The sequence below is a fragment of the Balaenoptera ricei genome, chromosome 1 (assembly GCF_028023285.1).
Source record: "Balaenoptera ricei isolate mBalRic1 chromosome 1, mBalRic1.hap2, whole genome shotgun sequence".
NCBI lineage: Eukaryota > Metazoa > Chordata > Mammalia > Artiodactyla > Balaenopteridae > Balaenoptera > Balaenoptera ricei.
In genome coordinates this window covers 37,535,670-37,787,731 of record NC_082639.1, presented here as the reverse complement: position 1 = coordinate 37,787,731, position 252,062 = coordinate 37,535,670, and the positions used below count along the sequence as shown (strand labels likewise).

General features: G+C 43.0%; 9 protein-coding genes and 2 pseudogenes across 17 annotated transcripts; 6 read left to right on the top strand and 5 right to left on the bottom strand.

The window, feature by feature from the left end:
* Window positions 1-8,965: 8,965 nt before the first annotated feature.
* AKR1A1 (aldo-keto reductase family 1 member A1) lies at window positions 8,966-18,947 on the bottom strand. Of its 3 annotated transcripts, XM_059921525.1 has the most exons (9): window positions 18,566-18,938; window positions 13,833-13,922; window positions 11,989-12,108; window positions 11,666-11,817; window positions 10,874-11,069; window positions 10,344-10,543; window positions 9,993-10,065; window positions 9,760-9,846; window positions 8,966-9,131 (listed from the first exon to the last, which is right to left on the bottom strand). In XM_059921525.1, exons 1-9 carry the CDS (start codon window positions 18,755-18,757, stop codon window positions 9,066-9,068), a joined length of 1,176 nt encoding a protein of 391 aa, XP_059777508.1. In that variant the 5' UTR covers window positions 18,758-18,938; the 3' UTR covers window positions 8,966-9,065. The 3 variants fall into 3 exon arrangements, 2 of the variants coding, with proteins under 2 accessions (XP_059777508.1, XP_059777518.1); XR_009503014.1 differs by lacking the exon at window positions 9,993-10,065 and having other exon boundaries at window positions 18,566-18,946; XM_059921535.1 differs by lacking the exons at window positions 9,760-9,846; window positions 9,993-10,065 and having other exon boundaries at window positions 18,566-18,947.
* Window positions 18,948-55,588: 36,641 nt separating this feature from the next.
* Window positions 55,589-67,215, top strand: PRDX1 (peroxiredoxin 1). Its single transcript, XM_059921586.1, has 6 exons — window positions 55,589-55,697; window positions 57,646-57,762; window positions 60,362-60,515; window positions 61,032-61,154; window positions 61,477-61,607; window positions 66,860-67,215. Exons 2-6 carry the CDS (start codon window positions 57,657-57,659, stop codon window positions 66,943-66,945), a joined length of 600 nt encoding a protein of 199 aa, XP_059777569.1. The 5' UTR covers window positions 55,589-55,697; window positions 57,646-57,656; the 3' UTR covers window positions 66,946-67,215.
* A 729-nt stretch (window positions 67,216-67,944) lies between these two features.
* MMACHC (metabolism of cobalamin associated C) lies at window positions 67,945-72,343 on the bottom strand. 3 transcript variants are annotated; one of them, XM_059921575.1, is made up of 5 exons: window positions 72,225-72,282; window positions 71,507-71,672; window positions 70,237-70,431; window positions 69,353-69,505; window positions 67,945-68,740 (listed from the first exon to the last, which is right to left on the bottom strand). In XM_059921575.1, the coding sequence occupies exons 3-5, from the start codon at window positions 70,339-70,341 to the stop codon at window positions 68,327-68,329; spliced, it is 672 nt and encodes a 223-aa protein (XP_059777558.1). In that variant the 5' UTR covers window positions 70,342-70,431; window positions 71,507-71,672; window positions 72,225-72,282; the 3' UTR covers window positions 67,945-68,326. The 3 variants fall into 3 exon arrangements, with proteins under 3 accessions (XP_059777558.1, XP_059777537.1, XP_059777547.1); XM_059921554.1 differs by lacking the exon at window positions 71,507-71,672 and having other exon boundaries at window positions 72,225-72,343; XM_059921564.1 differs by lacking the exons at window positions 71,507-71,672; window positions 72,225-72,282 and adding an exon at window positions 71,944-72,218.
* A 234-nt stretch (window positions 72,344-72,577) lies between these two features.
* CCDC163 (CCDC163 homolog) lies at window positions 72,578-76,044 on the top strand. 3 transcript variants are annotated; one of them, XR_009497701.1, is made up of 10 exons: window positions 72,578-72,768; window positions 72,927-73,102; window positions 73,202-73,235; window positions 73,420-73,610; window positions 73,722-73,803; window positions 73,967-74,153; window positions 74,267-74,334; window positions 74,615-74,682; window positions 75,396-75,474; window positions 75,769-75,816. XR_009497701.1 is itself a non-coding variant. In XM_059898069.1 (9 exons), exons 2-9 carry the CDS (start codon window positions 73,025-73,027, stop codon window positions 75,880-75,882), a joined length of 822 nt encoding a protein of 273 aa, XP_059754052.1. In that variant the 5' UTR covers window positions 72,578-72,768; window positions 72,927-73,024; the 3' UTR covers window positions 75,883-76,044. The 3 variants fall into 3 exon arrangements, 2 of the variants coding, with proteins under 2 accessions (XP_059754052.1, XP_059754061.1); XM_059898069.1 differs by lacking the exon at window positions 75,396-75,474 and having other exon boundaries at window positions 75,769-76,044; XM_059898078.1 differs by lacking the exon at window positions 75,396-75,474 and having other exon boundaries at window positions 72,661-72,713; window positions 72,973-73,102; window positions 75,769-76,044.
* Window positions 76,045-78,717: 2,673 nt separating this feature from the next.
* TESK2 (testis associated actin remodelling kinase 2) lies at window positions 78,718-209,521 on the top strand. 2 transcript variants are annotated; one of them, XM_059921487.1, is made up of 11 exons: window positions 78,718-79,045; window positions 109,086-109,397; window positions 139,360-139,481; window positions 169,750-169,798; window positions 195,668-195,814; window positions 205,672-205,754; window positions 205,981-206,065; window positions 206,323-206,406; window positions 206,620-206,706; window positions 207,420-207,537; window positions 207,855-209,521. In XM_059921487.1, exons 2-11 carry the CDS (start codon window positions 109,176-109,178, stop codon window positions 208,574-208,576), a joined length of 1,719 nt encoding a protein of 572 aa, XP_059777470.1. In that variant the 5' UTR covers window positions 78,718-79,045; window positions 109,086-109,175; the 3' UTR covers window positions 208,577-209,521. The 2 variants fall into 2 exon arrangements, with proteins under 2 accessions (XP_059777470.1, XP_059777478.1); XM_059921495.1 differs by lacking the exon at window positions 195,668-195,814.
* On the top strand, window positions 143,142-143,875 carry LOC132347080 (large ribosomal subunit protein uL30-like; annotated as a pseudogene).
* LOC132349563 (BCL2/adenovirus E1B 19 kDa protein-interacting protein 3-like) lies at window positions 154,573-155,182 on the bottom strand (annotated as a pseudogene).
* LOC132349557 (solute carrier family 25 member 3-like) lies at window positions 172,768-174,006 on the top strand. Its single transcript, XM_059898050.1, is given in 2 exon segments — window positions 172,768-173,536; window positions 173,539-174,006. Coding segments are annotated over 2 exon segments (1,083 nt in total). The 5' UTR covers window positions 172,768-172,806; the 3' UTR covers window positions 173,892-174,006.
* On the bottom strand, window positions 209,422-213,063 carry TOE1 (target of EGR1, exonuclease). 2 transcript variants are annotated; one of them, XM_059921511.1, is made up of 8 exons: window positions 212,850-213,063; window positions 211,968-212,110; window positions 211,841-211,881; window positions 211,599-211,653; window positions 211,312-211,470; window positions 210,787-211,046; window positions 210,426-210,585; window positions 209,422-210,346 (listed from the first exon to the last, which is right to left on the bottom strand). In XM_059921511.1, the coding sequence occupies exons 1-8, from the start codon at window positions 212,899-212,901 to the stop codon at window positions 209,726-209,728; spliced, it is 1,491 nt and encodes a 496-aa protein (XP_059777494.1). In that variant the 5' UTR covers window positions 212,902-213,063; the 3' UTR covers window positions 209,422-209,725. The 2 variants fall into 2 exon arrangements, with proteins under 2 accessions (XP_059777494.1, XP_059777487.1); XM_059921504.1 differs by having other exon boundaries at window positions 211,599-211,695; window positions 212,850-213,062.
* Window positions 212,891-220,748, top strand: MUTYH (mutY DNA glycosylase). The gene is given in 17 exon segments (XM_059921499.1): window positions 212,891-213,179; window positions 216,176-216,302; window positions 216,850-216,998; window positions 217,090-217,129; window positions 217,244-217,317; window positions 217,450-217,491; window positions 217,573-217,644; window positions 217,722-217,835; window positions 217,921-218,018; window positions 218,101-218,245; window positions 218,330-218,393; window positions 218,569-218,760; window positions 218,865-219,001; window positions 219,087-219,239; window positions 219,416-219,457; window positions 220,554-220,646; window positions 220,648-220,748. Coding segments are annotated over 16 exon segments (1,575 nt in total). The 5' UTR covers window positions 212,891-213,179; window positions 216,176-216,181; the 3' UTR covers window positions 220,687-220,748.
* Window positions 220,749-221,293: 545 nt separating this feature from the next.
* On the bottom strand, window positions 221,294-222,967 carry HPDL (4-hydroxyphenylpyruvate dioxygenase like). The gene has a single exon (XM_059898036.1). The coding sequence runs from the start codon at window positions 222,655-222,657 to the stop codon at window positions 221,542-221,544; it is 1,116 nt and encodes a 371-aa protein (XP_059754019.1). The 5' UTR covers window positions 222,658-222,967; the 3' UTR covers window positions 221,294-221,541.
* Between the last annotated feature and the right edge of the window lie 29,095 nt (window positions 222,968-252,062).

Below are 252,062 nucleotides of genomic sequence, written 5' to 3'. Positions count from 1 at the left end.
CCAAGCTACGGTTTATAGTTTGTCCACCATGTCCCGGGCACTGTGCTTGGACATTCTAAAGCTATTAGCTGTCTTACTTAATCTTAACAACAACGCTACTAGTGACAACGGTGTTATCCGTCCCATTTGGTAGAAATAGAAACCACGGTTCAAAGAAGGTATGACTGGGCTTCCCTGGTGGCGCAGTGGTTGAGAATCTGCCTGCCAATGCAGGGGACACGGGTTCGAGCCCTGGTCTGGGAAGATCCCACATGCCACGGAGCAACTGGGCCCGTGAGCCACAACTACTGAGCCTGCGCATCTGGAGCTTGTGCTCCGCAACAAGAGAGGCCGCGATAGTGAGAGGCCCGCGCACCGCGATGAAGAGCGGCCCCCGCTTGCCGCAACTAGAGAAAGCCCTTGCACAGAAACGAAGACCCAACACAGCCAAAAATAAATAAATAAATAAATAAATAAATAAATAAATAAATAAATAATAAAAATAAAGGAATTCCTTTAAAAAAAAAAAAAAAAAAGAAGGTATGACTAGCTCAGAAGGTTGCAAGACAAGTCATTTATGGGAAGCAGTGTGCCTCATTTCCTGCAACTTGCTGAGTGGCAGATAACTGCACTTCCTCACATCTGGAGCATAAACCATTGCCTTCCACCATGGCCTTGCCTACAAAGGTCAGAACAGGAATTTTATTTCCGTCCAGGTTCAGACATACTGAGAAAGATTCTTGGGGAGGATTCTTATTCCATTCTGTCAAGACTCAGGCAGTTTGAAATCTTTAGGGATAAAGACCTGGACCTGCGGGCTTCCCTGGTGGCACAGTTAAGAATCCGCCTGCCAATGCAGGGGACACAGGTTCGATCCCTGGTCCGGGAAGATCCCGCAAGCCATGGAGCAACTAAGCCCCTGCGCCACAGCTACTGAGCCTGCGCTCTAGAGCCCGCGTGCCACAACTACTGAAGCCTGCGTGCCTAGAGCCTGTGCTCCACAACAAGAGAAGCCACCACAATGAGAAGCCCGTGCAATGCAATGAAGAGTAGCCCCCGCTTGCCGCAACTAGAGAAAGCCCGTGTGCAGCAACGCAGCCAAAAATAAATAAGTACATAAATAAGTTAATTTAAAAAAATAAAAAGAAGCAGTTAGACCTTCTAAATCATCTTCCCCAGGGCAATGGAAAACTGGAAGTTTATTTTTTGGAGAGGGTAAAACAAAAAGGAGGTTGAACTGAGAGAAAGTTGAGGGTAGAAGAAGTATATGGAAAAGACAGGGATTAAATGAATGATTACACACAAAACACTGAGATCTTGTGATAGACTCCTAGTTGTCTTCCAATATCGATTTTTCTCTCCTATAGTAGTAATAGAACCCTGATTTTTATTTATTTATGCATTTATTTTAGTGCATAACCCCCAGAATAAAAACCAAAATTGTCAAGGTCCCCTGGAACTAGAAGTGCTCACATGATGACACTCTGGTCAATGGAAAGTGAACAAAAGCAATGTGTGCATCTTCCACATAGCAACATCAAAGGGAAGGGGCTTCTCTTTTCAGAAGATGAGGTGGTGAACTAACTTGGACCAAGTCAATCAGGGCGATGCACCAGGAATGACAAATCAGTAAGATGCCTAGGTTCCTAGCATCACGGAGCCACCATACAAGCTCTGGGCTGCTTACTCCAAAAATGTTATATAAGAGTGAAATAAACTTCTTAGATATATCCATCATATATCAAGCAACAACTATAAGAATTGCGGAAGAAACAGAGATAAGTCAACAATTGTAGCTGAAATTGTTAACTCATGTCACTCAGAAACAAGGCGACAAAAAAGTAAGCAGAGATGGAGAAGACATGACTAATATTATTAATATGCTCTAGTGACTAAATATATAGAAATCTATGCCCAAAAAACAGCAAATACGCATTACATTCAAACATCATAGATCACTTACAGAAATGGACCAGTATTAGGCCACAAAGAAAGCCTCAATACATTCTAAAGAATCATTATCATTTTCATATAGACCATCTTCTCTAACCACAAAGCTTTATTGCACTGAAAATTAACATTTTTATATTGTATAAATAAATAGCCCTTGGGTTAAAAAATCATGAAGGAAGTTAAATACTTACAGCTGAATGACAATAAATACACCACATGTTAAAATTCATAGGACAAAAAAAAATTCATAGGACACAGATAAAGCTGTATTTTGATGAATTATAGCTTTCAAAAAATTTTATCAGGAAACAAATAGAATAATTGCTCAAAGAATTCAACTCATGAAGTTAGAAAAAGAGCAAGAGAGAAATCTCAAACAAGAGGGGAAGGGCATAAGGAAGATAGGGCAGAAATCAAGAGAGAAATAAAAGATTAACTAGAAACTGGTTCTTTGAAAAAATAAAAATATATATAGAGAAAAATATAGATAGCAAATGCAAAAAAGAAAATGCAGAAGAAATAACTACAGAAACCATAGACACAATGGAAAGATAATTGTATTAAGAATAATTATATGCTGGGACTTCCCTGCTGGTGCAGTGGATAAGACTCTGTGCTCCCAATGCAGGGGGCCTGGGGTTCGATCCCTGGTCAGTGAACTAGATTCCACATACATGCCGCAACTAAGACCCAGTGCAAACGAATAAATAAATAAATATTGAAAAAAAATAATTATATGCTAATAAATTTGAAAACCTAATGGAGTGATCCTAGAAATAAACAAAGTGTCAAAATTGGCACATGAAAAAACAGACCTTAAGTAGATCAATAAATAATAAACATTTGAAAATGGTAGTCAGACATCCCACCATTCCCCCCAAATGCCCAGATGGTTTTATAGGTGAGGTTAACACATTTTCAAGAAACATTTCCATACGTAGAAAAAAAGCAAAAACTTTTCTAGGATAATAATAGAACTCTGATTTTTATTAATAAGATTTAGGGAAGACTTTTAGTTAAAGATGGTAGGTTGAACACATACATTTATGTATAGCAAAAAAAAAAAAAGAAAAGTTAATGTAGCCTTTTTTTTTTTAAAAGAAATTCACGTTCTTATTGATTGATTGATTGATTGCTGTGTTGGGTCTTCATCTCTGTGCGAGGGCTTTCTCTAGTTGTGGCAAGCAGGGACCACTCTTCATCGCGGTGCGCGGGCCTCTCACTATCGCGGCCTCTCTTGTTGCGGAGCACAGGCTCCAGACGCGCAGGCTCAGTAATTGTGGCTCACGGGCCCAGTTGCTCCGTGGCATGTGGGATCTTCCCAGACCAGGGCTCGAACCCGTGTTCCCTGCATTGGCAGGCAGATTCTCAACCACTGCGCCACCAGGGAAGCCCCAAGTCTTTTTTTTTTTTTGATTTATTTGATTTATTTGATGTTTGGCTGTGTTGGGTCTTTGTTGCGGCGCGCAGGCTTTCTCTAGCTTCGGCGAGCTGGGGCTATTCTTCCTTGCGGTACGCGGGCTTCTCATTGCAGTGGCTTCTCTTGTTGCAGAGCACGGGCTCTAGGCATGCAGGCTTCAGTAGTTGCGGCATGCGGGCTCAGTAGTTGTGGCACACGGGCTCTAGAGTGCAGGCTCAGTAGTTGTGGTGCGTGGGCTTAGTTGCTCCATGGCATGTGGGATCTTCCTGGACCAGGGCTCGAACCCATGTTCCCTACATTGGCAGGCAGATTCTTAACCACTGCACCACCAGGGAAGTCGCAATGTAGTCTTTTTTATTTTTTTATTTTTTTAAGCCGTACAGTACAGCATGTGGGATCTTAGTTCCCTGACCAAGGATTGAACCCATGCCCCTGCAGAGGAAGCACAGAGTGTTAACCCCTGGAACTCCAGGGAATTCCCAAAGGTAATGTAGTCTTGATTCCAGAAATAGGAAAATATAAAAAATAAAACTGTAAGCCCCTTTCACTTATGAATGTCACTGCATACATCATAAATAAAATATTAGCTAACTGTACTAATTAAGACAGGGTAGGGACTTTCCTGGTGGCCCAGTGGGTAAGACGCCACACTTCCAAGGCAGGGGGCCCAGTTTGCACCCCTGGTCAGGGAACTAGATCCCACATGCACGCAGTAACTAAGAAGTTTGCATGTCGCAGCTAAGAATCCCAAATGCTGCAACTAAGACCCGGTGCAGCCAAAATAAATAAATTAATTAATTAATTAATAACAATTTTTTTTTTAAATTAAGAAAAAAAAAAGACAGGGTAAATTTTGCTGCAGTAGCAAGTAAACCCAAAACTTCAATGGTTTCATTCAATAAGATTCAGTTTCCACTCTTACTATATTTTCATATCAGGTCAGCTGGAGGCTTTGTTCTGTGTCATCCTCATTCTGGGTCTCAAGCTGATGGAACAGCGACCATAAATAATATAGAGTATTGCTTGTCACTGTTTCAGAGGGTAAGAGTGAATATGTTGGAACTCACACTTGCTCTTAAAACTTTCACCCAGAACCAACACACAATCACTTTTTTTTTCCATTGGCCAGCACAAGTCATGTTAATGTCTCTGGAATACTAGAGTAAAGCTTTAATGAAAAAAATGACACCCTGGATCTCCACAAATAGAAGTATCATCTACCTCTGTTGTGGCAGAATTGAATGGCTCTTGACCTCATGATCATAGCTCAAGGTGATGTTTACACTGTTGTCAACACAAGTTATTAAACTATAAAGTCAATTAGAAAGAAACATCCCTAAAATTAAAGAAACAATCTTGGTTCTCCACTCCATTGAAAGAGAAACAACTGTTTAATTAATTCAGGTAGATCCTGGATGTAGGGAAATGAAACAGAATGAGATTTAAATGTAAATTAAATGTGGATTAATTATCCTGGCAAAAATATATGCTCTCCATGTATTCATTATACTAGCTCAGGCTTGCTTGTCATGTTATATAAAACCTATTAAAACCTCAAAAGGCCGGGCTTCGCTGGTGGCGCAGCGGTTGAGAATCTGCCTGCCAATGCAGGGGACACGGGTTCGAGCCCTGGTCTGGGAAGATCCCACATGCCGCAGAGCAACTAGGCCCGTGAGCCACAACTACTGAGCCTGCGCGTCTGGAGCCTGTGCTCCGCAACAAGAGAGGCCGGCGACAGTGAGAGGCCCGCGCACCGCGATGAAGAGTGGCCCCCACTTGCCGCAACTACAGAAAGCCCTCGCACAGAAACGAAGACCCAACACAGCCAAAAATAAATAAATAAAGGAGTTCCTTTAAAAAAAAAAAAAAAAACCTCAAAAGGCCAAAGGCCCAAGAGGTAGTGAAACAAAACAAAGACACATCTGGACAGGCATATTTATAGCTTTATGAATATACAGATGTCAAAGTGCAGATGATCCTCAAAGAGGAAAATCAACAGAACTTGTCATTAACATTCTAGAAGTCAACATCTCAAACCAATGAAGTGATTTTCAATGTTTTAATTCTTTGGACAAATATCAGGACTCCTTCATAGATCACATTTTCCTGGACAAACACTGTGACCTCTTTCATATGTATGTTATCAGTCCCCTTTCACCAAGTATTCTTTTTTGGTTTGCCAGACTTCTTTTTTTTTTTAGTATAGTTGATTTACAATGGTGTGCCAATCTCTGCTGTACAGCAAATGACTCAGTTATACACACATATACATTCTTTTTTTTACATTCTCTTCCATTATGGTTTATCACAGGACACTGAACATAGTTCCCTGTGCTATACAGTAGGACCTTGTTTATGTTAGTTTGCCAGACTTTGACTACAAGGTTCATATTCTCTCTCCTACAGAATGTCACAAGGTCTCATTTTTCCTACTTGACTGTGAGATATCCCCTCCTCCCTGCAGACCGCAGGGCAGTTTCTGAAAGGGGTCTTAGATTGTACTTGTGTATAAAAAATTTTGATGTAAGGAACTGGAGTGTGGTGGTGCTAGCCTCTGGCTGGTAAGCACTCCCTTCCTCTATAATGTAGTCTTATAAAGGCAAATCTCATTTTAAAATCTGAGTTGGTGGTCTTTTACTCAAAACAATCATATAAAGAATCCTTTTTGCAAAAACACTTAAGGACTTCATAGTTTTCCCAAAGGCCTTCCTTAATACTTTGATAAGCCAAATATCCTCTTTTGAAGTCTAGTGTCTTCATCTTTGGTTTTCTTTCCCAATTAACTGTCAGATCCTCACTTTTCGATAGCTTTGGGTATGATGTGTTAAGTTTCCAACATCACTTCCATTGCTTCATAAAGTACTGTTAACTTTTGCAAGATTTGCAATTTCACTTTTCAGTGGATGTGCACTGTACCGCCCAGTGATTTAGACAAAGATGTCAATAGAGAAATGCTAATGTTAAGCAGGGTGAGATGTTTGAGTTAAGAATAATTTCTAAGTAGTCAACTTATTAGTGAATAATTTGATGTTATGACAACTTTCACTTCCTGATATAAGCTGAATTGTGTCCTCCCTCCTCAAAATCATATACTTAAGTACTAACCCCTAGTACCTCAGAATGTAACTGTATATGGAGACAGGGTCTTCAGTTAAAATAAGATCATTAGGATGGGCCCTAATCCAATATGACAGCCTTGTAAGAAATTTGGGCACAGGGAATTCCCTAGCAGTCCAGTGGTTAGGACTCCACGCTTTCACTGCTGGGGCCCAGGTTCAATCCCTGGTCAGGGAACTAAGATCCTGCAAGCAATGTGGTGCAGCCAAAAAACAAAACAAAAGAAAGAAACAAAAAAAGAAATTTGGACACAGATGTGCACAGAGGGAAGACAATGTAAAGACACAGGGAGAAGATGTCCATCTACAAGCCAAGGAGAGAGGCCTGGAACAAACCCTTCCCTTACACCACTCAGAAGGAACCAATCCTGCTGATGCTTTGATCTCAGATTTCTAATTTCTAGAACTGTAAGAAAACAAATTTCTGTTGTTTATATCACCCACTCTGTGGTAGTGTTATGGCAGCCCCAACAAACTAATACATTTCAAACTCATGCTACCTCATAACTGTGGAAAGTTGGATCGTGAAAGGGTATAAGGGAGCTATGGAATCATATAGCAAGCCACCTGGGGAGGGTGAGATCAGGAAAGATGTCCCAGAGGAAGTGACAGCTAAACTGAATGTTTAAGTAATAGATGTTCATCCAACAGTAGGCTAACAGGTGGATTGTTCCAGGTAGAAAGGACCAGACACAAAAGACTAACTTCTCGGGTTGGTAGTTGCAAACTATTACATTTAGAATGGATAAACAACAAGGTCCTAATGTATAGCACAGGGAACTATATTAAATATCCTGTGATAAACCATAATGGAAAAGAATATTTAAAAAAATAGTATGTGTATAACTGAGTCACTTGGCTGTACAGCAGAGACTGGCACAACATTGTAAATCAACTATATTTCAATAAAATAAAATAAAATAAAATAAAAAGACTAACTTCCAACATGCCTCCCTACAACCACTTTTTATCCCACTAATCCATTTTCCCCACTGCACCAGCACTGTATTTCTAAAACACAAATCATGCCATGTTATTCCTGCTCAAAACTCTTATATGGCTTCCTGCTTCATTCAGGATTAAAAAGCCTAAAGTCTTGGACTTCCCTGGTGGCGCAGTGGTTAAGAATCCACCTGCCAATACAGGGCACATGGGTTTGATTCCTGGTCCGGGAAGATCCCACATGTCACGGAGCAACTAACCCCGTGCGCCACAACTACTGAGCCTGCGCTCTAGAGCCCACAAGCCATAGCTACGGAAGCCCACGCGCCTAGAGCCCGTGCTCCACAACGAAAAGCCACCGCAATGAGAAGCCCGCGCACCGCAACGAAGAATAGACCCCGCTCGCTGACAAGCCCGCACAGCAACATAGACCCAACGCAGCCATAAATAAATAAATAAATAAATGTATTAAATAAATAAAATTAAAACCCTAAAGTCTTAACCCAGTCTCCTAGGCCTTACATCACCAGGTGCCTACCTTATTCCAGCATTATTTCATGCCATTCCACCCCTGCTCACTTTGTCACAAAGACTTCTTTCTTTAGGTTTTTACAACTTCTTTCAGTTTCAAGGCTATCCAATTTGCATGGAACACTATTACCACTCTCACCTCTTTTAACTAATTATTCCCTACTCATCCTTCAGATCTCAGCTGATTAAATCAGTAAGCTTCTCACTCTGCGCTTTTTCATAGCACTTCTTCCAACTGCAATTAAACTAATTACGCAATTACTTAGTCTGTCTCAAGTAAACTGTAGGGACCTATGTGTCTTGATTATAGCTATATCCCCAGGGTCTCACATAGTGCCTAAGTACTCCATAAATATTTTCTGAATGAAGAGCAATGGTTCAACTAGAAAACTAAAATGAATTTTGTGTGACCGGAGGTTAGAGGGATTTTCCAAAAACCCTGCTAAAAACCCAAAATCTCAGTCTCTGGTGGGACCACAAAATATATAAGATAGGACCTTAGGTACAGTGACAAACTTTGGTGCTGACTCTGCCTCCTTCAGGTAGCCTATGCACACTGACTATAGAGTCTGAGAGAAAAAGACCCTGTCCCCAGCTTTCCTGATTTTCCAAGCTGGGACTCCCAAACTTCAGAATGTAAGTTTTGTTGGCTCTTTATATTCTTAAATCTAGGCACTGACTAGATGGGTGGGCGGGATGCAGGAACTCAAGACCCATGCCCAGAAGTGTAAAGAAACCACAGGATTCTCGCTCCCCTGATCTCAGTCCGTAAGTGACCAATTTTTGGCATTCTCACTAAAACTACACTGGGATGGCATGTAGTGCTAAGAGATGCCTCTAGGTGGCGCGACGCCACTAATATACCTTATAATTTATGAAGGCGGACATGGAATTCAGCTACACACTGGTTTCTCCAGAATCAAGAAAGATAAGGGAGTTCGGACTCATGGCAGGTCACACCCAGCATCCCTAAAAGAAACTGTTTCCATATCAGGTCTGACCAGACAAATAAGACAAACAAGTATCATGGATGGATACTCCAATGGCTTTATTAACTCATTCTTTCTGGGGATGGCAGGATGTTATAGCTGGAGAGATGAAAAGGAAGCCAGGAAGCTGTGGTCTCAATATGGGTCATTGAAGGGGTACAGAGGGTGACCTGCATCTCTTGGGACCCTCTTCCCATCCACCTGGAAAGAGAGACAGATGACTCCATTAGTAGGAGCTGACATTCCAAAGACCCAGGACATCTTTTCCCAAGAATCTTACTCAACAGCCTTACCTGTGTACAGCACTATGACAGATGGCAGTGACTTAGGCTAGGGCCTCAGAGAATGCCACAGTACCAAGAGCATTCCAGCACCAAACCCACAGCCTGGTACGTGGCTGACCCTGCCCCTAAGAGTTTGCAGTCTCAGCTGGGATAAGGAACACTTTATTTCCCTATGTGCAACAGGGAAACCTCTAACAAGGTTGAGAATGTCCCATTTATATCATTTACTGAGTAATTGTTATGTGTCAGGAACTGGGATCTTTTTACACATAGGAAGCTGAAGGTTGGAGAAGTTAAATAACTTGTTCTAGGTTACAAGGTATCGAGATGCAGGACTGGAACTCACAGGCTACATGCCTTATCCCTCACCCAGACTACTTCCCGGAGCTCAGCAAAGAAAAAAGAGCCCATTGTGTCCAGGACAGCAATCCTACCAACAACAGCATCCTGCCAAGCCTGTGGCCAGCAAGGTTGAGGCCAGACTTAGGCCAGAATCCTGCCTCAAATCTCATATTCCCTGACTCTGGTGGGTGATACACACTCACCATAAGCATGGGCACGATGAATCGCAAATTTTTATTCAGGGCATCCAGCTGCTTCATCTCCTCCAGGCTAAAAGTGAAGTCAAACACCTGGGGATGGGAGCGGGGGGTCAGGAAAGCCAGTTTTGCGAGTGGAAGTTGGGGTTCCAGAATAATGCCTTCTTAGCCAAACAGAGTCAGGGCCAGACTGTGTCCCAGTGGACTAAAGAAGACAGGACAGACACATCACCAAGTACCTGGATGTTCTGAAGGATATGGGAAGGTGTGACACTCTTGGGGATGCAGCTCACTTTCCGCTGGACCTGCCACCTGAGTGGGGGATTGAGGTATAGATGAGGAATCTATACTGGAGTCAGTACACATAAGCACTTTTTTTTTTTTTTGGTCCTCCATGCAGCCTTCTCTGAGCTCCTGGAACCCCTGAGCCTCACTGGAATAGGGAACATGCCTCAGAGTGGCCTCTCCCCAGATGACATGGCAGGATTCTCAGCCTCATCCAGGCATTTGGATAAGGAACCCCTCAACCCTTGCCTCCCACCCCAGAAGCCTTCTCCCTAACCTGACTGTCTTTCCCAAAGATTGCGTACCTGAGCAAGATCTGAGCTGGAGAGCGGCCATGCTCTTCAGCCAGTGCCAGGACCACTGGCTCCTCAAGCAGGACAGGCTCAGCAGGATCACGCCAAGCACGATCAGAGGAGCCCAGAGGGCTATAAGCAGTCACCTCCAGGCCGCGTGCTTGGCAGTGGGCAATCAGCTCATTCTGAGCCAGGTATGGGTGGCATTCCACCTGGGCCAAGAAACAACCTATCATCATGAGGTGGCCATAGCCAGCTTGCTGGCCCCACCCAGACATGCACATCCTGACCAACCCTGCATCGCTGACCCCCCGCTTCCCCTCAACCTGCTTTTCTCACTCTCTAGACAGTTTTCCACTATTTCATTCTCTTCCCACACTTCAATGCCCTTCCTTAAGCAGAGGATTTCTGCACCGCACTTCTGACAACTTTCTAGCCGTCTCTCTGAAGTAGACCTATCATCTGCTCACTCATGCTCATTTACATACACACACACACACACACACACTGCCCCCAAACCAACTGATCTTTGCTGTGTTCACCTGCAGGACAGCTGGGCGCACAGAGGCCACACTGAGCACATCATCGATCTGCCGACTGCTGAAGTTGGACAGGCCCAGTGCCCGCACCAGCCCCTTAGCCACCAGTGCCTCCAGAGCCTTCCAGGTCTCCTTGTAGTGGGTGGAGTCATAGCGTATAGTCCCATCAGCATTCTTAGGAAAGGGGTTGTCTCCCCGCCTGAGTGAAAGACAGTCCCCAAGGTGTGGGCACAAACGCCAGGCTCCTGCTTACCTGCCCGTCTAGCCATGCTACATCCCATAATCCAAGCCCAGAAAGGGTAAAGGGCCAAGAATGAGAAACAAGCATGGTTTTTCACCTTTCCAGGTCATAACCCAAGTGTTAACTCTATATGGAATGCCCATCCCCCCCCTTCTTCTTCCTAGACACATTATATCTCCTCTCCTCTGGAAAGTCTTCCTTAACTCCTTTCACCTCGGGGAGTTGCATGCCCCTGCAGCCTTCTTCAAGCACAGAGCACAGAGCTGATGGTCGGCTCCTCTCACACCCTCTGTGGGAGCTTACTCTACTGCAACCCCAGGGCCTAGGTCAGCAGAAGCTAGTACATTTCCCGAATGTACAAAGGCAGCAGGAGGGACCACCCATGTACACCCTAGGATACACACCATGTGAGGCTGCACCCCTTTTTTGTAGCTAAACTGTAGCAGAAAAGGCCGAGTGTTCCCCTCCTGTTCTGCTACTGTGATTTACAAAAAGTTACTAACATGACTCCGCCAACCCCCAATTCCCTGGATGAAGACCCTGGCAAGGCTCACTCAAAGGCATAAGGCCAGTGCATCAGGTACAGGTCCAAATACTCCAGCTGGAGGTCAGCGAGTGTCTTCCGGAGGGCAGGCTCCACATCCTCGGGGTGGTGCTTCGTGTTCCACAGCTTGGAAGTCACAAACAGCTCCTCCCGAGGCACCAACTAGTACAGGGGGCAGGGTCCATAGTTAGAAGAGCCAAGGGCACCCAATCTCACCCACCCTCACCTCTGGGAGAGGAATTAGAAGGAAGCTGATGCCAGATCCCTCTCGCCAGGCCTCAGCCCCAGCCTCTGAGTTTTCTCACCCCACCCCTCTGTAGCCCCAGTCCTCACCTTGCCAGGTCCCACATTCTCCTTCAGGGCCTCCCCAATCTCAGTCTCGTTGCCGTAGATAGCAGCACAGTCAATGTGGCGGTAGCCTATACTCAAGGCATACTTAATAACTGCTTTTACCTGCCAGGTGAGAAAAGCAGAAGTTTTAGCTCTGTTGGTCTGGACCAGAAACTGCCCTCCTGAGAGTCACTGATGCGGGGAGGGGGCAGGAATTTACCACTGCAGTCATCCATGCAGTGGAAATGAGAAGATGGCTCTAGTCTCGGGGACCAGAAGTCTCTTCAGAGTCCCCAAACCCTTTGTCCCCACCCCACTAACCTCCAAGGTTCCTTCCAAGCAATTTCAGCAGGGCCCAGCTAAAACAAACAATGTGTTCTCAGCTAGATGCTCAGAAGGTGGATGGATACATTGACAGAGGACAGAAGGCAGAAGTGTAGTCATGGAGACAGGTCCCCAGCCCTGGGGAGCTGGTTAGGGAAACATGATACACAGGTAAATAGTTCCCAGGGCAAGGCCACGTGGAGAGAGACCCTTGGGAAGCCATGTAGACCAAGAGAGCTCAGGCGAGCAGAAGAGGTGAGGGGGCAGAAAATGAAGGAAGGCAGAGAAGTGAGATGGAAGCTGGGCTCAGAGTCCCCCACCAGAAGAGAAGAAAGCAGACACCAAGGAGGAGGACAGGTCAGTCAATTTGTTAAAAACCAGACTAACATGGCATTAGGAGCAGAACTAAGGGTGCCAGGCCCCTGCCACTCAAGATCCCCATTTATGTGTAGCTCTTACAATCCAGACATATGCCTCTCACACCTGACCCTACTCCTGCTGCTCCATACCCTTCCCCATCCCCTCCATCCCTGCCCCCAATCTTGGCCCTGGCTCTGGCTGTCACCAACTGCCTTCATCTAGCTCCTGGACTCGTCCCAGTCCATGTAAGTGCCTGCCTACAGAACCAGGCTCCTAGGCAGCTGTAGGAAGGAAAGCAAAGGGAAAAAAGGCAGAGTTCATCCAGCCACACCACAAATCCCAGCCTAAATTCCAGAGAGAAGAGGCCATTCTCCTTGCCAGAGTCCCTCCCAAACTTCTCTAAACTCTGACTCAGATTCCAAGCACAGGGAACAAGCCCTGAGGAGATGCTCTACCCCAGGTGTAAGCTGAATCTCTCCCTGTGTCAATCTAGGAAAACAGGTCTCCGCTCCCAGGCTCCCTGGGCTGGAAGGGTCTACACCAGGGGTTGCTAAACTCTAGCAGTTTTCTTTTGTTTTTTTTCGGCCGTTGAGCTAAGAATGATTTTTATATTTTTAAATAGTTACATAAGTACATAATCACCTCCATTTTGCAAGTTGTCTAACAAAATCTAAATTATTAACCACCTCGTTCTTTAAGAAAAAGTTTGCTGACCTTCAGTCTAAACAGTTGACCTAGTTATTCTTTAAACCCTGATACCTGCTGTGTGCCTACCTCTGGCCTCAAGGAACCCAGCGTGGAACAGGAGACATGATCACAGCACAGGGTGATAAGTGGCATATTAGGGGTCAGCACAGGGTCAGGCACAGAGGGGTCCCATGTCTTCACAGCAGTGCAGATCCAGTCAGGGAAAGGGCTCCTTCCTACACTCTAGGCCGTGCTGGGCCCCTCAACCACTCCTCTGAATCAGCTGTGGAAGCCAAGTGCTCACTGCTGGTCCCTTCTTCCCTTGTTTCTTCCCACTGCCCTCCAGGCTCATCCCACCTGAGGTGAAGCATAGTGGGGGGGGGACTGCTAGAAAAAACACAGACACCCTCTCCCGAATAGTGCCTTTTCCCGAGCAGAGGAGCAAGAAGCCCCCCTCCTAATCTCCCATCCCTCACCTGGCCAGGCTCACTCTTCCAGGTGCCCAGTCCAATCAGGGGCATCTTCTGTCCAGTGTGCAGGAGGATACAGGAAGCCGCCATTGTCCCCTGAAACACAGATGGGAAGAGAATGGTGTGGGGTCAGTGCTGCTGCTTGGGCCCACTGATCAAGACTCCTGTAAAGCAGGAAGTGGGCACAGGGGTGATAGGAGAAAAAACACAGAGTCATGTGTATATGCCTGTGAGCAGAGGCAGCTGAGACAAGGTGCCTGGAACCAAGCAAAGCCAGTAACTCCTGGACAAAAACTAACGGGACCACCAGCCTGGCTGCCCTTCCTTCCATCAGGCTAAAGCTCTGGTTAAAGAGCTCTAAAACCTAAAAACAAAAGCGAGGTGGCTTCCCAGAAGTACCCAGCCTTAACTACATGAGGTCTCAAACCAGTGTAAGACAGGCAAAGGCCTTTACGAGAAAAAGTGAGACCAGGTGACAGAACTGGCTCAGGAAAGGGTCCCTTTTCAAAGGATGAAATGAATGTTCCCAGGAGGTTGTCAGAACTACAAAGACTCTGAGTCCCTCTTACAGAGGTCTGATTGGCCATGCTACTAGGCCTGAGTGCAGTCTTACAAGGAAAGTATACTATTTTTTAGATGAAAAAAACAGGCTCAGAGAGGTGAAATTATTTGCCCCAAATCAACAGCTAAGTGGCAGAGCCAACTATTCAAGGAGGAGCTGATGGAAAAGGCGGGAAAAGGCAAGTAAACACAGACCTATAAAATACATGTGCATGTACACTGTGCTACAGAAAAGCAAGTGACTTCTGTAGGGCAAGAACCAGGGAATAATGACACTGGCTTTTAAGAATGAGTTGGGACAGTCCCAAGAGCCAAGGGTAAGAGTCTTTCCAGGAAGAGGAACTAGACACAGGACTTCAATACAGCAGAAAGCAGTAAATTACAGATACATGAAAATTTCCAACTGATCGAAGCAGGTGGGTGATTGGAGCAACCCTGTTTGGAGAGATATGAAAATCAGAAGTCTCCAAATGGGGAACTTCCCTGGTGGCGCAGTGGTTAAGAATCCTCCTGCCAATGCAGGGTACAAGGTTTCGATCCCTGGCCCAGGAAGATCCCACATGCCACGGAGCAACTAAGCCCATGCACCACAACTACTAAGCCTGCATTCTAGAGCCCGCGAGCCACAACTACTTGAAGCCCGCATGCCTAGAGCCCATGCTCCGCAACAAGAGAAGCCACCGCAATGAGAAGCCCGCGCACCGCAAGCAGGAGTAGCCCCCGTTCGCCGCAACTAGAGAAAAGCCCGTGCGCAGCGACAAAAACCCAACTCAGCCAAAAATAAATAAATAAGTAAATAAACTTATTAAAAAAAAAAGAATATTATGGTAGAGCAGGTAATTGGACAAGTTGTAACTATAACCAACACACCAAAATTGTCTTTCCTAATACTTCTGACTCAGGAAGAATTTTATAGTCTAGCATAACCTTATGGAGACCACCCTTTCTGCTAAAACAAAAATAAACAAAAATGTTCAACCCGGGCAGCAAACCACGGACCACTGAAGGCAATACTCTTCATTACCAAACTTCCCAGGGGCACTAACCTGCCCAGGGATCAGGCAAACATGTCTGGACTTCACAGGAGGAACTAGCCTGCTAGCTGCTACCAGGGTCTGTGGCTGGTTTCCTGGGCTTGATCTTCAACCTATGACCTGTTGACCTCTCCCAGATTTACCAGAACACAAGGGATGGCTCTGAAATTACACCTGGGCTGAGAGTGTGAACAAAAACCTGGCCTCAGGGGAAAAGGAAGAAGAAACCTCATGCTTGCCTCTCCCTTTCTTTTGCTTGTGAAACTGAAAACCAAAAAGGCTAAGGCTTGAGGTGGCAGACTGGTCCCAAGACGTGCAGGTGCCCTGTGCCTATTCAGCAGTTCCCCCCTGAAGACTGGAGTGCTCAGCCTGCCACTGAAGACTGGTCTACAGCTCCCACTGCTCAGGCCACTGAGTGGGTAGGAACAACCACTGAGTGGGTAGGAACAACCACTGAGTGGTCTTAAGCTGTTCTTCCACAAACTCTTAAAATGGAAATAGGTTGACGGAAAATAAACAGTTTCTAAAAAAAAAAAAAAAGGCTAAGGCTTGGAGGGGCAGGGATCATAGAGGTAGAAACGGCAAACACAGATCTGCAAAGAACAAGAGCTCCAAAGGACAGAACAGAAGGCAGAAGACAGATGTTTTCCTATAGGACAGGAAGTCATCCTCTACCAGCTCCTGACTTCCTCATCTTCTGCCTGGTGCAACAGCCTTTCAGCCAGCCCAACATTAAAAGGCTCTGAGCTTGTCAGCATCTGCCTAGCTGGACTTCTGGCAGAATTCAGAAACCCTCATGTTATCTTGGGAGAGGTTCTAGATGGAAAAGAGAGAAAAGCTGGGTGTGTGGGGAGAGGGGGGTGAGGGTAGTATCAGGATTCAGGTTTTATTATTCCCAGGTCAGTGCCTAGGTTCCTTCTCTCTGGGGCTCAGTCTTCCTTTCTCAGAGGAGGGCTCTAGAGCTGCCTTGATACAGGAAACTTGAAAACACAGGAAGAAGAGGAAGCAGTATTCACGTGAGTGTTCCCTGGCTGGATGGGCCTTTCCTCTCTGCTCCCCATAAATACTGATGTCCCTCAGGGTTCTATCCTCAATCCCTTCTCACTCCCTAGTCAAGCTCAAGTCTTCAGTGATCACCTTAATCACTAATTCTTCCCACCCCAGTTCTATATATTCACCTCCCTCTGGACATCTCCACCTGTATATCTTATGGGTAAGTGAGACTCAACATGTCCAAAAGTATACTTATCAAATCCAGCAACACAGCACAGATTTCAAGCTCCGGGGTGGCGCAGACCTGGGCTTGAATCTCAGCTCCCCCATTCTAAAGAGATTTTAAGCACTCTGCACAGTGCCTGACCATGTTCTTCTTTCTGTATACTCTATCTCACCAGGGACTCAAGGCCCTGGATGACAAGTGTTAAAGCAAACCAGACAACTTGTCTACAGTATAATCCATGGGGGTCTTAAAAAAGCCATCTAATGTATTTCAGTTTGTTTGAGGCATTTCTGACTATTATCAGATTAGGGTTTCGACAGGTGATGGGAGGCGGGGAGTTTATCTTCTTCTGGTTTCGAAGAAGCCAGGACGGAAAGCCACCTTAAATATGTAGCAGTGGCCCATTTGGTCTATCTGGCTGCATGAAAAAATCCTGTAAATACTTGTAAATATTACGAAAGACACTGCTCTAAACTGTAATGTAAAACCTAAGATTGCAATAACACTTCCTGGACTTCTTGATGTATGTGAAAAGTATACTTCCTAAATCTTTATCCAGCCCATCCCTGTCCAACTCCAGGGCCACTGCTCTAGCCGTGACCACCCCTCCCAGAACCAGGGATCTCTCTGCTTCCAGTGTGTCCCTCTCCCCACAAAGCAGTCCCCAAATCTGACCATGTGATTCCCAGGATCTCTTCCAGTAGATCTCTCCTACCCTCGGGATAATGTCCAGAACTCCCTGGTAATACCCTTTATAACCTGGCTCCCACCTCCCCCATCTCTCCACCTCTTCATTTCAGACTCCATATTCCAGACTTTGCAGAACCAACCACCATATTTGACTCCAGGCCTCTACACACTTTCCTTCCCCAAGTCCCACCCTTGCCTGGCTAACTGCAGGTCACCCTTGAGCTAGCAGTTTAAATTTCTGGCTCCTCCCATGTCCTGACAGTTGTGCACATCACTGCATTTGTTTGTTCATTTTCCCTCACAAATCTTGGTACTCCTTGAGGTCAGGGCCTGTCATCCACCTAAACCTGTAGCTGCTAGAGTGCCTGCTCCCTCCCCCCACCCCACACACAGCGGCAAATGGGGGAGATCTTGTCAGCAGGAGGGGCATTTGATAAAGTCACTGCCTCCATCACCTTCTTCCTTTACTTCTTGGATAACCTGGAAAAAATCATCTCTGGAAAATAACAAAGCATTTTACCATCATCTTCGGTAAAAAGAAAAAAAAAAAAAAAATCCTAGTGACTCCAGGAAGGATGATACTCGGATTGCTCTTGTATTACAGATAAGAAAACTGAGACCTTGGGAAAAGTAACAGGACTGATCAGAATCATCAAGACTCTTCTAAGGGAGGTCCTGCAGCCCAGAGTATGGACAGGCTGAAGGGAGAGTTAATTTATACTAACCCCATCCGGTGAAGGTTCAGATTCCAGTCTCACTTTAACAGAGCACTGGATCAACAGAAAAACATGCCCTGGCTTTCCCAAACCCAAGGCAGGTGCCTAAGCAAGCGAACCCACGCCCCTCCTGCCACTTATGAGAAGCGTCTCTGCAATTCCACATTAACGCCGGAGTTCCTGAAAAAATCGTGTTCGTGGGTAAACAAAAGGAAGATGGCAACCAAAACTTACTGACAGTATGTGCCGGGAGCTTTAAGAGCTTTATCTCACTTAACTCTTGTTACATACAGTCCTGATGTAGGAACTGATTTTACCGCTGAGAAAACTGAGATCCAGAGAAACTGAGAACTTATCCAAGATCACTCAGCGAATAAGAGGAAGCTCAAATCAGAAACCAAGTCGGGCCGCCTCCTCAGCATTTGCTCTTCGCTCTAACCCGGGGGCGGACACATCTGTAGTGAAGATTCGAGGCCATCTCCGCTACGACAAAGATGGGGCAGCAGAAGAGAAACTCACCTCGGCACGAGCACAGGACGTTAACAGGGATGTATGGCTTTTCAGCTCAGTCCTGTGCCCTGCTAGCGACCCAATGGGCCTCAGCTTCCGGGATTGGTGGGCAGCAAGAAACTGGCCTGAGACTGGAGACAGGGACTTAAGTCTGGCGGTGATGAGGAAGCTCCTCCCAGAGGAGGGGCTGGGGCCGGGCATTCAACATCACGCGCAGTGGTGGACCCCGCCCCTGTCCCCAGAAACAAGCTGGGGAGTGGATGCCTGAGCTGGGAGGCTGCACCATCCCTTCCTCAGGATGCTGGTGGGTGGATTGGCGGAGTTTGGGCACACTCCACAGCGCGAATTTGGAGAACTCCCGGGTGAGTGAAGCCTGCGCCAACTGCCAACTAAGCGGCCCCGGAGGCGGGGCCAGGGGGCGCCTCTGCCTGGCCCATATTGCACCGCGCGCCGCCGCCAGGCCGCTCTGGGCAACTTCTGCTCGTTCTGCTGCCAGAGGGAGGAGAGCTCGGCTGCCACGTGGCGGCTTCTTCTGCAGTCGGCTCCCCCTAAGGACTACAGGCACCGCTCTGATCTATTCTCTTCCTTAGAGCCGGGTTGGCCAAGTTCCCTGAAAACACCTAAGCTGGTCCCATTATTTGGTCAGGCAAACTGAGGTCCAGAGAAGAGCCGCAACACAGAGGTTGACAGTAACAGGGAAGACCTTGGGACTACAGGCTTCAAGAGGTAAAAGTTAGTGCTCTCTGTATCCGGACTGTGGACCCTGGCAGCGCATTTATGTTTTATGTATATTTAGGCTTTATAAACATTAATTTATTGAGTCTTCACAACAATCCTGGAAGGGGAATGTTCTTTTTTATTTTATTTACTGCAAGCCTTTTTATTGAAGTATAACATACTGGTAAATGGAATATTGCCTGCCATATCAGGAAACAAAGGATGTAACAGTCATCAGCGATTGAAGCCGTGCAGCCACCACTGAGGGTGAGCTGGTGAGCCCTAAGGGAATTTAGGAAGGAAACAAAGAATACCTGCCATCTAGCAGCCATCAGACTGCAGCCACTCCCTAAGGTGAGCCCTGATTTCAAGATAGGAAAACACTGGATACTGGCCCCAGATAGCTAAGGTGCATAGCAAAGGCATGATTTCAGTGAGCCCAGACTCTTTCTTGCATCTTCCCATGCATAGAAAAGCGCTAAATTCCTTAATTTGGGATTTCTGGTTTTCTTTAATTAACAGTAATCTTAGGGGGCTTCCCTGGTGGCGCAGTGGTTGAGAGTCTGCCTGCCAATGCAGGGGACACGGGTTCGATCCCTGGTCGGGGAGGATCCCACATGCAGCGGAGCAACTAAGCCCGTGAGCCACAGCTACTGAGCCTGCGCGTCTGGAGCCCGTGCTCCGCAACGGGAGAGGCCGCGACAGTGAGAGGCCCGCGCACCGCTATGAAGAGTGGCCCCCGCTCGCCGCAACTGGAGAAAGCTCTCGCACAGAAACGAAGACCCAACACAGTCAAAATTAAATTAAAAAAAAAAAATTCTATGAGAACAAAGTTTTTTTAAAAAAAAAAAAAAAACAGTAATCTTAACAGTAATCTCCAACTACCTGCCCTTTGTTGCAAAACTCCTATATATCCTAGCTCCCCCCTCGCCTCCTTGGAGCAGTTCTCTCAGTGTTACTTGAGAAGCTGCCTTCTGGGCTTGAAATCCTAAAAATTGCCACCAAATAAAACATAACTCTCAACTTTTAGTTTGTGAATATTTTTTTTAATCGACAATACAGACAGAACAATGCACAAATCTTTTTTTTTTTTTTAAATTATGTATGTATGTATGTATTTATTTATTTATTTATTTATGGCTGTGTTGGGTCTTCGTTTCTGTGTGAGGGCTTTCTCTAGTTGTGGCAAGCGGGGGCCACTCTTCATCGCGGTGCGCGGGCCTCTCACTATCGTGGCCTCTTTTGTTGCGGAGCACAGATTCCAGATGCGCAGGCTCAGTAATTGTGGCTCACGGGCCTAGTTGCTCCGCGGCATGTGGGATCTTCCCAGACCAGGGCTCGAACCCGTGTCCCCTGCATTGGCAGGCAGATTCTCAACCACTGCGCCACCAGGGAAGCCCCAATGCACAAATCTTAAACGTACAACTCTGTGATTTTTTTTTTCAACATAACCACCGTCCAGATGAATATACAGTGTTACCAGCAGACTTGAAGCCTCCTGTGAGGAAGGTATTCAGTTCCATTTTACAGATTGTGCAGACTCAGCAAGGTTTACCTTGCTCAGAGTCACACAGCTATTAAGTTACAGTTTTGTTTTTGGTTTTTTTGGTTTTTTCTTTGGCTGCGTTGGGTCTTCGTTGCTGCATGCGGGCTTTCTCTAGTTGCGGCGAGCGGGGGCTACTCTTCGTTGAGGTGCACAGGCTTCTCATTGCGGTGGCTTTCCTTGTTGTGGAGCACAGGCTCTAGGCGTACGGGCTCAGTAGTTGTGGCTCGTGGGCTCTAGAGCGCGGGCTCAGTAGTTGTGGCACACGGCCTTAGTTGCTCTGCGGCATGTGGGATCTTCCTAGACCAGGGATTGAACCCGTGTCCCCTGCATTGGCAGGCGGATCTTAACCACTGTGCCACCAGGGAAGTCCCAAGTTACCGTTCTGAGATTTGAAATCCCGTTTGCCATTTGGGCTGAGATGTGTCTTGAATTTATGTTTTCCTTGGTGGAAGTGGGCAAGAAGTGGATTTGTCCTGGTATAGCTCTGCCTTTTTCTCCCCTCAGCTCCTCCCCAACCCATCTGTACTCCCCCAGTGCCACTCTTCCGCATCTGTTTTTACACCCAGATTACTACCCACTGTCTCCCAAGTAGGAGTGGTATCCTGATGGACTAAATGTCCGACATTTCACACCATCTATCCTCATAAAGACACTCAGATTCCAGCTTATGTGATTGTTACCGAGTCCAGGCTTGCTCTGCTCGCCGCACGACAGGCCAATGAATCGGAGGCGAGGTGTTGAAGCAAGGAATACCACTTTATTCGGAAAGCCAGCAGACGGAGAAGGTGGCAGACTAGTGTCTCTGAAAAACCGTCCTATCTGGGTCTGGATGCCAGTTTCTTTTATAGAATCAGAGAGGGAGAGGCAGTGAGGAAGTAAAGCAAAAGGGCCATCAGTCTTGAAAAACATCTCCTGGAATGACCAACCTCCGTGAGGGGATGTGTTAGTTTCTTTTTTCTTGGAGCCATTCACAGGTGGGCATGGTTACCTGAGGCAGGCCATTATATATGATTATAATAACAAAAGCAACGAAAAGCAAAGGTTAAAGTCAATGAAACAGATCAGACATGGAGTCCGATTTAGCTCTTCCCTGTTATATGATCAGAATTTAGAATCTCTCAAGTTCATCTTAGCCCAGCAAAGACCATTATAAGCAGGTAAGGCAGGGGGTCCCCAGAGAAAGAGAACTGTTACCAGAAAAACTGGGTTCATCTCTTGGTGGGTGTCAAGCCAAAAGACACAACCAAGCCAAAGATCAGGAGAAGGGAGAATTTATTATTGAAACCTAGCAGGACCCTGTAGGATTCCCGGGTACAAAGCCTTTCTGTGTCCCCCATTTCTTGTTTGTAGGAAATAGGCTTCATTCAGCCTCCATGACCTTCTCTAAGTTCCAAAGGGCAGGTTCAAACAGTTGCTAATCAGAGAAGAGAGGGAATGCAGAAACAACAGAGTAACAATCAAGAAATACTAATGCAGCCTTGGGGCAGGGTCCTGGTTCCTCCTCAAGGAATATACTATAACAATATTTTTGAGATCTTCTGCAGGAACTAAGGCCCCCACCCAGGGAGAGGATATCAACCTCAGGCTGAGCACAAGATTCCTGGAGCACCGCCTTGTTACCTCACCACCAACCAATCAGAAGAAAGCCAGACACCCTGCAGCCCTCACCCCAAATTTTGCCTATAAAAAGCTTTCCCCAAAAACCATCGGGAAGTTCGGGGTTTTTGAGCATGAGCCACCCATTCTCCTTGCTTGGTCTTGCAATAGACCTTTCTCTGCTTCAAAGTTTGATGTTTAGGTTTATTTGGCCTCAGTGTGCATGGGGTACATGAACTTTTGTTCAGTAACATTATTGCAACAAGTAAAGAGAGCAACAGGGATCTTTCCCAAAGCAGATTCTCCCCGACAGCAAAAATGGGAACGTTTAAGCTAAGGGCACATGCATATTCATGAAAGGGCTTGGGTGGTCGACAGAGCCCAAGCTTTAGTTGATTGAAGTCACAAAAGTCAGAAAATCTCGACATCAGCATCCCTTACGTTCTAACTGATCTGGTGGTTGAGTGATTAAGGCTAATCTTTTTTTTGTAAAACAGAACTGGGAGTCTTATCTTTGCTGTTGTTACTCCTCTTGCCTGATAACAGTTTGTTCTTGCATAATTTTGTTACCTTAAGATCACTAATTACTGAGACCTGTTCAAGGACAAGCACTGTGGCCAGGCTTAGATCACAAAATGGCTTAGGCCAAAAATGACCCTCCCACAATCCACAATCTTCTGCCCCATCTAATGGACTCCCTCCTTTTTTTTTTTTTTTTTTTGAGACTGACTTCTTAAAAGGCTACAATCAAGTGGTGCCTTGCAACTGATGAACTGTTGAGTCATTTTTGTAACCCAGCCCCCTCCTTCCCCAGATCTGAGCCTTTTGCTGTTAGTTCTGGCCACTGGGATTGTTGCATGCAAGGCACAACCCTAGCCTTCCAAGAGTTTTCAGAGCAGTAGTCATCAAGTTGGTGGTATATTGTCTTCTAAAACAGATCGGCATGAGAATGCACCATCCCTTTTACAGTCTTCCTCCTCCGTTTTAAAAAAGACAAACCTTTCAGCCAGCTCCTAGGATGCATTGCCTGCGTGTTCATTGAGGCTACTAAACAAAGGAACTTTTGGAAATAGTGATGACTCTAATGACTGGATCATAAACCCTTATGCAAGTCATTTCCAAATCTTTGTTTTGAAAACTATTGGTAAAAGCTGGTAGACCATTAAAAATAATTTTGGGTGATAGATTTTGTGATTTTTGGAGTATAACTTGGAAAGAGTTAAAACAGCTAAGTGACATTGCTTTAGAAATATTTCTATTTTCATCCACTTATTTATGTGAACAAGTTATCTCAATGCTTGTATCTATAAAAATGAAAAATAAGAATGGAATTGAGGGACTTCCCTGGTGGTGCAGTGGTTAAGAATCAGCTAGCCAATGCAGGGGACACAGGTTCAAGCCCTGGTCCTGGAAGATCCCACATGCCGCGGAGCAACTAAGCCAGTGCGCTACAACTACTGAGCCTGTGCTCTAGAGCCCCTGTGCCACAACTACTCAGCCCACGTGCCACAACTACTGAAGTCCGCACGCCTAAAGCCCGTGCTCCACAACAAGAGAAGCCACCGCAATGAGAAGCGTGCGCACTGCAACGAAGAGTAGCCCCCGTTCATCACAACTAGAGAAAGCCACGCACAGCAATGAAGACCCAACCCAGCCGAAAATAAATAAATCTATATAAAAAAAAGAATGGAATTGATGTTGAACTCTGTTCATTCTGAAAATAAGTAATATTCATCCACAGGTACAAGAATTAAATGGAGAAAAGAAAAAAAGAACAAAGCCCCAGTCCATCTCATTTTTATGTTTAATAAGTATCAAAACTTGTACTGTATGTTACTTTGATAACTGTGTAATAATAGGTGTAATTTTTAGAAACATGATCACAGAACTTAAAATTATATAAATTATATGTTTTGACTGCAGAGAAGGATGATAACTTAAAATTTTCACACATAAGAATATGCTATATTGGGCTTCCCTGGTGGCTCAGTGGTTGAGAATCTGCCTGCCAATGCAGGGGACATGGGTTCGAGCCCTGGTCTGGGAAGATCCCACATGCCGCGGAGCAAATGGGCCCGTGAGCCACAATTACTGAGCCTGCGCGTTTGGAGCTTGTGCTCCGCAACAAGAGAGGCCACGATAGAGGCCCGTGCACCGCGATGAAGAGCGGCCCCCACTTGCCGCAACTAGAGAAAGCCCTCGCACAGAAACGAAGACCCAACACAGCCATAAAATAAAAATAAATAAATAAAAATAAATTAAAAAAAAAAAAGAATATGCTATATTAAGACAATATTCTCGAGGTGAGGTGTGGGAGCATTCTTTGATGTTCTGATTTAACCTCAGTCTTGGCCTCAGCTCTGTCCCTGCATCTCCATAGTGGACACTTCACATGTCCTACTCGCCCTCTTGGAGCTGGACTACTGCCTAAATAAAATCTGTTATCTGAAGGGAAGATGGGGAAGACGCTTCTCTGAAAATTTCCCCAGCAGCTGGTGTTCCCTTCCACCAAAACAAGAAAAGCTTCTGCATATTCCTCAGTTTTTTGTGAACACCCAGTAGAGTTTATGGAGGAAAAGTCTGCAGAAGTTCATAGGTCTTCACATAGAGGGAAACTATACTTAATGAGCCTTATCTAGATGAGGCTAGCCTGATCTAGATGATAGAATTTTTTTAAATTAATTAATTAATTTATTTTTTGGCTGCATTGGGTCTTTGTTACTGCATGTGGGCTTTCTCTAGTTGCTGCAAGCAGGGGCTACTCTTCGTTGCAGTGCGCAGGCTTTCTCATTGTGGTGGCTTCTCTTGTTGTGGAGCATGGGCTCTAGGTGCGAGAGCTCAGTAGTTGTGGCTCGTGGGCTCTAGAGCGCAGGCTCAGTAGTTGTGGCCCACTGGCTTAGTTGCTCTGCAGCATATGGGATTTCCCAGACCAGGGATCGAACCCATGTCCCCTGCATTGGCAGGCAGATTCTTAACCACTGCACCACCAGGGAAGTCCCGGCAGGCGGATTCTTAACTACTGTGCCACCAGGGAAGTCCCTAGATGATAGGATTCTTGACCTCCAGTCTACGCCTGAAATATCCTAATGTGATGCGACTTTGGAGGTTCTCCAAGGAGAGGTGAGTGGACTGTGCATACAGGAAAAAATTCATTGTTGTGGCTAGAGGGTGGAATGTGGAAGATTGTATTTTCTGGAAAAGGTCACAGCAGTATTTCTGGTTCATCTGACAGAAAATTGATACTCCCCTTTAAGAGATAGGGTATATTTCCCCTCTCCTTGAAACTGGGAAGGACCTGTGACTGTTCAATGAAGATAGTATGGTTAGACTGTATGATTTCAGGCTAGTCTAACAAAGGCAATGCAATTTCCACTTGGCCATCCATTCCTCTCTTGAGACATCTACCTTTGAAACCCAGTCATCATGCTAGGAAGTATCCCAAACTAGCCAACATGGAGATCCCATATGGCAAAGTCTGTGTGCAGAGTACCTAATATTCTAGTTTATAGCCATTATCAACCAGTAGACCTGTGAGGGAACAAGAACTCATATGAGTCTAGCACCTAGATTTCATGTCATCTAGTTGAAGCTCCAGATATCATGGATGAAAGACAAACTATCACTGCTGTGCCTTATCTAAATTCATGACTCACAGAACTTTTGAGCATGATAAATGGTCATTTCACATGGCTTAGTTAGGGGATAATTTGTGACTCAGTTGAAGTAATAAGGATAAACTCCTTTAGAAGCTTAATGCAGAAACTTAGTGTGTAGAAAATTTTTTCAGCTTTATTGAAATATAATTGGCATACAACATTGTGAATAATATGTTTGTTTGTTACACTTATATACAGTGGACCCTTGAACAACAAGGTTTATACGTGGATTTTCTTCAGTAAATGCATACTACAGTACGACACAATCCAAGATTGACTGAATCTGTAGATGCAGAATCACAGACAGGGAGGGCCAATTGTGAAGTTATAAGCATATTTTTGACTGCACGAGGGTCAGTGCCCTAACCCCTGTATTGTTTGAGGATCAACTGTATTTCAAAATGATTACCATCACAGCATTAGCTAACACCTCTGTCCTGTTATATAATTACCATTTCTTTCTTTGTGGTGAGAACATTTAAGATCTATTCTTTTAGCCACCTTCAAGTATATAATACAGTATTATTTGCTGTAACCACCATGATGTACATTAGATCCCTAGAACTTGTTACTCTTACAACTAGATATTTGTACCCTTTGACCAATGTCTTCTCATTTCCCCCACACCCCAGGCCCCTGGTAACCACTCCTTTACCCTCTCTTTCTCTGAACTTGGCTTTTTAAGATTCCACATGTAAGTGATATCATACCATACGGTATTTGTCTTTCTCTGCAGACAGTGTTATTTCACTTAATGTAATGCCCTCAAGGTCCATCCATGTTGCAAATTGCAGGATTTTCTTCTTTCTTCATGGCTGGATAATAAAGTCCAGATATCATGGATGAAAGACAAACTATCACTGCTGTGCCTTATCTAAATTCATGACTCACAGAACTTTTGATATGTGGATAATATCTGGATAATAAAGTGATATCTGGATAATAAAGTATGTGTGTGATATGATATTATGGTATGATATAATTATGATATAATTATTATGATAAAGTGTGTGTGTGATATGATATTATCCAGATATCCATGATATCTGGATAATAAAGTGTGTGTGTGTGTGTGTGTGTGTGTGTGTGTATCTTTATCCATTCATTTGCTGATGGCACATGTTTTTCCATGTCTTGGCTGTTGTGAATGGTGCTGCAATGAACATGAAGATGCAGATATCTCTGCAAATGAATTGACAGCAATGTATAAAACTTCTCACATTTATGTATTAAGTGTTTAATTTAGTATAAGTAAATAGTACATTCAGTCAATTGAAAATTTCATTGTAAAAAAAGTTTTTCAAAAAAAAAAAAAGTTTTTCTTAAAATTTTTTTTTTTTAAAGAGTTTTTTGATGTGGACCATTTTTAAACTCTTTATTGGATTTGTTACAATATTGCTTCTGTTTTATGTTTTGGTTTTTTGGCCATGAGGCATGGGGATCTTAGCTCCCTGACCAGGGATCGAACCCATACCACCTACATTGGAAGGAAGTCTTAACCACTGGACCACCATGGAGGTCCCTTAAAATATTTATTTTATTTATTATTTTTTAATTAATTAATTAATTAATTAATTTTTGGCTGCGTTGGGTCTTCGTTGCTACGTGCGGGCTTTCTCTAGTTGTGGCGAGCAGGGGCTACTCTTTGTTGCGGCGCGCGGGCTTCTCATTGCGGTGGCTTCTCTTGCTGCACTTGTTGTGGAGCACCGGCTCTAGGCACGCAGGCTTCAGTAGCTGTGGCCTGCAGACTCAGTAGTTGTGGTGCATGGGCTTGGCTGCTCCGCGGCATGTGGGATCTTCCCGGACCAGGGCTTGAACCCATGGCCCCTGCCTTGGCAGGCAGATTCTTAACCACTGTGCCACCAGGGAAGTCCTATTTTATTTATTTATTTTAAAAAAATTTTATTTTATTATTTATTTATTTATTTATTGGTTGTGTTGGGTCTTCGTTGATGTGCGTGGCTTTCTCTAGTAGTGGCGAGCGGGGGCTACTCTTCGTTGCGGTGCGTGGGCTTCTCATTGAGGTGGCTTCTCTTGCTGTGGAACACGGGCTCTAAGCACGTGGGCTTCAGTAGTTGTGGAACGCAGGCTCAGTAGTTGTGGCTCACGGGCTCTAGAGCGCAGACTCAGTAGTTGTGGCGCACGGGCTTAGTTGATCCGTGGCATGTGGGATCTTCCCGGACCAGGGCTCGAACCCGTGTCCCCTGCATTGGCAGGCAGATTCTTAACCACTGTGCCACCAGGGAAGCCCCACATTCTGTCTGTTGAGTGTGTTTCTCCCAGGGTCTGTCCTAGGACAGCAGCTCACACTCATCATGGAGCAGACACAAATTTTAGAAATATTTAGGAGTAGAATTGGCAGCACTCAGTGATCCACTAGTTGTAGGAGTTTAAAAAAAACAAAACATAGAGAACAGACTTGTAGTTGCCAAGGTGGGGTTGGGGGGAGGGAGAGAGATGGACTGGGAGTTCGGGGTTGGTAGATGCAAACTATTACATTTATAATGGATAAACTACAGGGTCCTAATGCATAGCACAGGGAACTATATTCAATATCCTGTGATGAACCATAATGGAAAAGAATATAAAAAAGAAATGTCTCTGTGTATAACTGAGTCACTTTGCTGTACAGCAGAGACTGGCACACCATTGTAAATCAACTATACTTCGATTAAAAAAAACAAAAACACTGGAATGACTCTTAGGTTTCCAGCTTGAGTACATGTGAGGATGGTGAATGGTTTCCTAAGCACACCATTTTTTCTCTCACCTTGGGTCTTTGCATATGCTGTTCCTACCTAGGACACACTTTCCTTCAAATATCCTCTACTCCCAAAACATCTTTATGGAGAAGCCTTCCCTACTGGCTCAGACTGAGTTAGGTACTCCTCTTCTGTATTCCCAAAGCCTCTAGTACTGACCCGTAGATAAGTTAAGACTGTGTTGCTCTTAACAGAAAACCTAATTTAAGCTGGCTTTGACAATAGAGGAAATTTATGGACTCACATAAACAGGCTTCAAGGTTGGTTTGATTCAGCAGCTCAACAATGTCATCAGGATCCCAGTTTCTTTCTATTTCTTCTCTCTGCTTTCCAATCTCGCATATTCATCCTGAAGTTGACCACTTTATGGTGGCAAAATGATTATGACACTTATCGCCTTCATATCAGCTACCACATTCTCCAGAGCAATAACTTCTGGGAGCTTTCTCAAATGAGTGAGGGGCACTCCTTCCCTAAGACCATCAGAAACTCTCTCTAGCCTTCCAAAATCCAAACTGAGTCAGAAGATAAGAATGCAATGGCATGAAAGAAAAAGAGTCAGTTTCAAAAAAGTGCTAAATAGAAATTCTGGAACTGGAATGTTATACAGCAGTGAAAAGGAACAACATGAATAAATTTCTCAAACTTACTGTTGAGTGAAATAAAGCAGACATGAAAGAGTACATATACTGTATAATTCCATATTTATGAAGTATAAAACCAGTAAAAACTAATCTATGGGGACTTCCCTGGTGGTGCAGTGGTTAAGAATCTGCCTGCTAATGCAGGGGACACGGGTTTGAGCCCTGGTCTGAGAAGATCCCACATGCCGCGGAGCAACTAGGCCCGTGAGCCACAACTACTGAGCCTGCGCGTCTGGAGCCTGTGCTCCGCAACAAGAGAGGCCGCGATAGTGAGAGGCCCGCGCGCTGCGATGAAGAGTGGCCCCCGCTTGCTGCAACTAGAGAAAGCCCTCGCACAGAAACGAAGACCCAACATAGCAATCAATCAATCGATCAATAAATAAATCTAAAAATATTTTTTTAAAAAAAGAATCTGCCTGCCAATGCAGGGGACACAGGTTCAAGCCCTGGTCTGGGAAGATCCCACATGCCATGGAGCAACTAAGCCCGTGCACCACAACTACCGAGCCTCCGTTCTAGAGCCTGCAAGCCACAACTACTGAGCCCACGCACCACAACTACTGAAGCCTGGGCGCTCTAGGGCCCGTGTTCCGCAACAAGAGAAGCCACTGCAATGAGAAGCCCGCACACTGCAATGAAGAGTAGCCCCCACTCCCCGCAACTAGAGAAAACCTGTGCGCAGCAATGAAGGCCCAACGCAGCCAAAAATAAGTTAATTAATTAATTTTTAGAAAATTAAAAAAAAAACTAATCTATGTTGTCAGAAGTCAGGATAGTGATTACCCTTGGAGATGTAGAGACTGGAAATGGGCAAGAGGCGAAGCTTGTAGGGTGATATTAATGATCTATTTCTTGATTTAATTATTAAGGATATGATAAATTTGTGAAAATTTATCAAGTTATACACTTAATATGTACACTTTTCCATTATGTTATACTCCAATTAAAAAGTTAGAAAATACTTTCAAATTAAAAAAAAAAAAGAAAAACCTATATGTATAAGGAAAGAGATTGGATGGAAACACACCAAAATAATTGCAATAGTTGCATTTGATTAGTGGATGTATAGGTTATTTTGTTTTTCTTCTGTATTTATCAAGTTTTTGAAACATAGCTCTTTTATTGAATCTAGTTGAGTATCTCTCCAGACTCACTTGGACCTACCTGCTTCCAGCCTCTCCACTCTGTGGAGAGCTATTCACTACTGTGAACTGACCCACCTCCTAATGCAGTAGTCTGCCTCAGCTTCCCCAAGTGTGTGGACCAGACTTCTGTATTTTCTCTATTGCACCTGCTATAGCAGGAGCTGCAGCAGCTATGACACTCAGGTCCGACTTAACCAGGCCCACAGGGAATCTGGCCACTTAACACCACTTCCAGAGTAAGCTGAAGCCCTTGCTATAATTGGGATCAATCTCCCAAGACTGCACTGAGGAGCCAGGAAACAACCTGGAAGTACAGGGGAGTTAATATGTCATACGGTATAAGGAAATTGACCAATGAGAGATAGAAGCAAAGAGCCAACAGATAGTTTTCTCTTCCTCTCCCCAGTAAACGGTTCCTAGACACCATATCGTCATTTTATATGGTTTCTCAGACCTATATAACTGAGCAATTAGCTGTATCTTCTTATAAAGCTGTGGCTATCTGTGAGGCACTTCACCTTTTGTTTTCTTTCCCTTCCTTTCTGTTTTTCCCTCATTCTTGTCCTGAATATTGTTTGTAGAACCTCACAATAAAGCCTTAGCATGTAAATTTTGCTCTGAGCTCTGGTTTTCTAGGTAAAGAGGCTAGTATAAAACTATATTACCTTTATAATGAGAGGAGGGAGGGAGAGAAAAAAAAAAAGATTAAAAAGAGGTACCAGGTACTTCCCTGGTGTCACAGTGGTTAAGAATCCACCTGCCAATGCAGGGGACACAGGTTCAGTCCCTGGTCCAGGAAGATCCCACAAGCTGCGGAACAACTAGGCCTGTGCTCCACAGCTACTGAGCCTGCGCTCTAGAGCCTGCGTGCCACAACTACTGAAGCCCGCGTGCCTAGAGTCCGTGCTCCTCAACAAGAGAGGCCATCACAATGAGAAGCCCATACACCACAGCAAACAGTGGCCCCCACTCACCACAACTAGAGAAAGCCCGCGCACAGCAATGAAGACCCAATGCATCCAATAAATAAATAAATTAACAAATAAATTTATAAAAAGTAAGTGAGTAACGTTAGGGAAACTAAAACAAATAAGAACAACTACCATTTTATTGAGCATATGCTATCTGCCATACTCTTTATATTCATGCTTTCTAATCTCCACAGCAGAAACTTTTAGATTCGGTTGACATGAAGGTCATTGGTGACTTTTTGGAGAGCTGGCTCAGTGGAATGGTTAATCCTGAGCCTGATGACCTGGATTTAGGAGTGAAGAGGAGACAGAGATGTGGAGAATCAGAGGGCAGACTTCTCAAGAATATAGTAAAGGGAAGGAAAGTGATGGGTTAGTGGCTTGAGAGAAAAGCAGATGGAGGAAGAGTTTTTCACTATGTGGGGAATTTGAACGTGAACATGTGCTAAGGGGAAGGGTCCAGTGGAAGAAACTGGAGCTAAGAAAAGGGAGAGAATAATGGAGGGAATCATGCTTTCAGCTAACATTTACTGGGCATTTACTAAGCACTAGTATCTTAGTCTGTTCGGGCTGCTTTGGATACCACAGACTGGGTGGTTTATAAACAGCAGAAATTTATTGCTAACCATTCTGGAGGCTGGAAGTCTGAGGTCAGGGTGCCAGCATGATCAGCTAAGGGCCCTCTTCTAGGTCACAGACTCATTGTATCCTCACAGGGCAGAAGGGGCAAGGGATCTCTCCGGAGGAGCCTCTTTTATAAGGCACTAATCCCATTCATGATGGTTCCACCCTCATGACTTATACACCTCCCAAATGCCACATGTACTAATACCATCAACTTGGGTAGTAGGATTTCAACATATTAATGGTGGGGGGGGGGTGTGCAGAGAGGCAAACATTCAGACCATAGCACCTAGTCCTTTTTCTAGGTGCAAAAAAGGACACAAAAATGGATCAGCCTTGTCCTCGGGCTATAACATTCACAGTCCAGAGGGGCTAAAGTAGAAGAGGTGGAATGCAGACCCAGAGATGGGTGCACAGAGGCAGCTTCCTGGGTTGCAGGGGGAAGAGGCTCAAACAGATGAAAAGCTGGAAAGTAATAGGTGTCTCCTAGGAAGGAGGAGGGCATGTCCCCCTCTGGACTACTAGGTGGGAGGGACAAGTTCTCAGCCTTGCTTCACTGAGCATTTCAGCATTTGAGAGAAGTTTCTAGAATCTGAGAGGAATGTGGTCAGGTCAGAGGGATGAGGAAATGTCCTCTTCCCAAGTTTCTGAGTCTATACCGGTGTTTTATTTGCTGGCACTTCCTGCTTACTTTGGGTTGGGCTATCTGAGAATTCAAGAACAAAGTTCAAGTTCTCAGAGGACCCGTGTGCAAATCAAGGCAATAAATGGGCCACTCTGGAAGCTTACAGCCAGGAGAAGCAGGGGCCTATGTACTTTACCTAGATGAAAGGAATCTGAGACAAGAAGGTGAGGAGAGGTCCATACCCTCCAGCCTGCCCCTCAGCAGGGCCTCTCAAACCCTTGGATCCAAACCCCTTGTCAGTGTCAGTCAAAATTCCCGGAAAGAGAGGGAGACCTTAAATCTAGACTCACCTCCAGGTGCTCACGGCTGAGTGTCTTTTCATTCAGTAGTCATTCATTCAACTAATACCTACTGAACCCTTACTGTGTGCTAGGTATTCTGCTAAGGCGCTGGAGGTACCTTAAACAAGATCTTGCCTTCATGAGCTGACCCTCTAGTGACATAATAGTAGAGGGCAGGAGCACATTTAAGGAAAATCTGAATTCTTTCCAATCCATGAATGTCCCTAAAGGGCAGAATTATTTCTAAACCCTGGACAGCTCAGAACCAGCCTTCAGTGTAGGATCTTCTAGCAAATGGATGATACCAACTTGACGAGACCCGACTAATTTTCCCCAAGAGTGAGAATCCCTGCCTGGGGAGCTATTGGGAGAGTCCATGGGTTTGTGCATGGAGGCGTCGCTCTCTTTCTCAGCCCCTTGGATCCTGTGGTCCAATTCAAGAGCCTGCTGAGGGCCAGCAAGGCTGGCACCAGGCCCTGAGAACTATGCCATGCAGTCTGCTTCTTCATCATTCCAGATCCAAGCTCCAATCCCCTCATTTCCCCAGCATGTCATTGCATCTGTGCATGATTCCGCTGTACCATATTTCATTGTGAGCTAAGATTGTGTGCTCTATCCTGTGTTACCCATAGAACTGGGACCATCTCTTTGAGGCCAGAGACTGGTTTAGGAAACATGCGTTAGCTACTTTTTTTTTTTTTTTAATATTTATTTATTTAGGCTGCGCTGGGTCTTTAGTTCCCCCTGCAATGGGAGCCTAGAATCTTACCCACTGGACCACCAGGGAAGTCCCTTTTTTTTTTTTTAATTAAAAAATTTTTTAAAAACATTTGGCCGCACCACACGGCATGCGGGATCTTAGTTCCCTGACCAGGGAACCCGGGCCCTGGCAGTGAAAGAGCCTAGTCCTAACCACTGGACCACCAGGGTGTTCCTAGCTACCATTTTTAATAGCAAAACAATAGCTAGTATTTATTGGGCTCTTTCTATATGCATCAGGCACTGTATTGAATATTTCATAGAAATTACCTTACTTAATCTCCACAACAACCCTATAAGTAGAGACCATTATCCCCCTTTTGCAGTTGAGAAGAGGCTAAATGACTTATGCAGGGTCAGAGAGTAATGGAACTACTACAACCTACATCTGTGACTCCAAAGTCCTTGCTTTTTCCAGGACACCCCTTTGCCTTTCCTAGTGGGTTATTGATGTCTGTGACCCTGAGGCCAAGAATGACGTTTGGCTCATACTAAGGGCTCAGTGAATAAACGTCTGAAAATTGTTTTCACATATGGTCCACGCACTCAAAGGAGTAACAAACTGGTAGGGATTAGTAGTGACTAGAGTCAGGCCTTTGTAGGTCAGTGGTTCTCCAGACTACCACCTATGGGAGGTACACACCCCTAGGCGCTTCTACAGGTACCATCAGCTGGAAATAGAAGTGGGCACAGAATTTCCCAACAATTATTCTGTCTTACTTGTTGTAGGAGATTTGTGTGATGCATCAACCTGCCTGTTCTAACACTGCTGTGGAGGTCAGTAACTCACAGTATCAATCATGTACTATGATGTTTCTTTGCTTTGCTGCTCCAGGGCTTTCTCCACGCTATGAAAGGCTGCTCGGCTGTGTGCACCTGCAATCTGGAAGTGTGAGGGAGTTAAGGTTTCCAGGGGAAACCCTCAAAAAATGGAAGGACAGGGATCCTGTCCTTGTCCCTGTAAATGCTCCAGCCTCCCCAACCTCCACTGGGACAATTCTGATGAGTGGTTTTCGTAGTTTTTCATATGATTCCCTAGGTGGATTGATTCCAGTTGCCCATAGTATTAAGCAGTTACTGTATTGGCTTTTTCCCCTTTTCTGTCTCATGTCCCCACACCCTTCTAATTCCTAGGGTCATCTCCCAAATAAATGACCAATACCTAAGCCCTAGTCTCAGGGTCTGACTTTAGAGGGACCCCAACTAAGATACTTGCCATTTAGGTATTGTGTTTCTTTAAAAAAAAATTGGTATATTTCCTTTATAAAACTAGTACGTATTTTCATTGCAACTTTTGAAAATATAAAAACAAGTAGGGCTTCCCTGGTGGCACAGTGGTTAAGAATCCGCCTGCCAATGCAGGGGACACGGGTCCGAGCCCTGGTCCGGGAAGATCCCACATTCCACGGAGCAACTAAGCCCATGCACCACAACTACTGAGCCTGCGCTCTAGAGCCTGTGAGCCACAACTACTGAGCCCACAAGCCGCAACTACTGAAGCCCGCACGCCTAGAGCCTGTGCTCCGCAACAAGAGAGGCCACCGCAATGAGAAGCCCGTGCACCGCAAAGAACAGTAGCCCCCACTCGCCGCAACTAGAGAAAGCCCGCGCGCAGCAACGACCCAACGCAGCCAAAAATAAATAAATTAATTAAATAAATTAAAAAACAACAACAACAAAAAAACAAGTGAATAGGCCAACTACCTAAAGACAACCACTATTACCTTTTAGCGTATGAGAAATTATTTCTTTTGTGTTTATGGTTTTAACTGTGTTATTATAATCTAAACTACTAAAATAATGATTCTGTTTATTAGTTTGTGATTTAATCATAGAAATTCTGTTTATTTTCTGTGATGCCTGTGAATATGGGAAAAAATAGATTTAAAAAAAAATTCTGTAATAGTGGGATCAAGGGTGTTTGGAAAGTGAGTCATAGGACATAAATTAGAAAAGTTTGAAAGCTATTACTGTAGAGATGGCATTTTCCCATGATGTTTGTATCATTTTAACAGGCAGAAATGGAGGGAGAGAACGTTCTCAGAACATTAATTTAGCAAAGGCGTGTTGACAAGAAAAACCAAGGTATTCTTAGCCAGAGGGCCACTTCAGCTGGAGAGTAGGTTCATGTAGAACACTGATTGCTTAGCCAAGAAGTTTGGATTTTGCAGAGGCAGTAAATGTTTCTAAGCAGGAAAGAAAAAAAAAATTAGAGAAACACATTGGGAAGGTTAATTGGGTAAAACATAAAAAAATAGATGCAGGACTTCCCTAGTGGTCCAGTGGTTAAGCCTCTGCACTTCCACTGCAGGGGGCACGGGTTCGAGCCCTGGTCCGGGAAGATCCCACATGCCGTGGAGCAACTAAGCCCGTGCGCCACAATGACTGAGCCTGCACTCTAGAGCCCGCGAGCCACAACTACTGAGCCCACATGCCAAAACTACTGAAGCCCACGTGCCTATATCCTGTGCTCCGCAACTAGAGAGACCACTGCAATGAGAAGCCCATGCACTGAAATGGAGTAGCCCCCACTCACCGCAACTAGAGAAAGTCCACGCGCAGCAACGAAGACCCAATGCAGCCAAAAATAAATAAATAAATAAATAAATTAGTTTAAAAAAAAAAAAAGATGAATGATGCCTGCCTGCCTCCAAAGTCAAAGGGAAGAAGAACTCCTGAGTCCACCAGGATAACAAACTCCTGCTAAAACTCTAACAAACTATAATCTGTCATAGTATACCTAGGGAGACAACTTAATTAACATCATTCTAATGACAATGACTAAAGGAATTGAAATGCTATAAATTACTATGGAAGGGAGGGAGTCATTGGGTAAGGCACCTCTGATGGAGGAATGATGGGCTTGAGAGCCCATTAGGCTTTCCTTAACTCAGAGTGAATTAGTCCTTAGAACCATTTTATTGCCTTTTCCCTAATTCCATATACATCAAAGCAAAGTTCTTAGTAACGTTTTGCTTTCTATATTTCTTAATGCCAAGAAGAGAGTGTTCTGGAGGGCAGGCAGGAACATACCCATTCTTGAAAAGCAGTCTTTCCATGGTGAATTAATATATTGATTTTCTAATTTATATATCAGGTTTTTTTTTTTTTTGGCCATGCCATGAGCCATGGCATGAGGGATCTTCATTCCCCCGACCAGGGATCAAACCCACACCCCCTGTGGTGGAAGTGCGGAGTCTTAACCACTGGACTGCCAAGGAATTCCCTATATCAGTCCTTTTTGAGCTTGTAAATGATAGTAAGCTCCCCTGAGTTAGGATTCCCTAACAAAAGTTTAGTTGAGGCTTAGGCCCTGGGCTGCAGTGATCAAGTAAGGTCTTGCCCAGGCATCAGGCCTGCATCCTTGGCTGCTGTGTGAGGAATAGTTAGGAAGCTCTAAGAGTAAACCATACTTGAGGTGACAGTGACTTAGAAAAGGGTGAAGATAATAAGGTGGTGAAAAGCAGTCAGATTCAGGATCCATTTTGAAGCGAGAGCTGACAGGATGGATTAGATAAGGAGTATGAGGGAGAGAGGAATAAAGGATGACCCCTGGTATTTTGACCTGAGCAACTGGGCAAATGTTGGTGTCCTTTCCTAAATGGGGAAAACTGAGAAAGCCGTATGTGAGTGGTAGGGAGAAAAGAGTTCTTTTTGGACAAGTTGAATTTAAAATGTCTATAAGGCATAAAAGAGGGGAGCCAAATAGGCTTTTAAGTATATGAGTGCAGAGCCCAGCAGTCCCATTTATATGGACTGTATAAATGATGTCTGAGGTCCTGAACCTGGAGGAGCTCACCTAGGGAATGAATGAGACATAAGAGAAATGAAGACCAAAGACTTTGTTCTGGACGACCCTGCAAAACTCAGAAGTCAGAAAAAGGACCCAGGAAAAGAACAACCAATAAAACAAAAGAAAAATCAGGAGAGTGAAAAATCCCAGAAGCCAAGTAGAGACAGCTTTTCAGGGAGAGAATGATCAACCAGGACAAATGCTGCCGAGAGCTCATGTAAGATGAGAAACAAGGCTTGCCTATTGGATTTGGCATAATGGCAGCCATTGGAGATCTTGACAATAGAGGCTTCATTTAAGTGGTATAGACAAAGCTTGTTTAGAGTGAATTGAAAGAATTGGAGGTGGGGACTTCCCTGGTGGTGCAGTGGTTAAGAATCCGCCTGCCAATGCAGGTGACATGTGTTCGAGCCCTGGTCCGGGAAGATCCCACATGCTGCAGAGCAACTAAGCCCGTGCGCCACAACTACTGAAGACTGTGCGCCTAGAGCCCATGCTCCACAACAAGAGAAGCCACCGCAATGAGAGGCCTGTGCACCGCAACGAAGAGTAGTCCCTGCTCGCCACAACTAGAGAAAGCCCGTGCACAGCAACGAAGACCCAACACAGCCAAAAATGAATTTAAAAATTAATTTTAAAAATATTTTAAAAAAAAAGAATTGGAGGTGAAAAAGTGGACAAAGTGCACATAAGCAACCTGTTTAGGAATTTTGCTATAGTGAAGTGGGATGGTAGTTGGATGTGTAATGAAGTCAAAAGTGGAATTTTGGGGATTCCCTGGTGGCGCAGTGGTTGAGAATCCGCCTGCCAATGCAGGGGACACGGGTTCGAGCCCTGGTCTGGGAAGATCCCACATGCTGCGGAGCAACTGGGCCTGTGAGCCACAATTACTGAGCCTGCGTGTCTGGAGCCTGTGCTCCGCAACAAGAGAGGCCGCGATAGTGAGAGGCCCGCGCACCGCGATGAAGAGTGGCCCCCACTTGCCACAACTAGAGAAAGCCCTCGCACAGAAACGAAGACACAACACAGCCATAAATAAATAAATTAATTTTTTTAAAAAAATGGGATTTTTTTTTCTGCCTGAATTGGCAGATACATTAGTATAGTAGATTATGTGCTGATCCAGCAGAGTGAGGAAAATTGACAATTCAGGAGAAAGAGAAAATAATTGCAGGGGCAACATCCTTGAGTAGGCAAGAGAGCATAGACTGTCTGCCTCAGATTGGAGGGCAGACTGATAGATACTTTTTTGTTTTGGCCACGCTGCACGGCTTGTGGGATCTTAGTTCCCCGACCGGGGATTTAACCTGGGCCCTCAGCAGTGAAAGCATGGAGTCCTAACTACCGGACTGCCAGGGAATTCCCCTGACAAATACTTTTTAAAGTGATTGATGCCTCCTGATCTCCAGTATCTCATTTAATCCTCACGGTAATCCAGCATGTTGGTATTATCATCCTTATTAAATTAAATTAAATTAAATTAATTAATTAATTTTGTCTGCGTTGGGTCTTCGCTGCGAGCAGGCTTTCTCTAGTTGCAGTGAGCAGGGGCTACTCTTTGTTGCGATGCTCAGGCTTCTCATTGTGGTGGTTTCTCTTGTTGTGGCGCACGGGCTCTAGGTGCCCGGGGTCCAGTAGTTGCAGCACGCGGGCTCAGTAGTTGTGGTGCAGTGGCTTAGTTGCTCCAGGGCGTGTGGGACGTTCCCGGACCCGGGATCGAACCAGTATCCCCTGCACTGGCAGGTGGATTCTTAACCACTGCACCACCAGGCAAGTCCTATCATTCTTATTTTAAAGTAGGGTAAATTGAGTGTCAGAGAGGCTTAGCAACTTGCTTAAAATGATAGAGTAGTGAAGACGGGATTAAGAATTTTGGCTAGGGAATTCCCTGGCAGTCCACTGGTAGGACTCCGTGCTTTCATTGCTGGGGCCCCAGGTTCGATCCCTGGTTGGGGAACTAACATCCCGCAAGCCGCCTGGTGTGACCAAAAAAAAAAAATGTGGCTAATTTCAAAGAGAGTGTCTGTTTCACCAAGATCAGCAACGGTTGTTGAATCAGTGAATGAGAATGTGCACACAAGTGTACCACTCAAGAAGCTGGATAGTAGCTGTGTACACAGCTGTGTCCTGCTGTGTCTGGAATGTCAGGCTGGGGAACTGGAAATCTCACAGACCTGAACCTCCAACCTTGAGGCTGCCCAACTAGATGGATTGTGAATCAACCAGGACAGGTGTTGTTTAGATGCAATTGTGTTTAAATCCTTGCTGTACCCCTTAGTAGCTGTGTGACCTTGGGCACATTTCCTCATGTGTGAAATAGAGATTTTAATATCTACCTTGCTGATATGTTTTGGAATTAAATGAAACAGTGGATGTAAATTGCCTCACAGTACACATAGTAGGGATTTAGTGAATAGTTGTGATTGATTATTGTTTATATTCAGAGTAGACATGTTTGCAAGCTAGGCAGGGGTGACAACAGTCCCCTCCCCACCCAGCTGCTGAAACTGCTCCCCAGACCTAAGAGAGATAGCAGGACTCCTAAATGGAAGAGGATTCTGCAGAAGGGTTGCACTCTCTTCTCTCTCTCTGTCTCTCTGACACACACCTGTGTGCACACACATTTATGTAGAGCTCTAGCTGTATTTGTATCAGGGCAGGATTCACAGTCACAAAGATCAATGCTGCAGTAAAGTGGTGGGAAGGAGGCTGCAGGCAACTGAAACCATTGATCTGGGGCTGGAAAAGGGAGGGGAAGAGGAGGGAGTGCTGTGAGCAGGCCTGGCAAGGCAAGGGCAGAACCACGGCAGGAAGCAGACGGCCTGTCATATGGCAGTGCGGATTTCCCCTGTCAACTTCACTTCCCAATTTTACATCCTTCCACTGCACATGTGTCCCGCAGAGCCCGCCCCATGCTAAAAGTGGGTAGAAGTGATTGATTTATTTATTCAACTGACAAACGCTTAATGATACCTACCACATGCCAGGAATTTTCTGGAAGGATTAATAGTTGTTGGTCAGGGAGCTAAACGGAGCTAGGGAAGAGCAGTCAGGGCAGAGGAACTAATGTGTTAAGTTGTGGAGGAATGAAGTAGGATGTTACATTCCAGGAACTACATGTGGTTTGATAAAAAGAGAGCATAGAGTTCCAGGGAGAAAAGTGGTAGATGAAACTGGAGAGGTAGGATGAGTCCAGTTCATAAAGAGCCTTAGTTACCACATTAAAATGTCTGGGTTAACTGACTAACCATTTGGAAAAAAATAAAGGTTAGACTCCTATGTTGTACTAGACACAAAAGTAAATTTCAGGAGGTTTAAAGGTTTGAATATGGAATTCCCTGGCGTTCCAGTGGTTAGGACTCAGCACTTTCATGCTTTCACTGCAGGGGCCCTTGTTCAATCCCTGGTCAGGGAACTAAGATCCTGCAAGCCGCGCAGTGCAGCCAAATAAATAAACAAACAAATAAATAAAGGTTTGAATATCAAATAAATAAATTTTTAAAATGCTAGAAGAAGAAATAGAATATTTGTACAATCTTGGGGTGAAGAAGGGCTTCCTTAACTTTAAAGCAAAAGTTAGAAAGTATAAAGGAAAATATTGACAGTTTTCACAGATAAAAGTGAAAATTGTGCAGCAAAAGACAACATAAACAAGATTAAAAGACAAATGACACAGTAGGAAAAGAGTCTGCGATATTTAATGGTTGAAGGGTTCAAATATTACTTTGTAAAGAACTGCTGGAAAATCAGTTTTATAAATTTATTTATTTATTTATTTATCTGTGGTTGAGTTGGGTCTTTGTTGCTGCACGCGGGCTTTCTCTAGTTGCGCACTCAGGGGCTACTCTTCGTTACGGTGCGAGGGCTTCTCATTGTGGTGGCTCCTCCTTGTGGAGCACGGGCTCTAGGCGTGCGGCTTCAGTAGTTGTGGCATGCAGGCTCTAGAGCGCAGGTACAGTAGTTGTGGCACACGGGCTTAGTTGCTCCACGGCATGTGGGATCTTCCCGACTAGGGCTCAAACCCATGTCCCCTGCATTGGCAGGCGGATTCTTAACCACTGCACCTCCAGGGAAGCCCCGAAAATCAATTTTAAAAAGACAAATATTTCGATAAAAATAGGCAAAAAATTCTTAACATGTGGTTCTCAATATAAGAAAGAAAAATGGGGGCTTCCTTGGTGGCGCAGTGGTTAAGAATCCGCCTGCCAATGCAGGGGACACGGGTTCGAGCCCAGATCTGGGAAGATCTCGCATGCCGCGGAGCAACTAAGCCCATGCGCCCCAACTACTGTGCCTGCGCTCTAGAGCCCACGTGCCACAACTACTGAAGCCTGCACACCTAGAGCCCGTGCTCCACAACAAGAGAAGCCACCCTAATGAGAAGCCCGTGCACCGCAACGAAGAGTAGCCTCCGCTCGCTGCAACTAGAGAAAGCCTGTGCACAGCAACAAAGACCCAATGCAACCAAGAATAAATAATAAATAAATAATTTTTTTAAAAAAAGGTTATTCAAACACACTAACAATGAAAAAAATACAAATCACTTTCCCTGTCAGATTGATAAAATTAAAAAGATCAAGCCCCAGTGTTGGGGACAGTGTAAAAAAAGAGACCTACCCATACACTGTTGATGGGAGTGCAAAATAGTATAATCTTTCTATAGGGTAATTTGGTAATATGTATTAAAATTTTTAATGTGCATCCCTTCCGACTTTCCTTCTGAACCAGGAGTTTTAAGGAATTTAGTCAAAGGAAATAATAAAAAAAGTGACACGGTTGTTTATTGTGTTGTTTAGAGGAAAGCAAATTTACCCGAATGTTCATAAGAAGGGAATTGGCAAAACAAATTATTGTGCATCCACACAATAAAAGTGATACAGGGCTTCCCTGATGGTGCAGTTAAGAATCCGCCTGCCAATGCAGGGGACACGGGTTCGAGACTTGGTCTGGGAAGACCCCACATGCCACGGAGCAACTAAGCCCGTGCGCCACAACTACTGAGCCTGCACTCTAGAGTTCGTGCTCCACTACAAGAGAAGCCACCTCAATGAGAAGCCCACGCACCGCAGCAAAGAGTAGCCCCCGCTCACCGCAACTAGAGAAAAACCCGCACGCAGCAACAAAGACCCAACGCAGCCAAAAAAAAGCGATACAGCCACAGGAAAAAGTAGATCTGTAACTGTTGTAGTAGAAAAGTGTCCAGGATATGTTGTTAAATGGAGGAAAAAACAGAAAACAAAAAGGAGGTTATCGAAGGCAGGTTGGGCACTAGCTGTGCTCAGTTCGTTCAGATTCAAAGATCAAAGTCCTAGGGCCTCAAAAGGCCAGGGTGCCACCACCTGCTTCTGGATCAAGGTTGTGCAAGGTAAGGGAGGAGGCTGGCCATGAGCTCGGGGTGGGGATGGGCATTTCTTCTCCAGCTCTGCCACAGCCATGACAAAGCCTAGGAGCCAGATACTTGCATTGGAGCCTGCATTTCCTTCTCCAGGCAGAATATGGATGAGGGTTAAAACTCTGGGTACATTCTGGTGCCCTTCATTAGGCAAGAAGGTGACTTCTCTGAGCTCCGCTAGTGCTGGACTTTGGGAATCTGATTTCCTTTTTCTCGGGAATGTAGCAGATAAGCCTTGCTATAAGGCTGTCCTTTTAGTCATAGACCAACTATAGCCAAGCTGCTTAGTTGTGTTCTATTAGAGGAGAGGTATTCGAGTCCATTTCTGAGATAAGAGGATCATAAGATTTCAGGGTCCTCAGAAATAAAACAGTAGGCACTCAATAAATACTAATTAAGCTTCACATAAGCCTGGATTTCCAGTAAGATACTAGGAAGCAAAATAGTTTCATTAGATGAAATATTTCAGGATCTGAACATTGGACAAACCAAGCTATTATTATGTAAATGACCAATTAGTAGCTAATTAGAACTCTGGAACTCCCTGGCCAGGCCCCATCTGGAGACCCTCTTGAAATTGATGTAGTAAATCCAGCTTATAACACTTACTGATCAAAACATTCTCCAGTGAAAATCCCCACATTGGCCTTTCCCATCTAAGGTATTAGGGGCCCAATTCTTATACACTTAGAAAAAGAGCCTGCAGTTTTTTTTCTGGAAAGGAGGAGGACAGAAGTCACAGCGCAATTCTCAGGCCCAGGTTAATTCCATACAAGTAAATCTCCCTCCTGCCTGAAGAAAACAAAACAGGAATTCGAAAAGACATATGCACACCGATATTCATCGCAGCGTTATTTACAATAGTCAAGATATGGAAGCAACCTGAGTGTCCATTGATAGATGAATGGATAAAGAAGATGTGGTAGGGGCTTCCCTGGTGGTGCAGTGGTTGAGAGTCTGCCTGCTAATGCAGGGGACGCGGGTTCGAGCCCTGGTCTGGGAGGATCCCACGTGCCGCGGAGCAACTAGGCCCGTGAGCCACAACTACTGAGCCTCCGCATCTGGAGCCTGCGCTCCGCAACAAGAGGGGCCGCAATGGTGAGAGGCCCGTGCACCGCGATGAAGAGTGGCCCCCGCTTGCCGCAACTAGAGAAGGCCCTAGCACAGAAACGAAGACCCAACATAGTAATCAATCAATCAATAAATAAATAAATCTTTAAAAAAAAAAGATGTGGTATATATATCGTGATATATGTGGTATATATTCAATATATCATGATACATATGAGCCATAAAAATGAAATCTTGCAATTTGCAGGAACATGGATGGATCTAGAGGGTATTATGCTAAGTGAAATAAGTCAGACAGAGAAAGACAAATACTGTATGATCTTACTTATATGTGAAATCTAAAAAATAAAACAGGGACTTCTCTGGTGGTCCACTGGTTGGGACTCTGCGCTTCCACTGCAGGTTCGATCTCTGGTCGGGAAAATAAGATCCCACGTGCCTGTGCAACACGGCCAAAAAATAAAGTAAAATAAAATAAAAGTAAAATAAAATAAAGTGAAATAAAATAAAATAAACAGATAAACAAAATGAAAACAGACTCATAGATACAGAGAACAACTGGTTTCCAGAAGGGAAGTGGGGGATGAAATAGGTGAGGAGGATTAAGAGGTACAAAGCTCCAATTAGAAAATAAATAAGCCACAGGGATGTAATATGAAGCATAAGGAATATGGTCAATAATATTGTAATAATTTTGTATGGGGACAGATGGTTACTAGACATCGTGGTAGCCATTTCATAATATATGCAAATGTCAAATCACTATGTAGTACATCTGAAACTAACATAATATTTTTAATTAATTAATTAATTAGTTAATTATTTTGGCTGCATTGGGTCTTCATTGCTGCATGCGGGCTTTCTCTAGTTGTGGCGAGCAGGGGCTGCTCTTCATTGCAGTGCACAGGGTTCTCATTGCGGTGGCTTCTTTTGTTGCGGAGCACGGGCTCTAGGCACGTGGGTTTCAGTAGTTGTGGTGCACAAACTTAGTTGCTCTGCAGCATGTGGGATCTTCCCAGACCAGGGCTCAAACCCATGTCCCCTGCATTGGCAGGCGGATTCTTAACCACTGCACCACTAGGGAAGTCCGCTAACATAATGCTGTATATCAATGATATTTCAATTTTTTGAAAAAATATTTATTTATTTATTTGGCTGCACCAGATCTTAGTTGCGGCATGCAGGATCTTTGTTGCTGCATGCGGGATCTTCATTGCGGCATGCAAGATCTTTAGTTACAGCATGTGGGCTGTTAGTTGCGGCATACAGGATCTAGTACCCTGACCAGGGATGGAACCTGGGCCCCCTGCATTGGGAGCGTGGAATCTTAGCCACTGGACCACCAGGGATGTCCCTCAATTAAAATAAATAAATAAATAAATAAATAAATAAATAAATAAATAAATAAAAGTAAAGCTCTATCCTGTCAGTTTTCCAGGCCATCCTCCAGACCAGAGTGGCTATGGTTGGCTTAGTTTTAATGGAGCTGATTCATAATCCTCTCTGCCCCCAGGGAACTCAGAAAGTAATACTAAATACTTAGGAAGGCTGTTTTTTATTTTATATTTGATCTTGCTAGCCTATGGTGGAGGGGAGCAGGACCCTCAGTTCTTAACAATGGGGAAATTGAGACATTGACTAATTCAGCAAGTACCCATTCAGCAGTTTCTCTGCTCCTGACATGAATAAGGAACTTGTCATGAGTGTCCTCATGACACTCAAAGATAAGATCACCAAATGTGTGGCTAGCCACCTGAGAGCAATTCCCCTCTACCTGAGGCATTCATGCATACTCCACATTCACTGAGCACCAGCTGCTTACAGACCATGTGCTGGATGCTGGAGATGCAGAGGTGAAGATGTGGCCCTGCGCTCAAGGAATGGCAGTCCAATGCATTGCTTCTCAATCTGTTATCTCTTCAATGCTATGAAGTACTTACTACCACCATAACCTTAACTCACTAAGATCATGGTCCATTGGGGGAAGAGAAAAAAAATTAATAATTACAGAACGATGTGATAAGTGCTAGCTGTGATAGAAATAAGCACAAAGTATGGTGGAAATACAGAGGGGGGAACACTGAAAATCAGTTTGAGAATGGAGAGGTTGTCAGGAAAGGTATCCCAGAATGCTGACACTTTATCCTAATTTTGAGAGACAAGCAGGAGTCAGGCAAAGAAGAGTCAGCAAACAGGATGTGGGAGATCAGTAACATCATGATATACTTAAGGATTGCACACAGTCCTTTATGGTTCGAGCAGCTTGCAGTGTATGTGAGGGAGGAGAGACAAGGTGGAGAGCCTGTGTGTCAAGATATGGAACATTACGCTGAACGCTTGCTAAGCTAAATACTGTGGGGAGATATCAGCAAGGGGGTTGGAAATCATATCACATAAGGAGCAGTTAGGGAAGTGGGGCTACTTAAATTGAAGAACTGAGAAGACAGGAGAGAAGAGTTTTGAAGAGTTTTTGAATGTGTTACTTCAGAATTAGAAAGGGCCAATTTTATCCTGGCTTGGTAAACCATGCATGATGAGCAGGTTAGCTAGACAATTAGGTCGGTGGCCCAAACTGTTCAACCATTTGGGATGGCCCTGCCTCCTATCCAGCTCTGGTCTTAGATTAGAGTTCTCAGATTCCGGTGCGCTTGTCAGACCTGCTGTTCCTCTGGGGAAGGTGGTAGGAAAGACTGTGGAGATGCCTCTAGTTGCAGAATTATGGCTTGTAGAGGGTCAAGGGAACATGACTAATGGCTCCAGGAAAGGCGAGATCCCAGCTTGTGGTTAGAGGTGTGGTTGAGGCTAGGAATGAATCAGTGAAGACTTGCCCAGAGGTAAAGCTCTCCTTTTCCATTTGTGTGCTTTCTCAGAGACTTTTATCCTTCGTCTCCCATCTGTCAGTGGCAGAGTAGGCCTCAGAAGAACAAGCCAAAGAGTCATTACAATGGGTGTGACTCTTTCTGGTCCCAACATCATCGCTCTCCTAATTGCAGTGCTTCTGATGAGTGAGCCCCTCTTTTCTGGAAGATTTGGCCAAGATGTCTAGGAGTAAAATATGAATGCATGAAAGAAGTAAAAGATTTTTTTCCCTGCTTCCAGGCAGAGAATACCCTACCAGCCAGGACAAATGGGCCAGAAGGTTAGATAGGCTGGGAGTCCTCAGGTCATTTATCTGACTTTCTCTAGCTGAGAGGTTCTCAACCTGAGGCAATTTTGTCCCCCAGGGGACATTTGGCAATGTGTTGGAGGGGGTGCCACTGGCATCTCGAGGGGAGGATATTACTAAACATCCAATTATGCACAGGACAGCCCCTCCCTCCAACAACTAATTATCAGACTCAAAATGTTGATGGCACTGAGGTTGAGCAATAACTGATAAATGCTTATGTTTATAAAGATTTGGTTGTGGGGAGGATGAAGGTTTGAGCATTAGTACCTAAGGCATGAGGTGGCTAGAGGTAAAAACCAAGTTTAATTCTGTAAACATAAGGTGCAAGTCCACTGCTAGTCTAGCTTACAGCTATACCATTGTTGATCCAGCTTGGGCACTTCCTTCCCCTTTACTGTTCTGGTCTGGATGTATCTGTGCATTCATTCCAGCTCTCCTAAAATTGGAGGGGAAGGAAGATGGAAGAAGAGAAGGAAAATCAACACTTTAGTTAGATGTGGAGGGGTGAAAACTTGAGCCTAAAATCAAGAGTTTGATATTCTAAACACATGCCTCATTTAACTACGAACAGCAGCTTAGTATAAAACAGGACAATGGGGCTTCCCTGGTGGCACAGTGGTTAAGAATCCGCCTGCCAATGCAGGGGACACGGGTTTGAGCCCTCCTCTGGGAAGATCCCACATGTCATGGAGCAACTAAGCCCATGCGCCACAACTACTGAGCCTGTGCTCTAGAGCCTGCGAGCCACAACTGCTGAAACCCGCACGCCTAGAGCCGGTGCTCCGCAACAAGAGAAGCCACCGCAATGAGAAGCCCGTGCACTGCAAGGAAGAGAAGCCCCCGCTCGCCGCAACTAGAGAAAGCCCGCGCGTAGCAACGAAGACCCAACGCAGCTTAAAAAAAAAATATCAGGACAATGATGGAAGAATAACAAATACCAAATCATACTTGAATTTAAGGTTTGGAATCTGATTGAAAATGTAGAATTGGGCAGTTTAATAAAACAAATTGCCACCTCTAGCCAGAGTAGGAAAAAAACATAACTTAGTCTCTTTTTCTAGCATTTCAATATCCTTACACAGCCACAGTCAGAATCCTAAGTTTCTCCTTTCAAATTCATCAAGGTCAGTTATCTATCTAATACCCTTCCTTTCTTCCTTCCTTTCTTCCTTCCCCTTCGTTCCATCCTTCCATCCTTCCTTCCTTCCGACAGATTCTCAATTTTGTTAGGACTGGTAGTATGCCCAATTAATAGACACAATTTCCAGCCTCCCTTACAGCTAGGAGCAGCCATGTGACATACTTAGGCAAATGCTATGTAAACTGAGGGTTTCTGGGAATGCTTTGCCTCCCCATTATAGTTCCCACATACTTCTGGCTGCCTTTTTCCTTCTCCCTGCCTGGAATATAGGTATGAGGTTGGAAGTAGAGCAGACATTTTGGGACTATAAGGTAGTTGTAAGAATAAAAGCTGCATGCTAGGGATTTGGGAAGAGAAAGTTAAAACTCTGGGCTCCTGATAGCAGCCTTGGACTGCCTACTTGTTAAATGGGAAAAATTAATCCCCTATTTGGTTGAGCTTGTTATTTGAGTTTAATCTGTTAGTTACAGCTGTATTCAATTCTAACAGACATCATCCTTGATAACAGTGTTTCGGTTGGTATCTGTAGGCCTTTGTGTGCCCCAAGTATAATTTTATAAATTGAATTCTTTGTAAATTAAAGGATTCAAGTGTTCTTTGAGAACTGTTAAATGTAATGTTTTTCTTTCAGTGATGACTTAAAAAATTAATATAATCCTATTTTGAATCATCTGGATGCGCTCATAACTGAATGCTGCCCTGGGATTTTTATTTCCATGATTGCATTTGTTGTTACAATAACATTAAAGCATTCAGCTTTAATAGTTTATAGGTTTAACTTTAATGGTTTATAGGTTTAACATTAATGGTTTATAATTTTATGACAGGCTGCTATTAGGTTAGCAAGTTCTAATGTTAATATGATCATTGCTCTAGGACATCTGCTTTATACCCACGTTGAATTGTCTTACCTGTTGCATCTAGTTAGTTATGAAGAAAGTGTGTCAGTTAACTGTGTCTACCACAGCAAATCAGTGCAGTGATATAACTACCACTTTAAGCTAAGTGAGGGCCAGATGATGTCAAAAAACACTGTATGAACCAAAGTTTCATGGCTAGATTGAACAGATAAAGGTTGTGGGAGAACTGAGTCATCAACACAAGGTGTTGGCAAGTATAAGTATGCAGAACCCAGGGGGTGATGAACTGTAACAGTATTAGGACCATATTCATGAAGGGTATTGCTTGAATGAAACTCACCTTGCATATTGCAACTGGCAATAATTCATCAGCAGCAAGTGTAGTAGTGATTAACAAGGAAAACATTTTCAGGAAGCAGTATTTTATTTCCTCTTTTGAAACAGTATTTTAAATTATATTCAGTGTTGCATCCCGGGGTAACCTATCAAAATATTAAGTACCCACTGAAAGCCCTCAGCAACCAGCAACTTAGTAATGGATTTTTTTTTTTTTAATTTAAAGGATTTTAGAGAAAACTCGGTAGTAAATCTCACAGGTGGCAGCTTATATATCTACAAGTTGACTCACTTCTTAACTCATTCCTTTTTTGTTTACTTTTTTGTTACCCTTTCCCAAGTGCAATAAACTTCAGTGCTGATGGTGGAGATCAAAGGAAATTATTCTGGGTAGAAACAGTCCATCTTCATGAGTGACCCTTTGCCCACAAACTGCTGTTTTGTTTTTGGTTTTGGTTTTTTGTTTATTTGTTTTTGTTTGTTTTGTTTTTTTGGGGTTTTTTGAGTTGCCTTTAATTGTTTTTGTCCCTCCTCTTACCCTCATAGAAAATCTTTGAGGTTCTGGTCTTGGCTCACCTCTTTCCACTTTCTCAGGGATTTCATTTATTCCTACAGTTTCAATTATCCTTGATATTACAACTGATGTCAAAAAATATAATTCATTAATTTATTTGACAAATACCTAGGGACTGGACTTCCCTGGTGGCGCAGTGGTTAAGAATCCGCCTGCCGATGCAGGAGACACGGGTTCGAGTCCTGGTCTGGGAAGATCCCACATGCCGCGGAGCAACCAAGCCCGTGCACCACAACTACTGAGCCTGCACTCTAGAGCCCAACGAGCCACAACTACCGAGCCCACGTGCCACAACTACTAAAGCCCACGCGCCTAGAGCCCGTGCTCTGCAAAAAGAGAAGCCACCACAATGAGAAGCCCGCGCACCGCAATGGAGAGTAGCCCCCGCTCACCGCAACTAGAGAAAGCCCGTGCGCAGCAACGAAGACCCAATGCAGCCAAAACAAAACAAAACAAAAACCTAGGGACTTCCCTAGTGGTCCAGCAGGTGAGACTCTTTGCTCCCAATGCAGGGGGGTTGCGGAACTAGATCCCGCATGCATGCCACAGCTAAGAAGCCCGCATGCTGCAACTAAGAAGCTTGCATGCTTCAACTAAGAAGCCCACATGCCACAACTAAAAGATCCTGCATGCCGCAACTAAAGATCCCTCATGCCGCAACTAAAAGAAAAACCAAAAATCAAAAACCAAATATCTACTGTACCTATCATGTGCCAGGAACCATGCTGATAAGTATTAGGGTAATAACTTGATGAACAGGATAGGCAGGGTCCCTGCCTTCCCACAGGCTTACACTCAAGTTTCCACATTTCCAACTTTCTTCCTGCCTATCTCCTGCTGGAATCTCAAATTCAGCATGTCCCAAAGTGGACTTATTATCTCCTCCAAAATCTGTTTCATTACATTTCTGTGAATTGCACCATCTTCATCCAATTCCCCTGGGATTCATCCTTGACTCCTTCCTCTCTTTCAATTCTCATAACTGATGCCCAGATCTTACAAACTCTGCCATCTGATCCCATCTCTCCACACTTGGCACTACTGCCTTCACTCAGGCTCTTGACCTCTTTCCCCCAGTCATGGCAGTAGCTTCCTTCTTGGTCTCCTTATCCTATATCTTCTTGCTCCCCTAAATCTATTTTCACTGCAGCTGCCAGAATGATAAATAATACAACCTGATGTCATTTTCCTATTCAAAACTCGTACTTTCTTTCTGTACTTCCATATTCAATTTTGCCCCCTGGGATAAAATTCAAACTCCTCAGCCAAGCTTATGGGGTACATCACAACCAATCTGTGTTCTTTGCCTCTACATTCTAGTCTTTGGCATTTACATTCTGCTAATATTCAACTTTTTGTACTTCCCCAAACATATTATATTGTTTTCCACTTCTTTTGCTGTTTTCTCTGCCTGGAGCTCTTTCCACACTTTTCTTCTCCTTAGCTAACTCTTTAGTGATCCTTCAAAACACCTCAGTAGTTGGTATTTTATTCATCTTTGCATGTCTGGTACCTAGCAGAGAATAGGCCTCCTGTAAATAGAAGAACAATAAATATATAACTAAACCTCTGTGCTGCTGATTTTCAAATCTACATCTCCAACAGTGACCTCTGGATACCTCTACCTGGATGTCTTGTGAGCATCTCAATGATGTTTTCCTCAAACCAAACTGATTATCTTCTCCTTTAAGAGAGGAGTCAGTAATAAGTTAGACTCCAGAGTCAGCCTGGCCAAACCACGATAAGGCACAACTCCATTATAGTCTATGTAAAAAAATTTTTTAATATTTATTTATTTATTTTATTTATTTATTTTGGCTGTGCCAGCTCTTAGTTGCGGCATGTGGGATCTTCGTTGTGGCATGCGGGATCTTTAGTTGCGGCATGTGGACTTCTTAGTTGCATAGTGCACGTGGGATCTAGTTCCCCGACCAGGGATCGAAACTGGGCCTCCTGCATTGGGAGCTCAGAGTCTTACCCAATGGACCACCAGGGAAGTCCCAATCTATGTAAATGTGACACCTGCATAGTGTGCAACATGATGGCTCTGCTGCCTGGGATGGCATCTGGCTCCAAAACCTACTGAAGCCGAATCCGGCCTCTGTACCCCAACACCAAATTAAAGCTCGGAGACAGAATTTTGGGTGAAATAGAAAAGAATAGCTTTATTGCTTTGCCAGGCAAAGGAGGCCACAGTGGGCTAATGCCCTCAAAACCATGTGTCCCAACTTGGAGAGGGTAGTGAGAAGTTTTATAGTAATGGTTCACCGAGGGCATGATCAGCTTGTGGACATTCTTCTGATTGGTTGGTGGTGAGGTAAGCAGGAGTCAGCATCATCAACCTTCAAGTTCCAACTGGTCTGGGGTCTATGTGCCTGTGGGCAGCATACCATTGTTAAACTTCTCCCACCTGGAGGGGGTTTCAGAATCTGCAAAACTCAAAGACATTGTTGTGTGTATCCTTTGAGGGGGAACCAGGACCTTGCCCCAAGGCTGCATTATTGTTTCTCTTGATTGTTTGTTTCTCCCTTGTCGAATCCCCTCCCTTCCCTAATTAAAAACTGCTTGAATCTGCCCATTGGAACTCAGGGAAGGTCATGGAGGCTGAATGAAGGCTATTTCCTGTAATCAAAGGAATGGGGGACACAGAAAGGCTTTGTGTCCAGAAGCCCCACAGGGCCCTGCTTGGTATCACTATTAGTTGTTACTTTAGATAATTAAATTCTTTGGGCATCAGGCATCTCATCTATAAAATAGGTAGTATTTTAGCAGTATTATAGCAGTATTTATCTGCTCGATAAATGTTCATTTTTTAAAAAAATTTTATTTATTTATTTATTTTTGGCTGCGTTGGGTCTTCATTGCTGCGCGTGGGGCTTTCTCTAGTTGCAGTGAGCAGGGGCTACTCTTCGTTGTGGAGCGCGGGCCTCTCATTGCGGTGGCTTCTCTTGTTGCAGAGCACAGGCTCTAGGCGAGCGGGCTCTAGAGCACAGGCTCAGTAGTTGTGGCTCACGGACTTAGTTGCTCTGTGGCATGTGGGATCTTCCTGGACCAGGGCTCGAACCCGTGTCCCCTGCATTGGCAGGTGGATTCTTAACCACTGCGCCACCAGGGAAGCCCTCATCACTATTTTTAACCTCAAAACTTCTCCTCCTCCAGTGTTTCCTACATCACTGGTTAATGACATTACTCACATGGCACCAAGATATGAAACCAAGGAATCAGATTGAACTTCCTCTTTCATCTCACCCTAAATGCAATCAATCCAAAAGCCTGTAGAAATATTCTTTCTCTCCTTCTTCCCTTTCTGCTGCCAATGTCATTTTACAGTTCTGAGACTTCTCTAATCTGGACCATTGCAGTAGCCTCCCAGTTGGTCTCTTTGCCTGTTGTCTCCTAGTCATTACATTGATCACACAGCTGCTAGAATCATCTTCCTAAAATGTGGTTCAAGTAGGTTAACTCCACATCTCAAAAATCTGCAATACACTCCAAAATTAATGAAGCACGTCTCCTAGGCCAGTTAGTGTGCCAAGTTCTGGTACTACAAATATAAATAAAACAGATAAAATCCTTTCCTTGGTGAACAAGGGAGGACAAAGGTCCTGTAGAAGGATAAAGTTCCCCTGCCCCCATTTCCAAAATCTTTACTGTTCTCTGAGGAAACAGATTCTACGATCACTTAATCAGACAAGTGTTCAACAGATTTCTTCTCTTGTCATAATTGTTCTGCTATTTTGTTTTTTTATATTCCCACGAGGATTGGATGTTAATATTTCCCTGGGCCAGGATAACTCTTTTGGTTCTTAAATGAGACAAATAAGCTCAAGTGCCCAGCCCAGGGCCTGGCACATGGTAGATACAATAAATGGTAATTTTCTTCTGGCTGAAGTAGGACTGTGTGTTGTTGGTTTAACCTGCTCACAGCAATAACCATCCACTATTAAGCTCTGAATGTCTGTCTCCCCTGAGTCCTCAAGAAGAAGATGAGTAATGGCCAAATAATTGTTCAGTCTCAGGCAGAGAAGGAAAAAAAAAAATCACTACTGTTGCATGGTAGGATGATAAATGCCAAAAAATTTTGAGATGCTCAGCCAGCATGACACAGCACTTCCCTATTTCTTTTCCTGCTATAATGTCCAAGGGAGTTAGAAGGATAGTGGGGGTTGGGGGCAGAATGGGGACACAATACTATTTATTAAACACTCCTATTTTATATCAGGTGCTACGTTGTGACGTGGGGACACAGAGATGGTTGTGACCCAAACCCTACCCTCCAGAAAGTCAGTCTAACAAGGAGAGATAGACATATAAACAAGTAAAATAGCTTAAAAGTTTTCTTTTTGCTATACAGTCTATTGTTTGGGCAGAAAGGAGGGAACGGTCAATTCTGAGGATGAGTGAAAGAATTTCACTCAGCTGAAAAGACTGAGACTGAGACTCAGCTGAAGCAGAGTCTTCAAACACGTTTTCTGTAGGTCAAATAAGAGAGAATGGGTTCCTCATGCTTGAACAAAAGCCTTAAGTCTTAAAACAGCTACACTCTGCTCTGGGTGTTACAATATAGGAGCAAGGAAGAGTTACAGTAGTAACAATGGCTAACATTTCTAGTGTATAATAAGAACTAGGTACTGTGCTAAATAAACTACAGAGATGATTTCAACAAAGAATAGTATTCCCATTTTACAGACGAGAAAAGTAAGGTTAATGGATTAAGACTCTTTTATGAAGGCCACACATAAAATAACAATGAAGAGTTTTAACTCAGGAATACAGAGCCCCAGTTTTTATGACCCACAAATCAAGAGGGGTGAGTGAGTGAGTGACAAAATCAGATTTCAGAAAGATTCCCTCCAGCCGCCGTGGAATGGATGGAATGGGAACTCATGGATAGCAGATAGAGAGCAGCAACCCTGTTAATCAGAACAATAAAAGGGAGGCTCTCTAAGCAATGAGGGTTACTGAGGATCAGCACTAGAGCAGAGGCTGCGGGAATCGGTGTAGGGGGTTAATATTTGAGAAATATTTGAAGAGATAGTTCTTAGGGCTTGGTTAGACGTGGTCTTCCGTGGGCAGCAGCTAGAACCCTTACTCTAGTTCAGGCCTTAAGAGCAAGGCGGAGGCGTTCGGGTTTGGAAGTGATCAAAAGAACGCCTCAAGCCTCGGCGGCGCGGGGGGGGATTGGTAGTCCGCGAAGCCGCCCCCAGCGAGGTAAAGCGCTGAGTCATACTGGCTGGGCGCGTTGGGTCGGGGCGGTGCTCGGGCCAGATTCCCGCCCCCCCACCCCGTTCCCTCTCCCCCGCTCGCACCCCTGGCTCGCCCTGACTCTCGCGAGAGCCTTACAGGATATAAAGGCTAGCGCCCCGCGCACGCTTTGTGTGTGTGCTTCCTGACTGTCTTTTGTGGCTTGTTAGGAGTGGTGAGTATATGGGCAGCGCGGCCTCCGCGGACCGCAGCGCCCCACGCCCCGCTCGTCGTCTTTTCCTCCTCCTCCTCCTCGGGGCCTGCTCAGCTCAACTGGGGTTCTCTGACGGAGAAGGTGGCCGGGCGAGGTGGCCCTCATGTTGGACCCCTTTGTGGGTGCGGAAACGTGGTTGAAACCCGAGGCTAACGGCGGTTTGAGTATCCTCTTTCCCCGGCAACCAAAGCAGAGGGCGCTGATTGGCTTGCCGTGGCTTGGTGGTGATGGGGTTTCCTGCGGGTGGGGTGGGGTGGGGGGGCAGGTTCGGGAAGCTTCTAGAGTGGATCTGCAAACTGCTTAGGAACTGAGGATACTTGTCCGTCTGTCGTGTATTAGGGGGAAATGCTGTTCTCGGTCCTGAGCTGTGACTAGCAGTGGAGCTTCAGATATTAAGATTCCGTTCTACGTCTTTAGTTCTCTATCTGCAGAATGGGGTTTGTGGTGATCCTAAATGCCCTCGGTGAAGACTGCGCACTCTTCTGCTGGTGCTTTCTTAAGTGCTAGGGTGGGGGTGATGATGGGAGTGGCAGGGAGGGTACCTGAAGTGAGTTTCTGGGGAGTGGCTTCCTCCAGGGAAGTTAAAGGGGAGATTTCCTGAAGGGGACACACCGACTGGAAGTCCAGCAGCTTCCCACCCCCCCACCATTGGTTGTGCTTTAGTGGTCATGGGGGCCCCCTGGAAAATCAGGTTTGGACAAGAAAGCCATTTATGTTAGGGTCACATCCTGTGTTTGGTTGCCAAGTTGCTTTGTGCCTTGCTGGTTGGTTTTTTGGTTTGCTATTAAAGGTGTTAAGCGGTAAAAAGTTTGTGACAATCGATGCTTACAACGTTTCTTTTGGTTGTGGTATTATGAACCAAGAACTGTGGGACTTGAAAAGTTAGTTTCTTGGCACTTTCAAACTGATGACTTACTGGGTTAAATCTTAACTTATTATCTTGGTCTTGACCTGGGTGAATCCAGTGTAACATTACTCTTTGGCAATAAATTGACTCTTGTTCTACTTATTACTGCCCCAGGATCTTGGCCCCGAGGTAAGAAACCCACTTTTGAAAGGACTTCTGGTCCTTAAACACAACACCTAGAATTTTGAAATAGAGCCGATGCCATAAATCTTGGTCTTGCGCCTTGAAAAAGTTGGATTGGCTTTAGGGTATGTGCTGTCTTGGGCAAATCTACCTGGAGAAAGGTCAAAGTGTGCTTACCACATTCTGAAGGCAGATGGAGGTGCAGTCCAGGGAAAGGGCAGCATGGCAGCTTCTGGGAGTCAGGTGCTCAGTGTTTATGGCATTGTGCATTTGGGTCCAGGTTTGAGAGTTTCCATCTCTTTCTCTCTCTGCATGTGTGTAATGAAAGTACAGAAGAAAATGTAATTGTACAAATGATGGTTCAGGAACAGTAAGAGTTTACTCCAATTGATAAAGAAATTTCCATTTTAAAATGAAAACGTAACATTGTAAATCAGCTCTACTCCAATAAAAGGTAAAAAAATAAAAACAAAAATTAACTTCAAATGCACAATACAAAAAAAATGAAAACAGAGCTGAGATTCAGAGATGTGTAATATTTTTGTTTGAAAAGTTGGAAAGCTTGGTTCATGCTTCTTACTATTATAAAAGTTAATGTAGGGACTTCCCCGGTGGTCCAATGGTTAAGACTCCGCACTCCCAATGCAGGGGGCCCAGGTTTGATCCCTGGTCAGGGAACTAGATCCCGCATACCGCAACTAAAGATCCTGCACTCTGCAACGAAGACCCGGCACAGCCAAATAAGTATAAATAAAAGTTATTGTATATTCAGCATCACTGGACACTTTCTACAGCTAAGTCTCTAAGTAGATGAAAGTTGCTGGTTATCTAGAAAGGTAAGGCTTGTTTCTAATTGACTTCCTCTTTTATCTTTTCCAGCTGATCGCAATATGTCTTCAGGAAATGCCAAAATTGGGCACCATGCCCCCCAGTTCAAAGCAACTGCTGTAATGCCAGATGGTCAGTTCAAAGATATCAGCCTATCTGACTACAAAGGTAAGAGTAGTTAGGTTCATTAATATGGAATTATGTTACAGTCTAGGGATGGCTTGTTCATTTTCTGTATCTTTTGTTATATTTGATTGTAAAATGATTTTTATATCTCCTGTGTCTTTAGGGTAAGAGGCTTTGTCTTCCTATTGAAGTGGTGATTATCATCAGTGAACATAGGGTAGATATCCTAAGGCCAAACTGCTTCTGGAGAAAGCACATGCTTCATTAAGTCTGGACATATATCTTTATTATCTTTCCAGTATCGCTCCTCAATTATATTATTGGAGATATTCTCATTATCGTGTTATAAAAGGCCTTCAACAATTTAAAGTCTCAGACCTCAAGTCTTTGGAGCTGTGAGACTGTATATTCAGTTCAGTTTAAAAAATATGTGTGTTGGGCTTCCCTGGTGGCGCAGTGGTTGAGAATCTGCCTGCCAATGCAGGGGACACGGGTTCGAGCCCTGGTCTGGGAAGATCCCACATGCCGCGGAGCAACTAGGCCCGTGAGCCACAACTACTGAGCCTGCGTGTCTGGAGCCTGTGCTCTGCAACAAGAGAGGCTGCGATAGTGAGAGACCCGCGCACCGAGAGAAAAGCCCTTGCACAGAAACAAAGACCCAACACAGCCAAAAATAAATAAATAAATAATTAAAAAAAAAAAAGAAATATGTGTGTCATGATTGCTGTATTAGGCAAAGGGCTTAGGCACATTCCCTTGACTCTTTTGCCCCCAGAGAAAAATTGATGTCACAATTAGAATAACTCTCCTTTCTGCTAAATAGTTTCAAGTAGACACCTAGCAAGTTCTAATGAGGCTCTTTTTACTTTGCAGTTTTGGAGCAGCAGGGTCTTCTGGGACAATTGAAAATACAAATTCCTTAGAATGCAAACCTGAAACTCAGGTGTCCAGTATACCTTTCTTGGTGGTGTAGCAGTCGGTTCCTAGAGTCAGCTTTTGGGTAGAACCTGTGACTAGGTTTCTTAACAAATTACACATATTGGTTGGAATGAGAGCAGTTAAGTGGGGCCCTATGGAGAGAAGCTCCTCCTGGCAAACAAGGTAGGTAGCGCACCATAGGGAGGTGACCCTGGCCCAAGGGCAAAGGCATGAGGTTTAGGAAGAGCTATTCTGTGCCCTCCAGGGCTTGACCTGCTGGAGCTTGTTAGGCAAAGCTCCTGAGGAAGGTTGTTTAGGTGAGTGTGTTTATAGTGATTTTGGCTTTCAAAGTGAATGTCAAAAGGACCTGCTTGTTTTTGACTTTCAAACATTGTTGCTATCTGGAAATAAGTGAATATTTGGAATTGTTCCAAATAGCTCAGCCCATTAGGTATGGTGAGAAGGTGCCCTCAGGTTGAAGATCTAGAATACTTCAATTGGTAATCAGAATGAGTTTCATAAAATTGCAACTAGAAATTGTGTTACCTACCAGGAGAATTTTTAGAACTTTTGCCTTATAAATTTTTTCTTTGCTTGTCCTATCAGGCTTGTTTGAAACATGTTTGTGGTTATTCAGGTGATCACTTAAACCTTAGCCATCAGAGACTTCCCTGGTGGTCCAGTGGTTGAATCCCCCTTCCAGTGCAAGGGACGTGGGTTCAATCCCCAGTTGGGGAACTAAGATGCCACATGCTGCGGGCATGCTGCGGGTCAACCTAAGCCCGCGCGCCACAACTACAGAGCCTGCACACTGCAACTAGAGTGAAGCCCGTGCACACTGCAAGGAAGATCCCTCGTGCCGCAAGGAAGCCACAAGGAAGACCCAATGCAGCCTAAATAAATAAATAAACAAATCTTACCCGTCACGTTACTGTGGTTCGTTGTGGAAGAATTGCAGAGGTTCTGACTTTCTCTTGTTGGTCTTATTGCCTTGCATTAGAGAATGCAGCAATTCAGCTCTTTCTGGGCACTGATTATATAAGCACTGGCATTAGACCGTCCAGTAGATAATTGCATCTTTGCTTTTTTTCTTCACTGGAGAACTTGGTGTTTGTGCTGATTTTAACTATCCAAAGAAGATCAAAATTAGATGGAACAGTGTTTATCTGTAGTTGGCAGCTAACATGGAGGCAGGAAAATAAAGCATGGAAACTGGAACTTTTTCTTGTGGAAGAGGTTCTGACAGTAGCTGTAAGGAGTCTTTGTTGAGCATCTTGGCATTTTAACAAATGGACTGCCATCAACTTAAAAAGCCTTCTTTTTTCCATAGGAAAATGTCTTCAGGTTTACATTCTCTATAAAGCAAGGAAGTCTGTTTCTTTTTTTTTTTTAATACATTTATTTACTTATTTATGGCTGCGTTGGGTTTTTGTTGCTGCACGCGGGCTTTCTCTAGTTGCAGCGAGTGGGGACTACTCTTTGTTGCGGTGCACGGGCTTCTCATTGCGGTGGCTTCTCTTGTTGCCGAGCACGGGCTCTAGGCGTGCGGGCTTGAGTAGTTGTGGAACATGGGCTTAGTTGCTCTGCGGCATGTGGGATCTTCCCAGATCAGGGTTCAAACCCGTGTCCCCTGCATTGGCAGGTGGATTCTTAACCACTGCACCACCAGGGAAGTCCCAGGAAGTCTGTTTCAAAGGCTAACTTGGGTTTTTTTTTCCCCCAGGAAAATATGTTGTGTTCTTCTTTTACCCTCTTGACTTCACCTTTGTGTGCCCCACGGAGATCATTGCTTTCAGTGATAGGGCAGAAGAATTTAAGAAACTCAACTGCCAAGTGATTGGTGCTTCTGTGGATTCTCACTTCTGTCACCTGGCATGGTAAACATCTTGGTCCATTTGGCATGGAGATTTTTTTTTTTAATTACTACTATTATTATTATTTTTTGGCCGCACTGTGTGGCATGTGGGTCTTAATTCCCCGACCAGGGATGGAACCTGTGCCCCCTGCAGTGGAAGCGCAGAGTCTTAACCACTGTACCACCAGGGAAGTCCAGGCATATGGACTTTTAAATTAAGCAGCAACTGGGACTGGGAGGCTTTGGCAATAGACTTTCTCAAGTATTGATTTCTGGCTCCTCATAGAAGGAGTACAAATGCTCTGACTTCTCTTGTTCTTACTGCCTGGCAGCAGAGGAAAAGCAGCTTGGATTACAGCTGAGTGTACCCTGGTGACCTTAACTGTCCTCAGCCAGTTATTTTACTGCTGGAAAAAGTTTGAAGTTTTTTGGGGAGTTAGATTAGGAATGTTGGACAGGAGAAGGAATAGTTATAGTTAATGCTTTTGCTACACAAGCGTTCGAATGAATGTGATTGTATGTGTGCTTTTTGCTGTAGGATCAACACACCCAAGAAACAAGGAGGACTGGGACCCATGAACATTCCCTTGATATCAGACCCCAAGCACATCATTGCTCAGGACTATGGGGTCTTAAAGGCCGATGAAGGCATCTCATTCAGGTATATACCTGCTGGGGGGCTGACAGTCATCAGGAAAATTATCTGATTGGCTGAGGACCTTTTATTTGAAAGGTAGAGCCCTGATCTGTGGAGACTTTTCTCATTTCATTTTTTTTCCTGTTGTATTGAGAAATAATTGATAGACATCACTGTAAGTTTAAGGTGTATGGCATGATGGTTTCATTTCATTTTTTTATGCAGGGCCTAAGGGGAAGGCCAGTGCAAGTGTGGGAGACCAGCCTATTTCCATTTCTTCTCTATTCTAAGAAAGCAATTTCTAAAACTGTACCGTTTCTCTCAAACCTTTAATACTTTTTTCCAGGGGCCTTTTTATTATTGATGATAAAGGTATCCTTAGACAGATCACCATAAATGACCTTCCTGTTGGCCGTTCTGTGGATGAGACACTGAGACTAGTTCAGGCCTTCCAGTTTACTGACAAACATGGGGAAGGTAAGTCAGTCTCCCTGGTGACAGGACAGCAGAGTGGGAAAGATGGTAGGAACAAAGTCTACCAGACAAGAAAAGGGTGATTATGTCTCTTCAAGAAGTTGCCATCTCTGGATTATAGTGGGTTGTGGGGGTGGGGCAATGGAAAAGCCCAGGGAGGAGAATATAAAGGCTTCTTGTTCCAACCGTGTATTCCCAGCTTCTGCCCTGATCATTTAGTATCACTCACTGCTACAGATTCAACTTATTAAAAGAGTATAGGAGGATCCCATAGGTATGTTAAGGGCAAAACAAAAGGCTGGGAATCACACCTAGACATGAACCATGCCGCTCTTGACAAGTGTTTATTGGGGGGAGAACTTAATCCCTGTAGACCATATTTGTTTCATTGGGGTTTTAAAAAATAAAGGTAGGAACTTCCCTGGCGGTCCAGTGGTTAACACTTCGCCTTCCAGTGCAGGGCATGTGGGTTCGATCCCTGGTTGGGGAGCTAAGATCCCACGTGCCTTGTGGCCAAAAAAACCAAAACAAAAAACAGAAGGAATGTTATAACAAATTCAATAAAGACTTAAAAAATAGTCCACATCAAACAAAAAAATCTTTAAAAAGGTAATGTCCAACCAGTTTTGGAAAATGGAAATGAAAATAGGACTAAGATAACTTATCCAAAGACAGTAGGTAGAAACAGTTAATACATTTTTATCTTTTAAAAATCCATTGTGTTGGCGCAGTGTGGTTATATTTGTAAGACTTATAATCAACAAATACCAAACTATATATATGCTCAATATAAAAATTTTTTTAAGGAAGGAGGGGTTAGGGCTGAAGGGTTTGAGATGAAATACCAAGGTTCTTCGTTAGAAGTTTCAGGATGAAAGATGATGTTTTTGTGAGTCTGAACATGACCGAGTAGATTCAATTTACGGTTTTTATCTAGCATTTGCTAGAGTGCAGGTCCTTCTTACTGCTCTAGCCCCTCTCTCCTTATATATTCTCTCATTGCAGTGTTTTGATAAAGTCCTGAACTACGTGCTCCCAGCCTTTGAGTTTATAAGGCTTTAGCTTTTGACAGCTCCCCACCTCCGCCCAGTGTAGTTGTTGCTTGGAATGAGATAACCTTATCCCAACTGGGTTGAGTTTTAAGAACTTAGCTCCTCAGACTGCTGCAGGTGCTGGGTATGTAGGGGAAGGGGATCTTGAACCCCACCCCCACCCCAGCTTAATATAATTGAGGGTAAGATGGTTGTGATCTAGTGCTACTGATATCAAGTGCACAGGTGGACTTGAACAAATTTCTTGTCTTATTACATCTCATTTTCTTTCTCTAGAAAAGAAGTAGTTCCGACTAGCTCTCTAAGGCTCATTTCAGCTCTGATCTTGTGAGTCAAAGGAGGTGGAAGTTAAGAGTCTGGATTAGTGGTGTTTGTTTGGGGGACCTAAAAGTGCTAGCTTGACTAGAGTGGAAGGCTAATAGGTAATGGGAATCAGAAGGCACCATTTGCAGAAGCCTGTGTGGGCTTTACTCTGGATTAAAGGAGCAGACAGCTGCTGAGACTGCCCCCTGGTGGAGAATGAAGTTCAGTACAAAGATGGAAGGAGCTGTGGAGTGGCCAAGTCGGCCCTTTACTGGACTTTGGTAGGACCTTGCATAGACTCTTGAACCCAAGCTTTCATGACTCTGTGAAGCTTGCTTCTTCACACTATTGTTCTCTGCTGCTTCCCATCCCATTAGAACAGGCACAGCTTTCTGTGCACAGCCTTTTATGGCTTATAATATGATAGTTCCTGTTTGAGAGCATGTAAATACCAACCAAGCAGTCTATATGAGGTGCTGTCATGTGTTGTTTATTTGACAAATAACCCTGCATTCCTATTTTTAAAATTGAGATGTAATTGACATATAACATTATATTAGTTTCAGGTGTACAACATAATGACCTTATATTTGTATATCCTATGTTCCTATTTTTACCTAAAATTTTTTTTGATCTTGAATTTTATACTTTTTTGGGGGGAGGGGTCTTTAAGTGAACTACATTACATTTTAGCAGAGAGAAGGGTGGAACTGACAAATACCACAGAGAAATTTTTTACTGAAAAAATCCTACGTTCCTATTTTTAAGGACAAATAAACCAATATTTAAACACAGCATATATTCATAGTTAATGGTGGAACTGGGATCCAAATTCAAAGCCCTCCTTTTCTTAAGTAATTTAAAATGCTGAAAAGTTATTGTTTAGGGCCTTCTGTGTTGGCGAGAGTTGTGGTACTTCGGCTGCACTTGAAAGCTGGTAAATGTGGGACTCAGCCAGTTCTTCTGGGCTCCATATTGATTCTGAAAAACCAGCACTGTTGGGTATGAGTGAAACATCCAAGTGTGGATCTTTCTGTCCTGTCATTAATTATTGGTACAGTCTTAAGTGCCAAGAGGCTTTAGTGCCAAGGAGACTAAATTGTCAAGGTCCTTCTTTCTGGTTCATTATTCCTCCTATCTTTGTATCATTTGTATTCCTGGACAGAAGAATCTTTGGTTTCCCTGCTGGCAAACTACGGAGTGGCTCTGGGTCTGGTCTCTGCTTTTATGTTGCTTTTTATTCTTGGAAGCTTGTTTATGCTTAGGACCTGTGTTCTAATCCTTTGGTGCCACTAAAGCTAATGACTGTGTAACAATCAAATGGAGATTTTGTAAAGCAGCTGGGTTTGCCATTTAGTGCTTGTTCCATCCATACCTTGTTCCCAGACTGCTGTTTGCAGTGTCTGACATCTGAGGCTGTGATATCCTTGGACTGAAAGGGGCTTCCCCTCTTTCACCTGAGCAAGTGAGATTTTTGCTGCTCCATTACTGGACTTTGGTGACTACATGCTTCCTAGAAGACTAAACAGCAAATAGAGTGGAAAATCAGAGATTGGTTCCCTTGCCTCACTTTCCTCAGGTTTGCCCAAGGAGCATTGCTAACTCAGGATCGTTGGAAAGGTTGAAAGGTTATGCTTTTCTGCATAAAGTATGCGAAAGATTCAAACTTGGACCTTTTGCTTACCAAGGTATAGCAGACAGTTACTTAGTGAAACAAGCAGGACCTTCTGTGGAGATCCTGCCCCTTATTTCAGGCATTCTTGTTTGGCAGAGTTAAGGAACACTGAGAAGGCAAACTGCTTGCTGCTTTCAGATCTCTGAAGGGCTGCTAGAGGGAAGAAGCAGCTTAGTGTTAGGGTTTACACAGTCCTAGCTTTGTAATTTTTTAGCTTATATTTTTCTTGGGTATGGGGGCAAGTCACTGAAGTTTTTTTTTAATCAATTTTTATTGTGGTTATATATAATTTACCTTTTTAAGTGCATAATTCAGTGGCATTCATTACATTCAATGTGTTGTACATCTGTCACCACTGTTTCTCTTTTTCATCATCCCAAACAGGCAGTAGTAACCGTGAAGCAATAACTTACCATTCCCCTTTCCCTCCAGCCTTTGGTAACTTCTACTTTCTGTGACTATGAATTTGCCTATTCTAGGTATTTCATGTGAGTGAAATCATACAGTATTTATCCATTTGTGTTTGGTTTCTTTCACCTAGCATAATGTTTTCAAGGTTTATCCAGGCTGTAGTATGTATCAGAACATTATTCTTTTTAAAGGCTGAATAATATTCCGACACACACACACACACACACACACACACAAACACACACACACAGTTTTGTCTATCCATCCGTTAACAGGTTGTTTCCACCTTTTGGCTATTGTGAATAATATTGCTAAAATATTGGTGAACTGGTGTCTGAATCCTTGTTTCCAGTTACTTTGGGGCTATATATAGGAGTAGAATTGCTGGGTCACATGGTAATTCTATGTTTAGATTCTTGAGGAACTGCTAAACTTTTCCACAGCACGTGCACCATTTTACATTCCCACCAGCAATACCAAGGGTTCTTTACATCCTTCCCAACATTTACTTTCCTTTTTTTTTTTTTTTAAACTATAGCCATCCTAGGGGATGTGAAGTGGTATCTCATTGTAGTTTTGACTAGTGATGGCATATTTTCATGTGTTTATTTGACCATTTGTATATCTTTGGAGATATGTCTTTTTTCAAGTCCTTCGCCTTTTTTTTTTTTTTTTTTTTTTTTAAATTTATTTATTATTTATTTCTGGCTGTGTTGGGTCTTCGTTTCTGTGCGAGGGCTTTCTCCAGTTGCGGCAAGCGGGGGCCACTCTTCATCGCGGTGCGCGGGCCTCTCACTATCGCGGCCTCTCTTGTTGCGGAGCACAGGCTCCAGACGCGCAGGCTCAGTAGTTGTGGCTCACGGGCCCAGTTGCTCCGCGGCATGTGGGATCTTCCCGGACCAGGGCTCGAACCCGTGTCCCCTGCATTGGCAGGCAGATTCTCAACTACTGCGCCACCAGGGAAGCCCTCCTTCGCCCATTTTTGAATTGGGTTGTCTGTTGAGCTGTGGGAGTTCTGGATTTCAATTTTGGCTATTAATCCTTTATCAGATATGATTTATAAATATTTTTTCCCATTCTGTGGGTTGTCTTCACTCGCTTGATAATGTCCTTTAATCTACAAAAGTCCTTAATGTCGATCAAGTCCAATTTACCTTATGTTTTTTACTGTTGTTTGTGTTTTCAGTATCATATCTAAGAATACATTTCCCAATCCAAGGTCATGAAGTTTGACCACCCTGTGTTTTTTTCAGAGTTTATGGTTTTAGCTCTTATATATAGGCTGTTGATCCATTTTCGAGTAAATTTTTTGTGTATGGTATGAATAGATGTCCAATTTCATTGTTTTACATGTGGAAATCCAGCTGTTCCAGCACAATCTGTTTAAGAGCATTTAAGCTTATTTTTCAAAAGGTGCATTTTTGAAGCATACATAAAATTACAGAGAACATATGAGTACCCATTTACCTACTACCTACTGTTAACAAAATAGTAATATTTTGCTGTACATGCTTTAGACAGATTATTTTTAGAACAAAGCATAAAGTTGAAGCTGTTACTTAATTTCTTTAAATTTCAGTTACCCTGTGAACAAATTAGGTATCATAGTAATTAGGTCTGCGGTGAGGATTAAATTACATATTTATAGTTCTGTACTAAAAGGCTGAATGATCTCAGACTGCAGGGTAGGCTTCCTGGTGCCTGAATGTTGAAGCTCTTTAGGGCTCAGATTTGGTTTTGAGGCATCCAATTGTCCTTGGGAGGGTGGAGCTCACCACTGATCAGGTTATTAATTAGTACCCTATCTCTTGCAGTGTGCCCAGCTGGCTGGAAGCCTGGCAGTGATACCATCAAGCCTGATGTCCAGAAGAGCAAAGAATATTTCTCTAAGCAGAAGTGAGCACTGGGCCATTTTAGGGCCAGGCTGCAGTAGGTGGCCATGAGAACAAAACCTCTTTTGTACTATTGTCATGCTTAAAACACAAGACCTTACACTCAGCCCAGATGTGCTGTGGGACAGGACAGGCCTTTCCTGCAGGGGTTGGGGAGGCCAGCCTTTCTTCCTCTGGAGGGAATGGCCTGAGCTATATTATGGGGCAGGCAAACTGACGTGTATAGTAGTAGGGTATCACTTTTGGTCTTTTGTAGTTTTATTAAACTTGAGCTGAGACCTTGTTGATTCTTCATTTTAGGGGGACATTAGCCTTTGAGTGTAAGAGGAATTTACTTTTTGCTTTCCCTCTTTAGGGGAAAATGAGGTGTGAGAGTGCCTCAGAATCAGGAAATTATATTGAGGGGAAATGCAAGTAGATACAGAGAATGGACCTCGAAGCAAGGTGTTTCCTTTCACCATATCTGGAGAAGAGCAAGGCCTACTGCAGTACTGGCCAAGGCACTGCAATTTATGCTATAGGCTGGATTGCAGGTTAAGAGCCCAATGAGATTACTGACATTTACTTTTAACACTACTGGGAGGGCTGTATGAAAACCTGAAGCTTGGCCTCTTCTGATAAATGCCTGGTACTGGTTCTGTAAAAAGATCAGAGTTAGAGGCTTCAGTACCTTTGGAACTAAAAGGGGGAGGGGGAGACAAACACAGCGCTGGTGTTCATAGGGTAGGCTTTCTGTGTCAAAAGCACAGTGCTGAGCATCTCTTGGCTTCCCTGGGTTTCTATCCTTGATTTAAGGGTAGTTCTTATCCTCATATCATTGTCCTGAGGGAGGGTTGTCAGTGGGGCAAAGGTGGATTCCTCCTGGGCTCTTGAGGCTAGGGCAGATTCAGGACTGAGAATCCTTCTGCATATCATGTGGTGCCCTTCTAGACACCTTCCAGACACGGCTACCCCAGCCTACCTACCCCCTCCAGTATTCAGACAAGCAAGAACTATGAGCAGCAGTATAGGATTCCTGGGGCCTTTAATAATAGCTTATTATATGCCAGGCACTATTTCGTATTTATTCAGTCTCCATAATAACTCTCTGAGGCAGGTACCTTTATGTAGGGGATAGTTGCTTCTTAAGCCCTGTAACAAGTAGCATCTTGAAGCACTGCAGAGAAATGGTAACAGGTAATAATCCCATATTCCAAGGCAGGTGGCAAGTCTGGATCTGCTTTGGTCTTTTGACCAAACTTCTTTAAGCCTTGTTATCTTCATTTAAGATCTCTACTATAATTCTTTATCAAAAATGATCATCTTGTACCCAGTAAAATCTTATCTAGCCAAATAAGTCCCAGCAGGTGCCACTGTCATAAATGAGGATCCCACAGGGGAGGGAGGGTATCAAGGGCCAGGGGATGCAGGTGGTGAGACCCTGGGGCTGAGCCAGCCTCTGCTGGGATTCTGAGGCTTCCTGGGTATGAATGTGGTAAAGTGAAGCTCTTGGGATGTAGAGCTAGGCTCCTCTGAGGTCTGGGCCAAGCCCAATAAGGCCAAGCGTTGGGCAGGGGGAGTGGAAAAGTAGGCCTTCTGCTCTTCTGAGTAGCGCTCCTGAGGTGGCACAGCATCGCGGTAAGTCCAGTCACGCCAATGGAAGTTGAAGCGTTCAAGCAGGGTGATCCGGTCAGCTCTTGCAGGTACACAGTCGAGGGGCTTGGTGGGTGGCAGATCCGGCACCTCTATTCCTCGCAGCAGCACTGCCCCTCGGATGGCAAACCAGCCCCCAAATCTGGGATGTATGCACACACCTGATATGTGCTGGGGAGCGGGTAAAAAAAAAAAGTCATGGAGGTCGTCTTGGCACCAAATCCAGCTACCAGCAATGCAAGCTAGGTTTGTTCACTTACTCATTCTCATTTCTCATTCTGAGCCCACATGTGAGCCTCTGTCAGTCTTTGACTGGACTCCTCTATTCCCTCTCCTGGACAACTTTTTTCATGAAGTCACTGACCACAAGGAAAGGTTCCTTAAGCTGAACTTTAGCTTCCCAGTCTCACCACTGGTCTAATCACAGCTCTGCCCCCTCCATTCTGTCACAAAGACTGAGCAAACAGACTAGTTCTCTGACGTCATGTGTCCCTAGGAACCAGACACCTGACCATGGTGCACCTTTGTCCTGCATTGTACCCGTCAATTCCTTTACCCAGGGGAGGTGGAAGAATGACACCTGCAATGTTTTTTTTTTTCTTTTGGCTGTGCCTCGTGGTTTGCAGGATTCTTAGTTCCCCAACCAGGTAATGAACCTGGGCCACAGCAGTGAAACCCCGGAATCCTAAACACTAGGCCACCAGGGAACTCCTAGGACTTGAAATCTTGAGGGATTTTCCTTTCCTTTTCTTTCTCAGCCCCTATTCATATTTGCCCTCTGACCTGGGTTCCCCAGGGGTCAGACTCCACATCCTGTCGTTGGTAGTAATAAGCTGCCCCTGCCACATGGGCTGCTGTCTGGGCCAGAATCTTGGGGCGCCGGTTCGGGTGTACCTCATAGTCAGCGATGACTTCTACTTGCATCTCTGGGAGGCTCTGTGATAGAGAACAAGATGCAAGCTTTTAGCACAAGAGGAATCATGACCATGTCCAACAGAGCCTTAAGTTGTGTCAACGCGGCCTTGTCCTCAGAAGTCATGTTTAAAGGGGAAACATGACCTTAAACTTGGAGTGGGGTTGTGGGCTCCAGCATGAAGAAAACGATATTGTGTCTAGGAGGGCCCATGTTTGAAGGGAAATACACAAAGTCTTGTTCAGAAACCTTTATGAGGGGTGACTTGGCTCTGCCCTCCAAAGGCCCAATGTGGAGGAAGACATGGCCCAGCTTTGGGGAGACCCAGTGTATGTGTACGTGTGTATGTATACATGTAAAGTGTGTAGTGGGGGAGTATTCTGTCCTCAAGACCCCAAAGACAGCATAAAGCTTTCAGGTCTAGGGCAAAGACAGGTGAGAGATGCATGGGGAATGTTGGGCTTATTCCCATTTCACTTGGAGGCCAAAGGAAATCTGATCATATAGTTGTCCATCAGTGAAGGGTGAGTGAGACTGATTTCAGACCTGGGGGGTTGCTAGAGGAGGTGGCCAAGCCTGGGGTGAGAAGGCAGAATGGGGAGAGATCATGTTGTCAAGGCTGGCTTTAGGATACCCTTCTGCCCGCGAAGTGGCTCCTAGCCCTAGGCAGGTCTAGATCCTGCACTAAGCTTCGAGGAGCTGGAAGCAGATGCAGGTTTTGAAGCTGGGGAAGGCTACAGCCAGCCTTGCTCACCTGTCTAACACGGCCCAGGTGGTAGGCCACACACTGGTCCACAGGGTCAGTCAGTGGTTGGAGGTGGCAGCTCTGCAGGAAGGGCTTGAGGGCCCGGTCAAACATGGCAGGTGTGCTGAGTACCAGGAAGGCCAGGGTAGGTCCTGGCAGGGGCAGGTGGAAGGCTGGAGGCAGGAGTGCATTGTACCATGCCACCTGGAACAGAGAGAAAATTCAGGCCACACAAGAGAACCAACTTAGGCCTTAGCCAGGCCCATACCTTAGCTTCGCATTCAAGGCTTCATGCATCTTGCCCAGCCTCCATCTTAATGAAATTCTACTGATGTATGATGTGTGTTTATGGGGACGCATCTGAATCTGACAGGGAGTTACAATAGAGACAAAGAATTCATAAACAACTAAGAACAAAAAAAAAATTGATTATATTGTGATTAGTGCAATAACAGGGCCAGTGAAGGCCCTCTGAAATTAGAAAAGGCTTTTTGGAAGCTGAGTCTTGAAGGCTAGGAAGGAAACTTACAGGCTGACATGGAGAGGGAGAATCTGGTGTGTGTTTTAAATAGGTCCCAGCATAAACAAAGAGGTAAAAAGTGCAAGGCATAGTTGGAGAATAGCAAATTGTCTAGTTTGACAGAAGTGAAGCACCTGTAGAGGGGAGCAGAGGGAGAGAAGGCTGGAGAGATCAGTAGGAGTAAGACTGTGGCTGGCCTTGAATACTACCAATTTGAGGAATATGGGTCTAATTTGGTGACAATGAGGGGCTAGCCATTGAAGATTGAAGGAGTGTAAACTGACATGATCAGTTTTAGATCAGTCTGGCTGCAGTGTGGAGGATGGAATGGAGGCAAAGTGACAGCAAGGAGGTTACTGCAGAAATTCAAATGAGAAATAGTGGCCTGGACCAAGAGCATAGATGGGTTGAATGGAAGGGAATGGATCTGGGATAGTTAGGAGACAGATTGCTAAAGGTCTCAGTGGCTGATTGTATGTGGAGCTAGGGAGGTGAGAGAAGGAGGAGCTTAGGATGACTGGCAGGGCTGTATATGGCACTGTTCAATACCATAGCTCCCCCTATCCAGGCCTACCTGATTGCACCAGCTACGCATCCCCACTCTCCCCCATACCTGGCCATCCACCACTACTACTTCAACATCTTTACTCAAGCTCTTCCTGATATTTGGGATGTACATAACCTTCCAATCTCTCTTTTCATATATAGTTCAACTCCATTTTTTCCAGGGAAGCCTCTCTGAGGCTAGATCCAACCTACCTCTTCCTCTATAATCCTTTCCCAGCACTGCTGTGTGCCACTCAGTGGAAGGGGTGGACGTGGGCTGCCTCTTAAGCATCAAGCAAAAGGCTCAAGCTGAGTTGATTTAGCTTTGTTTCCAAGCACAGGGCTCAGTGCAGGGGGCACTGGATATGGGGAAATGGACCTATGTGAACAAGGGTAGGTGGTGATGCCAGACTTCTGTGTCAGGCAAGTGTATAGCTTCTATACCCAGCCCAGCACTGGTGATTGGCAACATCATGAATGTAACCTTTTATTGGTAGATGGAACAACCCAGCCAATTGTTTGGTTGTTCAACACCATGAATGCCCTTCGCTAATCAGATGACCTAAATTCTAGCCATGCAAACATTCCAGACCTTGCCCTCCTCCCAACTCCTTCGGGAAGCTTCCAAAATGACTCTGGTCCCACAGTACCTTTCTTCCTGTAAATTACGTAGGTGACAAAGCCACAGGGTTACTGGATCATATGGTGTCTCCTATTCATCAATCCGGCATTGTATGAGGGTAAAAGGACAAACCTGCAACAGTTCTCTACCCGTTTAACCCAAGCGCCCGTTGAGACCCTGTCCCGATACGTCAAACGAACACGGGGCCAGAAGAGCTCGGGAAAGTTCAGAGGACTCCAGGGCCTCACGCCGGTGGCACCGAAGCCAACCATACGCTTCGCCCTAGCACCACAGTAGGGATAAACCAACCTGGAAGGGGTAAACCTCGAAGCCAAAAGGGCACAACGTGTCCTCAATCTTCTGCTTCAGCTCTGCGACTTGCGGCTCCATAGCGCACGCTACACGCTGAGCCTGCTGGGGAATGGAGTCTCAAGGTAACTCGGGACGTTAAGCTTTGAGGCAGCTTGGACTCCATTTCCCAAGAACTACTGGGATCGGCAGAGGGACTTCGTTGGCTCTGCGCGATGCATCCTGGGACACGTAGTTCATTCGGTCCTTAGAGACAGCCACTATAGAAGCAGAAAGACTCGGTTTCCCGGCAGGCTTCACGGTGGTGGGTAGAGAGAGACTGCGCGTGTTGTTTCCAGGGAAACGTAGTTCGGTAGCCTGCATCGCCAGCTGTCTCCAGCAGAGGTGAACTCAGTTTCCCAAGTGGCGCTGCGGAGGCCAGTGCGAAGTCGGGCTTTCCCGGCCTACCGTAAGGTTTGAACCGGGCGGCGGCAGTAGTCGCTGGCACAGGTTCGGTGTGATGGCGCAAGTGTCGTGCGTCTGGAAAGGTCTCGACCAAGATTCGGTACCTTTTAACTCCCACCTGATATCTGCATATCAGGGCCTCCCTCTTTTCCTCCAGTTCCCCAAGGACGCTGCTCCCCTGACTAGTCCCAGAGACGCAGTTTTGGTCTGATACTGCATCCTTACCTTTAGTATTGCATCCCCCACTCACCTCTTTAGATCTGACGTTGTGGTCTTTCCTGGGCTGTGCCTTGGGTGTCCACAGTTGGGAGAACAAGGGCACAAGATGCCAGGGAGCCAGACCCCTGCCGCAGGCTATGAGTAGGAGCCTGAGCTGGTCTGAGCAGCTCGACGCGCTTCTCAACGCTACTGACGGAAATGTGGCCAGGATTAAGGTGAGGGGGCGCCTGAGTCCCCCGCCCTCTGGTTTAGGGGATGTGGGTTAAGGGACTGCAAGACAGAACTCATTGGCCTGTGCATTTGTTCTTTTGTAGCAAAGGCTGTATCCCCTTGGAGTCTCCACCGCGGGTATTGTCCCTTTTTCTACCTATCCCTCAGCCTTTTCTCTTTCCAGAATCTGCCTTTTTCCAGTGCCTATGCCGTCCACTATTCCTTCCAAATTCCAGCTTTTTCTTTTCCTGAACAAACATTTTGCCCCCCCGCCCCCCCCCCCCCAATAGGCTCTGCACTTGTCCCTTCCTTATTCCCTCAGCAGGAGACCTGACTGGGACCTGGATTTCCCCTCATTACTTGCCTCCCCAGTCCGGAGTCCAAGCTCAACAGCCTTGGGCTCTAGAGACTCCCATTGTCCCAGAGAGACTAAGTTGGGCTGAGGCCCGTAGTGCATCTTCTCTCTGGGATGAAGTTACTATTCTTCGATCCCAGCTTCGATCCCAGGCTCAGGTGAGGCATGGAATCCTAGGTGAGTATGTTTGGGGTTTGCGTGAGATGAGGATACCAGGGGTTGGGGGAGCCCCTTACACAATAGCTCATGTGGTTTTTCTGGCTGGGTAGGTGACTGAAGCACTAAGGCAGGCTGTGCAGGGCCTGCTGGAAGAGCGAGTGCAGCAGAAGTACCAGATCTCTGCGCTAGAAGGTATCTGATCAGTTCTTTTCCTCATATACACAGCCTCATATGTGTGAACACATTTTGTTGCACTCCTGTTGTGTGTGTGCTTGTGTCTTGATTTGTAAGTGGAGTCTCTAGGCTCATGTGTGAAGTTCTTAGAGGGGCTGATCCCCAACTTGTCCCACTACAGCATCACTAAGGTTGCTGCAGGGGGGCCCAGAGCAAAGGGTCCTTCTCCTGGAGCAACGCCTGGAGGGGCTGAGAAGGGAACTGCAGGGTCTTCGAAGCCAGGTACAGCAACAGGCCCGAGCCCAAATACAAACAGGACCACAGAAGTGCAGTGCTACCAGTGGCCTTCACCAAGAGCTGCAGAATGAGTAAGTGATGGGCAAAACCTCGCCTTCTTCAGGCCTCTGAACTCCTGGTACTCTGGTAGCCTCCTCTGGGCTTGTTAATTGGCTTTAGAATGACACTGCTGTCATCCCTGCAGTCCACAACTGCTGTGGGAGGAGTCAGAGATTCTTCGGGAGGAACTGAAGTTGCTGCGGGACCAGCTGAGTGAGTAAAAGATTGGGGGTGGGTATGAAGTCACCTGTTCCCTTTTCTGGAAAGCCTTCTTGCTTTCCTAATAAATGACCCTAGCTCTGACTGCTTGAGCTTCCTAGAAATCTGGCCAAATATTTTGTCTTACCTCTCATGGTGTGAGTCTAGTCTCCCCAGTCAGCTTGGAAACTTCTCAACAGCTGGACCAGAATGCTTCTGTCCTAGTTTTCAGTGCCAGAGAAGGGGAAGGAAGGAAGTTGGAGAACATCCCCCTTACATTTTCTCTTATCCGCAGGCCAGCACCAGGAGCTGCTGCTGAAACAGATGACTGAGGGGCGGCAAGCTCAGGCCCACAGCTGGAAGGTAGGACCAGGATCGGACCTATCTGTTCACATCTCCCTTTAGAGGCCCCTTCCTTTCTATGTCTATCCTGTTTTGCAGGCGGGCCAGGATACCCTCTCCTATCCCTATCTCTTTCCTTCTCTTCCCTGTGCTGACTCCACCTGCCTCCAAAGCTCTTCTTCCCAAGCCCTCTGCTCCAGGCCATGAGAAACTATCTTTGTCCACATGAGGGTTCCAAGTGTGCTGAAGAGGCTAATTGTGGGGAGGGGGAGCTGCTCCTGGAGAGGGAGAGGTTTGGTCCTACCTGGGCCCATGGTCTGGCAGATGTTGGATCAGCTGGAAAGTGGCCAGGAGGGCAAAAGTCACACCCTGGAGGCTGCCAGGACAGGTCCAGGATGCCCGGTGGGAGCACGACCTCCTCAGGTCAGGGAGTATGGGTGCTTGTGGTAGTGGAAGGGATTTGTCTCACAGAGACCAGGCACTAGGGACCAAAGTTCAGCTATCTTAGATTTGAAATGGGCTGGTAGGGGTGGTATGATAGGGGTTGCAGCCCATACGGGCAGTACTGGGCATTCTTTACTTGACACAGAGTCACCGAGGTATTTCTATATATTTGGAGGATAAAGGGGGAGGGGACTGGAGTCCTAGCCTCAGGAAGGAGGACAGTTCTGTGCTGGGAGGGCCCCCTTGACCCACCATCACCATCTCTGCCTCTGATTCTTTCCCCTTTGCAGGACTTCCATTCACGTCCTCCAGTCTAAGCTGCCCTTGGCTGCCACCTTCGCCATGTCTCTTTCTTCATCTGGCTCTGAAGTCAGTCTTCCAGACAGTAACAGTAGTTGGGAACTTTTAAGGTAGCTAGGTGGGGGTAAGGCATGGATCTGGGGGAAGCTGAATCTGAATGGTGCCTGGATGCCAGCTGCCTAATTGTTTGACATTGGGTAGAATGGAGTCTCTGCCTCTTTCTTTGTGAATCCATCAAACTCTGTTGCTCCTTATCCCAAGTCAGGCCTTTATGTCCCTCCCCATCAGGGCCCACAGCCTAGGTCTGTATGTATCACAGTGCTTGCTGATGATTTGTTCTCTCTTCCCTTTCTTTCCTCTTAGATCTCCAGAGGCATACCCTTTCTAACCTGGAGCCCAGCAGCTTTCAGCTCCAGGCCCAGAGCCCTATACTTTAAGGGCCCCAAGATGCTCCTGAGTGACTGTAAGGACTTGTAAGGGCAGTAGAATGATGTCTTCTTTGCTCACCTTCCCCTCCAAGGTCCTGTTTCTGGGTCCCCTTCCCCTCCCCTCTTGATCTAGCTGGTGTTTGCCCTCCCTACTGAGGCTTGTCACTGCCTGTCCATCCTTACCCACAAGCAATAAAATGGTTTAATTCTCCATGATGTGTTTTCTGTGAATCAGCACCCACATGGGATAGACTCAGCTGTACCTTTCCTTCTTCCTGTGACTTGACTGCTTCCTGCCACCTCTCTCTCTGAAATCCAAGTTCATAGACATTTATAACTGTATCTTCTGAGTGCAAGCCCTGTGCTCAGTGAATGTTGGAAGGAAGAGCTCCCATTCTGGTGGGTAGAATCAGGTAGGACAATGCTCTGGGGCAGTACTGCTATGGGGATGCAGAGGAGGGCAAGATACTCTGGTGGGCCCTTGACCTGGTAAATAGAAGGGTTCCTCCTTTTTTTTTCAGCTTCTGCCTCTTGAGGCTCACTCTAGCCCATCCACATTTCTTCATCCTCAGCAGTCCAGGCTGCATTTCTGCAGCAGTCTCCTCCTTAGTCTCTCTTCTTTCAGTCTCTATCTCTAGTCCAATGGCGTTCAGGACTTTTTAACTGTGACCTCCAGTAAGAAATACAGTTTACACTGTAGCCTAGTAAATATAAATTTATGTATTTATTAACTGAAACAAATTTTATGATTCAATACTATTCTTACTAAGAGTTATGCACTCTGACATTTCCTATTATATTTTTTAAAATGCTTTGTGGCTATTGGTTCTGATCCTTCCACCACTTGGTTGCTCTCTGGAAGTATACCTTCCTAGGTAGACTAAGGGAAGCTTTACTTTTTCCTTACCTGGGCTTTGTATTCTAGACAGTGCAGTCCAGGATTTTCCTAGAAGTAGCAGCATGTCACTGAGGTCTCATTAGGTCTCTTCCAGTGCTAAATACAGCCCAAAAAATAATGTCATTTATCCACCAAGTGGATGTTTATTGAGCATAATACATACCAGTCCTGGTATATATTTGTCCTAAGCTAAGATGTGCGGTGGACTCCCATCTCTTAGCTCAGTCTAGCTGGGAAGAGGAGACAGTTATCTGAAATAAAAACATAATAAAAGGCTGGGGTGAGTAGGGCAGGAACTACTTCCTGTTTTGGGGTACATTCAAGGCCCTGGCCTAATCAGCAGACAGGTCATGAAGGGTGGGCCTTTGACACCTGAATAGCTATAAGGCAATCCTCATGTTTTCTTCCCCCTCAGCATTAGGGAGATTGATGAGAATGGAATGGTAGAGATGAGACCTGGGTCAAACAGAACCTGTTCAAAAAAACAAAACCCAAAAGTTCCCATCAAGGCTCATCTTCCTGCTGAAGCAGGTACAAGGAACCCCTGTCTTTTACATCTTTTACTGGGCAGGTGATATATCTGGCATAATGGCACTATTTAATCTACTTGCTACCAGTGCTCTACTTATTTATCAACTACTTTGCATCAATGTCTGTGGAAGACAGGTTTGCAAGGGTGCCAGGGCTCCAACAGAAACATTAAATAGCAATGTGGAACAATGGTATTTGAACTGTCACCAGGTGGCAGCACATGATTTGTTGCCAGGAGAATGATACAGAAAAGGCTTTGGGCCAAGGGGACTGGGCGATGGTGACTTCTTTTCTCCCTTTAGAGATCCTGTGAGCTATCAGTCTTCCTAAAACAGTGTCCTGTAAAGGCTACTCTCCTGCTAAAGAACCTCTTATAATTCTCACAGCATACAAAAGAAAGGACAAGTTTGGCATTTAAGCTGAACCCACATTTAACCTCTTCTCTCTCCATTCTATCTCTTACCACACATCTTTCTTAAACTTTGCCACCAAAAATGCACACCACCTATACTCCAACTGTTCAAATCCCACTCATCTGTCAAGACCCTTCCAACAGGAGGCAAGTCTAAAGGTGGCAGAAAGGAGGTCTCTAACCCCAGGGAGCGTGGGTGCAGGAAGGCCATACTCCACTGTTTGCCTGCTCTTGCCCTGCAAGCTTCAATCTGCTCAGGCAAGAGATCATCAAGGCTCATGCCTTGATGGCATGAGGTCCAGGCGTATGGAAAGCATGAGGAAATATGTGCCTGTTGAACAGCTGAATAGCATTCTTATTCCCTACCCTGTTTTCAAGCCAGCTCAAGTGTTAACCTCCTGGAAGAAGGCATCATCAAATCGAATCTCTTAGTTTAGATGTATTGCTCGCTCAGCATTTATACCCATTGCTCTTAATATCTCAAGTCGCTAATAATTGTTTATTTCAGTTTTCCCTCCACACTATAGTGAAATCCTGTCCGACTCTGCGTTCATACGGCTTTTGCCTACTCAAGTCCTTATTCAGCTATATCTTCACCAAGCCAAAAGCCGCGCCAGTAGAATCCATTTTCTGTTGCCTTTATCAATTACCAAGCGCTTATATGTTTGGCATTTTGGTTGGCCCATTTTGTGTTTACTGTCCCGCCCTCTGAGAGGCTCCTGGGCTCGGGTTTTCCCCAGGTGTATTCCCTCCTCCTTGGTTCCGCCCTTGGTTCCGCCTTTCCCGCACACTGCCTCTTCTGTTTTTACTTCTACTTCCTTCCTATTGGTTCCCTTCGTCCTCCAGAGTTGGCGCTTTGGGCTGATGATTGGCTTTTCTGAACGCCCATTGTGGCCACCCTCATACCACGTGGCCTTCCTAGTGCTAATTGGGCAATTCCACAAGCTCGTTTTTCCAGGATTAACGATTGATTGGCTGCTCTGAGGGAGGGCTTGAGAAGGGGGCGTGACCGTTGAAACCCCGCCCCTAGCTTCCCTGCCCGCCTGGGCAGGAGTTTCAGTCGCTCGCGGCCGGGCAGCCCAGGGCGCTTCCAGCTGCGCTCTTTGGCTCGCCGGCCGGATCATTCTCCTGGCCTCGCCGAACAGGCGGGGGGAGCGGCCCCGACTGCGGGGTCATGGCAGTAGCCTCCTCGTCCTCCGCCGCCGCTGGCCCAGCCGAGTCGCCGGCTTCTGCGCGAGGGAGCCCTACCGCCTCCGCAGGCTAAGAGCCGCTGCCGCCTCCGAGCTGTGAGGGCTACTATGCTCCCTCTTTGCCTCCGCCTCCCCCTCCCGCCCGCGCAGGCATCCCTCTGGCTGCTCAGTCCCGCCTCAGGTAACGCCAAGAGAGCGCGTGGGGCACTAATCCGGGGCACCCCGGCCCGCGTGCGCGGCTGCCACCCGCCTGGGCTTCGGAGCATTGGTGCTTCGGTCTTTTAGCACTGGCAAGACTCCTCGCTTCCCGGAGCCTTCTCTCAGCGGCTGGGGACACTCCTCGACCCCTTCCCCTACTCTTTTCACTTCCCTCAGGGTCCCGGGACGGCTCCTCCCCCCCCGCCCCGCGCCTTCTCCCTCCCCACCTTAGAGGCCCGGAACCCGTAGAAGTTCCTTCATATCTGGGACCAGGTCCCCGACTCCTCTCAGGCACTTTCCCCACTTCAGAGACTCAGGACTCCTTCATTCCCTTGGAGAACTCCCGTTTCTGAGACCTCCAGCTCCACCCTGACAGCTCGCTCAGAGATCTGGACTCCTTCACTTTTCTCAAACGTAACACCCTCGAAAACACCCACTTCTACCCTCGAAAGATACTTCCCTCCCCTCAGACACTACTGGCTCCTTTTTTTCACTCCTCCCCTGTCATCCCTCCTCTCCGCATCTTTCCTTTTCCCTCCTCTGCCTTTTACCCTTCACTTTGAACACTCTGGACTAAGTCAGTATTCAGATTTAGCTAGAAGTGAAACCGGGTTTGTCGAATTTAAAAACTTTTCAATGTATCCCTCTGAAAAAAACTTTGCTAAATAATTTGGACTTTATTCTGTAGGTATGGGGAGCCATTGAAGCTTTTAAGCAGGAGTTTGGTATGGTTGATTATCTCTGGTGAAAATATGGAGGAAGAATTCAAAGTGAAGAGCGTGGAGGCAGAAAGCCTAGGTAGGCAGGAAAGTAGTGTGCTAATCCAGGTCAGAGGGGAATAGTGGTAGGAAAATGAAGAGAATGGCATGCAGTTCCATGAGGTTTCAAAATAGAGTTGAGAGAATTAGGGGATTTCTAACTTGGCTGATGGGATGGATTGGTAGTGTTAATTGAAATAGGGAACATAAAGAAGCAATTTTGAGGGAAGGTAATGAATGTGGTTTTGGACAAGTTTAGTTTGAGATGTTTTTCAGGTATCATTGTGGGTAGATGGAAATTTGGGTCTGAAAATTGGGAGAAAGTTTGGAACTGAATACATATATTTGATAGTCAACCAAGAGTATATGGGGGATATTTGAAGCCTTAGTATGGGATGGTAATACTGAAAGAAGAGAAGAAAAGGGCTGTGGACCAGAAGGAATATCATTGTTTGAAGGGTAATAGACACTGAGAAAGAGAGGTTAAAACAGTGGGACAAGAATTAGAACAGAATGGCATTATGATAGAAGCCAAAGGAAGAAAGGGTTTTAAGAAGGGAGAGGGCGACCATCAGTGTATGATGTGGTGTATGACCAGTAGAATGAGAATTCGGAAGAAACCACTGAATTTAGTAATTAGGAGATCACTTGCTTTCTTTGAAAGACACTTTAGATAGCGTGATGGTAGGAATGATGGCAGTAGTCAGATCGTGATGGATTGAGGAGCAAATGTGAGACAGTGAGTGAAATTACTCTTTCAACAACTGTGGTTGTGAAGGAGAGCTGATAGTAGTGAAACACCTTTGTTGAGGTTATGCTATATGCCAGGTATAAAGATGCGTTATAGATCACAACAGCCTTGTTTATGTATCAGTATCCCTCTTTTACAGTTGGGAAGGCTATAGGCAAGAATTTGAAAAAGGTCTGTTTAGCTCTGAAACCTGTGTTCTTTCCACTATGGCACATGTGTGTTTTTCTTTTTAGTATGGTAGGTTGAGGGGAAATTTTATTTAGGAGATATGTTGGGCATTTCATTCTTTGACACCAAAAGGATAGACATCGAGATGGATAATAATGTGGTAGGAGGGAAAGAAGGTGAGAGAGTTTAAAAGATGGTTTTATTTTGTTGATGTGATCAGTTATCTGTGTGGAGACGTCAATTATCTTTGGAGACTGAAGGAACTATGGTGAGTTTCTGGCTTGAGTATTATGGCCATGGAAATCTTCAATGGAAAATGAAAGAGGAATAGATTAAGGATTCTTTTTTTAATTAATTAATTAATTTTTATTTTTGGCTGCATTGGGTCTTCGTTGCTGCACGCGGGCTTTCTCTAGTTGCGGTGAGCGGGGGCTACTTTTCATTGCAGTGTGCAGGCTTCTCATTGTGGTGTCTTCTTGTTGCGGAGCACGGGCTCTAGGCGTGCAGGCTCAGTAGTTGTGGCTCGCAGGCTCAGTAGTTGTGGTGCACAGGCTTAGTTGCTCCGTGGCATGTGGGATTTTCCCGGACCAGGGCTCGAACCTGTGTCCCCTGCACTGGTGGGCGTATTCTTAACCACTGCGCCACCAGGGAGGGAAGTCCCTGGATTAAGGATTAAATAAAAAAGTTTGCTGACACATTAAACCCAGTTAAAATTAGAAATATATATTTATAGTGGGGCCCAGGAGCATGCATTTGCCACTTCTCCAGCAGCCTAAGAGCAAGAGGGCAAAAAAGATGATTGGGTTGATCCAGAATTGGAATTTACAAGAAAGAAAGGTAAAATGGAGAGTAACTTCACATTGCTAGTGATAGTGTGGGAGGTATGATGGTATGATGCACTTTGAGCGTCAGAGCTGGGGCTGTGAGAAATAAAACCTTCATTGGGGCTGGTGTACTTGGAGAATAAGGAGACAGAAATGTGGTTGAAGACTAGGTTTTGTAAGAAAAACAGAATGAGAAAGCTGAGAGTTCAGTATAAATATAGTTTCAAGGTAAAACAAAAAACAGTGTAGGGACTTCCTTGGTGGCGCAGTGGTTAAGAATCCGCCCACCAGTGCAGGGGACACGGGTTCGAGCCCTGGTCTGGGAAGATCCCACATGCTGCGGAGCAACTAAGCCTGTGTGCCACAACTACTGAGCCTGCTCTCTAGAGCCTGTGAGCCACAACTACTGAAGCCCGCATGCCAAGAGCCCATGCTCTGCAACACGAGAAACCACCGCAGTGAGAAGACTGCGCACCACAGTGGAGTAGCCCCCACTTGCTGCAACTAGAGAAAGCCCACACACAGCAACGAAGACCCAACGCAGCCAAAATGAATGAATGAATGAATAAATAAATAAATAAATAAACTTAAAAAAAAAAAACCAGAGTGTAACTGTCTCAGTGCTGTTGAAGGGGAATAGAGGTATAGATTATTGAAGTAGTGGGAGGTTAAGGGGCTATAAAGGATATTGATATGTCATCAATATGGATGTCGTAGTTGCCCACTATGAAGCGGGAAATGGAACAGAGAAGATATTGGGTCCTATATGTGGGGCTGCTCAGAACTAAGGGACCCAGAATTGAGTTGGACATTCCTTGGCACTTGTTCAAAAGCAGTACTAGGTGGTACAGATATTTGTGTGTGAATTAATGTCGAGATCCTCAAATACTTGATGCCGTGGATGTATGATGTATTATTCTCTCAAACAGATGTCTATTTGGGATGGTCTCAAACACAGATCTTTTGTGATTTGGAATATGATAGGCCTGTTTAGTTCTGTTTAAAAGTGTATGTGCTGAGAAGCTAGACTAGGGAATCTCCAACCCAGTATCTCCAATGACATTTTGTACTTAACGTTATTTGTAAAAAGTAAATTACACATTTACATATTTTCATGTACTCATTCCCTGGCTTATTTAGAGTAGGAAGCTGAGTTGCTTTAATGATTTTTTTTCTCTATGTGAAAGTGTTTATATATATAATCTTCGTGTTGTACATTTCCTCTTTCTGCAAAATGAATGTTGTGTTGGAATTTTAAATCTATGATAAGGGCTTTTATGAGAATTTTGTCTCCTTCTGGTAAATGAAGCCCAAGTATTACATTGTATAGTGTGGGTGATGGTGAATGTTTTGGGCCAACAATGAGTATTATACTGTTTTCCAAGTCATCATATGGAGATGACTTCAATGTGGTCTCCCTGGTGTTATTTCTGCTGAGCACTTGGAGTGGTTGTTTCAGAGAAAGGCTTACTTGTGATAATTTTTAAATCTTACATTCCTGAAAATTTCAGAAAGGCAGTGTGATATAAGGAAAAAAATGCAAGTCCTAACTGTCATCAACCCTGTTATGATTAGCTATATGATTGTAGGCAAATTTTTTATCCTCTGAGCGTTAGTTTTTTTAAATTTAATTTTTGAATAGGTAATACATTCAAATGGTTAAATAAATAGTTGCATATTTATATATTTTATATAAACAGTGAAAGTCTCACTCCTATGCCTATTCCTCATCCACGCAGTTCCATGTCCCTTGCCCAACCACTTTTACTGGTTTCTTTACACTCTTTTAGACTTTCTTTAGGTAAACACTTACAATTATGAATGTATTTTTCCTACTTTTCATGCAAAAGTTAGTCCATAATCCCCACTGTTCTGCACCTTCAACCCATTACCCCCAAAATGCTTTTTCACTTAATGTATCTTGGAGATCTTTCCAAATCAGTACATAGAGAGTTTCTGCTTTTTTTCAAAAAATCTGCACAGTATTTCATTGAATGAATGTATCATAATTTAACTAGTTCCTTATTGTTGTACATGTGTGTTGCTTCTACTCTTTTGATATTATAGGCAATTCTGTAATGGAGACCCTTGAACATGTGTCATTTTACATGTGTGCAAGGATATTTGTGGGATCACTTTATAGAAAGTGGGATTTCTAAGTCAAAGGATATATGCATTTATAACTGAAATATGTTGCCAAATTGCTTCCCTTTGGGGTTGCTCCAAAATGTGCGTTGCCTGTTCCCTCACCAACATTAGCTGTATCATAGCTAATACTTACATGGTACTTACTGTGTACCAGATACTGTTCTAAGTGCTTTATATACATTACTTCATTTTATCTTAATAACATCCCTTTGAGGTAGGTACTGTTATTATCTCCGTTTTTCAGATTAATAATTTGAGGAATAGAGACTTTAAGTGATTTGCCCAAATCACACAGTTACTGTGGCAGAAATTCAAACCAAGTATTCTGGCTTCAGGATTGGTGTTACTAAGATTATGTTTTACTGTTATCAAACTTGAATTTTTGCCAGTCTGATAGAGAAAAATGATACCTCAGAGTAGTTTTAAGTTTTAAAATATTACGTTAAGATTAAGGATCTTTTTATATTGTCTGATCACTCATGTTTCCTTTTCTGTAAACTACGTGTTTAAATTCTTTACCTGTTTTTCTTTTGAGTCATAGGTCTCTTTCCTATTGATTTCTAAGTTTCTCTCTCTTTTTATATATGATATAAATATATATATTTATGTATTGATATATATGTATTTATATATGTATATATATCATATATACATGTGATAAGATAAATTTTTTATGTCTGGGGTATGTATTGCAAATATTTTCCTTTGACATTTGTCTTCTGACTTCTTTTATTCCCATGCAGAACTTTTAGATTTTTATGTAGACAGACTTATCAATCTTGTCTTCTATGGCTTTTGGATTTTGAGTCATAGTTAGAAAGACCTTCTTCATCTCAATCATTAGTTTTTTAATCTATCCAGTGGGAACAAGAAAATAGAATTATTGTGAAGGTCAAAGTGCTTTGTGAACTGTAAACTGTAAATCATTATACAGATGAAATGTGTTACTTATTAATTTGTCTTCTGAACAAATTGTATAGAGGTTGTCATCTCTTCTCCTGCATTAAATGGAATAGGATGACAAATTTTTGTTTTCTGCAGTGTGGGAAACTAGGGTGGTATTGATCTTGTGGTCAGTGTTTTTCTTGGACAGTTTGCATGGGATCTTTTTCAAAAGTAGGCACAGTGGAAATCCTGAAGTATTTTTACATACTTTAGTCTTTGTTGTTCTTTGTATTAGGTATAATTGGAATCTGACTAAAACTTCTCAAAAATTGTTTTGCTTTCACATTAGCTATGGTTGACAAATTTGCACATTATTTACTTTGGGTATTGTATTCCTACTGATCGGTAGGAATTTGTAATTTGGGAGAACCCCTCACTTTTGTGTGTGTGTGTAAGATTATTAAATTAATGCATGTTCATTAAGGAGGAATTGGGGACTAGAGATGATTTTAAATTATTCAAATCTCCCCAAGATTCAGAGTTAATAGCCAATGTTAACATTTTGGACTCTCAGGATTCTTTTTGTGTATGTGTTTGTATTGTCATTACCAACTCTCTAGGGTTTGGCATAGTGCCTGGCCCTTAGTAGGTGCTAAATAAATATTTGTTGACTGAGTGAATGAAAGAATGAATATGTTTTTACACAGGAAGTATGGAATCTCAATGTCTTATTTATTTTCATTTTTTTATCCACTGTAGATTTTGATTCATATAGTAGTATTAAAATTTGTGTGCCATAATTCACTTGGAGGTGAGTAAGTTCAAGTCTAACCCTCACGGAGCTCAGAGTCCAGTGAAAGAGACAGATAAGCAACAATTAAAATACTGTGTGATAACTATAATAACAGAGCTTTGTGGAAGGCATTATCAAAACACAGAAAAAAGAGATTGAGTGGTCAGAGAACACTTCCCATATGAGATGATCACTGGAGAGCCATGTAGAAGAGGTCAAGAAGAACATGCCAGGGAGAAGGAATATTCCTTCTAGGTACTGAAGTATGAGCAGGACTCTACAAGTAGTTCTCTATGTTTGGAGCAGATTGTGTCTGTGGGTAGAGGAATAGAGATAGATGAGGCTGGAGATGTGGGCAGGAGCCAGATAAGAAAGAGCCTTTGTATAACACATGAAAAGTTCTCAAAAGTTTACTTATTTTGAAGAATAGATTGGGAGAGGTGTGAGAGTGAAGGTAGGAAGACCAAGAAGACGTTAATTAAGCACAACAGCTGGAATGAGATGAACATCACTTAAGCCAAGTTAGGAGGGGAAAGCTACGCTTGAAAGGAGGGTTAAGTCTGAGGGATAATGATTAGGCCAGTTTTAGTAGAGCAAAGTCTTTGAATGCCAAGCTAAGGAATTTTATATGCAACAAATGTCATTGAATTTTTTTTTAATTTTTTAATTTTAATTTTTGGCTGCATTGGGTTTTCGTTGCTGCATATGGGCTTTCTCTAGTTGCGGCGAGCGGGGCCGACTCTTCGTTGCGGTGCGTGGGCTTCTCATTGTGGTGGCTTCCCTTGTTGCGGAGCACGGGCTCCAGGCACACGGGCTCAGTAGTTGTGGTGCATGGGCTTAGTTGCTCCGCAGCATGTGGGATCTCCCCAGATCAGGGATTGAGCCCGTGTCTCCTGCATTGGCAGGCGGATTCTTAATCATTGTGCCACCAGGGAAGCTGCCATTGAATTTTTTTTAACTGTTATGTGTGTTATGTGAATTGTTACAGGTTGCAGTTTGCTTCCTTCCCACTAGTCTGAAATGATGTTGAAATCTTTCATGCTTATGAAATAGTAGAGATATTATCAAAGACAATTGTATTTAAACAGAAGTGAAATTTCAGACTGGAATATGACCCTTTATTTGAAAAGTATATATGTGTATATATATTAAAGAACTATGAAAATAGGCATTGTTTGAAAATACCTTTTACAATAGTTATGTACTCTTTCCTTTGGATTCTTAAGACCAGATAACTCTCTGGCATGGTAAGGCTCTGGTCTTGTTGAAGCTTTACAAAAAGTATAAGGAAATCACATTAAAAGTCCTCTTAAAGCTCCATAGTTACATTAGAGAATACATTTTTAACTGGAATTGGAATTTTTTTCCTGAATTTAAATCAGAAAGAAAACATTTTAAGGAAGCAAACCCCTTCCAGAAAGTTAAAGAAATGCCAGGGAGTATGCTGTAGTTAATATGAATTTGGTCAAATTACTACAGCTCAGCTTTTGTATTTGTATTTCTGTATATTAATAATTAAATGCTTTAAGAGACTCATGTTCATTATACATTGATTGTTAAATTATGTTCAGTTTGCTATATTTATTGTCAATATAACATTACAGAAAGTTTAGAATAAGAGTAAAGAATAAGTCATAAATTTTCTACCCAAAATAACATTATCACTTTGGTATAATTCCTTTATTTTTTCCAGTGCATACTTTTATATAATTATCATCATTGATTATTCAATTTTTGTATTTTTGCCCCTCCCTCTTCCCACTTAACATATAAATTTCATCTCATGTAGTCTAAGCTATTGTAGTGGGAGGGATGAAAGGGTGATTTTTAGTTGTTCTAAGCTTTTAATCTTCATTTTTTAAACAAAAGTAATGCAAGATCATTGTAAAAAAACTGAACAGAAATGTATTCCATAAAAAAATGAGTCTTGGGACTTCCCTGGTGGCACAGTGGTTAAGAATCCACCTGCCAATGCAGGGGACATGGGTTTGAGCCCTGGTCCGGAAAGATCCCACATGCTGGGGAGCAACTAAGCCCATGCGCCACAACTACTGAGCCTGCGCTCTAGAGCCCACGAACTACAACTACTGAGCCCACATGCCACAACTACTGAAGCCCGCGTGCCTAGAGCCTGTGCTCCACAAGAGAAGCCACTGCAATGGGAAGCCCACGCACTGCAAGGAAGAGTAGCCCCCGCTTGCTGCAACTAGAGAAAACCCGCATGCAGCAATGAAGACCCAACACAGCCAAAAATAAATTAAAAAAAAAAAAAAAAAGAGTCTTTCTTATAATCACCTCTTCCACCAAGATAAAGTTTAATATATGCATTCCTTTAAATTGTTTTTTTAGATATATACTGTTTACTATTATATTAAAAAATAAAAATAAGATTGCACTATACATTCTATTTTGCTAATAGTGACACTGTCAAGTGACGATACCAATATCTTGGTATCGTCACTTGACAGTGAAACTTGGACATCTCTCCATGTTAGTATATATAGAATTTACCTCATTCTTTTAATGACTACATAATACATTATTTGGATGTACTCCAGTTTATTTAACCTACCCTATTGATGGACATTTGGATTGTCTCCAGTTTTTTTCTGTTACTGACAACATGTAAGTTAATACATTCTTGTACATTTATCTTATGTCTGCTTATAGTAACTCACTTTTAATGGCTATAAAATATTCCCTTTAGTGGAAATAATACATTTGAGAGAGAAATAAGGTTGAAAAATGTTTTTTGGTGAATATTTTTTGACAATACTTCATGTTATAAATTTTGTTTTGCCTTTTATCAGATTCCTCCTTTGACCTTTGTAATGTAAACTATAGAAGAGCCTGCCCTAACCCCAGGAATCTAACTTTCTTTTTCTCTTGATTGCTTTCTTTCCCAGCCTCTGAAATAGACTTCTAACCACTTTATCAGAAGAGGTGAGTTGCCTATTTGACCTAGGTGGTCTTCTTAAAATCAAATAGGAAAATTTATCAAAATAAAGATTATCCTGGAAATTTATTTATCTATCTATTTTTTTTTTCACACACACACACTGTATTTTATTTTTACAAGAGATAAATAGACTGACACCAAGCATTGTACATGGATGACCACAACAAAAGCAACAATGATTGCAATTACCAAACATGAAACACACTCATACTATGTCATAATATTGACATTCAGTCCACTAATCCTCCACTCTAACAGCTCCTTTACTTTGCAGTGAAAATTGATTTGTATATTCTTTGCCTCTGAGTCCTTGTGGGATTTTTTTTTTTTAATTCAGCCAGAAAGTCACAAAAATTATACTCATCCTCATCAGTTCACTCAGTCCCATGTAATTAATTTTTTTTTTATCTTGATCTTTTGTTAGCACTTTTATGAGTTCATCAGTTTTTCATTAGAGTTCTGAAAATGCTTATTCATTCAGTTCAGCAGTACAGTCAGTTACCAGAAACCTGTACTTGTCAGAGTCTTTTCCATGAATTTCTTGAAGATGAAACCCTTTTATAGGAACATATTTGCAAAAGCATCAGAGTACACCCAGAACTGTCTGTAAATGACAAAAGACTTAAAAATGACCACAGTTAAAGATTTGATGAAAGTTCATAATAATGCAGTTGACAAGAAAATTAGTTATTTCTGAGATATACATTTTAAAGTAATAACTAGGATTATTACTTATAACATTATACCAGAACATATAAGATTTTTAGAAATTTCATGTAACGTCTGAAACACTTATATTAACATATTTCCATACAAATACAAATATAAGATTTTTAGAAATTTCATGTAATGTCTGAAACATTTATATTAACATATTTCCATACAAATAACCCAATGAAGGTTTAGTATTAGTTGTTCTGTTTGTTTGTTTTTTTATACTGCAGGTTCTTATTAGGCATCAATTTTATACACATCAGTGTATACATGTCAATCCCAATCGCCCAATTCAGCACACCACCATCCCCACCCCACCACAGTTTTCCCCCCTTGGTGTCCATATGTCCGTTCTCTACATCTGTGTCTCAACTTCTGCCCTGCAAACCGGCTCATCTGTACCATTTTCCTAGGTTCCACATACATGCATTAATATACGATATTTGTTTTTCTCTTTCTGACTTACTTCACTCTGTATGACAGTCTCTAGATCCATCCACTTCTCAACAAATGACTCAATTTCGTTCCTTTTTATGGCTGAGTAATATTCCATTGTATATATGTACCACAACTTCTTTATTCATTCGTCTGTTGATGGGCATTTAGGTTGCTTCCATGACCTGGCTATTGTAAATAGTGCTGCAATGAACATTTGGGTGCATGTGTCTTTTTGAATTACGGTTTTCTCTGGGTATATGCCCAGTAGTGGGATTGCTATCTATTTATTTTATTTATTTATTTTTGGCTGCGTTGGGTCTTCGTTGCTGTGCGTGGGCATTCTCTAGTTGTGGCAAATGGGGGCTACTCTTTGTTGAGGTGTGTGGGCTTCTCATTGCGGTGGCTTCTCTTGCTGTGGCACACAGGCTCTAGGAATGCGGGCTTCAGTACTTGCGGCCCACGGGCTCTAGAGTGCAGGCTCAGTAGTTGTGGCACACGGGCTTAGTTGTTCCATGGCGTGTGGGATCTTCCCGGACCAGGGATCGAACCCGTGTCCCCTGCCTTGGCAGGTGGATTCTTAACCACTGGACCAGTAGGGAAGTCCTATCCTGGAAATTCATAATCCTCTTAGTACTTTAGCATCTCAGCTTATTTGAATGGGTCTAATATCAATCGGTTGATCTTGTGTCAAGCTTCATGTTCCAGCATAAAAAGTTTTAGATACATTTAGTGTACTTAGAAGATCAGAAGCTATGTTTTTTATATCCAGATTATGGGAAATAATAATCCTACTCAATTCTGTCCTAGTTAGATCATATATGTAATATTGTGTACATTTTTTTGCTATTGTGTTTTAGAGGAGCTTTGACAGTTTGGAGGGCAATTAAGGCTAAACTTTAAAGAAGATAACCAGGGAGCTCTTGATGCCATGTTTCATGGGAAACTTGAAAGACTTGTGTATATTTGCCCTGGAGAAAACTTGGTAACTGAACAGGTATCATAAAGAAGAAAACCAGACTTAATTTGTTGTATACTTGCAGCATCCAGAACTAGGATTAAGGTTGGGCTGGGGAAGAGAGAGAAAAGGGAACTCATTTTTATTGAATGCTTACTGTGTGTTATGCACCCTGCCTTTTGCTTCATTTATGCATTTTTATCCTTTAATTCTTTAGTGTGTTGTCATTAATTCTCATTATAACTCAGTGAGATACAGTTAATATTTACCTCTATTTTATAAATGAGGGGAGAAGTTAAGTAACATGCCCAAGGTGATTCAGCTACTTAGCTGGAATCAGAATTTTTTAAACTTGTCTTGTTTAATTTATTTTGGTCACATACGTATGTTTTAAATAATATGTAACAGTGTTATTTTAGAAAAAATTTTTTTTCTGCTCTCATTTCATGAAATTTTATCTGTCTTTACATGCTTTTTCAATCTCAGTATCTTTGCCATCACTAGATCTTTTCTGAATTATCTAGCACAGTTTGCCATGGTATATCATCTGCTCTTCCCTCTAAGCTCTTTTATTTTTTTATTGTAGCAAGTTTTTTTTTTAGTAGATCTTGAGATTTTTAACTTAATTGTGATGCTATTTATTTATTTATGGCTATGTTGGGTCTTCATTGCTGTGCGTGGGCTTTCTCTAGTTGTCGCAAGTGGGGGCTACTCTTCATTGCAGTGCACGGGCTTGTCATTGCTGGGGCTTATCTTGTTGCGGATCATGGGCTCTAGGCGTGCGGGCTTCAGTAGATGTGGCACGAGGGCTTCAGTAGTTGTGGCAGGTGGGCTCCAGTAGTTGTGGCTCGCGGGCTCTAGAGCGCAGGCTCAATAGTTGTGGTGCATGGGCTTTGTTGCTCCATGGCATGTGGGATCTTCCTGGACCAGGGATCGAACCCGTGTCCTCTGCATTGGCAGGTGGATTCTTAACCACTGTGCCACCAGGGAAGTCCTCTAAGCTGTTTCAGAAAGAGTATTTTTTGAATATGTATATGCTACTTATTAGAAATTTTATTCCAAGCAACAAGTACTCATTCACACAACATAAGACCATTTGGTTTTTTCATTTCTGTCGTTGGTGTTTGTGAGCTCTATGCTGTATTCATTTGCTGGATTCTTTTTTTAAAATTAATTAATTAATTAATTTTTTGGCTGCATTGGGTCTTCGTTGCTGCATGCGGGCTTTCTCTAGTTGTGGTGAGCGGGGGCTACAATTCGTTGCTGTGCGCGGGCTTCTCATTGCAGTGGCTTCTCTTGTTGAGGAGCACGGGCTCTAGGTGTGTGGACTTCAGTCGCTGTGGCACATGGGCTCAGTAGTTGTGGCTCACGGGCTCTAGAGTGCAGGCTCAGTAGTTGTGGCACACGGGCTTAGTTGCTCCATGGCATGTGGGATCTTCCCAGACCAGGGCTCGAACCCGTGTCCCCTGCATTGGTAGGTGGATTCTTAACCACTGCGCCACCAGGGAAGCCCTGGATTCTTTTTTTTTTAAACCTCTTTCTTGGAGTTATAATTGCTTTACAATGGTGTGTTAGTTTCTGCTTTATAACAAAGTGAATCAGCTATACATATACATATATCCCCATATCTCTTCCCTCTTGCGTCTCCCTCCCTCCCACCCTCCCTATCCCACCCCTGTAAGTGGTCACAAAGCCCCAAGCTGATCTCCCTGTGCTATGTGGCTGCTTCCCACTAGCTATCGGTTTTACATTTGGTAGTGTATATATGTCCATGCCACTCTCTTACTTTGTCCCATCTTACCCTTCCCCCTCCCCGTGTTCTCAAGTCCATTCTCTAGTAGGTCTGCGTCTTTATTCCTGTCCTGCCCCTAGGTTTTTCATGACCATTGTTTTTTTTTTTTAGATTCCATATATATGTGTTAGCATATGGTATTTGATTTTCTCTTTCTGACTTACTTCACTCTGTATGACAGACTCTAGGTCCATTCACCTGATTACAAATAACTCAATTTCGTTTCTTTTTATGGCTGAGTAGTATTCCATTGTATATATGTGCCACATCTTCTTTATCCATTCATCTGTCGATGTTCACTTAGGTTGCTTCCGTGTCCTGGCTATTGAAAATAGAGCTGCAGTGAACATTGTGGTACATGACTCTTTTTGAATTATGGTTTTCTCAGGGTATATGCCCAGTAGTGGGATTGCTGGGTCATATGGTAGTTCTATTTTTAGTTTTTCAAGGAACCTCCATACTGTTCTCCATAGTGGCTGTATCAATTTACATTCCCACCAACAGTGTAAGAGGGTTCCCTTTTCTCCACACCCTCTCCAGCCTTTATTGTTTGTAGATTTTTTTTTAATTTTTTTTATTTTTAATTTTTTTTTTAGTAATCTTTTTATTTATTTATTTTTATATTTATTTTTGGCTGTGTTGGGTCTTCGTTTCTGTGCGAGGGCTTTCTCCAGTTGTGGCAAGCGGGGGCCACTCCTCATCGCGGTGCGCGGGCCTCTCACTATCGCGGCCTCTCCTGTGGCGGAGCACGGGCTCCAGACGCGCAGGCTCAGTAGCTGTGGCTCACGGGCCTAGTTGCTCCGCGGCATGTGGGATCTTCCCAGACCAGGGCTCGAACCCGTGTCCCCTGCATTAGCAGGCAGATTCTCAACCACTGCGCCACCAGGGAAGCCCCATATTGTTTGTAGATTTTTTGATGATGGCCATTCTTACTGGTGTGAGATGATATCTCATTGTAGTTTTTTTTTTTTTTAAACTTTTTTAAAAAATTAATTAATTAATTAATTTATTTTTGGCTGTGTTGGGTCTTCGTTTCTGTGCCAGGGCTTTCTCTAGTTGCGGCGAGCGGGGGCCACTCTTCATCGCAGTGCACGGGCCTCTCACTATTGTGGCCTCTCTTGTTGCGGAGCACAGGCTCCAGACGCGCAGGCTCAGTAATTGTGGCTCATGGGCCCAGTTGTTCTGTGGCATGTGGGATCTTCCCAGACCAGGGCTCGAACCCGTGTCCCCTGCATTGGCAGGCGGATTCTCAACCACTGCACCACCAGGGAAGCCCCTCATTGTAGTTTTAATTTGCATTTCTCTAATGATTAATGATGTTGAGCATTTTTTCATGTGTTTGTTGGTAATCTGTATATCTTCTTTGGAGAAATGTCTATTTAGGTCTTCTGCCCATTTTTGGATTGGGTTGTTTGTTCTTTTGATATTGAGCTGCATGAGCTGCCTGTAAATTTTGGAGATCAGTCCTTTGTCAATTGCTTCATTTGCAAATATTTTCTCCCATTCTGAGGGTTGTCTTTTTGTCTTGTTTATGGTTTCCTTTGCTGTGCAAAAGCTTTTAAGTTTCATTAGGTCCCATTTGTTTATTTTTGTTTTTATTTCCATTTCTCTAGGAGGTGGGTCAAAAAGGATCTTGCTGTGATTTATGTCATAGAGTGTTCTGCCTATGTTTTCCTCTAAGAGTTTGATAGTGTCTGGCCTTACATTTAGGTCTTTAATCCATTTTGAGTTTATTTTTGTGTATGGTGTTAGGGAGTGTTCTAATTTCATTCTTTTACATGTAGCTGTCCAGTTTTCGCAGCGCCACTTATTGAAGAGGCTGTCTTTTCTCCACTGTATATTCTTGCCTCCTTTATCAAAAATAAGGTGACCATATGTGCATGGGTTTATCTCTGGGCTTTCTATCCTGTTCATTGATCTGTATTTCTGTTTTTGTGCCAGTACCATACTGTCTTGATTACTGTAGCTTTGTAGTATAGTCTGAAGGCCAGAAGCCTCATTCCTCCAGCTCCATTTTTCTTTCTCAAGATTGCTTTGGCTATTCAGAGTCTTTTGTGTTTCCATACAAATTGTGAAATTTTTTGTTCTAGTTCTGTGAAAAATGCCAGTGGTAGTTTGATAGGGATTGCATTGAATCTGTAGATTGCTTTGGGTAGTAGAGTCATTTTCACAATGTTGATTCTTCCAATCCAAGAACATGGTATATCTCTCCATCTATTTGTATCATCTTTAATTTCTTTCATCAGTGTCTTATAATTTTCTGCATACAGGTCTTTTGTCTCCTTAGGTAGGTTTATTCCTAGATATTTTATTCTTTTTGTTGCAATAGTAAATGGGAGTGTTTTCTTAATTTCACTTTCAGATTTTTCATCATTAGTGTATAGGAATGCAAGAGATTTCTGTGCATTAATTTTGTATCCTGCTACTTTACCAAATTAATTGATTAGCTCTAGTAGTTTTCTGGTAGCATCCTTAGGATTCTCTATGTATAGTATCATGTCATCTGCAAACAGTGACAGCTTTACTTCTTCTTTTCCGATTTGGATTCCTTTTCTTTTTCTTCTCTGATTGCTGTGGCTAACACTTCCAAAACTATGTTGAATAATAGTGGTGAGAGTGGGCAACCTTGTCTTGTTCCTGATCTTAGTGGAAATGGTTTCAGTTTTTCAGGATTCTTTTTTTTAATTGACAAAAAGTTTATCATCTTTTGTTTCTGAAGCCTTTTTTGTTATTATTATGAGAAAAATGTAACAAACACCCATTTACCCATATAACAATTGTATATAACAATTAACATTTTGTAAAATTTACTACATCTTTTTTTTCTGATATATTTTAACACAAGTACAGACATGATATTTCACTTCTATTTCTGTGTGCATCTCCAAAAGTAAGTCTTATACAATCTTAATATCATTTTCACACTTAAATTAATAGCACTTTCTATTATCAGCTAATAGTAGTCCTTATTAAAATTTCCCCAGCTCTCTTTTATAACTAGTTTGTTCAAATCAAGATCCAATAAAGTATCATTTTTGTATTTAGTTGTTAAAATTCTTAATTCTCCTTCAGAGTCAGAATTTGAATATAGTACTGTGCTTTCTCTATGCTTTCCTTTCCTTGGAAAGAAGAAGCTTTGTAACGATCAGATCTTTTCCATAATAGAACAGGCATGGAGGAATTAGTGAGCTCTTTGTTCCTGGTGTTGTTTCAGTAGTCTGAGTTAACTCTGGCCTCTGTAGTGTCCAATCCAGTGGACACTTTTCTTCATATTATTTGGTGGATTTGTGACATCTGATATGTTTGTCGTTCCCACCTTTTTTAAAAAAATAAATTTATTTATTTATTATTGGCTGCATTTGGTCTTAATTGCTGTGTGCAGGCTTTTCTCTAGTTGTGGCGAGTTGGGGGCTACTCTTTGTTGTGGTGCATGGGCTTCCAACTGTGGTGGCTTCTCTTGTTGCGGAGCACGGGCTCTAGGCACACGGGCTTCAGTAGCTGTGGCTTGCGGGCTCTAGAGTGCAGGCTCAGTAGTTGTGGCTCACGGGCTTAGCTGCTCCGCGGCATGTGGGATCTTCCCGGACCAGGGCTTGAACCCGTGTCCCCTGCATTGGCAGGTGGATCCTTAACCACTGCAACACCAGGGAAGCCCTGTCTTTCCCACCTTTGACCTGTGTGACTTACTTCCTCTTGGTTTTATTCTTACCTGTATTGTTTCTTTTTGTCTTTTATATGTTGATGTTCCCTTGGCCTCTTTTTTTTTTTTTTAAATAAATAAATAATTTGGCTGCATTGCATCTTCGTTGCTGCATGCAGGCTTTCTCTAGTTGTGGCACATGGGTCCTAGGGAGCACAGGCTTCAGTAGTTGCGGCACATGGGCTCAGTAGTTTAGGCGTGTGGGCTCTAGGGCTCGCAGGCTTCAGTACTTGTGGCATGTGGGCTCAGTAGTTGTGGCTCACAGACTCTAGAGCACAGGCTCAGTAGTCGTGGCGCATGAGCTTAGTTACTCCGCGGTGTGTGGGATCTTCCTGGACCAGGGCTCAAACCCGTGTCCCCTGCATTGGCAGGTGGATTCTTAACCACTGCACCACCAGGGAAGTCTGCATGTATCTTTCTGAATTAGAGTTTTGTCTGCATGTATGCCAAGGAGTGGGATTGCTGGATCATATGGCAACTCTATTTTTAGTTTTTAAAGAAACCTACATACTGTTTTCCATAGTGGCTGCACCAATTTACATTCCCATCAACAGTGTAGGAGGGTTCCCTTTTATCCACACCCTCTTCATCACTTTTTATTTGTAGACTTTTTAATCATGGCCATTCTGACCAGTGTTTTGCATTTCTCTAATAATTAACAGTGTTGAGCACCTTTTCATTTGCCCATTGGCCATCTGTATGTCTTCTTTGGAGAAATGTCTATTTAAGTCTTCTGCCCATTTTTTTTTTTAAAATAAATTTATTTATTTATTTTTGGGTGTGTTGGGTCTTCGTGTCTGTGTGAGGGCTTTCTCTAGTTGCGGCGAGCGGGGGCCACTCTTCATCGCGGTGCGCGGGCCTCTCTTGTTGCGGAGCACAGCCTCCAGACGCACAGGCTCAGTAGTTGTGGCTCACGGGCCTAGTTGCTCCGCGGCATGTGGAATCTTCCCAGACAAGGGCTCGAACCTGTGTCCCCTGCATTGGCAGGCAGATTCTCAACCACTGCGCCACCAGGGAAGCCCTTCTGCCCAGTTTTTGATTGGGTTGTTTTTTTTGTTATTGAGTTGTATGAGCTGTTTGTATATTTTGGAAATTAAGCCCTCATTGGTCGCATCGTATGCAGATATTTTCTCCCAATCTGTAGGTTGTCTTTTCATTTTGTTTATGGTTTCCTTTTGCTGTGCAAAAGCTTGTAAGTTTGATTAAGTCCCATTTGTTTATTTTCGCTTTTATTTCTATTGCCTTGGGAAACTGACCTAAGAAAATAGTGGTACAATTTATGTCAGAGAATGTTTTGCCTATGTTCTCTTCTAGGAGGTTTATGGTGTCATGGCTTATATTTAAGTCTTTAAACCATTTTGAGTTTATTTTTGTGTATGGTGTGAGAGAGTGTTCTAACTTCACTGATTTCTATGCAGCTGTCCAACTTTTCCTAACATCACTTGCTGAAGAGACTGTCTTTTCTCCATTGTATATTCTTGCCTCCTTTGTCAAAGATTAATTGACTGTAGGTGTGTGGGTTTATTTCTGGGCTTTCTATTCTGTTCCATTAATCATATGTCTGTTTTTGTGCCAATACCACACTGTTTTGATTACTGTAGCTTTGTACTATTGTCTGAAGTCTGGGAGGGTTATGCCTACTGCTTTGTTTTTTTTCCCTCAGGATTGCTTTGGCAATTCTGGGTCTTTTATGCTTCCATATAAATTTTAGGATTATTTGTTCTAGTTATGTGAAAAATGTCATGGGTAATGATAGGGATCACATTAAATCTGTAGATTGCTTTGGGTTTTTCCTCACCTTTTAAAAATTTTTTATTTATTCTTTTTACTTTTCAATTTTTTTTGCTGCACCACGAGGCTTGTGGATCTTAGTTCCCCAACCAGGGATTGATCCTGGGCCACGGCAGTGAAAGCCCCGAGTCCTAACCACTGCACCGCCAGGGAATTCCCATTTTGTTCACCTTTCTAAAGTCACTTCTTTGGGACTTCCCTGGTGGTCCAGCAGTTAAGACTCTGTGCTCCCAATGCAGGGGGCCTGGGTTCGATCCCTGGTCAGGGAACTAGATCCTGCATGCTGCAACTAAGCTGCAACTAAAAAAAAAAGATCCCACATGCCACAACTAAGACCCGGCACAGCCAAATAAATAAATATTAAAAAAAGAAAACAAACTTGTAATGCCCTGTACCTAGTGGGAACCCAATTAACATTTGATTTTTTAACAGAGGGGATTCTGGAATTGGCCAAAAGTTTGGACTAGTTAACCTCTAAATGCCTTTTCAACTTTCAACCTAAGTTTCTGTTTTATGTCATGACCTAGGGCCTGGTGGATTGTAGTTACAACAGCATATAATATGCATATCCAAAAGAGAAAATAACAGTTTTAAGAACTGGCTTTTGATCTGTCTGGCACTAATGTATGCCATTGTGTATACTCATGGCTAATTAAATAGGGGATGCCAGTTTTTATGTTAGATTGCTTTTGGTTTGAATGGAAACTGCAACTCATTATTTCACAACAGGATGGCAAGTTCAGCAGTGTTGCTTTTATTTTTAATTAGGCAGTCATCCTGAAATGTGTCTGTATTTGCTATGTTGGTCCATAGAAAGGACAGCAGCTGAGCAGACTGTGATGTACATTTGCCATGTGGTTGGTCATGATATACAGCTAATGTACTTATCAGTATTCCTGTTCAGGAAAATGGCCAGTTTTCTGGGCTACATCTTACCCGTAATGAATCCTTGTTTTATTTTGAATTAGAAAGGGGATTTTTATGATGATAGAAAGAAAACAAAGTATGATTAGGATATTAGGATATTATGTTTGCATTCTTTTTTTACTCTTTATACCCAGGGTATAAAAGTCCACTGAACTCTCAGAAATCCTTTTTACTCACTTGTGGGACTTCATTACCAACTCTGTACACACATGATTCCATATTTGGATGGATGTTGAAGATTATGGTTGCTGGCTGACACTTTACCATATCCTGTTACCTGTTGGTTGATAGCTGTTCAGTGCGTTACAGGATTTTATTTGCATCTACGTTGTTGTGAAGTTTCATATGCTTCATTCCTGTGGAATGAAAGTGTAAGAAACAACTAATACTGTACATTAGAATGGAAAAGAAGGGCTGATTGGGGGTTGGCATATCTTTCCTGTCAGCTTGGCATCCATTCTTTAAATAGTCTGTTTAAACCAATGCTAATTTATTTATTTATTTAGTTTTTGGCTGCGTTGGGTCTTTGTTGCTGTGCGCGGGCCTTCTCTAGTTGCAGCGAGTGGGGGCTACTCTTCGTTGCAGTGTGCGGGCTTCTCATTGCGGTGGCTTCTCTTGTTGTGGAGCACGGGCTCTAGGCGTGCGGGCTTCAGTAGTTGCAGCATGTGGGCTCTGTAGTTGTGGCTCGCGGGCTCTAGAGTGCAGGCTCAGTAGTTGTGGCGCACAGGCTTAGTTGCGGCATGTGGGATCTTCCTGGACCAGGGCTTGAACCCGTGTCCCCTGCATTGGCGGATGGATTCTTAACCACTGTGCCACCAGGGAAGCCCAATGCTAATTTTTTGATCTATAGAATGTGATGAAGAGACTAAAGGCTTTTGCTTCAGAGGCTGGTGGAGCTATCATCTGTATGCTCTTTAGTCTCTGTTGTTAAATTAGGGAGGAGAATAGTAGTAGCTTTGTACCTAGCTAGTAAGCTGTAATTTTTCACAGAAATTTAGCTGTTTTTCTGGAGGAGACATGTCATAGTGGGAAGTATTTGGATTTGGAACTCTTGATTTGAATCCAGAGTCTGTCACTAGTTGTTTGAGTTTGTTTGAGTTTAATCTCTCAGTGTTTTAATTTCTTTCTCTTTAAATTGGAGATGATAACACCTACCTTGCAGAGTTGTCATAAAGGTTATCAAGAACGCAAAACCATTTGGTAGAATGCGTGGCCTATGGTAAATGGTGGCTGCAGTTGTTATTATTTCCAGAAGCATTTCAGATGGGCATATGGTCTACTTGGGAGTCCTAAAAAAGTTTCTTGATTCTCTGGAAAATGATTTGTGGAATTCCTACTTTGAAAAGATAAAATATATAATATTGGTTATAAGATATTTAGTTCACTAACTTTTTTATTGATAGCTTTTCAAATTTCTCCAATCAAAGCTTTTAATTGTACTTTCTTTGGGAAAAATAAATCAATCCCAGTGTAAGAGAAAATTAGCCTTTGAAAAGACAAACCTTCCTATGCAGAAAAGAAAGGAAAAAAGTTTTGAACTTTCCAGTTTATAAATATTGAAATTGAGAACACAATTACCAAAAAATTATTTGTGTCCTTGTAAGCAACATAATTTTGGCATTTTTGAAAGACTACTGAAGGCTGTTTCCTGGTTTAAGAACAAAACTGATTAAGCTTTTCTGACACAGTGCTTCTTAACGGGGGCACTATTGGCATTTAGGGCAAGACAGTTCTTTGTTGTGCAGGACTGTTCTGTGCATTGTAGGACATTTAGCTTCCCTGGCCCCTGCCCACTAAAATGCCAGTAGTGCCCACCCCACACCCCCACCATTGTGACAATAGCTCCTCCCTGACAAGAACCTCCTTCCGCCTAAATCTTCACATGACCCTAATTGAGAACCACTGGGACTCTCGCTGGGATATTTTTAGGGAAGCAGCTCACAGTATCATCAGTTTCCATTTAGGAATTCCAAGTTTTTACAAGCTTAAAATTCTTGATCAACAATGTGTAGTCTCTTGAATCAAATAGCCTCTTTACAGCGAGAGTAATTGTAGTTGTTTTTTTGTTCCACCCAAAATGTATACTTTAAAGGGCACTATTTGTATCAAAAGGTAATATTCCATAAGTGAGACCAAGAGAGGTAATCCAGAGTCTGAAAACAGCATAAAATCTCACAAGTTTCACAGAATGTATTGTCCGATTTTAAAATTAGTTATTTTCAGATTTAAAAAAAAGTAGGGTATGGTTTTAGAGTGTGTTCATACACACCTTTGCTGCCTCTTATGGCTAATTAAAATTTATCAGATTAAATTGAAAGCTATTTGTAACTTGGTTGGTTTCATTTAAAATGTGGTCATTCAGTATGCTGGCCAAGGGAGCAGAAGGCATGGTTTGGAAGTTTTCCCATGCTCAGCACTTTTCCAAAATGAATTAATAAAGTTCTTACTCCCATAAGGGGACTGTACTTTTTATCCCTCAACTGTCTAGTAATTAGTATTGCTTTAGCATATAATAGGGGCTCTACAACTAAATATCAGTGTTTGTCATGAGTGCTTTTATATTTTAAGTTTGTGGACTTGAATAAGTAAGGTTATCCAAAAATTCTCCCAATGCTTTTGAGTTTTTAGGCTAAGATATAAATATTCCTTGGACCAAAAACTATAGTCGAACTATTGCAGAATAGAAGTTTGAGAATCTTGAGACTTGGCTTGCACAGTGGGATGCTATTTATTTGCCAAATTGTTTTCAGTTTTTTTGGGCTGAGCATACTGCATGGCTGTTGTATTGGCAATAGACTTAAAAAAAAAGAAAACAACTGTTAGAATTCTTTTTTTATTAGGAAAATTAAATATAGAAAAGAGTACAATATAAAACCACCCAGAATTAACAAATATTAATTAGTGAAAAAAATAACAAAATTAGCAAACATACCATTTTGTGTTTGTTATAGGTTTGTTTTTTAATAAAAGGAAACAAAACATTATTGTTATAGTTGAAGTCCCCTTTATTTCCCTTCCTTATCTCATTTTTCTTCTTTCCCACCAAGGCAACTACTACAATGAATTTAGTGGCTGGCTTTCTAGTTCATGCTTTTATCTTTTTTTATTTCTGGCTGCGCCTTGCGGCATGTGGGATCTTAGTTCCCTGATGAGGGATCCAACCCGAGCCCCCTGCATTGGAAGCACGGAGTCTTTTTTTTTGATGTGTTATTTTATTTATTTATTTTTGGATGATTGGGTCTTCGTTGCTGCCCGTGGGCTTTCTCTAGTTGCGGTGAGCGGGGGCTACTCTTGGTTGTGGTGCACGGGGGCTACTCTTGGTTGTGGTGCACGGGCTTCTCATTGCAGTGGCTTCTCTTGTTGCGGAGCACGGGCTCTAGGCACGCGGGCTTCGGTAGTTGTGGCAAGCGGGCTGTAGAGCGCAGGCTCAGTAGTTGTGGCTCACGGGCTTAGTTGCTCTGCGGCATGTGGGATCTTCCCAGACCAGGGCTTGAACCCGTGTCCCCTGAATTGGCAGGCGGATTCTTAACCACTGCACCGCCAGGGAAGTCCCCCTAGTTCATGCTTTTAGACATTTACTATAAATATATATCTTTATATAATAATCATAATAAGCAGCAGTACTTGAATGCTTACTATTTGCCAGGCACTGTTCATTTAATCAATACCCTATGGTGATTGTAAGCATTAAATGAGTTAGTACATATAAAATGTTATAATGTAGGTACTAATTTATTTCCATTTTATAGATGGGGAACTGGAGATGCAGAGAGGTTCTGAAATAACTTGACCAGGTTCACATAGCTGCAAGTTACAGAGCAAGGATTTGAATCCAGATTTGTTCTGGAGGCTATACCTTTAATCAGTATGCTGTCCTGCCTCTCTGTATGTTATTGTATATGTTTAAAAAATACATTTTTTTATTAAAATGGTATCATCCTGTAGGATGGTCCTACAGTTTTTTTGGTAACTTCTTAAAAATTGCTTTGAATTCAGTTTAAAAAAAAATTATTTATTTATTTAGGGCTGCATCGGGTCTTAGTTGCGGCACTCGGGATCTTTCGTTGTGGCTCACAGGCTTCTCTCTAGTTGTGGCGCACGGGCTCAGTAGCTGTGGCTCGCAGGCTCTAGAGCGCAGCAGGCTCAGTAGTTGTGGCGCACAGGCTTAGTTGCCCTGCGGCACGTGGGATCTTCCCGGACCAGGGCTCGAACCCGTGTCCCCTGCTTTGGCAGGCGGATTCTTAACTGCTGTGCCACCAGGGAAACCCCACATCATCTTTTTTTAAAAATTTTTATTGGAGTATAATTGATTTACAGTGTTGTGTTAGTTTCTGCTGTACAATAAAGTGAATCAGTTATACATATACATATATCCACTCTTTTTTTAGATTCTTTTCCCATATAGGTCATTACAGAGTATTGAGTAGAGCTCCCTGTGCTATACAGTAGGTCCTTATTAGTTATCTGTTTTATATGTAGTAGTGTGCCTATGTTAATCCAAATCTCCCAATTTATCCCTCTCCCTCTTTACCCCCTGGTAACCATAAGGTTGTTTTCTACATCTGTGACTCTATTTCTGTTTTGTAGATAAGTTCATTTGTACCTTTTTTTAGATTCCACATTATACCACATTGTCTTTATCCATTCATTTGTTGATGGACACTTAGGCTGCTTCCATGTCTTGGCTGTTGTAAATAGTGCTGCAATGAACATTGGGGTGTATGTATCCTTTTTTTTTCTTTTTCAGATTTTATTGAAATGTAGTTGATTTACAATGTCATGTTAGTTTCAGGTATACAGCACAGTGATTCAGTTATACATATACATATATATATATATATATATATATATATATGTATATATTCTTTTTCAGATTCTTTTCCCTTATAGGTTATTAAAAAATATTGAGTATAGTTCCTTGTGCTACACAGTAGGTCCTTGTTTGTTATCTATTTTATATGTAGCAGTGTGTATCTGTTAATGCCAAGCTCCTAATTTATCCCTCCCCCCCTTCCCCTTTGGTAACCATGAGTTTGTTTTCTATGTCTGTGGGTCTATTTCTGTTTTGTAAATAAGTTCATTTGTATCTCTCTCTTTTTTCTTTTTAGATTCCACATATAAGTGATGTCATATGATATTTGTCTTTGTCTGGCTTACTTCACTTAGTATGGTAATCTCTGGGTCCATCCATGTTACTGCAAATGGCATTATTTCATTCTTTTTTTATGGCTGAGTAATATTCCATTGTATATATGTACCACATCTTCTTTATCCATTCCTCTGTCAGTGGACATTTAGGTTGCTTCCATGTCCTGGCTATTGTAAATAGTGCTGCAATGAACGTTGGGATGCATGTATCTTTTCGAATTATAGTTTTCTCTGGATATATGCCCAGGAGCGGGATTGCAGGATCATGTGGTAGTTCTATTTTTAGTTTTTTAAGGAAACTCCATACTGTTCTCCATAGTGGTTCTACCAATTTACATTCCCCCCAACAGTGTAGGAGGGTTTTCTTTTCTCCTCAACTTCTCCAGCATTTATTGTTTGTAGACTTTTTAATGATGGCCATTCTGATTGGTGTGAGGTGATACCTCACTGTAGTTTTGATTTGCATTTCTCTAATAATTAGCGATATTGAGCATCTTTTCATGAGCCTGTTGGCTGTCTGTATGTCTTCTTTGGAGAAATGTCTGTTTAGGTCTTCTGCCCACTTTTTTTTTTTTTTTTTTTTTCTTCTGCCCACTTTTTGATTGGGTTGTTTACTTTTTTGATATTGAGTTGCATGAGCTGTTTGTATATTTTGGAGATTAATCCCTTGGTTTGGTTGCTTTATTTTACAAATATTTTTGTACACTAAGTTGGTTGCTTTATTTTACATTTTCTCCCATTCTGTATTTTTCTAAAGTTTCTTTTTCTTTTCTATCTCTGTCCAAATTGTAATTGGCCTGGCCTTCCTCTGCACTCAAGTCCTGATCCTCTTTTATATGCACATGACTAGCTTAACTCCTTACAACTCTCATAGTGGAAAAACACTGAACTAAGTAATAATGAAATGGAAAAAGCTTGAGCTTTGGTGCTGGGTGTACCTTTGTTCCAGTTCTGGTTCTACCAGCTCTGTTTCCTTAGACAAGTTACTTAACCTCCTGAGCCTACATTTGTTTTTCTGTAAAATGGGGACCATACCTGCCTTGGTAGTATATTTTGAGGATTAAATGAGAAAGTGCCCGTGAAATTCTTGGTGTTTTTTTTTTTTAAAGCTATTAATATTCCCCTTCCCTGCTGTAGGGGATCTTCATCTCTTAGTGTACATAAGAATCACTGGGAAACTTGGTAAAATTTCCAGGCCTCACTCCAAGAGATTCTGATTTAGTAGGTCAAGGTTGAGACCCAAGAATCTGAGTTTTAAATAAAGTCCTTGGGTAATTTTGAAGCAGATGATCAACAGACACACTTTTAGAAGTGCATTATCCTTGGTTCTAAGTCTAGCTTTGCTAGTAGATACCTTATAGCTATGGGCACATTATTTACGCTTTCTGGTCCTTGTGTTTCCTAAAATATAAAATGAACTTCATGGTGTCTACTGGCTGTAAAATTTTAAAAATGTTGGTCTTATAATGCTAAATTTTTGATCTGGTGATCTGTTGCCACTTTTTGGCAGAAGTTCAATAGAGGTACTTAAATGTTTCATTCTTTTTTTCTTTTTTTTGGCCATGTCCGGTCTTAGTTGCGGCACGTGGGATCTTTTTTTTGTTGTGGCATGCGGGCTCTTAGTTGCGGCGTGCAGACTTCTCTCTAGTTGTGGCATGCGGGTTCTCTCTCTAGTTGTGGCGCGTGGGCTCCAGCGTGCATGGGCTCTGTACTTTGCAGCATGCGGGCTCTCTTGTTGAAGCCTCAGTACTTGTGGCACATGGGCTTAGTTGCCCTGTGTCACGTGGGACCTTAGTTCTCCGACCAGGGATTGAACCCGTGTCCCCTGCACTGGAAGGCGAATTCTTTACCACTGGACCATGAGGAAAGTCGCAAATGTTTCATTCTTTAGGAACTTGGATTATTCTTCCTTCTGTGAAGACTGGTGACACTAGCTAAGCAAAAATAATTTGTTTTAAAGATACAGTGATATCTCATGGAACCTTAAGCCAGGATGCAGTTAGGCCTCAGGAATCAGGGATTAGAGCACATTAGGAAAATCAAGAAGTTCTTGATTATCTGTGCCTTTTTTTCCTCTGCAAATTTGCCTCAATCCCTTGGCTTTTTCTGCCTTCAAGCCTGCGTGGTAGAAAATCGCCATGGCCAACAGCTCCTGAGTTTACATGGTTTCCATTTTAGAAAGCAACCAGACTGAGGCTGGAATATCTTAATTCCAATTCCAAATTGCCCGGAAAGGAAATGTGATTGGTCCATATTGGGTAGAACGCTACCAACTTTGGCTACAGCAGGGTCATATTGTAAGTATGGCCCTGTAAGCCCTGCTGCTAATTCTCCATGATTGGAGGTGATAGAGGTAGTCTGGGTTGGGTATTCATCACATTTATGGAAGTGTTTCACTAATTGTAGAATCACAATGTTGTATTTTGCATAGGACTCTTATAATTGATTCTTTTTTAAAAATCTTTTTCAATACTAATTTTATTTTATTTTTATTAAAAAAATTTTTTTATTTAAAAAATATTTTATTTATTTATTTATTTGGTTGCACTGGGTCTTAGTTGTGGCAGGTGGGCTCCTTAGTTGGGGCTCATGGACTCCTTAGTTGCTGCTCGCCGGCTCCTTAGTTGTGGCTTGCTGGCTTCTTAGTTGTGGCATGCATGTGGGATCTAGTTCCCTGACCAGGGATTGAACCTGGGGTCCCTGCATTGGGAGCGCGGAGTCTTAACCACTGTGCCACCAGGGAAGTCCCAAAATTTTTATTTTATATTGGAGTATAGTTGATTAACGATGTTGTGTTAGTTTCAGGTGTACAGCAGAGTGATTCATTTATACATATACATATACATATACATGTATCTATTCTTTTTCAAATTCTTTTCCCATTTAGGTGATTACAGATTATTGAGCAGAGTTCCCTGTGCTACACAGTAGGTCCTCATTAGTTATCTGTTTTATATATGGAAGTGTGCATGTGTCAATCCCAGTCTCCCAATTTATCCTCCCCCCATATTCCTGGGAACTATAAGTTTGTTTTCTACATGTGTGACTCTATTTCTGTTTTGTAAGTAAGTTCATTTGTACCATTTTTTTTTAGATTCCACATGTATGCGATATCATATGATACTTGTCTTTCTCTGTCTGACTTACTTCACTCAGTATGACAATCTCTAGATCCATCCATGTTGCTGCAAATGGCATTATTTTGTTCATTTTTATGGCTGAGTAATATTCCATTGTATATATGTACCACATCTTCTTTATCCATTCTTCTGTTGGTGGACATTAAGGTTGCTTTCATGTTCAGGCTATTGTAAATAGTGCTGCAATGAACATTGGGGTGCAGGTATTGTTTCAAATTATGGTTTTCTCTGGATATATGCCCAGGAGCAGGATTGCTGGATCATATGGTAGCTCTATTTTTAGTATTTTAAGGAATCTCCATACTGTTCTCCATAGTGGGTGTACCAATTTACATTCCCACCAACAGTGTAGGAGGGTTCCCTTTTCTCCACACCCTCTCCAGCATTTATTGTTTGTAGATTTTTTGATGATGGCCATTCTGACTGGTGTGAGGTGATATCTCATTGTAGTTTTGATTTGCGTTTCTCTAATAATTAGCAGTGTTGAGCGTCTTTTCATGTGCCTGTTGGCCATCTGTGTGTCTTCTTTGGAGAAATATCTATTTAGGTCTTCTGCCCATTTTTTGATTGGGTTGTTTGTTTTTTTGATATTGAACTGCATGATATGTTTGTAAATTTTGGAGATCAGTTGCATCATTTGCAAATATTTTCTCCCATTTTGTGGGTTGTCTTTTTGTTTTGTTTATGGCGTCCTTTGCTATGCAAAAGCTTTTGAGTTTAATTAGGTCCCAGTTGTTTATTTTTGTTTTTATTTCCATTACTCTAGAAGACAGATCGAAAAAGATATTGCGATTTATGTGAAAGAGTGTTCTGCCTGTATTCTCCTCTAACAGTTTTTTTTTTTTAATATTTGTTTGTTTGTTTGTTTAGGCTGTGTCAGGTCTTTGCTGGGGCATGTGGGAACTTTAGTTGCAGCATACGGACTTCTTAGTTGCGGCATGCACGCGGGATCTAGTCTGTTCAGGGATATGTCTATTCAGGGATTGAACCTGGGCCCCCTGCATTGGGAGCGTGGAGTCTTACCCACTGGAGCACCAGGGAAGTCCCCTCTAAGAGTTTTATAGATGCTGGGAAAACTGGACAACTACATGTAAAAAAAAATTAAATTAGAACATCTTTTTAACACCGTACACAAAAATAAACTTAAAATGGATTAAAGGGACTTCCCTGGTGGTCCAGTGGTAAAGAATCCACCTTACAATGAAGGGGGCGCGGGTTCGATCCCTGGTCAGGGAACTAGGATCCCACATGCTGCGGGACAACTAAGCCCCGCACGCCACAACTACTGAGCTCGTGCCTCAACTAGAGAAGAGAAAACCCACATGCCACAACTAGAGAGAAGCCTGAGTGCTGCAATGAAAGATCCCGCATGCCTCAACGACGATTCCGCGTGCCACAACTAAGACCTGACACAGCCAAAAATAAATAAATAAATAATAAATAAATCTTTTTAAAAAATGGATTAAAGACCTAAGTATAATTGATTCTTGTGGAAAAAGTAGATGTAAGGGGAGACAGGCTAAAAGAAAAAGTGGGCTTTTGTTTTTATTCTTAGGTACCAGATGGGATGGAGCCTTCTGTAGTCACTTCTGCTGGACTGGGTTGTTTAATCAAGAGTGGAATTTTAAATTGCTTTTGGATATAGTTTTCTTCTTTTAAAATTATACAATTTTATAGTATAAAATATTTGTCATCCTTGTTTTATATATTTGGACTTAATGACTTTTCAAATGAAGAGAAAATTATATGAGGCTGTGAAGGGCATTGGCAGGAGCACAGGCTTTTGAATCAGACAATCTGGCATGTTAACTTTATCTGTACCATTTGGTGACTGTATGATTGCTTGACCTCTCTGTGAAATGAACATAATAATCCTTATATCACGGATTATTTGAGAATCAAATGACATGACATATGCATAACTCTTACAGTATATTTCCTAGATAATAGGTACTCAACGAATAATAGATATATCACGACTTTTTGAAGGTAAAAGCATAAAGTGTTTTTTAGATCTGAAAATCAGGAGCTAGAATATGAAAGAGGAAATATTTTTACATTGATAGTGTACTGTATGCCTGTATTTATTATTCATTAATGGTTTTAATGAAATATCATTTTAATCTCTTATTTAGTGACAAGCCAGAAGAGAAGTAAAACTCAACAGAAATTTACTATGTGTGGAATTCATTCCTAAAAGAAGAAAAAAAGTGATTATTGAGACTATGGATCGGAGCAAACGGAATTCAATTGCAGGATTTCCTCCACGTGTGGAGCGTCTTGAAGATTTTGAAGGAGGTGGTGGAGGGGACGGGAGCATGACCCAGGTGGGAAGAGTTTGGCCCTCTTCATATCGAGCTCTTATAAGTGCCTTTTCCAGACTGACGCGTTTAGATGACTTCACCTGTGAAAAAATAGGGTCTGGCTTCTTCTCTGAAGTGTTCAAGGTGAGTGATGCATCAGTTTTTCTCATATTGTCTTGTTGATGGTCAGTTTCACTGCAGAGTTGACAGTTGTGTTTAATTAAGACATAGGCTTTGCCTTGTCAGGGTGCTGTGGATCTTGAGCAGTGTTACAAACTGTCCTCTTGAGCTATCTATTAACTTGTAAGATATTTTATTTATTTTAATTATAAAAATACTACATGCTGATCAAAAATTAAAATAATATAGGAGCCTCTTCCACTCTCCCAGAATTCTTCATCATCCCAAATGGAAACTTTGTACCCATTAAAAAATAACTCCCTCCACTACCCTTAGCCCCTGTTAATGTCTGTTCTACCTTCTGTCTCTATGAATATGTCTATTCTAGGTATCTCATATTAATGGAATTATACAATATTTGTCCTTTTATGCCTGGCTTATTTCACTTAGCATAATATCCTCAAGATTCATCCATGTTGAAGCATATATCAGAATTACATTTCTTTGGAATTCTCTGGCGGTCCAGTGATTAGGACTTGGTGCTGTCACTGCCGGGGCTCTGGTTTGATCCCTGGTCCGGGAACTAAGATCCTGCAAGCCACATGGCAAGGCAAAAAAAAAAAAAAAAAAGAATTTCATTTCTTTTTATGTCTGAATAATATCCCATTGTATGTATATACCACATTTTCTTTATCCGTTCACCTGCTGATGGACATTTGGGTTGTTTCCTCCTTTTGATTATTGTAAATAATGCTGCTATGAACACTGATGAACAAGTAACTGAGTCCCTGCTTTCAGTTCTTTTGGATATTTACCTATAAGTGAAACTGATGGGTCATATAGTAATTCTGTGGTTAGCTTTTTAAAGAAATTGTGGTAAAATACACATAACATAAAATTCACTATCTTAACCATTATTAAGTGTACAGTTTTAAGTATATTCACATTGTTGTGCAACCAATCTTCAGAACTTTTTCATCTTGCAAAACTGAAACTCTGTACCTACTAAATAATTCTTCCCTTCCCTCTCCCCGCAGCTCCTGGCAACAACCATTCTACTTTCTGTTTCTATGAGTTTGACTACTCTGGATACCCTATATAAATGAAATCATGTAGTTTTTGTCTTTTTGTGATTACCTTATTTCACTTAGTCTCTGTTTTACTTTTTAAGGAACCACCATAATATTTTCTGTAGAGTTGTACCATTTTACATTCCCACCAGCAACGTACAGTGGTTCTCATTTCTCCATAGTCTTACTAACACTTGTTCGTTCTTTCTTTCTTTCTTCCTGATATTAGCAATTCTGGTGGGTATGGAGTGATATCTCATGTGGCTTTTTTTTTTTTTTTTTAAAGGGAGTGAATTTTTTAAAAAAATTTATTTGTTTATTTTTATGTTTATTTTTGGCTGTGTTGGGTCTTCGTTTCTGTGCAAGGGCTTTCTCTAGTTGTGGCAAGCAGGGGCTACTCTTCATCGTGGTGCGCGGGCCTCTCACTATTGCGGCCTCTCGTTGCGGAGCACAGGCTCCAGACGCGCAGGCTCGGTAGTTGTGGCTCACGGGCCTAGTTGCTCCGCAGCATGTGGGATCTTCCCAGACCAGGGCTCGAACCTGTGTCTCCTGCATTGGCAGGCAGATTCTCAACCACTGCGCCACCAGGGAAGCCCTCTCGTGTGGCTTTTTTTTTTTTTTTAATTTATTTCTTTTATTTCTTTTTATTTTTAGCTGTGTTGGGTCTTCGTTGCTGCACGCGGGCTTCCTCTAGTTGCGGCAAGTGGGGCTACTCTTCGTTGTGGTGCACAGGTTTCTCATTGCAGTGGCTTCTCTTGTTGTGGAGCATAGGCTCTAGGCGCTCAGGCTTCAGTAGTTGTGGCACATGGGCTCAGTAGTTGTGGATCACGGGCTCTAGAGCGCAGGCTCAGTAGCTGTGGCTCACGGGCTTAGTTGCTCCGTGGCATGTGGGATCTTCCCAGACCAGGGCTCGAACCTGTGTCCCCTGCATTGGCAGGCAGATTCTTAACCACTGCGCCACCAGGGAAGTCCCTCTCATGTGGCTTTGATTTGCATTTCTCTAATGACTAGTGATGTTGAGCGTCTTTGCATTGGCCTTTTGTGTATCTTCTTTGGAAAAATATCTATTCAAGTCTTTTGTCCATTTTTGAGTTCGATTTTATTTATATGTAAGGGTCATATCCTTTATCAGATATATGATTTGAAAATATTTTCTCCTATTTTGTGGGTTGTCTTTTTACTCTCTTATAGTGTCCTTTGATGCACACAAGTTTTTAATTCTGATTACGTCTAGTTTACCTATTTTTTCTTTTGTTGCCTGTGCTTTTGGTGTCATGCCCCAAAATAACTTCCAAATCCAATATCATTATTTTCCCCAGTGATTTCTTCTAAGAGTTTTTTAGTTTTAGCTCTTACATTTATGTCTTTGATCCATTTAAGTTAATTTTTGTATGTGGTGAAAAGAAAGGTCTAACTTCATTCATTCAGTGGTGCTGAGTTTTCCCAGCACCATTTGTTGAAAAAAACTGTTCTTTCCCCATTGAATGGTCTTGGTACCCTGTTGAAAATCAATTGATCATATGTGCCAGTGTTGATAACGCTTTTATTTTATTTTATTTTAAAAAATATTTATTTAGGGACTTCCCTGGTGGCACAGTGGTTAAGAATCCGCCTGCCAATGCAGGGGACATGGGTTCGATTCCTGGTCCGGGAAGATCCCACATGCCACAGAGCAACTAAGCTCGTGCACCACAACTACTGAGCCTGGGCTCTAGAGCCTGCGAGCCACAACTACTGAGCCCATGTGCCACAACTACTGAAGCCCACACACCTAGAGCCCGTGCTCTGCAACAAGAGAAGCCACCACAATGAAAAGCCTGTGCACCACAACGAAGAGTAGCCCCCGCTCGCCGCAATGAGAGAAAAGCCCACGCACACAACGAAGACCCAACGCAGCCAAAAATAAAATAAATAAAAAATAAAATAAATAAATTTATTAAAAAAAAAAAAGTCATTGCCATACCCAAGGTCATCTAGGTTTTCTTCTGTGTTATCTTCTAGGAGTTTTACAGTTTTGCATTTTATATTTAGGTCTGTGATCCATTTTGAGTTAATTTTTATGAAGGTGTAAAGTCTATGTCTAGATTCATTTTTTTGCATGTGAATCTCTAGTTCTTCCAGCCCCATTTCCTGAAAAGACTATTTTTGCTCCGTTTTATTGCCTTTGCTTCTTTGTCAAAGATCAGTTGACTCTATTTATGTGGATTTCTAGGCTCTCTATTCTATTCCATTCATCTGTTTGTTTATTCTTTCATCAATACAACAAAGTCTTGATTACTGTAGCTTTATAATATGTATTGAGGTCAAGTATTTGTTCTTCTTTAACACTGAGTTGGCTATTCTGGGTTTTTTGCCTCTCTATATACACTTTAGAATCAGTTTGTTGATATGTACAAGATAACTTGCTGGGATTTTGGGACTGCATTGAGTCTATAGATTAAATGGGGAAAAACTAACATTTTGACAATATTGAGTCTTATCCATGAACATGGAATACCTCTCCATGTATGTAGTTCTTCTTTGTTATCTTTCATCAGAGTTTTGTAGTTTTCTTCATACAGATCTTATACATATTTTGTTAGATTTACACCTAAATATTTTATTTTGGGGGTTGCTAATGTAAATAGTAATTTGTAATTTTAAATTCTACTTATTCATCGCTGGTATATAGGAATGTAATTGGGCTTTTTTGTACTAACCTTGTATCTTGCAATCTTACTATAATTGCTTATTAGTTTCAGGAGGTTTTTAAAAAACTAATTAATTAATTAATTTATTTGGCTGCCTCAGGTCTTAGTTGTGGCATGTGGGATCTTCGTTGTGGCATGTGGAATCTTTCATTGCAGCACACAGGCTTCTCTCTAGTTGTGGTGCTCAGGCTCCAGAGAACAGAGGCTCAGTAGTTGTGGTGCACGGGCTTAGGTGTCCCACGGCATGTGGAATCTTAGTTCCCTGACCAGGGATCGAACCTGTGTCCCCTCATTGGAAGGTGGATTCTTAACCACTGGACCACAGGGAAGTCCCTATGTGCTGTCATCATTTCTAGTGTAATTTGGTTTGATTTCCTTTTTTTTTTTTAAACATCTTTATTGGAGTATAATTGCTTTGCAATGGTATGTTACTTTCTGCTTTATAACAAAGTGAATCAGCTATACATATACGTATATCCCCATATCTCCTCCCTCTTGTGTCTCCTTCCCACCTGATTTCCTTTTTAATCTAAGAATTATATAAAATGAGATTTTAAAATTTCCACACAGTAAGTTTTCTTTTGGTAATTGTTTGATATTTAATTTCTAATTTTAGTGCATCATGATCAGAGAAAATGGCTTATATGATGTCTGGCTTTGGAGTATAATTTAGATTTTGTTTTGGTGTAATGCATGATCAGATTTTTTTGAATGCTACAAATGTGTTTGAAACAAATATGAATTTCTATTTGTTTGCATAAAGTTCTATATACCTCTGTTAGATTAAGCTTTTGTATTGTGTTATTCAGATGTTATATGGCCTTCTTTATTTTAGTCTAATCTATTTCTTTGAAAAAGTTCTATTAATAGTTCCTAATGTGTTTATAGATTTCTCCTTGGATTTCTCTCAGCGTGTTATTTATTTACAGGCCATTTTGTGAAGTAGATATTAATAGAAATTCATGATTATTATTGGATTGTATGCTATAGATGGATTGTATATTTTATAAATGCTATTTTTTTATTTTTATCCCACCTTACGCTTTTAGCTTTGATTTCTACTTTATCTGATATCAATATTGTGTACCTTCTTCCTCACTGTATGCATTTGTCTGTTGTTTTGGTTATTATTTCCCAGTATGTCTTTTTCCATCTCTATTTTTATTCTGTCTGTGATAGTACATTTTTTTTTAAAACAATTTAAATTTATTTATTTATTTATTTATGGCTGTGTTGGGTCTTCATTTCTGTGCGAGGGCTTTCTCTAGTTGCGGCAAGCGGGGGCCACTCTTCATCGCGGTGCACGGGCCTCTCACCATCGCGGCCTCTCCTGTTGCAGAGCACAGGCTCCAGATGCGCAGGCTCAGTCGTTGTGGCTCACGGGCCCAGTTGCTCCGCGGCATGTGGGATCTTCCCAGACCAGGGCTTGAACCCGTGTCCCCTGCATTGGCAGGTGGATTCTCAACCACTGCACCACCAGGGAAGCCCTGATAGTACATTTTTAATGTGTGTCCTGTGAAACAGTTTTATATTTAGTTTTTTTGATCCAAAATTAAATTTGCCCATAAAGAGAGAGATTATAATCTGTTTACATTTATTGTGATTGCTTCTGTCTTTATACTGAGTAAACTCTTAAATGGTAATTTAATGAGTATAGAATTTAGGACAGTAGTTATTTTCCTCAGCACTTTGAAATTACTCTTCCCCTTTTTCTTCTTCTTTTTGTAGTTCACCTCTATTGTTGCTGATAAGTTAATTCTTAGTCTGGTTGTTACCCTTTTTATTTTTCATTTATTTATGTATTTTTTTAAAAGACTATGGTTTCTTTTTTCTTTGTTTTTTTTTTTGGCTGCAGTGGGTCTTCATTACTGCACACGGGCTTTCTCTAGTTGCGGCGAGTGGGGCCTACTCTTTGTCGTTGTGTGTGGGCTTCTCATTGCAGTGGCTTCTCTTGTTACGGAGCATGGGCACTAGGCACACAGGCCTCAGTAGTCGTGGCACATGGGCTCAGTAGTTGTGGCTCACGGGCTCTAGAGCACAGGCTCAGTAGTTGTGGCGCACGGGCTTAGTTGCTCCATGGCATGTGGGATCTTCCTGGACCAGGGATCGAACCCATGTCCCCTGCATTGGCAGGCGGATTCTTTTTTTTTTTTTTTTTTTAATAGCTACTTTATTTATTTATTTATTTTTGGCTGTGCTGGGTCTTCGTTTCGTGCAAGGGCTTTCTCTAGTTGTGGCAAGCGGGGGGCCACTCTTCATCGCGGTGTGCGGGCCTCTCACTATTGCGGCCCCTCCCGTTGTGGGGCACAGGCTCCAGACGCGCAGGCTCAGCAGTTGTGGCTCACAGGCCCAGTTGCTCCGTGGCATGTGGGATCTTCCCAGACCAGGGCTCGAACCCATGTCCCCTGCATTAGCAGGCAGATTCTCAACCACTGCGCCACCAGGGAAGCCCTGGCAGGCGAATTCTTAACCACTGCGCCACCAGGGAAGTCCCAGGGATTTTTTTTTTTTTAATCTCTTTTTATCTCTGTGCACTGCTGTATCCTCAGTGCCTAGAATTCTATTTGGTACATAGTACCCATTTTTCTACAAGGTTATTTTTCTTGTATATTACTGATTTGTGGGACTCCTTTATGTCTGTGCTATGAATTATAGATATTTTCCAAGATTGTAGTGCTTTTTAAGCTAGTTTTTAACAATTTTTCAATGTAGAAATAGTTCATTTTGTTTTTTACTGTCATGACTTCTGTTTCTTTTATTATTTAGAAAGGCTGTCTGCACTCCTTTGTTATAAATAACATAATTTTTTTCTTATCACTTTTATGGTATTACTACTTATGTTTAAATATTTGATCCATCTTTTATTTTTTAAGATGTGTACTCAGTTCTGCCAGCAACATTTAGTGTATATCAATATTTAATATTTTTCTCACTGATTGGAAATGACACCTTTATTCTATACTGAATTTTCATAAGTATTTTGGTCTCTTTCTAGACTTTATTCTATTGCATTGAACTGTCTATTCATATACCAGCATTGCAGCTTTATTTTAATATCTGGTTAGTCTAGTTCTCCATCATTATTATTCCTTTTCAGAATTTTCTTGGCATTTCCTCCTTATTTTTAATGTGAGTTTTAGAATGAGTTTGCCAGTTTCTAAAAATATACTATTGCCATTTTTATTGAGATTTGAGTAAATTTATAGATTAATTTACAGAGAATTTTATCTTTATGATATTGAGTCTTTTTATATAAGCACATGGAGTGCCTTTTCATCTGTTCAGGTATTTTGTGTCCCTTTGTAGACATTAAAAAGTTAAAAAAAAGGGCTTCCCTGGTGGCGCAGTGGTTAAGAATCCGCCTGCCAATGCAGGGGACACGGGTTCGAGCCCTGCTCCAGGAAGATCCCGCATGCTGCGGAGCAACTAAGCCCGTACGCCACAACCCCTGAGCCTGTGCTCTAGGGCCCGTGAGCCACAACTACTGAGACTGCAAGCCACAACTACTGAAGCCCGCGTGCCTAGAGCCCCTGGTCTGCAACAAGAGAAGCCACCGCAATGAGAAGCCTGTACACAGCAACAAAGAGTAGCCCCCGCTCGCCGCAACTAGAGAAAGCCCACGCGCAGCAATGAAGACCCAACACAGCCAAAAATAAATAAATAAAATAAACAAATTTATATAAAAAAAAAAAAAGTTAAAAAAATCTTCCACATTTCTTGTGATGTTTAGTATTAGTTTTTTCTTTTTTCTGTTGCAGTTGTAATTGGGAACTCTACTTCCATCATATCTTCTGTTTGTTGTTTGCATATGAGGACTATTAATTTTTTACATATTAATTTTTGGTGCATCTAGTATGCTGAGTTTTTTAATGTTTGCAATAGATTTTCAGTTGATTCACTTTGATTTTCCAGACATACAGTCATATCTGTGAGATAAATTTATTTCCCATTTTTATATCTCACTTATCTTTTTCTCAATAAATTGCATTGATTAATACTTCCTAAAATGTTAAATAATAGTGATATTTGACATCTTTGTGTTGTTCCTGACTTTAATGGGAATACTTGTAGTGTTTCCTAATTAAACATGATATGGTTTGGGGGCTGAAGTAGATATCTCTTTTTCTATTGGATCTTCAAAATCTTAACATAAAATCTCCTGTTTTGTGAATAATTATTTTTATGCAGTATGGATGTGGAATTTTTGCCGTATGTCTTTTCAAAGCCTGTAGTATGATTGTTAATTTTATGTGTCAACTTGACTGGGTCGGGGGTGCCTAGATATATGGTCAAATTTTATTCTGGGTGTGTCTGTGAGAGAAAGTTTTGGATAAGATTATCATTTGAATTGGTAGCCTGAGTAAAGCAGATTGCCCTCCCTAATGTGGGTTGCCCTCATCCAATCATTTGAAGGCCCAAGTAGAACAAAAAGGCTGACCTTCCTATGATTAGAGGGAACTCCTCCCTGACTACTTTAGCTGGGATATCCGTATTTTCCTGCCTTTGGATTGGAACTGAAATATTGGCTCTTCTTGGGCCTTGAGCCTGCCAGCTTTTGGACTGGAACTTACACCATCAGCTCTCCTGGTTCTCAGGCCTTCAGACTCAGACTGAAATTACCAGTGGCTTTCCTGGGTCTCCAGCTTACTGACTGGAGCTCTTGAGACTTCTCAGTCTATAACTGTGTGAGCCAGTTCCTTATAATAAATCTCTCTGTCTCTGTATATATCCTGTTGGTTCTGTTTCTCTGAAGAACTCTGATACATATGGTGATACATGTATTTTTCTCTTTTGCTCTCTTAGTAAAGTGAATTATATTAGTAGTAGCCTAATAGTGAGTTATCTTTGCATTCCTGGTGTATTATTCTTTAATGAGTTGCTAACTTCTTTTTTTTTTTCTTTAATTATTTTCTTTATTTATTTTTGGCTGCGTTGGGTCTTTGCTGCTGTGCGTGGGCCCTCTCTAGCTGCAGCGAGTGGGGCCTCTCCTCGCCGCGGTGCACGGGCCTCTCACTGCAGTGGCCTCTGCCGTTGCGGAGCAGTGGCTCCAGGTGCGCGGGCTTCAGCAGTTGTGGCACGCGGGCTCTAGAGCACAGGCTCAGTAGTTGTGGAGCACGGGCTTAGTTGCTCCGCAGCATGTGGGATCTTCCTGGACCAGGGATCGAACCTGTGTCCCCTGCATTGGCAGGTAGTTTCTTATCCACTGCGCCACCAGGGAAGCCCCAGTGTGTTTATTTTTAAGGTTCATGATGAATTTAGCTAGTTTGCTCTCTTAGGAAATAATTAAGACTGATGAACTAGGGCAGTGGTTCTCAACTGGGGTCAGTTTTGCCCTACTAAGAGATATTTTGCAATGTCTGGAGATATTTTTGGTTGTCACAACTGGGCAGGGGCTGCTACTGGCATCTAGTGGGTAGAGGCCAGTGATGCCATTAACATTCTACAATGCACAGGATAGCCCTCCACAACAAAGAATTGTCTGGCCCAAAATGTTAACAGTGCTGAGGTTATAAATCCCTGGCCTAAAAGCACTAAAAAGATGAAAGTATAACATCTGTTACTGAATTTAGGAAAAATATACTTTTAGAAACAAAACAGTTTGGATTTACATTTAAAACCATTTGTGAGCTTCAAAGAGTTTCCTTTGATTGTTAATCTTTTCTTTTTCACGTTTTTAAAAACTATAAAACAGATTAGGGTAATTTCATTGTTTCTAGGAAAATGACTTAGAATATTTTGGATGTTAGTGAAACCTATTTAGGGAAGAACTGAGGTATGTGTAAGAAGAGATGACATGAGTGTTTGTGTGTACATTTGTAAAGTAAGAGAAAAGAATGTAAAACCAAATGGCACAATGGCCCTAATCTCTTACCTTCTGGTAAGTGGAAAATATATTCAGCTGTAGTGTAGCAGTGGCTGACAACCTGTTCAGTGTTTTAAATTAAGAGTGCTTCTGGTAGGATACAGTAGAAGGCTCTTAATTTCTTTTTTTTTAAAATTAATTAATTAATTTCTTTATTTTTTTGGCTGTGTTGGGTCTTTGTTTCTACGCGCGGGCTTTCTTTTTGGTTGCGGCGAGCTGGGGCTACTCTTAGTTGCAGTGTGCGGGCTCTCATTGTGGTGGCTTCTCTTGTGAAGCACGGGCTCTAGGCGTGTGGGCTTCGGTAGTTGTGGCACACGGGCTTCAGTAGTTGTGGCTCGCGGGCTCTAGAGCATAGGCTCAGTAGTTGTGGCGCACGGGCTTTGTTGCTCCGCGGCATGTTGGGATCTTCCCGGGCCAGGGCTCGAACCCGTGTCCCCTGCATTGGCAGGCGGATTCTCAACCACTGCGCCACCAGGGAAGCCCTTAATTTCTTTTTATACTAGTCCTTGTTTTGTTTGGGAATATAATTGGAAGGAAGATTTCTAGGAAGATGACTTTTCCAGTCTCTTGAGATAACTAAAGTACCCCATGAGATACTAAAACACGGAATTATTTTAGTATGTATTGTGAAACCTATAAAACCTGGAATCCCATTCTAGAACAAAGTATCAATGTGATTTCTTTTCTTTTTAATAAGGGCTTTACTGAGAGATAATTCATATACCGTAAAATTCTCCTTTTTTAAATACATAATTCAGTGGTTTTTAGTATATTTACAAGGTTGTACATCCCTCACCACTGTCTAATTTAAAAATATTTTTATCATCCTAAACAGAAATCCTGTACTTATTAATAGTCACTGCCCATTCCTGCCTTCCCCCATCTCCAGGCAACCACTAGTACTCTACTTCATGTCTCTATAGACTTGCTTCTTCTGGACATTTCATATAAATGGAATCATACAATATGTGACCCTTATGACTGACTTCTTTTACTCAGCATAATATTTTTAACATTGATCCATGTTACAGCATGTATCACTATTTCAGTACTTTTTATGGCCCAGTAATATTACAATGTATGGATAATACCACATTTTGTTTATATAGTCATTTGTTGATAGATATTTGGATTGTTCCCATCTTTTGGTTATTGTGAATGGTGCAGCTATGAATATTTGTGTACAAGTATTTGTTTGAGTACTTGTTTTCAGTTATTTTGAGTATATACCTAGAAGTGGAATTACTGGGTCATATAGTAATTTCATTGTACTTTTTGAGGTACTACCAGACTATTCTCCACTGTGGCTGTTTCATTTTACATTCCTATCAGCAATGTATAAGGGTTCCAGTTTCTGTAAAACTCACCAACATTTGTTATTCTATCTCTTTATTATTTAAAAATTTTTTTATTATTATAACTACCCTAGTGCATGTGAAGTAGTATCTCGTGGGTTTTTTTTTTTTAGATAATAATTGATTTACAATATTATATTAGTTTCAGGTATACAACATAGTGATTCAAAAGTTTTATAGGTTATACTCCATGTATAGTTATTATAAAAATTGACTATATTCCCTGTGCTGTACAATATATCCTTGTAACTTATTTTTATACATAGTAGATTGTACCTCTTAATCTCCTACCCCTATATTGCCCCTTTCCCTTTCCCTTTCTCCATTGGTAACCACTAGTTTGTTCTCTATATCTGTGTTTGTTTCTTTTTTGTTATATTCACTAATTTTATTTTTTTTAGATTCCACATACAAGTGATAACACATAGTATTTGTCTTTTTCTGACTTATTTCACTAAACGTGATATCCTCCAGGTTTATCCATGTTGTTGCAAATGGTAAATTTCATTGTTTTTTATGGATGAGTAGTAATCCATTGTATATGTATATATACCACATCTTCTTTATCCATTTGTCTGTTGATGGACACTTAGGTTGCTTCCATATCTTGGCTATTGTAAATAATGCTGCTATGAACATGGGAGTGCATGTATTCTACCACTTGTTGGTAGCATTGTTTGCAAATATTTTCTCCCAGTCCATAGGTTGTCTTTTTGTTTTGTTTATGGTTTCCTTTGCTGTGCAAAAGCTTTTACATTTGATTAGGCCCCATTTGTTTATTTTTGCTTTTATTTCTATCACCTTGGGAGACTGACTTAAGAAAACATTGGTATGATTTATGTCAGAGAATGTTTTGCATATGTTCTCTTCTAGTAGTTTTATGGTATCATGTTTTATATTTAAGTCTGTAAGCTATTTTGAGTTTATTTTTGTGTATGGTGTGAGGAAGTGTTCTAATTTTATTGATTTACCTGCGGCTGTCCAGCTTTCCCAATACTACTTGCTGAAGAGACTGTCTTTTCTCCGTTGTATATTCTTCCCTCTTTTTTTTTTTTTTTTTTTTAATTTGGCCAGGCCCACAGCTTGTGGGATCTTAGTTCCCCCACCAGGGATTGAACACGGGCCCTGGCAGTGAAAGTGCCCGAGTCCTAACCACTGGACCACCAGGGAATTCCCTATTCTTCCCTCCTTTGACAAATATTAATTGACCATAGGTGTGAGAGAAATAAACCCATTATTTCTCTGCTCTCTATTCTGTTCTGTTGATCCATATGTCTGTTTTTGTGCCTTTGCCGATTTTCTTTTTAACTTCTTTTGTTTTTGGCCATGCCGTGCGGCACTCGGGATCTTAGTTCCCTGACCAGGGATTGAACCCATGCCCCCTGTAGTGGAAGCACGGCATCCTAACCACTGGACCGCCAGGGAATTCCCTGCCCCCCTTTTTTTTTTTAAAGAGAACTTTATTTATTTATTTATTATTTTTTGGCTGCGTTGGGTCTTCGTTGCTGTGCACGGGCTTTCTCTAGTTGTGGCAAGTGAGGGCTACTCTTCATTGCCGTGCGTGGGCTTCTCATTGCAGTGGCTTCTCTTGTTGCAGAGCACGGGCTCTAGGTGCGCAGGCTTCAGTAGTTGCAGCACATGGGCTCCATAGTTGTGTCTCACGGGCTCTAGAGCGCAGGCTCAGTAGTTGTGGTGCACAGGCTTAGTTGCTCTGTGGCATGTGAGATCTTCCCGGACCAGGGCTCGAACCCGTGTCCCCTGCATTGGCAGGCAGATTCTTAACCACTGTGCCACCAAGGAAATCCCCTGCCCATTTTTAAGTTGGGTTGTTTTTGTTGAGTCGTAGGAGTTCTTTATGTAGTGTCCTTTGATGCAGAAAAGTTCTTAATTTTGTTGAGATTCAATTTTTAGTTTTCCTTTTGTTGCCTGTGCTTTTGATGTCATATCCATGAAATTGTTGCCAAATTCAATGTCATGAAGATTTTCCCTAATGTTTTCTTCTAAGAATTCTGTAGTTTTAGCTCTTAAGTTTTGGTGCTGTTGTAAATGGAATTGTCTTCTTTTCTTCTCTTTTCTTTCTCTCTTTCTTTCTTCCTTCCTCCCTCCCTCCCTCCCTACCTTCCTTCCTTCCTGGGTCTTAGAAAAAGGAATATTTTTTTAAAACAAAAGTGACTACAGTGAAAGGGGTTTTAAAAAGAAAACTAAGAAAGTGGTGTTTTGCTTGGGAGGATTCTTATACTCATGCAATGAGGACTCTTTCTTTAACTTCAACAGTGGAAGTGTTGGAAGCATGCAGTGGCTGAGATCAAACTAAGAATGCCAATGTCAGGCCAAAGCCAGCTGGTGTCTTCCAAAGTGACAGAAGGGGATACTGTAGGGAAAAACACAGGCAGAGCTGCAATCTTTTTGCCTCCTCTAGAAGAGAACTTTATGTGCTGTAAGGAGAATGCTCTAGCTACCCTGGGTTCTAAGGATAGGACTTAGTTTCTAGCAGTTTTTAAGAAATATTTATTTATTTATTTGGCTGCGCCCGGTCTTAGCTGCGGCACGTGGGATCTTCATTGCCACATGCGAGATCTTTAGCTGCAGCATGTAGGCTCTTTTAGTTGCAGTATGCGGGCTCTTAGTTGCGGCATGCGGGATCTAGTTCCCTGTTCAGGGATCGAACCCAGCCCCCGGCATTGGGAGTGTGGAGTCTTAACCATTGGACCACCAGGGAAGTCCCTCTAGCAGTTTTGTTGTTGGGGGAATTGTTTTCTTAATTTCATTTTCAGATTGCTTATTGCTAGTGTAGAAAAATACAATTGATTTTTATGTATTTATCTTGTATCCTGTAACCTGGCTGAACTCTTCTATTAGTTCTAATAGTTTTTGTAGTGTGGATTTTTTTTTTTTTTTAGAGTTTTCTATATACAAGATCATGTTGCCTGATCAATATGAATCTTGATTGCATAAGTGATCTCTTGAGAATCAATCCCCAAACATACATTCCTTTAGAAGATTAATTGAATTTCTTTGGAATCAGCTTTTCTTGTTAACTAATACAGTTAAAATGTGTCTTCTCACATAACAAGAGGTATGGCTCCTTGTTTTTAAGCCCACCATATCAAATACTTTGTCATTTTGGAACCAGATTATATTCTAAAGGTGTTACTGGTAATGATGTCAGTCGTGAGAGAGTGGTACTCATAGTACTGATTTGATCATCCCCCCCAAAGCCTTGTTTGTCTTACTACTCTTGGGGAGATTTTCTCCTCTCCCATATCTGGACCCTTGCAGTCTGAGTTAAATGCCCATATTCTGTGTCTTCATAGAAACCTATGTTACCTTATCATATTCTTTTGAAATCATCTGTTTAAAGTGTCTTGTCCTCCCACTTAGCTTTAAGCTCCATGAGAACAGGGACCATGTCCTATTTACCTTCATTTCTCCAAGATATAGCACTGTGCCTAGAATAGAGTAGGCATTCATTCATCCATCTATCCATCCATTCATTCCTTCAATATATTGTGGTCTTTCTAAATACCAGGCACTGTGCAAAGTGCTGAGATACAGTGATGATTAAAACTTGTTAATCCTGACCTTGTGGAAATTATAATCTAATGGTAAGCAGTTACATTAAGTAATTACAAGGGTAATTGCCACATAAAGGGAAGCATAGTATATTATTTACTGTTGCATAACAAGTTTACCACCAATGCAGTGGTTTAAAAGAACACATATTATTATATCTGCTTCTGTAGTTCAAGAGTCCAGGTATGACTTAGCTGGGTGCCCTGCTTCAGAGTCTCACAAAGCTGAAATCAAGGTGTCAGCTGGGGCGGCCGTTTTACATGAGGCTCAAATGGGGAAGGATCTGCTGCTAAGCCTGCATGGTTGTTGGCAGCATTCAATTCCTGGCATGCTGCTGAATTGAGGGCTTCTGGTCCTTGCTATGTTTCCTTCTCCATATGGCAGCTTGATTCTTCGAAGCCAGCAAACAAGAGAGTCTCCGAGCAAGATGTGGGTAACAGTCTTATGTAACATCATTATATTTAGGTTGCAGTTAATTCTTCTTTAATGTTTTAATTTACATTAAAGTCACTTTTCCCATATTGAATTTGTGAGGAGTAAGTCACTGATCCTGCCCAGGGGCAAGGGGACAGAATCACATAATGGCATGACACCAGGAGGCGGGGATTATAGAGTCCAACCTAGAGTCTGTCGCCACACACAGATTGCAGTGGGGCTACAAAAAAACCATACGCTTAATTTGAAGAGGGATGATGGTCTTCTTGAAAAAGTGAAGTTTAAGTTGAGACCTGAAGGGTGAGTAGGAACTAGCCAAGTGAAGAAATAGGTTGGAGATGAGCATTTCTAGGAGAAGGAACAGTCTATTCATAGGCCAGTGAATGGAGTCTGAGGTGCAGTTGAGGATTTGAGAGAAGTCTAGAATGGCTAGAGCAGAGGGTCAGTGGGAGATTGGTAAGAGATGTAAGCAGAGGTTTATTGTTGAGGACCTCATCATCTGTAGAGGTCCTAAAAGGTAAGGATTTTGGATTTTATCTTAAGAAACTTGCTTTTATTCAAGGGTGTAATATGTTCTGATGTGCATTATAAAAAATTACTGGCTGCAAATATCAAATGAATTGGAGAGGGTAAGAATAGATTCAGTTTGGCAATGGTCCAGGTGAAAGATGTAATGTGTAACTTGTGGTGGAGGTGTTGTGTGGTGGCAGTGGGGGTGGAGAAGAATGAAATGATTTGAAATACTAGACATGCTTTTTAATTTACCAATTTAAGTATGCTTGTAAAAAAAATGGAGAGATATTTAGAAGGTATTACCTGTAGCATTTGGTGAATGATTGGATGTGATGGTGAGAGGAAGGAGGAATCAAAGATGATTTCATGGGACTTCCCTGGTGGCACAGTGGTTAAGGATCCTCCTGCCAATGCAGGGGACACGTGTTCGAGCCCTGGTCTGGGAAGATCCCACATGCCGCAGAGCAACTAAGCCCGTGCGTCACAACTACTGAGCCTGCGCTCTAGAGCCCGCAAGCCACAACTACTGAGCCCGCATGCCACAACTACTGAAGCCTGCACACCTAGAGCCTGTGCTCCACAACAAGGGAAGCCACCTCAATGAGAAGCCCGCGCACCGCAATGAAGGGTAGCTCCCGCTCGCCGCAACTAGAGAAAGCCTGTGCACAGCAACGAAGACCCAATGCAGCCAAAAATAAATAAATTAATTAATTAATTTTAAAAAAAAAGAGAGAGATGATTTCAAGTATGTGGAGCTGGATGTTTGAGCCCTGAAGGAGGAGCACATTTGATGATTTTAAATTTGGATTGGTGTGAGGTGCTTATGAGACCTATATGTGGAAATGATCCATATGCAGTTTCTTTCTTTCTTTTTTTTTTAAAAAATACTTATTTATTTGGCTGCATCGGGTCTTAGTTGCGGCATGTGGGATCTTTGTTGCAGCATGCTGTGCCTTTCGTTGCACCATGCGGGCTTTTCTCTAGTTGTGGCGCATGGGCTCCAGAGCGTGCGGGCTCAGTAGTTGAGGCATGAGGGCTCTCTAGTTGTGGCACGTGGGCTCTAGAGCGTGTGGGTTTAGTTGCCCCATGGCATGTGGGATCTTAGTTCCCCGACCAGGGATCGAACCCGCATCCCCTGCATTGGAAGGTGTATTCTTAACCACTGGACCACCAGGAAGTCCCAATAAGCAGTTTCTTATAAAGATCTAGGGCTCAGAGAATAGATTTTGTTTGGAAATGTAAATTTAAGAGCCATTTACATAGAGTAGCTGAAGCCATGGATATGAATGAGATTATACAGAGGGCTTGGGACCAAGCATTGAGGAACTCCAACATTTAAGGGTAGTGTAGAGGAAGGAAGAGCTGGCAAAGGAGTCTAAATAGGACTAGCAACAGAGATAAGAGAAGCAGTGTGTGTATGTGTGTATCTGTGTGTTAGAATGAGTGGAAGAGTGAGACTTGATGAAGAAATTCACACCTAAGATGAACACAAAGTTTTTGTTCATTTCACTGTACCCTGTATAACAATGCCCAACTTGTAGTGTTGGAAGGATCAAATGAAATATGTAGATCACCTTGTACAATGCCTAGTCCATCAAGCAAATAGTAGCTTTTAAGATTTTTGATATTGTTATTTTCTCAATTTCAGTTTTACACAACAGTTCAAATTTGATCTTAGGTCAGCCCACTATTTTTAATTTTATTTTATTAAAATTTTTTTATTGAAGTATAGTTGATTTACAATGTTGTGTTAGTTTCAGGTATACAGCAAAGTGATTCAGTTATACATACGTACATATTTCTTTCAGATTCTGTACTATTATAGGTTATTACAAGATACTGAATATAGTTCCCTGTGCTATATAGTAGGTCCTTGTTGTTTATCTATTTTATATATAGCAGTGTGTATCTGTAGTTTGTTAATCCAAAACTCCTAATTTATCCCTCCTCCACCCCCCTTTCCCTTTGGTAACCATATGATTGTTTTCTGTGTCTGTGAGTCTGTTACTGTTTTGTAAAATAAGTTGATTTGTATCATTTTTTTTAAAGATTCCACAAATAAGTGTTATAATATGATACTTGTCTTTCTCTGACTTGCTTCACTTAGTATGATAATCTCTAGGTCCATCCATGTGGCTGCAAATGGCATTATTTCATTCTTTTTTATCAGCCTACTACTTTTTAGATGTGATTTCAGTTTTGAAGGTTATATGAAATCAGATGCCTTCTTTTCTTACCATTAGTATCATATTTTTCATAGCATGAATGAGTGTTCCCTTCTTTATGCCTCCTATATACCATGTACAGACTTCATCAGAGCAATGATACATTTTTGTTTACATGTTTGCCTTTCTCTGTTAGATCAAAACTCCCTGTGTTTTTTATGTCTGTATGTTTAACGCAGACTGCCACATAGAGGGCACTCACTAAATATTCATTGCATGAGAAAAAAATATATATATACATTATAAGAATACATTAAGAGGCAAAGTAGCTGAGAGACTGGAGCTAGACTGCCTTGGTTTGAATCTTGGCTCTACCACTTATAAACTTTCTGATCTTGGGCAAGTTACTTGACTTCTGTGCCTTGGTTTCCTCATTTGCAAAATGGAGATAATAATAGTGGTGTTGTTGAGAAGATATAATGAACTAGTATATATGAAGTGCTTAGAATAATGTCTAGCATATAATACACCCTATATAAGGGCTAGTTACTATTTCTATTATATATAGTTAAGATCTGTTGAGTTCTTTGTGATAAGTACTGTGTTAAGAACTCATACACGTTATCTTTTAAAATGACTACAACAATCCTATAAGTAGTTAGACTTCCATTATATAAATGAGGAAACTGAGGTTAAAAATATTTAGCATCTTGCCAAATATATTACAACAAGTAAATGGAACAACTAGGATTTGAATTCCTATCTACCTAATTGATGAATGGACTATTGCATCTAATTTTGATTTGGTATACAAGAAATAGATTATTTTATTTATTAATTTTTATGTATTTATGATATATTTCTGGACTATGATAGCATATAATAAGAGTTTCTTATAGAGTTCAACCTGATTAAATTCATGTGGCAAGTATAATATATAACGAGGTATAAAAGATAAGACAGGGCTTCCCTGGTGGCACAGTGGTTAAGAATCTGCCTACCAATGCAGGGGACATGGGTTCGAGCCCTGGTCTGGTAAGATCCCACATGCTGCGGAGCAGCTAAGCCCGTGAGACACAACTACTGAGCCTGAGTGCCACAACTACTGAAGCCCGCGCGCCTAGAACCCGTGCTCTGCAACAAGAGAAGCCACCCACTGAGAAGCCCGTGCACTGCAACAAAGAGTAGCCCCCGCTTGCGGCAACTAGAGAAAAGCCCGCGGGCAGCAACAAAGACCCAACGCAGTCAAAAATTAAAAAATAAATAAATTTTAAAAAAAAAAGGATAAGACAAAGGCTTAGGTTCCCACTTTCTCTCCTTGGTATATTTTCTGAAATTGACAGCACTGTATCTAGAAATGCTAAGCCATAAGATTAGTAAACTTATAAACAAGAAGAGCCAGATATCTGGCTCTTGGTCTGCTTGGTACTGAAAAACGGATTTTTTCACATTCATGGCTGTACATTTATTATTTAGTGCACATGGAGTTTGTCATGCAAACTTTAAATCTGTAGGGTGAACAGTTGTATATGGAAAGTAAAGGAAACATTTTAGTATGTGAATGTTATTTTGTTCTGGGATGTTTTATTTTTGTGCTTGGGAATGTAAAGGTTTTGTGTTCTCTGGTAGCCTTGTCTGCTTTGTCTGAAAAGTAAGATACTGGATCTCAATATTGCTAGTGTTGCTGCTGTGGTCTCAGTGCCCCAAGTGACTATAATTTTTTATCCTCTCAATCTATAACTTGTGAAATTTGCATGAGAGTGAATCTTCTCTTTTAAATGTTGCAATCTGAATCTACAAGTACTTAAGGATTTTTCTCAGACTGTCTATATTTTATCCTTTTTTTTGGCCATGCCACGTGGCTTGTGGGATCTCAGTTCCCCGACCAGGAATTGAACCCATGCCACAGCAGAAAAAGTCTGGAATCCTATCCACTAGGCTACCAGGGAACTCCCAGATTGTTTATATTTTATTTCACGGTTGTGTTTGTGCTTCTCTATATGCCTTTCTGAGACCTCACTGTAAATGGTGTTTTCATCAGTACTGCGTGTGACTCTTCTAATAAGATGCAGTGCCTATATGTTTTAATAATTACTGTATCAGAAAAGAGTTAAGCTCTATAGTCTTAGAGGTGTATAAGGCAGCTTTTGTAAGATGACTAAGAATTGGACAGTGAGGATGATGTGAGGCAGTACATGTTCTACCTGAAGATGAAGGTTAGGAGAAAGCCTATTAGGTATTTCTGATGTTACCAGTTTTCAGAGTTTTTGCTCTGACTGAGATGTCAGTTTATACCAAGGCCATTTGGGGAACAAAGTAGTGAGTTCTGGGAGTGATGTGAATCACCCTCAACTCCAAAACTTCCATGAGCAAGATTTGTGTGTGGGGTGTGTGTGTGTGTGTGTGTGTGTGTGTGTGTGTGTGTGTCTGTTTATCTCTTCATATCAAACCAGCCGTTTCAGAATTAAACTACCCCATGTAGTTAGAGAATTGGAGAATGAATGTAGAGAAAACCCTTAATTGTACAATATTACTCTGGCATGAATGCAGTGTTTTATAGGAATTGAGCACATTTTTAATCATCAGAGAATGTTTTCAATGTCAGAAACAGTTAAGGAAAAGAGTATGGACAGAGAAGACTAGAGCAGCAAGGACTGAATCTAAACAGGTCCCTTTACTTGGGGAGGATGTGGAGAAAAAAGAGACAGGCAGCAGTTAGAGACAGGTTCCTAAAGATCAGGGAAGCTACCAAATCTACCAAACAAAAATTTCAAGGGGCTGACACCATATTACGGAGATGTACAAAAGAGAGAATAGAGAGGAAAGAACTTCCTTCCCGTCTCCCACCACCTTTTAAAAAGGAGTTTAGCGTTGAAAAGCCTGGGAGAAAGAGGATGATAGCAGTCCAAGGCTTCTTAGGGCTCTGCACCTTGGAAATGGTCTTTATTGCATATCCTTGTCTGTCAAAACTGCTTCTTGCTAAATTTCCTGTTGTTTTCCATGTTGCATTTATCTGGTTTTGCAACCTCTTTGAGGTACAGGGGGTTTCAGAGATGGAGCTGTCATGGGTAAGTTCAGTTTTTTGGGGTGAAGTGATGTGTTTTAAAGGAGATTATTTGTATCACATGTGTTCTTAAGGTTTACACACAGTAGTGTATGATTGTAGCTTTTGGCCATATTCAGTACATTTACTATTTCCTCCAGAGCTGATGTGGAAAGTTGGGCTGCTAATTAGTAAAGAATTTTGCAGATGTGTCTGTGGGGTGAGCTCAGCACTCGGTGACATCAAGGGATAATTTATCACGTAGAAAATTTTACTTTGTGCATATTGCTATACAAAAGTATCTCCCAAGGTCCTTTACCTTAATTGAAAATCCAGCTGGAAAAACAAAAACTGGAAGCACACAAGTTGTATGTACAGCTTGGATTCACTCAGTGCATAGATGTATTTCTGTAGATGATATGATATATGTGAAGGCATGTGAGAGGTATTATAAAAAGCTGATGTTAGAGTGTATTATTTTTGCAGTGAGGCAAGTGAGAGGGTTGGTTGCTTCCCCTTTGAGACCTCATAGCACTCTGCTGATACTTCTGTTCTAGCATGTAATAAACATTTCAGTCATTTGCTATCTTAATCATTCATTCATTTACTCAGCAAATACTTAGTTAATGCTCATTAGGTGTAGGACATTGAGCTAGTGCTAGGGATAGAGAAATAAATAAAAGCCCGCCCTAAAAGAGCTCTTTGCTTAGGGTGGAAGACAGGAAATGTATTTAAAATACAGTATTTGCTGAAACAGAACCTTTAGCAAGAGCCTCAAATTGCTTAATAGATAGTTGCTGAGTGTGTGAAAGTATGCATAGGGTGCTAAGGGATTTAATAAGGGGCACCAGTACAAACCTTGTTTGAAGGGGTCAGAGAATGCTTCCCAGAGGTCACCCTTGAGTTTTCTTGAAGGAGTAGAAAGAGCTTGTCAGATAGACAAGCAGGGAAAGGGCATTTCAAGCATGAAGAAAAGCATTCGCAGAGGCACAGAGGAATAAGAGCATGGAATATTCTCGGAATGGTGAGTGAGAAATTAGGTTTGGTTCAAGTCTGGTGGGTGCATGGAAAGAAATGGCAAGCCTGTGATGAGTCTAGAGAAGTAGGCAGGGACCCGAAAATGAAAAGTTTCTGTAGATATGTTATTTTATTAGTTTTTTTCTCCCCCAAATCAACTTTTGTTTTGTTGAACCTCTTTATTGTTTCTTCATTTTCTATTTCATTAATGTTTTGTTTTTATCTTTATTATACTTTTTTTCCGTAGAATCTTTAGTTGAACTCTAAATTATTTATTTTTAACCTTTTACAGATCAGTTAGGATTGTCTTTGGCAGTATGCTACAGAAACCTGAACACAGTGGCTTTTTCAAATAATATATTAATTTTTTTCAGGAAATCTTGAGAAATTCCTGTGCTTTACAACTGCTTGAGGAAGTCATCAACAATCCAGGCTTCCTCTAGCTCTCTCTTTAGTGTGCGGCTTTTGTCCTTTTGGTTACATATAGCTGCTCTTGATGCAAGCACCGTGTCTTTGCTTCAGGCTATAAAAAGGGCAATTTCATCAGGAAAACATTAGCATTCCCAGAATCCCCCACCAAGCGATTCCCACTTACATCTCCTTACTAGGACTATTGTCATCTGGCCACCCTAGCTGCAAGGCAGATAGCCAGATTGAATGTTTTAATTAAGCACGATGCCACCTAATTGGAGTTATGTCAGTCAAGAAGAGGGGAAAATAGATGTTGGGTAAACAATTAGTATTGCCCACTATGCTTATTTTTAATTATCTCTTTATTTTTGACTTTTAATTTTATTTCATAGTGGTCTGAGAACGTGATTCAACCATTATGATGTAGTATCCATGCATTTGGTAAATTGCTTCACGTACACTTGAAAAAAATCAACAAAACTTGCCTTTGTTGGGACAAGATTAGATCAAGCATGTCAGTTTTGTTATTAAAATATACTATATCCATACTCATTTTTTGTCTGCTTAAGCTTTCAGTTTCTGAGAGGTATGTTAAAATATCCTATGAAGATTCTGGATTTGTCAAATTTGCCTTTTATTTTGTCAGTTTTTGTTTGGTATATTATAAGGGTATGTTGTTAGATACATACAAGATCATGATTATTATTTCTTGACAAAATAATTATTATGTAGTGTGCGCGCAGTGCTTTTTTCCTTAGCCCACTTGTTTTCAACCCTGTCAGGCCGAATGTTCTTTGCATGATCTGGGTTCAAATTCTGTCTCTGCCATTTACTAGGTCTCTCATCTTGAAAAAGTCACTTAATCTCCCCTTGCCTCCGTTTCCATAGCTGTAAAATGGGAAATATTAATAATACATATCTCACAGAATTATTTTGAGAATTAACTGAGTTAATACATCTAAAGCAGTTACACAGCAGAACCTAGTATGTAGCAAGTGCTATAAATTTAGCTATTATAGCAATTTTTAAAAACATAACTCTTAACTACCCTGAAATGAAATCGATAGGTAACTTTGGTGGTATTGCTTTATAATTATATAACATCGACATGATACCCTAACTGTATGATAAACGAAAAGTAGAAGAAAATTAAATTAGTAAAAATGATTTCAATATACACATTTTGGGGCCTGACAATGCTAGAAGACATAGTAAAGTGGTTAGATGCTTTTACCTTCTTAAACATGACAGGTTTAGTTTTAAGAGACGACAGAAGCCACTCCACGAAAGGGGAAAAATTAAAGAGCAGAGATGCCAGTGAATATTAGAATAAAAGTGTAATAACAGGCCAGACTTATTTGTATGTGGTAAGGGAAAGAGGTAACTTCAGCTGAAATAGGAATAGCTTGCCAAGACAAACTACAGATTGATTAAGGAGAGAAAACAGGGAGGTATAATATATCTTTGCCAACTTTATCAGAGTGTTTCTTTCTAAATGTTCATTTAACCGGAATGTTCCATCAGGAAAAAAAGTTGGCAGAGTAGTCACATTGATAACTTTATTTGTGGGCAAAGCAAAAACACACTTCTTATTTATCCATGTTGTACTTTCGTGTTGGCCATGCGACGTGTGCGATCTTAGTTCCCTGACCAGGGATCGAACCTGGGCCCCTGGCAGTGAAAGTGCCAAGTCCTAACCACTGGACCGCCAGGATTCCCCACTTTTTATTTATATATTTGATTTTTTTAAATAAAGGCTAAATAAATCACCATGAATATAAAAACTATAAATGGATTCTGATACAGATGTGTTATATTGGGATTCAGAAGCAGCATTGCCATTGGTGGTCTGATCTTCTGAAATGTTGACCAATTCTTAATGATATTCTTAACAAAACAAAAAAGCAATTTTCCTCAATTTACAGGTAGTTACATTCCTAGGAAGTTCAGTTTATTTTAAAACTATGCAAGATGACTTTGTTTTTAGGTAATAATAAATATGTTCTTTATTTACATGAATGTCTGGTAAGCTTAGGTAATAATAAATATGTTCTTTATTTACATGAATGGTAAGACATTTGCATTTCATACTGGACATGGAACAATGCTTCCTTGTGCGGTATTGTCCTGTACCTGCAGGATGTCTAGCATCTCAGGCCTGCAACACTCCCTGCCCCCAATCATTGTTATAACCAAAACACTTCACCTGAAAACTTCAAAGACACCTCTGAAGTGAGATGTTACAGCCTCCTTTGAAAACTACTGCTTTAAACTTTATTTGCCTAATACTAATGTTGCTATACCAGCTTACTGTATACTTATTGTACACTCATTGTGACTTCTTGGCTCGAAGTCCTAAGCCACTCATCTAATAGTTAATTTTATGATTAATTACTTTGTTACAGTTCTTACCTTGTTGTCCTTTTTTGTTATTTAATTCTCCCCTTATTACTTCTCTGAGCTGGTCAGAGGTTTATGCTTTTCTCCCCCTCTAGAAAATAACCATCCTGACTCAAGTTATCCATTTAAATTCAGCAAACATTTTTTGAGCAGTCAACTACTAAATACTAGGCACTTTACCAGAGAAGAGATTCTCAGTTTGGTTTCATACCACACTGCTAAAGGATGAAGTTATTGCATGTGATTTGTTATTTTAAATTTATTTATTTATTATTTATTTATTTTTGGCTGTGTTGGGTCTTCGTTTCTATGCGAGGGCTTTCTCCAGTTGCGGCAAGCGGAGGCCACTCTTCATTGCGGTGCGCGGGCCTCTCACTATTGCAGTGTCTCTTGTTGCAGAGCACAGGCTCCAGACGCGCAGGCTCAGTAGTTGTGGCTCACGGGCCCAGTTGCTCCGTGGCATGCGGGATCCTCCCAGACCAGGGCTCGAACCCGTGTCCCCTGCATTGGCAGGCAGATTCTCAACCACTGCGCCACCAGGGAAGCCCTGATTTGTTATTTTAAATGGTCAAATTGGGCTTCCCTGGTGGCACAGTGGTTGAGAATCTGCCTGCCAATGCAGGGGACATTAACACATTTCAGTGTTAATGACTATTAATCTCTTTTAATCTGGAATATTCCCCCACACTTTGTTTGAAGAGTACCATCCAGTTGTCTTTTAGATATTCTGAATATGTCTAATTTTTTTCTTATAATTAGATCTGAGTTAAACATTTTGGCAAGTATAATACATTGTATCAGAAGGTTGATAATGTTGCATGTCTTACTTTCGATAATGTTGCATGTCTTACTTTCGGTAATGCTAAATAAGATCCCTTGGTTAAGTGCTAGCCGCCAGACCTCTCCATTGTAAAGGTATCTTTTCCCCTTTGTAATAAATAAACAATCTCAGGGGCATATACAGATTTGAATATTGCTATTTTTACTTAAAATTACAAGTGTACATTTTCTATATCATCTCAAACTCACCTGATATGCTAAATTCTTATGAACATATAGTTTCTTATTTTTATTAAAAACAACACCTATGGGCTTCCCTGGTGGCGCAGTGGTTGAGAATCTGCCTGCTAATGCAGGGGACACGGGTTCGAGCCCTGGTCTGGGAAGACCCCACATGCCGCGGAGCAACTAAGCCCGTGCGCCACAGCTACTGAGCCTGCGCGTCTGGAGCCTGTGCTCCGCAACGAGAGGCCGCGATAGTGAGAGGCCCGCGCACCGCAATGAAGAGTGGCCCCCACTTGCCACAACTAAAGAAAGCCCTCGCACAGAAACGAAGACCCAACACAGCCAAAAATAAATAAATAAAGATACCTCTGCATTTATTTAAAAAAAAAACAAAAAAAAAAAACAACACCTATTTATTTGAATGTTTACTATGTGACAAGCACTGTGTTAAGTATTTTATACACATTATTTTGTTTATCTAACATAACAACATCATTTTATCCTCCATGTGAGACAGAGACTATTATTCTCTTCATTTTACAACAGAAGACTTCAATGAGAAGTCACTCTAATTGTTATGCAGGGGACACGGGTTCGAGCCCTGGTCTGGGAAGATCCCACATGCCGCGGAGCAACTAGGCCCGTGAGCCACAACTACTGAGCCTGTGCGTCTGGAGCCTGTGCTCCGCAACAAGAGAGGCCGTGACAGTGAGAGGCCCGCGCACCGCGATGAAGAGTGGCCCCCGCTTGCCACAACTAGAGAAAGCCCTCACACAGAAACGAAGACCCAACACAATCAAAAATAAATAAATAAAGTTAAAAAAAAAAAGAATTTCCTTCCTTTGTAAGGCTGAATAATATTCCATTATGGTATATACCACATTTTGTTTATCTGTTCATCTGTCGATGGATGGATTGGTTTTGCCTTTTGGCTATTGTAAATAATGCTGCTATGAACTTGGGTGTACAAATATTTTTTCAAGACCCTGTTTTCAATTATTTTGGATATATACCTGGAAGTAGAATTGCTGGATCATATGGCAATTCTATATATTAAAAAAAAAAATTAAAGATATTTAAAGATATCAGTCTCTTGGGAATCCTCTTAGTAGTAGTAACAATGATCTATGTGTAGAGGACAAACTTAGGCAGAAATAGGCCTTCCCTTTAATCTGAAAATCTAAGTAGATTTGAGGGCTAATTAATTTTCGTGGTTTTGACAACTTGGAATGAAGATCTTCCTGCATTTAGGTAGGTTCCCTATATTCTGTGAACTTCTAAATTTGATGGTACTTTTTTCTTTATCACCTGTAGTCTGTTCTGTACTTTAAAAAATCTGTCCAAATCTATTAATTCTTGGAGGTGTCACTGAAGTGCCATGAAGTTTTTCCCTAAGTGCATCAACATTCATATAAATACCTCTCATGCTGTATTTGATTCTTTATTCTCTTTCTTATCTGACTAGTCATATAGCTTATTGTTTGTCCCTTTCTAGATGGTAAACTCCAGAAAATTTAAGCCAAATCTTATACTACTTTTCTGTTTGCATCCTCCCCCCAAATCTCTGCCACCAAAAAGAGAAAAACAAAGAAAAGCACCACCCCCCAAAGAAATTACCTGGATAAATAAATGATTCACTGGCCTTAGAAAGTACATTAGAAGTATCATTTAACTAACTGTTGTTGCTGTTGTTTTCACTGTGCCCTTATGATGTGCCAGGCCTTCTACGCACTGCAAGACAAAGATTAATACAACATAGAGCCTGGTCTCAAGATGCTTTATAGCCTAGCGAGGAGGTATTTATGTACAGAACTATGTGATGAGTGGTATACTGGTGTTCTGAATGTTGTTCTGAGGCAGTATAAAGAGGGATACCACAAATAGTTCCTAGAGAGAGTCAAGGAAGACTTCAGAGAGGAAGGGGATATTTGAGTGTGGCCTTCAAAGATAGGTAGAATTTGAGGGGCTAAGAAGAAAGGAGAAAAATATTTTATGCAAATGAAAGACAACTACAATGTTATGGACATGTTCATCACTTGTTTAAGGAAGTAAGGTTTTTTATGATTAGTTTGAAACAGATTTTTATCCCTAAATTTCACACATTATTTTAATATTAAACTTTCTTTTATTTGTATATTTATTTATTTATTTGGTTGCACCGGGTCTTAGTTGTGGCAAGCGGGCTTCTTAGTTGAGGCTCCAGGGCTCCTTAGTTGCAGCTCGCCGGCTCCTTAGTTGCAGCACATGGGATCCTTAGTTGTGGCAGGCGAACTCTTAGTTGCAGCATGCATTTGGGATCTAGTTCCCTGACCAGGGATCGAACCCAGGGCCCCTGCATTGGGAGCGTGGAGTCTTATCCACTGTGCCACCAGGGAAGTCCCAATATTAAACTTTCTTAAAAGCAGACTTTAAAAAAAAAAAAAACTCAGTGATAGTTTTCAGATGAAAAAAAAAAAGAGGAGTGAGTTTCAGAATGGAGAGCCCTTATTACAACACAGATGTTTTCTGTAAATAGAGTTGGAAAAATACTGTCAGTGTGTTCTTTGTATATAAATGTCTCTTTTAACTTATCCATGCAGGATCTGAAAAGGAAAACCACTTCTATTTCATCAATCACGAGGTACATGACAACAGAATCATTGATGCACTAGGAAGAGAGTTGGGTTCCAAATCTCACTGAGTGATCTAGAAGAGTGGAGAGACAGCCAGTGTTCTGCCTCAGTTCTTCTGATCAGGGTTCCTGTGGCTCTGAGTGTTTTGCTTCTTCCTTCCCCTTCTTGTGTCTGGCCACTCTGAAGCATTGTTTCTTTGAATTTTAAGATAAGCTGTGATGTCTGTTCTATATTAATACTAAACTTCTGGGGCTATTGTCATGTCAAAGAATTTCTGGAGATTGAAGAATTAAGTAGATTGTCATGATTTCTACTGGAATTTCCACTTGGTCAACTGGAAATAATATACTGAAACAATACTCTGAAAGTCCATAGGATGATGACATTTTTGCATAGCAAGTCCCTGTTGTGCATGATCTGAAGTGAATTTTTTTTTAATCATTCTTTTTTTTTTTAAATTTATTTTATTTTTGGCTGAGTTGGGTCTTTGTTGTTGTGCACAGGCTTTCTCTAGTTGCAGCAAGCGGGGGCTACTCTTTGTTGCCGTGCGCAGGCTTCTCATTGCGGTGGCTTCTCTTGTTGTGGAGCACGGGCTCTAGGCACATGGGCTTCAGTAGTTGTGGCACGCGGGCTCAGTAGTTGTGGCTTGCGGGCTCTAGAGCGCGGGCTCAGTAGTTGTGGCTTGCGGGCTCTAGAGCGCAGGCTCAGTAGTCGTGGCGCACGGGCTTAGCTGCTCTGCAGCATGTGGGATCTTCCCGGACCAGGGCTTGAACCCGTGTCCCCTGCATTGGCAGGTGGATTCTTAATCACTGCTCCACCAGGGAAACCCTGAAATGAATTTTTTTTAACCAGAAAGTAATGAGGTCCTTGGTACTTCGTAACTGTTCTACTGCCTCATTCATAATTTCTCAGTAGGAAACACATATCTAAGTGAATAATTGAGCTTTTTTTGGGTAAGGCAAAATATTTTCTCTGATAGTCTCATTTTGCTACTACTGACACCAGATTTAGAGGCTGAAAACATAGTTAATTTTCTTTCAAGTATTGTGTTTTTTTTTAAACCTGTTGAGTGTGCATTGAAATTATAAAATAATATTTTTACATGTAAAATAGATTGAATCTACAGAGAATGAATGTTTTAGAAGTAGACTTTGCTCTGTGCATATGGGTAATAGTGTGAGTGGTGTGGCTCATGTTTTTTATATCTGACTTGAGTGTGTATAAATAATTATAAGGTACTTTGTGTTGGGTTACTACAGTATTAGCTCCAAAGGATTCACTGCCTTCTTTCTATATTTAACATGCAATGCGTTTTTTTCTTATAGATAAACATTTTATGGTGCTTGGGGGAGATTTTGAGGATGTGGGTTTAGTGTCCTATAAAGACAGTTTTATCGTTCATTATGTGTTATATAAGGCTTATGCATGAATCTTTTCTGTGCACAATTAAAATTCCACAAAAGAGACTTTTTCCTTTCAGTTTGCTGAGACTCAGCAATGTTGGCCTTAAGACACCAACCTAATAAATTTTCCCCATTTTTTCCTAAGGTATTTTTTAAAAATTTTAAAGACATGATTTCTTGAGGTATTATTAACAATGTGTTTCTAGCCAGCTTAATGTGAAACAATTTTGGTCTTCGATGGAATAAATCTATCTTTGTTAATGGAAGTGAGACCCTAATGTAATCAGAGTTTATAGAAAAACATCCCTTACCATGTCTATTTTATCTAAATTGGCAGTAAAACATCTTGGCATGTTCTACACGTGGAGGCTTTGACCTCATATTTAGCTGCCGCCCTTGAGCCTCTTTTTTTGTCCCATTTTATTTTCTAGGTGCGCCACCGAGCTTCTGGCCAGGTGATGGCTCTTAAGATGAACACGTTGAGCAGTAACCGTGCAAACATGCTGAAAGAAGTGCAGCTCATGAATAGACTCTCCCATCCCAACATCCTTAGGTAATGGCTTTTCCTTCCTTCTGGGGATCAGTGAGAAAGCCGAAACATTATTGGAGACTTGTTAGAATAGTATTAAAAGCTGAAAAGAGGGATTCAAGATTTCATGCTAAATCTGTCTTGCTGGGATTTAGCTGTGCTCTAGGTCTTTTTCTACCTACTGAGACTTAATTTTCTGGTAATTAACTGCATTTAATAGGGCAACTTTCGACTTCCCTAGTGGTCCAGTGGCTAAGACTCCACACCCCTAATGCAGGGGACCCGGGTTTGATCCCTGGTCAGGGAACTAGATCCCACATGCCACAACTAAGAGTTCGCATGCCACAGCTAAAAGATCCCACATGCCACAACTAAAAGATCCCGCGTGCTGCAACTAAGACCCAGCGCAGCCAGATAAACAAACAAATAAATAAATAAAATATTTTTAAAAAATAAGGCAACTTCCTTATGTCTCTCAAATTGCTTTACTCTTAGTAGCAGCTCATTAGAACAGTTGTTACCTATTGCTGAATTAGTAATTTATCCAAGAGAGATGATTTTAGTGGTTATTTAATTTTCTTAAATTGGTTTAGGAGGAATCATAATTAAATCAGTGAAAATAAAAATAAAATTATGCCCCCAGGCTATCTACTTTTTTTTTTTTTAATTTATTTATTTATTTATATTTTATTTTGGCTACGTAGGGTCTTCATTGCTGCATGCGGGCTTTCTCTAGTTGTGAGCAGGGGCTACTCTTCGTTGTGGTGCATGGGCTTCTCATTGCGGTGGCTTCTCTTGTTGTGGAGCACGGGCTCTAGGCGCGTGGGCTCAGTAATTGTGGCTCACAGGCTCCAGAGCACAGGCTCAGCAGTTGTGGCACACAGGCTTAGTTGCTCCATGGCATGTGGGATCTTCCCAGACCAGGGCTCAAACCCGTGTCCCCTGCATTGGTAGGCGGATTCTTAACCACTGCGCCACCAGGGAAGTCCCAGGCTATCTACTCTTAACTGTTAGCACTCACTTGAGGAGACATAGTTTACCTTTTTAAAGGAGAATTATTCGTATGTATAATAAGGTTATATAATCATTACTTTCTAGTAATCAGTACAGTCAGCTCTCCATATCGACAGGTTCTGCATCCACAGATTCAACCAATCACAGCCTGAAAATATTTGGGAAAAAAATTCCAGAAAGTTCCAAAAAGCAATACTTGAATTTGCTGTGCCTAGCAACTGTTTACATAGCATTTACATTGTATTTACAACTATTTGTATAACATTTACATTGTATTAGGTATTGTAAGTAACCTAGAGATGATTTAAAGTATATGGGAGTATATGCATGTGTGTAGTTATATGTGAATACTATGCCTTTTTATATAAGGAACTTGGGCATCTGTGGATTTTGGTATCCTCACAGGGTAGGGGGTGGGGTGGTCCTAGAACCAATGCCCTGCAGATACCAAGGGGTTACTGTATATGAATCTTTCTCACTCTATCTTGACTTTTTAAAAAAAATAAATTTATTTATTTATTTTGGCTGCATTGGGTCCTCTTTGCCGTGCGCAGGCTTTCTCTGGTTGCGGTGAGTAGGGGCTACTCTTCGTTGCGGTGCGCGGGCTTCTCATTGCGGTGGCTTCTCTTGTTGCGGAGCACGGGCTCTAGGCATGCAGGCTCTAGAGTGCAGGCTCAGTAGTTGTGGCGCAAGGGCTTAGTTGCTCCGCGGCATGTGGGATCTTCCCAGACCCCGGCTCCAACCTGTGTCCCCTGCATTGGCAGGAGGATTCTTAACCATTGCGCCACCAGGGAAGTCCCTATCTTGACTTTTTAGTGAGGTGAGTGTATTTCTAAATGAAACCAAATAAGAAAATTTAAGTCAATATATATTAAAGTAGGGCATCTGTGTAAGAGAGTTGGAAAAGTTAAAAGTGCAATTTACTTAGGGTTGCTTAAGGCTAATATTTATATTGGACTAAAGAGAAATCATATAACTTAAGTATGACTTACATGTGTGGTCAGTGGTAGAAAATTATGGAATTAGATTATACTGCTTACTTGAAACTTTATACCTTTGTATAGAATTATTGGCTTCCTAGTCCACTACAAAAACGTTCAGCCAGTAATTTTATTTATTTATTTATTTTAAAAATAAATTTATTTATTTTATTAATTTTGGCTGTGTTGGGTCATCATTGCTGTGCACGGGCTTTCTATAGTTGTGGTGAGCTAGGGCTACTCTTTGTTGCGGTACGCAGGCTTCTCATTGCGGTGGCTTCTCTTGTTGCGGAGCATGGGCTCTAGGCACGTGGGCTTCAGTAGTTGTGGTGCACGGGCTCAGTAGTTGTGGTTCGTGGGCTCTAGAGCGCAGGCTCAGTAGTTGTGGTGCATGGGCTTAGTTGCTCCGTGGCATGTGGGATCTTCCCGGAGCAGGGATCGAACCCATGTCGCCTGCATTAGCAGGCAGATTCTTAACCACTGTGCCACTGGGGAAGTCCCAGTAATTTTATTATGACTTTTTTCCCTACCCACAAATCATATTAACAATTTTTTGAGCATCTAGTATATGCCTAGTGATGTCAGACATCAAAAAGGTATATGTAAAATGGAATGTCTGCTAGCAAGGAATTTGCACTCTAATTGGAGATCTAGGACTTACATACATGAAAAGAGAACTAATAAAATCAGCCAGGACGCTACCGCTTGGGTAAACTCTTAAGTGATATAGAAGTTCAAAGGAGTTGGAGATCATATTAGCTTGGCAGAGTCAGCAAAGCTTTCTTGGAGGAGGTTGACTCAACCTGGAACTTGAATTTTTTTTTGAAGATTTATTATTTTATTTTATTTTTGGCTGCATCGGATCTTAGTTGCAGCACGTGGGATCTTCCTTGCAGCTCATGGGCTTCTCTCTAGTTGTGGCGCACAGGCTCCAGGACGCATGGGCTCTGTAGCTGTGGTGCGCGGGTTCCAGAGCACATGGATTCTGTAGTTTGCGGCACGCAGGCTCTCTAGTTGAGGCACACGAGCACAGTAGTTGTGGTGCACGGGCTTAGTTGCCCCATGGCATGTGGTATCTTAGTTCCCTGACCAGGGATCGAACCCGCGTCCCCTGCATTGTAAGGCAGATTCTTTTTGGTTGTTTGTTTTAAAGACTAGGATTTAGTCTCAGTTTAAGGAGAACACTTATTTTATTTTTTTGGCTGCATTGGGTCTTCATTGCTGCGCGCGGGCTTTCTCTAGTTGTGGCGAGCAGGGGCTACTCTTTGTTGCGGTGTGCCGGCTTCTCATTGCAGTGGCTTATCTTGTTGCAGAGCACGGGTTCTAGGCGCACAGGCTTCAGTAGTTGTAGCACGTGGGCTCAGTAGTTGTGGCTCGCAGGCTCTAGAGCGCAGGCTCAGTAGTTGTGGTGCCTGGGCTTAGTTGCTCCGCGGCATGTGGTATCTTCCCAGACCAGGGCTCGAACCTGTGTCCCCTGCATTGGCAGGCAGATTCTTAAGCACTGCATGACCGGGGAAGTCCCAAGGAGGATTGTTTACCATTGGACCACCAGGGAAGTCCCTGGAACTTGAATTTTAATAGGATTTTAGAAGATAGGGAAGGAACTCAGGAGCAAAATAATAATAATAAAGCACAGAGGTAAAAGCGCAAAGCTTTTTGAGGAGTCAGTGGATTACAAACCCATTTGGCTATGGAGGGTGCGGAAGAGGAGAAAAATAATGTTCCTGCTGTGCCAGAAACCCTTAAGTAAAAGTAAAGGAATTTTGCAGAGCTGAAGACCAAGTGCCTGGGAAAGAAGTTTGCCCAAAAGATGCTTCAGAAGGCAAGGATGAAGCTTGTCTATGAAGAAGCTAAGCGCTATCACAAAGAGTATAGGCAGATGTACAGAACTGAGATTCTAATGGCTAGGATGGTAAGAAAAGCTGGCAACTTCTTTGCACCTGTGGAACCCAAATTGGCATCTGTCATCAGGATCAGAGGTATCAGTGGTGTGAGCCCAAAGGTCTGAAAGACGTTACAGCTCCTTACCTTTGCCAAGTCTTCAATGGCACCTTTGTTAAGATCAACAAGGCTCTATTTAACATGCTGAGGACTGTGGAACCATATATTTAGTGGGGGTAACCGAACCTGAACTCAATAAATGAATTCAGGTGTGGTTATGGCAAAATCAACAAGAAGCAAATTGCCCTGACAGATAATACGTTGATTGCCTGATCTCTTGGTAAATATGGCATTATCTACATGGAGGATCTGATTTATGAGACCTATACTGTTGGAAAATGCTTCAAAGAAGCAAACAACTTCCTGTGACCCTTCAAATTATCTTCTCCGTGAGGTGGAATGAAGAAAAAGACCATCCATTTTGTAGAAGGTGGAGTTGCTGGCAACAGGGAAGACCAGATCAACAGCTTGTTAGAAGGATGAACTAAGATACCTATTACGACTATTTTTGTGATCTGGTCAGTTAATTAACAGTGACTGCTTTCAGATTGAAAAAAAAATTTTTTTTTGACTAATAATAACAATGAGAAAACCACCATTTCTTGAAGTCTTTGTCGTATGCTGCATGCTTTACCTATTAAAGGATTTATCTTCACAAGTATTCTCCACTGAAGAAACTGAGGCCAAGAGATTATGTGTTGGCTGAGGTCTGTGACTCTGAGGTCTGGGCTCTTTCTACCATGCTTCTAGAAGAACTTTCTATCATGCCTCTCCTAGAGGATTTGATGGGATAGTACTGGTAGATAAACGTGGAAAGGTAGAATTGGGCCAGACTATTCAGAAATGTTTTGCATAAAGCCAAGAATATTTTATTTTATGCTTTGTGTATTGGATTCTGAGCAGGGACTAGATGACAGAGGGTAACTGGTGGCAAATGTGGAGTGGTTTAGTGTTGGGGAGACTGGTGGCCAAGAGATCAGTTAGGGGACATCTACAGTGTTTGAGAGTGAGATGGTTGAGTCCTGATTTGATGTTCTGCTTAGGAATTGTTTTAAAAAATAAATTTATTTATTTATTTTTTGCTGCGTTGGGTCTTCGTTTCTGCACACAGGCTTTCTCTAGTTGTGGCGAGCAGGGGCTACTCTTCGTTGTGGTGCGCAGGCTTCTCATTGTGGTGGCTTCTCTTGTTGTGGAGCACGGGCTCTAGGGATGTGGGCTTCAGTAGTTGTGGCACGTGGGCTCAGTAGTTGTGGCTCACGGGTTCTAGAGCGTAGGCTCAGTAGTTGTGGTGCATGGGCTTAGTTGCTCTGCGGCATGTGGGATCTTCCTGGACCAGGGTTCAAACCCGTGTCCCCTGCATTGGCAGGCGGATTCTTAACTACTGCGCCACCAGGGAAGTCCCTGCTTAGGAATTCTTAAGCTGATTATATTTTCATCTTGTTTAAAAAGTAGTATTTTTATTGTTTTATTATTATTGCAGAAGGGATACAGCATCACTGTGGAACATTTAGAAAATAGAATTAGCAAAAACCAGAAAATAAAAATTTTCCTTAATCTCAGCATCTAGGGATCAAACTAGTGTTAACATTTGGTGTATTTCCTGCCCATCCTTTTTTAATTAATTAATTTATTTTATTTCATTTTTGGCTGTGTTGGGTCTTTGTTTCTGTGCGAGGGCTTTCCCCAGTTGCGGCGAGCGGGGGCCACCCTTCACCGCGCTGCGCGGGCCTCTCACCATCGCGGCCTCTCTCGTTGCGGAGCACAGGCTCCAGACACGCAGGCTCAGCAATTGTGGCTCACGGGCCCAGTTGCTCCGCGGCATGTGGGTTCCTCCCAGCCCAGGGCTCGAACCCGTGTCCCCTGCACTGGCAGGCAGACTCTCAACCACTGCGCCACCAGGGAAGCCCCTGCCCATCTTTTTTATTCACCACTTCTTTTTTTTTTATTCTCTTCACTATGAACTTGACTGGTGATTGCATGGGAAGATTGACTTTAAACAAATTTTATTCCATGACAGCAAAATTTAAAAATATAGTTGTTATAGGGACTTCCCTTGTGATCCAGTGGTTAAGACTTCGCCTTCCAATGCAGGGGGTGCAGGTTCAATCCCTGGTCGTGGAGGTAAGATCCTACATGCCTCATGGCCAAAAAACCAAAATATCAAAGAGAAGCAATATTTAACAAATTCAATAAAGACTTTAAAAATGGTCCACGTCAAAAAAATCTAAAAAAAAATAAAAATTAAAATATAATTGTTATATAAGAAGTAGAATAGTATAGTATAATGATTAAAAACGGAGGCTTTAGATTCTAGATCAAGCTGCCTGGATTCAAATTGTGGATCTTGGGAAAGTTACTTAACCTCTGAGATCCTTAGTTTTCCCATCTATAATTATAATGAGGTAAATTACAGTAAATCCCTCATAGAGTTGTTATTGAGGATTAATTTAGTCCATATAAAGCACCTGGCTTGTGTTAAGTGCCCAGTAAATGTTAGCTATTATTTTTAGTTTCTTTTCCTCTGGCTAGTTGTTTAAATGTCTCATTGCATCCCGTCTGTCTTTTATCATTCATTCACTCACCAAGCATTTGTTGAGGGTCTGCTGCTGTTTTTTGTTGTTTTTTTTTAAATTTATTCATTTATTTATTTTGGCTGCCCTGGATCTTAGTTGCGGCACTCAGGATCTTCATTGCGGCATGCGGGGTCTGTTTTTAATTTTTTTTGCAGCATGCATGAGGGATCTAGTTCCCTGATCAGGGATCGAACCCGGGCCCCCTGCATTGGGAGCGCAGAGTCTTACCCGTGGACCACCAGGGAGGTCCTGCAGCTGTTTTTGATACATTCAAGGGTTTTCTGCTAGAGTAATGCTGTTGAATAGAATAGAACTTTCTGAAATGATGGAAGTGTTCTTTATCTGTGCTGTCCAATAGCCACATGTGGCTAATAAGCATTGAAATGTGGCTAGTACAAACACCGAACTAAATTTAAATTACCCCATGAAGCTTAGTGGCTACTATATTGGACATCCTGGCCTACAGTCCATGTACATCTTTGCTCTTGTTTCACTAAATATATATGTGTTTCAGCCTGGAAATGTGGTGGTGTGATGAATACCATTCCTATTCTGATGTCACCTTGATCTACTTTCTTAGCCTATCTCTTTTGCTCAGGAATGACACACCGTTCCCTTTTATACAAAAAATCACATTCTTTGCTGTCAGCTAAGTTTTCTAATATGTAAAAGGTAGTGTTAATTCTATCTTGATCTTCACAATAAACCAACAAATGAGATAATGTACGTAAAGCCTATGGATCTGTTATAATCCACAGTAAGCATGAAAATTATTATGATTATTGTTAACCATGGTGGGTTTGCACTCTGATGGTGACTTTTTTTGTTCTGCATAAGCCATCTGTCTCAAATATAGTTCAGTTAAAAGCATGGACATGGATTACCTTTTTAAAGAAGTTCTAGTTGTTTATATCTTTCATGTTTTTGTGTCTTTACTTTCATTGTATGTTTCGAATACAACAAAAGGAAATTATCCTACCAGGGGCCTAGAGCAAGCAGAGTCCTCTTGGCTTTTGTTACCCAGAGGAGTACTATAGCAGTAGAAGCATTTTTTATACTTCCCTAGGATGCCTTAAATATCAACTACGCATAACTATGTTCCAGTCTCAAAATTCTTAGAATTTTTATTCCCTAAATGCTTTTCAAGTTGTCTTAGAAATTTATTGTTAATACTTTATATTTTTTATAATTCAAATTTTTTGTTACTGTTTGTTAGTATGGCTCTTAGTCTGTTTTCAAGCTGTTAGCATAGGTTAGTTAGTTTTTATAGGTGCAAAAGCTGAGGCAGAAGTATGAACCAAAGTTTTCCCTCATACTGAGATTATAAGATTTAAATTGGGACGAATCCATCTCTTGGAACCCTAGGATTTTCACAGATATGCCTCCTCAGGGGCTTGACCCCAGGAGGGAGGTTGCTGAGCAGATGAGGCTTTCGGTTTCCATTTTTGCTTCATCCAGGGAGAGTAGCTTCACTTTGTATCTGTTTTATATTGAACTTCCATATAAGAATTTTGAAGAAAAGATCTCCACTTAAAAACAAAGAAAACGTTGAAAATTGCTGCATTAGTGATTTTGAAGGCCTACTTGGGAAAAAAGGGTATCTGCATGACCTGCCAGATGGTGGGCATCTAATCCTCTGGGCATGGCTTGGTCCTCTGCTGGCACAGCTATTTTGTGCCCAGCAGGAGTGAGTGAGCTGAATTTTTGCAGTTTTATTTCTCTCTTTTTCTTGACCCCAACCTCCCTACTTCCTCTTTTCCTTTTATCTTTCTCCCTCCTAAGATTTCTAGTTGGAAGGAAAGGAGTGGGCCTGATGAGTCATAGAGGCAAGTAGGTGTGTATATTTTGTTTGTGTGTATGTATTTTTTTTAATACATGGATACAGTTAAGATTGGTTGTTTTATCATCAGTTGCTCTAATTTATCAGTTAAAAAAAAAGAACAATGAAGTGCTTTGTTGAGTGCAGGGACTGATAGTTTGGGCCTCTTGTGAATAAGGTTGTTTATGCCAGGAAGTCTTATGCTCAAGATCTGTAACCCAATACCATGCCTTGCTCACTTCCACTCCCCAATGGCCTTTTTGAGGACCTGTACCAAGATTTGTTCTCATACCTCTTTGTTATTCTTCATGCCATGAGAAATTTAATATTTCTTTTAGACTCCTTGTTCACATTCTCATGCTTACTTTTCTTTAGGCCCCATTCTGAATTTATTTTCCTATCTACCAATTTTTTTCACAATTGTTTGAGCTTCCCTTCAGAATCCATTTGCAACAATATGATTGCCATTTTGTTAAAATGAAGAATATGCTTTCAAATAACCAAATATTTGTTTGGAACTACTCAGTCCAGCCCTGTGCTAGGTAATATCATGGTGAATAGAAGAGTAGAGGGCTGTCTTCCAAACAGTCTCCTGAGGAAGCAAACTGTACATCTAAGAAACAGATTAATATCCGCTAATGCTATGAGGATACGGCAGGGTATTTTCCCACTCTCAGCTATTAAGAGAGCACTCTTTCCAGTTACCCATTATGAAAATCCCAAAGTCATCTTTGGTTATTCCTTTTATTCCTTGCTTCTAATCAGAAGCTAAGCTCTTTGATTCTAAATCTTCAAAGACTTTTGCATCTGTTCCTTCCTTTATGCATCTGTAGTTCAGTCCTCTTCACTTTTGCCTGGAGTGAGTTATTTTTCCTATCTTTTTGCCCACCTTTTCACTCTTCCTGATACATAGCTCTAATTGTATAGCTTATTTCTTAAAAACCTTTTGTGGCTCCCATTTATTTCAGAATTGAGTCAAAAATTCTTTAGGCTGACAGCTAATGTCTGATCTGTTTTTTCAGCCTTATCTTCAAATATTCCTCTTATGCACTTAACACCACTCCATGATTTCCTAATTGTGTTCTCTTGGACAAGTTATTTGACCTCTGGGCTTTGGTTTCTCCTTTTGTTAAAAGAGGGGAATGGACCAGGTTAGAAATCACAATGAGTTAATGTTGAATAATTTTTATTTTTTATTTTATTTTATTTTTAAAATATTTATTTATTTATTTGGCTGCCCTGGGTCTTAGTTATGGCACATGGGATCTTTGTTGCTGCATGTGGACTCTTAGTTGCAGCATGCAGTCTCAGTTGCAGCATGCATGTGGGATCTAGTTCTCTGACCAGGGATTGAACCCCCCAGACCCCCTGCATTGGAAGCACAGAGTCTTAACCACTGGACCACCAGAGAAGTCCTTGAATAATTTTTAAATGATCAGGCTTGAAAAATATATTATCTCAGAGTATGTGTGTGTGTGTGTCTGTGTCTGTGTGTGTGCTGTTCAGAATAAATGGGAAGCATTTAAAAATGATGGATTGGGGGCTTCCCTGGTGGCGCAGTGGTTGAGAATCTGCCTGCTAATGCAGGGGACATGGGTTCGAGCCCTGGTCTGGGAAGATCCCACATGCCGCGGAGCAACTGGGCCCGTGAGCCACAACTACTGAGCCTGCGCGTCTGGAGCCTGTGCTCCACAACAAGAGAGGCCGCGATAGTGAGAGGCCCGCGCACCGCGATGAAGAGTGGCCCCCGCTCGCCGCAACTAGAGAAAGCCCTCACACAGAAACGAAGACCCAACACAGCCAAAACTAAATTAAAAAAAAAAAAAAAATGATGGATTGGGACTTCCCTGGTGGTCCAGTGGTTAAGACTCTGTGCTTCCAATGCAGGGGGCCCAGGTTCAATCCCTGGTCAGAGAACTAGATCCCACATGCCGCAACTAAAGATTCCACGTGTTGCAACTAAAAGACCCTGTGTGTTGCAATGAAGATCCCATATGCCTTAACTAAGACCCGGCTCAGCCAAATAAATAAATTTTAAAAAAGTATTTTAAATAAATAAAAACGATGGATTAAAGTGCATCTTTTTGATTTTATCATTGTAATCCTAGTGAGTAACCAGGTGAAAGAGTGTCGATATAGCCCTCAAAGCAAATTTTATAATACTAGCATATTGGTAAGGGGGGGTCTTAATGTTGTTTTCTCTTCTCTGTACTAAGGTAGAAAGTCTAATGACTTAGGAATTGAGTCTAAGTTCTAATTTCATATAACCAGAAAGTTTCTGTAAAATAAAATGTGGAATAAGCTTCAGTACTGTTTATGTCATCGTCTGTGGAGAGTGAAGTAGTACAACCCCAGAAAGAAGGTGATTTTTAAAAAATTTATTGAGATATAATTGACATATAATGGAAGATGATTTTTAATATGAACAGTGGCTACCATTTACTGAGTACATATTATGGACCCCTGTTGATCGTTTTCCTACCCCGCCCCCATTTTTTACTTTCTAGACCTCTCCCATCTCAGCAAATGGAATTGCCATTCACCTGTTACTTAGGCCAAAAACCTAGGTGTCATCCTTAATATCTTTCCTTTACACCCTACTTCAAACCTTCAAGTAGTTTAGCATTATCTTTAAAATATGCCCTGTCTGCCTACTACTTACTACCTCCACAAGCCAGCATCCTAGTTCAGTTCCCCTCTTGCCCCATGGTAGCCAGATTGAACTTTAAAAAGGTAAATCAGATCATACCATCCCCCACTGCTGAATTTCCTTCTGTGACTTTTTGTCACCCTTGAAATGAAATCTAAACTCTGGGCTTTGATGTACAAGGTCTTAATTTGTCCTGCCTGCCTCTCTGACCTTATTTCTGATCACTCTTCCTGTAGCTTACACCATCCTAACCACCACCCTTACTGACCTTTTTGTTTCTCAAATACACCAACCTCTTTCCTACTTCAGAGTCTTTGTACTTTCTTTTCCCATTTCCTATAGTAACGTCTTTATCCCAGAATCATTTGGCATGCTTCTTCTGAGATATCCCCTCCTCATAGAGACTTCTGTTGACTAGCCTGTCTAAAATAGCCATCCAATATCACTATTTATCCCCTCATTCTGCTTTGTCTTTATAGTTCTTATCATCTTTGAAAATATCTTATTTATTCATTTGTTTACTTATTGTTTATAGCCTCCAGGGTAGGGTGAGCTCCCTGAGGGTAGAACTTTATAATGTTCACCACTGTATTGGGTTAGCTAAAAAGTTCGTTCGGGTTTTTCCGTAACATCTTATGGAAAACCGGAATGAACTTTTTAGCCAACCCAATATTTCCAGTGCCTATAAAATAGTATCTATAGAAGCAGGTACTACATAGAAGCAAGCCAGTTTGCATCACAGAAACCTACAAAACTTACAGTTCACCTCTGGATCTGAAGGTGGATGTCAGGCTTGGGCTGAAAATAGGAGGACTATTGAAAGTCTTTTCAGGGATAACTGGGCCTAAAAGTCACCATCTCCATTCTTTGCAACTAATCAGTTAAGTCTCACCCACCCCGACAAGAAATGAATTTTTATTTTGGGGAAAAAATTGAACCAGAATGTTAGAATGCTTACCTACCTTCATACTAGGTAAGCATCTAAAATGACAGCAGATGGGGAAGGAATGTTATACTGAGAAGAGGGAGATGAAGGGATTGTCTGCATACTGAATGGTGAGGCTCTTGAGACTTCTAGTCCTCTTCTATCACATGGCTCTTAAGCAGGTAGGAATCATCTGCCTCCCACCCACACCCCCACCACCTGCCAGGAAATCGGTGGATTTGGAGAAATTGAAGAGCCCCAAGTAAAAGAAGAAAACTTTAAAATGTAACTACCAAAAAACCTTCTAATTACTATCTTCTAAATATATATCCTTCCAGGAGAGGTTAGAGAAGGAGCTGCATCTATGAAACAAGAATGGTATACTATAAAATAGTAATAATTAGAGAACCACAAAGATTCTCAAAAATTCTTGGAAATTTTAAAATATAATTATTTATTTATATATGGTTCTATATGATTATTTACTTATGGTTTTATTTAAACCATTTGACTAGAAGGCCAAGGAGATAAAGGTGAGGAGATCATCCATTAATGGAGAAAAGCCAAAGATGGAAAATAAGAGAGAAAAGATAAGAAAATTAAAGGATCAATCTAGGAAGTCTGTTTTTGACTAATACAAGAACATTTTCTACAACTGAAGAGCATGAACTTCCAAAGTGAAAGGTCCTACCAAGTGCCCAGCACAATGAATGAAAAAAAAGACCCACCCCAGAGCATATGATTATGAAATTTTATAATATGGGCAATAAAAATAAGATTCTAAGCACTTCCATGGGTGGGGGTGGGGGGGAACGAGATGCCATATAAAAGACTGAAAATTAAAATGGTATCAGACTTCTCAACACCAGCTCTGGAAGCTCTACCGACGGAACAATGCTTTCTGAGAGAAAATTATTTCCTACTTAGAATTCTATATCCAGTCAAACTACCAGTCAGGCATGAGAGTAAAGACATTTTCAGACATGCAACATTTTGAAAACTTTGCCTCTCATGAGCCTTTTCTTTTGAAGCTTCTGGAGGATGTGTCCCATCAAAAACAAGGGGGTAAACAAAACAACTAAGTAAAAATAAAAAAGAATGTGTAAGATCTGGAAAGAAGGGTGATAGCAAGACCCAGGGTGACTGCTGGACAACAGTCTAGAGAATAAGCAGTCCAAACTGGAGCGGGGGGATCAAGAACTCCAGGAGAAATATTGAGGAGTGGGGTTTAAGGAAAGAATTCATGGATTTCCAGATGTGTTTGACATGGTGGACATTCATATTCAGAAGAATTTTACAGTTCTCTTGGAGGCTTTGGGAAGAATTAATGGTAGGCATATAGTAACTGAGCACATGAAAAATTAGGCAAAACATTAAAAATTGTGCAAGAAATAAAATGTAATCATAATATATTACTTGGCTTAGTAGTGATTATAATCAGTCATAATGATGTAAATGCTGAGTTTTTGTTTCTCCTAAATATTGATTTTACCCAAAATTGTCTTTTACCCAATATTGGAAAGGAAGTAATTTAAGAGGGTGGAACCCTCAGCTTCCACACTGGAAAGTCAGTAGAAGGTCAGAAATAGCAGTATAAGTATGTTAGTTAGCTAGAGCTGTGTTGGTAAATAGAAGAAACAGTAAAAGAATTGTTACTTATCAGGGGAGTAGGATTCAGTGGTGATATGGGCAGCCATGGGTTCTATTTTCATTATATACCTATTTGAAGCTTTGTAAATTATAACTGAGGAAAATTAAGTTTGGAGGCAATTGCAGTCATCTAGAGAGAGCTTGGACTATGGGTAGCAGTGTAGGTGGAAAGAAGTAATTGGATTCTGGATATTTTTGAAAGTAGAGGCAATAGAATTTCCTAATGGATTGGGTGTGGGATATTAGCACAAGGAAGCAGGAATCTAGAATGACTCTTATTTAGGTTTTTGACTTGAATGACTGGGAGAATTGAATTGCCAGTAACTACATTGGGGAAGACTGAATAGGGGACAGGTTTGGGGACGGGAGATCAGGAGATATCAAGTTGACAGTTGGGTAAACAAGTCTGGAATTCAGAGGAGAGGTTCATGATGGTTGTGTCTCTTAGTAGTTAGGGGACCTTAGGTAAGTTATGTAACCTCTGTAATCTCAGTTTTCTCATCTGTGAAGTAGAGAATAATAATAGTACTACTGTACCAGGTTGATGGTGATGCCGAAAACTTGGCCTCCCTGCACTGGTGCCAAATCGAATCTCAGAGACAGAGTTTTGGGTGAAGTGAAAAGGAATAGCTTTATTGCTTTGCCAGGCAAAGGGGGACACAGCGGGCTTGTGCCCTGAAAAACTGTGTGTTCCAGCCTGGGGAGATTTGGTGAGGAGTTTTATAGCAGTGGTTCAAGGGCGGGGTTGCTGATAAGAATCAGGGTGTGTGCAGGGCCTGCATGCCTTTAATCTGGCCTAGGTGGTCTCCTGATGAGCTTCTTGAGGTTAATCGAACTGTGATCTTCTCTGGAATGAAGAATGCTAAGGTTTTCCATTTGTTGGGGGTTTTAGTTCTGTAGAAGAGCTCAAAGATATTGTTATGTGTATCCCTTGAGGTGGAACCAGGGCCCTGCCCCAAGGCTGCACTTTGTTTTTCTCTCTCTTTTTTTTTTTTGGTTTAAAATAATTTTTTATTGCCCAGGGTATTTTTTTCTAGTGTCTTATTTTGTTTGTTTGTTTTTGTTTTCTTTTTTAATAACTGTAAATTCAAGCTTAGAGAAGCTTGCCTTTGTCTTGAAAAACAAAACAATAAAGCTTTTATATCATTTGCTAACCTGGTTTCATTTTAAGAGAAAGATGGGCGTTATCTTGCAAGAGTAAAATTTATACCATGAATGATGCAGGTCTAAGTCTGATGGTACTAAAAGGAGACAACAGCATTGTTGACAAAATTAAAAATAATCTGCTGGTGGCATTTGCAGAAAAGAAGCCCTTGCAAATTTCTAAACAACAGTAAACTCTGTTAGGAAATTCTAAAGTGTTTTACTGGCCAAAAAGGGAATGAGGTTAGTAAAATGCCTCAACAGAGTTTGAATAAAATACTGGATTTGAGAGTTACTGGAACTTGGATATGTAAAAGCATGACTTGGGTCATGCTTACAATGGTCTCAAGTTCAAATAAACTACTGTGACAGTACACCACTTGACAAGTCACACTCTTTCCCAGGGGCTCTTCTTTTCCCTCAGTAGGTACTGGCAGAAGGTGTGCTTAGTTGTTTTCCAGTGTAGATGCCTAGCCCCAAAGCCAAAACATGGGAGAGGAAGAAAGATGGAATGAACACCTTAAGAAATTCTGCAGAGAAAATCCCCCCTTTTTTCATGGCTCCACTTTTCCTCATGCTTAAGGAAATGGAATGTTTAGGGTGCCTGAAGTGGAACTCCTTAGGTGGAACGTTTTCAGGTCTACTGAACCAATCGGATACCCAGTCTACGATTTTCTTCAAAGAATCCACTTCTTTCTCTCCTTCTGCAATTTCTTTTTCTGTCTGAGAGCTATGGTCCCTGCTGGTGTGCATTTCCACATCAAACATGATCTGCCCAACTTCTTGTGGGGAAGGACTATCTCAGTGAGAACTGCCTCTTGAACTACTCTGTCCAGATTCATGTTGTGCATCCAAAAGAATCTTCCATATCTCCATTGTGGATAGAGGATGAGGAGGGTACATGTTCTAGCCCCCCATTTTTCCCATTGCCGTTGTCATTGGCGTTGCTGCTGTTCATGGGGAGCTCCACCCAGGAACTGCTGAGGCCGGCTGGTTGGGGCAGAGACTGTTCACCTTCCTCACAGTTGTTGTTGTCTGGGGCCAGTGGCTGCTGTACTGAGACGACATTGTCGCAGCAGGACCGTCTTGTTCTCGGGTAGCAACACTGCACTTTGTTTCTTTTCTTTTAACGAATATCTTGTTTTTTTAATTTTTATTTTTATTTATTTTTTATTTTTGGCTGCATTGGGTCTTAGTTGTGGTACAGGGGCTCTCTAGTTGAGGCGTGCAGGCTTAGTTGCTCCGCGGTATGTGGGAATTTAGTTTCCCAACCAGAGATCGAACCTGCGTCCCCTGCATGATTCTTTACCACTGGACCACCGGGGAAGTCCCCTGCACTTTGTTTCTTGACTACTCCTCCCTTGTCTCTGCATCCTCTCCCTTCCCAGATCAGCAAATGTTTGAAAGGCTTCTGTGCCAAGGAGCCCCACAGGATCCTGCTCGGTTTCACTGGGAGGATTAAATGAAATAACGTACATAAAGAACTTATCACGGGGCTTCCCTGGTGGCGCAGTGGTTAAGAATCCGCCTGCCATTGCAGAGAACACAGGTTCAAGCCCTGGTCGGGGAAGATCCCACATGCTGCTAGAGCAACTAAGCCCATGCGCCACAACTACTGAGCTTGCCCTCTAGAGCCCGCGCACCACAACTACTGAAGCACGTGCACCTACAGCCCGTGCTCCACAAGAGAAGCCACCTCACCACAAGGAAGAGTAGCCCCCGCTCACCACCACTAGAGAAAGCCTGCGCGCAGCAACGAAGACCCGACGCAGTCAAAAATAAAGTAAATAAATTTATTTTTTAAAAAAAGAACTTATCACAATGCAAGACACTAAATCTTAGCTATTATTTTTATTATTGATGCTGCTATTATTATAATCATCTGAAGCATCATATAATAAGGCTGTATAGCATAAAGCTTAAGAGTTAAGGATCCAAACAACAATAAACAGATAACGTGTTAAGCAAAAAAAAAGAGTTAAGGATCCAGTCCTGACTACCGTTTGCTAGTTGTGTGACCTGGGGGAAGCCACTTAATCTGTCTTCAGTTTTATTATCTGTAAAACGGAGAGAGTAATAGTACCTATTACATAATGTCTTCATAAGGATTAAATGAGGTAATTCCTATAAAGTATTTAGAACAGTGTCTGACACATTATAAGTGCTCAGTAAATGTTATCTACTATTATCATTATTTGTGAACTCCTTAAAGAAGGAACCATCATGTTTATTTCTATGGCCCCCACTTGATCCTCATTGCCAGGCACTGTGCTTAGTACATATATGACAGGCCGTAAAAAAAAAATTTAAGTGTTTTGTTAATCTATGGAGAGTACAAACCTTGCACTTAGTATTTACTTGATACATGCTTGCTGGATTGAATTGGGGAAGAAATAAATCATTGGGAGAGTGTTTCAGAAGTATGCTCACAGAATTTGAAGTTTGTGTTTATATTTTGCTATTTTGGTGTGAGTTTATGAGTAATTGTAGACTAAAGGATAAATTTGGGAAGGGGGAAGAAGCTTTTTCAGTGCTTGGGGAGACAATCTATATACTTGGGTTTGTGGATTTTAGTTCTCTTCTGAACTTCCTGGATTTAAAAAAAAAAAGCATTTTGGGAACATTTAAAGTCACTGCACATATATGTATTAATAGTTCTGCCTTTGTCAGGAGACTTGGTATTTTGCTGCTTGCACGGCAGTTTTGAGCAATGTGGTTTAAAATTTTCTATGAAATAAAGAAAATACAGAATGAATTCATTCTTAGTCTCATTTTACTTTCAGTTGTTATTCAAGATAGAGGATATTTTTCTCTCAGAAATCTAGGATATTTTTATATTTATTAAACTGGTTTAATATTTATAAGCAAGCAGATCTAATTTAAACTTTTTAGATATTTGTATTGTTTCACTAAGAAAAAGTAAAATTTGACCATGAACTTGATTTGTCCTTTTGTTATTATATATAGTGCTATTGACATGATCTAGTGATGGCTATGGAATGTTTATTCTGCCTTTAGCTATCTTAAAATTGGACTATAAAAACCATGGAGAGAAAAGAGAAAGCCAGACTGAACCAGCTCTGCTTAGTGTCACCTGATGTGAGGCTCTGGTGGTTAATGTCTGTTCAGCTGAGTTTTCCTTATGAGTTTTCGTATCTATGACCTCGCACAACCAGTTTTCCATGATGTAATACCTCTAAAACACGTTTGAACTGCAGCAAGCCTTACCCAAGGATAGTACTCCTTTTTTTATGGATCTAAATTCATAGCTCTTTTGGGACTTGAGTTCTGAGCAATTTCCCTCTCTTCTCCTTTTTGGTTATTGGTAATTTTTTCTAGTCTAAGAGAGCGTTGGTATCTTTGCTTTATTTGGGAGTAAAATACAAAGCAGTTCATTTTATTTTTTTATTATTATCTTTTAATTAATTAATTAATTAATTAATTTATGGCTGCGTTGGGTCTTCGTTGCTGCGCACAGGCTTTCTCTAGTTATGGCGAGCAGGGGCTACTCTTTGTTGTGGTGCGCAGGCTTCTCATTGCGGTGGCTTCTCTTGTTGCAGAGCACGGGTTCTAGGTGCGCGGGCTTCATTAGTTGTAGCACACGGGCTCAGTAGTTGTGGCTCGCGGGCTCTAGAGCGCAGGCTCAGTAGTTGTGGCGCACGGGTTTAGTTGCACCGTGACACGTGGGATCTTCCCGGACCAGGGCTCGAACCTGTGTCCCCTGCATTGGCAGGCGGATTCTCAACCACTGCGCCCCCAGGGAAGCCCCACATTTTAATATTTTACTATAGGTTTATTTCAGGCCTCTTAATTGTTTTTTTACCAAACTTTGGAGTCAGACATTTTTCTGGAAAGACCAGTACAGGTCAGAAGAACTCTTACAATATGGATGGTGCTTTTATTGCTCAAAGTTGGCAGTAGAAAGGCTTATAAAACTAACCAGTAAGATTTTCATTAGTTTACAGATAGTTTTTTATGAATCAAAAATGAAATTATTATTGAACCACTGGCCTTTTTCTTCCATACTGATTGTCACAGAACAAAGCATAGGCTTTGGAGCCTAATAGATCCAGATTCCAGTACCTCCTCTAATCTTTGTCAAGTCACTTAAATACTCTGAACCTCATTTTCCTAGATGTTAAAATGGGGGTAATTTCATCTCAGGTAGTACCTATAAAGCACCTAGCACAGTTTCCAGGTATACTGTAGGTGAGCAATAAGTAGTAATTTTCTTGACAGCTTTGATACAATGGCCACAGACCTCTTACTAGGTCCTATTATGCAGAATTGAAGAGGTCCAAGTCTGATAGTAGTGTCAGTGTTTTGTTTTTCAGAATGAGGATAGATAGATGTGTTTTAGACTGTAATCACACCTCTCCCTCATTCTTCTGTTTAGGTAATAAACTTTTGAGAAGGGATAACATTTAAACTTTAATGTTTAACTCTGAGCTTTATACATAACTGAGAGTTCAATAAATATTTGACCCACTGGATGTAAATGCCACGAAGGAACATAATAACATTATTATTTTCCTTATGCTTGTTTAGAAAGAGTCAAATCCCAAAGTCTATCATAGATCTGTGAGCATTATAACATAGAATAGTGACCCATAAATTTTTTTGATTATGTATCTATTATTAGTTTTCTATGGCTGCTGTAGCAAATTGCCACAAACCTAATGGCTTAAAACAACACAAAAGTATTATCTTATAGTTCTGTAGGTCAGAAGTCTGATGGGTCTTACTGGGCTAAATTCAAGGAGGGCTATGTTCCTTTCTGGAGGCTCTAGGGGAGAATCTATTTTCTTACTTTTTTCAGCTTCTAGAGTCTGTTTTGCATTCCTTGGCTTGTAGTTCCCTTCCATCTTCAAAGCCAGCCAAGACCAGTTGAGTCTTTTTCACATTGTATCCCTCTGATACTGACTCTTCTGCCTCCCTCTTCCACCTTTGAATACCTCTTGTGATTACATTGCACCCACTTTGCTAATCCAGGATGATCACCCTAATTTAAAGTGAGCTGATTAGCAGTCTTAATTCCATCTGCAGTTTAATTTATTCTACTTGCCTACTAACAACATATTCACAGGTTCTAGGGATTAGGACATGGACATCTTTGGATATCTTCTGTCTACCATAGTATCCCATTAGGAAAACATTTTTGAGCACATCCCCAGGTGCTACGATCAACCCTTATTAAATATTAGTAAAACTTAATTTCTCTTTTTCATATTAAAAAAAAGTAAAAATTCTAATTTTCTTTCCATACTTCAGTCTTGCTCATTCCCCAGTTTTGGAGACTGCTGGCTAATAGTAGGGCCTTGAAAGGTCCTGCCTTGGAATAAGAATTTTAACTTTTAATTGAATTCAGTAAATATTTACTGAGCAGTAACTATGAACAAGGCAGTGTTTAAAGTATATATAGAGACACAAAAGCTTGTTTCTTACTCATGTTCCAGTCCAGTGCATGTTGCGTGGAGGTTGAAGGGGAGCTCTTTTTAACCTAGGACAGGGCCTCAGTTTCCACTACTGGGTCTTCTGCATCTGCTGGCAGATGAAGGAAGAAAGTATGGAGGACAGTGTTGAGGTTTTTAATGGGACAGGCCTGGAAATCATCCCTTCTGCCCCTATACCGCTGGCCAGAACTCAGTGTTATGGTCTTAACCAACTAGGAAATGTAGTCTACTTCAGGAGGAAAAAGGAAGTGAACAAGTAGCTATTCCCTTCCATACATAACATCCCTGCCTTCAAGAATCCTCTGATTGAGTGGAAGAGGTGGACATAGCTAAAACATGTAGAAGGCAGGCCTGATAAGTGTTACAATAGAAGTTTAAATGGAGTGATATGAGTGTATAGGGAAGAGAGAGATTAATTTTGATTAGAAAAGTGGACTCATTCTAGCAACAAAATGAAAGTGGAAGTGGGAGAATTCAGGACATATTTAGGAGAGGCAGGTTATATAACTAAAATGTAGAGAATGCAGGTCGATGTAATAGATAAGGTAAGAGAGGTTGGGGTCAGATCATTCAGACTCTTGAATAACACGCTAAAGAATTTGGACTTTGATCAGGGGCTGTGAGCTGCCACAACAATTTTTTGAGTAGCCAATAGCTTCTTAAGTGGAGGGGTTGTGTCTTAATCATTTTTATATCCTTTTTTAAAATTTATTTATTTATTTATTTATTTATTTATTTATTTATTTATGGCTGTGTTGGGTCTTCGTTTCTGTGTGAGGGCTTTCTCTAGTTGCGGCAAGTGGGGGCCACTCTTCATCGCGGTGCGCGGGTCTCTCACTATCGCGGCCTCTCTTGTTGCGGAGCACAGGCTCCAGACGCGCAGGCTCAGCAATTGTGGCTCACGGGCCTAGTCACTCCGCAGCATGTGGGATCTTCCCAGACCAGGGCTCGAACCCGTGTCCCCTGCATTGGCAGGCAGATTCTCAACCACTGTGCCACCAGGGAAGCCCCTATATCCTTTTTATAACTATATGGAGAGGTAATATAACATTGTGGTTAAGAGCACAGACTTTGGGAAAAAAAAAAAGAGCACAGACTTTGGGAATTCCCTAGTGGTCCAGTGGTTAAAACTCCGCGCTTCCATTGCAGGATGCGGGTTTGCCCCATTTGGGGAACTAAGATCCCACATGACACGTGGTGCGGCCAAAAAAAAAAAGAGAGAGAGCACAGACTTTGGAACCCACCGTTTAGGTTTGACTCCTGGCTCTGCCACTTATTAGCTGTTATGACTTTGGGCAAGTTACTTAATTTCTCTGAGCCTGTTTCTTCATCTATATGATTAGGTTAATAAAAATGTTACTTCATTGGGTTATCGTGAGAATTAAATGAATACAACGTAGGACTTAACTGGTGGCACAGTGGTTAAGAATACGCCTGCCAATGCAGGGGACACGGGTTCGAACCCTGGTCAGGGAAGATCCCACGTGCCACAGAGCAACTAAGCCCGTGTGCCACAACTACTGAAGTCCGCGCACCTAGAGCCCGTGCTTCACAGCAAGAGAAGCCACCGCAATGAGAAGACAGCGCACCGAGGCAAAGAGTAGCCACCGCTCGCCGCAGCTAGAGAAAGCCCATGTGCAGCAACAAAGACCCAACACAGCCAAAAATAAATAAATAAATAAATAAATTTATTACAATGATGAATATAACATAAAGTGCTTAGAACAATGGTAAACGCGCTTTGAGTTAGTTGTTATCATAATTATTATGATCATTACCAGTGCCTGGCACACAGTGGCACTCAGTAATTTTTGAGTGGTCAGAGTTGTGTTTTAAATTATCCAGCGAGTGTTTATATACTGTCATATGCCAGGCAAGAGAATGCTATTAAGAAGCTTATAGTCGGGCTTCCCTGGTGGCGCAGTGGTTGAGAGTCTGCCTGCCAATGCAGGGGACACGGGTTCGAGCCCTGGTCTGGGAAGATCCCACATGCCGCGGAGCAACTGGGCCCGTGAGCCACAACTACTGAGCCTGCGCGTCTGGAGCCTGTGCTCCACAACAAGAGAGGCCACGATAGTGAGAGGCCCGCGCACCGCAATAAGAGTGGCCCCCGCTCGCCGCAACTAGAGAAAGCCCTCGCGCAGAAACGAAGACCCAACACAGCTAAAAATAATAAATAAATAAATAAATTTATTAAAAAAAAAAAAAGCTTATAGTCTAGTAGGGGAGATATAAGGCATATTATAAAACAGTTAAAGGTAGAAAATGATGATGCTGTAGCAGTGTGGTGTTGATGGAGTGCCTTGGTAATTCAGAAGCATGCTCGGTCAAAAATACTTCTAATTAGAGGGAGCCAAAGTCTCTGGTCAAAGTCTAGTTTACCAGTAGTATCAGAGTTGGGAGTTTCCTGTTGTAGTCTTACTAACTTTAGAGTAGTGATCAGCTAGCTATCCTTGGTCTACACTGAGCCTTGCCACTCAACATATAAGTCCATAGACCAAGCAGCATTAGCATCACCTGGGAGCTTTTAGAAATTCAGAATTTCAAGTCCCCCCTGACCTATAGAATCTAAGTCTGCAGTTTACATGATTTCTAGGTGATCTGTTTCCACACTAAAATTTAGGAAGCACTGGTCTAAAAAATCAAAAGCAACGTGAATGTGTGTGTAATATGAAATTAAGAATAACAAAGTTGAGTAATCAATCACTCACTCTCAAGCATATCCATTAAGAAAGTGCTCCCTTCCCCAGCTAAGTAATTTTATCTTGCATGATTTTGGGTGGTGGTAGTGGAGAATAAGAATCAATCAGAATGTAACTTTTTTTAGATCCTGTCTCTTACCAAAAGTGATTTTAAGCTTCAGCCACAGTTTAGATTTTGATTAAAGAAGCAATAAAAATTTCAGTAAAAACTTATTGTTGATATTAAATGCTTTTCTAGGCATAAATCACTTCCCTGTTAAGGATGAGTAATATTTCCCTTTTAAAGTATATTCTGTTTATAGCAACTGGAATGATTAACTCTGCTCAAGCTCTTCTTCCAATATAAAGCTAATGCCTGTCTCAGCTTGCCAGCTCTGTAACACCATTTTCGACATGGTGGTGGTGGAGAGGAAGTGAGGGTGAGGAGGCCTGGCAGAAAAGTTTCACATAGAGGTAGAATTGTGCGACACCACTGTGATGTGGTGATGAGAGTAGGAAGTGTGAGTAGGAAGTGTGGTGCTGGAAAAGAAGTGAGGTTGAGGAGGTCTGGCAGAAAAGTTTCACATAACGGTAGAATTGTGCGACACCACTGTGATGTGGCGATGTGAGTAGGAAGTGGGGAAGACTGTCACATGAAGCCAGTGCCTGCCTGAATGTGTCGTCTGTGACATCTCTGTGGATGATGTGGTCATAGTGACGGTGGATCTGGGGGGAAGGGAAGCAAGGGTGTATCACACCCAAACCAAATACTTTCAGCTTCTAGGAGATCCATAACTTTAGAATGTAGCCATTGTTTTGCTAGTAGAATCCTATTGCCTAGCTTCTATATAAATATTTGATTAAATAAAGTAAACACCTCTTGGCTTTCCAGCCTTGTACCTGCCTCTGAATGTTCTTTCTTATAAAACGAGTTTACATTGTGAAGCTAATTTGGTGATTACTGCTTTTTCATTCAAGAAATGCTTGTTTAGCATCTTAACATGCAAAGCATTGTATGTCAGGCACTGTATATAGAAATAAGTTAGATGAGATCTGTACTCTTAAAAACCTTTCTTATATTCCAGTCTGGAGAAAAAGTCAGAAAGGTTAAGAGAAGAATAGCTAACATTCTCTAGTGCTTACTATGTTCCAGGAGCTCAAGTTGTCTCATTTTATCTTCACAATAACCATATAGGTTAGGTAATATTAACATTCCCATTTTGCATGTGGAAAACCCTGAAATACAGAGAGGTCATCAGTAAGTGGCAGAGCCAGGATTCAAATCCAAGTAGTCTGACTCCACACCCTGGACTACTTCACTTATGCTAATGAGCAATCTTTCAAAGAAGGATGTTAGCAGTACTGGGGGGCAGGAAGAGAGAGAAAGAGTACTAATGTTTACTGAGGGCATCCTGGAGATCGTTGTAGAGAAGATGAAATTTTAGCTGATCCTAGAAGGATAATTTTCAGTAAGTAAATGAAGTCTTCCAGCTCAGGGAGGAGCTTTAACTTAAGTTTCCAGGTCATAAAAATCATTCATGCCTTTCAACAAATCTTTACTGAGAGCTTCCTTACTGTGTGCAAGGTACTATACTAGGTGCTAGAAATACAGAGATAAATAAAACTCTGAATCTTCCACAGTAAGGAAAGTTACAAAAGAGTAATGTGGGCAGAAGACAGGTTATAATGAATTTAGAAACGAAGGAAGGTTAAAGATACGTAGATTGTGTATGTAACCTTAAAGTTTGGTCACAAGTGCAAAGAGTGTATTAGGATCATATTTTAGGGAGAGGGACAAGGGAAGCATTTTTTAAGATGGGTAAATTTAAATATATTTGTAGGATAGAACCAGAGGAAAGGGAGAGATGGGTGAAGAATAAGGCTCATGGGAAAGTGTGAGCTTCCAAAGATAAGTTGGAGCAAATCATGGAAAGTTTCAAGTGCTGTGGTAAGGAATTTTGACATTATTCTATAGGCAGAAGGGAACCATTGAAGGTTTATAAAGAAGGAAATGACATATTTCATGTTTTGAAAAGGTAACGCTAATAGCCATGTAAGGGATGGCATAATTTAGAATTATTAATAATAACAAAATAAAAAACAATTAACCTTTATTTGATCATAGGCTAGACATTGCTAAACATTGTCCCTGAAATATCCATTTAATCCTCCTAACAATCCTTTAAGGTAGTGTTATTTTCAGGTCCATTTTTTTCAGATAAGGAAATGGAGATTTATAAAGGTTAAGTAACTTGTTTAAGTTCCCCTAGGTGGATATGGATAGATTTCTATGCTCTAGTGTAAAGGTGAGCAAACTCTTTCTGTAAAGGACTAGATAGTAAATGTTTTAGTCTTTGCAAGCCATACAGTCTCTGTCACAACTATTCAACTCTGCTGTTGTAGCACAAAAGCAGCCATAGAAAATACCATGTCTGTTCCAATAAAACTTTATGAAAACGAGTAGTAGGCCATAGTTATTAACCCCTGTTAGTGCCCATTATAGTTTAGAAAGCTGTAGTGAAGGAAGAAACATAGCTTATTGTATTTTACTTTACCTTTTTTTGCTATGGAGGAGTAATGAGAATAGAATTATCCTTAGGTAGGAATACCATTTAATCTCAGAGAAGCATCATTTCTGTAAGAGGTTCACTAGAAACAGCTATTTTTAAAAAATTTTTATTTATTTTTGGCTGCATTGGGTCTTCATTGCTGCGCGCGGGCTTTCTCTAGTTGCGGTGAGCGGGGGCTACTCTTTGTTGCAGTGCACAGGCTTCTCATTGTGGTGGCTTCTCTTGTTGTGGAGCATGGGTTCTAGGCGTGCAGGCTTCAGTGGTTGCAGCACACGGGCTCAGTAGTTGTGGCATGCGGGCCCTGGAGTGCGCAGGCTTTAGTAGTTGCGGTGTGTGGGCTCAGTAGTTGCAGCACATGGGCTCTAGAGCACAGGCTCAGTAGTTGTGGCGCATGGACTTAGTTGCTCTGCAGCATGTGGGATCTTCCTGGACCAGGGATCGAACCCATCACCCCTGCATTGGCAAGCAGATTCTTTTTTTTCTTTTCTTTTTTTTTAACATATTTATTGAAGTATAATTGCTTTACAATGGTGTGTTAGTTTCTGCTTTAAAACAAAGTGAATCAGTTATACGTATACATATGTTCCCATATCTCTTCCCTCTTGCATCTCCCTCCCTCCCACCCTCCCTATCCCACCCCTCTAGGTGGTCACAAAGCACCGAGCTGATCTCCCTGTGCTATGCGGCTGCTTCCCACTAGCTATCTATTTCACATTTGGTAGTGTATATATGTCCATGACACTCTCTCACCCTGTCACATCTCACCCCTCCCCCTCCCCATATCCTCAAGTCCATTCTTTAGTAGGTCTGTGTCTTTATTCCCATCTTGGCAAGCAGATTCTTAACCACTATGCCACCAAGGAAGTCCCTAGAAACGCTATTTATGCATACAATTTAACCACATTCTGCAAAACACCCACTTAACCTTTTATTACAATTGCTTTCCAACAGAATTACCCCTAGAATGAAAATTCTGTGAGAGAAGGGACTTTGTTTTATTCACTGTCCTGTCCCTAATGCCTTACAATTAGTGGCCATTCAATAAATAGTTGTTGAATAAATGAATGGAATACTGACTCTCGTAATTTCAGTGATTGGGGAGTTGTACGAACACTTAGAGAACAGTGACCTATTTTTAAGATACCTCTACAATAAAGAAGATGTGATATATATACACAATGGAATATTACTCAGCCGTAAAAAAGAATGAAATAATGCCATTTGCAGCAACATGGATGGACCTAGAGATTATCATACTAAATGAAGACAGAGAAAGACAAATGTCATATGATATCGCTTATATGTGGAATGTGAAAAAAAATGATACAAATGAACTTATATACAAAAATAGAAATAGACCCACAGACGTAGAAAATAATCTTATGATACCAAAAGAGAAGGGTGTGGGGGAAGGATAAATTAGGAGTTTGGGATTAATATATACACACTACTAAAGAAGGACCTACTATGTGGCGCAGGGAACTATACTTAGTATTTTGTAATAAACTATAAGGGAAACAAAACTGAAAAAGTATATATATATATGAATCACTTTACTGTACACCTGAAAGTAATACAACATTGTAAATCAACTGTACTTCAATAAAAATGTTATTACCAAAAAAATAAAATAAAATAAAATGTCTTTAATAAGAAAAAAGAAGATACCTCTACAACTGCATCTCCCCTAGATTGATTGTTTTCTCATGTATCTTGCCTGGATTTCCTTTGCTCTAGTACAGCTTCCTATCTTTTACCCAACTAGTTTCTGATGTTAACCGAAACTCTCAGATGCTCTATCTGCATAGCTTATAGACGCTATACTGTGCTGGCCAGAAACATTCAGGAGTCCAGATTCAGTCTTCCAGCACTCTGTGTTACTTACGTTCATTATTCTTTAGACTTTTACCTGTCCCACATTCCTCCCCTCATTCTCTTCTGTATTAGGTAGTGAGTTTCATAGTAAAGAAACTGACAGATGAATAAAGTTAAATGTCCCACTTTTACAAAGCAGGGGATGGAGGTAGGGACAAAGGATGGGGAATGGAGGGGAGAGTAGGCATACGTATAAACCAGCTTCTGCCCAGCCACCTGTGACCAAATTGGATTCTTACCTGGTCCACTTCTAAGTTATAATTATGGAAATGGCTTACATTTTTTGAACTCTTACTATGTACCAGTCACTGTGCTATGAACTTTACATTCATTATTTCATTCAGTCTTTCCAACAACCTTACGTTGTGGACACTATTATCCTATTTTACAGAGAGGGAAACTAATGCTTGCCTAGTAAAGAGTGGAGGTGGGATTTGAACCCACACCATCTAACTTTAAAGCTCTTTTAACTACTCTGTTATTTCGCTTCCTATTTATTCCCAAGCCAGAGGTAAGTTTCAGCTAGTCATTGGAACCTGCATCCTATTTTCCGTACTACCTAGATATTTCCTTGGGTTCTTTCCTTTCTCAAGTCCCCACCGTGTCTCTGGATACATTTAGAGAAAACCAGTGGTCCAGAAACCACCTCTTGGAGAAACTCTGAAATTTCCATGTTAGTAATTTTGGTTGAAGCAGCACGTCTTTAAAACTCTGCTGTGATGTTACAGCGACCAGGCATTCTGCCTCACTTTCTTTTCACTCAACAATTATTTACTGAGTGAGCAAACTATTTGCTAGGCACTGTTAGGTCCTTGAGCACAGGGAAGAATATGACCTGGACTCTGCCTTCCTGGAACTTTATGGTCCTTTCCAGCACAGTTACTGCTGTGCCTTCACTCTTACTTTAGTCAGTCTCTTCCCTTTCCTTTGCCCTTCTAAACTAGAGCTTACTTGGGACCTGTGGGTATTGTTAATGAGACTTCCTTCTTGACAGCCCAAGCCCCAAGTGTCACTGACTTTATGTCATTTATTTTCTCCTACTTTATAATCATCATCAGTCATAATAATTGATTTATGATTTTTATTTAAAAATTATTTTTATATATAAATGTAGCCTGTTGGTTGAAAAAACTTCAAATATGACATAAGTATGTGCACTAAAAAATAAAAATCACCCTTTTCTCCCTCAGTACCATTTTTTATTAATGCTTCTAGACATTTTCTATTAATATACAAAATTTTTTTTGCACAAATGGGATCTTAAAGCTCGATGTTTTCATTTAATGGTATATTTTGGGTATGTTCTCATGTCAGTGCATAAAGTTTACTTCATTCTTTTTAATGCTATATAGTATTCCAATCTATGAATAAAACCATAAATTTTAAAAAATATTTATTTATTTTTGACTGTGTTGGGTCTTCGTTGCTGCGCGTGGGCTTTCTCTAGTTGGGGCGAGCAGGGGCTACTCTTTGTTGCGCTGCACGGGCTTCTCATTGCTGTGGCTTCTCTTGCTGTGGAGCACGGGCTCTAGGCGTGTGGGCTTTAGTAGTTGTGGTGCATGGGCTCAGAAGTTGTGGCCCACGGGCTCTAGAGCACAGTCTCAGTAGTTGTGGCACATGGGCTTAGTTGCTCCGCGGCATGTGGGATCTTCCTGGACCAGGGCTCAAACCCGTGTCCCCTGAATTGGCAGGGGGATTCTTAAACACTGCGCCACCAGAGAAGCCCTATACCATAAATATTTAACAAGTTTTTATTGGTGGGTATTTAGATTCACATACACCGGTGAGGTAGATGTCCTTTTATGTGAATTTTTGCTCATCCAAATTGAGTATACTTGTAAGATAAATTCTAGAGGTGGAATTGTTGGAGCAATTAAAGTTTTTGCTAGATGTGATCAATTAATTACCCTTTGAAAAAGTTGTGCCAAGAGCTCAACAGTGTTTTCTATCCCAGTTTCCTTACCTTCTGGACAACACTGAGCATTAGCATTCTTTTTTTTTTTTTTGGCTGTGCCGCGCGGCTTACGGGGTCCTAGTTCCCTGACCAGGGACTCAACCTAACCACTGGACCACCAGGGAATTCGCCAAGCATTATCATTCTTAACCTTTGTTCATTGATAGATTTAAAAGGTAGTATCTCCTGTTTTAGTGTACATCTCTCTAATTATGAGAGAATTAAAGTACATTTTGATATTATTAGCCCTTTATTATTTTCGTGTGAGTTATACACGTACCTTTTGCTTATTTTTCTACTGGGTTCTTTTTAAAATTACATATTTAGAAGAGTTCTTTTTATGTCAAGGAAGTTCGCCCTTTGTCATCCAGCCAATGCGGGTGCTCCCAACCCCAGTTTGTTGTTTGTAAATTACAGACCATCAGATGGGTAGTTCAACCTACTTACTTTCTAGGTGAGGAAACTGAGCCCCATAGGGTTAGTGACCTTTCTGTGTGTGTGAGCACGTAGTCAGATAATGGCAGAGCTAAACCAGCACCAGGTTTCTTTGCTTCCAGTTTGGTGCTTGTTCCATTATACCATGCTGTTTTTAAAGGCTTGCTCCCCTCCCTCTTCTACCATTGCTTTTTACCACTAGGTCTTGACGCAACCAGATGTTTCATGATAAACTTAGAAAGTTACAGAAGTGCTATCAAGGTTTGTTATACAGCAGGGGTCCCCAACCCATGGGCCGAGGACCAGCACCGGTCTACGGCCTGTTAGGAACTGCACAGCAGGAGGTGAACGGCAGGCGAGCGATCCAAGCTTCATCTGCCTCGGCCCAATACTCCCCATTGCTCACATTAGCACCTGAACCATTCCCCCCCTCCCCACCCCACCCCACCCCCTTCCCGGGAAAATTGTCTTCCACGAAACCCGTTCCTGGTGGCAAAAAGGTTGGGGACCGCTGTTATACAGGAACCCAGTAGACTTCACAGGTATTGGATTGTCTCGCATGTGCAACTACACTAGTTATGTTCATGTCCTTTTCATTTGTTTAAAAAAAAATCTGTTTCGTTTTGTAGGTTCATGGGTGTGTGTGTACATCAAGGACAATTGCATGCACTCACAGAGGTAAGACTTCAATGAGCGTGTTGAAGTGACTTCTTTGCCTTAGTTTCAGCATGTATGGTTCCACTGTAATTGTTACTCGCATATGTATGCAAAATATGTGTGCATTTATGGTTATGCAAAAATGGCATGTTAACAATGTTTTCTTCTGTAGCCTGGGGACAATGGCCATATATCTTAATACTCTTGGATTCCCTAATAACACGTGGTGAGTTCTCGGGAAATGAGTGCTCAAATATTATATTGGTTCTTGCTGCCCAGATGACCCCCTCCTAAACTAAAGGATGGCATCACCTGGCTGCAAACTCTATCATGGCAACAAATTCCCAGGCTACCCAGAAATTTGTGGTGTCCTGATCTAAAATTCCACTGTTGCTGCTCTAGTTTCCTGATTGAAGGAAACTACTCCTTGGAGAATTTACATCTTTATTCTCATTTCATTTTCAGCCTCTTATAGGCAGGTAAATATGTGGTAGTCATTACTCAGCCTCTGAGGACCAGAGAATTCTCTCTGGAACAAAGGCTTCCCAAATTCAGGTACTGGGTTACCAACTTCAGAATTTGCTTGAGTGCTTCTTAGAAACACAGATTCCTGGAATACTCTAAGTTTAGTAGGTCTTCAGAGGGCCCATATGTATTCTTGAAAGCTCTTCAGATTATTCTAATGAGCATCTAGATTTGAGAGTCTAAGTTCTAGAATGTTTTCACATTTCTCCTTGAGAAGTACCAAAATACAAAGTGAAGAAATTTAGGAAGGAAAATTGTTTAACAGAATTTGCAAGAGCATTGGTTTCCTGCTGGCTTGGTACCTGGTATTAATCATTAATATCTTATCAAGGAGGGTGCCGTGTGCCTTACCCTATGTCTTTTTTCTCAATTACTGAGGATACTGGAATGTGAAATGTGTGTAGCTATGTCCTGCCTCTTGTATGGAAGACCAAAGAAAGTGGGTTAGTGAGGTAGTGAAGAGCATGGGCTCTGTAGTATTGATTGCCTAGGTTTGAATCTCCCTGTGCTGCAATGTTTTCACTTGTAAAACAGGAATAATGATAGTAGTACCTATCCCAGGGAATCTAGATAGGGAAGAGGACTATAGCTGGGCCCTAAAGTATTTGAATTTTAAAAGTCTGGGGTAAAAGGCAGGTCGAAGAGTAGCTAGGGAGATAGGAAGAAAACCCAGGAGTGTGTTGGCCTGGAATGGAAAGGAAGGGGTTTCAAGGAGGAAGGAGTAATTATGTAACTGTGGCAAATAACTGTTGGTTAGATCATGACCTCACAGTGATATTGTGAGGATGAAATGTAAAACGCTTATTTAACACAGTACCTGGCATGTAGTGATTGCTTAATACATTTTAACTATTACAGCTTTTATTAACGATGACTAGTCCCTCCTGAGCTCCTTGAATTGTATTTTTCATTTGGTACTTAGTTCTGTACTGCTGTTAATGTCATTAAATTTTAAAAAAATTTTACAAAGTATAACATAACAGAAAAGCACACATGAAAAGTGTGCATCTCACTAGGTTTTCACAAATGAACACACCCATAACCAGCATCCTGGATCAAGAAACATTTTCTGTGTATTTCTTTTCTCAGAAGTAAGTCTATAAATTCCTCAAAGACAAAACTCTCTCCTCTCAAGCCTTCTATCCACCAAAGCTCTGGCACTAATAAACTAATAAACACTTGTAAAAGTATTTGTTGCACTCTCTGTTTATATCACTGTTTTCTGAAATGTGAGTTCATTGGAAGGGCTTGTGCGTCGGTTTTACTAACAAAGAAGAACATGCTTTGAAATCTTTGATCATGTCTCAAGTTTAAAAGTGGGTGTAGTAGAAATGGCAGAAATGTATGATCATAATGCAACATTCTTTTGGCCATGTTGCACTTAAATAATATTTTCTGTTGCTTATTAGCTTGTTTATAGCCATATACAACATATAGTAAGTGCTTTGTGAGTATATTTCCAGTATCATTAATGAGATATTGATATAGTTTATGATATTAATAATCTTTATTATGATGTTAATAGGCTGAAGGCCGTGAAGCCCAAATATCCAAATGTTCTTGCTTGTTTTCAGAAGGGGATCAGCAAAGACCATCATGCAATAGATTTCTGGAGACTCCTAGGTTTAATTGCCTTATAATTTGACTTGACAGCACAGCTATTGGTTTCACTAAGTATCATAAAAATAAATTATTATTAACATCAAGCATACTGCTTGGAACTTGGATGATATTTAGTAAATATTTCTTGGTTGGCAGAATGCCTGCCCTCCAGAGTAATGTGAGCACCATTCCTTATTTCTCTTAAAATAGTTTGCCAATAATTACAGTAGACAAGCATAGGTCTTATTAATGCCTATAAAGTATTGATATTATTAAGAAGAATATTTCTCATATACAATGGTGATATAGACTTTTCTGGGCTTCAACCATTTCCACAAGTCTTCATTGTAATTGTAGACATTAATTGAACTTGGAACAGTAAGACATTTAGGTGTGTTTTTTTAAACTACCTTTAGTAAGGATAGACTTCTAAGTTTTTAAGCAAATGAGTATTTGTTAAAGAGAAAGAAGTTGATATCAGGTAGAGGGACTTCCCTGGTGCCGCAGTGGTTAAGAATCCACCTGCCAATGCAGGGGACACGGGTTTGATCCCTGGTCTGGGGAGATACCACATGCCGCGGAGCAGCTAAGCCCGCGTGCCACAACTACTGAACCCCGCACGCCTAGAGCCCATGCTTCGCAACGAGAAGCCACCACAATGAGAAGCCCGCGCGCTGCAACAAAGAGTAGTCCCCGCTCACCACAACTGGAGAAAGCCTGCGCAGCCACAAGGACCCAACGCAGTCAAAAAAAAATAATAAAATAAATAAATGTTCCTTTAAAAAAAAAAAAAAGGTTAGGTGTAGAACCTTTTGAGTTTAATAAGTTGAATTAAGAATCTAGCTCTGTGAGCCCTGGCCTTTCAGAGGGAGCGGTGGTGTGTTCGCCATCTTAGGGAGAAGATGTTCTTGTCCGTGGCGCACTTGGCGCGGGCGAACCCCTTCAACGCACCCCACCTGCAGCTGGTGCAAGATGGTCTTGCGGGCCCCCGCAGCAACCCCGCCGGGCCCCCGGGCCCACCCCGCTGCTCCCGCAAGCTGGCAGCCGCCGCTGTGGAAGAGTACGGTTGTGAATATGGCTCTGCGAAGCTTTATGCACTGTGTGGCTTTGGTGGGGTCTTAAGTTGTGGTCTGACACACACTGCTGTTGTTCCTCTGGATTTAGTGAAATGCCGTATGCAGGTGGACCCACAAAAGTACAAGGGCATATTTAATGGATTCTCAATTACACTCAAAGAAGATGGTGTTCGTGGTTTGGCCAAAGGATGGGCTCCGACTTTCATTGGCTACTCTATGCAAGGGCTCTGCAAATTTGGCTTTTATGAAGTCTTCAAAGTTTTGTATAGCAATGTGCTTGGAGAGGAGAATGCCTATCTCTGGCGCACATCACTATATTTGGCTGCCTCTGCCAGTGCTGAATTCTTTGCTGACATTGCTCTGGCTCCTATGGAAGCTGCTAAGTTTCGAATTCAAACCCAACCAGGCTATGCTAACACTTTGAGGGATGCAGCTCCCAAAATGTGTAAGGAAGAAGGCTTAAAGGCATTCTACAAGGGGGTTGCCCTTCTCTGGATGAGACAGATACCATACACCATGATGAAGTTCGCCTGCTTTGAACGTACTGTTGAAGCATTGTCAAGTTTGTGCTTCCCAAACCCCGAAGTGAATGTTCAAAGCCAGAGTAGCTGGTTGTCACATTTGTGGCAGGTTGCATAGCTGGAGTCTTCTGTGCCATTGTTTCTCACCCTGCTGATTCTGTGGTGTCTGTGTTGAATAAAGAGAAGGGTAGCAGTGCGTCTCTGGTCCTCCAGAGACTTGGATTTAGAGGTGTATGGAAGGGACTCTTTGCCCGTATCATCATGATCGGTACTCTGACTGCGCTGCAGTGGTTCATCTATGACTCCGTGAAGGTCTACTTCAGGCTCCCTCGCCCTCCTCCACCTGAGATGCCAGAATCTCTGAAGAAGAAGCTTGGGTACACTCAGTAGATGAAAGCAAATGTGGACTGAATCTGCCTGTTGATCAGTGTTGAGGAAAATGCAGAAGGAACTTTTATATATTTGACAGTGTAGGAAATTGTCTATTCCTAATATAATTACTGTAGTACTCTTGCCAGAAGCAAGAGTTTCAAACTTGCTGTTGAAATAAACCCAACTGTTCATGAAAAAAAAAAAGAATCTAAAAGTGTGTCTTTGACTCAGAAGACCTAACCTTATCTTTCATTTGGTCACAAATATCAAGGAAGTGGAAATCTTTGGTTTTTAAAGACAGAAAATATAACCGTATGGTCAGTTAGCTATTGCTGTATAATATCCAGCCACAAAACCATGCAACAATAAACATTTATTTCTGATACCTCTGCAGGTTCAGCTAAGCTGAGCTGGGCCCAGTTGGGCAGTTCTGCTGCTCTCACTTGTGCTCACTCATGCATCTGCAGGTCAGCTGGTGGTCTGCTCTAGGCTGGGCTTTGTGGGGCACTTCGCTCCAGCTGTTTCTCATTATCTTCTGGGACCAGTGGGCTAACCTGGACATGTCCTTTTTAAGATGAAACCAGAATAGCAAGAGTATGCCAGCCCATTTGCACAAGTGCTTTTCATGATTCTGCTTATGTTCAAGTTTGCTTGGCCAACATCCCATTGGACAAAGCAAGTCACATGCCCGAGTCCACACTGGGAGCATACTGCAAAGTTACATGTCAAAGGACATTGATTCAGTAAGGGGTGAAGAATTGGAACCTTTGTTTGCAATTTCCCATACCCTATAAATATCCCAGTCAGCACATCATAATTATTTGTCTTTTCTACCCTACTTGAGGGTAAAGACTTGCTCTCATTTTAAAAATCATAACTACCAGTTACTAAACACCCACTATGGGCTAAGTGCTATGCTCGGTGTTTTATATATTAGCTATAATTCTTACAATTCTACAGTCCTATTTCCTCTGTTTTATAGATGAAAAAACTAAGGCTTAGAGAAATTAAATGATTTCCCCAAAGTAGGATTTAGATCCAGGTTCATCTGACTTCATAGCCTGTACTGTTTCCATTACAACATGATGTCCTTAATTCACGTATGTATTCCCCATAGTGCTGAGCACAGGTTCTTGTATGTGTAGCATGTGTAGTATTTGTAGAATTCGATTCTGACTAACTTTGTATATTTTGGGTTATTTGGGAAAGCTGGTTACTGGTTATATTAGAATGTATTTGGGTACAAGTAACAGAAAATAGTTAAATGGCCTTAAACAACAAAAGGACATGTATACTGGAATTCCAGCAGTTTATTAGGTTAGGGGTTGGTTTAATTCAACAGCTAAATAGATGTTATCCAGAGGACCCCCCCCCACCTCTTTCCATCTCTTTGTTCTGTGCTTACATTGTCAGCTTCACCCTAAGGTTGGCTGTCATTCATAATCAAAAAGTGGCTGCCACCAACTTACATGCTATATGTTTTCTCTTCTATAGTCAAGATGGGGGGTGGGGGCTGTCAAAGAAAGAGAGGAGAGAGAGATGCCTCCAGACAGATTATACGACATCTCATAATGTTTTTTTGTGCTTTGTTTTTGTTTTTGTTGTTGTTTGGTTTTTATTCTTGTTTTTTAGTTTGTTAAGAAAAGCACAAAGAGGGAAATATCCTCATAATCAAACAGTTTGGGGAACCTTTTTGTGCAGAACCTCTTAGTGCCTAGAAGATTGGGAATTTGGGGGATGAGTAGGGTATAAGGTTATGGGGCAGGGTCCTCAAGTGACAATACTCTGGTCCAGGGAGTCAGCAAAAGAATTGCTTGGCGGGTAGGATGTTTTGGGGTCTTTCTTGCCATTTCTGCCATGGAGGAACTTCTTTTTTCCACTGTGGCAATGAGAACCACTTAGCTATAAACAGAGCAATTGCTTGGCCTCTTTGCAGCAAAGTCACCTCAGCCAGGTAGATACTTGGTACTGAAAGAAATGCTCTTCCCTCATGAGGGAATGGTCAGCCCTGCAGGTGGCTGAAGAGAATTTTTAAATTCACATAGCCCTCATCCTCTTCTCACTCACCATTTCCACCCCAACTCTACACCTTCTTTCTTAAAGAAGAGTTACTTTGGAAACTCCTTGTTTATGTGGGTTGATATGTGTTGTTTCTGAGTCGGTTTCTGTCAGACTTGTAAGAAGCCTTATATAATCAGAGAGCTTACAATGAAAGGAAACTCTGTGGGTTCAGTGACCAAACTCATGCATTATTTATAAAAATGAGCAGCCAGACCCCGATTCCAGTTTCTTGGTGTGCAGTGATATTGCCATTAGTTTTGCCTGCTGCTTTTCTTGCTTTTGTGTGACCCAGTACAGAGTATTCTCCTGGCCTTATTTACCTTGAGCCAAATGCAAAGTTGTCTGGTGCCTGCCTTGGGTTAACTTTGGCAGCATACCCATACCGTATCTTTCAAGCATGTGGCTGCTTTTCCTGTCCCTAATATGTCTTTGCTTCAATTTGATATGCTACTACATGAGTAATCTTCATTAGGCATACTTTGATAATGTGATGCTTCTGTTTAAAAACTTCTGTTTAGCATTCTAGACTCTCTCTAATCGGATTTCAGAATTCAAATCGCTCCCTTTAGTTGGGTGGGTTTTTTTGCTGTCTTCTACACATGCTGGCCTTAGATATGCCTTCCAGGACCTGGGATGCCCTTGTCTCTCTTCTCCCTTCCACTTTCCAAGTTATGTCAAATCCCTCTAGTGGAACTCAGTCTCTTAAATAGGGTCTGTATAATGCCCTGTGTGGCTGGGCCCATAGTGTATATAAGAAAGCTGAATTAACTCCAGTGGAAAGAGCCAGAAGTCAAAAATAGTGTGAAATGTTACATCTCAAGTCCTTTCACGATTAGAAGTTTATTTCATTTATACTTGTAAAAATAGCTAAAGCATTCCTATTAATGCATGTTGGCATCTTCTTTACTTTTGAAAAAAGTAGCTTTTGTTTAACTTTTTGGTTTGGTCATTTAGTGATAAAAAAATCTCTAAATAAATTGTGGTACATGTTTCCTGCCCGTAATTTTAGTAACTCCCTAAGACATTTGAGAAATAAGAATTTGCGGTTGGCAGTTTAACCCACAAATAATAGAAGAGTTCATTTAGTTTACTTTATTGTTAAAGAAGTTTTCTCCTGACTTGCTAGCTTGCCTCTAGCTCATTTAGTCATTCAAAAAAAAAAAAAAATTTACTGGCTCTCACTATGTGTCCAGCACTATTCCAGGTACTGGGAATATAATAATGAACAAATAATGATCTCTACCCTCATGGAAATTACATTGTAATGAGCAGGGGGTGGGCAGAGGAGTTAGATTAAACAGGAAAACAAATTGTAATATATATGGTGTTATGTGCTGTGGGGTTTGCAATTTTGAATATGTGGATAGGGGAAGTATCACAGAAGAGATAAAAATTAAGGAGGTAATGGAGCTAGCTATGTGAATATCTGGGGAAAGAGTGTTCTAGGCAGTGGGAACAGTAAGTGTGAAGACATAGAGGCAGAAATGCATGGTGCTGAATGTGGTCGCAGAACTCCAAAGCCGGTGATGTGGCCGCAGCAGAGGGAGTAAAAAAGAATAGTAGTAGATGAAGGTCAGAGAGGAAATATAGGCCAGAGCACATAATGTCTTACAGACCATTGTAAGAGTTTCAGCTTTTACTCAGGATGAATTGAGAAGTCTTTGGAGGTTTATGAGTAGAGTTGTGACATGTTTTGACTTACCTCTTAACAGAATCACCCTGGCTACTGTGTGGTGAATAGACTGAAAAGGAGGCAAGGTTGAAAGCAGGAAGACTAGTTAAGAGAGACTATTGCAACAGAGTCCATGCAATAAATAGAGACTATGCCAAAAAAAGTGAGAGGTGATGGTAACTTGGACCAGAGTGGTAGCAGTGGACCTTGTGATTCTGGATCTATTTTGAAAGTAGAGAAAACAGGCTTTCCTGATGCATTCGGTGAGAGGTTTGAGAAGAGGAAATAACTCAAGGATAACCAAAGTTTTTGGCCTGAGCATCTGAAGGATAGAGTTGCTGTTAATGGAGATGGGGAAGACTACAGGAGGTACAAGATGGGAAATGATCAAGAGGTCAGTTTTGAACAGGTTGAGTTTGAACCTGTTCAAGTTCAAGTTATCTCCAAGTGGAGATAACTTCATAGAGCATTGGGATTCCAGGGAGTACTCTGAATGATACCCTCCTTCTGCACATTCCTGTTTCTGTTTATCAGCTTTTTCACTAGAAAATATTTTATTGATTTAGAAGGAGGCGTTTTTCAACTGCTGTATTACTTCCCGAGTAATAATAATGAAAATCATTAAGTCGTTTTTCTTATTTCAGTGTGCCAGGTCCTGCTAAGCCTCTCCCTTGGCGGTGGGGGTGGGGATAAATTAGCGTACAATCCCATGGAATATGTGCTATTTTCCCCATTTTACAGGTGAGAAATCTGAGGCTCAGAGAGAAATTAATTTATCTGAGGTCTCTTAGCTAAGTAGTGGAGCTGGGATTGAGTCAAGTTCCACCTGACTGTAATCCAGTTTACTCGACTTTAAGCTCCTTGATCCTGGCTATTTTGTTCACTGCTGAATCTTCAGTAACTGGCACATAAAGGCATGCAATTAATGTTAGTTGGGTGAATGGACAAATGGATGAATGAATGAAAACTGCTTCCCAACACTTGAGCTTCCAGCAGTTAAACTGTTAGCCACAAAGACATCTGCCTCTTTCAAGGTCGTTTAGGCCAACCATTTGATGAATCTTTTCACAGTGTTGATAGTGATAGGACAGAGAAGGATTTAGAAAATGGTTTACGAGATTTCTAGCTAATATTTCTCTTAATCCTCCCCATGATTGTGAAACTAGTGTGGCATTTGAATTCATAGATCTCTTTGTGAGTTTCGGCTAAACCTGTTTCTAACAGAAGTTTTGACAAGTATGTTTTTCTTAACTTGGTAAGTGGTATCATTCATAGGAATTGGGTCTGTGGTGGCTCTTGACAGCTTTTCCTGCTTTGGATTCTGTAGCAAGTAGGACAATGGAGGGAGGGTGGTCTCCCAATATACCTCTCACACATTCCTACTATTCTAGGGCATTTCAGCATTCCTACACCTGATACCTAATTACTGTCTGTACCTTCTGTGTTTACTTGCTCTTTATGTTGGTCTTTTCTTGTTATCATGGTCACCATTGCTTGCTTATATAGTAAATTCTTAGATCAGTGATTTCCAAAGTGAATCATAAGCTTTTCTTTCCTCAACATGCTCATTTTAGCTCATTTCACCGTCTCATAGTAATTGCTTGTGTCTACTTCCTACTCAACAAATAATTATTAAGCAGACACTTTGTGTCAACGGCCAGTTTAGGTGAACTTCAAAAAGGAGAAGTTGTCCTGTGAAGGGGCAGAAAAGTTGTCTAAAGTCTTCTGTAGTACTTGGCACAAGTAGCTACTTCATACATGTTTATTAAATGAATTACTAACTTGTAAAAGTATTAGTTGAGTGCTTAGCTTTTCTACAAATGATAGTTCTCTTTTCCTTCATCCCTGACCTCTCCCATTTTCTACATCTTATCAGTCACCATGACCTGACCATTTTACCTCTTACTACCCTGAATGCATTTACCTTAGGCCAGTTCCTTCTGCCATTGCCATCTCTTTCGCCACAACCTTCTAAACTAGTCTCCCTGTCAGTTTTGTTCCTCACGTTAAATCCATACTGTCCATATTGCGAGCCAGAGTGGTCCTTTTAAAATACAGATCTCTTTTTTAACCATCTTAGCAATTTTTAAGTGTACAATTCAATAGTTAGTATTAAATATGTTTTTATTGTTGTGCAACAGATTTCTGGATCTTCTTCATCTTGCAAAATGAAACTCTATACTATTTTTTTTTTAATTACTGCATTTTATTTATTTATTTATTTATTTATGGCTGTGTTGGGTCTTCGTGTCTGTGCAAGGGCTTTCTCTAGTTGTGGCAAGTGGGGGCCACTCTTCATCGCGGTGCGCGGGCCTCTCACTATTGCGGCCTCTCCCTTTGCGGAGCACAGGCTCCAGGCGCGCAGGCTCAGTAATTGTAGCTCACGGGCCTAGTTGCTCCGCGGCATGTGGGATCTTCCCAAACCAGGGCTCGAACCCGTGTCCCCTGCATTGGCAGGCAGATTCTCAACCACTGTGCCACCAGGGAAGCCGGAGACTCTATACTATTAAACAACTCCCCATTTCCCCCTTCCTCCAGTCCCTGGTAACCACTATTCTATTTTCTGTTTCTATGATTCTGACAACTCTAGGTACCTCAGAAAAGTGGAATCACACAGTATTTGTCTTTTTGTGACTGGCTCATTTTTCTTAGCTTAGTGTCCTAAAGGTTCATCCATGTTGTAACATGTGACAGGATTTCCATCCTTTTTAAGCCTGAATAATATTCCATTGTAAGTATATATGTACTATATTATACTTATCTATTCATCTGTCGATGGACATTTGGGTTGCTTTTACCTCTTGACTATTGTGAATGATACTGCTTTGAACATAGGTGTGCATATGTCTCTCTGAGACCCTGTTTTCAGTTTTTTTGCATATATACCCAGAAGTGGAATTGCTGAATGATATAATCGTTCTATTTTTAATTTTTTGAGGAACCACCATACTGTTTTCCATAGCTATTATACCATTTTACAGTCCCACCAATAGTGCACAAGGGTTCTAATTTCTCCACATCCTTATCAACACTTGCTGTTTCCTGGGTTTTTTTTTTTTTTTTAATAGTTGCATTCTAATGGGTGTGAGGTGATATCTCACTGTGGTTTTCATTTGCATTTCTCCATCTCTAATTTGTTGCAGAGACTATCCTTTCCCCTTGATACATGAGGGTGTATTTCTGGGCTTTCTATTCTATTCCATTAGTCTATATGTCTGTCTTTTTGCCAACACCACAGTGTTTAATACAAATCTAATTTTGTTTTCCTTGCATAAACCCTTCTATGGCTCCTCATTGCCCTCAGGGTAAAGTCAAAACATCTAATCCTGGTACTCATTATCTCTGTGGCCTCACTGCTCATTCTTCTCTGACCTGTTGGTTCTTGTCTCAGTTGTGCACTACAGCTGTACTGAACCTGTTTCTCTTTCAGTTCCACAAATGGGATGTGACCCTTTCCACCTCTGGGTCTCTGCCCCAGCTCTTCCCTCTGCCTAGGACACAATCCTTCCATCTCCCAATGGTCTGGCCAACTCTTATTTAACCTTCAGGACTCAGCTTAGCTATTACTATCTTAGGGAAGCCTTTTCTAATCTCCCAAGATTAGTTAGGTACCCCTCCTACATGCTCCCATAATACAATAGTATTTATCATTGACTTTAATTCACTGTTTGCTTGTGTATGTAGTTTATAAATTCCTTGAGGGCAAGGGCTGTTTTGTTTGCATTGACATCCACTGGGTCCTGCATAGTGCCTGACAATGATAGCTGCTTATCATATATATTTTTTAATACCATCTTTTAAAATTTTTTAATTAATTAATTAATTAATTTGGGTTGTGCCAGGTTTAGTTGTGGCACGTGGCATCTTTGTTGCGGCATGCAGGATCTCTAGTTGTGGCATGCAGGATCTAGTTCCCCGACCAGGGATTGAACCTGGGCCCCCTGCATTGGGAGCACAGAGTCTTAACCACTGGACCACCAGGGAAGTCCCTTATCATATTTGTTGATTGAATGAATAAATGAATAATCAGTGGCATTTTCTAGCTCAAAAGCATTCAGTGATTTCCTGGCTGATTACAGTATAGTTTTGTAACCTTAATTGCTTACCAGAATTGCTTAAGAGCTTTTTAGAAAGTGCAGATGCCAGGACTTCACACAAGGCCTATTGGGTTAAAGTCTTAGGTGAGGCCCAGGCATCTGTTTTTAAAAATAAATTAATAAAGTGCCATAAGTTATTTTGATGCACAGCTAGTGTTAAAACATGGAACTCAGGATAAACTCTTAGCCTGATATTTGGTCCTCTGTGCTCTAGCATCATCCTGCCTTTTTTTTTTTCTAGTTCTCCTCCTCTTTAACAAGTACTCTGTAACTCAGGCAAACTGGGTTTAATGTGTTTACTAAACACTGTGTGTTTTCCTGCCTCTTTATTCATATTATTTCTTCAGCCCAGAATACACTCTTTCCCTTTATCCTATGGAAATCTTCCCTCCCTTCAAGACTTGGCTCAAAGTCCACTTATTCCTCCATAAAACCTTTCCTGATTCTCTGCCACTGCTAAACCTCCCTACCTCTCCGTTATGTAGTCAAAATGTTTCCCTCCATCGACCTTCTCTTACAGTTTTTTTGGCACCTCTTATTAAACATTTTGCCATATACTGAAGTTATTTTTGCTTTAGTTTCCCTGCACAAGTGTAAGCTCCTAGATTAGAGGAGGAACCCAGGCTTGAGGGTCAAAAGACTTGGGTACAAATCCAGGTTCCACCATTACTAGTTGAATAACCATAGACAAGTTATTTAAATCTCTGGGCTTGATTTCCTCATTCATAAGAAAAGGATGACAGGGCTTCCCTGGTGGCGCAGTGGTTAAGAATCTGCCTGCCAATGCAAGGGAAACGGTTCGATCCCTGCTCTGGGAACATCCCACCTGCCGCGGAGCAACTAAGCCCGTGCACCACAACTACTGAAGCCTGCGTGCTCTAGAGCCTGTGCTCGGCAACAAAAGAAGTCCGCGCACGCAACGAAGAGTAGCCCCCGCTCGCCGCAACTAGAGAAAGCCTGCGCGCAGCAACGAAGACCCAACACAGCCAAAATAAATAAATTAATAAATAAAATAAATAAATTTATTAAAAGAACAAAAAGAAAAGGATGACAGAATGTTTAAAGATCTTGCAAAGTTCAAATGAGGTAACTGTGAAAGTGCTATGTAAAACCAGTTGCTGGCTATTATATAATGGCAGGGATAGTGTCTTACTTATCTGTATGCTCCTAATCTCCCAGCAGTACCTTGTGTTTAGGACACTCTTTTATAGACATTGGCTGAATGATTGGATAGGGAGAAAGGAAGCAAACAACAAACATTTTATGTTGTCTAAAAAGTGAAGTTGAGGTAAATTTTCCAATGCATTTTAGTACCTGTATGAATGGCTGGAACTCTTGCCTCATGAATGGAGTAATTTCTAAATGGCCTCTTACATTGTTCAATTGTAAGGCCTCTTGCATAGTCATCCTTTTCCTCTGTAACTAATTTGCTCAACAGTTTCTTTTCTACCCAGATTAGCTAGTCAATCAAACATACATTTCTGGTACACCCAGAAGGAACAGAACTGAGCACTAACTTACAAATAAAACAACAGACATGTTACTTACCTGATAAGTCTTTAAGTCAACTAAGGTGTTTGGATGAGAAAATATTTCATTTTTTTAACCAATAATTTATTGTACTTGGCAGTATCAGGGACACTTTTTTAAAAAAATAACTTTTTTCTGATTATAAAATCATACATGCTCGTTAGAGAAATAGCTAATATATATGGAATGTAAAGTTTTGCATGCATTTTCTTTTTTCATCCTATGACAACCCTGTGAGGTATAGCTATTATGATTGCTATTTTATATAAAAAGAAGCTAAGGATTAGATTAAATAATAGCTGAAAAGCTCTTTTTCCATTTTTACCTACTTAACTCAATTTTCAAGTCTTAGTTTAAATTTTCACTTTACTATAGTGGCTTTTCCCAATGATCTCCCTCCATCTAGGTCTTTACTTAGATTATTATTCTCTTTGATAGCACTCTTTCCTTTTTCATGGTAGCACATCTCATAACATATAGTTCTTCATTTATTTGAATGTTTGTTTATTGTCTCTCTCATATGTCAGTTCCAGTAGGACTGGGACCATGTTCTGTTTTGTTTACCACTAGCAACAAATAGGTAACAGGTCATTGAAGAGCTTGGGGTTGGTGGAGGAAGTAGCAGGCTTCCTCAGGCACTGCCGTTACATTAAGCTCAGGAAGCTAAAGACCACATTCTTAGATGTTGGAAAGTTGGAGTGAGTATTGGTTAGAGGGCACCACAGTTAAGGAGGACAGTTGTGTTTAGTATGATTACTCTCTTCCCTAACAATTCTCTTCATAAAGCTAATATGGGTTACTTTGGCCCCTTGGCAAGGATGTTATAGAAGGACTTCAATTGTATGATGTGGGGCTTAGAATGGACTGCCTTTCAGGTCTATCCCATCATATTATATTGTTATTCCATACCCTTGGGCATTATTTTCCTCATGAGTATGTACCTTTGAAAAAACTGTTGATCCATCCATGAGATAAGTAAGGACAATGTATATATGTTGATACTGACTAGCTTATCCTGTACATAAGGTCATAGAAATACTTTTCTGAGAATACCTAAAAGAAAAGGAGATATTCATGAAGATTAGGGAGAAGAAGATTAAAAATTTGAGAGAGAGAAAGAGGCTGCATCATAGGGCCTTATAGGCCATGGTGAGGATTTTGAATTTTGTTTTAAATACAGCAGGAAGCAGTTGAAGGATTTTAGACAGGAGAGTAGTAGGATACAATTTGCATTTTAAAATAGCACTTTGGCTGCTCTGGAGAATTGACTGTAGAGGGACAGAAGTGAGGGCAAGGAGACCAGTGAGGAGAAACTTATAGATTATATGAGAGATGTGGGTAGCTTGAATTGCGGTGGTATCTGTGAAGATTTTTAAAGATCTGTTTTACAAATAGAAAGACAAGGTCTTGTGACTTAGGTAAGAAAGAAGAGTGAGGAATCAAACGATGCCCATTTTCTAGGTGGGTGGTTGTTTCATTTACTGAGATGTGGAAAACTTGGAGAGTGCTGCTGGAGAACTTCCTCAGCTGTGTGTGTATTACCTGGGATTTTTTTTTTTTTTTTTAACATAACACTGTAATCGGCATAGTCTCTTTGCTACGGAAGACCAGACTCAGTCTTTGAGCTTTTCAGGGATAACACATCACTACATCTTAAAGCCCTTCCTTGGACAAGAGCTTTCTGGCCTAAGGTCTGAAGACTGAGGTAGCTGATGAGAGCTGATTCATGGAGAGTGTAGAAGGGATTTCTATATGTAGATAGATAGTTAGGGACACTTAATTCTTTCATTAATTCAATTAGTATTTATTGGGGCTTATTCTGCTAGACACTGATCTAGGAATGGCATTGAACCTCTTCTCGGTGAACTCAAGAAGTGAAGTTAATTGTGCGTTAGGACTTTCAGAATTTATTTGCAAAGGGTTTAGAATTCAGTGATATGGTCATTCTCTGCTTTTAGTCATTTAGAAAAATGTTTTAGAATTTAGCATCCCTAGAATGCTTCTGAGTGACATGATATCCAGATCTGCTGCTTTGTTTGAATTGAGAGTTGGCCTTAGACCAGCATTAGCTGCTTCCCAGAGAGTCCAGTGGCTGATAGAGGAAAGATAATTTGGAACATGTTGGTAAAATAAATCTGGACTTAACTTCACTCAAGATTAATCATCTGATTTTTCTCATTTACTCTCTCTCTTTTTTTTTTTTTTTTTTTTGGCCGTACAGTATGCAGGATCTTAGTTCCCCAACCAGGAATTGAACCCATGCCCCCTGCACTGGAAGCGCAGAGTCCTAACCACTGGACCGCCAGGGAATTACAGAGGGCACATCATTCTGACACTTGAGATGGTCTGAAACCAAAGAAAAGGCTCTCTCTTTTTCCTTACAGCTGTAGATACTTATGTATACACCAGACCTCAAGTCTGTTTTCTCTGCAGTAGAATCAGAACTGGCTGAGTCCTCTGTTTCCACCCCTTCCTTTGATAACTCCAACTAGTCTTTGTGAATTTTTGTGAACTTGCGGGTAATTAGTTACCTATCTGACCCTTAGCCTTCAGAGGAGATTTCTGCCTGTACTTGGAGTGACTATTGGGTTGGGAAGTTGTCTTCCACATAGCAAATTGGAAACCTTTCCTCCCTTTCTACCCCCCTACCTACCGTTTGCCACTAGAAGATACCATTTGAGCTTATAGTTGCCTCTAACTTTTGCTTGACTTCTTCCTTACCCAGAGACCAAGTAGTGTGTTGATATGGGCAGAAGAGGTAGAAGAAATGATTAGCTCATTTGAGGACAGAGTCTCCTTTGATATAAATCACCTTAATTAGAAACTTAACCTCTTTTGGTTTCCATTTTTCATTTTGTCCACTGTCAAGCCCTTACTCCTGAGATCTGCTAAGGGGAGGCAGGATGTGTTGTCTTCCTTAATAGATTGCTTTGTTCACTCTGAGCCCAATCACCAGGTGAATGTCAGAGGTTCCTGTCTGAAGCTGGAGAATGTGGGGTTGTAGTAGATGTGGGGTAGCAAGCTGGAGGGAAGAATGTTTTTAAACATGACCTTAATATCCATGTTGCTGGTAGAGATATTATGGACTTGGGGATAGGAAAGCAAGCTGGATGGAGTAGTCAGGAGCCCTGGGCTGATCGTAAATCATGTCTGAAACCATCGATTGCTAGTAGAGCTTTATGGGGCAAAGAAAATAGTCTTATTATTATCTTAGTTCATTTCTTTGAGAAGATTTGTTTTACAGATTTATCTTTTAATGTTTATTTAAACAAATTTGATTTTGATTATCAGATGTTTGCTGTAAGAATTAAAAATCTGTGGGAAAAGTTTAGTCGTTCCTTTTTTTTTTTTTTTTTTGTCTGTGTTGGGTCTTAGTTGGGGCACACAGGATCTTCGTTGCGGTATGCGGGGTCTTTCTTTGTGGTATTCAGGGTCTTTAGTTGTGGTGCATTGGCTGTCTATTTGTGGCACGTGGGCTCAGTAGTTGTGGCGCGAGGGCTTAGTTGTCCTTCGGCATGTGGGATCTTAGTTCTCCGACCAGGGATCGAACCTGTGTCCCCTGCATTGGAAGGTGGGTTCTTAACCATTGGACCACCAGGGATGTCCCAGTCATACTTTTTTGAATCTTGTGGGTAAACAGTCATTTTGTTGTTTATGGTAGTTTACGTGCATAGAAAAACACTCTTACTACTTCAGGTGCGTTAAACAAACATGTTCTTAAAGTGGTGAATGGGTTATACTAAGTGTCTGTGGGAAGTGTGAGGAAAGAGGGGGCAATATCTTTATGGCCTCTTCTACTTGGCTTTCAGCTACTGATAAAAGAAATACCCTCTATAATTTTCAAAAGGAGATCTTAGATATATTTTTTAAGTCCATATGATTCTGACCATTTTAAGGAATCTGCTGACAGTGTCAAAGGATCCTTAATTTCATATTACTGAGTGGCCAAACACACTGTTTTGTATTTTGCTTTAAATTCATTGCTACCATAGTATCTGCCATATAGTAAGCATTATTAAATGTTTGTTTTGCATGATATTTATCAGAAAATTCCTCTAAAAGCACATTTCTCTTTTTGATCTTAAGTTACATTAATGACAGAATTGGGAGGGCTTCAAATAAAAGAGGGAACTTAAAATCTGCCTCTATTTATTTAAATGTACTTAATCATTCATTTATTAATTCAACAATTTATTGTTTGTGTCACTGGATACTGGGCTTACAGAGTTGAGAAAGATCTGGTCCCTGCCATCAAGGTTATAGTACAACATGATAAGCAATAGTAGAAATACATACAGGGGACAAAAGTGGCACAAAGTATGGGATGGGGTATCAGGAAATGCTTTCCAAAATAAGAGACTCAAGCTGGGTTTAGAAGGATGAATAAGAATTAGCAAAGCTGTGAAGGGGAAGAAGAGTATTCTGGGCAGTAAACATATATGAAGGCAGAGAGAGTGAAACATTTAAATATTCTGAAACACATTTTGGGTTCCCTTTCTCTTTGAATCAGTTCATTACTACTGACTGTTTGAGTCAGGCAGGTCCCGGTGGACCTCCTGGAGTGGAGGCTGAACCGTGGCAAACTCAGGCCTTGGCAGATGTGTGGATGTGCACTTGCAGTGGCTGTGGAACCTCGAGCTGAGAACAGGAGGCTCCTTTGGAGCATGAGCCTCCCACAGGGCGCTCTTGGGATGCCTGTCCCAGAATTACCCAGGGCAGTAACAAAGCTTTCTTTTCTTTAAACCAAGCCAGCAGGATGGGATGTCTGCTAGCCTTTGTGTTTGGAGCCAACCAACAAATATACAGTGGCCAGCACAATGGCATTGTTGGGCTTCAGTGAAAACTAGGTCGGGGCCCAGGCCCTCCTCTGCAGAGGGCCCATCCAGAGAAGAGGTTTGACAAGCCACTGATTTGGCTATTTGGCATTGATGCTGGTTTCTGATGGGCTTCTGACTTACTTTTGGTATATAAGATTGTAGGATCTCTTCCCCTTGTTTCTCTCAACACATCTATTTGGAATCTCTGAGTTGCCTTTGACTCTTTTTCCTCAGTTCTCATATCTACCACTCAGTTGCTGAATCCTTTAGATTCTACCTCTGCTTATTCTAACTCTAGCCCACTTTTTCATGCCTATGATAGCATTCTAAGTCAGGCATTTGGTCGTCTCTCATCTGGACTGATGCAGTACCCTTCAAACCTCCCTCTAGCTCCTCCTCTATCCTGCTACCACCATGAGCTTTCTAAAATGTAGTTTTGGTCATGTATTAGTTTCCTAGGGCTGCCATAACAAAGCACCACAATGTGAGTGGCTTATAAAGACAGAAATTTATTCCCTCATAGTTCTGAAAGCTAGAAGTCTGAAATCAAAATGTTGGCAGGGTCTTGCTTTCTCTGAAGGCTCTAGGGGAAGATCCTGCCTTGCTTCTTCCTAGTTTCTCTTGGTGTTCCTTGGCTTACAGATGCATCACTCAAACCTTTGCCTCCATCGATACATGACATTCTCCTTGTATGTCTGTGTCTCCTCTCCTCTTTTTGTTAAGATACTGGATTAAGGATCCACCTTACTCCAATAGGACCTCATCTTACTTGATTACATCTGCAAAGACCTTATTTTCAAATAAGGTCACATTCACAGGTACCAGGGGTTAGGAATTGAGCCTATCTTTTTGGGAGACATAGTTCAACACACAATAGATTATATTATACCTTTACCTATAAACCTTTAGTGGTCCCCATGATCTGCTAAGTTAACTATAGATGTTTCATCTTGGTGTTACAGAACTTCTACACTAACAATAAATATAATAATAATAGCAATAATAACAACTAACATATTGAGAACTTCCTTTGACATTGTTCTAAGCATTCTACACATCAGTTCATTAAATCTTCATAATTCTATGGATTAGGTTCTATTATTATTCCCATTTTATAGATGAATGTTAAAGAGTAACTAACCCAGGGTCACACAACTAGTCAGAGATGAGGTTCAATCCTAGGCAGTCTAACTCTGCAGTTTGTGGGCTTCACCACTATAATGTACTGCCCAGCTTTACTTTTTAGCTTTATCCCTTCTCCCCTACTTATATTTTATGCAGGGAAAGAAAAACAAAAAGGAATAACTACTAATCTCTGCACTTTATCTTTGTGTTCCTTATGCATAAAATGTCTTTTTTACTCCCAACCCTATATATGGGCTTCCAGGAAACAGATCTGAATCCTCAATGGGTGGTTAGCCAGGCCTATGTGGGGGAAGGTATTCCAGGTAAAGGGACCAGCAATGTGCACAAACGTGCAAGTAAGGAGGGGTCAGACCCTTATAAGCAGGAGTGAAAGACTTTGTATGCCATGCTAAGGATTGTGGATTTTATCCTAAGAGTAATAGGGCATCAGTGAATAATTTTAACAAGGGAGTGGCTTCAGTTGGCATTTTAGAAGGTTAATCTTGGCTGTATTAAGGAAAATGGATTGGAATGAGAGCTAAGTCTGTTCAAGATGTAAGAAGGGGAAAAGGGGCTTCCCTGGTGGCGCAGTGGTTGAGAATCTGCCTGCCAATGCAGGGGACACGGGTTCGAGCCCTGGTCTGGGAAGATCCCACATGCCGCCGAGCAACTAGGCCCGTGAGCCACAATTGCTGAGCCTGCGCGTCTGGAGCCTGTGCTCCGCAACAAGAGAGGCCGCGATAGTGAGAGGCCTGTGCACCGCGATGAAGAGTGGCCCCCACTTGCCACAACTAGAGAAAGCCCTCGCACAGAAACAAAGACCCAACACAGCCATAAATAAATAAATATTAAAAAAAAAAAATCACAACCCTAAGAGGTACAGAAAATATTAAAAAAAAAAAAAAATAAAGAAGGGGAAAAGAAGACTAGTTAGAAAGCTAATGGCATAACCTAGGGGAGGGATGATGATGATTAGATATTGATAGTGGGGAGAATGAGTTGTGTACTGTGAGCTAAGCACTGTGCTAGACATACTTTGTATACCGTATCTCTTTTAATTATTCCCTACCTTTGATTAAATACCAAATCATATTGGTTCTACCTCTGAGATGTCTTCAGATATTAACCTCCTTTCCATTCTTGCTGCCATTGTCTTTCTCAGGCCTTTGTTACTTCTCACCTGGATGATTCCAGAAGCCTCCTAACTGTTCTCCCAGCCTCAATTCTTGACCTTTCCGTACAGTTTTTACATTACTGTTAGAATGATATTTCTGTGAAGCATGTCTGATCATTGTCCTGTATGAAAAAAAATTGTTAGTTGATTATATGTCATCTCTACTGGACTGTGAACTCGACTAGACTAGACTGTGAACTAAGGGCAGGGACTCGCCCCACTTAGTTTTATGTTTTTATGTAGTAGGTTTTCAGTGTTTGTGTAGGTGGATGGATAGATGAATGGGTCTACCTCAGGACAACTGTGCTAATTAAGTGGCAGCAAATGATCTCTGTTAGTTGGATGGCAGCACATTTATCTGCCTTGGGTAAGTGCCCTAGCTCTAGGCTATTTGGGTAGATTCTTCAAAAAAGGTACAATAATTCTTACAGTTGATGTTTTCTTCAGAACCTCTCCGAATATGTCTTTGAACCACTGTTCATAGATGTTTGTTTGATTACAGGTATCAGTACATTGATAATTCAAAGTTAAAAAAAAAAAGGTAACCGTTTGCCTTGTTCTTCTGACTGGTTATGATTGGGTGAGGTTATGGTGAGAATCAGCAAGAATTGAGAACAGGAGCCCTGGGTGTAGTGAATGTTACTTCAGGGAGAGGTAAGTATTGCCTAGTCCTGCTCCAGAATATTCTTTGTATGGGCATGTTTATGTGTCTGTCTGTGTCTGAATGGTACTGTCAGAGCCTATAGGGTGTATGTCGGAAGAACCATACTCTCAGCCTAGACAACTCTTAACTATCTTTTTAGGATCCAACTCAGGTGTTACTTTTTCTCTGAAACTTTCTAAACTCCTCAGTATCTACTTTCATACCCAAGTATTTACCTCTGCTAAAGGGTTATTAGTATTATTTAGTTACCTATGTGTATTTCATTGAACTTCTTTAAGGTGTAAACTGAGTGTTTACATACCTACATTTACTATGTGGTTGGGACTCTTCCAATCACTGGGAGATATAATGTTGATGTAAATGGACAGGTTCTTACTCTCATAAGGGGGTGACAGGAATGGGAGGAGCGCTTAATAAATCTTTGTAGAAATAACCTGAATTGATATTCCTTTTTTTTTTTTTTTGGCCACACCGTGAGGCTTGTGGGATCTTAGTTCCCCGGCAACCAGGGATTGAACCTGGGCCCATGGCAATGAAAGTGCCACTGGACGGCAAGGGAATTCCCTGAATTGATATTTCTGAGTGGAGAATTAAGTGTCCACTTACCCGTCCCTTTGATGATTTTCTAGGGTGTTGGCATATGATTTCTTACATACATAGTAATATTGTTTAGTCACCAAACACACATTTGTTTACTGAGTGCCTTCTAAGAAAAGAGTCTTTAATAAAATCAAGTATCAAACACAAATGAAATGGCAGAAACGCTAACATTTTATTAGACCATGAAGAGGAGAGGTTTTGGTGTAGGTAAAGTTGGGGAACAGTCACTTAGAGGTATTGAAGTACCTATAACACATTTGATTGGCTGATACTATAGTTTTCTGAACTTGAAAGTTTAAAAGAACAACAATAAAAGTTGTAAAATCTTCTCTCTCTAGTAGGTATTTAAATGTGTTGCCAGTGCCTTAGGTGGTTTTGTAGAGCTCCCAAGGGAGTGGTCTGGAAGAAAATGAAAGCAAAGCAGCTGTTATCCCCAGCCCGGAAAGCTGAATGTGCTGGAACAGTTGTTCTTGCCTCTGCTTCCCACAGAGGGATTTGTTCAGAACACACACCAGCTGAGTCTGCACAGGGAGTTGCTTATAGGGAAGTGGACATTCCGACTAATGGGCACACAGTGTAGCAACTTAGAAATCTTCCTTCTTGGCAGATCTCAAACTTCCTTTCCTCATACATGCAAAGGTCTTGAGACATTGAGAAGTTGTGGTTTCTGAGGGCCCAGAGGCTTATCAGCTCCACCAAAGTATTCACCAAAGGCAGGCAAGAGAAGTGGGTTGTAACAATAAATTCCATTTGGTTTTCCTCTCTGGATCTGGTTTGTGCTTTTTCCATCTTGCCAGGAAAAGTCAGAGCCCACTAGCCAGTGTGGTTCCTCACCTTGTCTCACCTCTCTCCTCTGCTCTCCACCCTGTGGCTTGGTCTGTGGATTTCTCAGGTTTTCAGAGACATGACTGGACAGAGTAATAAACATGTGTTTCTCTGAACCAGAATCAAGAGTCTCTGGCTTAGCCTGGCCCACAGAGAATACACATACAGGCTTTTCACCAGTCTTTTCTGCCTGGCCCTCAGGAGGAAGCCTGAGTGGCTCCCAAAGTCAGGCCTTCCATGTCACACTGTCACCACGCCAAAGAAGTGAACCACCACCTCTTCATATCTTTTTCACTCTCAGAGCTAAAGAAATTTGTCTGCATGTTTAGCTGTCAGCTTCATTGCCCCCATATAGCTTGGAATTTGCAAGTTCAGTTTCTTTTTAGCAAATGAGCACCTCAGACATAAACTGTGAACAGATTCAACTAGAGTGAAGAGACGAGGGCACTATGCTAATGCTGTCGTTATGCCTCGTTTTGAGATTTCCAAAGCTGGATTATCAAGCAAGATGAAGCAGATCAACAGGTTTCCCTTTTGAGAAGTTTGGCGTATCTTTAGCCATTCTCTCTGCCTTGCCAGACCTGATCCACTTCATCCAAGGATCTGAAGTGCTGCATCGTGCTGCCCCCAACTGGTTCTTTTTGGTGCTTATGTTACCACATCAGAAGATCTCATTATATGGAACTTATATTTTTTTCTTAGCACTTTCATGTATTTGTATTCCATTCTTATAATAACATTGTGAGGTATATGGATCATGGGTTATCATACCTACTTTTTATGTGGGAAAACTGAAGGGTAGCCTTATTAGTTGATTTGTCCAAAGTAAAATGGCTGTTGAGTCAGACTTGGACTAAAATTCAGATTTTAAAATGTGTGTGTGTGTGTGTACATATATATATATATATATATATATTTTTTTTTTTTTTTTTAATTTGGTTGCACTGGGTCTTAGTTGTGGCAGGTGGGCTCCTTAGTTGTGGCTCCAGGGCTCCTCAGTTGTGGCTCGCAGGCTCCTTAGTTGCAGCATGTGGGCTCCTTAGTTGTGGCTCCAGGGCTCCTTAGTTGCAACTCACGGGCTCCTTAGCTGTGGCATGCAAACTCTTAGTTGCGGCAGGCACGTGGGATCTAGTTCCTTGACCAGGGATAGAACCCGGGCCCCCTGCGTTGGGAGCGTGGAGTCTTATCCACTGCACCACCAGGGAAGTCCCTAAAATTCAGATTTCTTGCCTTCTATCCCATTAGGTTCCCTAGTCTTTTGTAAATTCAATATCACCCCCACTCCAAAAAAGTATTAAGAGCTTAATTTTAGGCTTAGAGGAATTTGCCCCTTTTTCTCCCTTGGAAAGAGGAGGGAGATAATACATCATGTAAGGTTTGAATAAATTCATGAATTTAATTGGCAAAAAATTTTGAGCTCCTGTACTGCATGAGGCTCTCTGTACCCAGACACCATGGCTCTCCAATGTAATGTAAGGGTAGAGCATGAACTCTGGAGCCAGACTGCCTGAGTTTGAACCCTGGCTCTGCTGCTTAATAATTGGGTAACCTTGAGCAAGCTGCTTAACCTCTAAATGCCTTTTGTAAAATGAGAATAATAGTACACTTACCTTAGGGTTATATGAAGATTAAGTGATGTAATTAATGGAAAGTTCTCAGAGTAGTGCCTGGCACAAAGCAAGTACCAAGTAAATAAATATTAGCTGCAGCTGCTGCTGCTATTTTTGTTATTATTATTTATTATCTCTATATAAATAGGCTTATTGGCTCTTTAAAAAAAAGGGCAAAGCAGCTCTTCATGGGTATGTAGGAATGACGAACAGCCAAATTTCTTGAAAGAGTACATCTTCATGTCGTTTCCCCTTAGCCTTATCTCCTACTCACTCCTCAATTCACTTTGATCTTACTCTGGTCTTAACCACTTTACTGAAACTGCTCTGGCCATGGTTGCCAGTGAATTCTCAGTTGCAAATTCAGTAGACACTTTTCAGGCTCATCTTACTTGATCTATAGCATTTGATACTATTGGTCATTTCCTCTTTGGAATGTTTTCCTCCTTTGGCTTCTGTGGTGACATTCTTGCTTGCTTCTTCTTCCTCTGCCTACTCCTTTAAATGCTACAGTTGCTTGGGATTCTGGTAATTTCCCACCTTACATGTTAACCCCTGGGCAGTTCCATACATTCCTTAGCCTCAGTGACTACTTCAGCTCAATGTCATTGCCTCCTAAATGTTAGTCTCTAGCCCAGACTTTGCTCCTAAACTTCAAACTGACTCTGTATAGGACATCTCCACATGTCCTTAAACCCAACATGTCCTACTTGAACTCACTATCTTTTAACATTGCCTCTTCTAAAAACCTGCTCCTCTCCCTGTATTCTGGATATTTAATAATGGCACCCAGGGACCAGTAGCCTGCGATCAACCTAGGAGCTTTTCATTGCCCTTATCCCCCCCATCCAGCATTCATCAAGTTTTTTTTGACTTTGCCATCTAAATCTTGAATCTTGCTCTATTCCAGTGCCTCCACTATTGCCTTAACTCAGGCATTCTTCTTTCACCAGGATTATCGCAATAATCTCCTAACCTATTTTCCCTTCTCCGTATTCTCCACTCTAATCCATCTATCATACCATTGCTAAAATAATCTTTTCTTTAAAAAACAAATATGAACATGTTGCTCTTTTGCTTAAAAGGCTTCTTTTGTTCCTTATAGACAGGATAAAGTCCATATACCTTAGCAAAGCATATCAGTCTCACCTGCCTCTCCTCTCATGCACTCTGACCGTATTGAGTAAATTAGTTTCCTGAATACACCATGCTCTTCACCTATAACTTTACGTATGCGGCTCCCTCTGTGTGGACTTTCTTTCCTGCTCCCCCAAGTCATCCTTTGGACTCCTTTATTTCCTTTGTGCAGCTTTCTCTGACATGCCTAGACTGAGTTAGTAACTTTATCCTCTGTGCTGCACAGTGCTGTCGTACCTATATAAAGCCATCTTTTAGCATTTACTACGTTATATTGTTTGTCTATATATCCCTTAATAGATTGTGATCTTCTCAAAGGAAGGTGCAGCACCTACCATAGTGCCTGGATGCAGAATAAGCCCTCAGTAACTTCAAAAAAAAAAATACAGTCTCTATCTTCTAGGTGTCTACTCTCTAGTGGTTTCACCACCATCCTAAGCATTCCTGACAAATGGTAGCTGGGTTTTCCTTCTGTTTTGCAGTATATCAACTCTGGAAACCTGGAACAGTTGCTAGACAGTAACCTGCATTTGCCCTGGACTGTGAGGGTGAAACTGGCTTATGACATAGCAGTGGGCCTCAGCTACCTTCACTTCAAAGGCATTTTCCATCGGGACCTCACATCTAAGGTACGAAGGCTTTACATGCACTACTCTTTGAGACACTGTCTTCCATTACCAAGAAAACTGTGTTAAGAAACCAGTCATTAATGTGCTTGAGAATGATGGAGATCTCTTATAAATTCAACATTCAGTCACAGAGGATACAACTTATTACTATGTACACCTAGTCCTTAGAAAGCCAATCTCGGCTCACAGTGGGTACCTTTCATTGCTGAGTCTGGCAACACATACATCTTGAGAACCTTCACTCTTGGCTTCAGGTCCTGAATGTGTGTTGCAGGAGTAGATGGCATGAGGACACTTAAGAGGTTCTTGCCCTATAGGAGTGACAGCAGTCAAGGTAATGTGGGAGCCTGTCTCTTAGTGTTTTCTCCCATGGCCTCCAGCAGGAGTTCTGTGATTTTTAGTCACTTGAGTGTAGGTTTTGAAAGCCATAATGTACTGACCCATTTTCTTTCTGTGTGATTGAGTTTCTGCCATCCTGCCAGTTCCTCTTTGGTGTCAGCTGGTCTCTGTAGTATTCTCTTGCTGTCCAAATTGCTGTGTGACCAGGTTAGAAAAGAGTTGCTTTTAGAGGAAGTTGGCCATACTACAAGGCAGACACCTCAGGGCCAAGTAGCACAGGACATCACGTGACAAGGCTTATATAAAATAGTACTGTTTGATCATTGATATGGGAACTATAAATCATCTAATATAACTTCTGTCCAAGAGCTGATTTAAAGTCTTCTAGGGAGGTATTATAGAAGTTTTGTACCTGCCCAAGAATAGCTGTTATTTCATTCTGCACCCTCAACACATACATATGCACACACACGCACATGCATACACATACTCCTACAGCCCTTCTGTCATGGATGAGGGGTATGGGAGCCTGTTATAAGAAAAAGTTTGCGAAGGGAACAAAAGCAGGCTGTGCTGTCAGAGCCAATAAGACCTAGAGCAGTGAGTCTCTGGCTACCTCACATTAGAATGGTTCTGGTGTTCCAAACAGCAGTACTGTCCTCGAGGGACCCTGGCCATTGGTTTGTGAGTACTACACAGAAAATAGCTTTGGGGAGGTGCTTGTAGGGCCCCTAGGTGTGGCAGGGCCATTTGTAGTCAGCTGCACTGTTACTGAAGGAGCACTAAGACTGGCAGGTGGAATCTGGTGACCAGCTGAGACCTAGTTGTGAGGAGTCCTTTATCTTCATTGGTATAAGCAAGGACTGGACAGTTGGACAGCTGGGACCTGGAAGGTGGTATCATTTCCTTTCCTCAGACTTTTCTCCTTCCTTAGAATGTTTTAGAAACTCAAAACTTAGAAAACTGCACTTGTTCCAGGCAAATGGGTGGGGTTGTATCAACTTAGATACTGCCTTAAGTTGGTAGTATACTCTCACCTTAGGCATGCAACTAAAATCAAGTTGCTGGGGCTTCCCTGGTGGCGCAGTGGTTAAGAATCCGCCTGCCAAGGCAGGGGACACAGGTTCGAGCCCTGGTCCGGAAAGATCCCACATGCCGCGGAGCAACTAAGCCCGTGCGCCACAACTACTGAGCCTGCACTCTAGAGCCTGTGAGCCACAACTGCTGAGCCCTCGTGCCACAACTACTGAAGCCTGCGTGCCTAGAGCCCATGCTCTGCAACAAGAGAAGCCACCACAATGAGAAGCCCGTGCACCGCAACGAAGAGTAGCCCCAGCTCATTGCAACTAGAGAAAGCCTGCGTGCAGCAACAAAGACCCAACGCAGCTAAAAATAAATAAATAAAATAAGTAAAAAAAAAAAAAAATCAAATTGTTGCTTCCTACTCAGAGAGCATCATTTCTTCTAAGGTGGAGGGAGGCCATGGCAAGTTATCTGTCAGTCACACAGGTATTTCCTGTGCACCTACATGAGTGTCTCCGGTGCCTGGTACCATGAATGAAGGGATATTTGAAAAAGATAATTTCTGACCAGAGGTAGTCTTGTTGGGAAATAACTGAAGAATAGTTCATAGCATTTTATAATTGAGTGTTCAGCTATAGACTATAGTTTTTCAGACAAAAGAAAGATCACTAGGCTAGGGTAGCTAGGCTTTCTGGAGGAAAGTCCTCCACTACCAATGAGTTCCTAAGAACTCATCATATTCTCTTCAGTGCCCCCAAAACACTTTGTCCCATTGTGCTAGTGTCCAAGTGTGATTCTGTCTGGGATTGTCATAGTGTATGTATTGTAAAAATGACTAACCTTTTTGGAACTATAGGGTAAGACCACTGTCCTTTGGTTTTCCTAATAGGGAGTGGGTATTCCCATGTCAGTTGGCTTGAGATGAGAAACTAGGAATTTAGGAGAAAGAACTCCCTGGTATCACTGGGCTGTACTTTCTTGGGTCTGAACTTTAGGGGGTGGTGAGAACAAATGACTTTGCAACCTGGAGACAGGCTCGGAAGTACACTCTAGGGAATCTCAAGTTGAAGAAAAACTTCATTGCCCTTTTTATCATCCCTGAGCTTTTGGTAAAGTTTTGTCTAAATGTTTTATCTTCATAGTGTTGCAGAGATTAAGGAGAAGTTTGTGTGTCCCCACCTAGACCAGAGCAGCCCCACCCAGGAGACCTGTGTGATGGTGACAGTGACCATAAGAATGAGAAGCCCAAGGGAGAAGTCTAAAGGGACAGAGTAGGGCTTTGAAATTTCCAAATTATCTCCTTATTGTCCACCTTGGGTCTGAGTTTGATTTCTTTAAGGACAATAAAAGGTTTACTTATATTCTAGCGTGTACACTTCCTATTATTTGATGGTTCTGTTGTGTCCGTGTCTCCCACCAACACATGAGTTTCTCAAATGCCGCTCATATTCACCTTTTTATTCCTAGCACCTAACATATAGAGCCTGTCAGAGTAGGGGCTTCCTGGCCCTCTTTCAGAAAATGTGCTTGATGGCACAGAGGCCAAAACATCTGCTTGAGAACTGAGATTTTGAGTCCCACACCCAGTTTTGTCCCACCTCTTTAAATGACCTCAGTGCTCGTGGGTCCTTAGTGTCCCCAGTCTATTGACCTCATAGGAGTGATCAGTCCGGGCTTTTCAGGCCAGAGCTAACAGGAGGGATTTAAAGTAGTAGGAGCGTGTTCCAGCTAGGTATACCAGGATAGAGAGAAGCACATGCCTTTTTCCAAATGATCCTGAGCCTATGGTAGCGGCAAAGAGGATCACTGGTTTCCAATCAGAGTGCCTATTGAAAGCAGTATTGCCTTTGTAGGATTCACACATCAGTGGTTACTGCAATACTGTTTTCAAGAGTGAAGAGTCTGTCAGATATAGCTGTTCTGTCTAATTTTGTAATTATTGCGGTGCTGATGATTTACTTAGAAGCAAGTGTGATGCAGTGTGGCTTTAAAAACATTCCATTCTTGAGCTCCATCAAGAAGTGGCAACAGCCACACACAGGCTAGGAGTGGCTGGTACAACTGTACGTGAGCCTTGGCTCTTAGGGGCAGCTGGGAGAGCAGTTTCTTTCTGCTTAATACTGTTACTGCCCAGGATCAGGCAAGCACCACTAGTCTTTTTGGATTTCCCCTAGGAGTGTGAATTATGTATTGTACCTCTCTTCTTGGTTGCTGGGTTTTCGTTAGTTAGTTTGTTTGTTTTGGGTTTTTTGGGGGGTGGGAATGTTTTTTTGTTTTTTGTTTTTAACTCCAAAGAATCCACTCTGGCCATTCCACTAGAGTGAAAAGCCTATCTAGCTGTGATCTTAGGCTAGGAACCCCACAACTAGGAACAGAAAATGCCAATTTTCAGAGTCTGAAGAGAGCATGAATTAGAAACAAAGTTGAATGCTGGGGGGAGGTAGAGAGTGTGTATTAGGGCACCCTGTAGTCATTTTTTATAAAGAGAACCATCAACAGCCTTTGGGAACCATTTATACTGTGCTACTAGAGGACATAGAAATTACTAGAATGCAATCTGTACCATCCCTGGGCTCTTAGTCAAGTTGGAGAGACAGATATGTGAGTAGATTATTTCCCAAGAATTACAGAAAAGAGAGGGGATCACATGGTGGGATGGAGGGGAAGGGAAAGGATGGGACACATTACAGCAAACCAGATAATCTTTTGAGACTTGGACTGCAGCCGTCTCTGGGACATTTAGGAGGGCAATTCAGTCTCTGATCTCCCTGTGGTATGAAAAGAAACTTTTAACCCTTCTTGAGATGTAGAATCAGTACTTTCTTTCTAAGTGGGTTTATGGGTGAATTTGTTGGTGATAAGTGGAGAGAGGTGTTGGCACATGGAAAGCCTTTTTTTTGTTGTTCTAGAAATATCTTTAGCTTAGAGCTAACACTCACAAATGGGCTTGGCATTTCTCCGCTCAGGTGGTTTTATTCAGTGCCAATACTGACTGTGCAGCTGTTCTAGGAGGCCTCAGGATCTGCTCTTAGGTGTCTACTCTGGCCCAGTTCTGAAGGATTTGTGTTGGCTTCCAGAAATGCATTCATGGCCACCTTTTGAGTCTTGTCAGCTCAGTCCCCATTATGGAGAGTCGAATGTATGATTAGTGTATGCCTTTTCACCTGCTTTTGAAAGAAGCTTCAGTCATCTATCCAGGCTTTCATATAACAAACTTTTGCTAAGTTCTTTCTGTGTGTCTGTGCTAGGTTAGAGATACAGAGATAAATGGAATCATTCCCTGCCCTTGACGAGGCAAACATGTAAGTCTCTCTGCTACGGTGTGATGTATTATAATAGGAGTAGGACAAAGAAGAACGGGAGCCAGGAAGCAGCAGTGCCTGGGCCCCTCTTTGAACCCGAAAAGGTCACCTGTCGCCTCAGGGAAGTCTGACTGGGCCTTTCTTATGTCTGCTGCTTATTCCAGGCATACTTTTGAATAAAGCATTCTTCATCCTCTGTTTAGTGGACTTTGTATCCCACACAGCCTGAAAATTAGTCTGGCTTCTTCAGAACCCCACAGTGGTCTGAGCTTCATATTTTGTACTCTGTAGTCAAATAGTCTGTACTGGGGCCATGTCCAAGTCGGGTGAGAAATGCAAGCATTACACTAGGTGCCCTTGGATTAACCAACGTTGGAGGTAGGGGCTAGCATCCCAGATGAAGGGGTCTTATTGTATTGCCTGCACAAACAGTGCTGCCTTCTCCATGGGCCCTGGCCCCTTTTGCTATCTTTTTTTTTTTTTTTTAATTAATTTATTTATTTTTGGTTGTGTTGGGTCTTCGTTTCTGTGCGAGGGCCCCCTCCAGTTGCGGCAAGCGGGGGCCACTCCTCATCGCGGTGCGCGGGCCTCTCACTATCATGGCCTCTCCTGTTGCGGAGCACAGGCTCCAGACGCGCAGACTCAGTAGTTGTGGCTCACGGGCCCAGTTGCTCCGCGGCATGTGGGATCTTCCCAGACCAGGGCTCGAACCCGTGTCCCCTGCACCAGCAGGCAGACTCTCAACCACTGCGCCACCAGGGAAGCCCCCTTTTGCTATGTTAAGACTACATTGTTCCTGCCATGGCCTTGCTGTCTCTAGTGGAAAGCTTTTCAGCCAGTTCCTCTGGAGAGGCCAAAATCATTAGGAGGGATCCCTTTAGAATCAGGAGACCTGTGTCTTTACCACTTATAGTTGTAAGCTACACTTTTCTCATCTTAAATGTAAAAATCTCAGATCTGCCTACCTGACAGTGTTGTTTGAATCACTTGGATTATGTTTATGAAAAATGTTTTGTAATTCTTAAGGTACCACACAGACAGAAGTAGACAATCTGTCCCTTGCCCAAGGGGCTAGGAAATATTCTCTAGGCCACTTCCTCTAGGCCACTTCCCTCTTAAGACATCCCTGCTTTGCTAAAGCTTATAGTCTATAGCTTACAGTCTATAGCTATAGGAAGGGGCTATAGAAACAGATACTTTCATTATAATATCTCAAATGCTAGGGTTAGAGAGAGGAGAAGCATAGGGTGCTTTGAAAAAGGATATTTAACCCAGCCTGAGGGTACAGAGAAGACTTCTTGGAGAAGGTGATGCTTGAGCTGAATCTTGAAAATTGAATTCTGCTTAGTAAGTATTGTGTGTGTGGAGGGGGGTTATATTCCAGACCAGACCAGACTGCATAAACAAAGGCATAGAGGCATAAATGGTCTGATGTGCAGACTGTGAGGCTGAAGTGGTAGGGGATAAGAATTGAAAAGAGAGGAGTCTGATCATATACTATCTAATTGGATTTTATCTTCTAGATAGGAAATGAAGAACCATTGTGGCTTTTTTAAAGTAACAGCTTTTTTGAGATATTACATAAAATAAAATTCACCCTTGCAAAGTATACATTTCAGTAGTTTTTAGTATATTCAGTAATCACCACTAACTAATTTCAAAACTTTTCATCACTCCAAAAGGAAAACCCCATGCCCTGTTCTCCTCTCCCTTCAGCATTTGGCAATCACTAATCTTTTATCAGTTTCTATGGATTTGCTTATTCTGGACGTTTCATATAATGGAATCATACAATATGTCATTGCCAGCTTTTAAGTAGGGGAGTAACACAGATTTGCATTTTACAGAGATCATGCTGGCAGAAATGAGGGAGGTGGATTATGGAGATCAAGCCTGGCCCAAGCCACAGAGACCAGTTGGAATATTGCAGTATTCAGGGGAGGATGTGAACTAGGGTAATAGTAGTGGGGATGAAGAGGGAGGGACCGATTTGAAAAACATTTAGAAGCTAAAATTACTTGGAGTAAGAGTAAAAAGTCTAGGCTGAATCTCAAGTTTCTAGCTTAGCAAACTGGGTGGACAATGGCAGTGCCAGTTGACATAAAAATATAGCTAGAGTTTTAGTTTTGGGGGAAAAAAGATGAGTTCAAGTTTGCATGTATGGAGTTCAGTGTGAATAATCCAGGAGGAGATGTCCAGAAATAGATGAGATGTGCAAAGCTGAAGCTTGAGGATAAAGGTCAGTGCTGAGGATATACATTTGGGAGTCATCAGCACAGAGGTGGTAATTAGAAAAGAAATGTGGAATAGCCTCCACAATAGAGCACAAGCTGTAGGCCCAAGATAGAACCCTGAGACCATCATCCTCATTAGGGCCTGCATTGGAGTGTGTAAAGGTGGAGGAAGAAATCCATAGTGTCACAGAAGCCAGGAGAGAAGATTCAAAAGGAACAAGAATAGCCTGTAACTAGCCTCTAATGGCTAGTCTGTTAGCTCCAGGACTGCAACGGCTTAGTCTCTGCATGCCCAGTACTAATATGATTCCTGAATCATATGTAAAAGTGCTGAAGAAAATAATCAGCAATGTCAACAGCAGCAAGATCAAGTAATAAAAGGACTGATTTTGTCTACTGAGCTTAATGCCACAGAACTCATGGGGATCCTCAGTGAGAACACTTCCAGCAGAAGCCAGTGAGGAAGGAATGGGAGATAAGGAACTAAAAACAGCAAGTGTTGCCAGCCAAACTTCACTAGCCCAGGCCCCACTAAGGGCAGGCTCAGGAGTTTATTGAAAAACCCTATAGGAACTAATCCTGGTCAGAGTTGCTCTCCATTTTCCTTCTCGCCTCAGATACAGACTCCTAAAGTTTGCTCTTTTGGTTTTCAGTATTCCTTCTCTGTCTTTGGCTCTAATGCCCAGCTGTTGGCTGTGGGGAAGCTTTTAAGAGAGGCAGTGGTCACACTCCAGACCAGAGGCAGACCGGACTAGGCAGGCTTGCCCCATGTTGTAGGGCCTTGATCATCCCTGCTGTAGTCATTTCTTAGCTGCTCAGAGAAGCTACTATGAAGTCACTTCCTTCTGGATGGGTGGTTTATAATGAGTGAACAAGAGGTCTCCATGAATGTGAAGATGGGGCAGAAACTGAACAGCTTTGACAAGGGCAGTATACTGTGGTCCTGTTCTGTTCCTTACTTGCTGAATCTAAGCTGAATTTAACAGGGTTGTTTCTGAGGGCTATAAAGCAAATAGTAAATAGGACTTCAGACTGAGCCTTGGAGACAGGAACCTGAGTTGCTGGTGAAAGAGGAGGAGGAGGGGAGAAAAATAAGTGACAGATCTGAGGTGCCACTGCCTCACAAGCCAGTGCCCAACAGCCTAGGCTTTGACTGTCTAATAGAGAAGCTGGCCTAGAGCCTGTCTTCTCACAGACAGTAAAGTCAGGGAGCTGGGGTGGGGGTGGCGGAGTGCTGAGCCAGTGGACTGATGGGAGGGCCAAAGCCAGGACAAGCACAAGGATGGTCCTGCTTAGAAGCCAGAGACACTTATGTCTGCCAGGAATCAAGGGTAGGAGAGGATGTAATGAAATCACATTACATGAAATCACATTTCCCTTCCAACTCAGGGAAAGAGAGAATAGTGTGATCACATCAAAGCCAGAGTAAGGGACTAATTTGTACCTGATGTGGAGTAAGCAGGTGACTTGGCAATGCCTTGGCAACTGGACGCCAAGGCAAGGAAGAGGGAGGGCTGGTTTGGTGATATAGGGCCTTGCTGGCCCCAGAAATGTCCATGGGAGCCAAGGATCCCTGCTCCCTGCTGCCTCTGGAGGAAGGTGGGTGGAGTGAGTTGCCTCCTGAGCCAGAGTGGTATAGGGCCATTTTGAACACAGCTATTTGGGGAGAGTTTGTTGCTGCTTTGTGTTTATTTTCACGTCACTTGGGTGGGTCATCCTTTCTCTGGAGATAGCAGCATTTGTTCAATGAGCTTGTCCTGAGCCTCTCTCATGAATTGAATACTGTGAGGAAGGCAGGCCCAAACCTAAACTTGCTCCTGAGGAGCTGATGGCCTCTGCTAGGCTGTAAGAGGGAGTGGCACAGAGGGGTTAAGGGAGTTGAGATGAGAGAGAGATGAAGGTGAGAGCTGGAGAGGTCAGGACTGGAAAGGTAAGCTTGTCTTAAAACACAAAATTTTCTGAGGTGAAAAGAATTGGAAGAACATTCCAAATGGAAGGGAACAGTATAAGCAAAGGCAAAGGTTTGCAGGACCTGTTCAGGCTTCCCAAATCAAGCTTGTCTGTTACAAGTTTGGATGAAGATGTGTACATAGGGGCACCAAGGCACGGGGAGGTTGGTAGCTGGTTGGTTAGAGCCAAATCATGGAATTTTTTTCTTTGGCTGCGTTGGGTCTTCGTTGCTGTGCACGGGCTTTCTCTAGTTGTGACGAGCAGGGGCTACTCTTCGTTGTGGTGCACAGGCTTCTCATTGCGGTGGCTTCTCTTGTTGCGGAGCATGGGCTCTAGGTGTGCGGGCTTCAGTAGTTGCAGCACATGGGCTCAGTAGTTGCGGCTCACGGGCTTAGTTGCTCCACGGCATTTGGGATCTTCCCGGACCAGGGATCGAACCTGTGTCCCCTGCATTGGCAGGCAGATTCTTAACCACTGCGCCACCAGGGAAGTCCCAGAGATCATGGAATTTTAACGCCAGAGAAGAGGTTGGTTGTGATCTTGTGGGCAGTGAAAGTTGGTGTAGGCTTGGGCACTTGTCCTGTGCTTACATTACTTGGCAAGATCAGACCTGGCCTTGGGTCTCTGTGTTCTGAGGGAAGGATGAAGGGAGGCCAGGGGCCTGATGATAGCCTGTCTTCCTCCACTAGATTGTAAGCTCCAAGAGGACAAGGGTTTCTGTTCATTGAGGTATCTCAGACACTTAGAACCATGCCTAGCACATAGAAAGTAAGATAAATATTTGTTTGGAGCATGATATAGTCCTAGGGCAGCCACCAAAGATCCAGGCCTAACTCATCTCACATGGCTATCAGAGCCCCCAAGTCTGACCACGGGGGTCAGCCCAAGAGTGTGGTTTCACCAAGGAGCAGAGGACAAGGTGCCCTGTGGCAGGGAGGGGTGGTGGTAAAGTCTATGGCTGGCTGGTCCCACTTCTGAGCCACATTGTCTTCTTTTTTGGGAACCCTAGAACTGCCTGATAAAGAGGGATGAGAATGGTTACTCTGCAGTGGTAGGTGACTTTGGCCTGGCTGAGAAGATCCCTGATGTCAGGTGGGTAGCCTTAATGGGTGCTGGGGTCACAGAAGGGACTGAGGCAAAGGGAAGACTCCAGCTTCCTCCTCAGCGGCCAGGACTTGGTCACAGCCCAACCTCAGCTCCCTAAATTCAGTCAATTCTAGTGTGTGCCCATCCTTGGGGGAGAGGAATTCCCAGTGGTCAGATATCTCATTGCACCTGCCAGTGGCAAGCTCATTTTCCATGTAATCTCACCCCACAGCATGGGGAGTGAGAAGCTGGCTGTGGTGGGCTCACCCTTCTGGATGGCACCCGAGGTTCTCCGAGATGAGCCCTACAATGAAAAGGTGAGTCTGGGGACCCCAAGGTCTGGTTCTCTGTAGAATCCATTCTTAGCAGAAAGTGTCCTGAGTCACACTTCATGTATGGGGTGAGGATCTACATCCTTCGTGCCAGAAACAGGGCTGGTACCTGTCAGCTGCCTAGTGAATGAATTGAATGAAATATGGACAATAGGGCCCAGGCCTGGGCTAGTGGACATGAGGGGCAGAAACCCCACCTCTCACCCCATTGAGAGGGAAACTGAGATCTCAATTCCCACCAGGCGGACGTGTTCTCTTATGGTATCATCCTCTGTGAGATCATCGCCCGCATACAGGCTGATCCAGACTATCTTCCCCGAACAGAGGTGAGCTCCAGGATGGGGATCAGTGCCACTGGGATGGGGCTGCTTTTGAGGCCATGGAATTGTTTTTTTCTTGGGTGGAGTTGCTGGAACTTAGTCTGTGGTTACTTCTCTGGGGCAGTTCCCAGACTCTCCTGAGCAGGCCAGGATGGGTGGAGGGATTCATGACCTGGCTACCAATGTCCCCTGGTCCTTCCCCTCCATACCCATCCACAGAATTTCGGGCTGGACTATGACGCTTTCCAGCACATGGTGGGAGACTGTCCCCCAGACTTTCTGCAGCTCACCTTCAACTGTTGTAATGTGAGTATCTTTTTCCTCCTGGCTTTTGTTGGGGCTGGCTGAACCCTGTTCACCTGGTTAGGACTTTAGGGAGAGGCTGCTAATTAGCCTTACAGGGACCTGTTTTTCACTGATGAGTGACAGTGCCCACATTCCCTCCTTTAGGCCTGCCAGACTCTGGTCCAGAGCCTTGGACCAAGGAAAGGAAAATTGCTTTGTATTATCCTGTCCTCAGCTTGTAGTGTAGACCTACTACCCCTTGCCTTAGATATTGATGGAGCTCTGGTCAGATTTTAGTTGGACTGTGTGCTTAGCTGGTCCAAGACCCGTGAGAAAAGCTCTTGTTAGCCTTTATTTTATATAGCTCTGGGGTTGGACCTACCTGTTATGACTAAGGGGGTAGCTGGGCCTTGTCCAGGTAGCTTCCAGAAACATGTTAGCTGCAGAACTCAACAAAGAATAGAACCAACCAATGTGAACATACCCTTTTGGAGGGTTCTCTGCCAAACAAGGGGATAAGACATATACAGAAAGGCTGCTGAGATAGGGGAGGATATTAGACAATAGCATCTTCCCTGACCTTAATTTTGGGACTCACTCTTGTGGTCTGGGGCCTTCAGAAAAGATCTCTTAGATGCACATCTGAATCTCAAAAGATGCCAGACAGACTCAAATGCCATCCTTGGGATGGAAGATGGGAGGGCAGGGCTAATGGCTGGTGTGGATGACTACAGATGGACCCCAAACTGCGCCCATCCTTTGTGGAGATTGGGAAGATCTTGGAGGAAATTCTGAGCCGCCTACAGGAGGAAGAGCTGGAGAGGGACAGGAAGCTGCAGTCCACAGCCAAAGGTAAGAGATTAGACCGGAGCGTCCAACCTGACCCCAAGGGGGGATATTAGGATGCTGGGGGGAGGGGGATTTCCCTCTAGGGCTGTGATTACAGGATCCCATGTCCAGAAGAAAGGCAAAGGAGCAGGGGATGATTGAAAAAGTCCTGGAGCTGTGGGCTGGCATATTGCCTCCCTTCTGAGTCTGTTTTCTCATTGGTGCAATGGGCAATGGTACTTACTTTGCTTTCCTGAGTGGTGACACTTTGTGGTATGAAGTGCTGCTTCTATTTTTTATGACTAGTGAGAGTAACCCTGACTTGACTCACTATTCTTCAGGATTCTTGGAGAAAGGACCTGGGGTGAAGCGACTGAGCTTACTGGATGACAAGATCCCTCCCAAGTCCCCACGCCCAAGACGTACTATCTGGCTGTCTCGAAGCCAGTCAGACATCTTCTCCAGTAAGCCCCCACGTACAGTGAATGTCTTGGACCCCTACTACCAGCCACAACGAGGTGATGCTGCCCGAGCCCCCAAAATCAACCCTTTCAGTGCTCGCCAGGACCTCAAAGGTGGCAAGGTCAAGTTCTTTGACCTGCCCAGCAAGTCTGTCATCTCCCTGGTATTTGACCTGGATGCACCAGGGCCTGGAACTATGCCCATGGCTGATTGGCAGGAGCCCCTCGCCCCACCTGTTCGCCGGTGGCGTTCTTTGCCTAGTTCACCAGAGTTCTTGCACCAAGAGGCTTGTCCATTTATGGGCCGAGAAGAATCACTATCTGATGGGCCCCTACCACGCCTCAGTAGTCACAAGTACAGAGTAAGGGAGATCCCACCATTCCGAGCATCTGCCCTACCAGCTGCTCCAGCCCATGAAGCCATGGACTGCTCCAGTCCCCAGGAAAAAAACGGTTTTGGGCCCAGGTCTCAGGGGGCCAGTCCATGCCTTGCAGGTGCCTCTGAGGAGATGGAGGTAGAAGAAAGGCCAAGAGACTTGGCTCCAGTCCCCTTTTCTGTCTCAGGCATAGGCCTGAAAACCCAGGGAGAGCAGGATGGGTGAGGGGCGTTAATCCCCACCTCACCTTGGGGATGGACCTTCAGCTGAAGCCACAGGGCCCCCTTGCTGCAGAGCCTTGACTCTTCCCTGGGGCCCACAGAGCAGGCAGGCTAAGCCAAGCCAGGCTCAACTTTGGGGTTCCCAGTGCCCAATGGCTGTGTATGAGGTGAGGCAGCAGTGAGACGCCTTCCTAGTTAGGGCAAACAGCTAATACCAAGCCTCTGAAATCCAGCAAGGAGCTCTGGCCCCCACCCAGACTTCCCCAGACAGGACCAGAGGACTCCTAGTTCTAGTGTGCACTGGCAGGCAGCTATTACCCCAGGTTCTTCTCCTATCCCAGGTCTGTCTCCTTTCCTTTCCTGGGGCATACAAGCTAAAATGGATGGAACCTGGAGCTGACCAGGAGACCATAAAGGGCATGGTTATTTCTCAGACCTGAAGACTGGGGTGCTTCTTGCCAGAATGTTTAAGACACTTGAATAATTGCTGTTTGCACTTACTGCACGGTGAGACCACGTCACTACATTTCTATGCAAGGGGAGGGCAAGGCAGAGTGGTGGTCATGGCTCTCAGCTAACCTATTCAAAGATCTTTTCCAGTTGATTAATCTATTTTCATATTTATGAAGGAGTCTTAATGTTCTGCCCTATAAAACTTTCAACTTTGTGTTGGGAGTAGGGCTGGTTTTGTAGGCCCTAGGGCCTGCTCTATGTATTTGTCAACACGTGATACACCCAGTTGGTTAAATGGTTTATACGTGGACTGATTTCTTCCCTTTCTGCTACAGCCGGAGCTATGGGAAGAGTCTGTCCTTATAGAGCCGCAATAAGAAATAACCAAAGATGAAGCTGGTCAAATATTTTCATATCTTGTTTCTGTTGATTTTTTTTTTTTTTTAAACTTTCCCAGGACACTTTGAGATTTAAAAATGAATAAAGTCTGTGTTACAGGTGCTGGTCAGCCTTCTTACTTGTATCCTTGTTCCTCATCCTCTGGGGTGAAGGCAAAGGTCCAGGAGTGATGCAGCAGTATCTCTGCCAGGACCCTGTCCCCACCCCCTAGTAGTTAGGAGTAGGACACTCACAGGCTAGAGGGATCCGACCCCTCTGTTCCACCCTCAGCTTCTCTTCCTGGGCACTGAGTGAAGTTGGGTCAGCTGCTGCCCCAAGCCAGCTTCATCTTCTGGTTGTGGGCTTTGGAAGAACGGGAGAACTGGCTCTTAGCCACTGTGAGGGGGACAGCTTTGCCACTCAGGTATACCTTGTTGTGGCATTCAGGTAGCCATGGTTCAGAGTTACAGGGCTGGGGTCCTTGGCCCACTCCCACATAGGCCATCACGTAACCTGTCATAAAGGCATCGAAACCAGCACGATGCAGTCCATCCCCAGGCACTGGGTTAGGACTGACTTGACTCTCTGGAGCTTCCGAGCTGGCCATGCCAGCTGTGTCAGGCCTTGCTGCTCTCTGCTCCATCTCCAAGTCATTTTTGTGACCTTGCTCAGAGCCAGGTTGGTTCCCAGTCTCATCCTCAGCCACCTCCTGCTCAATTTCCTCAGGCTTGAGGCCAACCCTACAGACCTGCTTGGTGGGAGGACCATCCTCAGTTTCCCCAGAAGTCTGTTTCTCAGGCAGGCCCAACAAAGACCTCCGCCGTTTCTCCCTACGTCGTCGCCGTCGCCTCTTGTCCTCCACCACAGCTTCATCAGTGTCAATGATAAGGTCAATGTCATGGGACCGAGGACACTGTGGTCCCAGGGGGCACCAGCCATAGGCCTAGAGGTAGGAAAAAAGCTTAGAGAGGGGTTCCAGGCATCAAACGTCCCTCCCCCAGGAAATGGGCAGGTGCTCTCACCGAGAAGTTGTCACAGATGCTGGTGGAATGAATACGGTAGGTTGCAGGGGGCATGCAGCAGCGGTAGTCAATATGGGCCCTCATGCTAGAAGGATAGCTGCAGAACTCCAGGGTGAGGTGTGGGCTGCCAGCTGCCCGCTGCTTCCCATTTTCCCGCTCACTGTAACATCGCAAGAGGGTATCGGTTCACTAGCATATAAGCTCCATGAGAGTAAGGGTTTCTGTCTGTTTTGTTCACTGCTGAACCCTCAGCACCTAAAACAGTGCCTGGCACATAATAAGTGCTCACTAAATATCTTAAGTGAATGAAATAGTCAAGCTTATACCAGGCCCCACCCCATTCTCTCAACCAGTTCCTCACCATTTCCGGAAGGCATATTCTAGGTAGGAGGCCACGAAGCGGGCGTGAAACTCAGCAGCATATTTGGTGTCATAAATGCCAGCTGGGAACATTTCACATAGGTCAGCAGTAAAGGTTCCCAAGCTCTCAGGCAGGTGTGCATAGAAGTTCTGGTACAGGAACACCAAGTCTATAAGACCGTTGTGTAGTACCAGGGGCCGGCGGGCCCGGATTAGCTCCAGGAACAGTGTCCTCACTGATTGGCTCTGGCTCTCATCACCCTGGGTGGAAAGAAAGGGGTCATCAGGAAGGACAGAGTCCCCTAGGGAGCCTTGCAGGACACTTATCCCAGGCTCCCTCACCTGGAAGGCTCTCCCTTGCTTTCACCTAATTCAATGCTATTCACCAGTGTAACAGTCTTGTTTCCCTAGCTCTGTCACTAGTGATTCCCCATACTCCCCAAGAAGCAGATCCTCCCCATGCACCCAGCCTAGAGTAGTAAGAAATGAAGTCACAGAAGGGGCAGTCTCTAGGCTGGAGGCCTACCTTGTCATTGCCCTTGTGGTAGGGGATACCCTGGGCGTACTGCTGGTTGAAGTTGAAGCCATGCTGTACCAGGAACTGCACAGACTTTGGTTCTATGACATACTCTTCCATGCACAGCAGGGTCAGATTGAACACCTGGGCCAGGTATGAGTGTTCACCCTGGGAGAGGAAGAGATTCTGCTACATCCAGCCTTGGGAGAAAAAAACCTCATAGCTGATGTTCCCCAGGATCTCAACCCTCCTCCCCCCAGCCACAGACCTGGGATGCAGGTGAGATCAGCCCATACCTTGTCTGGCTGCTGCTTGAAGCAGGCGAGGCCCAGGGAGAGGATAGAACGGGTCCTGGCAGCATGACACACGGCCTTGTAACGTTCCTCGATGCACCTTGGGGTTGGGTTTGGGGGTGGCTGTGGCTGGGAGTTAGCTTCATGAAAGACCCAAACCACCCAGGACTGTGACCTCCACTCCAGGGTTGAGGTCTGCCCCTCCTGCCAAGGCTAGGACTACAGAGATCAGGGCTTATACTTACTGGTTCAGCAAACTCTTCCTGTCCCCAAGCCCACTCAGTTCCTATGGGGCAGTAAAGGGAGAGTTGTGTTAGGTCCACAGTACCAGCCCTTTCACAACCACCTGCTCTCCCAACTCCCAACTCTCACCGTGTCCACAGCCACAAAGCTAGCCGTCTTTATGGCCAGCAGGAGGGATGGCCACATCTCCTTGAAGTTGTCACTTTGCACATCCACCACGGGAACCTGGACTACTAGCTCCTCCCCAGATTTTGTGCTTTGGCTGGCACCACCTGGGGATAAGGAGGGTGATGGATGTTAATGCTCAGGCAAGGGCCTAAGAGGAAAGATACCAAGATAGGCCATGGCTGGGGGCGGGGGCAGGGGCAGTTTCCCTCAAGGCAAGAAATGGCAGCTTTCTCCTCAAGCGTATCACATATGCTCTATACACAGGCCTTGGAGTGAACAGTGTCCTGAATTTGGGGAGAGAAAGCCTGGGTCTTCCAGTGGCTTATGTGAGACTCTGGGAAAATTTCTTCCCCCTCAGCATCAAAACCTGTAAAAGAGGAAGGTAGGACTAGATGATCTGTGAGGTTCCTTTTCCTCACATCCTGCAGGAAATATTTTGCAAGGCTTGAGGACTTCGGCTCCTTTAATATCTCAAAGGCTCTATACTACCGTTCATGGCCGAAAGCGGCGGCAGTAGCCAGTATGCCCCAGAGCCTGATAAATAACGCCCCAATCCGTCCCACTTCCTGTGGACCACAACTCCCAACCTCCCCCACTAAACAGAGCCATGAGCTCCAGACTACAACTCCCGACATGCCCCCACAGGCCCTGCGCCCAAGACTCCCGGCTTTTGCAGGCGGAACCGCGGTGCACACCGGGACTTGTAGTCTCCTCGTGGCTGGTTCAGAAAGAAGGCGCTAGTCCTCTGAAACTTGAGATCGGTTTCTTAGAACTACGAGCCCGAGACCCTCCCCTCCCCCGGAGCGCACAGGCTTTTAAAGCGGCCCCTGGGAAGCCACTCACCGTCAGAGACGGCAGGAGCTGAGGCTGCGCCATAGTCACCGTCGGCGGCCATGACACCGAGGTCCCTCGCTTGTATAGTCAGTGCGCACGCGGGACTTCCTCTTCGTCTCCTCACTCCGCTCCTGCAGTCGGGGACGGGGTGGGGCTTCGCCCCCGGAGTCGCCGACTGGTCGGACTTCCGTTCAGACCTCCCGGGTCTGGCGCGGTGAAGCCAGCCTGGCGCGCGCTAGGAGCCTATTGGTTGGCGGGGGTCGGTTCACCGCCCGGATTGGCCGGAGCCACGCCCCCTGGAGTTCGTCAGGGAGCTGGGCGCTGGAGATCGCGCGGGAGGTAATTTTTTCTTTGCGTACCACGCGGTGGGATCGTGGGCCTTCGCGTTACCTTGTCTTCATCGATTCGGCCCCGGGGTGGGGATCCCCAGAGGATGTGGCGCTGGCAGAGCTAAGCTTAAAGCACGCGTAGGAGTTATATAAAGACCAGGGACTGTAGGGGAAAGAAGGATATTTGGGAAGGGGCAAGCTGCCAGGGAGGGTGGAGAGCTCACGGCGTTCCAGGAAGTGAAAGAAGCCGGGACGGAGACAGGAGATGAGGCTGCGGAGGGTGAGAGCGACCGGCTAGCAGGAACACTTGTGAAACAATCCGTGCGCGTGATAATAAGGATTTGAATTAAGCCTCCGGCAGGGACAGATTGTAAGTAATTAGGAGATATAGTTGACCTTAAGGGGTTTTGGACATGATTCCTGCTACCGTGAGAGTTGTCCCTACCGTAGACTAGCCCTTTCCCAAGGGCTCTGCTTCCCACCAAGGATTCAGCCCTTTATCTCTTTACTTGCTGTTTCCAGTTCATCTTCAACCTTTCTCCTGAGTCTTTTCATTATTCTGAATTGTTTGGATTTTTCCCATTCTGGAAAAAGGGGAACCTCCTTTTACTATCCCCCATCCCAAATTAGTTTAGCAAGTATTATATACAATTTGCCTGGCACCGTGCTCGGCTCTGGGGACACAACAGCCAACAAAAGATACCCAGTCCTTGCCTTCATGGAGTTTTACAGTTAAGTTGGGGAAGCAGACACTGATCAAAGAATCACAAATAAATATGAAATTAAAATTGGTATAAGAGCAACAATGGAGAAGTACACAAGAGGGTAAGACTGGGGGGGATCTGATTTGGACGTTTAAGTCAAGACCTGAAAAATGAGTAACTGTTAGGTAAAACAAAGAAGAGCTCTCCAGGCAGAGGAAATGGATTGGGTGAGGCCTCAAGGAGGACAGACACTTGGGGAATTTGAACCAACTATTTCAGGACAACATGGCTGTTGCGTAGTGAGCGAGGGGGATGGGGCTTGTTGGAGCCTACAAAGCTTATATTAAGAGGATTGGCTTCTAAGAGCAATGGGTGTGACAGCCAAAGCCCTCCCCAGTGGCCTACATAGTACTTTGTAGTCCTAGGCTCTCCACTTTCTTTACCTCTCTGACCTCATCAACTCCTCCCCCCTTCCTCATTCCATTCTAACCATGCTGGCTTCCTCATTGTTCTACAAACACCAGGCAGCCTCCTTAGGGCCTTTGCACTAGCTTCTTAGGATGCCTTTCCCACAGGTATCCATTCACATGGCTAACTCCAACTGCTTTAAGTCATTGGTCAAATATCACTTTAATAAGGCCCACCTTGAGCACCTTCTTTAAAATTGCAACACTCCCAAACCCCTACCCACTCATCCCCTTCACTGCTCTACTTTTCCTCTTTATGCTAGTACTTATCACCTAACATCCTATATAATTTACTGATTGTATGCATTATTTATTTCCCATTAGAGCATAAGCTCTGGGACTTGCCTGGTGGTCCAGTGGTTAAGATTCCATGCTCCCAATGCAGGGGACACGGGTTCAATCCCCGGTTGGGGAACTAAGATCCTGCATGCCACACAGTGTGGCCAAAAAATAAAATAAACCATCTATAGACTTCAAATAATAAAATTAAAAAAAAATAATAGTATAAGCTCCAGGAACCTTTGATGTTTTATTTGCTGAAGTATTCCAAGTACCTAAAACTGCTCCATAAATATTTGTTTAATGAGTTAATGGGAAGCTGTTGAAGGTTTTAAGTAAAAAAGTGACATGATCATGTCTTAAAAGATTGCTTTAGTCTTCAGAGAACGGATTGTAGAATGAATGATGGAAGTCAGAGAGTTTGGTTAAGGAAGTTTGGCTAGGAAGTGGAGGGGGTGGGTCTTGTGGAAGGGATTGGAGGAGGAGGAGGGAACATTCCTCCATATAATGGGATAAACGAGAAGGAAAGTGCAGATGGAGGTACGTTTGTACATTCGTTCTTTTCTCTGAAGGAGGAAGCAATCTCTTTTGATGAAAATGAGGTGTGAATTAAAAAGTTTGAGGAGAGAGTTTGAACCAGAGGCTCAGCAGGGACTGCAGTATAGCCAGGTGCAAACTCTGCAGGCACACCTTCGGAGTTTGAATCGAAAAGTTGCTTAATCACAAGCCTGTTTCCTTATAACTGAAATGGAGGTAATCCTAGAACATACCTCACGGAGTTGTCAGGAGATTGAGAAATCTGCTAAAGCACTTAGCATGGGGTCTGACATATAACACTCATTAACTGTTAGCTACTTTTAGATATTAGATTAAAGGCAGCCAGAACAGTAAGGGAAGAGTGAAGATCAACCAGATGTGTTTCCTCATTACTAATGGATAGGCGGCTATGATCTACTAAATCAGGAGAAGATTAGGAATAAAAATAGCTCATCTCCGTGCCCGCCCCCCCCCCCCCCCCCCCAGTTTGCCATCTTCTCTCAGGCAAATCTTTCCCCTCTCTGATCCTTGGTTTCTCCTTTTTTTTTTTCCCCCTTTGCATTTTATGTTATAAATCATTATCACAGAGGTTTCTCCTTTCCATAGAATGAGGGTTTGGACTAGATGATTACTAAAGGCTGTTTCAGTGTAAATGTGCTACATCTCTAAGCAGATAAACCTCCTACCTACACCTGTACTCCCAGGGATACACAGGTGCTCCCACATAGGAGGCTTTTGTCCTTGACTCAGCCCAGCCCTGGCCTCTTATTTTGTTTATGTCTCCAAGACTATACTAATGCTGGTCCCTCTGAGGCCACTTGCAGAACCTCAGCCCTACTGGTCATACCTCAGTGCCACAGCCAGCCAAGAACAAACCCATGAGCATCTGGGGAGTGCTTGGAGAAGAGCTAGACACTTTATATGAATGGTGTGGGGAGGGAGGTAGCTTTACCCTCTGCGGGGCCCTAAGATTCAGCCTCATGGCGACTGACTACTTTGGCTGGGCCTTTCCATTCTAGTCAATCATGAGGAAGCCACGAGCAGCTGTGGGAAGTCAAAGTCGTTGCAGGAAGCAGGCATCCAGCCAGGAGGGAAGGGAGAAACGTGCCCTCAGCAGCAGCCAGGCCAAGCCCTCTGCACCTGACGGTGAGGAGCTTGGTCTTAGAGACTCAGGGGCTGGTTTAATTGGCCATGAAAGGGGACAGATTGAGGCTGGGAAGGGAGCATGGTATGTATCAAGGCATTAAGGAACTAATTAAGGTTCTAATTCTGACTTTGCTCTGTGGCTTTGGGATAATTGCTCTGAATAGCTGCTTTCTTACCAGTGACATGGCGTAGTAGTCTGTGCATTTCCTTCCTCACTTGGCTCTCATGGGATCAAATGAGTTTATCAGCCTGTCAGTGTTTTGTAAATGGGAAGGCCCTGCACAGGTATATATTGTGCTTGGCTGAAACTTGGATTTTCATTTTGACCCAGAGACAAAGGAGCCAGGGGTATCACCCTGGGAAAATGAAGGCCAGAAACTTGGCTAAGGCTACCCAGGGCTAGAGACTCCAGGTCCCAAGCTCAAGCAAGGGCTTGGGGGTGGGGGAAGCTTTAAGTGGAACAGACTGAAACCAGGCCACAGTGCCCCAGATTGCTGGTGCACATCCTGTGCAAGGACGATCCCTGAGTTTTCTGAGGCTCCAGCAGGCCTGGCCAGGCAGCAGGAGGAGGTGAGATTGCAGGCCCCTGTCTCCCCGTACCATCTATTCAGAGACACAGCTGAGGTCACAGTCTTCCGGAAGAGCCTGCTGAGCTGGTATGACCGAGAGAAGCGGGACCTACCCTGGAGAAAGTGGGTAGGTGGGTGAGGGACGGGGACGGTGGAGTGGGGGAGGCTGGTGCCCAGCCCCCTCCGCACTAACTGCCCATCTGGGATTTCACTGGCAGGTGGAGGGTGAGGTGGACCTGGACAGGCGGGCATACGCTGGTGAGTACATCTCCTGAGAGCAGGGCTGCTTTCCCTGGACGCTCTCAGGTCTGGGTCTGTGGGCTAGGAGCAGGGCTGGTTAGCAGTGTCCTCATACCAACCCCTCTTCCCCAGTGTGGGTCTCAGAGGTCATGCTGCAGCAGACCCAGGTTGCCACGGTGATCAACTATTATACCCGATGGATGCAGGTGACTTCAGGGAACGAAGGGGAGGGTCATGGTCCAGACCCCAGATGACTCCTTTGGGGTGGGAATAAAGAAGGCTTCCTCCACCTCCTTCACCTTTGGCCTCATCTCTTTTTGCCTGCCTTCGGGCTGTAGAAGTGGCCAACGCTGCAGGACCTGGCCAGTGCTTCCCTGGAGGTGAGAGCCACCCTAGGGTGGGGGAATGGGGACTACTGAGGACCGACCTCTGATCCCTCTGACCTCTGACCCCACCCACAGGAGGTAAACCAGCTCTGGGCTGGCCTGGGCTATTACTCTCGAGGCCGACGGCTACAGGAAGGAGCCCGGAAGGTAAGAGGGTGGCGGGGGGCGTGGGAGCCCCAGGGCCTCAGGTATCTTATAACCTTGAGCCTTCCCATCCCAATCAGGTGGTAGAGGAGCTAGGGGGCCACATGCCACGTACAGCAGAGACCCTGCAGCGGCTCCTGCCTGGTGTGGGGCGGTACACAGCCGGAGCCATTGCTTCCATTGCCTTTGGCCAGGTGAGCCCATAGCCCGCCCCCATATTGTGCGTGCCCACCTTCCTTCCTCCCAGACCAGGCTGACTCCTGGACTCCTCTGTGCCAGGCAACCGGTGTGGTGGATGGGAACGTAGTACGGGTGCTATGCCGTGTCCGAGCCATTGGTGCTGATCCCAGCAGCACCCTTGTTTCCCAGCAGCTCTGGTAGGATATTGGAGTAATGGGGGAGATTGGGAGAGTTGTCTCCAAAGGATCTTTGGCTCACAGCAACGTGCCCTTCCTGTAGGAGCCTAGCCCAGCAGCTGGTGGAGCCAGCCCGGCCAGGGGACTTTAATCAAGCAGCCATGGAGCTGGGGGCCACAGTGTGCACCCCACAGCGCCCGCTCTGCAGCCAGTGCCCTGTGCAGAGCCTGTGCCGGGCACGCCAGAGGGTGAGCCATCTGGGGAAGGGGCAGTCAGGGGTCCTAGGGAGTGACCCCTGCCCCATGACATCCTGCCCTGTCTACGCCTCTCAGGTGGAGCGGGAGCAGCTCTCAGCCTCACGGAGCCTGCCAGGCAGTCGTGACGTGGAGGAGTGTGGTGAGTGCCAGCCCTAGCCCTTCCCTGCACTGTCGAGGAGCTGCCTGTAGCCGCCTCATTCCATTTCATTCTACAGTCTGAGTAAGATTCTACAGAGCTGGGCCAAGGCCTGCTCTCTGGGCTTGGCACCTAAGCCCACCTGGCCTGAGTGGGGCTCTTGGATCTCTGTTCCCAGCTCCCAACACTGGACAGTGCCAGCTGTGTGCGCCTCCCACAGAGCCCTGGGACCAGACCCTGGGAGTGGCCAACTTTCCCAGAAAGGTCAGTCGCAGGCCCCCCAGGGAGGAGTGCTCTGCCACCTGTGTTCTGGAGCAGCCCAGGGCCCTTGGGGGTGCCCGAATTCTGCTGGTGCAGAGGCCCAACTCAGGTACCTTGATCCTGGGAGTGCAGGGAGGTGGCATGAGCAACAAGGACGAAATAGAGGCATCAGTAGCTAAAGCCTAACCGATACCTGGCTGCCCTCCCTCTCAGGTCTGCTGGCAGGACTGTGGGAGTTCCCATCTGTGACCGCAGAGCCCTCAGGGCAGCACCGGCGCAAGGCCCTGCTGCGGGAACTGCAGAGTTGGGTTGGGCCCCTCCCGGCCACCCGCCTTCGGCACCTGGGACAGGTGAGTGAGCAGGGGAGGGGCCAGGAATGATGGCTTCTGTGGCCACATCCACAGGTCTGTTTCAGCCTCTTGGCGCTCCCCCCAGGTGGTCCACACCTTCTCTCACATCAAGCTGACATATCAAGTATACGGTCTGGCCCTGGAAGAACAGACCCCAGTGACCATCGTACCACCTGGAGCTCGCTGGCTGACCCGGGAGGAGTTTCACACTGCTGCTGTCTCCACCGCCATGAAAAAGGCACTACCTTTGTTGTCTTCATTGTACTTTTTGTGTTTCCTACATGTTCTAAGTGAACCGGTTACTATGTAAGCAAACAAAAAAGCATATTTTAAACAAAGGTGCTGGGGGATGAAGTTGAGGGCTCTTTGGGGTCAGATGCCAGCCCTGCACTTTCCTCCTCTCTTCTTGTCTAGGTGTTCCGCGTGTACGAGGGCCAACAGCCAGGGACCTGCAAGGTGAGTGTCTTGGCCCTCACCCAGCCATCTCTCTCCAGGACCAAATCCACAGGTTTTCAGTGAGGTAAATGACACACGTTTGGGTGAACAGTCTCCACGACAGACTTCACTGGGGCGAGAGAAATAGTTCTTGACCAGACTTTACAATCTGGGTCCAGGGTAGAGAGGGGACAAGAGCAAATGATGGAGACAGTAGTGTCACAGGTGTGTGAAATGTTTGTATAAGATTTTGTGGGATATGAAGTGGGGAGCTATCATTTTTATCTGGGAGGCAAGAATCAGGAATGGCTGATTGGAAGGAGTGGCTGGTAACCTGGGTCCTAGAAATGAATTATTTTCTCCAGGTTTGGAAGGGGAATCAGCTGTAAAGATGTTCTTTCCAGGCCCAAGAGTAGTGTGAACAAAGGTGGGGTACAGTACAGTCTGCAGCACTCAAGGAGCTGTGAGCATTTGGTTTAGTTGGAGCGGTGAGCAGGGCCTGCCCAGGCCAGTCAGGGACGTGAACACCAGGCCACTGAAGCATTTTAGGTGGAGAGAGGAGTCATCTTTGCGTCTTAGGAAGACTGCCTCAGGCTGCGTTTTTTTTTTTGTTTTTTGTTTTTAATTATTTATCTTTGGCTGCATTGGGTCTTCGTTGCTGCGTGCGGGCTTTCTCTAGTTGCAGCGCGCGGGGACTACTCTCCGTAGTGGTGCGCGCACGGGCTTCTCATCGCGGTGGCTTCTCTTGTTTCGGAGCACGGGCTGTAGGGCTCTAGGTGTGCGGGCTTCAGTAGTTGTGGCTCGCGGGCTCTAGAGCGCAGGCTCAGTAGTTGTGGCGCACGGGCTTAGTTGCTCTGTGGCATGTGGGATCTTCCCGGACCAGGGCTCGAACCCATGTCCCCGGCTTTGGCAGGCGGATTCTTAACCACTGCGCCACCAGGGAAGTCCTCAGGCTGCCTTTTAGAGAGTTGATCGAAGAGTTAGATACTGGTAACAGGATGGAAGCTTTACAATATTAAGGCTAGAATCTGAGCTAGATCAGTGGTGTGGGGGGAGGGGTGGAAGGAGAAGATTCTGTTGCCCCCCTCAGTACCTCCTTCCTTCGGCTTCTGCACAGGGTTCCAAAAGATCCCAGGTGTCCACCCTGTCCAGACGGAAAAAGCCCAGCGCAGGCCAGCAAGTCCTGGATAGTTTCTTTCGGCCCCACATCCCCTGCTGATGCACCCAGCCTCAACAGTGCAACACAGTGATGCCTCTGGAAGCCCCCACCCCCTGAGAATCGTGTTTAATAAAGTGCTGATTTTTGTAGTCATTCTGGAGACTTTCCACCTTCTCCTTAGCCCCCTCCCTCCTCACCTCTGAGGGACCCAGAAAGTGGTAAAGTCCTGCTTGGTCCTGACTTCCACTGCTGAGCTCCTAGCCAGCCCTGGGCAGGTGGAGGAGGGGAGTGTTCTGTCCTGAGTGATGTGTCCTCCTTCAGCCCCACAAGAGAAGAAGGCAGCTGCAGGGAGCCCCTGCCAGTGGCTGACATCCAGCGCTCTCAGTCCATGTCTCTGGTCAGCTCTGATTGGAGTTGTGTTATCACCCTAGAGCAGGTGGTTGAGCTCAGCCCTGACTCAGCCCCTCCCACCTGCAGTGGCTGGTCCCTAGGGAGAGGGGAATCACAGGAGGATTTGTTTTGTCTTAGACTCCTACCTCAAATAATAAATCATTTATTTAGGGAACAATACAGAAAAGCAGAGGGTTTTTAATCATAATATTGGGGGTGTGGTGGAGAGAAATGGGGTCAGAGAAGGACACAAGGAGGGTTCAGAAATATTGGTTATGTTCTGTTTCCTAATTGTGTAATTCCTTTATTCTTTACACTTTGCATATATGTTAGATATAGACAATATGAGAAACGTTTCACAGTTTTAAAAAAAATCCCATCTCTTTGGACCCCTGTGAGATTCAACTTCTGGCACGATGAGATGGAGGCCACACCTGGTCCCTAAAGACAAAACCTTTCACTCCAGGCCTCTGTGGGTGTCTCTGAGTTCCAGCAGGCCCTGTGCTGGACTCCCCAGTGCTCCAGGACAGGCGGCTACACCCAGCTTCAGCCCTTCTCAGGCTTCCTGGACCCTGGCAGCTTGCTCCTGCACAGACTGCCACAGGGCCCGAATGTTGCCCTGGCCAAATCCAGTGGCCCCCTGCCTCTGAATCAGCTCCAGGAAGAAAGTGTCCTCTGCAAAGAGGGACTTGGTGAAGACCTGAAGCAGAAACTTGCCTCTGTCACCATCTAGCAAGACCCCCTGTCGGGCCAGCAGGCTAGGCTCATGCCCTGCAGCCAGGATCTGCTTCTCCTTGCCTGGCTGCTGGTAGTAGGCCTCAGGAGGAGTCAGGAGCTGACCCCCGGCCCCTGCCACCCCCTCAGTGGCTTCAATGATATTTGGTGTGTATAGCCCCACGTGCTGCAGTCCAGGTCCCCCGTTCCGGGCCAGGAACTGCTCCACCTGGTCCTGTGGGCTGGTGACCCCCAGCAGGGACTCAGCCAGCACGAGGGTAGGGACAGCACTACCCGTAGGGGCCTGCAGGGCGGTGAGCCTCAGCCCCCCACGCCCGGACTCTGCTGCCACCTCCAGGCCCAGCTCCGGATCCTCACCTGGGCTCAGTGGCAGGTGGTGAAAGCCTAGACAGTCGTGGAACCAGCGCATCAGTTTTGGGGAGCTGCTGGGGGTGCAGGCCAAGGTCAGGTGGTCCACGTGGCTGACCCAGCCCGGGCCAGGTGCGGAGGGCACAGGCCTAAACCCGGGCAGGAAGGGCCCGCAGAAGCCAGTGCGGTCCAGCAGCGTCAGGCTGAGGTTGCCGGCCGGCGATCTGACCACGGCGTAGGTGGCGGCGCCCTGCTCATCCCGAATGCTGACAGGGGGCACCGGCACGCTGCAGCCGAGTGCCGCCAGCGCCCGGGCGGCGGCGCCCGCGTCGGCCACGTCGAAGCACAGGTTCGTGGCACTGGACACCGCATGATGCGGGTCCAGGCCGTACAGCGGCTCTCCGGACCCCGCGCCCTCGTTCACCAAAAAGACCGCGTCCCCGCTCCGCAGAGCCAGCTGCCGCCAGCCGTCTGCTTCCCGCACCGCCAGGGGCTGGAAGCCGAAGAGGCGCTGCAGATCCTGGGCGAGGGGCAGCCCCGCGGGCACGTGGAAAGCGATATGACACAGACGGCGGGCGGGCGCGGCCATGGCGGTCTGGATGGCGACCCCGGCCTGTCCTTCCCCTGGGGACAATCACTTGTCGTTCGGGACTCGGAGACTCTCAGTCCCTGGCTTGTCGTCGGAAGCCGGTGGAGTCCAATTTTGCCGGCAGACCGCGTTCCTCGATCTTTTTCGGGGAGAAGCCACAGACGGACCACTTGGGGGGTTGCGGTTCCCTCTGCCGAACCACGCCAAACTGGAGCTGCCTGGAGACCGCCGAGTCTGAGCTGCGGCTCTAGAGAACCACGCGGAGCCAGTGCAGGGGTGGGGCGAGAGAGAGGGGGCGGAGCCAGTGACTGCCACTCTCCACCCTCTCGCTCAGCCTGTGTCGCCGAGAGTACACCGGGGACACAGGACTGACCCTTCCCATGGCCTCTGGCTGGGCCTCACTCTTGGGCACTGACCTTCCCACGGCCTCCGGCTGGGCCACACACCTTTGGGCACTGAGCCTCCCAACACCGGACCCTGGAGATCACAATAGCTGCCTTCACGAGGTGCCAGGCACTGGGTTCCCACTCATGCCCCAACCTCAGAGAAAAGGGAATCAGCCCTAGTTGGGGGAACAGTCCGAATTTTCCCTCTACAAGCACGGACTTTCTTAGCAATTTCATGTTTTAGCTTAAAATTTTTGGAGAATTTTGCTTTTAATTTCCTAATGTTCCTTTAAAACTTAAAATAGAATAAAATGCTTTAAATTACAGATTTTCACTCTTTCCCCAAAATGGTCCAGAGAAATTTGTTATAGGAAGATAGACCATTTATATAGCTCCTAAATGCATCTCTCTTTTGGGAAATCTCTCAGCTGCTCCTTTTCAACCCCACTTCTCCCTTAACATTTTTTACCCCCTTGTCCCAAACAAGATTTGGAGAAAAAAACAGTGGCTCAGGATCTGAAAGGAACAGCTGCACGGGCATCCTTTCTCACCCTCCTGACTCTATTAGGACTAGAATAAGTCCTCTTTGCTCTTTCCAGCTCCCTGATTGGGTATTAGGCCAGAGGAGCTTTCTGGGGGCATTTCTGGCCTTGCCACTGAGAACTGTGTGAGATCACTGGATTGAGGAAATTAGGAGTCTTCTGGAACTTCACCTGGTAGCTCTTGAAGGGTTTGGAAGGGCATTCCAAGAAGGGCAAATGGCATAAGCAAAACCTCAGTGAGGAATGTGAGCCAAACCCTCAGAGGAGCAATGGAGCATAAGGTTGGGGAGACAGTTGGGATGGATGCCTGTGGTCTGAGACAATGCAAAAGAGATTCCTTTGTCAGGCAGCCTGGTGTGATGACTTACTGTTGAGTTTCATTGGCAGGAGGGAGAAGGATGTGATGAGGGGACAGGGCTTAGAAAAACACCTGGCTGGGTGTTTCATGCCTACAGCCAGGAAGGCAGTACCCGAAGCGGGTCAGCAGTGGTGAAAGGCACTTGGTGCTACTCTGCACTCCAGTGAATTTGAGAACATGGGCTCCAAAAGCCAGACAGACCTGGGTTTAAAAATCTACCTCCAACACTTACTAGCACATGTATAACTTTGGGCAAATTGCTTAACTTCTGAGTCTTAGTTTCATCATCTATAAAAATGGGAATAATAATAGTACCTACTTCGTGGGATTGTTGTGATTAAATGAAATAGTATATGGTGCAGCCTGGCAAAAGAGATCCAGGTTTTAGCCTGTGAACCTGGGCCTGACTGTGGGGTCAGGGCATACAAAGGGCTACTCCTCCGTAGTCCTGAGCACTGGGAAGGCACTGGGAGGGCTCTGGCTTTGGTGGTGGATTCTGGGGGAGGAGGCCCTGGGAATAGGGATCTGAGTGGGCTGGTACAGAAAAGGCAATGCTCTGCCCCAGCTATCATGATTGGGGCCCCAAGGGAGCAGCTTCCAGGCCTTTGGTCCGGGAGAAGGAATTTCCACTCAAGGGCTCCAGGTATGGACAGAGGGAACAGAAACAGGACCCCTGACCAATCACTTCTGACCTGGGGGAGGGTAGATTTCCAGAAGCTAAGAGGGGGTTGTCTTAAAGAAAAGGGTGACCTTGTCTGGGGCACGCTGCCCTGCAAGGGCACTGTGTTTGACTTTGGCCCAGTGCATAGACTGGGCTCTGGAGACCAGCTGGGGTTAGAGAACTAGACTCTACTTCCTGCAGCCCTGCTGGCGTCTTGGCCGTGACTTCCTGGGATCAGACTCGTGTCCTCCTGCGATCAGGACCTTGCGGAACTTTCCCAAGATGGGTCCTCCGAGCCTGGCCGCAGTTGCACTCCTCCTGGAGCTACTGATAACGAGGGTGGGCGCGCAGGTCGAGACCTGAGGGAACCGGCCGATACCACTGGAGGGCGCGCGCGGGTCCGAGAGGCTAGGTGGTGACGCCTCTCCTATACATCTGCCTTCTACAACGACAAGGGCTGTGGAGGGCGGAGGAATCGAACTCTCGGAGCTCTCAGGCTAGGCCGGCGGCTACCCGAGGCACACTCTGCCCCCTGCAGAAATCCTGACCCCTGCCCGCCCCCCCCCCCCCCGCTCCTTCCCCTCCCCTTCTCCTCCCCTCTCCCCTTCTCCTCCCCTCTCCCCTCCCCACCCCTCCCTTACCTGACCCCGCCCCTCCCAAGTTCCCTCCTTCCTTCCTTCCCCTGAAATCGTCTCCCGGAAACTCCCGCCTTTCTGGCCGCGCCCGTCCGGAGCTCCCTCCCCATCTCGGAGGCGACCGCGGATGCTCCCTCCTTTCTGGCCTTGTCCCTGCCCTACCTCCATGTGATTCCGTTCTTCTCCTTGAGCCCTTGACTTTTTATGAGTGACCTGGAAGACCTCAGAGAAGGTGACTTTGTGTGTGTGTGTGTGTGTGTGTGTGTGGTAAAACACACATAATATTCACCACGTTACATTTTTAAGGTACAGTTCAGTGGTATTAAGTACATTCATGTCGTGCAACCATCACCTCATCCATACTCTGAACCCTTCCTCCACAGCTGACACTGTACCCTTTAGATAGCTCGCCACTCTCCCCTCCCCTTGCCCCTGGCAACCACTGTTCTATTTTCTATCTCTGTTATGATTTTGACTACTCTAGGTACCTCATGTAAGTGAAATCGTACAGTGTTTGTGTGTGTGTGTGTGTGTGTGTGTGTATGTGACTGGCCTATTTCACTTAGCATAATGCCTGTAAGTTTCATCCATGTTGTAGTATATGTCAGAATTGTGAGAAGGTGACTTTTGAGTTATTTCCTGAAGGAAGTGAGGTGGCAAGAGGAACAAATGTAAAGGCCCTGAGGCAGGAATGGGGCTGGTGTATTGGAGCAAAAGGCCAGTGCAGCTGGAATAGGATAGGGAGGAGGGGGAATAGTAGCCATAAGGCAAACTTTGGCTTTTACTCTGAACATGATAGGAAGCCACTGGAGGGTTTAAGCTGAAGGGTGACCGGATCAGACTCCACATTTCTATTGAACCTCGCTGGCTGCTGAGTTGATAATAGGATGGAGGGGAGCAAGGGCAGAATGGGGAGGCCAGTGAAGAGACTGTTGCTTCTAACATTGTCTGGAGGACTAGGGAAGGCTTCTCAGGAGAAGCTGAGACCAGAAGTTTGAGTAGGAATTGACAAGGTGAGGGGTACCTTTATGTGTTGGAGGTTGGGAGTGAAGTGTTCCAGGTGGAGGACACGGCTTATACAAAGGTATGGAGGTGAGAGCAAGTGTAGTTGATTGGCAATTGTTAGTACAGTTGACCCTTTTTTAAAAAAAATTTTTTGGCCACACTGCGCAGCATGCAGTTTATTAGTTCTCCGACCAGGGATCGAACCCGCATCCCCTGCGGTAGGAGTGCGGAATCTTAACCACTGGACTGCCAGGGAAGTTCCAGTTGACCCTTGAATAACACGGGTTTGAACTTACATGCGGGTCCACTCATATGCAGGGTTTTTTTCAGTAAATACATACTACCGTAGTACATCATTCGTGGTGCGTTGAATCCGAGGATGCAGAACTGCAGGTGTGGAGAGCCGACTGTAAAGTTATATGCAGATTTTACAGGGATTTGCAACTGTGCAGGGGTTGGCCCCCAACCCTACCTGCCCCCCCACCACATTGTTCAAGGGTCAGCTCATTAAACCCCTAGATTGAGAGCTTCCTGGGGAAGAGATGTATTTTCATTTCCATAGGGCAGGGCCTCTACAGGCACTCTGAAGACCTGCTGATACCACCCTCTCCTCCCCTGTCACTGTGAAGTAAGAAGTAAGATGCCACCTGGGTTAGACTAACCAGGGCTCTGGGTCTCACCAACACTCACATCATCAGTGAGCTTGCTTTACTGATTTTCCTCTCTCTCCTATATATCTTCATTCTCTCCCTTTTAAGAGAGATCATCAGGTCTCTCTCATCTTAAAAAAAAACAAACCAAAAAACCCTCCCTCTATCCTGCTTACTTCTACAACTATTTTTGTGTAATTCTCCTACCCTTCACAGCCAAACTTATAAAAATAAAGATTTTTAAAAATTAAAGTACAGTTGATTTACAATATTGTGCTAGTTTCATGTGTACAGCAAAGTGATTCAGTTATATATATATATATATTTTTTTTTCAGATTATTTTCCTTCATAGGTTACTACAAGATATTGAATATAGTTCCCTGTGCTATACAGTAAATTCTTGTTGCTTATTTATTTTATGTATAGTAGTTTGTATCTGTTAATCCCACACTCCTAATTTATTCTCCCGCTGACCCCCGTCCCTTTCCCCTTTGGTAACCATAAGTTTGTCTTCTATGTCTGTGAGTCTCTTTTTGTTTTGTATATATATATTCATTTGTGTTATATTTTAGATTCCACATATAAGAGATATATATTTGTCTTTCTCTAACTTACTTCACTTAGTGTGATATTCTCTAGGTCCACCCATGTTGCTGCAAATGGCAATATTTCATTCTTTTTATGGCTAATATTCTACTATATATATATACCACATTTTTAAAAAAAGATATTTATTTATTTGGTTGCACCAGGTCTTAGTTGCGTCAGGCAGGCTCCTTCGTTGTGCCTCCAGGGCTCCTTAGTTGCAGCATGCATGTGGGATCTAGTTCCCTGACCAGGGATCAAACCCGGGCCCCTGCATTGGGAGCGTGGAGTCTTATCCACTGCACCACCAGGGAAGTCCCATATACCACGATTTTTTAAAATTTAACATTTTATTTCATGGAACTAACATATACAAAGTAAAAAAAAAGTGAGAGCAAAAAATGATTTTCCGAGTACTTTTTTCTTTCTAGTATTTCATTTATTTAATAAATATTTGTTTTACTCATACTATGTATGGGGAACTTTGCTATCTGCTAAGAACACACACACACACTTGGCATTGCCCCTACTTTTAATCTAATTATGGATAATGGCTACTTGTAATAAGAACAAAGACTTCTATGCTTAACATACATTAACTCATTAAACAAAAATACTATAATCGTGTCCACTTTGTAGATGGAGAGACTGAGGCAAAGAAGAGTTAAATAATTTGCACAAGGCAGACAGCTGGTAAATGGAGAGGATGGAATTTCAAATCTGGCTTATTTTTTAATTTTTAGTCTCTTAACCATTATAGTGCATTTATTCTCTTAGCTCCCTGCCCACCGCTGGCGCCGCTCAGCTTCTGGGATCTTAGTTCCCCAGCCAGGGATTGAAGCCAGGCCCACAGCAGTGAAAGTGCCTTCTTAACCACTGGACTGTCAGGGAGTTCCCTGCATGTATCTTTTTGAATTAGCATTTTCATCTTTTCCGGATATATGCCCAGGAGTGGGATTGCTGGATCATACGGTAGCTCTATTTTTAGTTTTTTAAGGAACCTCCATACTGTTTTCCATAGAGGCTGCACCAATTTACATTCCCACCAACAGTGTAGGAGGGTTCCCTTTTCCCCACACCCTCTCCAGCATTTATTGTTTGTAGCCTTTTTGATGATTTGATTTTTGACCATTGTGAGGTGGTGCCTCATTGTTTTGATTTGCATTTATATAATAATTAGTGATGTTGAGTGTCTTTTCATGTGCCTATTGACCATCTGTATGTCTTCTTTGGAGAAATGTCTATTTAGGTCTTCTGCCCATTGAAAATTAGTTGTTTTTTTTTTAATTAGTTAATTTATTTATTCTTGGCTGTGTTGGGTCTTCGTTTCTGTGCGAGGGCTTTCTCTAGCTGTGGCGAGCGGGGGCCACTCTTCATCGTGGTGCGCGGGCCTCTCACTATCGCGGCCTCTTTTGTTGCAGAGCACAGGCTCCAGACGCGCAGGCTCAGTAGTTGTGGCTCACGGGCCCAGTTGCTCCGCGGCATGTGGGATCTTCCCAGACCAGGGCTCGAACCCATGTCCCCTGCATTTGCAGGCAGATTCTCAACCACTGCACCACCAGGGAAGCCCCGAAAATTAGTTTTTAAAGACATATAAATTATGTAAAATTTCACTGTACATGCTTGCAATAAATATCCAAACATATAGGGACTTCTCTGGTGGTCCAGTGGCTAAGACTCCACGTTCCCAATGCAGGGGGCCTGGGGTCGATCCCTGGTCAGGGAACGAGATCCCCCATGCCTCAACTAAAAACCCCACATGCCGCAATGAAGATCCCGCATGCTGCAACTAAGACCTGGTGCAGCCAAATAAATAAATAAATAAATATTTTTAAAAATCCAAATGAAAAAACATAAAATGAAAAGTAAAATTCTCCTTACGCTGACTACCCTGCAGAAATAACCACTGTGAAGAGTTTCTTGTGTATCCTTTTAAAGCATTTTCTATGCATTTATACAAGCATATATGGCTGTCCTTTTTCCTTGATGCATCCAGTCTTTTTTTTTTTATTAATTTATTTTTTATTTATTTTTATTTTTGGCTGCATTGGGTCTTTGTTGCTGCACGCGGGCCCCCTCTAGCTGCGGCGAGCGGGGACCACTTCATTGTGGTGCACGGGCCTCTCAATGCGGTTTCCTGTCTTGTTGCAGATCATGGGCTCTAGGTGCGCGGGCTTCAGTAGTTGTGGCACATGGGCTCAGTAGTTGTGGCTCGCAGGCTCTAGAGTGCAGGCTCAGTAGTTGTGGCGCACGGGCTTAGTTGCTCCACGGCATGTGGGATCTTCCTGGACCAGGGCTTGAACCCGTGTCCCCTGCATTGGCAGGCAGGCTCCCAACCACCGTGCCACCAGGGAAGTCCTGATGCATCCAGTCTTGATGCATCCATTTCAATACATGTAAATCTAGCATGTTATTTTTTTTAATTTAATTTAATTTTTTTTTTATACAGCAGGTTCTTACTAGTTATCTATTTTATACATTAGTGTATATATGTCAATCCCAACCTCCCAATTCATCCCACCACCACCCCCCCTAGCATGTTCTTTTTAACAGATATATAATATCCTGTTGTGTGGCTGTTTTATAGCTAATTTAACGAGCCTCCTGTTGATGAGTATGCAAATTGTATTTCACTTTAGCTATTTATAAAATGCCACAGTAAACATCCTCTCTGTAAGTCTTTGTGTATGGGTGAAGTACATTTGTAGGCTAACTTCTTGGAAGTAGAATTGTTGGGGTAAAGGCTGTGTGTATTTTTTTTTTTTTTTTTTTTTTTTTTTAAATATTTACTTATGTATTTATTTATTCTAGCTGCGCCAGGTCTTAGTTTTTTTTAGAAATTCACGTTCTTTTATTTATTTATTTATTTATTTATGACTGTGTTGGGTCTTAGTTTCTGTGTGAGGGCTTTCTCTAGTTGTGGCAAGTGGGGACCACTCTTCATCGCGTTGCGCGGGCCTCTCACCATCGCGGCCTCTCTTGTTGCGGAGCACAGGCTCCAGACGCGCAGGCTCAGTAATTGTGGCTCACGGGCCCAGTTGCTCCGTGGCATGTGGGATCTTCCCAGACCAGGGCTCGAACCCGTGTCCCCTGCATTGGCAGGCGGATTCTCAACCACTGCGCCACCAGGGAAGCCCCTGTGTGTATTTTTAATTTTCATAAATTCTGCCTAATTGCCATTCAGAAAAGTTGTACCTAATTACACTCTCACTGATAACTTTGATAGTTTAGCCAAATTTATTGAAAGAGTTGTCTACAGTTGCTTTCTCCACCTCTTCACCTCCTACTTACAGCACAACTCACTCTAACTTGGCTTCTCTCCACCACTTCACTTTAAAAGGATCTAAGGAGAGGTTGACTGCTCTCTCCTTTCTGAAACACTCTTGCCCTGGCTTTTATAATACCGTACTTGCCTGTTCTTCCTCTGCCCACTTGTGAATGTTGGTACTGCTTAGGACTTCAGTTACCATCTGCATGCAGATGACCCCCACATTATTTCCTGCTTCCTAATCTTTATCCACCTGCTTATTTGCCATCTTGACGTGCATGTCCCACAGGCACCTCAGATTCAACATGCCCAACATCCTCCTCCTTCTGGTGCTCCCTTCTCAGCAGCTGTTCCACTGCTGTCCAGTGGTCCTAGCTGGAAACCTGCAAGTCATTTTTGAACCGCACTGTCCCTCAACCTTCACCTCCAGTCAATCACCATGTCCCTGCCCATTCTATCTCCATAATATCTCTCAAACCATCACATCTCTCATCATCTCCCCACACTACCCAAGTCCAGGTCCTCACTGTGTACCACCTGCACACTGCAATGACCTTCTAATTGCCTCCCTGGCTTTAGACTTACTACTCTCCAAACCAGTCTCCACCCTGTAGCCAGAGTGAGCTTTGAAAAATGCAGATCTGATTATGTTACAGTCCTGCTTAAAACCCTTCACTAAGTTCTGATCGCACTTAGGGTAAAGACAAATAAATCTCCCCTGGCTGATTAGGCCTTGACAACCTAACTGTTGTCACCACTAACAATTGTTAGTCACCAACTGTTGTCACTACTAACCCCCTCCTTCATACTGTAATTAGTTTCTTGAATGTTTTATGCTCCTTCCCTCACAGAGTTTTTGTCTTTGGTGTTTGTTCCTGCCTGGAATACTCTCTCTTTCCCTCCTGCCTTGACCTGGCAAACACCTTCTCAATAAGTAGGTCTCAGCATAAATTTAACTTGTTTGAGGATGCCTTCCAAGACCCTGAGACTTATGCCCAGTGCCTAACACAAGGGTTGGCACGTGTTGAGAGCTCAATAAATATTTACTAATGAACAAGCCAAGGCCTCAAGGGCCAGGTGGGTGATTACCAGACTGCAGTTTTTCACATGACCTCTGGGTGTCACCCTTGGCCTCAACTTAACCAGGTCTTGGCTGGGAACCCAGAAGGAAGGGCAGATTTGATGCCCAGCCTGGCCCATCCATCCAGCAAACTGGGAAAGGTTATGGGAAGCCCAGCTACTTCCTGGGTCTGACACGTTCTCCATCTGCTGTGGGTCAGCTGGCTTGATAGGGTGACCGATCATACCAGTTTTCCCAAGACTGAACTGCCTGTGCTCCCAGGATGTGGAAATTTTAGTCATAAATCTGAGACAATCCCAGGCAAATCAGGAGGATTGGTCACTGAACCATGGACAGAGGGGTTGAAACCCCCACCAATGCACTAGACTAAGGTCCAGGCCCAGCAGGAGAGCTGGCTCCAACCCAGCCAAGCTCCTTGCAGCAACACCACTGGTGGGCTGACCCTGTAGCCTGGTGGTTGTAAGAATTTAGGGAGAGAAAGTATATATACTTTAAAGGAATATAAAGACACCAACTTATGTCTGACAATGTCTACCATTTATTCAGTGCCTCTGGGCATAACATACTTATACATATCTTTTCTAATCCTCACAGAAACCCTAAGAGTACAGAAGATTGTTTTCCTTTCAGAGATTAGAAAACTGAGACTCAAGAGACCAGACTCAAGTAACCAGCCCAAGTCACACAGCTGTTAAGTAATATGGTGAAATTCAAACCCTTATCTGTCCAAGTACAAAGCTTCAGCTATTTTCACTGAATCTTTAGCCTGGCCGTTTCCTTCCTTCTCTAGTCACCATTTGAGAGCCCCAGGAGTGTGAGTAGGAGGCAAGAGGCAGGTGTGGGTGGAAAGGGTTGAGGAAGAGGGTCTGTGATCAGGGCCTGAGTGGGGGGTAGGGGATCCACATAGCATTGACAGCTTGCCTGTCCACATCAGAGAAGTCTCTGCTGTCTTGAACTAGGTGTGGGCATAGCCTGGGGACTCTAGGGAGGCCCCTTCACAGGCTGTCATGCTGACACCAGGCTGTATATTCATCGAGAAGCCAGGGCTGTGTTTCCCAGAGTCCAGGATGAACCCAGCCAGGTCTTATCTGATTGCAAATGGACATCTGGACATGAGAGAGGCACAGGGGAGGGGCCATCAGGAGCTAGCCATAAACTCAAGGGATAAGTGAGGGGTGGGGGGATGGGTGGGGATGTGACAAGGGTCATGGTAAGTACAGTGCCTCGCCCAGAGTTTAAGCTCAGTGAGTGGTTGCAATTAATGAGATAGCCAACTGCCCCTCTTTCCCAGAGATATTTGTAAGGCTGAGTTTTATTTTTGCCCAGATGGTTGTTTAGGAATTGAACTGCTTTTGAATACAAAACAAGAGTTGCTTGTGTAGAAGCATGAGCAGAGGCCTGACTTTGGTTGTGTGGAAGAATGGGCAGAGGCCTGACTAGGCTGTGCAGTGGTCAGAGCCCAGATGAACATTTATTGGTCTGGCAGCCAGATATCCGCTCCACAGGAGGTGTGATAAGCCAGACTCTGGGATTCCTTTGCATTAAAAAACAAAATGCAGGCATCCTTCAAGAATTTTAAGTTCTCTGGCAGGAAGGTGCTTTGGGCCGTTCTGTTTTACTTTATTTTATTGGTGATGTCCAAAGATTTTTGGGGTGCAAGATCTGTCCTGGATCATCTTGGCCTCAAACCTGCCAGCCCCTGGCACTGGTATGACCTGGTACCCCATGGCCAGGTTCTTCCCTGTGGCTCCACTCTGCCAGCCAAGCCATCAGATGGGTGGTACTTGAGCAAGTCTTACCCAGAGTTGGGCCATGTCTCTGTTCTTCCCTAGCTGGCCTTCCAGCTTCCACTAGAGAACTGGACCTTGTACATTCTAGGGAAGGCTGGGGATCTGGGCATAAAGCAGGGGCGGAGAGGAGAGAAACCTTGATTAAGCTGCCTTGTCCACAGGATTCCTCTTTCCTTCATTTTGAAAATACCTAGTTTGTTCCAACTCTGAAGAAAGGGAGGAGGAACTTGTGAAAGTCACCAATACTGTCCCATCGCATTGATGTGGGACCTCTTGCCAGGAGCTCATGGAAGACAGTGACCTGGTGCAGTGGAAAGCACAAGACTTTAGGGTCAGTCAGAATTGGATTCTGTTACTTTCTTGCTGGGTAACCTTGGGAAAGTTACTCAACCTCTCTGAGTCTTGATTTCCTCAATTGATAAATAGGGATAATAATAATAATGATAATGTCTACATCATATGTTTGTTTTGAGATCTAAATTTGCTGACCAATGTATATAAAAATATAATATTTATTGAGTGCTTATTTTGTGGTAGGTCATGTTTAAGTGCTTTATAAGCATAATATGAACTCACATAACCCTATGAGTTGTGTACTTCCATTGTCCGTGCTTTATAGATACAAAACTGAGACTCAAAGAGCGTGAGTAACTTGCCCACGCTGGTAAGTAGCAGAGCCAGGATTTGGACCCAGGCAGTCAGGCTCCAGTTCACATGTACTTAACTACCAAGTCATGATGCCAAATGGAGTAGAGCTGAATAAGGAATAGCTATTATGATCATAGTAATTTAGTATTAAATGCTTTTTATATCCATGGTGTTAAGTGTTAATTATTAGCATATTTGGATGCAACGTTTATCCCTTTTGTTCCTATTTCTTCCACAGCCATGGCAACAAAGGGCCTTGTGCTCACTACAGCAGAGCGTCCTGTCTTTGTCCGATCCAGCCCAGTACATCAGTCTCTGCAAATAAAAGATGTGGCCACTCGGCCGCCTGTCTGTGCCCCGACCAGAGCACTGAGAAAGGTTGAGGCCTCTCCAACTGGAACTGAACTAGGAGAGCAGCAGACAGGTACATATCGGCTGACCCAGAGCAGGGCTTACAAAAGAGAGGTCATGCTTAATAAACCTGATTAATTTCTTTGAGTGGCAACAATGTAAGCAGACAAGGGTAAAAGGAGGGATAGTAATTTATCCTGATTCCAAGGCACAGGAGTGCAGCTAAAACCAACACACAAATTTTATGGAGATGCTACTGAGGCCTGGAGGTTTCTGGTGGGGTTCAGCCTTGGGGGCAGCCAGAGGGAAACTCAGTGAGTTGCTCACAGTGACCTAGTGAAGAGGAAACCCAGAGCAGGGACAGAGCACAACCTGCCTAAGCCATCTAACCGAGACACAAATCTGCCTGTTAATTCCCTTCCAATGGCTTCCTGCCGCCTATATATGATAATAATGTGGATGATAATTATACAATGATGGCTGTGTTTATTTGATATCTACTATGTGTAGGGTACTATACAAAAAGGAAACTGAGGCAGAAAGCTTAAGAAACCTACCCAGTCACATACGTATTAACACACAGCTGGGCCTCCAACCCAGTCTGCTCTCACATTCCAGTCCATTTGCAACTGTGTTTAATGATGCGTCTCTTCCATTAAACAGAAAGTCCCTCTGTAGCAGGAACTGATTCAACCTTTGCTGCTTTAGCCCTCAGTAGATGGAAATGCTGAAGCTCCTACGTCCTCTGTGCTTCTCTTTCTGAACACTCTTCCCTGGGTGAGCTCATCCTTGCTTTTGGCTTCAGGTCCCACCTCCTGGAGGAAGACTTCTAGACAAGGCATTATGGTTGACTCCCTAACCTCTGACACACCCCAGATGATTAGTCTGAGCCCATCGTGTAACTTCCTTCCTTCTTGCCAGTAACTGGTTTAGGAATGGGGGTTATACCCAGTGAGACTAAGAGGACATTTGCTGGGGGGCTTCTGGGAAAGGTTTTCTCACTCCTAGGAGAGAATCACTGGAAGCGACATTCCCAGTGGCTCTCTTCCTGGGAGTGTTGTCAAGTCGGGATATGTCCTGGACCTACTGAAGCTGGTGTGCTCCCAAGCTGGGAATGGAGCCAACAGCAGGGATGGCAGAGTGGAGAGCTGGAAGGAGTCTTTGTCCTTGAAGGCATGCGTGCCCTGCCATCCCTGCAGGCCACCCTAATGCTGAACAAGGGAAATTCAATATTGTCACTGCTGAAGCTATTGAGAGTGGGCTTTCTGATATTTTGTGGTAGAAAGCATCCTTACTAATATAACCAGGGCAGCATTTTGACTTTTGTGGGCCCCTTCCTACAGAACAATTTCTTTTTTAATTATGTTTTATGACTGCATTGGTGTAAAGATGAATATATTAATATTATCTATTAAAACATCTTTATTAAAACTTTTTTTCTGGGATTTCCCTGGTGGTGCAGTGGTTAGCAATCTGCCTGCCAATGCAGGGGACATGGGTTCAAGCCCTGGTCCAGGAAGATCCCACATGCCGCGGAGCAACTAAGCCCATGCGCCACAACTACTGAGCCTGTGCTCTAGAGCCCGCGAGCCACAACTACTGAGCCCGCGAGCCACAACTATTGAAGCCCACGCGCCTAGAGCCCGTGCTCCGCAACAAGAGCAGCTACCGCAGTGAGAAGCCTGCACACCACAACGGAGAGTAGCCCCCGCTTGCCGCAACTAGAGAAAGCCCGCGCGCAGCAACGAAGACCCAAGGCAGCCAAAAAGAAAAAAAGAAATAGAAGTGTCTTTAAAAAAAATAAAATAAAATAAACATTTTTTCTGATTTAAAGGAGATTAAAGCATTTTTTAAAGCATTTAAGAGTACTGGGGCACTAATGTGCCTACCCATGCCTAGTAGATAGACTGGTCCTGGACACGACTCCCAAATAGTCATGTCCAGGCCATACCTCCCTTTTGACCTTCAAACCTGCATACCCCACTGCTTATTGGATAATTCCACTTGAGTGTCTTACCTCAAATTCAGCATACCTAATGCTGAACACACAGTTTCTCCCACACCTTTTCTTTGTCCAGTGTTCCCTGTCTGAATGAACTATGTACTGACCAGCTAGTTGTACCAGCCAGAAACGTGGGACCTCAACTTCTGCCTCACCCTGTGTCCAATCTATCACCAAATGCTGTCACTTTCCCTCTTAAAGGGCTCTTAAAAGCATTTATTTATTTCCCTCTCCATTCCTTTTTTTTTCTTTTATTTTTTTGAGCGTGCCATGCGGCATGCAGGATCTTAGATCCCCAACCGGGGATTGAACCCGTGCCCCCTGCAGTGGAAGCACAGAGTCCTAACCACTGGACCACCAGGGAAGTCCCTCCATCTACACTCCTACCTCCACTGCTATTGTCCTAATCCATGTTACCTGGATTACTGCCATGGACCCTAATGGTCTCCCTACACTCTCGCTGTAATCTTTTATCTACACTGTCCTCAGAAATAGTTTTTTCAAACTGCAAACCTGATTCCGTCATCTCCCTGGTTAAAACCTGATGGCTTCCTGTTGCTCTTATGACATAGACCCAAACCTTCAGCGAGGCCTCCGAGGCCCTGCCTAGCATAGCCCCTGCCTCATCTTTCTTACCCTTCTCTCCTCTTACTCTGGGCTTCAGCCACATGATCTTCCCTTAGCGCCTCAAACGCAAAGGCTCCATCCTGCCATTGGATCTTTGCACATGCTGTTCTTCCATTTTCTAGTCCTCTCTCAGCTCAAATGTGCTTTCTCAAGGAAGCCTTCCCTGACTCCTAGGAAGGTCAAGTGTCACTATGTGGTATTGGGCAAGTTTCTTAATTGCTTGGTACCTCTGTTTTCTCATCTGTAAAATGAAGATGATAATAATGCCTAACTCAGGTTTGTTGTGAGGATTAAGTAAAATGATGCATGGGAACCACCCTGAGGTCGGACTGGTGCAGTGCTCTGCTTGGACAATTGTCCTGCCCTCTGGCTAGCTTTCTAGATGAGGACAGTAGTGGAGAGACACCCGCCCCTCCACTAACTCTAGTTGGTGATATTGGGGTGAGACAGACCCTAAAATGTTAGGGCTTCAAGAAAGAGCATCTACACAAGGGCACTCAAAGATTCCTGAGTGTCCTGAATGAAACCAATGAGCTAATTGTGCCAGGAAGTCATTGACAATGCCTGAGGTTAGCCTGGGGTACTCAGAGAGAGGGAGACATCAAGGGAATCCTCAAAGGTCAAGGAGAGAGGAAAGGTCAGTGGGAGCACACCACAGTTTTGTCAGATCTCTGAGTGGCCCAGAGCCCTGAGAATGAAGGACATTGGTTACCATGGGGTCTCTATGTTGGGTAAAACTAGGCTCCCATCCCACCCTGTCACTTGTGGGCTGGAAGATGGGGGAAGTCATTTCACTTCTCTTTGCCTCAGTTTCCTTATCTATAAAATGGAGCTAATAATTTATTTTTTAGATTGATAGGAGGATTAAATGGGACTGTATTAATTTGCTTGGGCTGACATAACAAAGTAGCACAAACTGAGTGGCTTAAACAACAAATTTATTTTCTCATAATCCTGGAGACTAGAAGTCTGAGATCAAATTTTCTGCAGGATTGATTGCTTTTAAGGGCTCTCTCCTTGGCTTATTGATGGCCGTCTTCCTCCTATGTCTTCACATGGCCTTTCCTCAGTGTGTGTCTCTGTCCTAATCTCTTCTTATAAGGACGCCAGTTATATTGGATTAGGGCTCACCCATATGACCTCATTTTAGCTTAATTACCTCTTTAAAGGCCCTATCTCCAAGTACAGTCTCATTTCAAGGTACTGGGCATAAGGACTTCAGCACAGGAATTTTGGGGGCACACAACTCAGCCCATAACAGCGATGTAGACATAGGTTAAGTAACCAGCATACAGCAAGGGCTCAGTAATGCTAACTCTTTTTTCTCTGTCATGGTAAAAGCAGACAATGGCAATGCACTCAGCCCCAGAACTCCATAGATAAATGTGGCTTTAAGCCGTTTGGTGCCTATGACTTTCCCAAACACTGGAGGCAAGGACTTTGCTCTTCCTCTCTCCTCCTTGGGCTGGGAATTTTGATAAATCACATCATGTCCAAAAGCAATGGGGAACTCTGGGAGTTATTTTTAGTATATTGACTTAGCTAAAAAAGTCTAAAACATTACCCTGCCAATCACCAAAGCAATTCTACTCTGACAATATCTGCTTGCAGACTTTGCTAAAATGAACCTATAATTGATTTGAGTAAGGTAGCCGAAACTCAACCCACTAACTAATCAGTGTTTACCAAGTGTGAGTTTTTGTGCCAGATGCTGTGGAAGACACAGAGAAATCCAGGACACAGTCCCTGCCTCAGGACCTAGGGGCTTTGACTGGGATGTTAGGCTCCTGTCTGGAAAAGAGAATAGAAAGCAGCCCCTGATGTGAGTGAAATGAAGGATCAGATAGAGTTTGATGTGCCTGTGGGACATCCAAGTGGAGATGTCCATGGGCCGGTTGGATGGACACCTGTGGAGCTCCAGAGGCTGGTCTGGTGATATAGGTGTGGGAGTCATTATAATAGAGGTGGTAGCTTTGAGGGATGGTATGTTATGTGTGGAGAGAAGAGGGCCAAAACTAAGTCCCAGTTTCATGGGAGAGAAATCTGACTGGCCCAGCTTGAGTCCAGTCAGCTGGGGTTAAGGGGTTAGAGTCAAGTCAGATAAACATGGCTACCAGGGCCCCAGGGCTCCAGCCGTGTAGGTGGATGGGGGAAAGGCGATTCTCAGGGAAGGCAGTTGGTGAGCTGAGTTGGCATCAAAAAGATGGTTACCAGAGAGGGCATGCACTGATGGAGCTGGCACTCACATTTAGTAAGCACTCAATAAACATATGCAGAATCAGTGAGTATATTAGTAAATCAATGAATTAATGAAGGGATGAGTAATCTTGCCACAGACTTTTTGGTAACACTATTTTTTCTTTTTTTTGTCCGTGTCACGTGGCTTGCAGGCTCTTAGTTCCCTGACTAAAGATTGAACCTGGGCCCCTGGCAGTGAAACTGCCGAGTCCTAACCACTGGACCGCCAGGGAACTCCCGGTAACACTATTTTTTAAAACTGATTTGCAGTTCACACACTATAAAATTTTCAGGAATTTTCTGGCGGTCCAGTGGTTAGGACTCAGCGCTTTCACTGCTGGAGGCCCGGGTTTGATCCCTGGTCGGTGAATTAAGCCATGTGGTGTGAGCCCCCCAAAAATTAATTTTAAAGTGTACAGTTCAGTGGTTTTTAGTATTACCACATATGTTTGATTTCATGTTTCCTTCCATGAGACACAGATTTGAGTAGAGTCCTCTGTGGACATAGAGTACCAGTATGACTTCGTGTTTAGTTTCCCTTACACAGAAGGCAGTTTGAGGAAAGGAACTCCCTTCCCTTCTTTGGAGGATGCCCAAGGACAGGAACTGGAGAAGGGCCAACGTGGGAAAGCTACAGAAGGGCAGTGAGGAGTACCGAAGTTGCACACAGCATCATTGCACAGTGTCACTGCCCCAAACCCATCAGTGAAGCTGCAGCAGGCAGGATGTGCAACCAGATGGCCCTGGACAAGGAAATACCCGTGGACAGCAAGACCTTCCTCAACAGTGGAGGCTGGGACATTCAGAGAGCATGGACGGGCTTGGAAAGAGTTCATATTTATTCCTTTATCCCCTCTGTTGGAAGAGTAATGGCCCCTCAAAGATATTCACATCCTAATCTCTGGAACCTGTGACTGTGTTCTGTTATATAACAAAGGGGAATCAAGGTTGTTAATTAGCTGATTGATTATCCTGGTGGGTCCAGTGTAATCACAAGGGTCTTTAAAAGTGGAAGATGGAGGCCAAAGAGGAATCAGAGTCAGAGAGGGAGGTGTGACAATAGAAGCAGAAGCTGAAGTGATTCTATGTGAGAAGTGATTCAACCATCACTGGCTTTGAAGATAGGAGGGAGCCACATGTCAAGGAATGGGGCTGCCTCTGGCAGACGGAAAAGGCAAGGAAATGGATTCTCCATTTCCACAGTCCTGCCAATCAGTCAGTTGATTTTAACCCCGTGAGACCCTTGTCAAACTTCTGATCTCCGGAACTGTAAGATAACAAATTTGTGTTGCTTTAAGCTACTAATTTTGTGGTAATTTGTTACAGCAGCAATAGGAAACTAACACACCCTCCTAGATAACTAAAAGGGACAACAGCAAGATTCACTTTTAGATCTTTGTTTCTTTTTATTCCTTTTGAGTAGTCTCTATTTTCTCTAAGATCTGCTGTTTTGTCCTCCTGGTCCCCATTTTCCCCTCCAGGCAGAGGACCTTTTGGGATGTTGCTGAGCCCTTGATCCCAAGAACATGCCTACCCAAGTCCATTTGTCCTTCCAAGGCCTGTCCCCAAATGCCACCTTCTGCTTGAAGCCCTCATCATTTTCCCCAATGACTACTATCTCTCCCTCTCAATCTCTGCACCACACCCCTCACTGTGACACTTCTACATTCATGATTCAACTCTTCTAGGAGTCTACAATTATTTTTCCTTTGCTATTTTAAAATGCCAGGGATTTCCCTGGCAGTTCAGTGGTTGAGACTCCACGCTTCCACTGCAGGGCGGTGTGGATTTGATTCCTGTTTGGGGAACTAGGATCCTGCATGCTGCATGGTGCAGCCGAAAAAAAAAAAAAAAAAAAGCCAGCCTTTGTAATCAGGGGAAGTCATGTATGGATGTCCCTCATTATCTGTGGGGAATTGGTTCCAGGACACCCCCCCTCCCCTGTGTGTACCAAAATCCATGGATGCTTAAGTCCCTTTTATAAAATGGCAGAGTACAGTCAGCCCTCCAATTCCATGGATGTGGAACCCGTGGCTTTTGGGGGGTTGACTGTACTTGGTCCTCAGTTTGGAGAGAGAGCTCAGCACAAGATAAAGAACAGAAATATGTTTCCTTAGGACTCTAATCTAGCTCTTTCTTGCCCCTGCCAGCAGATGAAGTCAACCACCATGAAAAGACGACAATTAATCCCATGCTGAAGGCCAGCTAGTGGCTGATTCACTCACTGTGTTGGCTATCTCTTGTGCTCACCTCATATCCTCTTGGTCCTGTTTTGACACCATCATTGCTGGGGAAGCAGCTTCACACATGTGTCATGTAACAGCACCTCACCTAAGCTCCTCCAGGCATCTCTCTTTCCTTCTCAGGCTTCTGTAGGAACCACCTGGCACTCACACTGGTGCTTCTGGAAGTGTGAGGATACTAACAACTCATGAGAAAACCCTTGACCCAACGGAGTAGGAGTTGAAGGATAAATTCTCCCCTCCTCTGGCCTATGGGCAGACAATTTTGAGGTGGTTTTCACAGTTCTTCAGAAGGTTCCAGCAGGATCAAGCCCCAGTTTCCACAGCTGTGGTCAACTCAAGTATGGACCCTTGAATTAGCTTTCCCTTCTGTGTTTCCCTATCCCTAGTCACCCCCTTTGGTCCCTGGGATTACTTCCTATAGTGAACTACTTGCCCCTGAACAGTAATCTCAGGCTGTACCTTCTGCGGGAATCCAGCCTAAGGTGTCCACCTTGTGGCTAGAGTCGTAGCTGTACCACATGACTGGACTGACCAATAGGTGAACAGCCCAAGGCCATTTTGAGTGTCAGCCTTGTAGGTCTGACCCAGATACAGAATCTGTAGGAATCACTTATCTTCATATATCACTTCATCTAGATGCAGCAGCCTCTGAGGTCCCTTTTTTTTAAAATTTTATTTATTTATTTATTTATTTTTGGCTGTGTTGGGTCTTCGTTTCTGTGTGAGGGCTTTCTCTAGTTGCGGCGAGCGGGGGCCACTCTTCATCACGGTGCGCGGGCCTCTCACTGTCGCGGCCTCTCTTGTTGCGGAGCACAGGCTCCAGACGCGCAGGCTCTGCAGTTGTGGCTCATGCGCCTAGTTGCTCCGCGGCATGTGGGATCTTCCCAGACCAGGGCTCGAACCCGTGTGCCCTGCATTTGCAGGCAGATTCTCAACCACTGCGCCACCAGGGAAGCCCTGAGGTCCCTTTTTTAAACACATTTTAAGGACCAAGTAAGCCATCGACAATTTCAACAAAGGCAGAAAGAGCCCCAGGCTATTCCTTACTATTTTGGAATCTTCTGTATTTATTGCATGTATCAGGTACTCAATCTAAGCAAACTGAAGTACCATATCTATTACACAGTTCCCTTCACGTGTTTCCAGAGAAACGTGTTTCTATTCCTGCCTAACACAAACAGTATGGTGAAATAATAATAATACTTTTGAGTATTTATTATGTTCCAGAACTAAGTGCTTTATGAACATTATCAGTTATTGTTGACAACCTCCCCTTGTAATAGATACTATTGTTAACTCCATTTATGGATGTGAAAATTGAGGTTCTGAGAGGTTAAGTAATTGCCTAAAGTTGTACAGCAAGTAAGTAGTAGAGCCAGGATTCAAATTCAGCATTCTGACCCCAGAGCTCAATGACAATGATCTACTGTCATGAAAAGAAAGACTACTGGAATATATCAATGGAATAGAATTGAGAGCCCCCAAAAAACCCATACACCTGTGGTCAATTGATTTTTGACAAGGATGCCAAGACTATTCAGTGGGGAAAAAATAGTTTTTTCAGTAAATGATGCTGGGGCAATTGAATGTCAAAAACAAAAGAATAAACTGGACCCCTAACTCTCACCATATAAAAAGTTAACTCAAAATGGATCAAAGACCTAAATGTAAAACTCTTAGAAGAAAACATGGTATAAATATTCTTGATGTTGGATGAGACAATGGTTTATTGGATATGACACCAAAAGCTCAAGGAACAAAAGGAAAAAAAACCCCAGATAAATTGGACTTCATCAAAATTAAAAATTTTTGTGATTCAAATTACATTCCCAAGAAAGTGAAAAGACAGCCACAAAATGGAGAAAATATTTGCAAATAATATATCCAATGAGTCTAATGTCCAGAGTAAATAAAGAACTCATAACTCAAGAACAAAAAGACAAATAACCCAATTTTTTAAATGGGCAAAGGATTGTTTTCTGGTGGGGAAGAAATCTAAATATATTCATAGGGCTTAAAATTTTTTTAAATTTATTTTTTAGTGTGATGCACTTTATTTCCTAGCCTATTCAAATTTATTGGGGGTTTGGGTCAGTTTTACATTATTATTTTTTATTATTTATTTATTTTTATTTGGCTGCACCACGTGGCTTGTGGGATCATAGTCCCCTGACCAAGGATTGAACCTGGGCCCACGGCAGTGGAAGCCCAAGTCCTAACCACTGGACCACCAGGGAATTCGCATTACATTATTATTTTTTTATTGAAGTATAAGTATAGTTGATTTACATAGTCCCCTGACCAAGGATTGAACCTGGGCCCACGGCAGTGGAAGCCCAAGTCCTAACCACTGGACCACCAGGGAATTCGCATTACATTATTATTTTTTTATTGAAGTATAAGTATAGTTGATTTACAATATTATATTAGTAACGGGCAAAGGATTTGAATAGACATTTCTCCAAAGCTGCTCAGTATCATTAGTCATTAGGGAAATGCAAATCAAAATCACAGTGGGATACCACTTTACGTCTACTAGGATGGCTATAATAGTTTTTAAAATGGAAAATAGCAAGTGTTGATGAGGGTATGAAAAAAATTGGAAACTTCATACATTGGTGGTGGGAATATAAAACGGTGCAGCTGCTGTGGAAGACAGCAGTGTTGTAATAATAATCATTGCTATCATTTTTTGACCACTCTCCATGTGCTAGGCACTGGGCTGATTGCTTTAAATGCTTTATCTCTTTAAATTCTCAAAAAAGCCAATGAGGTTCAGTATAGGAAACAGAAACCATTCAAAAGGAACAAAAAGGAATTCAAAGTGGGGAATTAGATGCTTACAAAAGAGCACCTGTAGGGTGAGAAAAATCTAGGATAAGCCTCAAGGAATGATCCTCAGAATACTGAAGAAGTGACTTGCCATGGAAATTACTCTGTCACAATAAGGTAGGTGGGGAATCAGAAGGCTGTCATTGGAATCATTGAGTTTGAGAACACATAATTGTAGATGTATTCTGAGGACCAGGAAGCTGCTTTAGCTGTTGCCACAATGGCTGTTTCACTCATCAAGCTGATGACTGGACATTGGAACATGTAGTCCAGTCATCACCTTTGCTGCTACTATTTTTTGACCCCCACTATGCAGACTGGAACTGGAATAGTGCTGTGGTAAAACTCCATGTTACCATAACCTTGAAAACAGCCAAAAGCCTAAGTTGACTTCCATTTTATGTAAGTGCATTAATTAATGGAACCCAATTCTCATCCAGAACCCTAGCTGCAAGGACATTTGGGAAATGTAGTTATCTCTGTGGTACAGAAGGCATGCTAGAGGGAGACAAAAATGGATTATGAGTGAAATTGACTAAATCCTGATGTATCTGCTCTTCAGGTGAAAAAATGAAAGGCTTATAAGCATCAACTACTTAGTCCAAGGTCATGCAGTCAGTCGGTGGCAGGGTTGGGATCTGTTTTCCCAAGACCCATATACCTTAGAAGACTATCTCTGTTGGGTTTCTGTTTGTGAGTGGGGAGTGGGAGCACTGGGACCATGGTGAAGACACTTTCCCAGCATCCTGACTGAGCATAAACCATTGTAATAGGCACGCAGTTATCATGTGTACCCTAGATCACATCAGAGGTGACATGTATGACACTCTCTAGAGAGAAGGGCTCAATAATTTGTAAAAGGTATTGAAGAAAATGTGCAAAATAATTTTCTTTTTTTCTTTTCTCATTCAAAAGACAGCAGGCTTTGTGCTTTGATGCTTTGGGAGAGGTTTGGGACAAACCTTCCTGGCTTCTCTTTCCATTGAGGAGAATAAGGCTGGAGGAAAGAGACATGTCCCCCAAACTAAAAAGAGATTCTGTTGGTGTGGAGGAAGGAGAGGCCTGTGTTTTCCCCAAGTAAAAGGGCCTCTACCCTCCCCTCCAGTGGTGGCAGGGCTCTGAGGGTGTGGCTGTGTGGTCATCCCAAGACTATGGGCCTAGGCAGAGTCCTATACCCCAAGCAGGGCAGGAAGCAGCGGAGTGGTAGATCTGAGAGGATTTGTGAGCTGTGCCTTCACAGAGACAAGCCATATGGGCAAGGGACTGATCACTGATGACCAGAGGGGACTTCTGGACACTTTGGCCCTGGAATCTTCGTGTAACCCCACAAAGCTTACACAGGTTAAGTTTCCTACATGCCCATTAGGAAGTTGCTTTATAGAAAATAAAGAAATGTGACATCTCTTTGAGGAGACAGAGACTTACCAGTACAAAAAGGCTTTATACAGATCTTACTTTCCTCCTCAGACTTCACTACAATCCCGACCCCAACACCCCAACAACTCAGCAAAAGGAAGATTTATATGTAACTATTTAGTAGTATTGGATCACTGCAGTTTCTTTCAAGTACTGTATGTCTCTGAAATAAAAGAATAAAAATATGCATATAATTGAAAAACAGAATGCTCTCTATCCATTTGTATAAGAGAAGGAATAATTTCATTACTTTTTTGTTTATGGGTACTGTTTTGTTACTTTTCTTTCATTTTAAAAAATGGGGCTGGGCTTCCCTGGTGGCGCAGTGGTTGAGAATCTGCCTGCCAATGCAGGGGACACGGGTTCGAGCCCTGGTCTGGGAAGATCCCACATGCCGCGGAGCAACTAGGCCTGTGAGCTACAACTACTGAGCCTGCGCATCTGGAGCCTGTGCTCCGCAACGAGAGGCCGCGATAGTGAGAGGCCCGTGCACCGCGATGAAGAGTGGCCCCTGCTTGCCGCAACTAGAGAAAGCCCTTGCACAGAAACGAAGACCCAACACAGCCATAAATAAACAAACAAACAAACAAACAAATAAATAAAATGAAAAAAAGAAACTGCCAAAGTGTTTTCCAAAGGGGTTGTACCATTTAAAAAAAAAATAGGGATGAAATTCATATAACATACAATTAACCATTTTGAAGTGTCCCTTTCGGTGTCATTTAGTGCATTCACAATGTTGTGGACAACCACCTCTCTCTAGTTTCAAACTTTTTTATCACTCCAGAAGACATCCATTGAGCAATCCTTCCCCATTCCTCCTCTCTTCCAGCCCCTGGCAACTACTGATTTGCGTTAATGTCTTTATAGATTTCCCATTCTGGATGTTTCATATAAAATGAACTATGCAGTGTGTGCTACTTTCTGGCTGGCTTATTTCATTTTACATGCTTTTGAGGTTCATCCAAGTTGTAGCACGTATCAGTGCTTCCTTTGTTTTTATGGATAAATTATATTCCATGGTATGGATATACCACAATTCTAAAATTCCATTCATTCCACCTTTTTGACTATTGTGAATAGTGCTGCTGTGAACCTTCATGGACAATTGTCTGTTGAAGTACTTGTTTTCTTTTTCTTTTTCTTTTTTTTTAATGTATTTTTTTAAAAGTCTTTACTGAATTTACCACAACACTGCTTCTGTTCCATGCATTTTGGTTTTTTGGCCGTGAGGCATTCTGGTATAAAAACATTTCCAAACTGAAAGTTTTTCTGAGAAAGAGACAAAAAGCTCCAGTCCAGACAAGACATTTGCAAATACTGACACATGAAATATGTAGTTCCAGTTTACATTCAAATGGCCACCCACCTCATGTACTAGTGCTGGCTACACACATTAAAAGTCTTTCATGGCTATGGACATGGTGTTCTTGCTCTTCCTAACATTCTCTGCCCAGAAGTCTCCTCTGCTCCCTTATCAGCATCGTTAAAAAGAATTGCCCATTAACATCCTCGGGTGAATAATTGTTGCAAAAAATCATTAGTGGCATTAACTTTAGAAAAGATTGTCAAAAGTGCAGAAGGAGTAGTTCTTGACTTACTTACAACCTGTACTTTTGTACATTACATTTGATACCTCTAAATAAAGCATTTTGAATGTTTGCTCATTTGCTGATAAGTGAACGTTTTGATCCGTCACGCAACGCCAAGCAACAGTTTGGTCTTTCCATCTTTGCTGGTACGGTAACATTTGTCCAACTTTGAATTTTTTATGTATTTTACTGGTATTTTATATAAATAAGTGGAAAATTGAAAAATGAAATTGCTGATAGTGGTGATGAAATATAAACATATTGCAATTGAGATAAAATGGTTACCATTCAGTTAAGCTGAAAGTGCTGACTTTATTCTCATTTGGATGAGAATGTAACTCAGTTCATTTTGTGTTGATTTGGAAGGAAAAATAATTAAAGAATAGGTAAAAAAATGCTGGAAATATATCATCAGATATATAATTTGAGATTTTATATATATTTATACACATATATATTTGCACATTAAGAATAGATGTCTTTCTCTTCCTTGATAAATAGAAAGTTAAATTTTCACACATTTGATTTTTATACAAGATTTTATGAACAAATCATGTATGAAAGTAGAATATGTGAATATGTACTGCTTACACTTTTTCCTGGGACACCACTGATCAAAACAGGCAAGGAACCTTGAGGGGAAAGTAGGAATTTTTCAGATCCTAAAGGCACAATAATAATAATAGTAGTAGTAGTAGAGTAGTAACTCCTGTTTAAGCACTTGCTGTGTTTCAGGCTCTATGCTTGCTGTGTCACAAGTCTAAAATCATTTCATTCTTACAATCCTTAGCTGAAATCCTTAGTTATTATGTAGCCTCCCATTTTATAAAGTAGCATCCTAGAGTTCATAAAATCGAAATGACTTGTCCAAAGTCACAGCCAGTATGTAGAGGGGTTTATTGATTCCAAAGCCCGTGTAATAATCAGTACCTTGTTTTACTCTCCTGTTTGCTCAATAGTCAAGTTTGAACAAACCACTTTTAAAGTCAGATTATGACCAGATGATAGAACCTGTGTGAGAAAAAAAAACGGCATAAGTTTCTGTGCCTTGTACGGATAGATGAAGCATTTTCAGGAACAAGAAATAATAAGCTTTGTTATAACACCTCAAAATAATTTTAATAAAAGTATTGAAAAGGGAAACAACAGAACACCCAATATATTATGAGTTAATGATAGGACATTTTGCAGAAGACTGGGGCCAAGGAAACATTTGCTTTGCTAACCTGCAATGTATATAGGTAATGCTATAGGTAAATAGAACCAACAACACAATAAGTGATTATCAAAATATTACTGTCATGTTGCATAGTTATCTGTCTCTACCTTAAGACTGAATCTGACACAACATTGTAAAACAACTATGCCCCAATTAAAAAAAAAAAAAAAAGACTGAGTCTGAATGAATGTTTGCATTCCTTTTTTCTAAATTGGCCTCTTACTTACAATGTGAAAGCAGCACTTTTCCAAACTTATCTGGAGAAGAATTTGTAAGAAATGGAAGAACTGTGTTATTAGCTAATAGCCACTGTTGCAGCTATTCCACTTGCAGAGGCAGAAATGCAAACCCCAAATGTTGACCAAATGACAACATGCCAGAAAGATTTTGAAAATGGTGTACAGACCACAGGGAGGCAGCTGGGTTTCTGACGAGCAGCATACTTCATCAAAAGCCATTTCCATTCCTTCTGGAAATACATCAATTAAAGGAGCAAAGGAACATGAGGGAGGAAAGAGCAGCATGTTCCAGTCTTGGCTAACCTTCTACTTGGAGGAGCCAATGCCAGTTCTAGAAATACAGCAGCAGAAGCAGAAACTGATGGCAATAGAAACTCAGAATATGAGATCCATTAGATTAAGTCTGAGTCAATCTTGCTCTATTTTTCCTGAAGATCTTTTCTAGAAACGAATGCTGTTTGTATTTGACAGTTGAGAAGACATAATGAATGTATTTATTCAGTCAGTAAACACGTACCAAATGCTGGGGATGGTGATGCTTGAGTGAGACTTGAAGTTGGGTAGGGGTAGGATGTGTGGGCCATGAAGGGGGTTGGGAGGAGTGTGGAGGCTGTTCCAGGCAGAGGGAACAGTCTATGCTGAGGCACAGAGGCAGATGTTGATGTTAAAGGAATGATTTTCTCTGTGGAGTGGGAAGAAATTGCTCTTCAGAAAAAAAAATCATGGCTCATTTTCAGTTTCAGGAGATAGATAGCATTTCATGGCACAGATAGGTGGTTCTTTTGGTTGAGGAAAACCATGTGTGATTCTCGGGGGAGGGATGAGGAATGGTCAGGGAGAGAGGAGGGCAGAAGAGATGAGATGAAGAAGGCAAAATTGTTCTGCCAGAGAAAGTAAGAAGTGAGGGGAATTTGGAGTTTGGGGGCAGCCTGGGGGAATTGGCCTGGATAACTTGGAGAGACTAGAACAGTGAGAAGAAATGAAAAGATGGGAAGGCCAGGTCCAAGAAAGAAACTTGAGCAAAATAAAGAAGTCCCTGTGAACTGGAGAACAGGACAATCAGTGATAAGGAGAACATGAGTCCTTCCCAAGGAATATACAGAACATCGCCACAGACTTCTACATTCTGTGGGGCAGTGGCTTGAGTAATCTTTATTTGGATATTAAAGAGTAACCCCAGCAGGCAGGAGGACTCAGGGTGGTTGCCAAGGTGACATCGTATTCTTATATTTGCAAATTTTGCTGGCTTTTTCTAACTGGCAAACAATACTTTGTTTTTAAAGTTCTGCAGTTGGTGGGCTCCATTTTTTATATTTAAAAATAATTTAAATTAGTGAATTTGTAATTTATGTTCTGAATTTTAAATGTTTTAAAACATAATATGTAAAATAAAATAATCTTTTTTTTTTTTTTATTTGGCTGCATTGCACAGCATGCGGGATCTTAATTCCCCTGCCAGAGATTGAACCCATGCCCCCTGCAGTGCAAGTGCAGAGTCTTAACGACTGGACCACCAGGGAAGTCCCTAAAATATAATCTTGAACAAATAAAATTATATACAAGTTTATGTTCTTAACCCAACAAAAGAGAATTTCATGTATTTAAAACATTTTCCCAAATGTCTGGTTAAAAAGCACATTCTCTCTTATTTAAATATTTCTTCGGAATTTGCAGGCCTAACCTGCAGGCTGAATCAGTTCTCTGATCTAGAGGAAGGGCATTACAGGCGAAGGATGAAGCAAAGTACCTGTTACTGTGTCTCTGCTTCATTAGTCCCTTAAAAGAGACTGAACCATCCAGGCTGCATGCTCCAGGCACTATAAAACAGTGTATTCTCTACGTTCTCCATCCTCTCCACTCCCAGTCCAACCTGTCTCTCCTGTTTGATTTGGACACACCAGCATTCACTCTCACTTCTCTGGCCCTGGAATCCTGTTCTGTCTTCTATGTCATGAAATGAGTAAGTAGAAAATGTCAAGTAGACAGAGTGTTCAGAGCTCAGAAGGGAAGTCTAGGTTGGAAACATAAATTTGAATTATTGATATATAGCTAGTTATTAAAGATATGGGTGTGGATGAAATTGTGTAGAGAGAGAAGGTTGAGTGAGAAGGGAAGTGCAATAAAAATATTTACAGTCCCGGTCAGGGAGAATGAGTTGGCAATGGAGAAAGAGAAGGAGTAGGTGCAGAGGTGAGAGATCAACCAGAAGAGTGTGGTGCCACAGAAAGTAAAAGAAAGTGTTTCAGGAAGGCAGGGATGACCAACTGAGTCATACTACTGAGACATCTAGTAAGATGGACCCTGGAATGTGTCCATAGGGCTTGGCAATGTGGAGGTTATTAGTGACCTTGGTGGGAGAAATTTTGGTGAAATGGTGTGGGTAGAAGCCAGGTTGAAGACTATCAAAAAGTGAGTAGAGGGCTTCCCTGGTGGCACAGTGGTTAAGAATCCCCCTGCCAATGCAGGGGACACGGGCTTGAGCCCTGGTCCAGGAAGATCCCACACGCCGCAGAGCAACTAAGCCCGTGCGCCACAACTACTGAGCCTGCGCTCTAGAGCCCATGAGCCACACTTACTGAGCCCGCGTGCCACAACTACTGAAGCCTGTGCTTCTAGAGCCCGTGCTCTGCAACAAGAGAAGCCACTGCAATGAGAAGCCCTTGCACTGCAACGGAGGGTAGCTCCCACTCTCTGTAACTAGAGAAAGCTCCTGCAGGCAGAAACGAAGACCCAAAGCAGCCAAAAATAAATAAAATAAATAAATACATTTTTTAAAAAAAGTGAGTAGAATGCAGAAAATAGAGAAAGTATGAGAAGATAATTCTTGACAAAACTTGGCTGTTGAGGGGAGAAGAGAGATAGGGTAGTAGGTGGAAGGGGTATTGGATCAAGGGAGGGATTTCCTAATTTAATTAGAGGATCCTAGCCTTTTTAGTTCTGATGGAAACAATTTAGTAAAGGATGTATTAGTTAAGATAACTTTAGCTGCCAGATAAACCTTCCCAATTATGCATAATGGCTCAAACATGATAG

What these genes read in the sequence shown, in the direction of transcription:
- PRDX1 (XM_059921586.1), top strand. Translation starts at nt 57,657, where the DNA reads ATGTCTTCAGGAAATGCCAAAATTGGGCACCATGCCCCCCAGTTCAAA. An exon ending in CACTTCTGTCACCTGGCATG is followed by an intron (nt 60,516 to 61,031) that starts GTAAACATCTTG and finishes TTTTTGCTGTAG; the next exon opens with GATCAACACACCCAAGAAAC. An exon ending in GATGAAGGCATCTCATTCAG is followed by an intron (nt 61,155 to 61,476) that starts GTATATACCTGC and finishes ACTTTTTTCCAG; the next exon opens with GGGCCTTTTTATTATTGATG.
- HPDL (XM_059898036.1), bottom strand. Translation starts at nt 222,657, where the DNA reads ATGGCCGCGCCCGCCCGCCGTCTGTGTCATATCGCTTTCCACGTGCCC.
- TOE1 (XM_059921504.1), bottom strand. Translation starts at nt 212,901, where the DNA reads ATGGCCGCCGACGGTGACTATGGCGCAGCCTCAGCTCCTGCCGTCTCT. An exon ending in AGCTCCTGCCGTCTCTGACG is followed by an intron (nt 212,111 to 212,849) that starts GTGAGTGGCTTC and finishes CCTTATCCCCAG; the next exon opens with GTGGTGCCAGCCAAAGCACA. An exon ending in TCAAGCAGCAGCCAGACAAG is followed by an intron (nt 211,471 to 211,598) that starts GTATGGGCTGAT and finishes TTCCTCTCCCAG; the next exon opens with GGTGAACACTCATACCTGGC.
- TESK2 (XM_059921487.1), top strand. Translation starts at nt 109,176, where the DNA reads ATGGATCGGAGCAAACGGAATTCAATTGCAGGATTTCCTCCACGTGTG. An exon ending in TCTTCTCTGAAGTGTTCAAG is followed by an intron (nt 109,398 to 139,359) that starts GTGAGTGATGCA and finishes TTTATTTTCTAG; the next exon opens with GTGCGCCACCGAGCTTCTGG. An exon ending in GCTGCAGTCCACAGCCAAAG is followed by an intron (nt 207,538 to 207,854) that starts GTAAGAGATTAG and finishes ACTATTCTTCAG; the next exon opens with GATTCTTGGAGAAAGGACCT.
- CCDC163 (XM_059898069.1), top strand. Translation starts at nt 73,025, where the DNA reads ATGAGTAGGAGCCTGAGCTGGTCTGAGCAGCTCGACGCGCTTCTCAAC. An exon ending in GAAATGTGGCCAGGATTAAG is followed by an intron (nt 73,103 to 73,201) that starts GTGAGGGGGCGC and finishes GTTCTTTTGTAG; the next exon opens with CAAAGGCTGTATCCCCTTGG. An exon ending in CCTTGGAGTCTCCACCGCGG is followed by an intron (nt 73,236 to 73,419) that starts GTATTGTCCCTT and finishes TTATTCCCTCAG; the next exon opens with CAGGAGACCTGACTGGGACC.
- AKR1A1 (XM_059921525.1), bottom strand. Translation starts at nt 18,757, where the DNA reads ATGCCCGGCCCCAGCCCCTCCTCTGGGAGGAGCTTCCTCATCACCGCC. An exon ending in AGAATGTGGGACCTGGCAAG is followed by an intron (nt 11,818 to 11,988) that starts GTGAGGACTGGG and finishes CCCCTGTACTAG; the next exon opens with TTGGTGCCTCGGGAGGAGCT. An exon ending in ATATCCTTCAGAACATCCAG is followed by an intron (nt 9,847 to 9,992) that starts GTACTTGGTGAT and finishes TCCCATCCCCAG; the next exon opens with GTGTTTGACTTCACTTTTAG.
- MMACHC (XM_059921554.1), bottom strand. Translation starts at nt 72,305, where the DNA reads ATGGAGCCGCAAGTCGCAGAGCTGAAGCAGAAGATTGAGGACACGTTG. An exon ending in TCGAGGTTTACCCCTTCCAG is followed by an intron (nt 70,432 to 72,224) that starts GTTGGTTTATCC and finishes TCTCTGTTCCAG; the next exon opens with GTGGCATGGTACAATGCACT. An exon ending in ACCTGGGCCGTGTTAGACAG is followed by an intron (nt 69,506 to 70,236) that starts GTGAGCAAGGCT and finishes TCTCTATCACAG; the next exon opens with AGCCTCCCAGAGATGCAAGT.